This window comes from Sinohyriopsis cumingii, chromosome 6 (assembly GCF_028554795.1).
Source record: "Sinohyriopsis cumingii isolate HCF-2022 chromosome 6, ASM2855479v2, whole genome shotgun sequence".
In the NCBI taxonomy this organism is placed as follows: Eukaryota; Metazoa; Mollusca; class Bivalvia; order Unionida; family Unionidae; genus Sinohyriopsis; species Sinohyriopsis cumingii.
The window spans coordinates 148,942,792-149,151,137 of record NC_142966.1 but is presented as its reverse complement, the minus strand read 5'-3'; the positions used below and the strand labels follow the sequence as shown (position 1 = coordinate 149,151,137).

At 35.9% G+C, this 208,346-nt stretch overlaps 2 protein-coding genes across 6 annotated transcripts; both read left to right on the top strand.

The window, feature by feature from the left end:
• The first annotated feature begins 28,897 nt into the window (after positions 1–28,897).
• On the top strand, positions 28,898–97,864 carry LOC149798244 (inverted formin-2-like). Its single transcript, XM_089960857.1, has 16 exons — positions 28,898–29,305; positions 36,589–36,704; positions 39,026–39,185; positions 45,132–45,205; positions 52,770–52,871; positions 55,820–55,902; positions 61,164–62,026; positions 64,037–64,155; positions 70,046–70,210; positions 72,103–72,360; positions 74,976–75,154; positions 84,792–84,912; positions 85,890–86,054; positions 86,971–87,079; positions 90,021–90,257; positions 92,587–97,864. The coding sequence occupies exons 1-16, from the start codon at positions 28,930–28,932 to the stop codon at positions 93,648–93,650; spliced, it is 4,191 nt and encodes a 1,396-aa protein (XP_089816983.1). The 5' UTR covers positions 28,898–28,929; the 3' UTR covers positions 93,651–97,864.
• An 11,084-nt stretch (positions 97,865–108,948) lies between these two features.
• LOC149798243 (uncharacterized) lies at positions 108,949–208,126 on the top strand. 5 transcript variants are annotated; one of them, XM_089963367.1, is made up of 2 exons: positions 108,949–110,545; positions 205,936–208,126. In XM_089963367.1, exons 1-2 carry the CDS (start codon positions 110,282–110,284, stop codon positions 207,352–207,354), a joined length of 1,683 nt encoding a protein of 560 aa, XP_089819493.1. In that variant the 5' UTR covers positions 108,949–110,281; the 3' UTR covers positions 207,355–208,126. The 5 variants fall into 5 exon arrangements, with proteins under 5 accessions (XP_089819493.1, XP_089819494.1, XP_089819498.1 ...); XM_089963368.1 differs by lacking the exon at positions 108,949–110,545 and adding an exon at positions 168,118–169,182; XM_089963372.1 differs by lacking the exon at positions 108,949–110,545 and adding an exon at positions 186,888–187,017.
• The last annotated feature ends 220 nt before the right edge of the window (positions 208,127–208,346 follow it).

Below are 208,346 nucleotides of genomic sequence, written 5' to 3'. Positions count from 1 at the left end.
TGTCTTGAAAAAAATAATGAATGTCATCTAATTTTTCTAATTCATAAAATTTTCACATATTTTGCAAGGACAGTAGATCTGAAATATTTTTAATACACAGTAATGACATGGGTCCAAGATTAATGGAACTCATCATATGCATTTGTGTAGGACTAAAATAATCCACCCCAAGGTTAAGAACTTTGCAAAATTCTGATCCCCAGATTCACTCCTATCAATCCAATCAAAAGATTAATTTTCCCATATTCCTAGTGAACAAAACTGGAGTCAAAATAAAATCACCTACTTTGAATACTGATCCAACTTTAGAATATGAGAAATACAACTTTGAAAAATGTTATCACCTTGATTCACTGTAAAAAGTTAGGTTTACACCCAAATACAAGATTTGAATAAAGTTTCAACACAAATCAGAGCTAAAACAATGCAGGTCAAGGCTGCTGAGGGAAAAGCATTCCAGACCATCCAAAATGTAAGTTCAAATATAACAGCATCCAAAATACAAGTCAAAATATAACAGCAACCACAAATAAGACAGACAAAATATAAAGATATTTAGCTTGACTCTAGAATTGATTTTCTTTTCCAAAATAAAAAAAAGGATTTTAAAATTTAACCTGAAAAAAAAAAGGCATTTACAACAATGTATATTTACATTTGAAACTGGACTACAGAATCTCTACCTGTAGTTGGGTCAACTAGCGCTAAAAACCCTATTTGCAGAACACTAACTTCAATCACATTTTAGGATATAAATATCTTGTAATTAATATGTATCTTCATTACAGTGAAAGAATGAAATTGGGGATTTTTTGCTCATGTGTGTACCATGACTATGGTAGAAAGTCGTGTGATGAAAGAAATATCCTCTTTCATTGTTCCACACTTGAAAAGATGACTATATACATACATGAATGTGAAATCAATAGAATCCTTCATCTCAGTAATATTCCACTAAGGGTCAGAATATTGTACCAGACATAAAATTTAGCGAAATTTGGATTCCTAGGATGAAATTTTTCAATACACACAGAATAATGAAGGGTTCTAACTCAACAAAAGTCTCTCAAAGGGACTGACATTCCACTATCCGAAAAGAATAACTGGAATCCAGAGCTAGTTCATTTTCTATTATACAGTACTTTGAATTTATTTGCAATTTTATTTGGGGCCCCAAGTGGCCGAGTGGTCTAAAGCACTCTCCATTACAGATCACTGCCATCTAACCTCTGTTTGCGTGGGTTCGAGTCTAGGAGTCGGCCAATGTGGGTATGTGAGAAAGCTTGCCAGCAGCTTTTCGAGGGCCGGTGGTTCTTCCTGGGATTTTACTGGGTTCTTCCTCCACCATTAATACTGGCTGCCATACAAAGCCTACTGTGTGCTGAAAAATGGTGTTAAACCCAACAACAACAACAACAACAAAAGCAATTTTATTTAAGATATCTTTTAAAGACTAGAAGACCATCTAGACATCATGTGCAAATGAGATATCAATATGACATTCTATTCAGACGAAGTGACAGTAAGATTGTCAAGATGGTCACACTGATAGCCATATTGAATACTGGAACAGCATCATTTTCATTTAGGACTAAGTAGTCTGTGGAATGAATTTTTGCGCAAAGTTTCACTTTAATTCTTAAAGTAGGTTGGGAGGAGTAGTGATAACAAATTTGTACTACAGTAAAACCTGTCTTGAGATACCATTGCTATGAGAGACCACCTGTTTTGAGAGACCAGGATCTCCATGCACAGGTTTATTGATTATATGAAGTTATGACCTGTTATGAGAAACAACCTGTCTTGAGAGACCATTTTTGTTTGGCAGAAGGAGTGGTCTTTCAAGACAGGTTCTACTGTACCATGGTTAACTAAAAGCAAAGAGGCCTTACCACTATTGGACAGATGAAAGACAGAAAACAGACAACAAAGTAGAGTTAAAAAGGATAATCAAAGCCCCAAAAAAGTTTTTTAAATACATTTTGATGTAACTCTACAACAGCAAAACACTACTGAAAGCATACTGATGTATCTCTCTACAACAACAAAACACCACTGAAAGCATGTAACTGGAGTAATTTTACGACAAAACACCACTGAAAATTTCCTCACATACAGCATCAAAAGCTTTATAATGAAAAGTTCATAAAATATCAGGTTATGACCACGGCCTGGTGCCCATTAAATCAGCTTGAATCAGAGATCAAGTTTCCACAGCTAATCAGAACAAGCCAAGTTCTAAGTCAAACATGGGACACAACTCTATAATTTTGTCAGAAAAGAGTAACGGTCAAACTTAACCTAGACTTCTTAAAATAGGTATGTACATATATTAGTGTTTAATGGAACATCAGCAATAGGTAGGTACATGTATTAGTGTTTAATGGAATATCAGCAATAGGTATGTACATGTATTAGTGTTTAATGGAATATCAGCAATAGGTATGTACATGTATTAGTGTTTAATGGAATAAAAGCAATAGGTATGTACATGTATTAATGTTTAATGGAATATCAGCAATAGGTATGTACATGTATTAGTGTTTAATGGAATATCAGCAATAGGTATGTACATGTATTAGTGTTTAATGGAATATCAGCAATAGGTATGTACATGTATTAGTGTTTAATGGAATAAAAGCAATAGGTATGTACATGTATTAGTGTTTAATGGAATATCAGCAATAGGTATGTACATGTATTAGTGTTTAATGGAATATCAGCAAAATTAGGGGCCCCGAGTGGCCATGTGGTCTAAAGCGCTCTCCGTTATGGATCACTGCCATCTCACCTCTGTCTGCGCAGGTTCGAGTCTCAGATTCAGCCAATGTGGGTATGTGAGAAAGCTTGCCGGTAGCTTCTCGTGGGTCGGTGGTTCTTTCCGAGGTTTTCCCGGCATCTTCCTCCACCATTAATACTGGCCGCCATGTATAGCCTATCGTGTGCTGAAAAATGGCGTTAAACCCTACAACAACGACAACAAAATTATGGCTATATGATGTCAATTGTAAGTTAAGATTTTTAAAATGTAAAAATGGAACAGTGCACAACTTGAAGAAAATAAACCCTTCCAATTACATATAAACATAAAGTCACTACTACAAAATAAAAAATAAAATGTAAATTCTGTAAAGATATATAACATAAAAGATAAAGGTAAAACATATAAATCTTTAAAACATATTGTTACAATTAACTATATAATCTAAATTCTCTCAAAACGTCCAAGAATTTTTCAAATGATATATCATCATATGCAAAACCTCGTACAAAAAAGATTTGTGTTTGTAAAACACATAAGTGACCCCAAACAGACCAAAATTGTAGAAGTCCATACAATACAAACAATATAAAACAATTTTAATAACAGTATGAAAGTCTAATCAGGTCTACCTCAAGCTTTTCTCCCCAATTTTGCTCATCAAGTTTTTGCTTTAAGAAAACAATGTTTAAAGTTCATTAACATATTTTTTTAAAAAATCAAAAACTGCTCCAATGGTCTAAAAGTCAAACTAGGTCATCTACATATGAATACAATGTACCCTACAAATGTTATTATCTACATTAATTGTGCTAACAAGCCATTTTTGTCAACGTCTACAAAGTTTAGAAATGAGTAAAAGGTTGAAAAATTTCTGTACTGAAAATTCAAGCAGGTCATCTTCTTACAACCATGATAAAGTGTGTAAAACTGCATGGCACTGAGCACAATATATATATATATATATATATATATATATATATATATATATATATATATATATATATATATATATATATATATATATATATAGAGAGAGAGAGAGAGAGAGGAGAAAGAGAGAGAGATATGCCATTTCCACAGACAACAGAGGCCATATTAAAATGACAGTGCAGGGGGACATGGGGATTCATTACCTTCAGTAAACATCAACCAATGCTTTACATGCCATGCAAGCATCAGCTGTCACACCACTGCACATGCTGTCTTGGCACAGGTGTTAACATCATTAGCCAGGAAAGCACAGCTGGTGAGCATTCAAAATAGATTAAATGTATCTAGAACAAGAGTCAATCATTCTTTCCTAGCAGTATTGGTACCATAAAATGTGGCACCCATTATTGGTCAAGCTCTTAACAAAATGACCAAAAAGGGATTTGGCTTTCAAAGTACATATAAAAATATATCTGCTTACACCCACCCCACCATTACAATTCCTGTCATTCTGTCACACTAGTACTTAATGGATGATACAATCTAGCATAGTGAATAAAATTAAATTTTTTAGGCATGTGAAATGGAAAGACCCAGATTTTCAGGGCAAATGGCTATGTCATTTTGCACCTAAAAGAAATCAACGTTAAGCACAAAGAAAATTTATAGTATCACTGGAAAAAGAACTGACCAAATTTTTGGTTCTGATTAGGTTCAACAGATTCTTAAGACCACTGATTGATACTCTCTCTAAATGACTGGCTGCTCACTCATCTCTAAGCTCTCTTAGAAATCATTCAAGATGTCGATAAAAGTGTCATGGGAGGCAATCTAATAGTTACAGTGAAACGTACCTATAAAAGATGCAAATGGGACAAATTAATACTTCTCTTTCAGACACAGGTGTTCTTTATTTAAAAAAAGTTTAAAATATCATATACCGGTATACAAAAAAACCCCACCTACATTAGTCCTTTACGGACAGGTAGAGCTTACAAAAAGTTTTAAATTACATTAATACAAGAGAAGAACCACCTAAATTTGTCCTTTAGAGACAGGTGTAGTTTATAAAGAAGTTTTAAAATATCATTAATACAAGAGAAAACTTCCTAATTTGTCCTTTAGAGACAGGTGTAGTTTATTTTTAAAAATCAAATATCAGATACAAAAAAAAAACTGTTCTTTGAAGCAGGTGTAGTTTATATAAAAGCCACATGAGATTACAGATACAAGAACAGAAACCCAGAAATGTTGCCCTGTTGGAACAGATGTCCTTTATATGAAGGTTTCTGCTAGGACAGATTTCACTATAATTAAGTAGCAGAATAAAGATTCCTCGCTTTTCTCTATATGTATGATCGTGTCCTGCTGTGTAGAGCAAAGATGGAAAATATATATTTCATCATATGACCATTATCACTTCATGTCAAAACATCATTTCAATTGGTGTATCACCAATTTATTTGTATTGCATCATAATTTCCTTGCTGTATGCTATTATTCAATCAATTTCAGTAATTGTACTGATCTGCATTATGACTTCATTTCCAAGTTTACACATAAAAACTGGTGTAAGCAAATATTACTCAATCTTTTTAAATAAGTTATAAAAAAAACATTTTAACATATTTTTTCTCCCTTTTTTGTTTTATATGTGCCAACTGGGTACCATTTTGTTTACAATCTAAGCTTTGTAGCTTGGAACACTATAAACCCCTTCATTATGCTTTGGTTGTGGAAAGGAAAATTCCACCCTGGGTATCTTAAATTTACAAATCTTGAACTGTTGGTGGTATTTTTCTATCCTACACCAATACAAATTCTAACCATTTGGTGGTATTTACTTGTCCTACAAGGGGCCCTGAGTGGCCGAGTGGTCTAAAGCGCTCACCGTTACGGATCACTGCCATCTCACCTCTGTCTGTGTGAGTTCGAGTCTCAGGCTCAGCTAACATGGGTAAGTGAGAAAGCCTGCCAGTATCTTCTCGTGGGTCGGTGGTTCTTCCCGGGGTTTTCCAGGGTTCTTCCTCCACCAATTATACTGGCCGCCATGTATAGCCTATCATGTGGTGAAAAATGGCATTAAACCATACAACAACAACAACAACAACTTGTCCTACACCAATGCTAAATCTGACCCTATGCTGGTATTTACTTGTCCTACACCAATGCTAAATCTGCCCCTATGCTGGTATTTACCTGTCCTACACCATTATGCTGAATGTAATCCTATGCTGGTATGTACTTGTCCTACACCAATGCTAAATCTGACCCTATGCTGGTATTTACTTGTCCTACACCAATGCTAAATCTGACCCTATGTAATGAAGCCTTAGGAGGTGCCTGACAAGTTTGATTGACTCTATGGAGCCATTAATTTGTCCTAAATGCTAACCTGTGTTAGAAATACTATCCAATCAGTCAAGCCAGGGAACTGCTAATGGCACTATTGCAATTGGTCACAGTTAATTAAACATGGTGGTCCTAGGAATTTTGTTTTGCACACCATCTTCGCATCCAGACATGTGTACAAGAAAAAAACTGCATCCTGACAAAATCAACAGTTAATGGAAATCACAAAAGTCTTATTGAAATAACTATATTTTTTGGCAACAATTTTCATTTTCTGGGGTTTCCTGAAAGAATTCAAGAATTATATTAAAATTTAAGCCTTTTTCAAGGTTTTTCAGTATGTCTCTGGAATTTAAAAGGTTTTCTAGGATCACTATGAGCCCTGTAATTAGAAGAAAAATAAAGGGGGGTGGGTGTTAGGCAAAGTTGTAGTCCCACTAGCTAGCTTGTGTTAGAAAATATTATCCAATCATTCAGTCTAGATAACGGCTTACATCACTGCCCATGGTCAGTGCTGGTACTTGATCACTGGTCAGATGATGTAGACCTTATTAAAGAATCTGTTTGAGGATCGCAATGTACGAGATTGCTTTCATTTGAGGTCTACTAGCATGAGAATTGTACTTCCCTTGCGTTGTGTAGACATAACTCGCTATTTGGGGATGGCAACTTCCCTGAAACAGGAAGTGTTGCGGTATCACGATGTTTATACCATGAAGACAAGTGCCTGGCAAAGTGATGAGGTCAAGGTCACAGAACATGAAAAATTCCATTGTTGTTTTCCACTTACCATTACATGTAGACTGTTGCTATGTATATCATACAAGGATGTATCATTTAAAATGTGCTAATCCAGAGGATGTAGCTAATCATGGTAGACATGTTACTCTGTATTAGTTTTCTGTATTACAATGGTTTGGAAATTGATGTACATTTGGTGTATGTGGATGGTAATATCAAATCTATATGACATCATGGATCAAAAAAATTTGACAATATCATCACTGCACCAAATCCAATGATGACAAATGTCAAATGATTAATACAGGAAACATTTTCAAAAGATAGCGCAAAAATATTTTCCACTCACTATTCATACAAGACAGTTTATCAGCCAGTTCAACTTAACTGTCCCTGTTTTCAGCCTCTCTACATCATAAATATCTGAAGCTCAGCCTCCTCATTATTGTTTGAAACAGCCAGCTCAACATTAAAAGTACAAGGATGCATCAATGCAACATGTTATGTATATCTATATCTTTTGTAACTTCTTCTGGTATATGATTTTATTTTTAAAGAATTTAAAATTTTATTCATGTTTGTAAATTGCATGGAACATCAAAAGTTAGAGTTTGCCTACATAACCTGAGCCAGTTAAAAGCATAAAATTTGATATAAATAGATGCTGACATATGTAATGACAATTACTAATAATAATCTAAGACTTAATGATGCCTTTGGATTAATTTCTCATCTGCTGATGGGGTTTAGATGATTCTAGAAGAATTCAGTAACCTCCCATTGGTTAGGTCAGGTCACATGAATTAGAAAGTTTGAAGCAAAATGAGTAGTAAAATCCATCATGTGGTGTGTATTGTGAAATAAGCCACAGTTGCAGCTGAAGGTGTATATAATTAAAGAAATTTAGCAATCAGATTGATTATTATTTTTGAGTCATCCTCTTACTTGTGTTCCTGTTGTAAGTCTGCAGATGTGTTTTATGTTGTTCTTTGATATCAATGGAGAGGAAAAACATTTGTTTGGTCTGTTCAGTGGAAATAGCAAGTGCTCATTATTTGGACTATAATATCAATTTTGGAACTGCTATAAATTATTCAAAGAGTTCTGGATGACTACATCCTAAAAACATAACAATTCTTGATGGACCCATACATTTCCAGTTTTTACATTTTTATACCGAACTTTTCATTGTTCTGAACTTATTAAACTTTATCAGGATTATTTTAGATCCGCTTCATATTACTGTGAGTCTCTCTTAAATTTTCATTTATAACTTTGATAATTAAACTTATTAAGTTTTACAAAACTCATGGTTTTGCTTCTTTCTTTTACTTCATTTGTGACCATAATCATAACAAAACAATACAAGTGTTGTAAAAGATGCTTCATCTAGAAAAGTAGATGGAAATTTAACCAGTAGCTGAAATATAAGTGGCATGGGATAATCTCTGGTGAAATGTAAGAGTTGTGCGATTTTTCCAGAAAAATTACAATTTTTACTAAATGACAGTGTACACTGTTAGAATAAGCCATTTTTTTTAAATGAAATATTTAGTGAAATCCAACTGAGGCTCCAAACCATAAAGACTTCAAAGGCTAATTTATCAAAAGGTCATAAATCACTTGAGACTTTCAAAGGCATTACATGCTTTTGCTGACATTTTCATTTTCTTTCACACACTAATAATATCGATATCATTAAATGATATCATTAGAGTACTTTTCCTGATTCATTATTTTACAACCAAATTCACTCCAAACTTCCTAGTGTTACAAAACACTATGGTGGCAAGGGACATAACATCAATGATGTTGTAATGTAATGATCATATCATTTTGAGTTGTACAGCAAATATTCTCAATAGCATAAATTTATGATGCCAAAAACAAAGACATTTTGAGGTTATCTATGGTATACTGATTTAAATGTATATATATTTAAAACAAATCCTTATGCAAATTTTTTTAATGTTTACGAAAGAAGTTGCACTTTGGTTAATGCTTCGGGGCTTTACAAATTTATACAAAACTTACTCATGGGAAGTTTGAGCTTGCCCCAAATTATTACAACAAAGTAATACAACTAAAGTAAAAGAACTACTAAAATAAAATACTGGCCCTTCGAATAAATTCATATTTATTTCTACAAATATATCATTTTTACCTTGCTATTTTTGTTTGCACCTTAAAACATCATGCCATTAGGTTATCAAAAAAGATATGTATAAATAGTACATGTAAATAGATATGTAAATGAGGAAGGAAAGGAAAGGTTAGGTTACAGATATAGTCTGAAGAGCAAAAACAGACATGCACATGTACAAAATAGGTACATGTATCAATAGATAACAGTTTTGAAAATGACTACATTTTTAAAAATTGGTGATGATCAATTTCAAGTTCACTGATCATTCGGATTCTAGCATCAAATCTAGAAAGACAAAGGTTCCTCACTGACATATTCTAGTGTCAATGAATTCTCTCCTTACTTCTCTCTAGGGAGGGCTGTGTCCATTCACAAGTCTGCTTCTGCATCCACATCGTCAAATTTACACCTGGAAATCAGCAACATTTTGTCTAAACAATCTCTAACACAACAACTTTTGATAATGATACTTGAACAATTATTTCGATCCATTTGTTCCTAACAATATGTATGCATCTTTCTCCTGTAATAATCAGGTAAACAACAGATGATAAACACTGCTTGTAGGTGCTACATTTTCATGTGCTTATTGGTAGAGAAGAGTGCCTCTCATTTCCAAACACATTTGTCAAAGAAATCTTACAGGTTATGTTATCACCTAGTCATTTTAAAATCAGCAACATGCATAAAAAATAACAAATTTTAATTGACACTGATTGTTCAGAGTTGGCAGTCTTGACATAATCAGTGCTAACGAATTACTTTATTACTAGGTTAAGACTTGAAAGTCAAAATGGGGCTCCCAAGTTGAAATATAAATATTTTCTGTTTGTCCAAACTTGTTTTAAATATTACAGTGCAACAAGGTCAAATAAAGCTCTGGCAAGCTCATCTTTGCCAAATATTTTAACTTGAATTTGTTCCTGGAGTCAGGCAAGTGGATATATAAATCCCTGAATACTTAATTAATACATGTAAATACTTCATTCAAGGATTAATAAAAACATCATAATTACCATACAATCTATCATTTTCTCTTGTCTTGATCATTTGCATTTTAGATCAATACAATGTAGAACGTAAAAATTCATAAAAGGAACTATTAAAATCTTACAATTTAGCCAGATTGATATCATGTATGTATATGATCCCGATGTACATGAATCCCCCTGCTCAGAGCGACTTAAATACAACTATTTTTTTGACCAGCCACAATGTAGGAGTAGGATGGGCCGACTTGTAAGCTTGTTACAGTGGCTGGCACACTGTCCAAAATCAATACTGAAAGCTCTATACATTCTGATGAAAATACTCCAGAACAGCACAAACCCAGACCTGTTCTCAATTACTCATTACCTCTTACTTTTCACTGTATCAATTTTCATACTCGACATATTATTAACATTTTAATTTTGTCCTCTAATTTTGGTTAAAGAGAGATACATGCTCATTAAAACTGTGTCAAATTTTGACTGTTGGACTGAGATTACTGTTTTGCCTACCTAACTTGATTTGTGTGGCTTTTATACCTGTAATCTCTGTACTTCCCAGTCTGGACCATCACCCTGAAGTCTGACCCTTTTGGCTAGGTTCTTGAGTGCCATTGGGGATAAATTTAATTTGAGTATGTGCATTTGTCCTCTCATACCTAATCCCTTTGCAATCACTTGAATTTTATATCATAACATACACCATGTATAAAATGTTAGCGACTTTGCTGAACCAGATCAAATAAAAGAAAAGATTGCTGACCAAAAGCCTGAGTACTGAGGACTCCACTGCTGGAATTTTTCATGCACCATAGAAAGTTACTAGTATGCATATTTGACTCCACTGCTGGAATTTTTCATGCATAGAAAGTTACAAGTATGCATATTTGACTCCACTGCTGGAACTTTTCATGCACAGAAAGTTACAAGTATGCATATTTGACTCCAATGCTGGAACTTTTCATGCACAGAAAGTTTCAAGTATGCATGTTTGACTCCACTGCTGGAACTTTTCATGCATAGAAAGTTACAAGTATGCATATCTGACTCCACTGCTGGAGCTTTTCATGCATAGGAAGTAACAAGTATGCATATTTGACATGGGTTGCAGTCTCCTGGAGAACCCTGTATCTATATGTTATACATGTAATGTCATGAACTCTTCCACTTTCAAAATTATGTTTGCATTTCTTAATAATTTTTTGTTGGATTTCATTTTTATTCAAGCTATGACCCAAAGGCTATGTCACTTTGAGTAGCGTAAGAATGAACCCCTGCCCAATGTCATGTCCAGCATGTATATAGGTATAATACTGATATCTCAACAGTTTCAAAATTATGATCCAAAGACTAAGTCCAAGCAGGGGTGGGGGTGGGGGTGGAGACAAGGTGTAGGAGTGTATCATGGGATCTATCTCATTAGTTTTCTATACAATGACCAAAGGGTAAAGTTTCTGGGAGTAGGGAAAACCTGGGTAATTCCTAGTCTGAAATGTGTTGATACTTGAGTCATTGATCAGACATGCCAATTCTCTGACAATTTGCAAGACCAAACAACTCTGAATTTGTAAATTCAACACACCCTATTATTCCCATCCCAAAGGGTGTGTTCAAAACTGCAAAAGCTTTAGCCCAATCTACACACACTGGAAAATAACTAAGGCTTCATCTAACTTTAATGGTGTACAAATGCACAGATATTACATTTAAGACCAATCATGCATAGGGATGGATGTACTGTCTCACAATATCATGCATAGGGATGAATGGACTGTATCACAATATCATGCATAGGGATGAATGGACTCTATCACACTATCATGCATAGGGATGAATGGATTGTATCACACTATCATGCATAGGGATGAATGGACTGTATCACAATATCATGCATAGGGATGGATGGACTATATCACAATATCATGCATAGGAATGGATAGACTGTATCACAATATCATGCATAGGGATGGATGGACTGTATCCCAATATCATATATAGGGATGAATGGACTGTCTGACATTATCATGCATAGGGATGAATGGACTGTCTGACCATATCATGCATAGGGATGAATGGACTGTATCACAGTATCATGCATCGGGATGGATGGACTCTGTCACAATATCATGCATATGGATGGATGAACTGTATCACAATATCATGCAAAGGACTGAATGGACTGTATCACAATATCATGCATAGGACTGAATGGACTGTATCACAATATAATGCATAGGAATGAATGGAATGTATCACAATATCATGCATATGGATGAATGGACTGTATCACAATATAATGCATAGGGATGAAAGGACTGTATCACAATATCATGCATCTGGATGGATGGACTGTATCACAATATCATGCATAGGAATGAATGGACTGTATCACAATCTCATGCATAGGGATGAAAGGACTATCACAATATCATGCATCTGGATGGATGGACTGTATCACAATATCATGCATAGGAATGAATGGACTGTATCACAATCTCATGCATAGGGATGAATGGACTGTATCACAATATCATGCATTGGGATGAATGGACTGTATCACAATATCATGCATATGGATGAATGGACTCTATCACAATATCATGCAAAGGGATGAATGGACTGTATCACAATATCATGCATAGGGATGAATGGACTGTATCACAATATCATGCATAGGGATGAATGGACTGTCCCACAATATCATGCATAGGGATGAATGGACTGTATCACAATATGCATAGGAATGAATGGACTGTATCACAATATCATGCATAGGGATGAATGGACTGTATCACAATATAATGCATTGGGATGAATGGACTGTCTCACAATATCATGCATAGGAATGAATGGACTGTATCACAATATCATGCATATGGATGAATGGACTGTATCACAATATCATGCATAGGGATGGATGGACTGTATCACAATATCATGCATAGGGATGAATGGACTGTATCACAATATCATGCATAGGGATGAATGGACTGTATCACAGTATCATACATTGGGATGAATGGACTGTATCACAATATCATGCATATGGATGAATGGACTTTATCACAATATCATGCATAGGGATGAATGGATTGTATCACAATAACATGCATATGGATGAATGGACTGTATCACAATATCATACATTGGGATGAATGCACTGTATCACAATATGCATAGGAATGAATGCACTGTATCACAATATCATGCATAGGGATGAATGGACTGTATCATAATATCATGCATAGGGATGGATGGACTGTATCACAATATGATGCATAGGGATGGATGGACTGTATCACAATATCATGCATAGGGATGGATGGACTGTATCACAATATCATGCATAGGGATGAATGGATTGTATCACAATATCATGCATAGGGATGGATGGACTGTCTGACCATATCATGCATAGGGATGGATGGACTGTGTCACAATATCATGCATAGGGATGGATGGATTGTATCACAATATCATGCATAGGGATGGATGGACTGTATCACAATATCATGCACAGGGATGGATGGACTGTGTCACAATATCATGCATAGGGATGGATGGACTGCATCCCAATATCATGCATAGGGATGGATGGACTGTATCACAATATCATGCATATGGATGAATGGACTGTATCACAATATCATGCATAGGGATGGATAGACTGTATCACAATATCATGCATAGGGATGGATGGACTGTATCTCAATAGCATATATAGGGATGAATGAACTGTATCACAATATAATGCATAGGGATAGATGGACTGTATAACAATATAATGCATAGGGATGGATGGACTGTATCACAATATCATGCATAGGGATGAATGGACTGTCTGACATTATCATGCATAGGGATGAATGGACAGTCTGACCATATCATGCATAGGGATGAATGGACTGTATCACAATATCATGCAAAGGGATGGATGGACTGTATCACAATATCATGCATAGGGATGGATGGACTGTATCAAAATATCATGCATTGGGATGAATGGACTGTATCACAATATCATCCACAGGGATGAATGGACTCACAACATCATGCATAGGGATGAATGGACTGCATCACAATATCATGCATAGGGATGAATGGACTGTATCACAATATCATGCATAGGGATGGATGAACTGTATCACAATATCATGCATAGGGATGAATGGACTGTATCACAATATAATGCATAGGGATGGATGGACTGTATCACAATATCATGCACAGTGATGAATGGACTATCACAACATCATGCATAGGGATGAATGGACTGTATCACAATATCATGCATAGGGATGAATGGACTGTATCACAATATCATGCAAAGGGATGGATGGACTGTATCACAATATCATGCATAGGGATGAATGGACTGTCTGACATTATCATGCACAGGGATGAATGGACAGTCTGACCATATCATGCATAGGGATGAACGGACTGTATCACAATATCATGCATAGGGATGGACAGACTGTATCACAATATCATGCATAGGGATGGATGGACTGTATCTCAATATCATATATAGGGATGAATGGACTGTATCACAATATAATGCATAGGGATAGATGGACTGTATAACAATATAATGCATAGGGATGGATGGACTGTCACAATATCATGCATAGGGATGAATGGACTGTCTGACATTATCATGCATAGGGATGAATGGACTGTCTGACATTATCACGCATAGGGATGAATGGACTGTATCACATTATCATGCATCGGAATGGATGGACTGTGTCACAATATCATGCATATGGATGGATGAACTGTATCACAATATCATGCATAGTACTGAATGGACTGTATCACAATCTCATGCAAAGGGATGGATGGACTGTATCACAATATCATGCATAGGGATGGATGGACTGTATCACAATATCATGTATAGGGATGAATGGACTGTATCACAATATCATGCACAGGGATGAATGGACTATCACAACATCATGCATAGGGATGAATGGACTGTATCACAATATCATGCACAGGGATGAATGGACTATCACAACATCATGCATAGGGATGAATGGACTGTATCACAACATCATGCATAGGGATGAATGGACTGTATCACAATATCATGCAAAGGGATGGATGGACTGTATCACAATATCATGCACAGGGATGGATGGACTGTATCACAATATCATGCATAGGGATGGATGGACTGTATCACAATATGCACAGGGATGAATGAACTGTATCACAATATCATGCATAGGGATGAATGGACTGTATCACAATATCATGCATAGGGATGGATGGACTGTATCACAATATCATGCATAGGGATGGATGGACTGTATCACAGTATCATGCAAAGGGATGAATGAACTGTATCACAATATCATGCATAGGATGAATGGACTGTATCACAATATAATGCATAGGGATGGATGGACTGTATCACAATATCATGCATAGGGATGGATGGACTGTATCACAATATCATGCATAGGGATGGATGGACTGTATCACAATATCATGCATAGGGATGGATGGACTGTATCACAATATCATGCATAGGGATGAATGGACTGTATCACAATATCATGCAAAGGGATGGATGGACTGTATCACAATATCATGCACAGGGATGAATGGACTATCACAACATCATGCATAGGGATGAATGGACTGTATCACAATATCATGCATAGGGATGAATGGAGTGTATCACAATATCATGCAAAGGGATGAATGGAGTGTATCACAATATCATACAAAGGGATGGATGGACTGTATCACAATATCATGCATAGGGATGAATGGACTGTATCACAATATCATGCATAGGGATGGATGGACTGTATCACAATATCATGCATAGGGATGGATGGACTGTATCACAATATCATGCATAGGGATGAATGGACTGTATCACAACATCATGCATAGGGATGAATGTACTGTATCACAACATCATGCATAGGGATGAATGGACTGTATCACAACATCATGCAAAGGGATGGATGGACTGTATCACAATATCATACATAGGGATGAATGGACTGTATCACAATATCACGCATAGGGATGGATGGACTGTATCACAATATCATGCATAGGGATGGATGGACTGTATCACAATATCATGCATAGGGATGGATGGACTGTATCACAATATCATGCATAGGGATGGATGGACTGTATCACAATATGCACAGGGATGGATGGACTGTATCACAATATCATGCATAGGGATGAATGGACTGTATCACAATATCATGCATAGGGATGGATGGACTGTATCACAATATCATGCATAGGGATGGATGGACTGTATCACAGTATCATGCAAAGGGATGAATGAACTGTATCACAATATCATGCATAGGATGAATGGACTGTATCATAATATAATGCATAGGGATGGATGGACTGTATCACAATATCATGCATAGGGATGGATGGACTGTATCACAATATCATGCATAGGGATGGATGGACTGTATCACAATATCATGCATAGGGATGGATGGACTGTATCACAATATCATGTATAGGGATGGATGGACTGTATCACAATATCATGCATAGGGATGAATGGACTGTATCACAACATCATGCATAGGGATGAATGGACTGTATCACAATATCATGCATAGGGATGAATGGACTGTATCACAATATCATGCAAAGGGATGGATGGACTGTATCACAATATCATGCATAGGGATGAATGGACTGTATCACAATATCATGCATAGGGATGAATGGACTGTATCACAATATCATGCATAGGTATGGATGGACTGTATCACCATATCAGGCATAGGGATGGATGGACTGTATCACAATATCATGCATCGGGATGGATGGACTGTATCACAATATCATGCATAGGGATGAATGGACTGTATCACAACATCATGCATAGGGATGAATGGACTGTATCACAATATCATGCATAGGGATGAATGGACTGTATCACAATATCATGCAAAGGAATGGATGGACTGTATCACAATATCATGCATAGGGATGAATGGACTGTATCACAATATCATGCATAGGGATGAATGGACTGTATCACAATATCATGCATAGGTATGGATTGACTGTATCACCATATCAGGCATAGGGATGGATGGACTGTATCACAATATCATGCACAGGGATGAATGAACTGTATCACAATATCATGCATAGGGATGAATGGACTGTATCACAGTAGCATGCATAGTGATGGATGGACTGTATCACAATATCATGCATAGGGATGGATTGACTGTATCACAATATCATGCACAGGGATGAATGGACTGTATCACAATATCATGCATAGGGATGGATGGACTGTATCACAATATCATGCATTGGGATGGATGGACTGTATCACAGTATCCTCATGCTTCTTTAAAAAGGAGACAATAACTTTTTTAAATGTGACAATTAGACAATAAAGCCAATTTAGCAGAAGTTCATCCTTCTGAGACCCGATTTGTATAATGGTACCCACTTATAAGACATGTCCAACTGCAACAACATGGACAATGATCTACTGTCACATACTGCACCATATCACAGATCAGTCTGTTGCTTATTCTACTGATTATACCAAACAAACTGCATAGTGCAGCTAGTACATTATGTGATGACAGATCTGGGTTAATGCAGTGTGCAGTTGAATCTAACTTATATGCATGTATGCATGGTAATTTCATATACCACACTGTAAAGAAACTGACTGGCACATGCAATACATGTAATAAGCTGTCTGAAGAAAACATTAGGACTGTGTTATTTGATGTTGTCATTTAACTGAATGCATGCCTGCATTTATGGCTTAGAAGTTCCTGATATTTAGGTCAAAATAATATTTAATTTGCAGAAAATGCAAGTTTTCATACAAAATATAATCCACATGACTCTGTACAAATGACGAAAAGATCAGTATACCCTAATTATAGTTGAAATAAATCAGTATGATTTTCTGTATCATAAAAGAGTATATGTGTGTGTGTGTGTGTGTGTGTATTTATGTATGCATGCATGCTGCGAGAGAGGTTCTGTGTGTGTGTGTGAGAGAGATTTGTTTTCGAAAAGTCAACTCAGCAGAACTCCCCAAGATTTATAAAATACTTGGGAAAATTATTTAAAAAACCTCTCAAATCCAAGCCTTTTATACAGGGAGATTGAAAATGACAAGTCTGAAAAGATTCTTTTTATTAATTTTACAACACTTGTATGCAAGATATATGAATACAATGAATATTTACAAGCTCTCAAGACAAAGAATAAAGAATTGCTACTACTTTGACTATTTCATTAACCGATTTTGATATTTTAAAACTGAAATTCAAAGCCAATTTAAGATTAGCAGAAAAAGATCTAGTTATTGATATGATCTTTCTTTGTCACTATCAAAAAATTGCCAAAAAGTCTATCGGAACAGCGGGCAGAATTTGATATTTATTTTAGTAATGGTATTAGCAAATTGTTAATTTAAATTGGAATGGTACAAAAAATGAACTGCTTTCCTGCTGGACAGTAATAGCTAATTACAACCTATCACTTTCATATAAACAGGTAGGTTTCTAGCTCATGGGCAAATTCACCATGACCATAGTCTGAGTAATTTAAAAGGACTAATATCAGTACCCTACTTCATGGACAAAATACTAAAACCATCCTATATGCATCAATGGAGCAGCCAAATGTGATTCAAACTTGGCATTTATTCAGCACATTGTCAGAGTCTGAATATGTTCCATACACATACTGAAAGAAATTCAAAAGTCTCTTATTTAATACCAGAATTACATGTAAAATAGTGTTTAACTGTCTTCATTCAATAAAGCTCTATCAACCACAACCGCCATATTTGTTCGTCTAATAACTACTTTCATTTTCACTCCCATTTTTGCGGGTACCATATTACGGACATCGCATACTTATTTGGAAACTTAAATAAATTGTATTAAATAATGCTGCACTGAATAAAGTATTGTAAAATATCCCACTGAATAAAGTATTGTAAAATATCCCACTGAATAAAGTATTGTAAAATATCCCACTGAATAAAGTATTGTAAAATATCCCATTGAATAAAGTATTGTAAACTATCCCATTGAATAAAGTATTGTAAAATATCCCATTGAATAAAGTATTGTAAAATATCCCATTGAATAAAGTATTGTAAAATATCCCATTGAATAAAGTATTGTAAAATATGGTACAGCATGCCTTATTTAGAAAACGAATTATCACAAGAATCTCATGTTATCCGTCATGGTGGACAAAGCACAGTTGGCATAAACACACCAATATAATTTACTTTATATTGGCTTCATATTTTTATCCTCAGCCAAACTTCCTTACAAATATAACTCTACTACAGTCATCTTTTTGTCTTTGACAATCGTTTCATTTGCCCCCACTGCAAATAGGAATACTTCATAGCCTCAAAAACTTTGAATCTACAGACTTGTAGCTAAATAATTAACTGAACACCTAGAACATCATTTACATATCAAATGGGAATATGTGATTTTTAAATCCTGTGACACATTTTGTCCTGCTCAAGTGCAAATAGAAAATATCAGCAGAAGCCTTAGTTAGAACTGAACTTTCTGACACTAGATAAGAACAAAATGTTAGCAATTTTAAATTTTTCTCTGAACTTCTATTAATATTTCCTGTGGAGCCGATAGACTTTGCTATGCACCTCTGGTTAATATATCAAAAATAAAATTTCATAGTCTAAATAAAAGAAATTTTTAAATACCAATATGTCGGGGCTTTCAACTGAATATCTGAATTAGAAGTCCAGGACTCTCAAATTCCAGGACTTGGGAGTTATATAATGTACAAAAGTCGCAGCCTACGACTGACGGTCTGATCTTTTCTCATATGCCTTATTGCAAACTTGCTTTTCTATTGTTTACCACTTTTTAGTTTATGACAGACAGCTCGAAAGAGAGATAAATAATATGTAGGTACAACAAGTATCCTAGACAGGTGAATCTCACAAATACAAACTACAAGGACACTCTTGAGCTTTTCTTTATGTAGCACTTGTCAGAACTCATCACTCTAATATATTTAAATAATAATTCTAGTTATCTTCCTTTGCTTAACAAGAACTTGATTCAGAAGAGTTATTTCCCTTACAAAGACAGACATGCATTACATCTCTGAAGATAAATTTTCAATCACTTTGGTTTGCTGTTTTACAGCACAGCATCACAAATAGGTTATAAAGAACAGACACAAGTGAAATATGAATTAACTGCACTACCTTTGCTCATTTGCTTCAAAAATTTCTTAAAACACAAACATTTTAAGGAAATGTACCGCCAAAACTTTTATAAAATAATATTATTAAGATTCACATAATATTTTTATAATTTACAAAATATTATTATTTCATACAATTAGTACAACTGATCCTGATGTTAGTGCAAATATCTTCCATTTACAACTGTTACATACAATGAAATATATCATGTGCACAGACAATACTTTGGCCAAATAAAACTGGCTCTGGTTACCTGACTCTATTTTAACTGCCAAAAAAAGAAAAAAATTTCAGGATAAAAAATCATAATGGGATGTAATTAAGATTTAAGTTAAATTCTGGATGCAAATGATACTTTTTCCAGCTTATGTTTTGTTTGAATCTGTGTGGACCAAAAGAACAAAAATTTGGTACTGACCTACCCACCTTAAATTAATTTTCAATGTAACCAGAACAACACATATTTTTTTATTTTGCCCGATCTAGAAATAGTAATGTCATTTAAGTAGATTTTCTCCAGTTTTTTTTGTAAACTCATGATTCCATCGCTTTCAAAAGGATAGAAAAGACAATGAAAAAGTACATGATTTTTTGTATTACATAACTGGATTAAATTCTCAGCCTCGTAAAAGGTTACACTGGAGATTAACTATTTTCAGTAACTGTTAAAAATACTTTTATCATACTGCATTCTACAATTTTTTTCTCAAAAAAGTTGTTGTTTTTTGTACTTTTCCTACTCTTTGACTTAACAAATTTATGTATGGCATTCTGGAGATCAACATCTCCAAGTATGGTAACCTCCTCACATGTTTCACTGTATGAAATTGTGGTGCTTTGCAGTTATCATTTTCCACAATTAATGACTCTTAACACTTAAATGATTCAGGTTAAATTTGTTACAACTAAATGCTCATAACTGCAAGACAACATCCTTTTCAAGTGAAAGGATTTTGCTTTCCAACAGTCTTATACCACTTACAAATTGCTTTCAATGTACCATCTGATCCAATATTTTCATCCACGGGACCTACTTCTCCCACTCAGGTCTGCAAGTTCCCAGGTTTGTAGCTCTGTCACTATTTTCATCAGCATTCTACACTTAAGTTGATTTTGATACATGTACAGAGTTTGAGTTCTCTTTGTTGCCTCCACTCATACTCTCACTTTCATCTAATTTTTGCCTTTTGTTAGCATTAATGCCATTTTCATCAAAAAACTGTATCCCATAAAATGAAAAGCTATTTGCTGGCTCATTTTTATGAGTCAAAGTAGTCTTTTCTGCACTCTTTTAAAAAGAGTTACTGTTACCATAGTGCTGTGGTCTAAAGTAGCAGTTCTCATGACAAATCAAAGATTTAACAATACTGTCCATCTCAAATGCTAAGAGCTTTAATTACTTTCACGATTCAGATGTGTGACCAGTTTAAGCACTGTTAAAACAAATATGGGCATCATTTATCTGTTCAACAATCACAATATACATGATCAATAGATAACTGATTATTTCAAGTTACATCATACCTGTGGCTTCATACCTGTTTACCCAGGTCTAGCCATTAGCTATTCAGTCACTGGTCAATGAAAATGGTGTACTGCACCCACAGATAACCTGATTTTCAGTCAACTAATAAGGAGACAGTACTGAATATTAAGCAGGCGTGATCATGGACATGTCAAGTAGTAGTATGGAAAAATGGGCTGTCATTCTTTTAAGGTGTGATAGAAAGTGGAACTTTGTTTCAGCATAAAAAAGTCAAATGTCTGAGGTAAACATTGGTACCAAATTTATTATGCTATACAATGTGTAGCTTGAAATAGCCACATTGATTCTTAAATAGGTCATACAAGAAGGAAGAGAAGTGTTGTCTCCTGTTACTATCACATGTACAATACATGTATGAAGGTAACTTTATAAGCAACCATACAAGCCTACCCACCCCCCATGACCACTGGGGAAAATGAAGCATATCATGAGGACACATTCCAGAGAAAATGTACGTCCTCCAATAATTTTCATGCATATCTGATGTGAAATACTAGGTCCATTATGCCCTACCCCTAAAAACTGTTTCCTATGCACTGGTTTTAAAATTAGGGTAGGTAGATATGATTTTTAAAACATATATATACAAAATGTACTAAGTGCTTCAAAGTACTGGGCAAAACCAGTTCATTTGATGCACAAAATAAATTTCAGGCGATGTTTAAAAAAAAAAAAAAATTTAACTATGGGGGTGAAAAAGTGCTAGGGTCAGCAATGAGAAACAGGGAAGTTGCCATCCAGAAACACACATACTGGGGGGTTCTTTTTAGGGGGGGATCTGTGTATCTATATCCAATTACTGAAATTTATTTATTATATTTGTTACTAGTTTGAAAATAGATCCAATAAGCTGTTTCTTATTATGTAAATGCAGTTCTTACTCTGGATTTAAAAAATGCAATCTACATTTTTATCTGGGTTCTGCAAAGGTTATTGCAATATCTATTATCATACGGTTGATGATGTAGTCAACACATTTTAGACTGCATTGTAATTAGCATGGATTTACTGACTTTTTACCATGCATAAAAAAATGATTTTACTACCTTTCTAATTTTACTGACGCAATTTGTAACAATAATACCCACCCACCCATCAGATGGTGTTATTTTCTATTTGTGCAAACCACACGGGCAGTATATACCACAAAGCGCACACGTGTCTTAGTCCTTTCCATAACACAGTCAGCGATATTAGATATATTTATACCATAACAAGACCAAAGGCTCAGGTTATAATTTATGCAGTAGGCAAATTATGGATAAGAGTAGCCTCTGTAACGGTAAATCCTTGTACATATGTGTGCATAAATCATTCACCAGTAACAGCAGTATACCCTTGCAAAGTTGCAGTCAGTTCTTCTGACAGTTGGCGGGAAGATGCTGGAGAATTTTTGTCGTAAATTTTCAAGCCAATAATCTTTGAAATAAAGACGTTATAATATTGTACAATTCAAATAGTGTTTTATTCAGCATATATATTGCATGTGTTCTAATAGTATCGCTGTGTCTTTCCATGCAATAAATACGACAACCGTAAACTGTCCAGGTAGCGCGGATTTCAAAAGACGGAAGTAGGTATGACTCATTTGGACCAGCGGTTATAATCCAAAAATCACTCTTTCTGTGGTTAGTTAATTATGTAAGTAATATATCAATGTATGCTCATTCGAAACTAATAATGCAAATAGTATAGTCCAGGAAGAAACTGGATTTTATAAAGATAAAAGCATTTTGGTCAAGTAAATGGTATACTGTACCTGTATTCACAGGTGCCAGCCACTTTCAGCTTGAACTGCAACGTGTGTTCTTGGTAAATATGTATCCGCATATATCAAGGTCTTCTGAACTTATGCTTCTCTATGCATTGTGATCAAATTCAAGGATAACTTGATTGAAAGCTAACGTGTATGTACTGTTAAAAAAGTAATAAATATGTTCACTTTTATATGGGCTGTGAGTTATATAGTCCTCTAACGTAAGATGCCTCACTTGATAATTATGTTGTTAGTGCACAAAACATTTATATCGGGTGATGCGTCTTACATTGTAGGGCTATGAGATATATTGTTTACATCTGCATCTCTTGGCCCATAGGAGACATGTACCATTGCTTGTCAGTTCTCTACCTTTTAATGCAACACCCTAATATATCGAGAATTGTTCTAGGCAGATGTGTTTATGTACACTCCACGTTGCAATGCATATTTGGCGACAATAGAGACATCATTTTTTTCCAAAATACGACAGCAGAGCTCTTACTTGCACAGTAATAAACTTGTTGCAACTTGCTTAATAACATCCAGAAAGTGCTAGACATCATCCAATACGTGAAAAATTTACTGGATCAAACTACACAATGCTTTTACATATGGTGTCATGAGCTGCCAAAGTTTGTTGCACTAAAAATAATCAAACAAATTTACATACCTAATGACAGGTCATTGTTTGTGCACCTATTTTGCTAATAAATCAGACTTACACAAGGTAACTGTGACTATCCTTGACTATTGCTACTAGTGTATGTGTCAGCAATTCATTATAATGATTATGTATATACAGTGATCGTCCTGGGCTTCGCCAATGTCGCAAATTGCGATTTTTTTTCCTTATTGGCGACAAAAATATCCCATCTGGCGATTTTTTTGGCGACAGACTTTTTGGTTATTTAATTTGTACATACAATCATGGATTTGGACTGAATAAATTTAAAGCCAGAACGAAAGGAAGCCACAAACTTGACTAAGCAATGCATTGGAATCAATCTGTTAAACAAACGATTCTTTGTTCTTATTGACAACCCCATCTTTACAGTGCATTGTTACATCATAATCTGCTTATGCTGACATCTGGGCTGAGTACTGTATGCTGTGATACAGTCAATCATGCTACCACACTATACCTACAACTGACCGACTTCTGAAGACGCGAATAGAACAGATACAATTAATTGAATGGCTAATCCTTCTGTTATTTTTTTTTTTTTTTTTTTACATATACCAATACAATAGTTTTGTTGAACCTTCATAGAAAACTGATAACCTTTGAAGTACCGACTACTGCGTATATATACAAAGCAAATGGAAAAAATCTCAATCACAATTATATCTGTCGCCAGTGCAGCATTTTACTCATTGATCTTTTCCTTTTGCCATCAATCCCGTGTTACGGCTGCAGAGACTTAAACTCCGCAACAAAAAATAGCTAAAAAGAAAACAGTTTTGCATAATTAATAATAATTATTTATTTCTCAAAATACAGGAGTGAAAGAATACCTAAATAGGGTGTGAATTTATGCTTATATATACGGTCCAATATTGCCAAGTGTTGACTCGTGTAAGTTTCATTCGTGGGAATGGAGATCATATTTTGTTTGTTGAGAAAATTTATACAGCATTCAGTGATCATTCTTGGGATTTAGGAAGCAATTCACTACAAGCTTTGTGAAGTCAGCCATAAGGGTGTAGGGGGGGCTGCTGAGAGACTACTGGTGTCACCTGTCAGCACTGTAGACTGTGAATGTGGATTCAGTAAGATGAACCTCATAAAAACTGACATCAGAAATAAACTCTGCATCTCATCTCTTGAGAATTTAATAAGAATCAGCATGTACAGATGTGAAAAATTAGACTTTGAAACTGCGTTCAACAAGTGGGCAGCCCTAAAATCGCGACGTATCTTCATGTAACACTTTGTAACATTTTGTTAATGCTTGTTGTAATTAGAGTATTAACTAACCCATCTTTTGTAATTTTCATTGCCTGTTACATTAATAGACTAAATTAACACTTGAAAAAATGTACACTACTTGTTCTGGCGACACTTTTTGAAAATTGGCGACAAAATATTGAGGTTGGCGATTTTTTTGGCGACAGCTTTTTAAAAGCCATGACCATCCCTGTATATATATATATATATATATATATATATATATATATATATATATATATATATATATATATATATATATATATATATAGATAGATAGAGGGTTGAGCAAAAAAAATTTAACCACAAATCCAGGACAACTGGTTTCAGAAAATTCACTAGTCCCACCTTTCTCTTCATTAGTCCCACCTTACTTTTCACTGGTCCCAAAATGGTAATCACTTGCCGAGATTTGATGTGACGTATGTACTTAATCCATAGAAAAAAACAAACGAAATAATATACAACATAATTATTTCTTAAAAGAATTTAATTTTTAAAATCATTGGTTGTTATACATTTGGCTTCTTCAGGTTCATGTATATATGTTTTAGCTCACGGATTTGAAAATATGTCCATGTATATGTCTACCACCTTCCGAGTCATGTATTCAAGACAGGGATAACAAGCACACTCAGTACCCATCTTACATTTTATCCCTCCATTTTGAAACAAATTTACATTCTCCAAATCGCCATCATTACCTTCCTTGCGAAAATAATTTAGCAAACTCATTTTAACTGCAGAGTAACTATCAGCTTGATTGACAACTACTTCTAAAGTGATCATAAGATCAAATTTATCATTTAAATACAAATTGAAACAGCTCATTGATTAGCGTAATTATTTCGCTTCAAATACAATATCGCACATGGAAGTTAATCATCTGTAAAATCAATTATAAATTAAAGAATCATTGCTGTCGTTTAATCAGTTCATAAAGGAAACCAACACTGATGTCAGTAAAGTACCTTTCATTAATTTAATTACACTGACTCGCTGGATTAAAATCATAGTGAGTCACTGGTTATAATCTAGATTGAGTAAACTCATTGCAACAAAACCGCTTATAACACTGCTAATTGATCATACTGGCTTTCATTTGTTTGACATGTTTTGATTTGCTGATAATTTGGTCACTTAGCCCAATATACAGTCAAGCGGTAACAGGATGTAAATGTATACGTGAAGAGGAGTAGAATCAAGTATTCGGTACACCAGGAGGGCATAATTGGCCAAATAAAGGTCGATATAGTGATTAAAGCATGAAAATAAGGACTAGCCCGACTTTTTTTAAAAGCGCTTGTCCTGGACCAGCGATTTGGAAAATTTTACTTGCCCGACTTCAAAAGTGACTAGTCCAGGACGTCAGGCTATGGGATTTGCTCAGCCCTGATATATATATATATATATATATATATATATATACACACACACACACACATGTATATGGCTTTTCTTGTGGCTGTTGAAGGTACTTTTATCAATGCTTTTACATAGCATTTCCAGATCAAATCCTGTTTGGTGACTTGTAAATGGAATAGCACAACCTATGGTCCTGATGGATTTCACATTAGATCTGGCCATTACCAAATACCAGTAAGTGTCTAAACTGTACACGAGTGTCTTCCAGAAAGATTTGCATGTAGTGAAATTGCACATTTTCATGAACGGGTGACCTGACAAATTGTCGATCATTATCAACATAGATTTATGGGACTAATGCTGGCCTTGCTGGATATCCAAATGAATATTTTAGAGCCAGAATATAGGACCTTGGCAATGGTTCAATATATTCTTTTAAGTAAAAACCATTCTACTAGATTTTGATAAATGTGATCATCAATTAGGTGGTTGTCAGGTAAAGTCAGACATACTGATATATATATATATATATATATATATATATATATATATATATATATATATATATATATATATATATATATATATATTAAGCAGAGTTTATCTGGGCATTTTGACAGACTTTGTACACACACATGAAGAAAAATGTAATTTTTTTGCCACCTCCTTGGGTCTCATCAGATGGTTGCAGCAAACCTTTATCCCTATGGTTTGCTATAGATTTCCACATAATTATCTTCCTTTCTTTTCTATATTTTTCTTACTAAAATATGTTTACATTGCCACATTTACTCTGTGGTAAATAAACTCAAAGTTTATTAGTTTTGGCTCAGACATTATATTTGCTTTAGTGATTCAGATGTGTTTCCCTTCTTCCTTCAATCAAACTGTTTTATATTAACACCAAGAAAATTTATTCCAAAAAATATGTCAAGAGTGTCAACAATTAGGCCAAAAGAAAAATATGTCTGGTTGGTCAACTGTCCCTGTTTTTCATTGCAGATCCTTACACTTCTTACCCAAAGGGTAAAAAAAAATTTTTAAAGAAAATTCCTGAAATTGATTTATGCATCTAATTGAGCTGGTTTATCCCAGTAATTGAAGCATTTAGTACATTAAATATACTAATAATTATAATATATGCAATTTTTAAATTTAAAAAAAATTAAATGAAGAAAAAAATTCCTGAAATAGATTTGCACATCCAGTTGCATCAGTTTAACCCAGTACTTGAAGCACTTAGTACATTTTATATAATGTTTTTATTATTATAATATTATCTGGACATAGAATTAAAAAACGGTGAAGTTAAAGGCTTTGAGATTTGTTATAACTGTAACATCGTAAACAATAACGATTATCATGGTTATAAACTGGTTAAAATTTCTTTTGTCTATTATAATACTAAATATTAAACATTGAATGAGCATGGTGACAAAATGTGCATAATGTTCTGAATTTTTGCACAGGAGAAATAATTATATTTATTGGGACTCTTAGTTTTACGACTTGGGTCTGCAACCTTTTCCAGGAAAGCAATCCTGGGCTGCAACTTTCAGAATACTATGGGAAACCCTGATCTGTTTAAACAATGCATGTATCAGTTGTTTTGGAAATTGTACACGAAAATTTATTGTTAATCACTTTTGATGCTCTTCAGCTAAATACTTTCTGTTTTCAGTTCGTGTTTTAAAGAGGAAATGTCATGACTATATGCCATATGTAGTCACTTATAAGTCTAGTCCAACTGCAAAATGCACAGATCCATATCTGCCATTGCATAATGTGCCAGCAGATCACGGTCCATGCAGTTTATTAGAAGTTAATAGAACAAACAATATGCAGATGCAATATCCTATGACAGATCAGGATTTTTGTTGTTTGCAATTTGAATTGACTTATAAATGAGTATGCAAGAATCATAGGCCTTGATTGACCAGTGTGTTACATAACAACAGATTTGGCTCTATGCAATTTGCTGTTGGATCATATGTGAGTAATGTATAATAATAATGTAGCTAGCTGTCTGTCTATAAAACTGTATTATATGAGTAGTGTACATTGTTCTGATTGATAAAATATATTTTCAGGGAAATTTTACCCATGCTTTGAAATAAAATGCTATGCCATGATGGCAACTGAAACACGACGGATGCCAGACACATTCAATAACACCACACTGGAGTTACAGCAGGACTTGGCCAGGAGTACACCAGAGCAATGTGTGGCCCTTACACATAGTGTGCCATCTGTCCAGATGTATTATGCCCTGCGTATGAAGCTAGAGAGATGTGGTGAAGCTTGGCTGCAGAGTTTTCTAGATCTAGGAGGACTGGAAAATCTACTGAACTCACTTGATCAGCTAACTGGACGTGGCTTCACCAGCTTCTTAGATGCCATTCTGCAGTTAGACTGCATTTCCTGTGTCAGGGCAGTGCTCAATTCCAATGTAGGGCTTGACTTCATGGTCAATAGCGAGGGAGACATCAAGAAATTTGCAATTGGTATCCATATTTATTTCTTTAGATTAATATGGTGGTCTCTCTCATATGGGGCCATCTCATATGCAATGAAAGGTTATAATATAAAAGATGTGTCCTTTCCTATAGAGGACAAAGTGATAAAAATGTTCTTTTTTGCTGTCTGGCAAGGTGACCGCTAATTGGGTGTAACCTCATCTGAGATGGCCCTTCGAGGGGACTGTTTTAATTGAAAATTATTTGTAATGGTTCTATTTTACAGTTATTAAGTACTTATGAAAGAGTGATGGGTATAAGGTGAAGTTAATTGCGACAAGCATGATGGAGAGAATATTGGCATACCTCTATGTTGCCTTCATGTACTGTGACTGAAATTTCTTTATACATGTACATGCTATTTAGAAGACAGTGTGTGCCTAAAGCAGACAGCTGATTGAAATGATCACTTCTAGGTGCTTGAGTAATGAACTTGAACTTGTACACTAATTTCAACAGTTATTAAAATAGGGAAAATTGATTTTGCCAGAATAGACAATGCTATCTTGTGACAGTATACTTAATGAGTTTTCTCATGTGTCGGTGATTCTTTCCTGGTTTTCCAGGGTTCTTCCTCCATTATTTATCCTGGCCACCATGTATAACCTATCTTGTGTTGAAAAATGGCGTTAAACCCTACAACAACAACAACTTAATGCATTATAAAATATGGAGAAAAAGTGTTTTTTAAGTTATTTACTGGTTATTTTTTTCACCAATGTACGTCTGATGTCCAAGAAGTGACAATGACCAAGCCAAGCTAGAAGTCTTGTGCGAATTTCACATGTAAAGTAAGACCAGATGTTATACTCCAAGCCAAATTATGCCCATCAGTCATACACCAACATAAAGGAAATTAAAGGTATGTTAACAGTACCTACAATATACCAGGTCAGTTTAAACTTACCAAGATAATCAGTTAGGTGAACCTGGGAAATTCTTTTTCTCCTGTGCAGTGTTTGAAACTATAGAGCAGATCCTTAAGCATTGTTACTGAGCTAAAGTATTCATGAGATGTTTACTGCTTTGACCTTAGTTCGAAATTTGTAAATTTCAATATTCATAGCCTTCCATTAGATTTAAAGTTGGAGGGTGAGTTGCCAAAGTAGGATGGGGTTTTGCAGAACCTCCCCCAGTGGCGATACAGGGGTATTTTTTCAGGTAACCAGGTATCGCCTGGCTCCTGGCTGGTAAGGAAAGCCAATCTTTGCTAGCCAAGGTTCTGATGTGTTAACCCTATGTACACCTTGCAGATTGATAGATATTCAAGGTTGGCACTGGCTTTAATAAAATATGTCCAAAAATAAAATTGCTAACCTCATTTTTTTTCCAATTTGCACAAGATATTGCCATTTTCATAATACTATAATAACCATTTATCTCAGTATATCTGGGACCGACCAAGGTAATATTGTCAATATAAATGGATGTTTACATAAGTTAGTTGGGGGAAAGTGAAATTTTGCATACAAGTAAAACATTTAAGAGATGACATGTCATCAGCGACAAGGATTTACGCTAAGAACAAAATGGAATTTTGATTAAATGAAGACAACTAGTCTGAAATAAACTTGTATATTGACAACTTAAGTTTGTGTAGTACACACCACAGTGTGTTAAATAATATACATGGACATGAAAAATCCATTAATTCAAGTGTTAGATCACGTTAGAAAATTCGTGTATCAGTCAAATCCTGGTAGGAAACACAACTAAAACATATATATAAAGAATGGTAGTCCACGTTTGATCCATATTCCATTGTCAATAAAAACATTTCATGACACAATTCACACTGATATTTATTATCCTAGTAGCATGTAGCTGTATAGTTGTTTATATACTATACGTACATGTACTTAAATTGGCCTAGATTAGGATCAGACATAGACAACTACCATGATGCAGAGGCTACCAAGGGGATGAGGCTATTCATAGGGAAATGACATGTGAACAAATTAAAACATTTAACATTCTTTGCGAGATGTCCCACCTTCATTTAACTCAATGGCCAGATATCTATTGTTTCAAAATATTGGAATCTTAATTTGGGTTTTATGTCACCATTGGTAGCGATCGTAAGCATGAACTTTTTTGTTTTAACAGGAAACTTTCACGGCATAATGAAAATGTTCCAATTACTATGAAAAATGAAACAATGCTTTTATTTAAGTTTGTTGCTGACTTCCTTTGATCAAAGGTCTTTGGAATGCTTTGATAAAGGTTCATGCATTTTTGAAGGCACCACTAAAGGCTCTCTTTGAAGGACCAAATGAATAAATGAGCAATTTATCACTGCCAGTCCATGTTTGTACAAATACATCCTTTACCTCAAAATACACCTGTAATGGCTTTGGTCTGGTAGATTGTTATGCTCTCAGTGTTAACTTTCAAAGTATACTTTTGAAATTAATTGTCTCCACCATTTTCAGCTGATGTACAATTCACCATTGTTACATGCTATTAGTTATTATTAATAACCTAACACATAAAGCCTTAATAGTTATCATTATGTTCTGTGTAATGCCTTACATTTTCTTTAATATGAATGTTATAGTTTGATTGAAATTCATAAGGTCATGGAAGATGACCTAGTCATATCTTTGTTTATCAAATCTTCATTACATCTAGTATTTCTCCGATTGTCTTTTTGATTATAGACAAATCTCCATAATACGTGTACCTGTATAGACAAATCATCATAATGGTATACGTGTACCTGTATAGACAAATCTCCATAATGGTATACGTGTACCTGGTTTGAGTAATAACCAGAGAGTAATCAGTCTATACATGGAGAGGACCCCATACAGCATTTAACTACTTACCCAAACTTAACATAATAGCTTGCTTGCTTCTAGGATCATAGACACTTATAAGTGTACATCTTTCTGTTCAAGACAGCATCTCATATACCATTGCCTAATCAGTCTTGAAATTTGATACCAAATGTTTGTTATGATGGTATATTTTTGTATTTCAGTGATCTTGTACACTTTTTTTATTCTAACATCTTTAAAAATGTAGGATGTTATTGTGGTATTGTTTTTTTGTACATATGTATGTGTGCATTATCTTATAATGTCCTTAAACTGCTCTTACATAAGTAATGCTAGACATGAATCCAGGGTCACTGATAGTCCTGCAGGTGTTGATTATACCAGCACATTCAGAATTTTGATGCCCTTGGTATGTGGCTAGATGGATAATCTGATAGGGGTGATTTTACGTAAATCCAAAGTTGTATGTCTCAAATATATGGGAATTATGTGTGAGAATTAGCATATGTTAGCAGTGAACCTAGTGTCAGTACATGCCATTGGGTTCATGTGGGTTATATTGTGATTTTTTTATACCCCATGGACTTAGCCCTGGGGTTATAACAAAGAAATTATTCCTCTCCCTGCCTAGAACTATATGTATATTTACTGGGCTTAAAACAGTGGTATGTTCAAGTTGCTTGCTATCTGTGTAAATTTGACCAAAATGTGACCTGCAAGTTGTGAACATAATCAGAATGAAGTCTGAAATTGATTTGTTTGTCTGCTTCAGTCTTGGTCACCAGGGTCTTTTTTGTTCATCTGATGGTCTTTTTATATATAGTGTCCGGCATGCTGATGTGAAGTCACATGGTCATGACGGGCACATAAACATTAAGGGACTGACCATTTGATGACATCAAAACTTGGAATCTCGTTTCATTGTTGCCAATAAAACATAACCATTGCTATTTATAAATGATGAACTTAAGCATAAACATCGATATACAATTAAACTAGATCCTTCTTTCCAACTGAATCACCACAGTACAGAACATGCCATGCATGTGATTTGGTTGAATCTGTTGTTAGAACTGGATTTTCTTGATATGACCACTCAAACTTTCTAGCTTAACTATGACAGTCCATTGATAGGATTACAAATTAATGGTTTTAATGTCTACATACTGATAATAACATGTATTGATTTGCTATTATTTAATTTGCTGCTTTTTCCATGTTTCACAAAAATGAATGATGTACAAAAATAACATTGAACTCACAGCTCTTCTCTGAATCTTTAGCATATTATTGTCTCAGATTTTGGACCTAAAAAATGCGTTTTTGTGCTCAGTATTAAATCACATAATATTGAGGCTTTCTTTTCTTTAAATTATATATTTTCCTTAATTTTTGTACCCAATTAATTACATAAACATTCTAACGAAGGGGTACTTTCTGGACACAGTGATGTCTACCATTATTATCCTTAAACATGTTCACTTGTGGTTTTAGATTGATTTTATGAAGAAAGTAACACAAGCGTTGCAGTCAGAGTCTTCAAAAAAATTTGGAATGTGCTTTCACTGATTTGGTTGACACAAATTGTTATTTACATATTAATATTTTAAGGTTTGAAACACAGGTTGGTATGTTTTCGTTATTAATTGATTATCCCCAGAAAATGCACCGTGCTAACAAATAATAACTTTTGGGGAGAAGGGTCTGTGTTGTGTCAGCTGTTAAAATACAGGCATGTACAAGAGATGTTTTGTCAGCACCTGCTTATGCTTATACATTCACCAGGGGCTGCTATAATCTAACTACTATGCTGGGTCACTGGATTATCTCCAAAGGCATAAAATACTATCACACAGTGTGCATCCAAAAATCTTTGGACAAAGTCATTTTCACTTTCCTAATAAAGGAAGTTAAAGTTCACATTTTTCTGTCAACCTGGTCACCCTCATTGCCTAGTAGCACAATCCCTGTGTATATTTTGAAAGTATTCAGAAACAAGTTCTTTGATCTTCTGTACATGATATGACATGAAGGTCAAAGGCCATGCCAAAGAATTTGTGCTGCACATACAGCTATCTTCTTTGGTTTGGTATTTCACAGCACAAGCAGATTATTAAGAACCAAGACAACCATAGTAAAGTCCCTTGGCTCGAATCTTCTTCGATGGTAAGATTCAAACCCAGACCATTTGGTCACCAGTCAGACATGCTAACCACTTAGCCACTGTTTCTCCCAAACATTTGTTACCTCTAATGACATGAAGGAAAGCACATCTGACCAATTTTACAAGGTTGACAGGTATCTTGTAAACATGTTAAATCGAACATGATATAAAAAAATTACTTTTGATTCCAAGTTGGTTTCTATATTCAGCAGTTAAACAGAATAAAAAGATATAAGAAATAACCATGGATTCCAGGAAATTCTTTTTGGTCACTAGGGTATCAATCTCTTCAAAAGAATTTTTGTTCAAATTGGAACTCTTTGATTATGAGTCCAGTGCTTTACTGTGTTAGCCACCACAGCTTTGACATAAGTTCTCCAGTGATGCAGCCCATTACTTGAAAATCAAATGTTGATCTGGGTTATATATCCAAAATTTTCAAATAAATCTCTATGGGGGTCTAACTAAAAGCATAAATAAATGTGTGCTTGATTGCTTAACTGCTGTGGAATAATTGGTAATGTGTCTACTCACTTATAAGTTGAGACAGAATGTTTGTTCTATTGATTACTCCAAACAAACTTCACTGACCTGGATCTGTGCAGTTTTGCAATAGGTCTCAACTTATAAGCAAGTTCATGTATTACCTCAGTTTTATTTTGTTCTTTTTCTATTCCTTTTTTACAGTATATATCGTGTTTTAAACCATATATGATAGCTTATAAGTCAAGTAAAACTGCAAGCAACAAAAATCCTGATCTGCCTCAGCATAATGCACCTGCAGATCAGGATCTATGTTATTTGTTCTACTGATTACTTAGAACAAACTGCACTGACCTGGATCTGCCAGCACATTATGCAACATCATATTTGGATCTATGCATTTTGCAGTTGGACTTGTCTTGTAAGCAAGTGTAGGTGGTACATCTAAAAAATAGGGGCCTGGGTGGCATATTGATCCAAAATGTTCACCTTTACCAATCACTGCCATCTCACCTCTGTCTGCATGGGTTTGAGTCTCTGATTCTACCGATGTGGATAATGTGTGAAAGCTTGCCAGTATCTTCTGATGGGTCAGTGGTTCTTGCCAGATTTTTCCAAGCTTCTTTCTCCACCAGTTATATTTAAATCTATTTCATTATAGATGCACAATGATAATGATACTTTTTAAAAATCCGTGGGAAGGAAGTGTGTACCGCCTCTGAATGCAGTAAATGTCACAAACTGACAAGCCTATGACATTAATATTATTTTCAACATTAACTACAAGACCTGTATGTTTCATTCCACCATTCTATTATGCTTCATTGATGCATTTGTACACCATTTAGTATTTTATGGCTTCTTGTAATGCAAACTTACACCAAGAAAATATCATAGTTTTCCAGTATTAAATTATTGTACTGTTTAAATGTAAGCACTAAACGTACATTTTTCAGATTTACACATACTTGAATTATTCTGAAGGATTTGGTTTCTTTTATTTTCTTGTCCCAAAATAATTCTGCAACATCAAGGCAATTGTACAGATATTAATAATAAAAAGTTTTGTATTATTGGAGTAATGCATAAAACGTAAAAATGTTTAATAATAAATATTTCAAATTTAGAAACTAAAAAGTAATTAAGAGACTATTCATTGAATTATTGGCTAATTGATCATGGATCCTGTTACACTGCCCATCAAAATAGGTCACTTTGAACTACTTTCTAATGATGATTTACACTCTTCATGTTTTGGGGAGTTTCTCAAACACTGTTATTTATACAGTCATGATACTTGATTTGTACATGCATCCTGTGGAATACTATACTGCTCTCAAAAGTAGATCACTGTGACCTACTTGGCTTCTTGGACCTTGTTGCTTGAACAGTCATTAAACTGGATACAAATAACCTGTGAAGTATAACATTAGCATATTACATGAAATAATTTGTTTTTCTTCATCATCTGTCAGTAATCTGATTTAAAGACCTGCCAATCAATAAATAAATCTGACAATCACTGATAAAAGTTCATGTTTTAGTGACGATAAAATTCTCTCACAACTTAATTTAGTAGCATATCAGATGAAGCATTGCATTTCTTGTTAGGGTGAGTTATTATTTAAAATAATCAGCTCCAAATGACCTTTTACTACATCAGCAGTATGAAATCTATAAAGTGATTGTTGAATCAAAAGAATAACAGAACATGATCTCATATCAATGCATGTCAGAACAGCTTGAGTATTGATAATACACGACTCTTGTGTCCAAATAAATATCTGTAGGAGATGTGAATTTTCTAACACCTCAATTTCATGTTTTATTTCTCATTTAAACAGCTCTCAACACAAACAACACGCTGCCAAAAAAGCATGTATTTGAAATCTTGTCAGCCCTTTGTGCATACAGTAACAATGGATACCGGCAAGTTCTGGATGCATTGTCATATGTGAAGGTTTGTAATGTATTGGAGAATTTTTATTTATCCTATATACATGTTTATAAGTCTAGTCCAACTGTTAACAGATCTGTCACATAATGCGTTGGCAAATCTGGGTCTATCCAGTTTGTTAGTAGTAATTAGTAGAACAAGCATGTGTGATTTGAATTTTTAACGTAGCTTTAACAATTTTCCAGTCATATCGCTATGATGTCTGCATTGTGGCAGTTTATAGTGATGTCTAGCACTGGGGCATCATGATGCAGACATGTAGCATGATTTCCCACCCAGTCAAATTATCATGACACCAGGCCAACCAGTCCTAACACTAACCACTTAATGCTGAGCGCCAAGCGAGGCAGCTGAGTAGAACAAGCAGCATTGACTCTAATATGCTGGTCTATTATGTGATGGCATATCAAGGTCTGTGTTATTTGTATTTGGACTCATAAATGAATATATATGCTTCATATGCATAATAATGTATTCTTACTGTTGAGTCTTGTGCAGTCATTTAGATTGGATTCATTTTTACTTGATCATGGTGCTTACAGATTTATCTTTTTGAGTAGTATTCCAAATAGAAACTTAGATATTAAAGTTTATTCAAATTTATTTGTGCCTGCAAAGTATATGTTCATTTGCCACTTAAATTTTGCATATGCTTCTCCATTTCAATGAATTTTGCCTTAAAAGCACTGAAAAAAAGTTACCAGAGCAACATGCAATATTTACAGTTATTTCATAAATTCATGAGTAAAGACCTGTCTCTCTTTGTTTTACCATAAGGCTTACTGAAACTTATTTTATTTTAAACTGCTGTTCTAAGCAATAGTAACAAAAGATATGCAAATGCAGTCATGCATTCAAATCTGGATATTGGCTTATCCAGGTTTGTTCCAAATCTGTGTCTCATATTGGACTCGGTAGATTTGGTCAGTGGACCGGATTAAACGTTTATATACCACAGACTCGATAATCTTCCCATGATGCTATTGCAAGATACCTGCATTATGGAGATTTTGCTATACATTATGCTGAGAGATAGCAATAAACCACTGAACTCCACAGAGATTGTGAAACTGTACTGGATGTAGTTACGGTTGAAGTGTACTTTACACATCTTTTATTAATGTTTACCATCGTTGCAACTGTCTCCACTCAGACTTCTGAACTTTCTAAAAGCATTTTTCCAACTTGATAATAGCAGTGCATGATATTTTGTTAACTGGCTGCCATGGACAGTGTTATAATGTATAATGTACTTCATTATAAGGCAGTCTAACTATAAGGTGATACACTCTATAGCTGCCATGGACAGTGTTATAAAGTATGATGTACTTCATCATATGGCAGTCTCACTATAAATGGTATACTCCATGGCTGCCATGGACAGTGTTATAATGTATAATGTACTTCATTATATGGCAGTCTCACTATAAGGTGATACACTCTATAGCTGCCATGGACAGTGTCATACTGTATAATATACTTCATTATAAGGCAGTCTAACTATAAGGTGATGCACTCTATAGCTGCCATGGACAGTGTTATAAAGTATGATGTACTTCATCATATGGCAGTCTCACTATAAATGGTATACTTCATGGCTGCCATGGACAGTGTTATAATGTATAATTTACTTCATTATAAGGCAGTGTCATAATGTATGATGTACTTGTGACAAGGCAGTCTAACTATAAGGTGGTATACTCCATGGCTGCCATGAACAGTGTTATAATGTATAATGTACTTCATTATAAGGCAGTATCATAATGTATGATGTACTTCATTATATGGCAGTCTCACTATAAGGTGATACACTCCGTGGCTGCCATGGACAGTGTCATACTGTATAATATACTTCATTATAAGGCAGTCTAGCTTTAAGGTGGTATAACCTATGATACCCTAAGACAGTGTTATAAGGTGGTATACTCTACTGCTGCAATGGACAGTTTTATAATGAGAGAGTACCTTTAATTCTTTCTTCATTTGCAAATAAATGTCACTCGTGAATAAAAACAGTCATCTCAGATAATTAAAAGCAGTTGTTGTTCATCAAGTCTTATTTGATTGAATCTATTATTCAACTTTAAATTTTAGTTTAAAATGTTTATAGGGAAAAAACCACAAATGTCTAAATATTTTGTGTACTCAGTAATGTACTTTGGTCTTGGTAATTTTCAAGTTTCAGTGAAAAGTATTAGTGCAAGTACTTTAACTGTGTAAAATTGTTTCTTCTGGAAAAAGTTTTGTTTTACCTTTTCATTACAACTCTTGTATTCCAATATGATGTGATTTAATTATTTCTCATGTCATTCTTTGTATTCCAGAAAGAGGCAGACCTGCCACACAGGTTCAGTATCATTGTGAATGAGTTGAAGGTTGCTGAAAGTGCTCAGCATCAGACTTCAGTTCTGACCTTGATCAACTGTATCATCAACTGTACCCCTGAGATCATGGAGAGGATCCGCATCCGCAACGAGTTCATTTGTAGGTCATTGCTTCAACACTTGTACATATTGCTTACTTTGTATTAACCACTGTGTTTGGGTGGCAGGGATGGAAAATTGTCCTGGGACCGTGGTTATCAATTCTTAGAAATTTAAATTATTTGCCTTAAATGTACTAAATGTCACACTTCACAGCTATCAAAACACTGCTAATGTATTACTCAATATATATTCAGTATTCATTGTCTGTTATAATTTTTTTATATTTTGGTGAAATCTTCTGCATCATTATGAATGACTGATTTCATTGTTTAGACTGACTTTTTCAGTGCCAACAATTGTTAGTATGACTGTACTACATGACCTTGTCAAGTAAAATTTGTTGGCATGTTTCTTCATCAAATATTTAACCTGATCATAATACATTAGGAGTACATCAACTACATTGCAAATCCAGCCCTCACATTCTTGTTTTTAGCAACAGAAATGCTTAGTCACCTGACGTTGGTGGGAGTCCAACAAGAGTTATCTCCCATAGGAAAGGGGTTGGCATCAAATCCCATCCAAAGTTCAGTTCCTGGTTCCAGTTTTGTTAGGAAGCACACACAGTTTGGAGACCGCAACAAAAAAAATTACTTCCACTTGTGCCTTTTCAATATTTTAGTGATTTTACTGAGCTTTCTCTTATAGAAAAGTATGTTCCGGCTATATTTCAGTCTCTACTCTATCATCGATGAAGAATTTACATTTGATTTGTTCAAATTCATCTTACAGTGTAGATGATAGTCCAATTAATTACCTGCCAAAAAGGCCTATAGTACTTCAGGTCATGTCAGTACCCATCCTATTACATAAATTCTGGACCACTCCGGTGGCCTAGTGGTTAGAGCATCCGCCTTGGAAGCAGGAGGTTGTGGGTTCGAACCCCAGCCGAGTCATATCAAAGACTTACAAAACTGGTACTAATGGCTGCCTCACTTGGTTCTCAGCATTAAGAAGTTAGTGTTAGGACTGGTCAGCCTGGTGTCAGGATAATGTGACTGGGTGGGACATCATGCTACATGTCTGTACCATGATGCCCCAGTGCTAGACATCACTATAAACTGCCACACTGCAGACATCACAGTGAAAAGACTGAAAAATTGTTGAAAGCTACATTAAAAATCATAATCTCTCGCGCACACACACACACACACACACACACACACATAAATTCTGTGAAATAATTGTCTAATATTATGTGCTGTACGGTCATTCATGTAATTGTTTTAGACATTAGTGTTTGTCATTAGCATCCTCTTCATAATTACAGTATGTATGACTGGTTTCACAGTTGTTTCGCTGTCTATATTTACTGATGTCAACACAATGGGCAGGACAAACTACATAGAGGGACACAATCCTGGGACATCTACCTATGTGTCTGGAATTTAAAAAAATTAAAAGCAATTACATAGAATTCAAGCTTTGTTATCTGGCAGAAGATAATAATAAATAAGGATCTCAAAATGAACAAGTTATGATATTTATTTGATCAAAATACCTGTTTGAACAAGTATACTATGGCAATAATTGACTTCAAATCCTAATGCAGCAAAGTGCTAATTCAAGAAAGTCGAACACTGGCAGAGCTTATATTAATGAAAAATCCTTTTTTTGAGCCGAAGCATAGAAAAGACAATACCTTTGAGTGGAAAATTGTACATAACAACCATAAAGTTCAGTTTTCAAACTTGTTCCAGCTGGCTAAGCTAGTTTTGTATATTCCCCTTCAGACAGCAGGCTGTGAATCACTCAGGGGTCTTAGTACATAGCAATATTCATGCACAGATAAAGAACAGATTAAGCTCTGAAACACTCAACAGATTAATACTTATACAACTAGAGGCAACATCTTTTAAAGATATTGATTTCAGCAGGGGTCTTACAGAGTGGAGCAGGATAAAAGAGATGGATATTAAGGTGTTATGTCAATATTGAACTTTGGATGTTTCCTCCTCCCCATCATTTTTGTTCTTCCCCCCCCCCCCCCCACATTTTGTTACAATGGGGAAAATCACCCATTACGATAAAAGCCTGAGAGCATCTCTGAATAAGAATGTAAAAAAATTAAATAATATAAAATGATACTTGGAAATCTCATTAAATATTTATAGCAGAAATATGTGTGTACTATATGGGTTATGAAATTGATGCCCTTTCCACAAACTTTGGTCTATTTCCAGAAGGTGGGAAGTTATGAACTGGAATGGTCTCTATATGCCTATGCCTTTGCTACAAACCATCTGATTCCCAAAGTTAGGGAGTTGTCTGGTCCAGAGTGCTCTCCTCAAGTGGGAAAATCATTAACAAATGATCTATTAACTAAGCGATGGAAATTCCCAGAAAAATATGGGTCTTTCCTCACCTGCTCAAGCAACCATGAATAATTGAACCTGCATGCATGGCTCATACCAAGCATGCCCTTGGGAGAAAACAGTTCTCAAAACAAGTGATGGAAATAATCACTTGAGCAAGAAGGTCCGCAAAGAGAAGTGGAGTTTTCTCCTAGTGGGAATAGTGGAATCACATCGCTCCATTTAAAACCTACAAATAGGTAACTTTAACTCATTGAACAGAAAATGTTAACTCCCATTGCTATAAAAGGCTACCATTTCATGATCTCAGACACATTTCATCATCGTGGAAGGGAGGATATAAATCAAAACAAGACCTCCTGTAAACTTGTTTATACCATGTCCAGAATGTGTTCCAACATGGTTGAATAAAGTACCTTTCAGTTCTATTTCTAAAATCATCTTGATGCACATCTTGTATAAAATCTGCTTCCTGGATGTTCTAGCTACAGCAGGTAAATTCCTCATCAGTTGGTATAAACTATCTGCAGTTCGTTTTGATGGTTCCGTTCACTTTCAAAAGACTAACTATCTACAGTTCGTTTTGATGGTTCCATTCACTTTCAAGACTATCTACAGTTTGTTTTGATGGTTCCATTCACTTTCAAGACTAACTATTTACAGTTCGTTTTGATTGTTCCATTCACTTTCAAGACTAACTATCTACAGTTTGTTTTGATGGTTCCATTCACTTTCAAGACTATCTACAGTTTGTTTTGATGGTTCCATTCACTTTCAAGACTAACTATCTTCAGTTCGTTTTGATTGTTCCATTCACTTTCAAGACTATCTACAGTTTGTTTTGATGGTTCCATTCACTTTCAAGACTATCTACAGTTTGTTTTGATGGTTCCATTCACTTTCAAGACTAACTATCTTCAGTTTGTTTTGATTGTTCCATTCACTTTCAACAGACTCCTGCTCATGGGAAATCAGCCCTTTGTTCTGACACCTCTTTCCTCGTGTTACCCTTCAACTCATTGGCATCTACAGGATCCAGTAATTGCTTTAAAATCTTACCTAAATCAAACCAGTGAGAAGAGGAAGATCACGCTTATTTCTACCTTTGAAAGAAGGAAATGATGGTGTCTCAGCTTGGGCCCTTAATCCTGGGTTCATGGATTATTTGTGTAATAGAGAACTGAGCCAAGATCAAGTGAGTGTCTGGTGCATATCGGCTCACAAGGTTGTGGCAGTCATCATTAGCATAGCATTCAAGTGGAGCTGTTCACTAACCTATGTTATCCAATCCATGGGATGGAGGGCTAAACTCTAGTCCATATCTCATGAGATCTGAAGCTGATTCATATACATTAGGGGACCAAAAATTGGGCCATCTCTGGGATGAGGGGATGTAACTCCACCTCTTTCCTATTCTCTTAATATTGGAGTAATGTTTTTTTGGGGTAACATTTTTTAGAAGAAAAACAGTTCGGAGTAATAGATGTTTCTTTGATAATACTTACCTATAATATAGGAACACCCTCCCAGAGTCCTTGTAGTTACATTTTAAAATCTGTCAAATCCAGTTCAGATGGAATTTTGGTGTCAGTCATTCTTTTCATCTGGAGGTTGCTCTTCTCTGACTTCCACTTTGGTGAGTAAGTAAATGACATTTTATATCCTGATGAAAAAATAAGCCCTGGAGGGCTGGAGTTGCAGAGTAGTGTATGTACTCCTACTAATGTATTAAGATTGAGTATTATTGTACTCCAAAATTTGGTTTGTATTGGTTTTTACATGAAGTTTTTATTTAAATTATCATGCCGTTTGAATGATTTTTGGGTTTTGAATATTTATTGTTTGTTCACCAATTGTTAAGGCCATTGATCTTATGTTATAACCCAACATCCATCATGTGTGCCATGTGTCTATGAACATTTGCTGTTTTTACCTCTCAAAACCCACATGACCAGTTTCAACTAAATTTGACATGAGTGCCTTTCAATGCATGTATGTACTTATGATGTTGATCTGACATTTGATATTTCTGTCATTACTAAAAATATGGCTACTTTTCTTGAGCTAGAAAAAGAACCAATTAAATCAAAAGTTTCATTAATTTTGATGGAAAGCAGAAGGCCTTTCTGTTTTTGAAATGGCATCAATCTGCCATTATATATTGCTGTTGTTACAAAATGTAAATAAACATTAAATTACAGTTTCTCAAAAAGAACTGGGCAAAATTTAAACAAATATGAGAGAAAAGCACACAATTGAAACCCATTAAAATTTACACAAATGATGCCGATTTTCCTTCCAGTGAGACCACTGTTACTAAAAGTAGAAAAGCTTATAAAACATAGAACTTTTTTTATCAAACACTGTTCAGTAGAACTGAACCAGTATTGACTGAAAGCATCTTTGTGTAAAGGCCATTCATTTTTGTACAAATGATGCCAATCTGTTGACAAATAATGGATGAAGATACACAAAACCCTGTCAGAATCATCAAGCAATTGTTTTCATAATCAACAGAATTTGAAGAAATTTTGACAGTATGCATCCTTCTTTTTCACAGATTTCTTAATTTCTCTTGCATTTGACTTGTACAGTTTTCAGCTAGGTGTACAATTATGTACCCACTTGGGTCTCTCGCTTACTTGTGGTCTTAAACTTTTTTACTTTTTTTGGAAACCTTTGTAACATGATTATCTGATTGTGCTGAAATTGTTTGATTGAGGCAGACTAGGTTTGATATGTATAAATGATTTGTGGAGCTGTGTGTATATAGATAAACTGGTGGAAAAATTATTCAGTTTAAATGCTTTTTTGTGTGCTTTCAAGGTGTACTTTATCAAAGTGTGCTTCGTCAAGATTTTAGATATATTACACGTCACTTATTTTTCAGTACCAGGAACATGTTTTACAAATCTAATCTTTTGTGTACCTTCATCAGGCCAATACATTTCATTACTCTGACATACTGTAATGTCTTGCATGTGAGGCTTAGGAGAACCTACCATGTGCTATGTCCTATTCAAAGTTGGTGGAATTGGTCTAAAATCATGAACTGAAAACATTAATACTTATAACTCTTTATCTCCATTTTGTTATTTTTTAAAATTCTGAAGCAAAGTTTTTTGGCTAATGGTAGTGGTTAGAGCATCCACCTCGGATGCAGGAGGTCGTGGGTTCGATCCCAGACCGAGTCATACCAAAGACTTACAAAAATGGTACTAACAGCTGCCTCACTTGGTGCTCAGCATTAAGAGGTCAGTGTTAGGACTGGTCGGCCTAGTGTCAGAATAATGTGACTGGGTGTGACATCATGCTACATGTCTGCGGCATGATGCCCCAGTGCTAGACATCACTATAAACTGCCACACTGCAGACATCGTAGCAACATGACTGAAAAATTGTTAAAGCTACGTTAAAAATCCAAGTCACATCACACAACACTTGGCTAATGGTCACTGAACTTATCTGTTTTCAATTTATTTTAGCCTACCTTGTTTTGAAATTAAAGCCTCTCTTGGTCTGTGCTGAATAACTGCTTTTTGTGTATATTAGTCTACTAACATTCTTTTTGTATATTCTATACTCACTGCTAAGTATGTATATTCACTGCTGTCTACTAACTGGGACAGGTTTGAAACTTCTGGATGTGCTGAACTTCATGAGGAGGGAGGAACCTGATCAGAACCTCATTATGCAGCTTGAGGTAAGGACTTTTCATTATACAGTTTGAGGTAAGGACTTTTCATTATTCAGCTCAAACTTAGGACTTGTCATGCATCTCAGAGTAAGGACTTTTTGTTATTCAGTTTGAAGTTAGGACTTGTTATGCATCTCAAAGTAAGGACTTTTCATTATTCAGCTTGAGTTAAGGACTAAATTAGCTTAATTGATGCAAAGACTGAATGTTTTATGGTTCGCATGCACCAGTATGTGGGAGAGCATATGCTATGCCCTCGTATTGTAGACATTAATGACATCATCAAGGTGAGCTGTAATAATATATATTAAATTTTGTTTGCATCAACCAATCAAAAAGACTTCTTTATTCATTTAAAGAATTACTTTTAAATTCACTTTGATCCAACATTTCTGGATTTCAGGGTAGCTACAAATGACAAATATAGACCTTTTCCTCTCAGTCTGCATGGAAGTACAGCTCTGTATACATGTGTCTTGCTACATTGAATAATGTACCATCAATAAGACAACATTCCAGCAACTGACAATGTCCCAGTTTGGCAGGCTGTGAAACACTGCACTATTATATATGCCTATTTTGATGCTTTCAAAATCCAATATTTAGTCTTTATTGTTTCTTTCTAAAAAAGAAAATCATAAACACCAACATTCTTGCATACTTATGCATCAAGCAGCAAAGCCCAGGCTACTCAGTGTCCCAGGCTACTCAGTGTTTGGCATCAAAATCATTGGTCATTGGCGTTAGTTATTTAGGCTTGTTTTGTTATGTTTGGTTTATAAAACATTTTTTTTCTGATTTCTAACCAGGTCTTCACATAAATGTAATCCTCAAAAATTATTCTGATAGATCGAATTCCATGATTCTGCCTAGAGATACTGGCAGCCATTTGCATTTTGAGGGAATTTCTGATATCCTTTAGTCTCAGACTGGCTATTTAGGACTCGTCTAATACACTAGCACATGCTATGCCATCACAGAAGCTTCCAAAAGGTGTTTTATTAGTAGACATATTCCCATCAGGAATTAACCATGCAAACAGCATGTACATGTATGGAGATATGAAAGATACATCCAGACACACTTACATTGAAATGCAGTCAAAGCATCTAAATTTGGTTGCACTGAAGAAAGGTTGGGGCATACAGACACATTTGTATGTTGGTTAAACAATTATTCATGAGTGAAAATTATGATCCATTAGTGAAGCCAATTAGGCACTCTTTCCATCAGAGACGTGCACAAAATTTAAGTACCAAATGCAAAAGATAAATTTTGAATAACTATGAAAAGTGATGAATATAAAAATAAATAAAATCACAGTAACTTAGTATTTTATCGTTTCTGCTCTTTTTATCTTAGTGAGAAAACCAGTTCCTACATGGCATTGCTTTTTGCATGCTGTGAAATGTGTCATAAGTAACACTGCAACATGTATTGCCCATGTTCTATTAACATTGTTCCAAACAATTTGGAAATTACTACGACTGAGATTTTTACACGGGGTGAAGATAAGTGTATCAATTTACTGTTTCGTCCACCGTAAGCTAGGCCCTTGCCTTTGTGCTTAATTTGTTACTGCACAACTGTGCATTTCACACCAGGCCCCTTTGTACACATATCTATGCCTTTTGGCTGAACAGCAGAGCAAAAGTCTAGCTAATGAATTAGTGATGTCTGTTTCTCGGTCAGTTTGGTCCCAACATTGAGGTCAAGTTTTGAGTTTGGGTCATTGTCTCTGACAATACTGCGTGTAAATTGCTTGACTTGGTATGGAAATGATTCATGAGGAATACTACAGCCATCAGTAGAAAACTAGGTCACTATGATCGTAATTTTGTTGTTTAGTAATTTGTGCTTATGTTTCCATTGAGTTCATATTCTCTACCTTTGGATTTGTTTAGCTCAATTTCTCTGACACCATTGATTGCAGTCATGTAACATGAGATAACATTGCATCATGTGAAGATCTGCACTCTTCAGTCAAACTTGGGTCACTGTGACCTTTCTTTCCCACTACACTTTGCATTTTGCTTAGTTTCTGAGACACTTGCCTGCAAAGTCATGTACTTAGAATGTATGTATATATATGTCATGGTATGTAAATACATGGCCAAGTGTACTACATCATTATGTCACTACTATGTTACTGAACTTCACACTCCAACTATCTGCATTAACTTTTGCGATTAACTCAGTTTCTCAGATACTATGGCCTGTAACGGCATACTTGGCCTGTAACGGCATACTTGACATGTAAATACTTCAATCATAAATAAGTCAAGCTCGGCTTGCCAGTAGCTTCTGGTGGGTTGATGGTTCTTTCTGTGGTTTTCCCAGGTTCTTCCTCCACTATTTATACTGACTGACATGTATGGCCTATCTTGTGCTGAAAATGGCGTTAAACCCTACAACAACAAGTTTCCTCAACTCTATTACTGTAATGTAATTTGACGCAGTGATGATGATGATAATAATAATAATTTTACTAATGCTTTGTTTGTAGAGTGTGACTCATTTCATCAAGGACTATTCTCCTTTGAGGCCTTCATAAGAAAAAGGAAAAGAATATACATAATACAAAAAGATAATAGTAATTATTATTTATCACTTAGCTGGTGTACTTTACATACAGTGAGTGCAGCATAATATTTGTATGTGTTAAGATATCACCTTGTATGAATCTGATTGGTCCAAATGAGCCCATGCACAGTATCATCTTTAATGATTGTCTGTGACCTAGGGCATTTTCCTTACCTCTCCTTGATTGCCCAAGGGACATTGAAATAAATAGGTTTTGTTAGTCAGACCTTATGACAAATGTGGTTTAAATGCTAAGTTATATGAGAAGATAAACCCACCTCTGTTTAGAGAAGAATGTGGACCCAACTGACAGAAAGTTCTCCAACCACACCATTTTTTTATGCGTTAAAATAGCTCCAACAGGCTAAAGTTTTTATTATGTGATGCCATTCTGACTCTTAATAAAATGTTTCTTTTTCTGCAGTACTATTGCAAATCAAATATTGCCAATATTAAGTCATAAATACATTAAATCTGGCTTCTCTGCATGCAATAATCACCCAATCACATGAGCATCCGACAGTTGGAATGCATTGTACTGGAACTGGCACACTTTTGGTGGAAACATTGTAAACATCTTTGTCAAAATCAATGTATACTGTATGGCTTATCTTAACTATGTGATGTTACACAATACAGAAGTTTCCCTCAAAGAGCCATTGTTGAAAAATGTATTAAATGTTTTTCTGATTTGGAAGGACAATTGCTGTCTGAATTATAATGTATTTTTTTAAAATCTAATTTGAAATGTTACTGGTTATAGAACTGTGCATTATTAACTCATCTAGCCTCTGGTGCTTTTTTAGAGTTTATTTTTCGCACACAGCAGATGACGTGTAGCATCTGAGTCAGAATGAATGAAACGTCTTCTTTCTCTCTAAACTGTTTCCAATAATGTAAACACTGTGATAAACAGAATCTCAAATAGGTAATGATTTAATTTTAAATTTATGAAACTGAGTATATGTCCAGCTTTTCTTGCCAAGGCTTGCAAAAGCTGGACATTGTTCAACTTGTTTCATAAATTTGATGAAGAATCAAATAGATACATCTAAAATAATGTTTGCTGCTCTTGTCTAAAGTTCATAAAACCTGTCAAGCTGTCAGTGTTTGACAAATATTCTCAATATGGCCATCTTCTTTTAGATTATTATTTATAGATACAGTTTTAAAACTTTTACATTTTCTAACAGTTTATTTATTGTAAGAAATTATTTTGGGTTCCCTAATTTATGTAGTTTTTGTGATGTCTCCAACATCAAAAGTTTTTTTTAACCTTCATTTATTACCGTCTTAGTTTATTGTGCCCAAGGAAGGAAGAACAGTAACAATTCAGTTATGGAAAATGTTTCTGAAAATTTGGTTACCACATAAAGCCAGAATCTGGTTGTCCAGTCAGGCAGAAGGTGTGAGAAGTTTGGTTGCCCATCTCATTAGCAACCATGTACAAGCAGTATATTTATCCATAGTTGGAAATGTGGCAAGGGTTGCTCTTCTCCCCATTTGAGAAATAATCAGTGCATGAGGATTTAAATTATGAATATAAAAGTCGCTCTTGAGAAAAACAATTCTCTCCTCTGTACTCAAAATGTATGAAATAATTAAAGCATAATGTAAAACAAATATTTCGTAACATTTTAGCCCTTATAAACTTAAATTACCAGTGAAATTCCCACACTAAACGGTAAATAATTGATTGTACGATTAATAAACTGGAGAGAGATAAAAGATTTCTGGACTTAAAATTTGGAAGAAAAATGTGACCTTTTAATTTCTGGGACAGTTTACAATGGGAACCAGTCTTATGGTAGGTTAATCCATGGTAATGCTAAGTTATTGACCTTATAGTCAAATTCAAAGCAGATTAGGGTAAAATATTTACCAAATATCCTCACTGATAATATACTTATATAGTGAGATGCAACTGCAAACTGCTCAGATCCAGATCTGCCATCACATAATATGCCGGCAGATCCGGGTCTGTGCCATTTCTTAAGAGTAATCAGTAGAACAAACAACATAGACCCTTATCTGCTGGTGCATTATGCTATGGCAAATCAGGTCTATGTTTTTTACAGTTGGACTCAACTTATAAGCGAGCATATATGGTGTTTTACATATGGAAACTTAAAAACATATCAATGAAACCTGGATAGAAGTTATCCCCTGAGTATGTGATAAGTGGGATATAGCTAATTTCATCTGTTTCTCTGTTCATAAGCATTTTCATTTCCAGAATATAATTTTCAAACTGGTCATAGTATTCAATCAAAGTTGGTACACATGTCAAAAAATGTATACAGAAGTACCTTTTCATGCCTGAATTTTCTGGATTCATTGTTTTCCAGTTGCCATGGAAATTGAGTATCAAAAGTAGCATACAAATTGAATTGGCTAGACCAAAGGGTACTAGCTTATTAATCAACAGTATAAAAATTGAGAGCAATGGACCATACTGTACTTTCAATAATAGCCGTTACAAAAGCTAGGGACAGGAGTGGATGTCATCTTTATATACATAGCTGTTTATTTTACAGGTTTACTGTATTTTGTTCAGAAAATTTCACAAAAATATGGCCTAGAGTTCAAAGGATCAATTTTTATTGCAGGTACTATTTCTGAAAAGATGCAGCATGTCGGAGTTCTATTCATACACAGTAGAACCTGTCTTGAAAAACTATACCTTTTTCCAAAAATATCTTGGTCTCTCAAAACATGTTGTCTCATGACAGATCATAAAACTATTATCAGTAAATCTATACATAGAGAATCAGGCCCCTAAGTCACTCAGATATTTTTTAAAATTTTTCAGTTTGAGGTTTTATATTATCCTGCTTACACTTCTGCCAAGATCAATATTTTTGTAAGAGGTAGAGTTTTTGAAAGGAAGAAAAATCACTTATTAGTTTTAACAAAAAGAAACCTTTAAATGTTGTAAAAAAAACTGTTGACAGTTTCATCAAAATTGAGGAAATTCACAAAAATACCAAGATTTTATGACTATTTTATTCTCAATTGCATGCAGAATGTGCTTTCAGAAAAATTCATTGTTACAAACCAAGCAATAAGAAAGGTATTCAATCGCAATTTGAGGAAGAATTTTTGAGATGTTTATTGAAACTTGTGCCCGGTCTCTTACAATGAATTATCTCTTATAGCAGTCATTAGGGACAAATTTTACTGTGTTATGCTTTTCATTGAAGCACTTGAGAATGCTCCGTTGCAGTATATTCATGCATCTGGAGGATTATGAGTGAAGAAGTATATGATGTTGATGTTGTGAATAAACTCTTGACAAGTAAAGCAGTGCACCTTTTTTTTTTTGCTACTCTGTAACAGATGTGATGGTCTTGAAAATAAAGTTGTGAACTAAAGATTGTGAGCTTGCAACTGCCAATTCATGCTGACAGAGGAGATGTGGGAAAGTGGGGGTGTCAGTTATAGTATGAACAGGCACAATTATACTGTTTACAAGGCTCAGATAATATTTATGCTAGACCAACTGTTACTTTTTGGAGGTTAAGCGTCAGGAGACAACAATTTCCAACTGGATATTTCGAAACTATTGACAGGCATATTTTGGTAAATGGATTTCTAGATGATTCTTGCTGGTAAATTTACACAATACAGCACCCATCAATGACAGCACTATCCGTGGGAGTTCATCATTCCCTTCATTAAAACAATATCTGTGGGAGTCATAGAGTATAATGACTCATAGTGAGACTACCTGATAATGAACATAATCTTACTACCTTTTAATGAAATGGGATCTGTTACCATACAACAAGAATGGTATTATAATGAATGGTCTTATAGTGGGGGAATGCTGAATATTGGCATGATCTGTTTCATTTATTAAAGATTCTTTGATACACATTGTTATTTTACTATAGTGTGATATTTTTAGTTTGCATTTACAGCAGTAAATGTTTCACTGGGTGGGACATCATGCTACATGTCTGTGGCGTCATGCCCCAGTGCTAGACATCACTATAAACTGTAACTGCAGACATCGTAGCGATATAACTGAAAAATTGTTAAAGCTACATTAAAAATCCAAATCACACACACACACACATGCAGTAAATGTTTTAAAACACCATAAATCTTAGTATTTGTGTTTCCATTAGCAGTTATTAGGAGTTGTGGCCACACAAGTCAGTGAAAATAAGGGTTCTTCTTGTTCATTTTTTTCTTCTTAGTCATGGAACTTATTTTTTTTAAACAACATGGGTAGCAAACTATTACCACTGGCAGCTTCAAAACCAAGATAATTAGATTAAAAAATATTACCAATTGGTAGCCTCAAAACCATAACAATTAGATTAAAAAATATTACCAGTTGTAGCCTCAAAACCAAAATAATTAGATTCAAACATATTACTTGTAGCTCAAACCTCTAGCATACATGACTGTCAGTATTCACATCTTAAAAAGTGAAAATCTGTACTATTAATATGGCAGCAGGCACTGCATGTAGCTGTACCACAGAGTCTGTGTATTTTGTTGTTGTTTTTGTAGGGTTTAACGCCATTTTTCAGCACACAATAGACCATACATGGCGGCCAGTATTAATGGTGGAGGAAGAACCCAGGAAAACCCCGGAAAGAACCACCGACCCTCGAGAAGCTACTGACAAGCTTTCTCACATACCCACATTGGCTGAATCCGAGACTCGAACCTACGTAGACAGAGGTGAGATGGCAGTGATCCGTAATGGAGAGCACTTTAGACCACTCGGCCCCCCCCCCCAGTGTATTTTGTACTTGTATCTTTGTAGTGAATGATATATATACCATGTTTGCATAAGTAAATGGGACTTGATAGGCTTTGTTTTGGAACTTTGAAAATGCTTAGTTATTCAGGAATCATTATCATGGGAGTGGGGTCTCTCTCTAGTGTATTTTTATACATTTCTTAAATCAAAGGTATCTAAGTAATTGTCTCATCCACAAAATACTTAGATCTCAAATTTCATTCCCAGGTGTTCCATGAGAGGAAGATAGCAGATGAAGAAGCCATAAATATCGAACACAATGTAGACCTGAACAGTCCCCAGGACCTCATAGATCAAATACAGAACAGGGTATAATATCATTGATCAAAATAAACATGGGCCAAGCAATATTGTATGCTTCCTTTTGCACATTTATCAATCTCTTATTTTCACATTAGTTTAAAAAAAGTGTTCATTCTGTGTTGGGTGATTTTGGGTCCATATTGCGATTCTGTGTTGGGCAATTTTGTACTCATAAAAATTGTGATTCATTGTTGGGCAATTTTAGGTTCATAAATATTGTGATTCTGTGTTGGACAATTTTGTACCTATAAATATTGTGATTCTGTGTTAGACAATTTTGTACCCATAAATATTGTGATTCTGTGTTGGGCAATTTTGGGTCAATAAATATTGTGATTCTGTGTTGGGTGATTTTAGGTTCACAGATATTGTGATTCTGTGTTGGGCAATTTTGGGTCCATAAATATTGGGATTCTGTGTTGGGTGATTTTAGGTTCACAGATATTGTGATTCTGTGTTGGGCAATTTTGGGTCCATAAATATTGGGATTCTGTATTGGGTGATTTTAGTTTCACAGATATTGTGATTCTGTGTTGGGCAATTTTGGGTCCATAAATATTGGGATTCTGTATTGGGTGATTTTAGGTTCACAATATTGGGATTCTGTGTTGTGTATCATAATAAGATGTTCTCTTCATATGATCATTTTATGGGATCCATAATACATTCATCATATCCATTGTTTTAAACTTATTTTCATTTCACTTAAATTGCACAAGTTCTTATAACTTACATACAGTTTTGACAGCTGATGCTGGCTTGCATTAGAGCAAAATCAGAGAACGCAAGAAAACGATTAACCTTGGCTGGACAACCACATGATTGCAACTGTTAAATCCAAAGATTAAACCCTCAGCCATGAAGGTGCAGAGACAGCCTAATATCACAGCTCAAGTCACGGTCCTTATATCAGTGAATCTGTGAATTTTACTTTGTATTAGAGTTTCATTATAACAAAGGATAACCCAGACTGTGAAATTGTGCAATTCATGCATTGCTGTAACTTGCTGGGGCAAAAAAATGAGGAATCAGTTATGATAATTTCATTCTGTACCGTTGCACCATTTTCCATCAAAAGTTAAACAGAGTTATAACCCGTTAGATGTTGAATTTTCCCCTTTATCTGCATCATTATTTCACTTCTGCTTAGTGACTTTTTAAGGTTTTAATGAAAATCCAATCTAATTGTGTATGAGGCTTTACATTGACAACATCTGGGGCACATTTGATAGTTCACCATTTTCCAACAAAATTGAATGGAATTTCTCTTTGGCTTGGACCTTTTCCCATCAGTTACATCATAATTTTGTTTCTGCTGAATAACTTTTGATTGACTAAATGGGTTCACATCAAAATTTACCATCAGGTTTTCCACTAGGAAGGCTAAAGTTACTTTTGATTTTTACCATTTTCCAATAAATCTAAATGGACTTAGGGATACTGTTTGACTTGAAACTATTCCCTTCAAGTGCAGTTTCCTTTCCATTAAATTATTTTTGAAGAATTTCATGAATTCAAACCAGATTTGGTATGAGGTTTTATCTTAATGCCTAAGTTCACAATACAATGTTTAGCTATGGCCCATTTTTCACTTTAAAGTGACACTGAAGTTTAGAAATAAACATTATTTAAAAAAAGATAAAATTTTAAAATAAATGTAAAATTTTTATGAAAATCTGTAAATGATTTCAAAGTCATCAGCATTTAAAGAGTTTTATGGGAGATAACTCCTCACAAACTTTTTGCTATCCCAGATTTTGATGGCATCACCAAAGAGGAACACCAGATTAAGATAATTAAAACTTTTCTTTAAGAGGATTTTAACACCATTCTATTTACAACAAAATACATGTAAATTTACATTTATCATCAGATTAATATATTTGTAAATGAGGAAAAATAAATATTGATATTATTGATAAAGTAGAAGTGTATATTCATTTTTTAAAAATTGTTTATTTTTCTGGAGAAATGAATGAGAAATAAGATTTCCAGTTTCAGCCTGTTCTTCTAATAAGCAGATCATTTTAAACGTCTTAGTGACATTAATTTGGTTTGACAAGAATAATGCTGACATTTGAAGACATTTAAACTTCCATTTTCAATAATACTTGGATGATTCAAATACCTTTCAGAATGAGTAGCACCATCTGCCACAATCATCAACTTAAGTATCATGACAAAGTTACCTTTAATTTATATTGTAAGATATCAAGATTTTCTGAAATCCTTCATCCATATTATATCAGAACACACAAATATTAATAAGCTTTACCAAACTGAAAACATCTCGAAGAAACCTTATTCAATTTTGGTGGAGTTTTTGCTATTATTTATGCTGACATGGCTTCTTTATTTTTATTATATTTATTTCTAAACTTCATATCCCTTTAAACTTTGCACAACAATTTCCATCATCTTAACACCTGGGTACCCGATCAAAGGGAAATTGTATTAAGTATGAACCTGAACTGCTTTGTTGTAGGTTCACACATGCCAATCCCCAGGACAGGTATAAACGTAATTTATTTCTAATATAAGTGACAAAAAGTGTAATCTGATCATAAAAAGAGCAATCTGTATATTACATGCCATAATTAAAGAAAACTATGAAGTTAGGATGGTCTAGCTTTAATCAGCATTGATTCTTAAATAGGTTGTGTAAGGAAGGAGAGAAGCGTCCTTCCTTGAATTATTATATAGCACATAGATGACAAGTAAATTATAGCAGCCATACAAGCCCCTGTGATGATGAATAAATGCACACATGAGACAAGCCTCGAACTGTAATCGTTATTCTGTGTCTCAAATAGAACTTGGAATACTTTTTTTTCAACAGATACCTGGCTGGTCATTTTATTACCCAGGTTATTATTAACGGGCGAGTACCCACGTACCCAATGGGATCTTTAGCAATTTTCAGGTGTGTATTTGATTCTAATTGTGTTTTACAGGTATTTGGTAGTTCCAAAATGGCATGCTTAGTCAACATTCTGCAAGATCTGCTGGCTGTGGAAACAGTCTACCCAAATAACAGGTACAATTTTCATCATGATTTAGATTTTTTTATCCAGTTGGCTGTCTAGGATTTAAGAAATTAACTGTTCCCAAACAGATGTGTGAGACATTACAACATCATATGTACATTGAAAGTTTATTAGATACTTCCACCTATGACCCAGCACCTTGATGATTGTTCACATGTATCACATACAAAATTAAATGGTCATAACTTCAGTATGTCACAACCATTTTCATGATATTTTTAGCATACAATCACAATTTATATTAATTCATATGAGGTTAATTGGGATAAGACAAAGGCTTCATTTTGCTGCATGTGTAATGTTAATTTGCTGGCATGGTTATCTCTTCTCCAGGAATCAGTCAGTGCATTACATTTTTTTTATATTGCACAAAAATTTCAATTTTTATTCGGGGCACAGATATAAATGTGTATATTTTGTTCCACTTCTCCGTGATATCCTATTAGATATTGTGTTTAGATCCATTTCTTGTGTGCTGTTGACTGCAGGGTTTTGCTATGAGAGGCAGGTTGTGAGCCACTTATATTTTATAAACACATGGCTAATTTCTTCATTTGCTTGCCCAGCAAATTTTAAATTCTCCTTGTCTGTCAAACAAATGCTTTTTCCAGCACTACCAGCAGTTTTGCTGCATTAAACTTGTAGTTCATTCAATGTCGTTTATTTCTTGGTTATGGTCTTCAAAGGTGCATTAAACAATTATGGATTTTTAACTTTGCATGGTTGTAATATTTTTCTCATTTAGTAAGTGCATGGGGCAGGGGGGTGCTTTCTAAAGTAACTTACAAATTCATAAGTGTTAATGTATAATATCCATCCAGACCTGTCATTAATAAATAATCTTTGAAATCTGAATCTCTTTTACTATGCCTTTGACTGCTCCGGTGGCCTAGTGTTTAGAGCATTCGCCTTGGATGCGGGAGGTCATGAGTTCAATCCCCAGTCAAGTCATACCAAAGATTTACAAAAATGGTACTAACAGCTGCCTCACTTAGCACTTGGCATTAAGAGGTTAGTGTTAGGACTAGTCGGACCGGTGTCAGGATAATGTGACTGGGTAAGACATCATGCTACATGTCTGCGGCATGAAGCCCCAGTGCTAGACATCACTGTAAACTGCCACACTGCAGACATAGTAGCGACATGACTGAAAAATTGTTAAAGCTACATTAAAAATCCAAATCACACACACATATTATGCCTTTACCCAGTGTTGTACCTTGAGCATGGAATGGTAGGTTTCCTACAACTAATTTTATCCAAACCCCCTAGGTCTTGACTCCTTTGTGCCCCCTGTGTGTACTTTTTCATCCAAGATTTTTTTGATATAAAAATCTGCTTACAATTTTTCTTTAGTGCATACCGGTCCACAGCTATTTTGGCTATAGCAATCACCAGAGTTGCTAAAGACAATACAAACTTTAAGATGGCAGTTTATTTTCACTTTTTAAACAAAATTGTGACAATCAGAAACCATTCAAGATTTTTCACATTACAGTGTCACTGTTGACCACTGGTGTATTGCAATGTCACTGATGATCAGCAGTGCATTGCATTGTCACTGATGACCACCAATGTATTGCACTGTCAGTGATGACCACTGTTGTCGTACAATGTCACTGATGTATTGCAATGTCATTGATGACCACTGGTGTATTGCAATGTCATTGATGACCACTGGTGTATTACATTGTCACTAATGACCACTGGTATAGTGCAATATCACTGTTGACCACTGGTGTAGTGCAGTGTAACTGTTTACCACTGGTGTAGTGCAATGTCACTGTTGACCACTGGTTTATTTCAATGTCACTGATGACCACAGATGTATTACAATGTCACTGGGGTGGCCGAGTGGTCTAAAGCACTCTTCGTTATGGATCACTGCCATCTCACCTCTGTCTGCGGCAGTTCGAGTCTAAGATTCAGCCAATTTGGGTATGTGAGAAAGCTTGCCAGTAGGTTCTCGTGGGTCAGTGGTTCTTTCCGGGGTTTTCCCAGGTTCTTCCTCCACCATTAATACTGGCCACCATGTATAGCCTATCGTGTGCTGAAAAATGACGTTAAACCCCACAACAACATCGACAATGTCACTGATGACCACTGGTGTATTGCAATGTCACTGATGACCACTGGTGTATTGCAGTGTCACTGATGACCACTAGTATATTCTAGTGTTACTGATGTATTACAATGCCTCTCATGACCACTGGTGTATTGCAATGTCACTGGTGTATTGCAATGTCACTGATGTATTGCATTGTCACTGATGTATTGCAATGTCACTGATGACCACTGGTGTATTGCAATGTCACTGATGTATTGCAATGTCACTGATGTATTGCAATGTCACTGATGTATTACAATGTCACTGATGTATTGCAGTGTCACTGATGACCACTGGTGTATTGCAATGTCACTGATGTATTGCAATGTCACTGATGACCACTCGTGTATTGCAATGTCACTGATGTATTGCAATGTCACTGATGACCACTGGTGTAAAATATTTTTGAGGTTAAAATATAGATGTAAGGGGCTAAACTGATTTGGTCAAAAATGTTCAGAAACAAAAAGTTTGGTATTTAATCAATGAACTGTTCATTTTTTTTTAAATAAAAATGATTCAGTAAGCATGGGAATTCTAATAAATGCCTATAGATAATAATGAGTGAACACAAAAGTTAATTAATAGTGAGAACCAGAATGGAAATTTGATAATTCAGCTCTTTTCAGGTGAACTAGATAAAACAAATGGGATTTTTTTTATGGGCTACTGCAGCACTTGATACAATGTTTATAACACTACATGCGACCCAGGAAAAGATGATAGTGCAGTACGGAAAATAGAAGTTTGGATGACAAAATTGTAATAGTATACAAGGTTTTCTCCATGTTTTTTTACTGTTGAAAGTGCTCTAAGTACCATCTAGTGCTTTTATTTGTCCATTTAAAATGGTTTGTGTCCCCCAAATTTATAGGACAGAGGGGCACAATGTCTCCTACCCTTTGGACTTAGGGTGCAACACTTTATACAACTGCAAAATCATCATGCTGATTCACAACTTTGTGATGATCACATTATGAAAAATTATTTGCCAGTCTCAGAGGGAACCTTAGTTTTGATATGTCTTTATTTTCCCCATTTATGGGTTGCTTACCCTGAAGACTACAGTGATACAGATTTCAAAGATGTTTTGTTGGACAATTATCCCAATATTTATATGATCTTAATATGCTTCCAAAGTCTTTTTCTTTGGCAATTTCTGAAATTTCAATACTCATTCTCCATTTCTTTTCATTAAAAGTATTTACCTGGTAAATTACAACTACCGGATGATTATTTCATCCCTTCATGTCATACAAATAATAAAAAATTTCTTTTTAAAAAATGAACAAGTATATGTTATTCTTATATGACATTTTTATGATTCTGGGAATTTTATAACTGCAGTGTCATCCCCATTATTTTAATTTACCGGTAATAGCAGTTGATATCTTGCATGTTGTATATAGCACAAATGTAACAACTTTTTATTTTTAACTGCATGAGCATCCGTGTAACAGCCATACATGTAATGATGTCTGTAATGGACATGCGTGTAACGATGTGTATTAGGCTGCTACAAAAAATAGTATTGCTTTAACATTGCATTTGTCATTGTCAACTTTTTTTCTCCAAATTAACAACATTTACCCCAATGGAACAAGATTCAGTTTGAAATTTTTAAAGTATGAAGGAATTGAATAATTTTCGGAGGCCTGGGTGACTGAGTGATCTAAGGCTCATGCTTTTACTTCTATCTCACCTCTTTCCATATGGGTTCAAATATTGGGCTCGGTAGCTTCCGGTGGGTCAGTGGTTCTTCCAATGGTTTTCCAAGGTTCTTCCTCAACCAGATCAGCTGGCCGCCTTGTGTTGGCGATCATATGCTGAAAAATGGCATTAAATGCAGAACAGCAGCAAATAATCCTCAGCTACATTGTAATTGTGCCAGGTAAATACTTTTGAAGATTGGAGGTGGGGTACAATTAATTAATGGACTGGAAGAAGACTATAACTGGAGAAGTGTAAAGAGTGGCTCATATATTCTATGCTAAGGGCTGTTCCATTTTGGCTCATATATTTTATGCTAAGGGCTGTTCCATTTTAACGTACGTGTTACCCAGGGAAGGCAGTTTTAAAAAAATGTATGCCAGGGTACTTTGATTTCACAGAGTTCGTATTAACTCTGTGATTTCACAGAGTTCGTATTAAAATGATAAGAAAGAAAAGAAAATTCTAAATTGCATTTATGGGTGAGTACCCCACTTTAAAAGTGCCTTCCCTGGGTTCCATGTATGTTTTGACGGAACAGCCTTAATATAGAGGTGACTTTAGTAGATTTTTAAAACTTCTAACCAGTTTCTGCATTTTCTTAATGTTTGGAAGCTTAAGCAAAATACAGTGTGAGCTTGTCTTTAAAGTGAAGTACAGTGAAGATCAGCAGGGATATTACATTTCAGCTAATGTTCAAAAGTTCAAGTTAATATATGGATGTTATGATTAGATTTTCAAACCATTTTGAATATTTTGTATTGGAATTTGCAATTTTTTAAAATTGAAATAAATTTTCATTGAAATATAATGGGGAAATCTGTCTACTAAGGAAATACAAGGAAAGGTATGATGGGCAGCACTATCCAAGTTTGCTGAAATGTTCGTGCTTAAAGGTAGATAACATAACCTGATTGCACTCTGACACATTTTAAGCAAACTTTAATTCTTTTCATGTTCTAGAATGTTATATAAAATAATTTCTATTCAGTTATATGTCAGTGTATATGAAAACTAACTAAAACCTTCAAAGTATTTGATGTATTTTGTTTAAGCTTTCATAAGGTAACTTAAATTTTAAACAAAACAAGCACTGTTGTTTTCATTTAGATATGTGTCTCCTAAAACATTATAGCCTGTGCCTGGGGTCTGTCTAAATTTACTTTTCCTCAGAGATGCTTCCATGATGGCCTTTTTACACATTTTACATAGGACAAGTGAATCTGCAAGACATGTGCCTGTATGCAGTTTAGTCTCCCTTTAGTAGCAGTAGGCATTTGTTGCATTTTCTGGTATGAGCAGCATCACTGGAGGCAAGATTTTATATTTGTCTTTTGAAAGCATCATGTAGCTCGTTGTTGAATGATATTTTACTAGCGTGTCAAACCCCTGGTTCTCTATATTAAATAATATTGCATCTTTTCTTTGCACCAGTGAGTATCTTTGGCAAACCCTTGACTGCCTTGTCCACCACGTCGTCCACACCTGTGATGTGGCCAGGCTAGATGACCTTCAGAGTGACCTTCAGAAACTGCCAGACCAGGTCCATCTGGGTTTGAAATGTGTCCATTCCTACAGACAGCTTGGGGATTCTGGTGTATCAGGGTGCAGTGCAAACAGTAACTGCTGTCAGAACCATTCAAACTTAAGTCAAAAGAAGACGTCTGCTTGCCAAAATCAGTTGAATGTTGGACAGACAAAGTCATCTGTAGGTCAGAAACAGTGCAATGAAAGACAGTGTTTGTCAAATATTTTTGAAAATTACCAAGAAACTAGCACAGTTGTGTCATGCATGCAGCAAAATGAGTTGAGTAAAGACAAGACTGTGCCAAGATTCTCTCATGAAAAGCCTCAGTCAGAGTTGAAATTGAGTCAGTTACATTCTAGTCAAAATGAATCCGGCAGTAAACAAATGGCTCCAATCAAAACAAAATCTAGTCAAGACAAATATAATGCTATGAACATCAACATGTCAAATATGGTTAAGGAAAAGACAGTTGTCTATAATCAAAATAACAGTTCCTCACATTTGTCTCACATATCTACATATGACAATGTGTCGGTCAATGATCCAGGTCTAGTGGGATTTCAGAACACGTTGAAATTCAGATCAGAGCCTAAAATTGTGGACTACACACTGTATGACAACATCGACTATATTGACTCAGGGATGGATGAAGATAGTGGATCATTGGCAGTTGGGAAGCATAGCAATGCTGTTGTTAGGCAACCAGTTCCTGTACCAGTTAGTAAAATGCAGGATCTAAAATGGATCATACTATCGGAGGATAAAATAGGTATGTATGTTATTAAACTGCATTGATACATATATTGCAGAAAATGATAAATTATATTCTTTTTCTGCATATTTAAGACTTTACCGTTAGAAATGTTAAAAACCCTCATAATAAATATTAACATTGTTCATTTGGTTCATATTACTAAAAATGATAAGATGTTCATTTCTACATACACCACTCCCTCGATAACTCGCACCTGATAACTTGCAAACTCACTTATAGCACGGGTCAGGCATAATCATCATAAATGCAATGTGTCCTGTTGTAATTAAATGTAAAATGTGTCAATCTATCATAACAGCCATGTCCACGAGCATTTCTCTGAGAACCTAATTAAGTACCGACCGTGTTTTGATAACTGACTTCCGGAAGTATTTGTTGTATTGTTGCACTGAATTTAAAGCTGGCCTCCTTTGTATTATCACGTTAATCATGTCTTTTAAATCAAACAAAGGAGGTGGAATAAAAGAAAAGTTAAAAGTCACAAAAAAATCCTACAAACTTAAAATCTAGCGGGCCCCCGGTTGTATGTTGGGTGAACTCACTTCATTTGATCAATCGATCACTTATAAATGTTATTGTGTATGTAACATGAACTACCTTAAATTAACCAACTCTTTCATAACTGTGATCAAAGATAACAAGGCAGCCAAGTGAAATGAATACTTTGTAAAAATAAAGAGCTTGATTTCACAGATACTGACCATTGTGGGCAAGCGAGTATCGGAGAATTCTTGAACTGGCACTTTGAGATATTGTCAAGAATGATAAGAAGTTTCATTATTAATTCCAATGAAATCACGACATCAATGTTGTACTAATTGAGCAATACAAAAATTGAGTTTCAACATAGACGATTGTCTCACGAAATAAATGTCCCATGTTTTTTTTAAAAAGGAATCTTGTTCAGAGGTGTATCAACAGTTAGTCTAGTTGCCTGCTCTGTGGACTCCCAGTTTGGCAGGATAAGATTAAACACCACTATGGGAACCAGACTCATCAAGAAAACAAAAAGCAGTGATGTAATACACAGATTTTTTTTTGCATACATGTAATGGTTGTTGAAACCAGTTGGAACGATCTTTCCTATGTTGGACATTTTGAAAATAAATGTTTAAACAGAATAACGAAGAACTTCATTCAAAAAAGCGTGTTATCAAAAATTATTGTCAATGAGATTGTGAAATGAGGTTTCAGTCAATAAACAGCCCAGTTCTCTAATGCCGTTCTTCCCCCCCCCCCCCCATGGTTTTCTTAATGTCAAAGCCATTTTTTCTCTTAAATTTTTGGAGGTCCCTCGATAACTCATGCCTCACTTATAGTGCAGTCTATGTTTGTGGACCCCATTGTGCGCGAGTTATCGAGGGAGAGGTGTATTTAAGCTTATACAATTAGAAATACAAAAAGCCTTGATCATAAATATTAACTTTGTTCATTTTGAAAAGGATGACAAGTGCCATACCTGTTCTTCTGTGCAGTTAGAAATTACACATCGATTCAGCTTAGGTTTTTCTTGCAACCAGTAATAACATGTACACATTCATCAACGACCACAGATTTGTATAAAAGGAAATTATGCAGATGCTAGGTACTATGCAGTGAGCATGCTGGACTCACAAGCAGTTGGTTGCAAGTTCAAAATCCACCTAGACCAGCCTGGGTCACCTGCTATGGTAGTTCAATGGTCAGCATGCTGGTCACTACCAGACAAGCCCAGTCCATTGTTGTTGGGTGTTTCTCTGCAAGGCACTTAGTGCTCCAGTTGTTTTGACCCAAAGTTTACTGCTGTGCCAATGAACATTGATCATTCGGTTATTTTCTCAATCATTCATTTGACATAAACTTTTTGCTAAGGATCGATGCATGTGTCTCTTGTAGAATTTTATTTGACTTAACACTCTGATCAGCCGATACAGGAGACCATCTCAGAAAAGCAGCAGGTTGAAAGCTAAAAAGTCAAATGGTCAGTAGCAAGACTGTTAATTTACAGATTTTTCAAATTTTCAGCTGGTCAGTATAAGTGTCTATGGCAGACAATGGCTGCGAATGGACGTAGGCTGATTCCTGACTTTAATCGCCTGGAAGCTCTGTTTCAAGTCAACACCATTGACCCACCAGTTGAGGAGGTAGAACATACAATTTTCCACATTACTTATGCACCTACAATGCAGTTTGAACTATAGTGGTTTCACTGGTTTACCAACCAAAATCCTTATGTTTTTTGTAGTCCTGTATTATAAGTATTCTGTTGTGGAATTGTCCATCTATCCATTCAATCACATTTGTTTGTGCAGCTTATAACTTTGTAGCATTTAGCAAATTTTCATAATTCACGTGAGTTTTCTATTTTCAAGAAATTTAGAAATTACCTGTTTTGTTTCTGTTTGGTGCTTCAGATGTGGACTGCCATTTCAGTAGGTTGAAGAGTGAATGCATTGTTCTTAGTGATGGAAATATTTCTGATCACATTCAACTGAATGCTAATTTGATGGGCTAATGCGTAAGTTTCTTTAAGGTCCAAAATTTTGTGTTTCTGGTTGGCCGACAGTCCCTGTTTTTCATTGCCAACCCGAGCTGCTTCAGTCCAATACTTGAAGCACCTGTATATTATATATACTAATTATTATATATATATATATATATATATATAGGTAAGACACATGGGGCTCATCAAACAAATATGGTTTATCACATTAAGCTTAATGAGCTTTGATATGTTCCTTTGATTCCAGAAAATTCACCCAACACTTAGCCAACCTTAGCATTCCTCAGATACAATTGCAGGGTTGCATCTAAGACACGCGATCGTGCAAATCCCACCCAAATTTAAGATTTCCTGCAAGATTTTTAATCCTATGCGGGCAAAATCGCACACAAAATAAGAATTGTCCACATTTTTTTGTTAAGAATGCATATATTTTATTAAATTCTTTTTGCTGTAAAATTCCTCGTCATTCTCAGCGAATATGTTGTACTTGTATAGTTCTAAATACGTCACGTATTTCTGTGTCATGTGCTCAGTTCTCATTGATTAATAACAAAGGTCAGAAGAGCACATTTGATACAGAGGCATGCTTGGCAGGACAGCATGTTAAATGGCTAAATCAGTTATACAACTTGGACACTTTTTCATTCTTTAGCAGTAACACTTCTAATAACAGTCATGGTGCAGAAGTTTCTGTCATTAGGCACAATGACAGCGAACAAACACTTCATCATGCTAATCCCGTATCCAACAATGCTAGAGAGAGAGAGAGAGACTGTCGTGCCATATTATTTTAGCATTTAAACACCTTGATGGGATTTCTTAAAACAACCGATTATCACAAGGCAACATCCTTAGACACTCCATGGTCTTAGGTTAAGGTCCTTACACAATTTGCATCTGATTTTGGTCATTTTACTTTGAGGTTTTTATAATCTATTTGTTTTACATTTCACAAATACTTTAATAATAAAAAAAATAATATTAATAATGATAATAGAATACTTTTATGCTTTGATTTATCATCAAGCTTTATTTTTTTCCAGGATTGCATAGCAACAGTGATAGAATCAGAGTTAATGCAGAAAGTACAATGTAGTCAATTCATTTGCATCTTAATTGATGAGAGTACAGAAATTTCAAATACCAAGAAGCTGGTCATTTATGTGTGACCCAAAACATGTTTTGACAGTGGTGTCTTGCTAAGACTATCATTAAAAGAGAAATATACTCTAGAGACAGAATGTGCAGACTCTGGCAGATTATACATCAACATCATGCAGACACTTTCCCAAATCTTCAATTAGCAACCGCTCTGGTGGCCTAGTGGCTAGAGTGTCTGTCTCAGAAGCAGCAGGTCGTGGGTTTGAATGCTGGCTGAGTCATACCAAAGACTTTCAAAAATGGTACTAACAGCTGCCTCGCTTGGCACTCAGCATTAATAGGTTAGTGTTGGGACTGGTCGGCCTGGGCTACATGTCTGCGGCATGATGCCCCAGTGCTAGACATCACTATAAACTGCCACACTGCAAACATTGTAGTGATATGGCTGAAAAAATTGTTAAAGCTACGTTAAAAATCTTGATCACAAACACAATTGATTTTTGGTTCAGAGGTTACTGTCAGTGTAAATGATAGGAGAAATTGTTTTTTCAATTAATTTTTGTTCTAGATCTCAAACTTTGACCAAAGTTTGTAAGGGGCTTATACCTGTCAAAATCATTGTGGATCAAAGAAAAATATATTTGCAGCATAATTTTTATTCCAGAGAAATTCCTTGACCAACCTTTTTGACTGGCTTGTTCTTAGTGTAATAACACATCATTTAGATTTTAAGGTCAAGAAGTCAGAGGTCTTGGTCAAGGCAGGTCCAAGAAAATAATGGCTTCTTCAAAATAACTTTAGTTCAAAACCACATACCTCGACCAAAGTACAAGATCATTAAGACCCTGATAATTTCCACAGTTCCTACACAGATGAGTATTAAAGCTGATGCAGATCTATAATATGATGTCCACTGTTTTCTTGTTGGAATATGCTGAACATGTAAGCAGCATGGTATAAAATGATTGATAATAATATGAATTCATCTTTTTGTGGTTATAATTTTGCATACCCTGTCTACAAAATTTGCAGACATGTGAAACCTCTTTGTTTTGAATTTCTTATCATTCATAAATTTAAAAACCACAAAATATACACTTATGTCTTAATTGTTTAACAAGAACTTCATTTTCAAAGCACTAGGATAACAATCTGAATATTCTGGTTGGAACCAATTTAGCTATCACACAGCCTAACAACTGTCACACAGCCTGACAGATATCATACAGCCTGACATGGGATTGGTTTAATAATTAAACAGCAATTATGTAATCTGGTTGATTTCAGTACTGCATAACTTGACATAGAATTGGATCAATTCTTAATCATAATTTAGACTAACTGGAAACATGCATTCAGAGTGCATTGATGGTAACAGAAGTAAACACTGATGGAAACAAAGTAAGCATTGATGGAAACAGAAGGTAAACATTGATTGAAACAAAGTAAGCTTTGGTAACAGAAAGTAAGCATTGATGGAAACAAGTAAGCATTGATGTAGCAGAAGGTAAGCATTGATGGAAACAAAGTAAGCATTTATGGAAACAGAAAGTAAGCATTGATGGAAGTAGAAATTAAGCATTGATGGAAATAAAGTAAGCTTTGATGGAAACAGGAGGTAAGCATTGAAAAAAAGTAAACATTGATGTAGCAGAAGGTAAACATTGGAAACAAAGTAAGCATGGATGGAAATTGAAAGTAAGCATGCTCGAGCAATTTTGATAATCTAGACTTCATGTTTACATCAGTGGATTAAGAACAGAAGGATAAGCTGAATGCTTGTTCAGTGGAAACTGCAATAATCATTTGCCTGAGTATTTTCTTTTTACAGTTAATGAAACAGGTATTTTCATACAACAACTAATAAATCAGGAGGAGCCATTTATGCATGTATTCATGATATTAAGCTAAATCAGTAGTTAGTAATCATTGATACATGTATTAATCCAATTAAGACTAAAACAGTATGTTCAGTCTTCTTAATACATTTAACAGTAACAGTTGGTTGACATTAGGTAACATTATTATTTCCAAACTGACATTTTTAAAGTTTGGCATGGACTTTTTAAAAAAAGAACAGGATTAAAAAAAATTGGGTGGGGAACCACCATTTATACAAAGAGACTGTTTTTGCCAGGTAATTTTATTTTGACATGTCCTATGTGCTCGTCCAAAAAATAATGACACTAGACAAAGATAAGCAGTTTACCATGTGATATAAATATTATCACAGGCATTATACTTTGAAATATGGTTCACCACATACTGTATATATTTGCTTATAAGACCTAGATCTGCCATCACATAATACTCTAGCAGATATGGGTTTTTGTAGTTTTGCAGTTGGACTTGCCTTATAAATGACAGAGCTCATAAAATCTGATAGCCCAGAACCCCTCTAAATCTCAATCAGCCTCCACTCATTTTATAAGTGACTTGCCCTTTAGCCTGTCCCAAAAGAATGTTATTTAATTTGCCTTAAACTGTGCAGCTGTCGATGAAATGGCTGCATTTTTATGTTCACGTTCTTGAAAGATAGTGGTTGTTGTTGTTGTGGGGTTTAGCGCCATTTTTCAGCACACGATAGGCTATGCATGGCGGCCAGTATTAATGGTGGAGGAAGAACCTGGGGAAAAAAGACACTGGGATAATATTAATCAAGAGCTCTCTGCTAGGACCCATCTGTAAATCCCTTTACAAAATGAATAGAATTTTGTTAATTATCAAAAGCTATCCAAAAAAATTATGTTTACAAAGTGAAGCATGTGACCTATGAATGAGGACTGGTACTATTTCTGTCCTCTGCATTTCATTGGTTACCTAAAACTAGCACTGATGCTGACTTGGTAATGAATGTTGCTGGTTAAATATATCAAGCAGTAACTATGCAATAGATGTCAGTTAAGCTAAGCTTAGGGATTAATGACTTGTAAAAGCTCCAACAACAATGTTTATTCACACTAAATAACTTACAGTATAACTAAATCCATTTACTCATTGAGTTGGTAGCCACTGATTCTGTCAATTTGGAGTGAGTGTTTTCAGTAATTGTCATGCATCCACAGTTCCACATGTAACTAATTACATCCACAGTACCACAATTTAGACCACTCCTGTGACCTAGTGGTTAGAGTGTCTGCCTCGGTAGCAGGAGGTCATGGGTTCGATCCCCAGTGGAGTCATACCTAAGACAAAAAAATGATACTAACAGCTGCCTCGCTTGGCACTCAGCATCAAGAGTCAGGATAATGTGACTGAGTGGGACATCATGCTACATGTCTGTGACTAGATGCCCCAGTGCTAGACATCACTATAAACTGCCACACTGCAGACATTATAGCAATATGACTGAAAAATTGTTAAAGCTACATTAAAAATCCAAATCACACACACACATTTCTATTTTCAACTTTGATCCAGAAATATGGAGATTATTGCAGCATTCAAAAAAACCAAATTGCTCCTAGGCCCCAAATGTTTATCCCTACATACTGATCATGATGAAATGCAGACATATCAACAGGATGGCATACAATCAGAAATTGCAAAAACAATTGTGTGCCAAAATTATTCAACAGTTACCAGCTGATCATGCAGAAATTGTGAAATCATTGGAAGCCTCGTCAGTCGTCAGCCCATATTCAGCAGAATGTAAAGAAATATTCATTGATTAGCTTCAGGTGAATGAGACCATCCATTTAATTTGTCTGGGTGAGGTGGATCTGTCAGAAAATACGGCTTTGTCAGGCAAGTGGTTTTTAAGTCATAGCAAATGATATTTTTAAAATCGACTTGACATGGGCTTGATTATAAAAGAAAAATGTGCATTGGAGCAATTGCACAATATTTGACGTCAAGACCTGAAGGAAAACATTGCTTTATGTTAAAAATTTTGAGAGGTGACTAAAGACATGGTTCAGATCAATGATTTCTGTTGAAATTTTAAATCAATTTCAACACTGGGTCAAAATGATATTAAAAGATAGGGTCTGTTTAGGCACATGGAACTGGAGTCAGTGCAGCTGGAATTTGAATCTGCTTTTGATTTTTTAAGCCACTTTCCACAGGCCTATATCTGAACACAGTGTTTTGGAGTGACTATATATAGTACTTATTGATCATACACCCAGGCATCAAAGATTGGGGTAACAGGGTGAACTATTAGTTATTTTTTCAGGGTTAATTGATAAGAGTGAAATGAAGGGGCTATATGGTCTGTTTCCATTCTTGTATTACTCTGTATTATCAAGTTTGTCACTTTAACAGAGAAATGGGGTGGTTAAAAGGTCAGATGTCAGGGTCATGAGGGCTGTTCAGTCAAGGTATACAGTGACATTGTCACAAGCAAGATGATAAATTTGCATATTTTATTTAAAGTTTCATCATAACTAAAATCAAATCTTGCATATTTTAACTTTTTTGCACAGGTTATATTGCTGCCTTCATCAACCAGACTGAACATCAATTTATTCCTCAATCGTTTGGATAATGGGGCTGAAGATTTGGTACACAGCCTGGAGGACGGGGAAGCAACGCAGCTGACTCTTCCATTGTTACAGTATCTGACCCAAATATTGCCAAGCCCAGAGGAGGTACCTTTCTAGATCAGATACATAGTTCTTGATCACATAATCTCATGAACATGTTTCATATTTCTATTTCATATTTTCTATGTTACCTGTACGTAATACTGAATAATGCATCTTGAAGTAACACAAAAATGGTGAAAGCTGTGAAGATGTATCTCATAATTAACAAGGTGGTTTTCTCTTATAATTTTTTCAAACAAAAACAGCATGATTCCCATAATAAGATTCATTCTATTATTAAAAATATTGTCAATAATCCCACTCTTATTTATACTAAATTTTTATAATGCCCACATTTACAGCAAGTGCGACATAGCAGTCACCAGTCACTTTTCTGGCGGTGGCAATAGCAGGTTATAGTTTTGTGATTTCAGGTAAAGGAAAGATTTACTTTAGTGGGGACAACCAGAATTATTTTTTACAGAAATAAATGTGTTTTAAGCAAATACTGAGTTATTATCAACTACACAAAAATTTATTTACATTAACATTACTTACCAGTCAGTGAGGCAGAAGATCAGGAAGAACAAATCATGTATCTGTTTATGTTATTAAAGGATAATTACTTGTGAAAGTTTGGAGTTTTAACTTTTATAAAAAAAATTATAGTATTGCATAGCTAAAGATCCAAGCAATCCAAAGTGACTAAAACGTTCATAGGTTTGTGTACATTTTCTTAATCTACACTAGTTGAATCTACTATATATTCTTAAGTCCAGTCCAACTGCAAAAAGCATCTACTCAGATCTGCCATGTCCTCAGATCTGCCATTGCATAATGCACCAGCAGATCAGGGTCTGTGTTGTTTGTTCTACTGATCATTCCTAACAAACTATCAACCCAGATCTACCAGCAAATTTTACAGTGGTAGATCTGGATCTGTGCAGTTTGCATTTAGACTTGACTTACAAGCGAGTACAGATGGTATAGCTCCAAGAGAGGGTTATTATATAGAAATGTTTGGGGAAAAGTGCCCTTGTTCTAATTGCCCATAAAATAATAGCTGAACAAGTATTTAAAAATTCATAATTTGCTAGATGATAAACCAGCAGTGCAGAAATCCACTATATTGTCCGAATCGGAAATCTCTTCTTACAGACGAGCAACCTGTGCAAGGTTACTTGTCCATGGACAATTAAATTGTGCTTTATAACTTGAATGGGCAGTAGTTCCCATTTTGTCTGAGCAATGTTTATACAAGCGCCATTCACTGAGATTGTCCATAGTAGTAAAAGGTTTGTCCTTGTTCATGACGAGTTTTCGGTCACTTTGTACACAGCACAAATAATGGCAGTTTGTGCATTTTACACAGAATTTATGAATCCATTTTGTTTATTCAATTTATTGTATATGCTCACTTAATAGTCAAGTCCAACTGCAAACAACACAGACCCTGATCTGCAATTGAATAATGCACTAGCAGATCATATCTGTGTTGTTTGTTCTCCAGATTACTCCTAATAAACTGTATAGACCCAGATCTGCCATCTCATATGCACTTGCAGTATGCATCCATACCAAAGATTGAGTGTCACTGGGATTGAAGAAACATTTAATAAAGATAGCATCTGCAGTTATTCTTTTGTATGTTACCGCATATGCCGTAAATGGAGACTGCTAAAACATTTTCTTGGAGTACATAGTAGAGTTTTGTTGCATACTCATTTCAGAATTTCACAATAATGATCAGATTTGGTCATGTTTATTTGAGTGACTAATATGACTGGATTTGTTTTTTGCAGTCCAATCTGAACTACTAAACTAACCCACTACATGGAAGCTGTAGCCAGATTGTCGTAAATGTGATTTGAATACTTAAGATAACTGCCATGTTATGTGAAAATAAAAATTTGGTGTCGTGAACAACTGTGGTATTTGTCTTTTTGTTTCCTCAGGTGACCACGATTCAGTTGTATCAAGGACAGAGACTGGAACTCGGTATGGCCGAACAGTTTATCTTGCTTCTGGCAGATATCCCGGACTACCAGATCCTAATTGAGGGGCACCTGACTAGAGCTGAGTTCAATAGTACCATCAGCAAATTCCAGGCATCCCTTGTATCCATGACAGAAGCCTCTAAACTCATCATCAACAGTACTGAGCTGAAAAAATTTCTGCAGCTGATTCTCTCTGCTGGGAATTTCCTGAACTACGTTAGTAGTTGTCCAGTCTGTGTTCTTTGCTAACGATTGCTAAAGACTACTATCAAATCAAAATTATTGATGCAAGTTTAACTTACCCATGCATTAGTATAGTAAATGTTTTTGCGTTTTCTTATTATTTCTTATTTGGGTGTAGGGATCACCCTAACTGAATTAACAGATCTTAAGACAAAAGTATCACATTAAAGGCAGTAGCAGTGATGAAAGCATAACAGTGTTTTTATTTTGTATTTATAGATTTCAGTCTGTGTAACATAGCTTATTGTGTGTTCCATAGTTGAGACATAACTCTGCCAGACTTGAGTTTATGCATGCTTTAAGTTCTGTCACACACATGCATACACACACATGTAATAACAGGGATATAGCTGTCACTATGTCCATCTGTCTGTAAATATTTTTCATTCTGCCGTCACATAATGCATCAGATGTCTTCGACATCAGAATTTATTAACAGTGATGAGTAGAACAAACAGTTGAGACCCTGATCTGCCATTGCATAATGCTTTTGCAAAGCATGGACTATATTGTTTTCCATTGGACCAGATTTATCAGAGTATATATGGTAATTCTCTAACTTCCACACTTGATGTACGTGTTAGACATTTTGCCAGGGGGATATGTCATTTCTAGATGACTTTTATTTAAGGGTATTATTTCCTGTTTACATCAGTGGATCATCATCCACTTTTGCCCACCGCTGTATCATGAGATCAGAGATTTAATGGCCAGCCAGATGAGAAGTTGTTGTTTTTATGGGGTTTAACGCCATTTTTCAGCACACGATAGGCTTTACATGGCGGCCAGTATTAATGGCAGAGGGAAAACCCTGGAAAGAACCACCGACCCACGAGAAGCTACTGGCATGCTTTCTCAAATACCCACATCGACAGAATCCGAGACTCGAATCCACGCAGACAGAGGTGAGATGGCAGTGATCCGTAACAGAGAGCGCCTTAGACCACTGAGGGCCCTCCAGATGAGAAGTAGTCAAGGACATAGTGGAAAATTGTTTAGATAGTATTTTGTCATTCAAGTTTTGTGGTCTGTAAAATATTACTGAATGGTCTTTTGGCTCTGTAATGTGGTAATATTTTATGTCCTGGTGGTTTCTTCACTTTGCCCTGCTGCTTTCCCCCTTTTGACCCTCTGGAAAAATTTCTGGCTGATGTTCTGTATGTCCGCTTCTGTCTATACCACAGGAAAAGCAAAGGTAATAAGAAAATCTTGGTTAAGTTTTCCATATGATCCTAGTCTTCAACCCCTGAGAGCCTTCTTACATTTGAACTGTAGTTCAGACCCCCAGTGAGCCTTCTTACATGTTAACTGTAACTCAAACTCCCTGAGAGCCTTCTTACATGTAAACTGGAACTCAACCCCCCAATGAGCCTTCTTACATGTGAACTGAAATTCAAACCCCCTGAGAGCCTTCTTACATGTGAATTGTAACTCAAACTCCTCACTGAGCCTTCTTACATATGAACTGTAACTCACACCCTCAGTGAATCTTCTTTCATGTGAACTGTAACTCAAACCTCCCCCACCCCAGTGAGCCTTCTTACATGTGAATTGTAGCATCTTCAGAGGATTTTTTTTAAAAGTTACTTGAGAACCAGTCTGCAACAGGCAAGCAGATGACACATATTCTTATTGTAAATTGATTGGTACATTCTACAGAGAAGATCTTGGTAGAGAGTATCATGTTATGATGTTGTCTGTCCATCCATCTGTCTGTGAGCAATTTTGTTTCTGCACAATAATCTGAGTTATCCAACATCTTCTGTTACCGATACATTGTGGATGGCTAACACTTAGGGTAAGGAAGAACCCTATCTATATTTAGGGTCTAAAGGTCTAAAATGAAAGAAGAAAGAACCCTATCTATATTTAGGGTCTAAAGGTCTAAAATGAAAGAAGAAAATGATTTCTTCACAAAACTCAAGTTCTGCACTGTCTACAGTTATCACATGGAGTAGGAAGAAGTCTTTTGACTTTGGGGTCAAAAGGTCAAGATCACTGGGACCAAAAGAATTTGCACATTAACTTCAATTCACAACCATTTACCATCATCAAAAGTTTGTGGATGACTTCTTTGATAAGAAAGAAGCCTATCGATTTAGTGCTTAAAGATCAGGGTCACTGACTTAAAGAAGAAAAAGATATTTTGTAATTAAACTTTAATGCCCTGACCATAGTTTATGTATGGCTTGCATTTAAAGTATGGTAGAAATCTTTAGAAAATTGGGTTTCATAGAATAATGTTTGTTTTAAGTACCTTGACCGAACTATGTGGATGGCATACACTTAAGGTAATTTTAAAAAATAGATACCGGAGTCTAGTGGTCAGAGGTCACAGCCATGGAAAGCCTGTTAAGAAATGAATTGCTTCTGCAGATGCATTACGATTTAAGGTGGCTTACCTTGGCCATAGGTTGTAGCCATTAAAACACCTTAGTCATAATCCCACAATTCAGCTATGGACACAAGAGACTTTTAAACATGGGGCATGCATATTCCCGCAATTCAACTATTGACACAAGAGACTTTTAAACATGGGTCACGCAATATAATGTGTAGTTTATGGTACCTGTGTTTAAATTTTTCAGGGAAACTTCAAAGGAAACTGTTGTGGTTTTAAGCTTTCAAGCCTGGAGAGACTGGCAAGTGTTCGATCACGATCCCCCTACAGGACATTACTTCATCATTTGGTGCAACTGTCAGAGGACCAAGATAAGGATGCACTTAAGTTTGCCAAGGATATAGTGACCCTGGAAAAAGCTGCAAAGTAATTATTTTAATCCTACACTTTTAATATGGTATTGAATGCAATATAATCTAGATATGGCAACTTTTATAGCTTGTCGTGACAAATCCCAGTGCTTTTTATAACAAAGCATCTGAGCTTTATGGAATTTTTTATATGATACCAGTCCATAGCATATGAGCCTCTTGGAAATTGATGCTGGGTTATCTGCCTTGTTGGGAAGGATGCTTAACTTCCATTTTGTCAGTATGATTTGGAAAATAATGTGTTAAAAATTCCTGTTAAAACTAACAGAAAAAAACAAACTATTCATGAAAGACCAGAGTTCTCGCTATAATTTTAAAACTATGAGTCCGGGACTCCCATTTTGGTAAAAATAGGAGTCCCACCATCAAAAGTTGCAGTCTCTTCTTTCCTACAGAATCATCACAGATGTGTTTTAGATGGAGAGGTTTTCGTAATGTAATCATTCACTATAATATAGCTTCATTACAACAGTCCATTGACAGGATCGCAAATTTATGGTTTATTTATTTGTATACATACTTGTAGTAATTTTAGGCAATATTATCTGATTTGCTGTTTTTTCCCGTATTTTCGCAACTACATGTAAAGTCAGAAAACAGACCTTGAAGCGCATCTTGCGAATTCCACAACATAGCATTGTCACATACATTTCTGACCTACATAATTTGCATTTTAAAGTTAAATCTTTAATAAAATAATACCCAGGCTATGGTTTAAATAAGTTGTATATTTTTTCTGAATATATTTGCCCGATGATTTAAGAAAACAGACAATCTAATAAACTGGTACATCCCAGACTTAGCGAAGTCTGCTATTATTCCCTGTTAGGCCTACTGGTTCACTTTCAGTTTCACACTAATTTTATGACAAAATAGAGTATAAGAGGCAGGTAATATATATCCAGATCACTGATTCTGATTTTAAAACACAAGTCTGTATGTTTTATCATCAAAGGATAGCATGCAGGAAATTGATAGTGGCTACCTTACTTGGAAAAGTGTTAATGGTCAATCAGCTATCGAAACATAATGCTTGTGAATGGGCAAGAGTTTGTTTGTCTACGTAATTGATTTAAAAACTAGGCGTAGCTACTGATGCCTTGATGAATACATTTCACTACAACACTAGAACTAACCAGGCTAAGGTGAGGGGCATTTAAAAAAATATGGTATAGTTAGTCAATGTACCTCTTTAATAATCACAGGGCGAAGTCGTTTTTGCTTTCCTAACAGAAGAAGGTGAAGTTTACATTCGGAAATGAACACAATAACGAAAGCTAAAGTTGTTTATTTGATGTACTTTTATAAATGACCACATGTACATCTCTGGGTCTTTCTGTCTCTGAATTCAATCACTGTAAATATCAGTACATTTTCCCACCCAGCCGCCAGTCAGAACCTTTGAACTTCCCTCCCAGCTATTGCATCATGTTCTTTTTTAAGTACTCTTATAAACTGGCAACATGTATGTACATCAAGGGGTCTTTCAGTCACTGAATTCTGTCATTGTAAATATCAGCACAGCTAATTTGATCAACACATTTTCCCACAAAGCAGGGCTGGCAAGTCTTTGAATTTTGCTGCACACCTATTACATGCATACGGAGGACTCCCGCCTCAGTGATTTCCTGCATCCCAGGTCAAAAATTGGCATCCAAATACGCATAATTAAGTGTTTCCAAGATCTCTGTAGACTTTAATCCATTTTTGGCACATGGACAACAGACATCCAAATTATTTCTCCCTCAGATGAAATAACTGAGACAGATTTGGGGCTAACATTGTTTTATTCAGATTCTTTTTCTCCTCCACCCCCCACCCCCACCTCCATCCCTTTTTCTTTTTGCCTGTTCCTTGTCACATATGCATAAAGTCATGTCTGCATGTCCATCCTACTTGCAATGCTGTTCCATAATACACCAAACTAAACTAAATCAAGTTATGCTGACATATTTGGTATTTAAATGGCTTTGTCCCCTTCATGTATTTGTAAATTATTATCAGACATGATGGTGTATATACAGTGGGTCCCCTTTATGTGAATTGTTACTAGACTTGGAATGTGGATTCTCAAGGAGTAGTGGAGGATAAGTTATATTATGTACTGGCAGCCAAAATTTCAACTTAGAAATTCTTTGTGGATTTTATAACCAATAGATAGATCTTTATAAAACTAAGAACAAAAAAAAGATTATACATCTACCTCATCCGGTTCAAAAGTTATGGGTGAAAATATTCTTCATAAAATGCCGGGATTTTATTCAAATTTGCCAAATTGCATAAATGGCCAAATTAAGTAGTTGATATTATTAAAACTAATTGCAGTTTAAGTCTGGAACTTTCCAGATCTGTTACTTTCTATACAGAGACTTTGCTCAATTTTTTGGGGAACGCAATTCTCTGAAATAACAATGTAGCAGACCCCCAAAATTAACGATTTTCACTAAACTGGTCAACGGCAAATACAGCCGCAAATATTAAAAATTCAATATCTTGGCCATTTATTTATCAATTTTTAAAATTTTAAGTGTATTGTGTTCAGATTGATGTAATCTATCTAATGATTATATATTCTGAGGATTTAAAACAATTTTGTTTTTAAACTTCTACTCACCCCCTGGGCAGAACTCACATGACGTCAACATACAACCACACAAAAAAGTAAAATATGCACTGTGCAGAAGAGCACAACCAATAACAATATTTTATAGAAATGTAAAAAGCATGTTATATAGCAATATTAATACCAAAATGTCATGTCTGTTTGGAAAATCAGCTTTGCACAAAAAAAGCCATATCAAAATCTCAATAAAACAAATACAGCAGGAAAACTTTAAAGAAAATGTTAAGTAATTTCTAAATTACACATTGCACCACATCAGGATAACAAGTCTTAAGTTATTCTAATGTTACATGTTATCCAGATTTTGCTGGAATGCCAGTAGTCTCTCTTTCAAAATATTTGGATGTTTTACCATCCAAACACAGCCATTTGCTGAGCCAATCTCAAAATCTGATATAAAAATATACTCAGCATTCACGTCTGCCTCATCAGGGACCTCAGGCCAACGATAAGCGTCATCTCTGATCATGCAACGCTCTAAAAAATTGACAGTCCCAACAGTTTCTGTTTTGACAGCAGTCACTTCTCCGATGTAATAATCGCTGTAATACAGCACACCTACTGTGATGCCTGTTCGAGCAAACTTAAAACTGTCACATTCTTTCAGACATGGCATATCAGGAGCTTCTTGACGTTCTTCCTCTAGCTGGTCTGCTATCATTTCATCTGCTTCTTCATTGGTTGCAGTCTTTAGGAACTCCTTCAAGTTCTTGACCATTTGGTTGAAGGACAAACTAGTTTTCAGGAGTGGCGACTTCATTTGTAAAATGACCCTGTGGTATTGCAGTTCAGCCTTGATTGCACCCAGTCTTCCAGTTCTCTGTATCTTGAAATACTGCAACACCCTGCCCACATCAACAGCAGTCCTGCAGGGGCCATCATGGTTTTTCATAGTTGCAAGAATTGTCGTCACCTGAGCTCGCTTTTTCAGAAGTGTTGCCTCTTTTTTGGCCTTCTTTTCCTCCAGCTGATGTCTCTTCCTTTCCACTGCATCCTTTTCTTCTTGTCAATGTTTTGCTCTGTAAGACTGTGCCAGGCATGCCGACTTCTGGAACAAAAAGTTTTCCTCTTCCTCAGTCAGGGAAGCCAGAAAAGAAGACACGGTCTTATTTCTGTTAAGCATGTTCAGCGTAGACAAGTGATGTGCTGAAGCATTCCGGCGCTTGAAAAGTCTGAAGTCCAAATCTCCAAAGCACTGCTTCCCGAACATGTTGGTCAGCTGACAGTGAGCAAGTTTGTGTCTATACTCTTCATCCTGAACTGCATGGTACTTGCCTGGCTTGTCTGGCAGGAACTCTGCAAGCTGACGTTCAACAACCTGATAAATATATTATAATGTTTAAAGAAAGGAAAAGAAATTGTGCATGTACACATAAAAATTCATATTCATGGCTTTCAATAACGCTTTAGAAATTTGTTAAAATCAGCATTCCAGCGATATTTTTAAAAATTAAAATATGGTAGTCTGCAATCAGTTACAACTCGGACATGAAAAAATAAATTTAAATTAAAAAAGTAATACACATTACCTCTAGAAATCCTGCACACAGATGGCAAATGATAGATGCTGCTCTCTCGTGTATCTCTCTTGAAGTGTTCATCAAAGACAAGAATATGTTGTCTTCAGCAACATGTATGTTGAAGAGAGGCATCAGTTGGATGTACAGACCATATTTTGAGGAAACTGCGTAGAAGAACAACGTACTGGTAGAAATCAAGATATGCTATTGGTCATCCCAAAAGCTACCATTATGGTTGAGTGATACGGAAGAAGATAATCCCAAGTGCTACCAGAGCAGCATCAATGTCATCACATGTAATGTCATGCAGAATGCCGTCCTGTTTCCAGTTTTTCTCAGTTTTGTAGTTACCGAGGAAGTCTGATAACACACCACACAGAATTTTCATTATTTCTATTATTAGAAAATTTTGCGGACTTCTCACATCCAACTGCCAAACTAAACACATTCTTCAGAGTTTTTTAGCTGACTTTGCAAGTCCAAGAAGTACATGGGCATTGCAATGGAGGAAATCCAAGTCTTCTTCAGTAGTTGCCTTCCTCATTGTATTCAGCTCCTTGTTGAAGGCTTTGTTGGCTGCTGTCCTGTCACTCATAGTTGCCTTCCTCATTGTATTCAGCTCCTTGTTCAAGGCTTTGTTGACTGCTGTCCTGTCACTCATAGTTGCCTTCCTCATTGTATTCAGCTCCTTGTTCAAGGCTTTGTTGACTGATGCCCTGTCACTCATAGTTGCTGTCAGCTTAGTGAAAACAATTTAAACAGTTTGTCAGCTTCTTCACCTTCCTTTTGGCACACATCTGTCAGCTCTTGCAGCAGATTGGTAGTGATTTCCATGAGAGATGATGTATCTTCTGTGGCTATCACAGAAAAACCTCAAGCAAGACTTGCACCACTATCAAGTGTTACTTGTTGCCCCACCACTTTCTTTCCACACTTGGTTGTTCCGTCAGTGTGAATATCAAAGTGTTCCGATTTTAGGACAGCATCTGCTAATTGGAATTTTGAAATGACGTGTCCTTTATCTGCGAAGCGTAAAACACTGCGAAGGGAAGGTAACTCGGCCGGAGGAAGGTTAATATTTAACAAGTGTTTGCACACAGTCTCAATCACTTCTGCACATCTTGTTGCTGATACTTCTTTTTTCCCCAATCAGTTCAATCACACACTTCACTGTTTCCCTTGTGAAATATCCTGTTTCTCGATCTTTGAACAGAAGAACATGCAGCTGCTCTGAATTTGCCTGAAGTCTAATGTTTTCCTCTTCAAGTTCTTTAATTTTTTCATTTTTTTTTTCCTCAGAGCAGCCCTTTGAACTCTGTATATCCTGTCTGAGTGGCATTGACTGGCTTTTGCTGCTCTTGCTTCTCTTCGCAGTCGTGTAATTTGCCTGATAGCAATTTTCAGCTGACAAGTCATTACAAATACTCTCGCGGTTCTCCTCTTTAGCTGGCGAGTTACATTTTCCTTCTTTAGGGCAGTCAGTTGATGTTTGCTTTTAATGTTTGCCTGGAGTGTGCTACAGGTGGTCTGCAGCTGCAGAGTTGTTTGCTTTTTCTGCTGAAGCTGACTGGACAGAACAGTATTGTTGGAAGTAGAAATATCAAGTTCACTCAGCAATTCTTTTCTTTCCTCTGCAAGAACACTTATCTTATCAAGGCTGCATTCATTCACACGCTGCTCCTCTTGTACCTGTCGATGCAAAGATGCAAGGTGACTGTTGGCACTTCCAAGTCTTTGAGCTAAAGGAGAAAAATTTTGAGCATTTTTGTTGTAGCAGCTGCTTTTCTGTGGAATAGCTGATGATGGCAATGGTTCATCTAGTAATGTCTGCCCAGGAAAGCAAACCTTGAACTCATCTGAAGGCCTATGCAAAAATTCTTGTAGTTTTTCCTCAGCTCCTTCTCTTTTCAGATTCTTTGTACGACTGTCATAAGCTTTTCTTGTCTGTTTCAACCGATAATGAAACTGTCTGTCTGAAAGATCAGAAATGTTTAGCCCAACAAACTCAAACCAGTCCTTACACAAGACAGTTTTTTCATTAATCTTGAACATCAGCAAGTCAATGATTGTTCCATTGGTTGGTGGCTGAGCTGGACGTGGTAATGTCTTTAGTAAATAAGGGCTGAGTAACTGATGCCGCTTCAAGTTCAACTGCTGGAGAAAAGGTTTAACATTACGTCTCTCCAAGTCATGGGTTGCGCTGCGGTTCAGAAAGAACAAAACATCTGATTTAGAAATCAATTCTAAATTTCCTCCTGCAGCAGCTCTCAGAGCTTGATCTATCTCCTTCTGCAAATTTGTATGCCTAAAAGCTTCTTGACATGAGGCTGGGCAAATTTTTTCAACAAGTTCTTGAATTTGATCATAAGTGACCGGAAATTTACATTTAAGTTGATGGAGCTGGATCAAAAACTTGTATGTGATGACATCTTGCTCTTGATGCTCAAGGGCTACATTTCTCCCTTTGCCCTTCTTAATCATCCACCTAGACATATGATGGAAGTCTTCATTCTCTGTAAAAGTGCAAAACAGCACAGTTAATAATTTATAAGACCTGTATCAATACAAGATTTGGGAAACTGAAATATTTACACATAATACCAAATCATCACATTGATGGTTGATTGGGAAGATGGAATTTTTTTTACAATTTATTTATATAGCAAAGAAACAGACAGACATACAGAGATTAATTACTATTGGTGTATGATAAAAGTATAAGTGTTGATTTCCAGAGAGGCCAACTAAAAATAACAATGAAACTTTGACCAAGAAATATTTTGATGAAAACAACTGAAAGAAGAGATACATCATAAGAGAGAAACTAACTTCCGGTTTATAAACGATCAATAACTGTGAGGAAATGAGCAAAATAACAAGCACTACACAAAATATTTATGAACAGAATGATTAATTATTCACTAATTTTACTAATTCATCGAATCAATATATGTAGTTATTATTTATTAAAATTAAATCACTCTCGCAGTCTCAGAATGCAAGATAGGTTAACACGTGAACTTCCTGTTGCAGTATACATGCATTTTATCGAAGAGTATCTTATTTAATCCATTAAAATAAAAATAAAAGAAATGCATATAAATATTCATAAATGTTTGGAAAAGCAAGAAAAACAATACTTACCAATGTGCTTTTGCAATTTCTCACAAACGAGACCAAAATCTGGATCACTTGTAGATGTTAAGTCAGCCATTTAATTCAGAATCACCTTGCAGTGCGTGACTCGAGACATTTGAATATGACCTTGCGGTTTACACGCTTGTGATTGGCTGCCTTAAATGAGATCTCGAAGCCATGCATATCATTAAATTCAGCGAAAACAGGGTTTTTTAACACATATAGGTATCATATATTAATTTTTAAAAATGGCCGAGATATTTAGCCCGAAAAATGAACCTATTTTTTGAATGCTTACCAAGAAAATTTAATTTAAACATATATATTTCAAACTTATATGAAAATAAAGGTCGTTCCTTGCTCTACGATGTGGTGCTATTTATAGGTGTTGACCCGGTGACTTTGGAGTTTAAATGGAATTCCCCTAGCGAATGCGATATTTCTTGATTTCACTGCGAGGCGTTCAGCTGACCGAATTGTGCCCAACAGTCAAACTGTGGCTTTTTTAAATGCAAATTACTGTTCATTCACTTATTTTTATCAACAAACCAAACAAACAGTCAAAAAGAGCAAGAAATGAACTTTATTTCAGCATAAATTGTAATATTGGTGATTCATCTAACAATGATGATATAGCTGGTAGAAGATGGTCGCTTTTACTGAGCCCTGTCAAAAGTGCTACACGTCTTAAGGGAGGCTGCCATTACATAGTTATATCTTGTCACAAGGTGAATGTCACATATCTGTCACATTCAAAATAATCACCAGAAGTAGTGGCATGGGTACTGCTATGTGTCACATTCAAAATAATCACAAGAAGTAGTGGCATGGGTACTGCTATGTGTCACATTCAGAATAATCACAAGAAGTAGTGGCATGGGTACTGCTATGTGTCACATTCAAAATAATCACAAGAAGTGACACATTTGAAATAATCACAAGAGGTGTCACATTTGAAATAATCACAAGAAGTGACACATACATGGCTATCACATTCCAAATAATCACAAGAAGTGACACATGTACTTCTATAAGTTCATCTTTTTTCATTTCTTACATACTACCAATGTATGAATATTTTAAAAAGTAACTCATCACATCTGCTTCTCTGGGTTTTAGTTTTACTGGTCATAGACCAGAAGAGCTAATGGGATGGTCTGTTGTCCATCGTACATCTCCATCCATCCATTAGCACAAATGGCCTTAAAGAGAATGGTCTTGCTCAGATATCCAGTATGGCCAACACAGTGACCAGCATGAAAACTTGCTATTGATGTTCCTCCTGAACAGAAAGTTATTTTCACATGGAGTTTCACCAGAAGACTTCTTATGACAGTTGGTCCTAAATGAAACTGGTGTTTATCTGATGCTCAATATGGTCACCACAGTGGCCATCTTGAACTCTTATTATTGCTACATCTGAAGGAAAGTAAAATTGCCATCGAGTTGTCACCAGAAGATTTCTTACAATGCCTAGTTGGTCTCGGATTAAATATGGCACCAATCTGGAGTCCAATATGACTGCCATGGTGGCCATCTTGAAAATCTTGTTATGGCTACTACTTCTGAAAGAAAAGTGATATTGCCACTGAATTTTTACCAGATTTTATGTGATGTCTAGTTGGTTCTAAACGGTGCTAATTTGGTTTCTGGCCACCACAGCCATCATGAAAATATTATCACTACTTTTCCTGAATGAATGCTTGTATCAGTATAGAGTTTTTACTAATCTTATTATGATGACTTGCCATGCCTAATGAAAATTGTTCCATTCAGTTGTTCACAATGCTTTTCACAGTAGCCAGCTAGAGAATCTTAATATTTATCATATATGAATGGGGTTTTAACTGAAAGACTACTCAGGATGTCTAGTCTATCCTAAATGAAAATGGTGCTGATCCAACTTCTAATGTGGCTACCACATGGACCCTGTTGTAAATAAAGTTATCACTACTTCTCCTAGTTGGCTGGTCATACTGACATGGTGCTTTCACCAAAAGACTTCTTATGTCTTGTTGGTACCATATGGAAATGGGATCAGTCTACCTTCAGTCATGGCCACTATGGTATTCATCTTGATAATCTTGGTATCATAACTCTTCGAGAACAGAAAGTTGTGTCAACATGGGGCTTTCTACCAGAGGGTTTCTTATGATGTCTTGTTGGTCCTGAATGAAACTAGTGCCTCTATGACTGTCAGTATGTCCACAACTGCAACTAATTTGAAAATCTTTATATCACTTGAGAATATCAGAGAAGTGATCTTGAATTCCTGGAAATTCTTGTCATTCAGGAGAGCATCAGTCCCTTTAAGGGACTCTTGTTTTCCATGTACTGTTCATTTATTGCAGGTGTTCTGTAGAGGAACTAAAGACAGACATCAATAAACTGAATTGTAAGCTGAAAAATTTTGTGAAGAAGCTGTCCTCTTCTCATTCCAAGATCAGAATCATGTTTGATCCATTTGTTGAGGTAATATTTTTAAACTCTTGGTGATAAACCATTAAAAAATGTTTAGGAATGATGGGAAAATCTACCTTCCTTGACATCATGTAAATGATTTAACTTAAATCACAATGCTGCTATCTTTGTAATTTTTCCAATTGGAAAATGTCCATCACAATAGAATTGTACATGGTTTGGTTGTTTCTTTGATATTTAAAACACTGCTCCATTCTAAATTGACATTTACATTCATTAAATTTATTCCACTTCCTCGACAAAGCATATTAAATAATATTCAAAAATTCCTGTAGAAGTTGTATCAGTTGTCTGTGATGTGTTTCCTGGTATTAGGTATTGTTATACTGAAAAACCGACATCACATATGATCTGAACACATTAGATGATTTCGGAATACTTCTACTTAGCATGTCATCTATATGTGCCCACTCTAGTGTTGTACATTATAAGAATACTTTTGCCAAAAAGGGATCGTTGTCACAAAATCTGCAAGTACTACACATTAAATCATGGGAGGGTATCTTATTGTGCAAGTGTTTGTTAAAGTTTTATCCCAACAATTAATCAGAGTAATGCCACACAGAAGACAGATGTGTATCAGCAGTTTGAAGAGAAAAAAAATCATCATTATTGTTTCAGACTCAATATCATTAGCAATAGTTCTGATTTAGCCAAAGGTTCAGAAATGTTTTACAAATCAAAGTAGATTACGTGTTTTTAAATTTGGCTTGCAGTTAGTCTCTAAGTTTTTATGTAATTACTATAACCAGACTGACACTAATGTCACAGTCAGTGTTATAATGGTGGCCAGAGGCAATAATTATAAAAGGGTATTTTCCGTTGTTGTTTTTTTCTTCATAAAATTTGCTAAATAATTTACTAATTATTTATTTCTCTGATGTGAAGAATAAAGAAAGTTGCAGACTATGTTCACCAAGGTAGATGCAACATGGACATTCCTTGGAATAATTTGTTTTACACTTTAGGCAGTAAAGTTGGAGCTTAAGTCTTTCCATGTGTCAATCTCAGAGATGATGAGTCTGACAGACCAGCTTGCCCAATATTTCTGTGAGGACCCGACAACATTCAACCTGCAGGAATGCTTCAAGTATTTGCTGAACTTCTGCAAACAAATCAAAAGATGTCAAATCGTAAGAACAGAGATGGAATTCATTGGGAACACCTTGAACTTTTCTGCATGCACACAAATAATCTACTTCTGACCTGGCCCCTTTGTCATAAAACTTGACCCAACATTTCAGATAAGAAACTTTCACTCTAAACTTGGAAATATTACTCTACATGGACAAGTGTGGCCATGCAACCTTTTAATTGATCAGAATATTTTCTAGTAAGATTTGCAGTCAATGTTGTACGACCGATCACAAGATTTTACCGTATATACTCACTTATAAGATAAGTCAAACTGCAAATAACAAATATCCTGACCTGCTGTAAGATAATGTGCTTGCAGATTAGGATCTATGTTGTTTGTTCTACTGATAACTCCTTGCAACTGCACAGATCCAGATCTGCCAGTGTATTATACAACAGCAGATCTGGTCCAGTGCAATTTGCCGTTAGACTTGACTTATAAGCGAGTACGTACAATAGATAAATTTCATGGAAATATAGCCACAGGCCATTTCATTTTTGGTGATATATGGCTACAGATCATATACTCTGTAGCGTTATTTGGCTGCAGGCCATATCTTTTGCAGAAAGTGGTGTCACTTATTAAGTATTGCCAGTCAAGCTTTATATTGCTGCTGTTGGTTTCTAAAAATAAATGGAATATCTTTACCTGACTATAGTAAAAGACTGATGCTTTTTAGCTCACTGATCGTTATTTAATACAGTGGGATATAATTTCAGATATTTTTTTTTTAAATTTTAGTAAAGTCTTACAACTGTCTCCAGACCCCCATCATAATACACAAGATGTCACAATTTTCAGTGTTTAATAAGATTTTCAAATCAAGCACTAGTGAGAAAAGTAAAACATTAATATCCACATGCCTATATGCAAGATTTTCATCACATATGCATTATCTTTTGTTATTCAAGGACAATGCCACCTGTGTCCAACAGCATCAGCAAGCCAAGGAAAGGGGAGATAACTTTAAGAGGCAGGTCAGAAATAAGGTCCTGATGCTGAAATTTGGAAAAGAAGCAGGTAATCATGTCAGAATAGATTCTATATAAAACTTAATTATATTTTCATTAGTAATGCCACACTGGATAGTAACTGAAATGTTTCAGTAGGATTCTCTGTTTTTTAGGCTGGAATTGTTTCAGTAATTGAAATTATATCTCGAACTAGATTTGTAGAAAAGCTTATTTTTTTGTTCATATGCAGATGCATTTCATGGGATGTAGTAAATTTTATAGTAATTGGATGTTGTCAAGCACTTATTTGTGCAATTAAGCACATGTAGGACCCTAGAAGTTTTGTTGTCCTTCACTTTGATGTTATTCAAGGACCCAAACAGTTTGTTGTCTGTTACCGTCATGCTATATAAGGCCTCATGTTGCAACATCACATAAAATCACAACATACTTGGTGTTTATGTGTGATTCAGTCTTAAAAATATATTTATTTTCTAGTATATTTGTATTTATTTTAATTTTTGGGAAATTATTTAAAATACATTTTCATAATTTAATAAATACGTGTGTGCAATCAGTCACATACCATATCTTACATACTTATATATTCACCTATGAGTCCAACTGCAAGCTGCACAGACCCAGATCTGCCATTGCACAATGTGCCAGCAGATTTGTTCTGTGCTGTTTGTTAAGAGTAATCAATAAAACAAAACAACATAGACCCTGATCAGCAAGTACAATACTGCTACAGCAGATCAAGATCTTTGTTGTTTGCAGTTTGACTTGACTTATAAGTGAGCATGTATGGTACATGTACTTTAAGATACTGTGGTCTTACCCAAAATACATGGCAACACAAGCTGGTCCCAATGTACTTTTGTTTGTGTGTGTGCTTTTGATAATATTTTTTATATGGAATGCTAAAATTTCTTTTACAGTGAAGTATATTCAGTGTTATTAATGAGAAGAAGGATGATCTCCATTGGTAATGATGAACTAAAGCAAGTACTCGATCTTTTCTGATGAGTACATGGTCATCATCATATTCCTCAGACACACACGCGCACACACACACACACGCACACACACAAGGGGGGTTGGGGATTATAAGAATGATGGTTTACTTACAGTATTTTCCTAGCAATACATTTTCTTAACAATGTTGTTACTTTTTTATTCATAATTTAAGCCACAAGTGAAAATACTTAAGGTTTTCACCATGAGATGAAATATGTTTTTTTTCTGTTTTATTTTATGCTCAAATGTGTGGCTAGCAATATGTCTAATACAATGAAATAGCAGATTTTTATAGTTATCTCAACATTCCGGTGGTCTAGTGGTTAGAGTCTCTGCCTCGGATGCAGGAGGTCGTGGATTCAAACCATGGCTAAATCATACCAAAGACTTATAAAGATGGTACTAACAGCTGCCTCACTTGGCACTTAGCATTACAAGGTTAGTGTTTGGACTGGTCGACCTGGTGTCAGGATAATGTAACTGGGTGGGGCATCATGCTACATGTCTGTGGTATGATGACCCAGTGCTAGAAGACATCACCTTAAGCTGCCACATTGCAGACATGGTAGCGATATGACTGAAAAATTGTTAAAGCTACATTAAAAATCAAAATCACATCACATCACAATTAGTTGATTTTCCAGTGGAAATAATTTTGATAATTCATTCAGTACATTACAAAAAACATTTTTATACTGTAACTCGATAGATAATGAAAAATTAAGATAAAAAATTTGACAGTTTTGTCACTGGTTCGGTCCAGTGGTAAATATGGCCACCTGCATGCTAGTACCTGTTTGGAATCCCACAACATCTTTGTTTTCTTTTATCTTTTAATTTTTTTAAATGTTATTTTTGCCATGAATTAGGAAAGAGAATTATATTACTACTTATATTTTCCATGCAAATTTACATAAAAAAACAGCAAAATGTGAACTGCTGCCAATATGTGAGTTACCTTATGAGTGTGTGAGTGATTGGATTTTTAATGTAGCTTCAACAATTTTTCAGTCATATCACCACCATGTCTGCAGTGTGGCAGCTTATAGTGATGTCTTCTAGCACTGGGTCATCATACCACAGACATGTAGCATTATGCCCCACCCAGTTACATTATCCTGACACCAGGTCGACCAGTCCTAACACTAACCTCTTATTGCCGGGGATCAAACCCACAACCAAATCCACTAATTAATGGGCTAACATAAAATAAATACTATGAATTTACTTTTTTCCAGGAGTACCAATTTTTTATTTATCTCATTGTTGCTTAAAAAAAAGACCCTATGAACAGTAATTCCACTGTGGAAATAATAGAACTGCTTGCAAATGATACCACTAAAATAAAGAAAGTTGGTGTTGTTTTTGTGGGGTTTAGGCTATATTTCAGTACACAATAGGCTATACATGGTGACTAGTATAACTGGTTCAGGAAGAACCTGGGAAAATGTGGGTAAAAACACCTAACCATGGGAAGCTGCTTGCAAGCTTTCTCACATACCACATGCACAGAGGTGAGATGGCAGTGATTGGTAAAGTCGAGTGCTTTAGACCACTTGTCTACCTGTGGACCGCTATAATCAAAGTAGTTAATTCCAGTACCTGGAATAATTAGATCTTGTCAATCCAATGATTAACCTGAAGAGATTGAAGTGGTCTTTCAAGACGTGAGCTCTTATTAGTGGCCATAAAAGTACATAACTACATGTAAATAGATTGATGCATTCACAGCCTGGTCATAATGTACAGGTGATCTTCTAAAACAATGGTCATGTGATCATTGTTTAATGCATCAACTTAAGGGCATACAAATTTTATACACATGGTTGACTTATCCTTGACCTTTTAACTTGCTATTAAATCATGATCAAACAGTATTTCTCCAAGTTCCTCCTGCAGCTGAAGGAGCAACTTAATCCCTTCTCTGTCTTCTGCAGAGGGATACAATTGCTGCATTAATTGGAATACTAAATTTTTTTTCATGACAGGTGCCAGTTCCTCCATGATGGAAGAGAACAGGTTGTTGGAGAAGATTCTTGAACACCTTCACAAAGGGAACTTCCAACCCATGGCCAGGTCAGAAGCCACTACCCCAGACATTGACCTCCAACCCCTAGAGGTTAGCTCCATAGCCTGTGTAGGAAGCCCCTATGCAGTCAGGGTCAGCGCTGAAACTGGGCTTGGCAAAATTACTTATCCTGAAACTCCAGAATTGGAGGATGTTGGTAAGTAACCTTGGTGATCCAATCACTTGCATAGATAAATTGTAATTATTCATGTCTGTCCATGTGATCGTGCATCTAACAGTCTGATTATCCTAGATAACTTGAAATCCATCTGCACCAGCTGAAAGATAGAAGTTATTTTTTATGTGCACACCTTAGGGTGGAGCATATCATGTTATGATGCTCTCTGTGCATCTGTTTCATATTTGGTTGCCACAAAATAACTCAAATTCTCCACCATCTTCCATAGCCAAACACTGTACATAGCTTGCATTTAGGCTAAAGAAGTCATCGATTTGAGGGTCAAATGATCAAATGCAGGTCACTTTTGCTGAAAGCAGATAAATGGGTTTTGCACAAATATTTCAATTCTCAGCCTTATACCATCATCAAAGTTTGTGATGACCTGCACTTTGGACAAGAAAGAAGCCAATTTATTTTGGGGTCAAAGGTCAAGGTTGTTTTGACCAGAAGAACAAAAATGGTTTTTACATCATAACTATTGTTTAAGACCATATACCTTCATTAAAAGTTTCTGGAGGGCTTGCACTTAAAAGCATGGAAAAGGGCCATTGATTTGGGGGTGAAAAGGTCTGGGAACAGTGTTATTGTGTTTTAAAGTAAGTGGGCCCAACAGAATAATTTTTTTCTAGATTAAGTTCCTTGTCTAAACATTGAGTGGCAAGCAAATAGTGAAACCTTTAGATTTGTGGTCATCATATATCTGGGATTGTCAAAAGTCGAACTAAAAAATAATTAAAGACTGTGTACCTTGACCAAGTGTTCATATCATTGAGACCTACTAACCAATAATCTCTAGGGTCAGCATTGCCACACTAGTGCCTACTTAGAGGACCATTAGGGGCCCCAAGTGGCCAAGCGGTCTAAAGCACTCTCCATTACAGATCACTGCCATCTCACCTCTGTCTGCGTTATGTCCGAGTCTAGGATTCGGCCAATGTGGGAATGTGAGAAAACTTGCCAGTAGCTTCTCGTGGGTTGGTGGTTCTTCCCGGGGTTTTCCCGGGTTCTTCCTCCACCATTAATACTGGCCGCCATACATAGCCTATCGTGTGCTGAAAAATGGTGTTAAACCCAACAACAACAAGAACAACAAGAGGACCATTGAACACGAGGCAAGCATGCAGTTCACAGTACTTTTAATGAAAATTATGTTCACATGCAGTTGCCATGGAAACAGCATATTGTGAAGAAGAGAAAGATGACATTTTACAATTTTTGCATGTATTTGTCATTAATTGTTTTTATCCATTTCATTGTATTTATCATTGATAGGTTGTATCCATTTCCTTGTATTTATCATTGATAGAACATATCAATTTCTATGCATTTATCATTATAGGTTGGATCCATTTCCTTGTATTTATCATTGATAGAACATATCATTTCTATGCATTTATCATTGATAGGTTGTATCCATTTCCTTGTATTTATCATTGATAGAACATATCAATTTCTATGCATTTATCATTGATAGGTTGTATCCATTTCCTTGTTTTTTTTTTCATTCATAGGTTGTATCCATTTCCTTGTATTTATCATTGATAGGTTGTATCCATTTCCTTGTATTTATCATTGATGGGTTGTATCCATTTCCTTGTATTTATCATTGATAGAACGTATCAGTTTCTATGCATTGATCATTCATAGGTTGGATCCATTTCCTTGTATTTATCATTGATAGAACATATCAATTTCTATGCATCATCATTCATAGGTTGTATTCATTTCCTTGTATTTATCATTCATAGGTTGGATCCATTTCCTTGTATTTATCATTGATAGAACATATCAATTTCTATGTATTTATCGATGATAGGGTACATCAATTTCTATGTATTTATCATTGATAGAACATGTCAATTTCTATGTATTTATCATTGATAGAACATATCAATTTCTATGTATTTATCATTGATAGAACATGTCAATTTCTATGTATTTATCATTGATAGAACATATCAATTTCTATGTATTTATCGATGATAGGGTATATCAGTTTCTCTGTGTTTATCATTGATAGGGCGATTTCAAAAAATATACCAGCCTATGTTAAACTGGGTGGTTTTGTTGTATGAGATAGAAATTTGTGAACAAAATGACTGTAAAATAGTTTGATTTGTATATTACATTATTTAATACACAAAATAATAGTGAAATATATCAGTATTTAATTTTTCTTAAAAACAGGGGCAGAAAATGGCTCATATTTAATATTGTCCTATATGATACATGATTTTCAGTCAATGTATAATTACAAATGTCAGTGTCTTGTGCAATACTTCACAGTGTGCTTTCATTGTTTCAGGTGACAACCCAGGAAAAAGAATCATGAAGATGGTTCGAAGCAGTACACAGAAAATAAGCTCAATCATTCCACGAGTAGACCCTATGAATCCACCATCTCTTAAGCTAAACCTGCCACTGAATACCACAGACACACCAAAGAGGCCTGATGTTGGAAAGTCAACTCGGGGTCACCTTCCTGTCACTGTTAGTAAGTCTATCCAGAGTAGGCTCCCTTTACCCAATTCAGAGAAGAAACCAGGCACTCTGCATGGAAATGCCAAGTCCAGTACAAAAGGAAGAGAAGAAGAGAACAGTAAGGAAGAACAAAAACCAGTCTTTGCTGTTCCACATAAACAACTGTTCCCAACTAAACTGGAGAAGGATAATCAATGTGCTGATTCTAATAACAAATTTTCTAAAACAAAGAGAGAACTCTTTTCATCCACACAGGATTACAGTCCATTGCGACTACACAGGACTTACAGTGATTTGGCTGACGTGCTAAGTGTGGAACGCAAATTCTCGAGATATGAAGGGAAAAAAAATCAAATGGCAGCAGAGCTAGGTCTAGCAGCACCCCTTGCTAAACCAGAGAGTTGCAGTAGCATCCATCCACTGAACCTGGAAACTATGGGAAGAGTCTTGCAGATTGATCCTTCAGAAAATGTCTGCCAGCTTCAACAAGGTCCAGTTATCAAGCTTCCAGGTCCAAAAATTCAAAAGAAAACTGATAAACGATCCACAGTCGGAGGTTTTTTCAGTAAAATTAGCCGTGCTGTTCTAAAGCCAAAAAACTCCTCATCTGATGACGAAGTTACCATTGTGGCAGGGATGAAAACTTTACCCAAATCAACAGAATTTGCCAGACAATCCAAGAAAAACAGCATTGAAGATGACAAAGAAAATATGGCTGCAGAAGACTTGGTCATAAAAACGACGGATGAAGTGCAAACAGACAGAGATCACAAGCGCTTTAAGTCAGAGTCCACAAGTAAAATGTCACAATTTTTCAGAGGTGGTGTCATTAGGTCGTCAAGATTTAAGGGGAAGAAGTATGTGAAACTGCAGCAGAAAAATAGTTGATAGACCAGATCACATAAATGAGTCTAAAACTTTGTAAATGGTTTTCTGATAAATTACATTTACTTTGGCGCTTACATTTTTGGATTGAGAAATGGGCCTATATCTTTTATAAGAATTTGTTTGTTCATGGGGTCTTAAAATGTGTTTTTGTATCTCAAACATTATATTCACACCAGAAGTGAAGACAAGTGGATAATATGAATTTCGTCAATTAAAATTGATTAGTTTTGACTTTTTAAATGGGAAACAAATCTGCCTTACAATAATGAAGATGTTTTCAGATATAAATTTTTAACAAAATGTTTGGCAGGGTCAAAAATATTTTGGGATGTTTATGAGCAGAAGATAATATTTGTAGTGACATCCAGATAAGTCAGATATGATCCTGTCAAATCCTGCTCACGTTTGTTTTGCTTCCCTTTCTTAATGAAAAATGTGAATCTAGATGCCCGATGGCCTTTTACTGGTCATACCTACCATTAAGTACCTCTAGATGCCCCATGGCCTTTTACTGGTCATGCCTACCATTAAGTGCCTCTAGATGCCCCATGGCCTTTTACTGGTCATGCCTACCATTAAGTGCCTCTAGATGCCCCATGGCCTTTTACTGGTCATGCCTACCATTAAGTGTCTCTATATGCCACATGGCCTTTTACTGGTCATGCCTACCATTAAGTGCCTCTATATGCCACATGGTCTTTTACTGGTCATACCTACCATTAAGTGCTTCTAGATGCCACATGGCCTTTTACTGGTCATGCCTACCATTAAGTGCCTCTATATGCCACATGGTCTTTTACTGGTCATACCTACCATTAAGTGCCTCTAGATGCCACATGGCCTTTTACTGGTCATACCTACCATTAAGTGCCTCTAGATGCCCCATGGCCTTTTACTGGTCATACCTACCATTAAGTGCCTCTAGATGCCCCATGGCCTTTTACTGGTCATACCTACCATTAAGTGCCTCTAGATGCCCCATGGCCTTTTACTGGTCATACCTACCATTAAGTGCCTCTAGATGCCCCATGGCCTTTTACTGGTCGTAAGTTGTAGAGAATCTGACTATAGTCAATAGTTTCCAAAGGTTTTCCAGTGTCACATTAAATAAATTATTTTAAAATAGCTCCATCTTCAGTTTCAGTAAGTTCATACCTTACCAGCAGACAAGATCATCTCAAGCAATCAGATAGTCGTTGGATGGGGTGGCAGGTTAAGATATTCTCCTGCAAAATAATTCCTTGGGTGAGGGTCTTTACATTTTTTGTTATCTGAAAGCTTAGTTGCTGCACTTAGATTTTGCTAATCTTTTTTTGGGGGTGTGCTAATTTCAAACCTTGTTGCATTTGATGCAGTTTCTTCACAACTATGCAAAATTTTATGAAGGCAGTTGATTTTTTATATATAATTGCTCTTCTAGATTTAGACTTCCTACGTTTGTTTATGGTTGTTTAAATTTTTATTATAGAAACAAGCATGTGCTTTGGTGTGGGATAGAAAAATCATCCTCTTGGTCTTAGTGTATGTGATTTAATTCCGCCACACTGGACTGGGAGTTTTTCTAATTGCATGTTAATTTGCTATCTCTTATTCCTTGAACAAATATTGATGACAAAGTTAAAACAAATGGATTAATGGTGATTTGCAAAAAGCAGTAACCCCAGGTGTTAATTGAAAGACGATTTCAGTTTCATGTTATTTAATGCATGCTTATTTCACACAGTTCTATCATCCCTGGAAATATAGATATAAAAAATATTTGGTACAGGTGATTTCAGCAGATGTGACAGAGCACAGAGGCAATAAGATAAAATGAGCATTGTGAATGTGTGTGTTTGTGCTGCAACAATCTCAGGTGGGGGGACACATCAGACTATAATTGAAAATATTATTTTAGTAGCTTCTAATTAAATGGATTAATTCTGTCAGTTACAGCCACGTATGTGTTTCATTACTGCTGTTATTTCAGATACCATTACTAGTAGTACTGACAACTATTAATATCATTAACATTATTGTTATAATTATTGCTAATACTGCAGCTACTGGTTTGGATTATTCATTGAATAACAATGGATAATTTTCATTTAGGAATGGATTTTATGTGCCATGCCATGGTTACCCATCAGCAAACTCACTATATGTGCATTAAGCTGATAATTAACCTATAACAGCCTGTGATTGACATACACTAAACCAGTGGTTCCCAATGCCCATTTTGTGATCCAGATCAGGTTGCAAGGACATTCATGAAGGTCACAGAGAGTTGGTTGTCAGGATTTTTGTGGGGTGTGGCAAAACTTACCAAATTGTGGAAACAGGATCGTAAGGCTCAGAAAAACTTTTTTTTATGGGTTGCAACTAGAAATGCTAGGCATTGATTGACATACAAAACACTTAATTGACCAGCAACAGCCTGTGATCAGCATACAATTAACTTTAAATTAACCAATAACAGCATATTATTAACATAAAATTAACTTTTAATTAACCAATAACAGCCTTTGAACCACTTAGATTAGGCTATTAACCTATAACAGCCTTGTGATTGACATACAATAAACTGTTAAATAGCCCATAACAGCTCATGACTGACGTACAATAAACTGTTAAATAGCCCATAACAGCTCATGACTGGCATGCAATAAACTGTTAAATAGCCCATAACAGCTCATGACTGACGTACAATAAACTGTTAAATAGCCCATAACAGCTCATGACTGGCATGCAATAAACTGTTAAATAGCCCATAACAGCTCGTGACTGACATACAATAAACTGTTAAATAGCCCATAACAGCTCATGACTGGCATACAATAAACTGTTAAATAGCCCATAACAGCTCATGACTGATGTACAATAAACTGTTAAATAGCCCATAACAGCTCATAACTGGCATGCAATAAACTGTTAAATAGCCCATAACAGCTCGTGACTGACATACAATAAACTGTTAAATAGCCTATAACAGCTCATGACTGGCATGCAATAAACTGTTAAATAGCCCATAACAGCTCATGACTGACATACAATAAACTGTTAAATAGCATATAACAGCTCATGACGGACATACAATAAACTGTTAAACAGCCCATAACAGCTCATGACTGACATGCAGTAAACTCTTAAATAGCCCATTACAGCTCATGACTGACATACACTGTTAAATAGCCCATAACAGCTCATGACTGACATACAAGAAGCTGTTAATTAACTCATAAACAACCAGTTATTGTCATAAAATAAACTTATTTAACCTATAACAGCCTATGATTGACATATAGTAAACTTAACTTATTACAGTCTGTGATCAACATATGTAAACTGCTAATTAACCTATAATGATCTATGATCAATATGAAAAAACTGAATTAACATGTAACAGCCTATGATTTACATAAAATACTGTTAATTAGCTTATAACAGCCTCTGATCAACATACACTAAACTGTTAATTAGCTTATAACAGCCTGTGATCAACATACAAAAACTTATTTAACCTATAATGACCTGTGATCAGTATAAAATAAACTGAATTAACCCATAACAGCTTATAATTTACATACAATAAACTGTTAATTAACTTGTAATAGGCTGTGATTCACTTACAATAAAATATCAGTTTACCTAAAACAGCCTTTAATTGACATACAGTAAAATGTTAATTAACCTATAACAGCCTATGATGGACATAGGAGTATTTTTCTCATATGAATAACATCAGAACAAGGTACTGACACTTTTTTTCCTGAGCATCAGTAAGAATTCTAATGCTGTATTACAGATAAGCAAAAAATATCAGTTAGGTTGTTTTGACTGAATCCAATAAGAATTTTGCTGTTACCCTTTACATGATGATTGTCATTTCTGTTTTGTATTGCTCACAAAGATATGACATCTCCTTTCTTACCCATTTTTTTTTTGTTGCAATTCTTATAGTTATTCCCACATTATTGGGTTAGCTTTATGGGGCAGTGGCATTTTAGGCACTTTTTCTGTTGCCTTGTGTGTTTTATTTATTTATCTTTTTTGCATACTTTCATCAGGTGGAAATGGCTTTTTCAGATTGTTTTTAAATTTATAATTTCATATTATGTTGAAACAATTTTATAAGCTGAGGTTGTGAAATTCAGAGATGGTTGTGCAATATTTGTTCAGTATTTGTGATTGTCAGCAATATTTTTAAGCTCATTTCTTTATCACAGTTCTTTATACATACATATATATATATATATATATATATATTCAATGTGCATTTATTTTGAAAAAGTCAAAATTCTGACTTTCTATAGAAGTTATAAAATTGTAGTAACTGATCCATTAAATTTTACTTATAAACTTCCAGATTTCTAAATTGTGATATATACTTGGTTAGAGGACAATTTCCATCTCAGCTGGCCATCTAGTCAAGTGAGCTTATGGTACGGCCTTTTGTCCAGTTTCCTCCTTCATCTGACATTTGCCCCCATCATCCATCAACAGTTATTTTCACATTCTCAATACACAACTGGACGAATCTATACAAAATTTGGCAGGGAGCAATTAGGTTTGAAACATACAAACGATATAGATCAACCAGCAAATGTAGACATCATTACTAAAAATCAAAACCCTTGATTTGATACAAATGATGTAGATCAGATGTAGACATCATTACTAAAAATAAAAACCTTGTTTTGATACAAATAGTATAGATCAACCAGCAAATGTAGACATCATTACTAAAAATCAAAAACTTTGATTGATACAAATAATATAGATCAGATGTAGACATCATTACTAAAAAATAAAAACCTTGATTTGATACAAATGATATAGATCAGATGTAGACATCATTACTAAAAATCAAAAATCTTGATTTGATACAAATGATATAGATCAAATGTAGACATTACTAAAAATCAAAACCCTTGATTTGATACAAATGATATAGATCAAATGTAGACATCATTACTAAAAATCAAAAACCTTGAAGCAGCTTCTCACAGTCAGATGAACAGAATTCAACCACATTCGACAGTATCCTGTTACGACAGGCATTTGGGTTTTTACAAAATGATACCAATCCAATGGATATTTTTATTAAAAGTAGAGAAACCTTCAATGTTTTTTTCTTTAGAAGCCATCCTAACAGAGAGGTCATTACGTTTTCACAAATGATCCTGCTCTGCCATCATATATGGTCATTCATTAGCAAACACAGAAAAACCAAACAGTTTATCAAATATTTCTCAGCAGTATCTGACCAAAATGACTGACAGCATTCTTGCATGCAATGCTAGAACATTTGTACTAAAGATCAGCCATCAGACATGACAGAACAATCTCTTAATTTCTGCTCAAAAACTGCTGCTTAGAATTTTATTTGAATATTTCAGAAATCATCCTGGGTATTAAGGGTTTTCAAACTTTATACAAAGATGCTCATTTGCATTCAGATTTGGCTGCTGTTAGAAAAAAATAGAAAAAGTATATCTGTCCAAAATTCATTTAAAAGAACTTGACCAAATTTGACAGAAAGCATCCGTGCATAAAAGGCTTGTATTATTGTACAGTTATTGGCAATCCTGAGCCAAATATGGCCACCATTACTGCCAATAATAAAACTTGACTTTTTACTACAAACCTCTCAGAGCTGTTCCTTTAAAAGTGGCACACAGGGAAGGCATTTACTTTTTTAAATATATATATCACAGGTTATTCAGAATTGTCAAAGAACTCGTATGAAAATGATACAAAATCCTTCAATGCATCTATGGGTGACTGTTCCACATTGAAAGTGCCTTCTCTAGGTCTAAGTTTGTCTTACTGGAACAATCAAAATTACACCATATTTGACAAAGTGTCCTGGCATGAAGGACTTTCAGACTTGTACATGATGTCAGTCATAAAATCAGGTATAGACACCATTGCAAAAAACAAAAAAAAACTTGAAATTACTTTTTCAAAACTGCACAATTGAATTGAACCAAATTATGGCATGAATGGCTTTTAAGTTATACAATTGATATCAATCTGCCATCAAACATGGCTGTTGTTACTAAAAGTAGAAAAAGAAAGGGTCAAAATATGGAACATGATAAAGATGTGCCAACGAATATGGATGAGACAAAATATAGAGAAACCATGAAACAGTTTGGATTTTGTAAAACGTGAACAATAGCATGGGAAGAAACTTTGACCGAAAAAGTATCCAACTGATCCATATTTCTTAATCATCTTTTGCATTTAGCTATCAGGCAGATGTCAGCCACCTCAGCATTCTCAGGCCCACTTAGGCCTGTTGTTTATTAGTTTCACAATCAGTTTCTGTAACCCACAAAATGTAAAGACTACACTTACAACGCACCATAAATGAGTGTCGCTTGATGCTAATCGAAAGTGTATTTATATTTTTCACATGAAACCTTAAATAAAGAGAGCATTTTGTGTTACCTCAAATCAGTTAGAGAATCACTCTGTGTGTACAAGATTCCATGTATTTAACAATGCTAGCCGAACTGTGATGAAAGCATGTCCCCAGATTTACCAGAGCATTATGTCTGTTACTTTCTTTCTCATTATGGTGTATTTTAAATGTGAGCAAATGTCCATGCTTTATACAACCTTGAAAAAGCCTTTAATCTGAGGTGTCACCTTGAAAACTCTTTAAATTTTGAAAATAGTTGGTTTATCCCTTGAAAAGATACTGAATCTTTTGAAAAACTCATCGAATTTACACAGAACTTCTGAGTTTTATCAGAGAAAGTAGTAAATGTTAAGGAGCTCCTGTGGCTCAGTGGTTAGTATGCCAAACTCAGGACCAAAAGGGTGCATGTTCAAATCCTACCACTGGACCAACCTAGATCTGTTACTATGATGTCTTGGGGAAAGACACCTTATTCTAATTGTCTCAGCACTAAATAACCTACTTGTATTGCTGTGCTGTAAACCAAAATAAAAAGTTAAAAGAATAAAATATATCACTTTTAAATACAAAATTTGTTTAATTATGTATTTTCCCAAAAATGGGATAAAAATGTGATTGATTAAATGACACATGATAGACATAGTTACCAGGTGGAGTAGCATCCCTTTTATATAATGGCGTGCTAATTAGTTAGGTTTTTACTTCTTTTGAACCTATTTATGTAGTCAAAAGGTAACATGGATAAAGTGAAATTTCATCAAGAAAAATACCCTTTGAAAAGTCCCTGCAAAAAAAAAACTGTCTTTGACTGTATGAACTATAATGCAATCTGTCAAGTGTGTGTGGGTGTGTGATTTGGGTTTTTAACATAGATTTAACTATTTTTTAGTCAAATCACTATGAGCGTCTGCAGTGTGGCAGTTTATAGTGATGTCTTGCACAGGGACACCATGCCACAGACATGTAGCATCATGTCCCATCCAGTCACATTACATTAGCCAACCAGTCCTAACACTAACCTCTTAATGCTGAACGCCTAGTGAGGCAGCTGTTTGTACCATTTTTATAAATCTTTGGTATGACTTGTCTGGGTTTCATACCTGCATCCGAGTGGTATTTCAGTGTCAAAAATTTTGGCAAGTAACATCTCAATCAATGGGTTTCATGAATAAATTCCACCTAAACCTTGCCCTGATTTCACTAAAATTCTTTATTTCTCCTTAAATTAAGATTGTATATTATCTTGCTTATGGCACTTCAGACACTACCAGTTATTTTTGTCAGATGTAAATAATTCGAAAGAATGCAAAATCACTTTTCAGTTTTAAAACTGAATGCTTGACAACCTTTTTATTCTTAAGGAATAAAAACTTTATTCTTAAGGAATAAAAACTATTGAGAAAGAATAATTTTTATGGCTGTATTTTATGTAAAGAAAACAAAATATTGTTACAAACCAAAGAATAAGAAAGATATTCAAAACTCTGTTAGAGAGATTTTTAATTTCTTTATTTTGATTTTTGGTTTCTTCTTACTTTAAGAGGAGGGCATCACTTAGAGGAAGTATGGTTATTGAAAGGTCTTGATCATATTTAGTAAAGGAAAACAAACTGATTTGATATTCTAAAAATCATACAAATGCTCTCAGAGGTGAGAATATTGCTTATCAGCTTATTATTGTACACACCTTGAATTACCTGTGTGCTTTTTTAATTGAATATCTGCTAGTAATTGTCTCTCACAAATTTGCTCTGAATGACACTGCAAAGATTTTATTATTTACCATGATATCAAATTTTAGCAACCCTTTCTGGAGGCATAAATGGCAAAGATACAAATAAACATATATTATTCGCATTGTTTCAAATTAATATTGTTATATTAACATTGATTCAAACTAATTTACAAATTAATATCGATACAAATTAACTTTGTCATATTTTATTCTATAACAAATCAAATTAAATTTAGAAAGGAGAATTTCAAAGACAACAAAATACACTTGCATGTAAGTTGGATCTAAATGCATACATCTCCTTATATGATAGCAAATCTGGAGTTCATCAGTCTGTTAGGAGTAATTAGTATAACAAACAGTATGGACCCTGATCAACAAGTGCATTATGTGACTGGGTCTATAATGTTTGCAGTTGTACATGAATTGCACACTTGTATATACAGTTATACATTTGATTAACCTTACTACACTAATTTGATTTTATTTACGATAAGGTTTTAATGTAACTGGCAAAGAGATTTATAAAAATTATCAGAATTAAACTTGATCGTTTGAAAAACATGCTGCTAAAGTTTGTTTTGTTCTCAAATATACTGGTATTGTTTAATAAAAAGAAAAAATTAAATAAACTGACGATTCATTTGTCTTGGACTATCAACACAGTATGGTTTATGATGTGGTTCAATTGTGAGACATCTACATGATAAATTAACTTATTTTTTATGGTAACATTTTTTATTGTAGCCTTCCCATGCTTATTGATAAATTATAGTATGATTTTCATTATTAATTGTACAGAAATGATTATCTGATTGATATGCTTATATGTCATTAAGGGTAAAACTATTTTTGTTTCATGTTTCTAAGTGTAACTGGTGTTTCCTTCAGTTAACACAAATACCATATATACTCACTAATAAGTCAAATCCAACTACAAACAACATAAACCCTGATTTGCAGGTCGTGGTGTAACTTGTTCCACCATTTACACCCATTAAATGGCACAGACCCAAACCTGCCAGTGCATTATGGGATGGCAGATCTGGATCTGTGCAGTTTGCAGTTGGACGTGATTTATGAGTACATGTATATTACATATGATAGGGATTCAAATATAATAGAATTAAATGCAGTTTTATTTCAAAAGTCAGGTCAGAGCCTTTCCATCTTAATATCTGATTCTTCATGTATACAGGCTTTCAAGTGGACCCAACCTAGTTTTAAGGGATCATCTGGTGTTGCGAATTATGCATGGTCCAATGGTCCATCTATTTGTTGTGCAACATATCTTCCATGTTGGAATTGAAATTTCATATAAAGGTTGTCTGCTTGCAGTATGGTCCCTGCTACCAGTTAATTCACGGAAAAAGAAGTATTTTTTATTGAAATGACTAAATATTTGAGGAAAAACTATGAAATATTTAACTACAATGGGGCTACCATGGGGGAAAAGTTGGGCAGAATTATGTGTCTCCATCATCACGATAATGTCCATATTTATACATGATTGTCTCAATATCATTATGCCCTACTTTTTTCATTTTCCCAATTTTTAGTTTAAAAAAATAATATCCCTACTTTATCTGTTGAAAGTTTGTGTATAAGTGCCTTTTCTTTTACAATCTAGAAGACACTTCAAGTAGCATATGTTTTGAGGGCATATCAGCACAATATTGGTATATGGTGCAGACTGAAAGGCAACTTCTATCATATGAAGATAAAGCAGTATGCACATATTAATACAATGCATTACAGTTGGTAATTTTTCAATGTGGTTATGCAAGAAAGTTTTCCATTAGCTTCCCATGGGTTGGTGGTTCTTACTTGGGTTTTCCCAGGTTCTTCCTTGACCAGTTATACTGGCTGCTGTGTATATAGCCTATTTTTGCACTGAGAAACAACGTTCAACCCCAAACAAAAACAACAGTTGAAGCTATCGCTGTAATGGCTAATCAAGGTAGTTACTGATGCATGAACTATGGATGAAGCCAATGGTTATACTGGCAGCCACTCCAGTATTTACTCCAAGCCCATGACTTCACCTGGTAAGACTGTAGGGGTGGACCTTAATAATAGGTTCTTAAGCAGATTTTATGAACAGTGACTTGAAAAATAAAAGATGTAGTATTAATCTGTGGTTTTATAAACCAAATACATTAACTCTACTTTGATTTTATAGACACACAAAAAAATGTTTTGTTTTTTTTATTTTATGTCTTTTATGCCCTGTCACAGGGACCAACGTTTTGCAGATCAAGGTTAATGTGAATTTATTTTCTGCATGATAATCCATATTTTCAATGGCTGCTGGAACCTGCTCAGATCTTCATAGAAATGAGCTGTGTAATTGTTGATTACATTCTGGACATTTTTGGCAAACGCCTTCTTAGCATGGTTAGACAACAACAAAAAATGAGGTAGACACATTTTTATAAGCATATTTGTATTTAAGAAATGACCCAATTGGGTTTTCAGACCATTGCAACAGTACTTCAGGTTTTTTTGGACACATTTGTTACTTGTCGGATCCAAAGTAGACATGAAATTTGTTATGCATTTTGTAGTCATATGAAAATGACATCTGATTTTGATACCATTATAAGAAGTTGCCATCTTTCTTTTTTTTTCTTCACTTTTTTACATACATTGGGGAGAGCAGATGAAGGGAAGGGTCATACGAGTTTTAGGAATAAATCTAATTCGCTTTTTCAAAAACAAATTTAATTTGCTTTTTTACACCTTTTATAAGAGCACTGCACGATAATTGAATTATATAGCCTGTATTTTGTCATTTCGTTCTATATTTTCCCATTTGGACAAGATGAGAGTAGTCTTATTTCAGAGGAAGCATGATTCAAAAGTATTTGTTGCGTCTGATTCTATCTGTAAAAAAAAGCTTAAATTTTACATTGTTTTCTAATAAATGCTTTTTGCCTGCACATCATTGCACTGTTTTATGTTAAGTACTTGTGTAAAAACACAAAGACCAATATTTCTGCCTCGATGTGAAAAGAAAGAATCATTAACATCCAGATCAGATCCGCTGTGGATCAATGGTTAGCTAGTGGTTAGCATGTCAAATTCAACAACAAGAAGGATGCGGGTTCGAATCTTGCCATCAAACCAGTCTAAGATTGATGCCATGGATGTTCTTACAGTGTAAGACGTCTACCGCGATATTTATGTTGTTTGGATCGACCCAAACAACAAATATCAGGGCAGACATATTGCACTGTAGGACAACTACTGTGAGTGTTCCTTGACAAGGCACTTTATTCCATGTGCCTTGGCACGATATTAAACCTGTGTTGCATACACTAAATCTAAACAATTTTCATAAGCTTGAACGCCAAACTTTATCAGATATTCAGAATTTCAATCTACAGTTGTTGACCAGTCACATGCATCGTTCTCTAGGAATTCCGAGTCGGATTGCGTTCTTTTTTTTTAAATCTGCAGCCTCGAGCCACGCCGTACACCTGATAAGACCAGGTCTCGGATGCGGTCCATGAGCCGTACGTTGCACATGACTGCTATAGGTCATCAAAGAATCCATACATCAGGTCCCGATATAGAAACCAACATGGCTGCGCTGTTATCTAAACGCTTTCGCTTTGCTCTAAACGCCTACCACAACCCCTAGGGCTGGAGCGGATGTCAAATTCTGAAATGCATTCATGGTCAAGAGCATGTGAGAAATTAGCTCCTTATTGACACCAATTTTGTATGACTTTTTTTCCTTTTATGCAGTAATGCGCATGTCAGCACATGACTTCTAAAAAAAGGGGGTTTTGTGCTCTTTTACAAATGTGACTGGGCATACATAGTTACCCGAAGCTTTGCGCTTGTGTTTGTTTCGCATGTACTGTGGTGGGCTATGATCAAAATTCTTTTCATGTTTTTTTTTTAATTTCTTATTATTGAAATGTGAAGTCTACTATTACTTACATCATTATGTTACTAAACTCAAGTCATTCTTTCTGTCCAGTATAAGAAAAGAAATGCTTAACAGTTCACTTAACGTTGGGCTAAAACTAAATATGGCGGACAGTAAAAACAAACTATCATATGGATGTATTCCAGTGGCGTTATCTTGTTCGCTTAGTTGGGATTTCTCGTGACTTCCAATGAATCGGCTGCCTGTTTGGAATATACACCATAAATAATATCGTAGACAAAGATCGTGCTTTGGTATGGCTTTTTGTAAGTGAATTTTCTTGAGGAATAAAAATTGTCTGTTGCAAGACACTGCCAGAAGAATGGCTTTTTCATACGTGTCTGCACTTTCATTGCATCGAAAACAAAAACTAGATACATATGATTTCAGTTTTGTAAACTATGGTTATCCGAATGATACGATTTTTTTAATTAATTTCGAAGTGCAAAAGACTATATTGCTTTAGGAGCAGATCTGAGAAAGAATTTCAACTTTTATGGTGGCGTGTGTTACAGCGATGTGTTCTCGTGACTGGATGATATAGGTTTTCTGTTTGTGATGTTTGCCTTAATTATCCCGCCAGACATGGAAGATCTGATTTTTACAAGGCCTCTTTGCTAATGAGAGTCGTAATCAAGTAAGAAGGACGTGCCAAAACATTGATTTTTCATCAATGTTTCATTGCTATGGCAACATGGCGGCTTTGATGGCTACCTTTTTTTTTCTCGGTGGAGCTTTGCAAAGGATTCAGATATCTGTTTTGCGGACACACATGCCATCTACCATGTTCTCTCAACAATTTAGTGAATATGAATGGCAACTCAATGACTGTCATTTTGTGATCTAGGATCTTAAAAATGAGCTTTATCACGGTCAGTGACTGACTTCGTTAGTTTTGCACTCCGGTGCATGCAAACTTGAAATCAGCATCAAGCCTAAATGTCCACAATTGGTATCCTATCTTTACAACAAATTTGAATGTTCAACAAACGAGTATATCAAAATGTACGTCCTATTTTCTCATTTTTTTAAGACGTACGCTATGAAATCATGCATCGCAAATGCAATATAATTGTCGTCAGTCACAAATGAGTGTTTCCATGGTAACAAAGATATCTAAGAAATTGTATCTGCTTTACTTAAATGATATGCAGAAATGTCTGTTATCGTGGGTTTGTCGAAGACTTAACGGCTATTCGGATTACCACGGCTACCTGTCTCATAATGTCTATTAGTACCGCAAAATCTACATGTCACTGAAATTCTAATCAGTTGGCAAACCAACAACACGCGATAGTATTCAAATGCTCAAGATTCGAACCACGGTATGAACTTGGCCAATATTTGCTAAGGTTAGAGGTTGAATAATTCGGGGATCTCTGAACGAGGGGTTAAAACTATTACAGGACCTTTGATAGTTCCTAAGCAAATTGGTTTGTCGAAAATGACGTCGTGATAAGCTCCTATTCACGAGCATTGACACATTTATCCACACATCATCCCAAGCAAGAAGTTGCCTGACCATCTTCCATCCTTATATGAATATTTATTTACACGAACATTATTTGTTGAGATCCTATTAAATAATGCCCCTCTACTCACCCCATCCCCCACCCCGTGCAACCCTCGCCCATTATTATATTTGTCTTCAGAATTGCTACAAAAACTATCCACTTTTCGTACGTTTATAACACCGTCTTTGTCCTAATATTTAGAACTTGTTCAAGGCAGTAAAATTGGGGTCATGAGAGAACGGATCGGGTTTTAACTGTTTAAGTACGGATACATATTCATGTTTCCAACTACCTAATCCTTCATATATCCCTAACCTCCTGCTTCACAGACTGCTATGACAGTTACGTACCTGTCCCTGAAGTCACCAAGTACCACCTGTCTTTTATGCTTAACAAACCTTTTTCTGACCATAAGTGTATATATATATATATATATATATATATATATATATATATATATATATATATATATATATATATATATATATACAAACTATGTGTAAAATGATGCTCCAGACACGTTATACACAAACCTAATGTTGTGATCTATCTTGTGTATTGGATCAAATATACAATTCTGAATATCAACACGGGGTCAAGCTGCCTTTCATGCTTACATAAATTAAACTGAAAACCGACCACGTTTTTGTAATTTCCATAAAGAATTACTACACAGTGGCACTATACAGAATGCAACCAGATAAGTAGGAAGCCCTTTAGTACCCCTACTCAGAAAAATCGAATGCAGTTATCTCCAATTCAGAGTGGTTCTTGACAAGCTGTAATCGGTGGCGTCGTGTCTTTGTTTGCTTGGATTTGGAATATTACGGTCCAGATTTGACAAAATTACAGAGAACAGAGTTTTAAGTTTTGCATTAATTTGCCATAAATGTTGTGTAGATTTATTGAATGCGTACTTTTATAATAATTCTTCGAGTCGAGTTAGATGGAATCGCATGGATTTATCTATATACAATTTTGACTTGATCGATTAAGAGATGTTATAACTACAACCAAACACTTGGTAGTACCAGCGCAAGATTGATCGTTCGATCTCTGATATATATATATATATATATATATATATATATATATATATATATATATATATATATATATATATATGCATTATAATGACAGTCAAATCGAACAATTTTTTCAGCTTGACTTTAAACCTTGTAAGCCTAACACATATATAAACTAAAGTTCTCATGAAAATATAAAATTAGAAACCGCGGGAACCTTTTATTCTTCTTTCCTTTTTAATAAATTTCTAAACCATGTAATTCCGTAGATATTATATTTTTCACTTGAAAAATTTAGATTAAAAAAATTAGTTTCAATTCAATCAACGCGAGAAATCGAATGCTGTGAATTATCATGCATGCTTGTGTCGATTTCATTCAGAGGGTATAAGAGCTTGCTAGAATCAGGACAAAGGAATTGATTGTATTTCCAAGCATGAGATATTGCTGTCCGTTCTAATACCATTTTTTATACTCTTCAGCTTTAGATAGCAAGAAATTTGTACACGTGGTTATAACGTGAAATTGACCCCACGTGACAGAGCGAATCGATCCAAATTTTCCTACCGTATTATAGCAGACGACAAAAGTGGCAGATGAGCCGGTTTTCTGTTTATGTAGGACCACAAACAAGGCAAGTGCATGAGATCAGTGGATACTGAATGAAACGCAATTATTTTCAACCATTGTGTTGTTACAAAACAGAATTACGACATAGATAGCTGAGGACAAAGGCATAAAATCCACCCTACGAGGAAGAAAGACGTGTTGTGAAAAATACGTAAACGGATTTTTCAAAGAGCCTCCGAAATTTGACATTTACCCGCAGATTTCGCTTGATGATTTTATTGTTCAAAATTGTTGTAAAAGAAGAAAGATAATATTTTATTATTTTACATGGAGGACTATTTTGATCAGTGTCAGTTGAAAACTTAACTGGATATACATAGCGTACACGTGAATAGTTTTGAGCCGGTAGAAAATAAAGGCAGCATATAAAAGCCTTACAAACGCATTCATTGCGATTGAATAGTTAGTAAAATACGCTATGAATTTTCCTTCATTCAAGTAAACTTTGCACGTAGACACTAAATGAAATCGAATTAAATATACCTCAAAACCTTTAAATGAAATCGTCAGAAAATACCACTTCTATGCATTAGGACATTTCCATGACGGTTCGTTTGTTGTGAAACAGTTTGAGTTATTTTCTTCATCAATGTACTAGTTTTTCCCATTTGTTAACGCGATACCATAACATCATCGTGTTGTCAAATCACTCTTGGGAAACACGACCCAATCTTGATGGTCTATTACTGTGTGGAAAACAAGGAAACTCTAAAGTGTCGATTAAACAGGTACTTCTATGCATGCGACTCACCAGGCCATCAACCTGTAAAATATTGCCGTCAAAGGGTACTTTATTCATAAATTTATACTCGAGAGGGCCAAACGCTAGATAACGCCAGGAACGAGCCACTTATACCCGTCAACAGAATGGAATGATAGCAGCTGGGTAAATTTTGCTCGATCTATAGTGTCGTCGACAGAAGTTAAATCTCAGAGTGAAAAAAGGACAAAGTTTACAAATCCCCGTGGAATCAGAATTCTTAATGCGTGTTCCGCAGAGAGGCTAAAAGATTTGTGTGAGATAACCTCATAAGAACAGGGCAATTATGAAATTAGTGCTTTTTTATCGCAGAAAGAGGACACCTGGCATGAAAGAAGTATTTCAGAAGTGACATATATCATCCGGAAACTATTTGGACGTACGATAAGCATCCGGGAACTATTTGATCGTGTGATAATGCTCAGAGGAGATCATTAAAAAATAAACAATTAAATCTGAACTTTTGGATATAATGTACATTACGTATAATCAAAAGAAATTATAAAAGTACCTGATTCTGTATATTTTAAAAGCAAAAGACGTCTATACTATGGTACATCTTAACATTGTCCATCGAATAATCTAATTACCTCTTTTGTTTTATTGTCTTGTGTCACCATGGCTGCTGTTCAGACCCCAGTGTTTTTAACAGAACCACCCCAAAGTCGGACAAGAAACCAGAAAAAGAGGAAGAGGAGAAATAATGTCAGTCCGCCCCAGAATTCGGATTCTAACATTACCGAAACGGAACCTTTTAGGGCCATAGAATATCCGACCAAGGGATCAGATGCAGTTGGAGCCATAGAATACCCTGGCAAGATACAAAGTCACGATTCCACTTCCAACCCAACCGGAAGGGGCAGTTTAAATGTTAACCGTTCGGTAAGTAGTGAAATTTCTCAACTTTAAAATGTAACAAACGGAAGTTTAATTGATTACATTATTCAGAATTGGACATTGTCGAGTCAAATACTTTAAAATGACAGTAACTTGTATACGAGAAGATCTAACCATTAAAAAATATTATTACATTTCAAAACATACTTATTGTTGTCACGCGAGATAATGGTCTTGGCAAAATTGTCAACTTAAATAATGTTGATAATCAGCTTATCGTTACTGGATGCCAAACTGTGGTGGGAGAAAATTTGTTGTTTTTTTTTTCTTGACAAGTGAGAATACAAACAGTAGATGCATGAATAATGACATTGGCTATTTTGACTATAGCATCTGGCTTTTCAGTTGCCGTCTACCGAAGCATCATTCAAAGAAAACAGTAAAGAGACGAGTAAAAAAACTGCCATAATTTTCTCAATGTTGCAACAATAGTCCCTCAAAAGGACATGTGCTGCTGAGCGTTGAAGTTTATTCACGACCAAATTGGATGTAAGATCAGCAACACTTTCTTCTTGGACCAAGTGGAAACTGTATTAGGGTATTAGGTAAAATATCCATGTCATTATAACAATCCTTTTAGAACTTGTTACAACTCCATATTGATTTGACCATTCGTACATCTTGTTACAACTCCATACTGATTTGACCATTCGCACATCTTGTTACAACTCCATATCGATTTGACCATTCGCACATCTTGTTACAACTCCATATTGATTTGACCATTCACACATCTTGTTACAACTCCATAATGGTTTGACCGTTCGCACATCTTAGCGCATTTTTACGAAGCATTTCCCTTAGTTCAAATTGCAGTCAAGAGGCGTATTACATTGATCTTTAATAGCAAATCATCACAACACTGTAAAGAGGTCAATTGTTTTGGAACTATCTCGATTCACTCTTAATATACAAACGTGTCCATTGTGTTGATTGTGGTAGGAATAGCATATAAAATTCATTCTAAATTACAAGATGGAATCGGATCACAATTATTGTTGCTATATGGTCTCTACATTCGTTTGTCAGTTCTGAGCTGTCCATTGTATCCCAATCATAATATATCACGTGTTGATCTAGAGTATCTTCAAAAATGAACTCGCAGCGAAGTTTTTGTCATAGATTATTCGGCATATTGTGAACTGGACTGTGAAGAATACAACGTGCAATGAATCATAAATTTCATTTCAGGACCAGCATCAATGTATCAATACGCACTGTGTACCGTCACAACCATACACACAACCAACCATTCTATAATGCACATATTCTAAAAGAATACATAATTTCCTTTAAATCAAAACAAACAAAACCTAAATTCAACTCGTGTATCCCATAATGAGAGGGGGAAAATGATGTAAAATAGACTGGGACTACATTCGTGGGTACTGATCCAGAGGTAATAAAATTGTGACCTGAGTCGAGATAGAAGAGGCACTTACTTAACGGCGATGGTGGAGTTTGACGTCTGAGTCTCACTTTTAAGACAAAGTTATTCCAAATCAACTATGTGTATGATGGAGCTCTGAATCTTGGAGAGATTGGACGTACAATGGCGTGGTGGCGACATTTGTTTCTTATTAAATAATGTGTTACCAGTCTATGCTCTTAAAATAAGTAACAGAAAAGAGGGAAGACAACAAGCTTTGTAAAAATTTAACAAATAATTTATTTCCCTAGAATATAAAGTGAAAATGAAAGAAAAAAAGAACTTATGGTATTGCGAATTAAATCCAAATTGTAATCCAAGAATTAAAACACAAGTCATATCAATGAAAAGTTCTAAGTGAATCACAGTTAAAATCCCGATGAAAATTCAAGATGGCAGGTGATGACGTCTGTAATAACCTACGAAGTGCAGATGTGTCAACAGTCACTTGTTGAATCACAGAAACTATTATTCCAGTTTTTAATTATTCCGTATAACTTCCAGTAAATATCTTTGTCCAAGATTTATCAGAGCACTTTTGAATTTAAAGAGAAAATAATCACTTGAATTCAATAACTTGAAAAAAATAAAATTCAGCCCAAACTGGTCACAACATAATACAACTTAACGTGTCAGATGTTAAAGCACGACCGATAGAATTCTTATCAAAACATCTGTTATGCGAGTAAGCAAGACGCAAAATAGATTACCCGATGGGGGGTCAAAAGGTCATACGTCTGGAAAAAATAGAAGTTTGTTTACCAATTGACACATGCTAAATGTCACGTGGTCCAGGTATGACCTTGACTCAACTTAATGATTCTTACTCTGAGAAAGATAATAAAACATTTTTTAAAAAGTTGTTTATCAAAACTGTCACTGATTTTGGAACAAGGTCAGCAACTAGATACAATGTTTCTATTATTAGTTGTTTACATCAAAAATGTATAAAAGAATAATAAAAAATATTCTGGACAATGTCAAATCCAGTTTAAAAAATGTTACATGTTACATTACAATAGCATGCAATGGAATACAAAAATTAAAACAAACAAACAAACAATTAAATTAAATATGCATAACAAATGAAAAAGAAGTTGCTTAACACTTTTAATAACATTAATGTGAAATAACATGATTGTCAGCGAAAAGTAAATAATACCTGTAGAGATAAGTGACGTTTACGATCTGCTGTAAATCGGCAAGTAAGGCTTTTTGTTGTTGTGGTAAATTGATTTTGATCTGAAAAACGGTGTCATACTGAAACAATACAGTCGCCAGCATGCAATCTTTTTTGTATTTGATTATATTTCCCCGATCTATGCAAACTGCATGTGTTTTAAAATACCAATTCACCTATTAGTTTATGGAGAAATGTAAATGGGAACTGTTAACTAAGTAACAGAAAAAAGCGACAAGCAACAAGTTTTGTAAAATTAAACAAATAATGTATTTCCCTAGAATTAAAGCGAAAACTTAAAAATAACTTACAGTATGGTGAGTGAAATCCTAAATAGTCCTAAACGTTATATCACAAGTCGAAAGTATGAGTATTCCAGTGAGTTTTGCTGAGTTCCGAATGAAGTTCATACTATTGTACTGATGTGCCTTTAGTCGGGAATACATAGCTTGATGTGTCTAAGTTATATGATACAAAATGTCTTTAAATGAATTCACAGTAATTTCAAAATACTGTAATTACTTAGCCCTTAAGTTTATGAGCACCTTATAAATCCAACGAATGGTTGAATAAATTAATCCTCTCGCATTATAAATGAACATAAGTAAAGCTAACTCTACTAAGACCAGTGTTTACGATAGGAATATTCAATTATGTTAGTCACAACCTTATATAAAGAAAACTAAGACACAATTTCAGAACCGTAATGAGTGTCATAAGTTCGTTTCCAGATCATTCTGATATGTCAACAAGGTCAGGTCCTTTTAACAGCCAGCCAATCGGAAATCAGGTGACCTGGTTTTCCAAAAGGGGAAACCAATGACCTGAACTCAAATCCATTAAATTTGTCAATAAGATCTAAAGGTCACGTAAACACGTTTTCTAAAAACAAAATGTCCGTATCTTATAATACAAATCCGCAATGAAAAAAAAAACAACTAGCTATTTAATTTTTTCACTAAATTACCGTTGCAATCTATAAGATAAAAATCAACATACAATATGAATACAGATAACAGTACTTTTCCCTAAGGTTCTCTGTGTAGTGACCCTTATCCATTTAAATGAAAAATAGAATAATACATACCAAAACATACATTTTAAGAGATCTTGAAATGCTGGATTGTTAGCTATGTAAAAATATCGATTCTTCAAATGTTAAATACTCCAACATATACCAAGTGATCGTCCTGAAACAACGTATTTGACCCGTTTTTAGCGAGCGCTAAATTACGACGAGACCTGGATTCTCCATCGCATAATGCACCGGCAGATCAATATCTACACGTTATTTTGCTTAAAATGATCAGTAGAAAAAAGAAAGAAAAAAGAAAACACAGCACCAATGAGTGCATTATAGGACGGCAGATCTGGGCCCCTGTTGTTCGGAGTTAGGCACAACTTCAGACGCAACCAAATATATCTTTGTATGATTTACCGGTCCATAAAGGTAGCATATTTTAATTTAACACACCAACCCGCCGCTCCCCTCCCCCCACCACCAAAAAAAAAAATCAGCATACATAAAAATCACTATGTTTAGTCCAAGCTGCATGTCAACATTTGCAACTATGCCAATTTCCTCACTGGGGAAATACGCTCTAAGATTTATCTTGCATGTACAGATTTTGTTTGATATATGTCCAGCTCTGTCGGTTTTTATTAAACATGGAAAGTGAAAATGCCTACTAAAGCAAGAAAAAGTGTACAAAGTATGTGAATTTAAATCAAGCTCACTAGCAAGAAACAATATTCCATTCATTACTAGTCATATTAAATATGATATACACTGCAATGCCAATTTTTGCTATCGCTGAATATGTCATAATGTGGACAGACAATGCTGTACAATTAAAAATCCTATTGGCTAATATACAGATTGCTAGCTTTGATATATACAAACAATTAAATATCAGACTGGTATATACATTCTGTTATATATGATATACACAGACTGTTATTATGAAATGTCAGATTGATATCTAAAGACTAATATCAAATAAAAGTCCAATTGGTACATATGAACTGTTATAATTGATAAGTCCAAACTGCTACCAATATGTTGATTTTTATCACCGATGTGCTGAACTCGTGTATCCCATACGCGTTGTTTAAAACAACTGCTGTTGTTAACAATTATGAGTCATCATCATCACAATCATCATCAGCAGCAGCATCTTCTTCATCGTCATCGTCGTCGTTATCATCATCAGCATTATTATTATTATTATTATTATTATTATTATTATTATTATTATTATTAAATAGCCATAAGTTTACCACGCGGCATCCATCGATTCTTGATATCATGCTTAATTCAAGACATCATTTCACATTAAACCTTTCATTTTGCTAGTATAATATTACCCAATAAATAAACTGTTAAACACAACTTCGGTAAAAGACAAAATTTTTGTATTGTTTTTTTTTTACCGGTTTGTTGTGCAGAGTTTTAAATTGACACACGTCATTCGAACATATTGTTACTAACGATAACTCTCCCAAACATGAATATGAATGTAAAGCTTTTCCTGACAGACTACTTACTATAAACGAGCTGAGACAATTCCAAAGGTCACCAAAATATGAACTTTTGTCGGTGTCAGTCAGATTTCCATCTAGAACTGTAGAGATCTGATTTCAATAAGACTGGATTTCAGATTCGTATGGAAAGGTTTTGGATTGCAATTACATTTGTTTTGAAAATCAGTCTGATCCAAAATGACCTGATTCCGGAAGAATACATTTTTCAACACATGTACTAGTTTTTAACTTAATTGGACATTTATTTGCAACATTTAGCATTTCGTTAGTGATTTATTTGAAAATCTAAGGCTTAATTTTACATTTATTTAGATATATTCATGAATTCTATTCACACCCTGTCGAACCAGACCATAAGAGTCTTGTCAACAACTTCTTTCTTTGAAATTATCATGCCACTTGAAAGGTCGAAATTAATAAATGTAGATAATTCAGGATCCATCTCGCCTAACGCTCCTAATGCACCGTACTATCAATCAAGGGTCTGTGTGCACTGGTAGGTGCTTTTAATGGAAATAAACTGTCAAATATTTTATTTTATTTATTTATTTGTCCAGCAATATATTATAGCGACAAATCGCACTGAAAGCAGGTGGTATGAATACGCTTACAGTAATGGGTAAGTGGGTTAAAGAATATTGAATACAGAAAACTTCTGGGACGGTTAAAGCTCTTTGAAAGGAACTACTCGCTTGTAAACTCTTCCCACTATTGAGCTAAATCAGTAAGACTGAAATATTGAAAATAGTATGCAGCCGTTTTATAAGACATTTAACGCTATCAAAACACGAATATTTCTGAAGTACGAATCATAATATAGAATAATCGGTGTCCGGTTTACACAAGTACAGCAATCGTTTTGCTCAATCGTGTGTGATTGCCCTCTGACCCTTACATTTTACAGAAATGTATAATTCAGCGTGTAGTTGGCATCTACTCCGTACACGGTCTTTTTAATGCACACCAACAACAGACAATTCATCGGACACGAGGTCCTACTAACCCATTGAAGATGACGCTTAGTATGACCTCGAATTTCAAGTTAAACTGAATTTGACTTCCACTCTTTGGTCCATGGATTTCTTTTTAACTTATTTTTAACCGCCGTCAGGTTTGACTTCAGCAGACTCTAATCGGCAAAATTGTTCTGTAAATTTGGAAGAATAAAACTAACTTTCAACATACGTATCGATGCCATGACATCACCTGACACAATAGGTCATGATTATGCAAACAATTCTGATATGAAACTTAACTTTTCTTTATTTTACCTATCCTTATGACTTATGTTGCCATAGATATACACATATTTACGTTACTTACACTCCTTGCGTTACTTTCGGCAAGGGTTTGTTTCTTATTCGGAACTAACTATATTCTCACAACATATAGCTTTAAGGCACCTTTACATAATCAATTACGACGATGATTAAATTTTGTAAATTAACAAAAAGATAGCCCAATATACTTAGAGAGTTCGATAGATTAGATATGCACATGTATTTTGGGAAACCGTATGGAGGAAAAAATATTTTCAAAACTCCAGAAAATGAAAAACACATAAGTAGAGGTAACCCCTGTACAGATGTACGATTTTTGATGAGGGAAGGTTACCTTTGCTGGTTGAATGGCGTGTGTATAAAAAAGGGGGTTTGGGCACTGAGGGTATCTACATAGATCCAAATAATTTATAACAAGATTTATTTTCAATTATTATTCAGTTTCTCTGTTTGATCCCATATTAAAAACTTTTACTGCATATTAACATCTGAATCCATCGAAATTATCAAAACAAATAGACATGTTCGTATTCTCAAACCCTGCAACAAATCGAAGTTAATTATATTTCATCACACTGAGTCTTTAGTAGTATTTATTCACACGTTTGTTTGTCCACCTAGGGAAAAATGCAAATCCGAAGACAATTAAATTTGCCGCCTTTATCGTCTTTATCATCTTAATTGCCTTATGGGCGGTTTCCATCAGGTATTCGTTCCTTCCCTGCGGCATGCGTTCATGTATTTGATGTTTTATCAAAAAGAATATATAATTACATAAGTGTTTGCTTCGCCAATACTTTCTTCGAATAGATCTGACCTTTGCTGCTTCTGTTTGATCAATGATCAGGTATGTTATCACATGACTGGATACAAATGACTTCTATCATTTAATTTAAACTGAAGCAATTGAGTTAAAAGTTTGTGTTCGTCAGAGTAAATACATTCTTATTCCACGAGTTGAAAGTTTTACATGGCAGTCCTTTTGTGCAATATAATAATGTTCGATTAAGACAACGCGTACATTTTTAGCTTCTGTCAAGGTCAGATTTCCCGTTTAAAATAAATGGTTTCTTGCTTTTATAAATTTTAGAAAGTTTTCATTAATGTTCTTTTTTTCTTCATACTTACAGTGGTACTGGTTGTTTGAATAAAAATAAATATATTTTTATCCTGACGTTTTAAATTATTGGGTAGGGTATCAAATTATTGTTTTTGATGACTGGTCATACTTAAACTTTTTACTCTGGGAGTCATATGCTATAGCACCTGTTTACTCTGGGAGTCATATGCTATACCACCTGTTTACTCTGGGAGTCATATGCTATAGCACCTGTTTACTCTGGGAGTCATATGCTATACCACCTGTTTACTCTGGGATTCATATGTTATAGCACCTGTTTACTCTGGGAGTCATATGCTATAGCACCTGTGCAGTGTGGTCATGAAAGGGAAAGAATTGAACGGCTTGTTTTGTTGTTTTGTGGTTTGGTGGGGAGGGTGTTTTGTGGGATTAACATTTTCCAGCACATGAAAGGCCATTCATGGCGGCCAGTATATTTGATGGAGGAGGAAGCCAGGACGATCTTCGGACAGTTATTGGCAAACTTTCTCACATTGCCGTTCCGGTGGCCTAAGTGGTTACAGCGTCCGTTCGGATGTGGGAGGTCGCGGGTTCGGACCACGGCCGAGTCATACCAAAACTTATAAAAATGGTACTAGCAGCTTCCTCGCTTGGCGGTCATCATTACGAACTTAGTGTTATGACTGGTTGGTCTGGTGTGAGGATAAAGTGACTGGGTGGAACATAACGTTACATGTCTTCAGCATGAAGCCCAAGTGCTAGACATCACTATAAACTGCCACACTGAAGACATCGAATTAATATGACTGAACAATTGTTACAGCTACGTTACAAATCCACATCTATCTCTCTCTCTCTCTCTCTCTCTCTCTCTCTCACACACACACACACACACACACACACACACACACGCACATTGCCCGAGACGCGTCTCAAACCCACGTGGACAGCGTTGATTTATGAGTGATCTGTAAAGACCACGGTCTATGCCACCGGGGACCCTGGCCTGGACTGAAATGAAGGCTGGTCGGAGCAATGAAGAGAATATGATTGGATGGGCTAAATTTTACGGCCGATTGGACAGGAATCCTCAGTACTCTGTAACCGATTAAGCGGACTGTACTGTATACAGCTTATATTTAAGCGTTGATATATTTCTTATTTACGCAATAAACAAAATGTCAGAAAAAGCGTTATGATTAACGCTCATAATATAATCGGGAGATGCGATGGTTCATTTGGAAAAGTGTCCAACACGTGATCCAAGTGTGGCGGAATCTGTACCTGCCCAGGCCAGCCTTGAGAAAGGCACATAGCCCCTATTTTCTCGGCACGGTACACCCGATAATGCAATAAAAGTGCCGTTAGAAGCCAACAAATCAACTAACACAATATAATCTTTATTACAAAAATAAAGAGATTTTTTGTGATAACTCATTGTTTTAGATAGGTATCAAAATAATTTCATTATAAAAATTATTTTTGAACTGGTTAATGTGTAAAAAAAAAAAAATCAGCTACATCAAGTACATAAAGTTCAAACTAATATTTGACGCATATTCAGCAATGTTTGCTGAATCTCTTTGTACACATGGAGCAGCCCTTAATCAGGCCCGGAGCTCATAAAATTGGGAACTTGAGTCTAGATTTAGTTTCCAATAAAAGCCAATCAGAAATGAGCTTTAAAAAGTAATGCTGTTTGTTATTGGCCAGAACACAATCTCTAGGTGATACTCAAACTAAAGAGTTGTATAATTTTAAGGCCATGTATTTCTGTTATCTTTAATCGATAATATTTAAACAGGTGAAGAGATTCTCAAATGTTCACCTTCCAACTCCCATTTTACGGCATCACACTGTTGAAATTTTGGAAAGCATTATCATGAAATGATAAGTAAGGTCTGTTTGTTTTTTTTTTTCATGTCGTTATTCCCCTTTGTAAATATATTCAACCATTAAAATCCTGTCACAACCTGGTTGTGTATAAAATTGCAAAAAGGAAAACACACAAACGCTAAAACAATTTTTAATTTGTACCTGACGCGTAGAGTTCGCAAAACGGTTAATAAGACTAAACAATATTGTCTTAATATCTTGTCAAATAACGTAGCATATGATAAACCAACAGAGTAGACGTACTGCTCATGTTTTCAGATTATGCACGGTGGGTGTACAATTTGTTAATAATTTCAAAACAAGGGCCAGAACTATTTTAGCATACTGAGGAAAAGTGAAATTACATGTGACAATATAAATGACAGAGTTATCATATAGTCATCAGACAACTTTTGTAAAATTCTAATTGATTTTTGGCTACATAATGCCGAGGAAAGGGGAACTAAGTGCCTTTCCTATCGGCACGTATAGGCATACAATGTATATTTGGATTTTGTCTTATTTACATAAGTAGTGTACACGTCAGAATAGTCTGGAAGACGCATTATACTATGACGGTCACTAGAGGATAATATGACGTGACGTTAAAGACACGTAAGCGTAATATAATGTGACCTTGATGGTATTAAAATTACCTCTGAGGAGAAGGAGGAGGACATGATGGGGTTGGGGAATACAAGAAATGCTGAATTGTAGCCAATCACAAACTAGATTCTAAAACTAAGGCATATAACACGGCAAGTATATTTGTTCAAGAGCATGGTGTGTTATGATGAATGAGAGTGAATCGTAGACAAACTTGAATTAGATATTAGAGGTGAAGCATTACACAAATCTATACGGTGTGATAATAGATACGGCATATATTTATTATACAAATCTACACGGTGTGATAATTGATACGGCATATATTTATTACACAAATCTACACGGTGTGATAATAGATACGGCATATATTTATAATAGTATGATAATTGATACGGCATATATTTATAATAGTATGATAATAGATACGGCATATATTTATAATAGTATGATAATTGATACGGCATATATTTATGATATGACTAAAACAGTATTCATATTGTAATAATATAAAACTCTGTGATAGGAATCGATATTTTTTATTTTGGTTTATATTCCGTTGAACCGCTGTCAGACATAAAAAAAAACATAATAAAGTTCTCCTTTATCGGTGAGAGGGCGTATATATATATTGAGGTAGGAGGTCAAACCAAAATCCCTAATGAAAGCATGTTAGTCGCTTACCTAGGGGCCAGCATAGTTCTGAGACCTTGTATCAAACCCGAATGCCTGCATAAAATAGATAAGTAGAATAGTTTTGTTATTCAGTATTTTCAAACATGTTCTACTCTGCGATGAAGCATTTCGTGGACACGCGTTCGCCAAATCTTGCGGTAAATTTAGATTTCATCCAGTTTTTGGATTCTCGTGACAATTCAGTATCTATTTTGCGTATTCATGTTTTTCTTTCATGTGTATACATATGTTTATTGCATGTGTATACACGTTTCATTTTTAAAATAATCCTGACATTTAATATTGATCGTCGATTCGATAGTTTCTGGTTACAGAGGTAGTCGAGATATTTTCCTAAAATCTGTAACATGGTTGCCATATTTATTTTTAGTCATTGCGTTTGGTTTGTGCCACCGGGATGAATGCATTATTAAGAATGTATTGCTTTTTGTAATATAAACACTTGCTTTAAGTAAAAGAAATGTGTTGTGGCTGTAGAACACACGGTACTAATTGTATGGGAAAATGGAAACGAGCCAGAAAATGGGTGAACATAAAATAGAGTATACTGTATATGGGTTTGGCTGGCCAGGATTGGTTAATAATATAAATAATGTTTTAGGAAAAAGAATCGTTCGAGAGCTTATCCTAGTTGAAAGTGAAAAGAAATAGAGAGATTGTTTTACTGATGGAATTTCAGTCCTTTAACAGTCTTGAGTTTGGAACACTCATTACAAAAAATAGCATCGGACTCTTTGGTGCGGAATTGAGAAAGCACATGTTTCAAACACACGCAGGTCCAGAAAATGCAACGGCTCATATCCTTTTCTCTACACAGAAGCTGACATTCAGTTTTCATCTATACTAATAAATATAGGTTTGATCATGAGTACACAGAAATTTTAAGTTACTGATTGTTTAATATCATGGTGTTTGCATAGGTTTACTATGGCAAATTAATTAGTACCGTGAGTGCTATAGACAGCTACAGCAATAAAGTGACTCCACATATGCAAGTGCAATTAACTTTACTATAAATGCAATCATATGGTTCTATCTGTGGATAACAAGTAAAATTATTATCGTTTGTAAATCACAGTGTGACTTTCAGTAAGATATTAAACACATATTCAGATATAGATATATCAACTGTTGCCAAGAAGGGGGGAGGGGGGACACAGTGTGTACATTTGTTAGGTGGATTGTTTTGCACTTTGGTTTATATCTAAGTAATACAATCTATAGAGTAAATATTGTAAGCAATATGATATTTCCTCATTGTGTTTTGAAATATAATGCTTCAGACACGATCACAGGTCTCTTCCACCATGCTTAATGGTGATGACATCTCATGACTTTGCATCCCACTAATTTCTTTTAGTGAATCTTTTGAAACATCTTATTTTGCATTTTAATGGACTGATGTCTACCTTACTTTAGTTTTAAACTATATGTCTTCTGGGAGGAATTTTAAGTAATTTTTGTCATTTAAATCTCTTTTTCTGTAATAATACATGTACTTGTAGATGGTCACCTTGACCTTTTACTCATTAATTACATAATATGACAAGGCTGGTAATATATTTCAGTATTAAATTGAAGAGAGATAAATGGTGATATTAAAAAGATGATTCTTATTAGACAGTTTTATTTTAATATTTTTTCTTCTGATTTTCTTAAATTAAGCTCAAATATTTAAATGTTGCCTGAAATGCACCATTGGTCTTTAGGTGAACATGAACTTGCAAAATAATTTAATATTCACTAATGTAATCTTTGACAAGCAGAACTATGCACATTGCTTACTTATGTATTGAACTACTAATTCAAGGGCTGTCAAGAAAATCAAAGGTGGATATAGGACACACAGTACTAACGATATAAAAAAAAGAGAACCAATCTGAAAATGGGTGCACATAAATAGAGTATATATGGTTTTGGCTGGCCAGGATTGGTTAATAATGTAAGTTATATTTTAGGAAAAAGAATCTTTCGAGAGCCTATCCTAGTTGTAAGTGAAAAAAATACAGTCATTGTTTGAGTAATGAATTTCAGTCATTCAGCTCATTAACCCTTGGCGCCGCGTTTACGTGGCCTACTGCCGAGCTCTGTAGCGTCAAGGTCATGAAAGACACACTAAAGTGGGTGGTATTATAGAAAGCTAGACAGATGTAGCTCTACAATGATACTAAATAATCTGGACGTTCTAGTCGCACTACAAAATACAGAGGGGAAAAACCTAATTTATTGGACTCGGGGTTTTTTTCACCAAAAATTCGCCCGTGGTCGGAATCCGATTTTTTGTCCGGAATTTAGACTTTTGGGACTCAGACCGGTCTGAAATGCACACAGACAGGTGAACCTTTGCAAAAAGTAGGATAAGGTGGGCATTTGGAATAAAGAGTGGTCTCGATACGAAAATGAAGGTACTTAGCAAAAAGATGGTATTAAGCACACACACAAAAAAAATCCAACTGTTACCCTTCTGCTCATGCGCGAGCAAAATAACCAATGAAAAACGATGTTTTTAACACAGCTAGGCATTAGGCTAATGGAAAATCTCTTGAAAGTCGATGTATTAGGACGTATTCAGAAATAGTCCCCAAAATGTTTTTCGAACTCGTATTTCAGGCGAAAACGACAAAAACCTCCAGGAGTTAATGAGTTAACACTCTTTAGTGTGGAACACTCATCACTAAAATTAGCACCTGACTCTTTGGTGCGGAATTGAAAGCACATGTTTCAAACACATGCAGGTCCTGAAAATGCCGCGGCTCATATCCTTTCATCTACACAGAGGCTGACACCCAGGTTTCATCTATACTGACAAATATAGGTTTGATCATGAGCACTCAGAAATTGTAAGTTATTGAATTTTTAATATCATGGTGTTTGTATAGTTTTACTATGGGAACTGAATTAGTACCGTAAGTCATGTAGGGTTCAGTTTCAGACATTATCTAAAACGGAATATATAATAAATTTGGATATTACGTTAGTCTGTATGTGGTACTATTGAAACTATTGGTGATTCGATTCCATTTGAGACAGGAGCAAGGGCATAAATACATTCCATTGCGGTGAGTAATACCTTGGAATGTGTTGTTTTGTTCTCGACAGAAAGGTCTATCCTCCATTTGATAGAATAATCGTTCCAACATCGGGGAACACGGGGGGGGGGGGGGGGGGGGCCATGACAAGTTCAAGGCACACATAAAAGGACTTACTTTATTCGTCATGATCTTCCAAAATATTTTAAATTTATGTTGTCATTTTGACCTTTCATACGATTATATTTGTCGTGTGCAAAAAAAGGAACAACAGTCTATACTACAACGCATTGAATTAATCATTTTCATTTGCGTTTCAGAGAAAAAATTATGCATATTATTTTACAGCGGAAATTAAAGCACTTAGCGAATATTTATTATCTGCATCCTTTTATGGAACTGCTGTTTACTAGTCATAGGCCGCAATAGCGATCCATTATTCATATTATTTTATTACTCATTGGCGGGCAGTGACACTTTCATCGGAATAATAAAGATATGTCAGAGGTCTAAAGTTGAGCAAACAACCTAGCCAGGAAAATTGGGCATGAGTACCTACTATCGAATCCATAAATTTGTATTCGATCTTGTACTAAATGAATGCTTTTGAAGTATTAGCAAAATGGCCAAAATACTATCATTTATGACTGCTCAAGCGTAAATCAAATATCCAAGCGAACATCAATTCTATCAAGGAAATACTGGACAGTTGGGTTGTTTTGCAGATGAAAGGAATTTAATGCACTAGACGTCCACTGTAACGGCTGAATAGTTGTTGATTTGAAGACAGAAATTTTCATAGGTACACTTTTTAAAGCAACGCCAAACAAGCAATGCTTCCATAGAAACATCTCGAACAAAGGTAATATGTAGAACTACTATTATAAAATGAACAAGCATCAAAACAATGAATAATCCTTAAGTATGACATAAAATAAGTCATCATTTTGCTTGAAAGGGTCACGAGTTCAGCAATAGTGACAAATGTACCAGAGTTGTGGGGTTTGAGGATGGAGTGGACCAAAAATACTACCCCCTCCCCTTCTGTTCATACTATGATGGACGGGTCAGGCCGCATGGACGCATCCGCAGTTTGCACTTTCGATAAATATCCGGCCTGGCTAGATAGTTTTCTGCCGGGTACCCGGACCCGGTACGTCAGAACTTCCCTATCCGTCCATCCCAAAAACATACACCCGCTCGCGCGTGAGCGCAGTCCCATCTGGGATGCCTTTGTGTAAGTATAATTGATCCTAAACAATGGATTCTCGAGTGCTAGAAAGTGATACGATTGCCTTTATGAATAAATCTTTAATTATATAAACGCTTACAAGTCTTCATTTGTATGAATCTAAAGGACAGATTTTGTTGAAAAGAGAATGGTGTGTGGAATTGTTAGCTTAACATATCCTTTGACTGGAAAGCTTAAATAAATATTTCTGAAACAATACCGATTGACATTTTTGTATCAGCGATTTATTGAAAGCTGCTCACGCTGTGATGGACACTAATTCATGTACATCGCAATAAAAAAAAATAAGTTTTCAAAACATTATAATGAAACATAAATATTTCATCATCACCTCTAAGAAAATCCATCTGACGGTTACTGTACAGTTGTTGTTTTTTTATATTATCAATACCCGTCCAATTTAACAGACACGTATGTACGTTAAAAGGCAAACAAAATAGCTCCACACGGTTGACTACTTACTTTGATTTTTTCAATATATGCCTTGATTGTAATTCGAAGTACGTAAAATTATTCGTAAAATATTTGTTAATATATGTTCTTACAAAATCTAAAGTCATCTATGCTCATTGGAGCACTTCCGTTGTCGAATTTTCAGTTGTTAATATAAGCATTAGCAGTTCTTTCAAGAAAACTTCACAAGTTCTGGTGTTTTTCGAAACCTATCTAGATAATATGTGATTGCGAACTACAAGCAAGATTAACTTGCCTCCGAAATTGAATAGATTTACACTGTGCAAAGCTAATCACCTATGAAAATGAGGAGTTTAGAAGGGAAGTACTTCATTTAGCACCGGCAAACTTATGCTTTGTCAAAACATAGCAATATAATTTTTTGTAAAGAATTTTGCTTAGTTTAAAATTACTTCCAGGAGGTTTAATAGACCGTTTTCCGTAACTCCTCAAAATTAAGAAAGCTAGGGGGCCACGTGTTTGGGACTAATTTGTTGCTCTAAACGTAAACACTTACCTCAGAGTAGGTCGGAGTAGCGATAATAATATCCAAATTTTGGTAGTAACTCGCCAGATTTCAGCTCTTCTGTTTAGGAGGTTAGGAAATCTTGCATGTATGATGCCCACCTTCCTGTAATGCCCAAATGGAAGTGACTGGTTGAAAAACACCGAACTGATGTTTGATATTACGATAGCTTCCGTTGCATGTGTATGTGCCATCTTTATGAAGTGACATCATGTTGACATTCCTAACCACCATTACGGTGACTTCAATGAGATGACCGAGATGATTTATTCTTCACCGAAACGTTTTCTTTTCCAGGCAGTCGATACATTTTTTTTAGTGAACGTGTGCAAATAGTTTCATAAATGTATTATAATGATACGGACATTTTTTTATATGTATTTTGTCTAGTTACTTTTGTATGTGACGGGGATTTCCTACATATTAGGCGATTTGCATCTTTTTACTCTGTTTCACCATATTGAAGCATATCCGAGATAGAATTATGTAAAATTCCGGCTGGTTCTCTTATTGTCATTACTTCGGTGTCCACCGACACGTACCGTTTATCATTTCTTCCTTTCCCTGCCGACAAGTCTAGTCTGGTAACGGACATTACTCGCAATATTACTCCTCGTGTGACTATGTGGAAAACATAAATTGTGAAGTCCAATCTGTATTGAGCAGCCACTATTATCTTTAGCTCACATGGATTAGCTTTATTGGTGGATGTCAAACGTGAATCTAGCGCAACAGAATCGTTTGAACGGTAAGATGTCAAATGCGACGACGACCAAACATAAATATGGACCAACTTTTAAACCGATGGTTAAATGATGACTAGTCCGAGGAACTTCCTCTCGTAACACCCAGGGTTCGAGTCTAGGCACCATTATTTCAAATGTAATGAATAGTAACCTACATAATGAACCTATGGGAGTAATTATTCTTGCAAAACAAACAACATCACAGCGTCCATGTTGCACTCCTGCACAGGTGAGCACAGATTCGAGGAGTTTTTAACAGCAGTGATAAAGAATGCTCCGAAATCGTTCAGTTGACATCAGTTTTTTATCTACATTCCTGAAGTTTTGAGAAAGGAAGCTGTTAAAAATATTTTGACTATTTCATCACGATCATAAATTACTTTCAACGAATAAAATTATCGCCATAGTCACTAATGTTGTCTTGTTCTTCTGCCCACAGTATGATAAATGAGTCACGCGGCCGCGTTACCATCTTCGCTGGTCAAGGCTCTGATATGTTAACCTATCTATGTAGATAGGTTAACATATCGGAAACTTGTCTAACAAAGATGCTGTGTAACATGGTCCTTGATTACACCTGATATTATTCGTATAAAATGGCATGTACTTACAAACGCTAATATTGGGTCTGTCACATTTATAAACAGATGAGTATAAAACCCACACATTATGTGTGAACGTCCCTTTACCGCCTCTCTCTCTCTCTCTCTCTCTCTCTCTCTTTGATCTCATAAATGAGATGTATTTAATCCAATGTAAATAAGATGCACAACACACATACAAATGGTACACGTTTTTCTCGTTAACATTTTTCCCCTGAAAGCTGAAAGATATATACTGAACCATCCGCTCTTAATATTTGTAAACACACACACATACACACACACACACACACACACACACACACGACAAAATCATGCTTGTCTAGCTGTACATTATATTATTATTGTTGTCCTTCATCTCAAAGAACTTTTTTATTCAACATATACACCTTTAGAAATCAATATATTTATATATTATAACTTTTAAAAAATCTTTTCGTCTTTGAGGAAAATTACATTTAAATGGGATTCATATTTTTTAAGTGGTTCAGTATTTTGTCCTATTTTAACACAATTTTATACAACAGCTACTTCTTTGGACAATGTTATTTATTTCCTGTAAAGATACATCTATTAATGATCAAACGATTGTTAACCTCGACACCTAGTATTTAACAATTGTATATTTTACGAGTACAAACACTGCCAAATGTACGTATCAATTATCTTCTAATGCAAGGTTTTTGCGCAGGTGAGAATTGAATATATATATATATATATATATATATATATATATATATATATATATATATATATATATATATATATATATATATATATATATATATATGTCAAAAGTAAAAAGATATATACTCACTTTTGTTAGTGTGCATGACTCAAGCATTATAGTCATCGCGTCTTTCAATTTATCCAGTGAATGTACTTGACACACTTGAGACTGAATGCACAGCAGTTAAATAATATGTGAAATAACATGTATTTATGGGACTAAAATATATATATTTAAAAATGCAAAATTTGTAGATATATACCTGTAGATAAAACTTTTCAAAATGAAAGCTCCTGGCTCAGACAATTCTCGGAAGTATTGACATCCTCTGCCAATGGAACTCTTTCACTGCACATTCATTAACCTAATACGAGCACAAAAATATAATCTTTTTCCAATAGCAACAACATTATCAATAACAACAACTACAACAACAAACGATTTCATGATATAAAATGATACTGTCTTCACATACATTTTAAACTTTAAAAATTTCATACGAATGGTGTGAAATACGCTCCTTCTTGTCTCAACTTTAATGCTTTGGGGTTTTCCAATACGACTGGCCTATCACAAGAGAACAGATAACAACACTGACTCATTAGCATAGCGCATTATGTAAAATCGTGTTATTGTATGCTGTCACTTACCCAGTGGGAATTAGTGTTCTTTTTTTGTGTATGCTGAAAAGTTAATGAAAATTACTGAACTTTTTTGAAGTTTTGACGATTTGAATTTGCATATGTAATATAGCTTTATGTGTAGGACCCTTGCAAGCTCCCAGCTATGTTAGCTGGTAACCTTCGAGATGTCCCGCCATGTGGACGAAAGTTTATAAAGGATTTTATAAGTTTATGGATCCTCCATTGGTCTGTGGTGTTGTTTTTTCTTTTATAAAGTAAAATAAAATTTGGATATAAAAAATATATATTTAAATATGTTTTGGAATCGCGGTTTATCATTTTTACTTTAGAGTTCTCTTTGATACTTATCGGGATTCGTCTGGTTCCCTAACTTTCTCGTAATCTAAAAGGTTGAGATTATGTGGGTTGTACTTCCTTTCAGACGCACAAGTCTAAAGCAGGTTACCTTCCCATCGTTTCTCGTCAGCGATCTTTAGCCAAAACAACTCCCCACTGTCCTGTGTGTTCAGGGTTATATTGTATGGATGCTACCCTGTGTTTGTATGAGGACTGGCTTTATACTCGCATTGAGGTTTAGTTGTCAGAGAACTTCAGTGGGAACAAAAGGGAAATTCATAATTTTGATCATCGTTTCCATCTATTTCCTCTTTCATTGATGGGAGACATATTGTGTTACATAAAAGATACAATAAAAATAAAAGCAGAATAAAACCTTCCTTTGTTTCTGAGTGGTGTTTTTCGTGTCATATGCGTATCTCTTATATCTCTCTTTTATAGTCTTGTCTTACAATGTTGTGCAGGTTTTGTTTTCCTTGTTCTCGACTCAACCTGTTTGCTTTTTGCTATTGTCTTGAAACAAGACCATGGAAAAAAACGGGTCTAAACGAGAAAGGTCAAAAGTGAAAGCAAAGAGTTTTTTTTAAAAAAACGTTTTTCCCAAACCATGCTTCCGTGTCATGAAAGTACGGTTTTGTGTCTGTGTGTCAATGTATGTACATTGGCGCCCGCAAGATTTTTTGCAATGGGGGGGGGGAGGTAGTAAGTCACGGCCGGGAGAGTTAGTACAGTAAGCAGTCAGAAACTAAAGCTAAAATTTACTAAGCGTTTTGAGCAAACTCTTGTGATATAATTTCAGCTTAATTTGCATGATTAAACTTGTCGGAACACACACACATATATATATATATATATATATATATATATATATATATATATATATATATATATATATATATATATATATATATATATAGTATGATTTCCAGGGTCACGTGACACCCCTTGACTTGTGCTGCGGGCGCCCATATGTATGTATGTATGTATGTATGTATGCTGTTAGTGTTTAAGGAAACCATACTATCCTGTTTGTCTGCTTGTGTGAGTGTCCATTTGTTCATTTGTTTTGTTCCATGGTTTTCTCGTGCTCCTCCACATGCCTGCCCATTTCGCGTAGCTTCACGCGGCATACCCTTATAATACCTAAGTTCAATACCTCCCGAGGCCCACATATGTCCTGTCCCCGTCTGAAAGGATTTTGTACCTAGACAACGTTGGTTTCCTTTTGTGTGTTATGGACGTTAGATTTTAGTTATTCTTAATTAAAATGATATCTGAATTGTGGATGAATCCAGGGATACCACTTTCCGTTCTGCCTGGTGTACATGTATATTATCTCTGTCTCTTTCTCTCTCTCTCTCTTTCTCTCTCTCTCTCTCTCTCTCTCTCTCTCTCTCTCTCTCTCTCTCTCTCTCTCTATATATATATATATATATATATATATATATAGAGAGAGAGAGAGAGAGAGAGAGACAGAGAGAGAGAGACAGAGACAGAGAGAGAGAGAGACAGAGACAGATGCGCGCGCGCGCGCGTGTGTGTGTGTGTGTGTGTGTGTGTGTTCGGTAACCCAAATAAAGACCAGGATATGTGAGAATTGGGCACAGGCTGATACCGCCCCCTGTGTAGAGCGGCGTTCTGGAGTATATGGAGTGTCTGTGAGGTGATCGACATTAGGACTGAACGTCAAACAAACTTCTGTGCATCTGTGGAGTCTCACAGATTGGAGAGCAATGCTGTTGGTCAGTCAGCAGTCCCAAGGTACACTCACGTGCTAGCGTTTCACTGACATACTTGTATACTGAAAGTCACGTGCTCGTTTACAGAATAATGTGGAAAGGGGAAATCGGAATTGTGATTCGGGTCATTGTAGATAAAGAACAAGTGACCACTTAATATATATATATATATATGAGATGCAGAAACAGTTTTGTCTTGTTCTTTAATTTTAATCAAGCATGCAAAATGTTTTGTTGCCAAGTTTTTGTTGTTCTTTTATAGTTCTTGTTATTATTTCTTTATGTATAATACTGTTGTGGATCCGCGGAGACTCAGTAGTTACAATCTCTGACTCGGGATAAAAAGCATTTGTATCCAGTCCAGATCAGTTTCTGTCTTCCGCTGTTTTGTGCCCTTGGGTAAACAACTTCGCCAGCCAAGCTTCTGATATGATAACCCTATCTACACCTTAGCGGATCAAACAGATATTTTTTCTGATTTGTCCTGGTGACATCTATCGGATTGTATGAGTTGCCTCCCTTAGTATGTAATGTCGACTAACCAATAGCGTACAACAGTGGTGCATTTGTACATCAGCCGGAAATGGTGGAGGTAATTGATTTAAAAAGGATATTTTGCAAGTTTAGCATCAAAAGTATGACTTCGTACTAGAGGGAAACCATTATAAGTGTATTTGAGTGAAAGGTATTTTCACAAACACGAACCAGCAGTGGAAAACTGCTTATTTTATCAGTCCATTCAAGTTGTGTGCTCCCCTTGTTTCGATCACGTAGGAATAGTGTTCAAATTTGAACAACTTAAGTTTGATTGGATGCGGTGCTCGATAAGCAGATATTTCCGTGTTTCGGGTCTGTAAATTTCATTGGAAGCGGGAACAGGCCACTGCATCCAATCAAACTTAAGTTGTTAAAAAAAATAAAACAAGATGTACATGTTTATAGGGTTATCATATCGTAACCTTGGCTAGCGAAGATGTTGGATAAGAGACTTCACTGCAATTGCTTTGGCATGATAAAACCTTTCATGTGTTTATGTGCCATTCAGTGCCACACAAACATAATATACTGCCCTGTTCACGTTTAGTCGCACACAATTAGGAAAGTTGGGTATTTCAAAGTGAATAGATACGATTTTTTGGAAAGAAACTCACCACGTTCTCTCTTAAAGACATAATTATTAAGATAAAACTTTGGAACATTTAATTTGTGAAGGCATACTTTGTAGATAATGGAATTCAAAATAGTGTTTAAATTAACTCTTTAGTTAAATGTCTTGAATGTTTACAAACCATTTCTCTTGATGAATAGTACCGTTGTTAAAGGCATTTAGGGCGTACACAATAGCATTGTCAGTTTTAATGCGGTTAAATTATAACTTAAACCTGGCCTACTTTAAAGGGTATGATATCTAATTTAGAAAGATATTTAACTAGTTTAAGACCATCGAGTTCCAAAAACTATTTTTACATTAAGTCATACTTTACATTTAAACAAGTATTTTAGCTATACCAAGGATGTTCCAGTAACGTACTAACTGCACATAATATAAAAGACAGATTTTCAAGCCATCCGGTTACATCTGTATAAATGTCATATCTAGTCTTGGATTTGACGAATCAGGTTTATTTTGTATTTTATTCTTTTCTTAATAAGAGATCTAGTCACCGCCCCAATCAGAAAGAAAATGACACGACTCAGTCAGTCCTCGAGCATAATTTTTTCTGATATCAGTAGTTTCAGTCAATAACTTAATAGATATATATCTTAAATTCTGTATTTATTAATTGATATTCGTTACAATAGCTACACTTTAGCTTTAAGCGAACAGCATAAGAACATTAAAAGTTGATAACCGCTCCGGTGGCCTAAGTGGTTCGAGCGTCCGCCTCGGATGCGAGATGTCGCGGGTTCGAACCCCAGCAGAGTCATACCAAAGACTTATGAAAATGGTACTTGCAACTGCATCGCTTCACGCTCAGCATTAAGAGGTTAGTGTTAGGATTGATCGGCCTGGTCTCTGGATAATGTAATTGGGTGGGACATTATGCTACAGTGCTAGACATCACTATAAACTACCACACTGCAGATATCGTAGCGATATGACTGAAAAATTGTTAAAGCTACTTTAAAAACCTAAAACACACACAAATTAAAAGTTGATAACATATAACTGATGTGACTGAAAAATTGTTTAAGCTACATAAAAAATCTGAACCACACATCCGTATTAATCACAACCTGTACACACACACAAACACACACACACACACACACACACATTAAAAGTTGTTAACATATAGCTTTCGTATTGACAGGAGATGTGTGTTTATGTTCACTTGTAAGGATCCGTTTCTAATCTCCGATAATTCCGATTTTAAATAAATTAGATTGGGTGGGGGACGGGAAATGGACGAACGAGATTTCGGTCTGTATAGGAATTTTAAACTAATTCAACTTAGCGGAATAGATCGAAAAAGCCACTTTGCTCTGACAAACGTTGAAACTTAGCAATTGTATATTATTCATTACATCTTTTAACATGGTTGTTGTTTTGGTGTGCTCATTCTGTGTACACATAATAGTGTTTCAGCAAACTACAAAACATCGTAGATCAGTAGATCCCGAAACCGCCCAAAGTTGACTAATTACCCATTGTTCCGTAGTTTGGAGGGTTGTATGTTTTTGGTTTCATTTATTCTTTGTTTAAATAGTTAGAAAGTATTTGAAAATGAGCGTATAAAAAAATGTAAAAACTGTTGGCACCCTTTTCACTTTCTAATGTCTCTGAAATCAATTCATTTTAATATTTCTGCAACTTTAAACATATCGCATACGCCACTCTCTGACATAAATTTATGCAAAGGCGATTATGAAAATGTTATTAATTCACATTTTTATTAAATTTGCATTTACGTCAGCTTCATTAGCATCAAAGTTAATGATTATTATTTTGATCAACGTATTAGTCTTGGGGTACCATTGATATCCCCCAACATTCTGAATACCGCACCTACTCATCAATGAAATCAATTATACTCCTGTAAATGACGAACGTGAAGATGGAAATAAAACTTTAGTCCCACTTAATTCCGCTGGGTAAATGCAATTATATTTATTAGAATTATTGCTTCGGTGTATAATTTTAACATCATGCTTTCACTTGTCCCATTAGAATCCAAGTTATAGGACACGGAGTATAAAGCTGCAGCTGTAATGTATTAATCACGACCTGTATATGTCAGACTATTTATGTAAATATTCTAGTTTAATGCTTCATGTCGTTAAAGATTTTAGATTTAAGAAATAATGAATCAAGCTTGCTCATTTTATCATTTTACTCAAACGCCCTTCATCACCCTTAAATTCTGTTGATTTGAAAACATGGCGTTTAAAAAAAAAAACACTTCAGACGAGTGTATTATTTGCTGTTTGCTTTCTGAACATGATTCACATAATTACAAAATGGCTACACATTAGTTAAGGCGCAAGGTTGTTCATATTAGTTGGCGGGAAAGACCGCAGAAGTTATGATTGTGATGGCGTGAGTCAAAAGCAAGATTTATGGTGAATGTACAAAGTTTGATGGTATTAAATTATTAATCCACTGTGTTAGATCTGAGACCTTGTTTTTCCCTCTTCCCGTGGAAGGCTCTCAGATATTGCGAATGTGGTACACGTCATGGTTTCCGTTTACCTACAGTGAATAACATAGTTACTAGACTAATACCGGATTTGGATAACACGGTATATGAGAACAGCAGGTTAATTTGGGTTATGTATTGCATCGTTTTTAATAGCGGAAAGACATCAGATTATATCTCGTGAGACCTTAGGTCAACCGTAAGCCGAGATCATTCCGCTATCAAACGAGACGTGATGATGGTGGAAAACTCAGTTGCATACTGAGGGGGCAGGGGCCAGTTTTTATATATAAATTTAATCCCGCAATCAGCGACCTAGTATAAACAATCATAATAAATCAAAAACGCAAGTGAGGTCAAAAAGGACCATATTTTCAGATACCTATATTAAAACAAAGCATAAGAATATTATCCACTTGACCAGAGAAGTCAATGGCAGTTCATAGCAGAAGAAGTTTATGCACCCCAACCCCTATTTTATACATGCATTTTTCACATCCGAAGACCATTTTTGACAGCATGTGGTGCTCACAGTGCAAACGCAAGCCCTTTCCCTAAATGAAAATTTTGAAAAACACTGTCGACTAAATAGCTTTATGCAATTCAGAATAGTTGTCATCCAAGCCGTTTTTGATATACTCTACTTGCCCTGAACCCACGTGTCTACTGCTATTGGAGGCTAGCTCTTCTTCCTAGCCGACTATTGGTATTTCCCTATCGTCATACTGCAGAGCAACTATGGAAGGTGTACATGCCTGACATCAATTTCAAGAACAACACAAGCCCAAAACACCTAGTTCACAAATATATCCATATCTATAAATAGTAAACAATAATAGCTGAAAAAGTCACACCATAGCCTTAAGTTAAGAAATTTGCCAGGGGCCAATTCACGAAACTGGACCTGAAAGTACTCTAGGAAAATATAACCATGGCAAACGCATTATGATGCCTTTATAGAATTATTTGCACAAATTTAGCAGAAGAAAGTTCTTTGCGAGTTCACTCTAGAAAAAGGAAACTTGCGAATTTTGAGAATAAATCGTCTCAGCCAACTGCCGTAATGAACGCAATGATGAAGTGTACTGTGCACATCGTGTCATTAGGCGAAAAATGTAGAATATGAGCAGCAGAGAGACTGGGCCCACCAACTATTTCGTCCAACAGGACCATCTATCGAAAACTTTTCTGATAGAAGGTCTTATTTCACAAAAATAACCCTTCTATCCAGAAACTATGATGACTAAATCCTCTTTTCTGGATAGAAGGGTTATTTCGACAAAGATAACTCACTATGAAAAATATTTCTTGACGGGGTGACGTCGACGACGACGTTGGCGGCCCAGTCTCTCTGCTGCTATCATGTAAAATATTTTAGGATTTCTGTTGTGAATTAAAAATTTAAGTTAACAATAATGGCCAACATCGGAGAAGCACATTCTGCTAGACTAGCTCGAGAGCGACTAGAAGCAATAAAAAAAATTTCTTCCTGTTCGTGATAGTGTCAGAGAAAAATTACAAGCACGGCAGCAAGCACAAGCTGAATTTGCAACAGGTGCAGAAGAATTATTTAAACCTGTTACAACAGCTACTGAGAAGGCTGCGGCGGTCACCAAAGAAGCTTTATTGGGAGATGAAAAGGGTATTCTTCCAGTGCTAAAACAAACTGCTGAGCGGACTGAAAAGATTGCAAAAAGAGCTAAACAAACAAAAGGGATTTTACGAGGGCTTCCAGCTGGTATAGTTGCAGCTCAACCTCCACCCGTCGGCGAAGAAATACTTGAAGGTATTGGGCAAATTCGTACTGAACTCGCGTCCAAACCAATAAAGGAAAATATTGGACTGATTGCAAAATTTAGGGAGGGTTTTGCTGAAGATATTAAAAATACTCCAAGAGAAGAATTGCCCAGAAAAATATTAATTGGTATGTTTAATAAATCTAGTATCTTAAAACCCGGTTTTGTAAACGTAAATGATGATAATTTTATTAATAGGATATATCGTATATATAAAAACAAAAAACAAGCCAGAGACGATGATTTAGAATACAGAGGTCTCCTTGAAGAAGTAAAAAGAGTTTATAACGAACAGGTAAAACAACTAGAATCCTCCCAGCAGAAACCTTCTACACCTTTGCAACAGCCACTGCGGAAGATAATAGATACTGACCTAGTCCCGTTAGGTGAATATGAGGTTGCATCTGAACAAAGTCCACGTCGTCAAAAATCCGAGCCAACTAGGTCGCCGATAATTGGTTTAACAACATCTCCTGAAAGTTTACCGCAAGATGTTTTAACCCAAAGAATTGTAAGACAACAACCAACAACCGGATCTGGTCTAGCTGTTTGCCCTGATAATATCATCAATGATGTATCACGGCTAGAAGTTCTCATCGGAGGAAAGCGAGCTGGAAATAACTCTCCGGAAATAATTAATGAAGCGGCTGATATCTGTCAGCGACTATTTCGCGGCGGTATCATGGACCCCTACATCTATCGAGAACTTATTGATGAGCTCATCGACGATTAGAGAAATAACAATTGAATAAAATGATAGTACACAATTCTCAACGTAGACCAGTCATGGTCAGAGTGGTAAATTCACGACTACCAGTATACAGGATGACTTATGGAAATGGATTCGGCGATGTTGTTACGGGTTTATTTGCGGGAATGGCACCTAAAGCAATACCGATTGCAAAACAATTAGGCATGAAAGCCATTGATGTTATTAAAGATAAAGCTATTGGCGCTGCTGGTAGCGCTGCCGGTAAAGCATTCACGGCGATCAAGGGCAGACTAGCACGACTGATACGTAGAAAACCTCCACCGGTAAAATTACCAGCCACCGCAGACATTCCAGCGGATGTCAGTAAAGTAATAAACGAAGCTGCAAATCAAAAGCTAGCCGCGCTAGTCAACGAAATTCCTGAGCAAATAAATACGAGTTTGGTCGCGGGAAGTGGTCTTCGTTTTAGACGATAACTTTTACAATAAAATATACAAACATGAATCCGACACAGCATTCGACATAGACGAACCGGTTCCTAAAAATGAATCAGTGCGTGATTATCAGTATTACTCTTATGACGCACGAGAACCAAACAGACGAGGACGAATTGAACTTCAGGTTCAGGATACCAGTAGATATTTCCTGCCTGCTGAAGCATTTATTGAGGTAGAAGGTGAAATTATAAGAGACAATGACACAGAATACGGACCCAGTGTTAAAGTCGGTTTTGTCAACAATGGAATTATGGCCTCGTTTAGTAGCGCTATTTATATGATTGATGGAAAAAATATCGAATCGATTCAGAATGATGTCGATGTTGCTAAAACAATAATTGGTTTAGCGAGATATTCTGATGATTATACAAGATCAGCTGGTCCATCAATGATGTTTGTCAAGGACACTTCTAATTTTCCTAACAGTGATCAGTACAATATTAGACGACCAAGAAATAATGCCGATAACAATGACGCTGATGTGTGGCCGGTGGTTCATGGTGTTAATACAGAATTTAATTTAGGTTTCGCTACACGTAGACAAATGCTAGCAGGTAATCGTAGAAATTTTTCTTGTGCGATTCCGCTGTCTCATATCTTTGGATTTTGCCGGGGTGTCAGAATGGTAATTTTCAGAGCAAAACATACAGTCGTGCTTGTTAGAAAAGGCGACGACAATGATGCGCTATGGCGACCTATAGGTGATGCTGGTAAAGAAAAAATAACAAAACTATTACTGTGGATGCCGGTATTGTCCCCTGCACTTGCCCAAGAACAGCGACTGCTTTCTTTCATGGATCAAGGTGGCAAAACGCTGATATCGTGGCTTACAACAACCACAGATAGTTATCAAAGTAACGTTAATGGTACATTCACATGGCAGATAGCATCACAGCAGGGGGTTTCAGCGCCGCGACATATTTTCATTGCTCTTCAGGATGTCGACGAATAGGTGATCAAACACGTTCGCATATGATATTTGATCAATTTGGTATCACTGACGTTTCTCTGAAAATAAACGGGCATCAAGAACCAGCTGAAAATATACAATTAAATTTTGCTAACAACCATGTTGCACGTCCATATCAACGATTGACAAAGTATCTAGCGCGTGATCTAAATATCGACACTGGTTTGCAAATATCACAATTGGATTTTACATCTCATTATCCAATCTATTACTTCTCGCTGGAGCATCTTGATTTAACCAGACAGTCTGTCGTTGATATTCACTTCAGGGCTACCGTGAATAGAGGAGCTATAGCTAATTACAGAGCCGTCGCGGTCATACTTTCCGATAAAGCAATGTTGCTTGAAGGTGCTGGCGGCCGAATGAGAGTCATCGATGCTCCCGTGGAAAACTTGTAAACAATTAGATCAATATCGTATTAAATAAAATGTCATACAGTCATGTTAATGTCACACTGACTCCTGGTCAGGTGAAGAAATTACAATCGAAAAACGCGAGCACATGTGGGACATCAATAACACTAAAACACGATCAGCTAGCGGGCGGTCCAAACAAACTGTCATTGACTAAAACCCAACAAAAACATTTCAATAAAGCAAAACAAGCAACGACTGGAGTTCGACTTGATCTCTCTCCAGCCGCGGTCAAAGATATGGTAAAAAAAACCGGCGGAATACTTCCATTTCTTCCAATAATTGCCGCAGCACTAGCACCAGCAGCAGCCGCAGCAGCAAAGGCAGCCGCGTTAGGAGCTGTTGGAACCGCAGCTGGAATGGCACTAAAGAAAGCCACCGGGAAAGGATACAAATAAAAGGGATCCGGTCTAAGACTTCCAGGAACTCCGGCGTCATGGTACCCCAAAAAGTTCTAAGTGTTTTGAAAAACGCTAGCGTTTTCACACCGATGTCCAATTTTGATTTGCTTGATGCTGTTAAACAATTACGTATAAAGAATTTCAGAGGTGTATTTATGCGAGATGAATTACCAGCACGACCGAATAGCACAGAAACCGGTATTATTAATCTCGACAACAAGGAAGGTCCTGGAACTCACTGGGTTGCTTACGCGATCGATCCACGTGGAATTATCTATTTTGACTCGTACGGGCTAGCACCGCCAGTTGAGTTTTTCAGGTATGTCCAAAGATTTTCCAACATTCCAGTTTGGCAGTCAACGTTACCAACACAAACACTGATTGATCCTCCGATATGCGGTCGTGAAGTATTAAATGTTCTTGATGCGATCTCGAAATCAGCGAGTCCTCCTCACAAAGTCGTGCATGAATACACCACAAATTTAAACAACCCCGTAACTAATAATGGTTGATATTTACAGAAGATCAAGAAGAACAAAGGAAGAAAAAAAAGATATTGATTTATCAGCGTATGCGACCAAAGATGAAATTGATAATCTTTTAACGTTAACCGGGATAGACCCAGATGAGGTTGTTATTTTTCAGGACAGACACGGCAAACTAAAAACCAGTAACATTAAGTGGAATGACATAATTCGCAGGGTTATTGGAGCTACCACGGACAACATCGTTGTATTCACTGACAGCGGCAGAATCAGAGATTCGTTGATATCAATCGCGGCGCTTCGAGATGATGCACAGAAGGCTGCAGAAAGACGTGTAGCAAAGACCGGTGATACAATGACAGGTGAACTCAGCATGAGCGGTAACAAAATAACTGTGTTAAAAGATCCGGAAGGCCCCGAAGATGCCACCAACAAAAAATATGTAGACACCATTGACGGTAAACTTGCCACGTTGCGGGCAGAGTATGATGTTCACGTGGGCTCGTTTACAAGACTTCGAAGAAACTTCGCAAAAGCTGATGAGTCCATTGATAAGTTCTTTGGGGTTCCTCCAGTCATCGACATGACACTTTCTGAAATCAAGACCGACATTGACACGATCAAACAAACACAGCAAAACATCGTAGCTGGGATTCCTGAGATCGTTAACAAAACCAGTCTAATTAAAGTCCCCACTGGAGTTACTCCCGGGCATATCACCAACATCGTATTCACGGTATCATCGGGATTCGCAACATGGTCCCGACAAAATAATACTATCAAATAAACAGCAACAGCCACTGGCGTGTATAGACTGTCTGTGTTTTCCGCCGCTAAATTTGAAATCTTCACAACATATCCCTGGAGACATTCCACCGATAAGTATTCCGGGGTTGTAACTATAATACTAAACAGCGGAACCGAAGAAATATTTATACTTGAAGCCGCAGACAAGAAATTAACCGCAACATCTTACTGGTGGTGTTTGGAATTCGTCGCAGAAACACCTCAATTGGTTACGTTTTGATTTAGTCACAACGTAAATAATAATAAAAATGAAATCAGCATCAACGACAACATTAGACGCTCAGCAATACCGATATGATCAGGTACGCGAATGGCAGTCAACGTTGAAAAGCGCCATTGACAAATGCGTAACAAAAATAAAAATTACAAACGGTGTGTGACCGCGCTAGACACAATAGTGTATTCGGTATCCGCAGTAGTTGCATCCACGGGTGTGCTATTATCAGCGCTGACGCCAATGACAACCGCAATCGCGATCACAATCACAATTTCAGCATCAACGACGATCGCAGGAGTTGCTAATATAATTGCAAAAAAAAATATCCTCGTGCGCGATAACAAAATTACACGAATATGAGCGACTAAACAGCGCGGCCAACAGCGCCTACTCGAAATTGTCCTCGTTGATATCATCCAGCCTTGACGATACAACAATATCAGATTCCGAATTCACGTTGATGTCTGGCATATACAACGATTACGAGCGTGCAAAGAATTTTAATTTGAAAACGATGAAGATAAATAATGACGGAGATACTTCAAGAGATAGCCGCAAATACAACTCCGGTAAGGACCACAATGATATCAATATCTTCGACGCAACCAGAATTCGATATTAATTTTCCAACTGCAATTCCAGTAAAAGAAATCGCGCTGGCACAATTACGAGTATATCACAGCTGGCCCAACATCAGGTCGACATCATTTCACGGACAGTTGCCAGATAATTCATTTGTATTTTCATATAAGAATAGCGCTGATGGCACACCAGATTGGAATACTATTACACTTCCCACTGGGAGTTATCAGATAGAAGAAATCAACAAAGAAATACAGCGTCAAATAAAACGAATCACCGGAAAAGAAGCAAAAATCAATATATCAGCACACGAGCCAACGCTGTCCACGATCATCGAAATCTCAACACCAGGTTACCACGTAGACATTTATAACAGTTCAATCAGAACAGTATTAGGATGGCCTGAAAATCCAGCACCGACACCACCAACACCAACGAAGTCTGATTACGTAACTGACGCGCAGTCATATCATGGAATTACACCGTCATACAAAAAACAACTGGATGATCTAAAAGGAGCAAAGTTGTTTAGCTGGATTCCACATGAAGACGGCCGCGATATTGATTGAAGTTTTTTACAGATAGGGATTGGGGGGGATAGGGGGGCTAGAATTCGTCTAAGCGAAATTACTGAATATTTTAAAATTGTTAATGTGTTGCACCGAGCACAACTAGCGCATCTACGGTACCGATTCCAAGAACATCTTTCCGATGTAACAGGTTCACGTGAAGAAATTATTAAACGAATTGAGATATTAAATCAGATTGCCGCGGATATGGAATATTATAACCAGCGAATGATTCAAACAGTAATTGGCAGTGAACCCAGCGATAAACAAAAATTTCTGAATAAGTACTCGCTGACCGAAGCTGAACTACCGAATTTTAAATTACCAGGATACGTCCCCCGGCCACGCTACGAAAACACGTGACTGATATCGTCGATGAATACTTCCCGGATATTCTTGACCAGGACAAGCGAATATTGCCACCGCCAACTATCTTAACACACAATAATTCCACAGTGAGCGATGGCCGGCATATTTCTCCGGGAATCGTAAATATCACTGATGTCGTCGCGGTCAATTTTGTATGTGACGCAATTGATGGCAGTTACAACATAGACACAACAATATCAAATCAAGCCCAGCAAGGGTTTATATTATACTCATTTACTCCTAAAGAACCACCTGGATTTTTGATTGTGCAAGAACCAATCAATCCTGCATTTCTGCGGTGTCATAACCCTATGCTGACAAGGATAAATTTTAAAATCACTGACCAGCAGGGTAGACTTTTGGACCTACGTGGCGAGACTGTTAGTATAAACTTGCTGGTAAAATCTTAAGGATTTTCGTCGTGAAAATACGAAGTATTTTTCAGAGACTTTCAATTAGCGATATCATTATCATAATAATGTCCAAAAAATCTTCGAATTACCAGAAGTATGATGATGATGATGAAAATCTCACTGTTCTGACGCTAGCGTAACAACACAAGGTGTTTGTGAATCACTAAGTGATTTTGACAGTGATTTTGTTGTCAGTGATGAAGATGTCTCTGACAGTGATTTCGCTGACAGTGACAGTGAAACACAAAGTGATTGTGAATCACAAAGTGATTCCGATGATAGCACTGTGGGAAACGCTAGAGACATCACCATCAGCGACAGCACTGTCGTAATAAATTATATTAAATGAACGCGAAAATAATAGCATGTATCAACACTTGAAATGTTCCATCGTTGACAAGCGCGCGCTTGAAGAATTCATCCGAAAAATATTTACCGGAAATCATTTACCGGGTTAAGTTATAATAATCATCGATAAGTACGGCAATGATGATTTTTACTGACAGATTTTCAGCTGAAGCAATTCCGCGAAAACAATATCACGATGATTAATTGTGACGCAGACCAAATCCTTAATTATGTTCACTCGTGCATTTCACGGGATCATGTCGATAAGATACTGCAGTAGAAATGTCGAAGATATTTCCATCCTTTAGGATTTTTAAAAATATCGAAGATATTTCCATCCTTTAAGATTTTTAAAAATGTCTTTGAAAATATTTTACTTTATACACATTTTTTTTACCACTGACAATTTCGCTGATTTTCGTAGGGTATTTTGCTATGAAAACCAACAAAACAGACCAAAGTCACAGATTCATATGGGTATTTTGCTATGAAAACCAACGAAATCGTCCATTTTCCTCGATTTGATAAGGTATTTTGCTATGAAAACCAACGAAATCGGACAGTTGCATAATTTACACAGTAAAAAAAAAATATTACTTTTTTTTACTTTCGATTTCACTTCCAAGTACTTGACTTCGTCAAGGAAATCAAGGTGAGGTATTTACTTCCTCGTCAGTGACGAATCTATCATTGCTTTCTAAATTCTCTGGATTTTCAGCGGACATACAATGCTTTAATTTTCTGACCCGATTGTTAATTATCTTCTTTGTTTCATACTCGGCTGCCAGTGCCAGCCTGATCTTTTCGATTGCACGAGACAGTGGAACAAATTCATTTATTTGTGTCTCCGCTACGCTGGCCAGTGTTTTATACAAATTATTTTGTTTCATCTTTATGAATCGATATTGAGCAGGAAGAATATAACGCCCTGCACATTTAGCTTCGTATAATGATTCAAAATCTGACAGAATAGTTTCAACATTTAGTAATATATTAAATCCTTGTTTTTCTAATTTTTGAAAAGCATCAATCACATTATTGATATTTTCTCGATTCATATTTATATATATTTTTATATCTTTAAATATTTAAATATTTAAAATAAAAAAACATCACATCTCCTTTGAGTCATATGATAGGCTACCAAACTCAGGAGGGGGCGGAAACACTAACCCCGATTGAGCTCCTAAACTGCCAAATAACAGTCTAGAAAGCCCAGAGGGTGTGTTTGCGAAACGACGAGACATTCCCCATTTGTGAACCTCCTAGCTTACCATTTGATATGCTAGCAAGGCTCATATGGGGACAACACATAACATGTAGTATTTACATCTGTAAAGCTTCTAAATTGCCACCGCATTTTAGCAAGCTTACACAGTAGTAGAACTTATCTTAAGACGGTACAAACACATAGTATTAACATCTGTAAAGCTTCTAAATTGCCACCGCATTTTAGCAAGCTTACACAGTAGTATAACTTATCTTAAGACGGCACAAACATAAGTATTTACAATATTTACAGCAGTTGTATTTTACAATTGTATATATAACTTATCCTAGGACGGTACAAACATATAACTTAATTCTAACTTATCTTAAGACGGCACAAACATATAACTTATCCTAGGACGGTACAAACATATAGACAACACAGACAGATGCGGGGTTATAATTCTACATCCAACAAGTTGCACACCCACCCCTGAAATCAACCCTGTTTGAGGGTAAAAGGTTACCCCGAAACGGGGCGATAACGGAGAAAGTTGTGCAACTTCGTTGGGTTTCGAAACCCCAATATGATATCAGGACGATATTGTATATAAACTGACTGATACCCGAAAGTTCAGAAATAGCTCAGCGTGATTTGTTTAAAACGTATTTTCTTAAATATTATCGTGTGGAAACCACAGATGAGCCATAAACCCGAACAAGTGTAATAAAATAGTGATATTGTCTGTGAAAAAAAAGATAAATACACGTTTGCTTTGATTTCATCAAGGGATAAAATCATTCTTGCGCTGTCACCTTGATAGCGTCAAGGGAAGTTATTTACTTCCTTGTGCAGAAAATCGTCTGCTCGTACCTGTAAAGTGTTATAGCGCGCTGTTGACAAAGTCAAGGTGACAACGGGGAAATAATTGTATCACTGACTTTCACGCAGTCACTGCAGAGTTATCTACATAAGAAAATATAATCCAGCTATCAAACCTATTTGAAAAAGTTGATTTGATAATATTCTCTGCAACACGATGAACCGAATGGGAGTGAATACCAAAATACTTCGCAGCTGAGTTCATTGGGCGAAATATATTTTCTTTATTAGTATTTTTATTGAGAGATCTGACAGCTCTGGGAATGTTTGCAAATTTACCAGCGTCACCTCGTGCAGAATTCTCACTTGGAGTAATGGCTTGCAAATTCTGAAGAGAGTTATTAAGTTTATTATTATCTTTGTGATCAATTACAAGACCTTTTTTGATCTCTCCGTTAAATACCTCAAACACAAACCTGTGAATATAATAGTTTTTACCGCCAGCAACCCTAAAATGGAGGTAACCAGCATTATTAACAACACCAACTGGCTTTTTCCGCCTACAGTGTCTGACTATTCCCTGTCGTGATGCTTCATAATTCTTGATGGTTGGATGTGAGACAAATTCTTGATTCATTTATATAATAATATATTTGTCTAATTTATAATTTGTCTGAAAACCTAGTTATATAATCACTCTCGGATTTTAGCGCGTCTCCGTTATTTTTTTTATTGTAATATCGCTTGAGTTCCCATTATCGTTTCCCCCCGCACCCCGCACATAATTGTGTTTTACCTCTGACACCAATGCCACATCGCAGGCAACGAATAGGTCCTGTGCTTCCTCGTTTGATGCTCTGTATGTGTTCACCGCAGAATTCCTTCCTACAGGGCTTACCACAGACTGTTACGGATCCAACTTTTAACCATTTGCAGTTGTTCATTGTATATATAATATATTTTCTTATTTAAATATTTGTCTTAAATATAATAATGGAGGAGTTTTCGAAATTATCCGCAGTTGGCGCTGGGAGATACGATCTTGACAGGCTAAACCCGGATCCACGACGACGGCATCTAACTGATCTGTTTAATATTATCAACGAGGGTTAAAAAGAATTTCGCGACGACGGCGCATCTCATGTATGGTCGTCATTTAAAATTATCCGCGACGTTGACGATGTCAGTGATGAGAACATCATCGATGCTACAATGACTGATGCCCGAGCAAAAACAATTATTGATTATATTAATTTTCATCAACGTGAAAAGAAATACTTTTTCAGAATAAAATTTATCGTCAACGCTGAAGACGATACGTGGATTATCCGTGACAAACTCGACCCTGTTCTTGCTAACGGAAAGACAATTCTGTTAAGCAGCAATTCCATACCAGGAATGCTGACCGGGATTGATATACCATATTACGCTCGATCGTATCCTGTAACCGCAGTCATTTATGGAATATATCCTGTAAAAAAACAAAAATTGATAAACTCGCTCCGATGCGATTTTCAACGCTGAATTGTGTAGCCGAGCGAGTAATGGAACATTTTAAAAACGCAAAACGAGGAAACGGTTTAACCGATCTGCGACGTGAAAAAATAACATCATGGGGTGAATCGGTTAAGAATACCGGGGCAACAATAAATGATGTTGCTGTGCTATCAAGTAAATTAAAATGCTCAATAACAGTAAAACACTAACCGGGGAAATATTATATAATTCGAAGCATTATAAAAAGTCAGGATCACCGATTGAAATTATTGATCATAATTCGCACGCGTGGACTGATGCAGTTACAATATTTCCACGAGACCGTGTTGTCAAGTTTTATTCTGGAAACATATACGAGGTTATTTACACGATGAGTAAAACCGACCCTGTGTCAGTGTGGTTATTTAGGAGCTCTGAAGATTCCGAGTATGATCAATTTGTGAGACCCAACGGAGAATTATACAGAACAGAATCGTTGCAACAACAAATGAAAAGAAATTCGTGCAGACCAACCAGAAGTCAGTTTCTTTCGGATATACAATTAAGTTGTGTCGAGTATGGTCATGGCGGGTTATGGAATACCCGGTATGACTACCGGGATATGATTTCCGTGGATATGATTGCCTGCTACCCAGGAAGCTTTCTCGGGAACGGCGAGTGCCGCGAATACTTTGCGCGGTTTGGACACCCCGCGAACTCGATGACACGAGTCGCCGTAAACGGCGTTTTACCCGACGCTGACCTGACAGGATTTGCTCGTGTGACTTCGTTTGAATTTGCTGCGGGACTTCATCCGATTTGTTATGTTTGGTTTGGCAGACACTTCGTCGAAAAGCGCTGGGTACCAATAGTGTTATTGCGATATATGCTTGACAGCGGCATACTGGTATCGTTGACTGTCAGTGAAGCAATCATATGTTATCGACCGCAGACCTCAGTTTGGTTACCAACACCGGAGCGTGTCAGTGTAGATGAAGTTATCGGCGAGTATGCACGAGAGTGTCCAAATACCCCGATGGATGTCATCGTCAGTGAGGCTCCTAAAATTCTCAAGATTAAACTCAAAAACAGTGAAAGCACAGCGAAAGATCTTGGACGAAGAATAATCGGTAAATTTACTCAGGATGCAGCATTTGATCATAAAATGCATCACTCGCGGTTGATTATCGATGAAGCTGAATTGGATTTTATATTCGCCGACGCGGTTGCCAGAGACATATTTTGTAACAGGGAGGATGTGTTCTTGTCCGACGGGAAAAAGTTGGGCACAATTGTAAGTTATATCGACGGAGAATCGCCTCAATACACACATTTGAGATCTTCAATCCTGGCTTATGTTTCTATAAATTTGTTATCGATAAATTTGTTATCGATGGTAAATCGATTTCCTGACCCATACCATACTGGTATGGCAGTAAGAGTTGCCACGGATTCATTTTACATCGACAAGAAATATTCAGAATCACTGACCGGTATAATGAAATTGCGCGGCGGAGATGAATGGGGTTCATGGAGAATAAAAGCCGAGATGTTGCACGAGTATTGTGAATCCGCTGATGTTGCAATCGAGGATGATTATTATAAATCCGAGATGCCAGAAATATCTTCCGCACCGTCTGTGGATGATCCAATCACCAGACACAAAACTGTTTATTTGAACGGGCCGGGCGGGTCTGGCAAAACAACGCGAGCGATTGAATTATTTCGAAAATCAGATATGATTGTGCTAACACCCACACACAGACTTGCCAGAGAGATGAAACAACGAGGAGTCAATTCTTGTACTTATCACAGCTTTTTCAAATACAGCGGCGGTGTGTGGACGCCAGATCGAATGGGAACAAAATATATCAATGATATAATAATTTGGGATGAGATATGTACGGTACCGCTGGAAACGTTAAAAACATTTCTTGATTGGCTGCTAACGAAAAATACTGCAGTGATTATGTGCGGCGATCACGGTCAACCACCTCCGTTTGTCGGCACATCTCCGCATGATTGGCTGAGGAATTTTGTTGATTATCACGAAGAAGTGTCTGATGATTACCGAGCACTTGATGCAACGCTGAAAGAATTTAAAACACTAATCAGGCTACAACCGAATAAAATTCAATGTGAAATCATGCGCGAGATGATTCCTGAAACTTCGATGAGTGACTTTTTACGAGTGTGGAAACCAGACGATTTGATAGTGGCAAGTAGAAAGATAGTCAGAGACACACTTCAACAACAGCTATTTCGGTTGCAACAAAAAAAGTTTCCAATGCTGCCAACGCCGTTATGTTATAGACCAGCTGATACGCGGTTACAAAATATAGATGTTAATATTCCAGGAAAGACAGAGAAACAGAATTTAGTATTGAATGATATTGTGTTAGTTGACTTCGATGCTGTCGAGGATGCACTAGCGATGAATAAATCCCCGTGGACGCTAGGATACGCAATGACAATTCATTCATCTCAAGGACTGACTATTTCAGATACAATTGTCTGGATCATTGATGATCGAATCGAATGGTCAAACTTAGTTTACTTAGCGGTGTCCAGAGTCAGAAGAATATCTCAACTGCGAAGAATTGTCCTGAATGAATCAAACGCTGATAAAATTAATAATGAAAACAACAGCAACATAATAAGAAAAAAACTCGTCGGTTACAAACAGAGTGACAAAAAAAAATAATCGCGATTTTGATCTTGACGATGACTTCGTTGTTGCGCTGAAACAACAACAGAATAATCACTGTGCGAGCTGTAATTGTATAATGCTATGGCAGTATTCGAATAAAAATTCAAGACAATTTACCGTAGACAGAAAAGATAACAGTCGCGGTCATACACGTGATAATGTCATGTTGACCTGTCTTGAGTGTAATCGACGTCGGGGTGCCAGCGCTAGCTAAGTCACTTCAGTGATTTTGGCGGCAATTGTGTGACCTCGGGAATTACCTGAAGTTGCTCACGGGTGAATCCGCGTTGAGGAGCAGTTGAATCCAACCTGTAGATTGCTGGTCTGCCAGTGGATCTTGTCACGGTGGATATCTTATGTGTGGTAACACTCCAAATGGGATCAGTCGCTCTTCGTTTACCACCTTCAAGTTCACCTGGTTCATATAAATATCTTACAGTAACATTACCCAGTATCGGCTGCGCTGAAGAATCACGTCGTACGGGTATATTTTTTTTCGTGATCGCGATGGAAGGTTTCATGTTGGTTGTTCGAGTTATTTCATTATTTAGTGCAGTTATCACGCTTGGTAATCTTGCAACCCATTCGCGCGATCTCGTATCCTGAATAAATTCCTTCGCGTATTGATATCCAAATAACCGCTCAGCAAGTGTTCTATTGAATCGCTCAACAATTGCCTGCTCACGGTGAATTTCAGTGTGTCCTCGTCGTATGGTGACGTTATGTTGTTTCATCAACGATGATACTGCACCTTGAAATTCTTTGCCAGGATCAACTTGTAATAAATTTGGCCATCGCAGAGGTCCTCGCCGATAAATTCTTTCAAACGCAGAAGCAACCTCAGATGCTGTTTTAGTTGTTAACGGTTCCGCATCTTTGTATCTACTGGCAACATCAACTATGGTTAACGCGTACTTGTATGTGCGTCTTCGGATAGTATCATGTGGCAGAAATAATATATCAGCCTGATGAACCTCATTTGGTACACTAACATCGAAATGCGCAAAGTGAATTTGTTTAGGGCGCGGTAGATAAATTTGCCATATTGCCTGTCGGGATAACCAATTTTTGGCAGTAACCGCCGTAACTTTTGCTGCTTCAGCGAGTTTACTAATTGCCGCGCTACCTCTCCAATATCCGCTTGGGGAATAATAAATCGACTCCATTATATACCAGTACCTAACGCTAATTTACCTTTCATTGCGGATTTTATCAACCAGGATGTTAACTTTTCTTTGAAAGATTTATCAGGGATTGCATTTAACGCGTGAATTAATTTCACGTCCGCGAGATGGCGCTGTTGCAAATCTTGCTTCGGTAAGCTACATCATGAGCATGGTACGCGCTATCAATAGCGTTTATCGGATACTCACCGGGTTTTGGTTGATCCTGAGCATCAAGTCTGATATCAAGTCAGGTTCCTGGACCACATTAATTATATCCTGGAAGAAGTTTTTCTCCTGGGTATTTAGCCCACGGAGCTCCTGGCAGCGCAGTTAACTTGGCTGCGATATCACCTCCTTTTTTTTAAATAAATCTAAACTTTTTTATACCGCATCGTTCACACTTACCCGTGAGCGCTTGTCGATTATTTTTTGTTGTAATTGTTGTTGTATCCGTAGTTGGGGTACGTGCTCGGCATTTCACACAATATAAATCCATATTTATTTTATGATATATTAAATGGAAATCACTGACTTTTCCGCGACAAAGCGACGAGAGCCAATCAAGCATAACTCAGCGCTACCAAATTCAATCCGAATGATTATCATAGGTCCATCTGGGTCGGGTAAGACACAGTTGTTACTTAATTTGATAATGAAGTGGATGAAGTGGGATAAATTATATTTGATAGCCCCGTCTGTGGACGATCAGCGATGTTATCAGGTGTTAAAAGATTTTAACGAAAGTGCAAAATCGATAATGGAAAATCAAAGTGATTTTCACGAAGATGTTATTGAATTTATAACTGATATCAATGAAGCACCGAGTATCGATGATATCGATGGATCGATTAATAATTTAGTCGTGTACGATGATATCATGTTGGACAAACAATCAAATCCTGCCAGGATATTTTCACGCGGCAGGCACAAAAACGTTGATGTGATTTATGTAACTCAACGGTATACACAAATTCCGAAAGTGATCAGAGATAACTGTAACATTCTTGCAGTGTTCAACGGAGTTGACGTACACACGTTACGAAATATTCATCAGACTTGGTGCAGCGGAGACATGGACATAAATAGATTCAGAAATTTCTTTAGTCGTGCTCAGGCAAATCCACACGGATTTGTAACAATAAATTTACATGATCCTCGGACACGGTATCGAGTTGGGTTAGATACATTTTTTAACTAAAAATCCTAAAATATTTTACATGATAGCAGCAGAGGGACTGGGCCGCCAACGTCGTCGTCGACGTCACCCCGTCAAGAAATATTTTTCATAGTGAGTTATCTTTGTCGAAATAACCCTTCTATCCAGAAAAGAGGATTTAGTCATCATAGTTTCTGGATAGAAGGGTTATTTTTGTGAAATAAGACCTTCTATCAGAAAAGCTTTCGATAGATGGTCCTGTTGGACGAAATAGTTGGTGGGCTCAGTCTCTCTGCTGCTATATGCAGTAGCGGCTAATGTATTGGTGGGTGTTTTTCCAGTCAGCAATCACGATTTCTCTGGGGAAAGTACGCAAACAGCCTTATGTGTGTTGATACAACTGACTGTATTGTATCGCACGGCTGGAGAACAAATCTTCATTCCTCTGATAGGACCGTACTTGTTAAAAATCGTTAACGAACACAAAACTTTGATAGTTTATCTTATTTTTATATGTGTCAACATCTCATCAAAAACCACAATAGTATCATCCAAAACACTTAGGTTATATTTCAATTCCTCTTTTCAGTAATAAAATATCTTGTTTATTTCCTTTACACTTCAGTATTGACACCTTTACGTTTTGGTTGTGTTCGTTCATTTTTTTAAACTGTTCTCTTTAACAGAATGTTTTTGTCACGTTGTTTTGAAGAAAAGGTATGTTAGGGTCTGTTTACAACGTCATAAAGAAAGGTCTATCATAATAGTAGAATGGTGTACCCGGCACGTGCGATGCAAATGCAATCGTGTGCCCAACAATATTGGAGTGCTGTTCCCACCTGGTACAAGTCAAATTTATGTTAAAATAGGACAATGGTGTTCCCGGCTCTAACGATATATAATAAAAGCAGTGTACACGACAATAACCTTTTTTGTCAGTGATATGATATCCACCTATCCGCCACCAGTATATGCGTAGTAGTTCTGCTCTTCAGTTTTGTACTTAGCATTATTGGTTTGAGTTTTAAAGATCAAGAATTTCGCAGGGTTTCCTAGTCGGTTATCATAGTTATTAAAAAAAAGACCTACATACCTTAGTGTTGTTAAAAAAGTGCAGTTCCTCTATTTTGGCGTATGATTGATTGGTGTAATTTGGGTATTAGAATATACAGTTTAGCCTTACTTCAAATGCGAATCTCTCAACAGACTGCCAGCTCCGCTTGGTTATTTTCACTTCCTTGAATTCAGAGGTAAATTGAAAAAATAGTCTCTACTCTCTCTCTCTCTCTCTCTCTCTCTCTCTCTCTCAATGTCTTCAATTAGGACAGTGGAAAGCTGATTTTAATCAGATTGTGATATCCAGTGGATCTTGAGAGTGTATATATTGATGATTTCCCGTTTATTTAATCTGTAAAAAAAAAAATAATCAGTTACAGTTTTCGCCGAATTGGACGAAATTATTTTAACTTACAGTATAGTATTCGCCTATAATTAAACTTATATTCAATGTGCTACATTAAGAGCAAAAGAACAGAAAAGTAAGTCATTTAGAACAATAGATAAGCAAATCACTTGTTGTGTAACGAGATCGTCGGGGTCATCTCAATGTGTTACGCAGTGAAAAGTGGCTGTTTCACATTATATCCCCCACTCCACCCCTTTTCTCTCTCGCTGCAAGATATAACCGTCGATCATAATTGCTTTGACACAGGGCGCCAGCCACTATTTGTCGCTTGTAGCTGGGTGTTATAGACGCTGTTGCAACTATGGTCACGCAATTTCATGTGTGAATTCACATTTAGCACTGAAGAACCGATCCTTTAATTGGGGATATCGGGCGGTTGATGAATTTCTTTGGAACCAGAATAATTAATTTTTTGTTTTACATAAAGATAATTTAATTCGATCAAGTAATATAATGGACCTTTTGTTACAAATGACAGAAAAAAAATGTGACAGAAAAAAAATGTACAAGTTATTTGGGGTCTCTTAAGTGACCTTTTTGCTGGTGGATATAAATTATTTGCTGTGCAGACAAGACATTCAACCGAATTTCCTGTTAGTTCATTTTTAACACATACCGTCATATGTGTATCCAATTATAAGACATATATAGCTCGGATTACTGTCTAGCATGTCTTGTAATCTGTCTGTTAGCTCGGATTACTGTCTAGTCTGTCCTGCAACCTATTAGCTCCCATTACTGACAAGCCTTTCCTGCAATCTGTATATAAACTCGGATTACTCACAAGCCTTTTCTGCAATCTGTATTGCTTGCAGCGAGCTACTTCTGTTAGCTTTTGACATATAGCGGCATTCACCAGCTTTCTTGAATGCATCCCGGAAGTAAGGCTCATCTTTGTACTCAAAAAGGCAAATTTACCCTTATCATTCAGACATAGCGAAAAGTTTGGTGTGTACACTGCCCCACACATGTGTACTCAGGTTTATCAATGGGGAAAATCAGGGAAATACCTTCTCTTTAAATTTTGAACCCTGTGCAGAAGTACGAAGATACGAAGAAAACCAAAATAAAGACGGGTTCGCATTATATTATATTGAAGGAGACGGCTAGGTATCGCTATTGAACAACCTGTACTCTCGTGATGTTTAAATTTGGAGGACAAATACTAACAAAAGTTACACAGTCTTCTGACTTTTAAACCGTTCCCATCAAAGATTAACAAAATAAAGATCACTTTCATTTAGAAAATATATATTTAATCGAGACAGGAAAATATGTCTGAAAACATTTAGGTGTACTAAATCTTTGGTTTTATTTGCATATATAAGTCTTTCAAACCGTTGTTCATTTGTCTTCTGGCGAGTTGGATATCATAACCCTAACGTTTATGGACAGACAAAAGTGTGAACGAATTGACTTTAAATCGACTATAATTACTTCGTTAAGAAACTGTGGTCTGACCAGCGAAACACATTTGATTCTTCTAGCTCCCAAAATGGCGGATGGGACAAAAGTGTCTTGCAATGCTTCAAATACTAAAGTTAAAACCAATTATTATAAAACAATGAGAAAGCTTAGAAGAAACACGTTGTGATTCGTACTGAACATTACATTATGAAATGAAAATATTTTCAGAATAAAAATAATTTCACTTTTCCTGTCTTATACAAGAAAGTAACATTTTTGAGGATCACCATTTCCGATATAATATAGACCGTAAAAGCTAAGACAAACTGCGTGCTTGATAATTCGAATAATTTATTTGAAAAATATATGCTGCTTTTTCTCTTAAAATGGAAACTTTGCTATGACGGGTTTTTGTGCAGCCACTGTGGTAGGTGTGTTATGGTTTGGGTGGGTTGCTCCCAATATTATATTTAAATTATGATAGAGGTCCCATCCAGGCTCGATTTTGGTTTTTGGTTGGAAGTTAAATTAGTGAAATATAGATGTGAACCTGCGAGCCCCCATGTCAGCAATGCCGACGGTTAAATGATTCAATATACAAAAAAGTGACATTCAACGAATAACAATTTAATGACAATTCAGTAGTCAGATGATGAAAATTTCCCAAGTACTCCCCTGCCGCTCGACCCTGCGATAGCCTATAGCGTTATTTGATTTGTAGTGTGAGATAGCTTTCCACCTGTCCTTGTATTCTACTCATCTGTGTATTCTTCTCTCCTATTCCTCCAATTCCTTCTTCTCTTCCTCCCGACTTCCTCCAAATTCCTTTTCCTCCTCGACTTCTCTGTAATCCTCCTCTTTATCCACTTTCTCCTCCACAATTCCTTTTCCTCCTCCTCCTCGACTCTCTCCACCGACTAGACTTGTCGACTCCGACTGCTCTGCATACATACATACATACATACATACATACATACATACATACATACATACATACATGCATGCATACATACATACATACGAGTCCAAGCTAATGTTGGAGCCCAAACAGCTTCTAGGAATCTTTGCGCCATATTAATATCAACGCATAAGCGTATTTTATGATTCTGATCTTACCAGGCTATTTAGAATTGAAGCAATGAATTGTTGGCCGTGCCAACTTTGTTACAATTGTCTCTACATCTGAGAACAAAACTTTTATCATTTCTTAGGTGCCGAATATATGAAATTTATTCATGACAATCTACATGAGGAATCTATGTATAATTTGATCGTCCTGCATAACATTTTTGTATTATTGTATTATAAACCTTCCCTCCCTCCCTCCCTCCCTCCCTCCCTCTCTCTCTCTCTCTCTCTCTCTCTCTCTCTCTCTCTCTCCCAGTACGTATTCATAATAGCATGTACATGCATGCGTGCAACGTTTAAACGTGTTTGTAAATTAATAAATCTATCGGCCTTGATACAGCGCGTTTCTGTTTGCACGTCTTTTTCTCTCATATCATGTTATTAACTTTGTTGTGTACACGTTGGAAAATTATCCTTGGTTTAATCTTTATGTCATCGTTGAAATTGTTAAAATCTCTGATGCGAGTTTTGTTTGTTGCTTCCTTGGCTACAAACCCTGGCCTGATTGATTGATGACCGTTTAAACATATATCCCACCCCCCTGTAAGGGCAGTACTCATTCCCTTGTTTAGCAAATAATGATAAATTGCTATTCATTGAAGATAGATAAGTCAACATATTCCGAGTCAACATTGACTCAGGAGGGTACTTCTCCGCTTCTGTTAGCCCAGCGTCAACAAAAATAATTGAACTCTGTAGAGCTATATTTCTTTGATGGCAGTAAATGTCGTAACTACTGTTTAAGTAGGTCACAAAGACACTTGAAACAGAAGAAATACACCAAAATCAAGTAAATACATAAGCAAAAATGTTTTAAACGTTTCGGTTATATTTCTTCTTCATTCTCATTCCAGTTTTTCAGATGTTATGATAAGTACCCAGAATACATTCCACGAATAGGCAAGAGGACGAACAAACCTAATACTAGAAGAAAAAGCATTCATTACTGTTGGAGCCCTCCCAGCCTTTAAGGTTGTCTCTATTATACAGTCACCTTTCCTGTATAGCCAATTTATCGTGACCCTTCCTAGTAAAGTACTGTACAAAAAAAGACGATGTTCAGATACCACACGTCTTACGAGGTTACTTTTCAAATTTCTAAGAGCATATGACAAGTTTGAATATCTTTTAATCAGTTATCAATCATTGTATATCACTCGCGTTTTCGCAGTTACAATTTTTTTTTTTTACATGTAACTGAACAGCGTCATTGTCTAGGGTTACTATCAGAACTTTCTCCATTTTGACAGTTCACCTTTCTTAAACCCTTTTGGCAATCACCCCATCCCCTCTTAATATTTGTTTTGAATGAAACAAGTATCTACACCGTTTTCATTGGCAAAACTGGGACACCGTGTGCCCGAGTGGTCTATAATTCTTGCCGTTACCGTCACAGCCATCTCGCCTTTGTCCGCATGGGTTCGAGTCTCGGGCTCAGCTTGTGTTGGGTATGTGAGAACGCTTGCAAGTAGCTTCTCGTGAATCGGTGGATTTTAACGGGGGATTTCCTGTGTTCTTTCTCCACCAGTTATACTGGGCGACTTGTATAACTTATCTTGCGCTGAGAAACAGCGTTAAACCCAAAACAACAGCAACAATAACAACATTGTTAAAATCTTAACTGGCATATTTATCGGTTTCTTTAAGTGCAAGTCCAAAAAAAAAGAGCGTTGACTAAGATCTTCTCATATATCATGTGCCAGTTGATCAGGATCTACGTACTTCGACTCCTTATCTCCAAATGTGTTTATCCTTTGTGCATAGATACTTGCACGCATTGTAAAATGAAGTCCAAGTGCTAAAGTAATACAAATTAATGAAAGAGAATATTTGATCTCTAAATAAACAGATGATACCTTTTTTACCATTCTGTGAAGTAAATCTTTGAAGTCTTCCCTTAATCTCTTATTTTATTATTCAAAATTTGCTGGACATAGCGTCAACATTGATAAAACTAATGCTATATGGTTTGGAAGCAAAGTAAGGAGTGAGGATCGATCATATTAGAGTTATCAAATAAACTGTTGAGTCCGTCATTTTACATTACCAGGTGTAAGGTTTTCAACACAATTTTTGTTAAGTAAAAAAAAGGACAAAAAAGTATTTTTTTAAAAATCCGCCTCTAAATTGTAAGTAGTGATCAGTCTTGACCGTGATCTGTGGCGACATCAAGCTAGTGCAGAAATTATTGTAGCTGCATGAGATCTCCGCCAATGAATTTTCGTTTAAGTCCGACTGGATTTCCTGATGAGATGGTAAGATGTAATACGCTGTGATAATGAGAAGTCGTCGCGTTCCACGTAAACACGGACAGTTTCATGTTGCCCACTGTCTACAGCAATACGTTGTTTTATCAAAGTAAAGTCTCACACAAAACCGACACGTACAAGATTTTTCTTCCTTTCATTGGACCTAGCTTACTACTTCTCCTACTTCCACCCACACCCATCCTGGCTCAAACAAAAACGTTGCTTTATTTTTTTTTAAAGAAGATTTTTTTACATTTCTAACTTGACAATAAATTAAAACGGCTATGGCTGAACCTTCGATCTTTTGGAAAGCTTTATCCTGTTAACTGTTGTTAAATACTGCCAAGCATTTGTAGTTTTACTCCAATTACACAGTACTTTAGATTTTGACTCGTTTTCTTGAACAGCTTGTTTTAAGATTTTACCTAGTTTAATAAACGTGAAGAGATTGTATAATTGATCTGTTTTGATATGCCATTTAAGAACGTTGATGTGTAAAGATTTGTTTTAAAGCAAACTGTGTGTGGTTGTTGAATGCCAAATGCTAAATAAATAAATAAATAAATATGTATTTATTTCTTTTTAAATTTATTTCTTATTGTTGTCGCTCCCTTGTTCTTCTTTTATTATTATTATTATTATTATTATTATTATTATTACAGTGGAAAATCCTCATTTGTAAAAGAACACGACAGAAAGTACACGTAATTACACGTGATGGTGATATGTTTGCAGTACATTTTTAGTATTTGTTTCCTGTACATAAACAAAGCAAATAACAAATAAAAATTATGATATCTTTTTAAAATTTTACGCTAATAACACATTTTAAATAAAGAAAATCAACAAATTATGAGAAATATGGAAGATGTGAGTTCATTCTCTAGATTTATTACCGTCAACATAATGAGGTGTATACATATGTGTTCGGTTGCTATGCAGTGTTGCACAATCAAGTGTAAGCATTAGGTGAGCACTGTGCCAAAAGAAGGACGTCCAAGTAAGTAATTGTCTACCATGACGATAGTATTAGGTGTTAAAATGAACGAAGAAGACACGATTTTTATTCCCGTTAGCTACCTCGATTATCCGGTTATTACATGCCAGTGTATGTATGTATGTATGTATGTATGTATGTATATAGATTGTAAAACGTCATTACTGATTTTAAAAATAATACAATAATTACTATTATTGGGCCTAATTGTGGATAGTCCTTGGAGATTTGCTAATTTAGGCATATAAGTAACGTGATTATTAGGGCTAATTGGTTATATAAAGCGTCTTTACTGAAAATAATATGTTTAAATATGCCACTCAAAGAGCATTGCGATATTTACATCGACTCCGTCTTCGTATCACGAACGTTCAAGTAACATTTCCGACTGTTAATGATTAAATCGACTGTGGACTTTGGTCTTTAATGCCCCGAAAAAAAGATCGAAACACATAAACTCCATTGTTGTGCGGATCAGTTTCCAGAATGTTTGTTTGAAACTAAAACAGCATTTACTCTGATCTTCCATACGGCATGCTTCGGTGTAAAACTAAATTTGTAAATGCTGCGCAAGACGGATTGTTGTACCACAAGTAAAATGGAACGTGATATTTGTTCAGCTCGATGTTCATCACGAAAAGCAAATTAGTTTTTAATCCTGGTTTAAAAGCTCCAAAAAGAAGCCATAAGATATAAATAATTATATACTCACTGTAACATAAGCTGCTTTCACATCAAGATAACAATTCTGTCTTTCACAGAAGAACCTGGATTGCATTATTTGCGGATAATGCTGGATATATGTGATTACTTGTCAAGGACATTGAAATAAAACAGAATCGGACCTACACCTTGGAGACACAAGAAAAGACGAACGACTAGCTGATAAATAATAACAAAGTAAACTGATCAAATGAAGAGAACAAAAACTACAATGAATATAAATTTCAGAACTGATTTTTAGATTACGGAGGAGAATTTATTTTACAGAGTGGTACAGTTTTACAGGCCATTTAATTAGGAACGGGGGACTTTTCAAAAAGAATAGTTCGTATGCTTTTATTTCTTTAATTTTTTTCAACTTACATGTGGGAATTAATTCATATCATATTTTAGCAAATCAGAGCAAAAGTAGCTTTTTCAAGCTATCTATGAGCTTGAAAATTATTAGTATTTTTTTTTAAACCATCTCGACACCACTAATAAATCAAATGGTCGATACATGTTAAACCTAGACACGTATGCAATACACGCGTATATATTTTATGCCAATGTGGTCATGCATGTATATTTATTCAAATTAAATTTAATATAAATTGCTGATCAAAAACTTACTAATACTAAAATAATACAACCGAAGTCTACTCAGTCCCGATTGTTGAATGATCTTCTCATTAAATATAATTTTTTAAAATTTTTGACAAAAATTATTGATCGCTATGAAAGTTTACAATAGTAGCAATGTACTAAACTGTATCAAGAAAATATGACGTCGGGACTATCAGAGCAATAATAGGGTAGTACAAATTTGTTTTCAACACGCGCTGCTTTTATTGTGACATCATTGCCCGACATTCAGTTCGGTTTGTACTAGACCACACCTTTAGGATGACCTCGTCCAAGACTGTCCGCATAATCTAACTCTAATTTTGCCTATGTACTTCTCGAGTCGTGTAAACAATGACTTGCAAAGGAAAATGGATGTATGATGATCAAAATAATGTGAATAATTGTCATTGAAAGGTATATGTAATCAGATTCTTAAAATAAATGACACTCGTTACTGAAATAGTTTGTTCTGAACGACTACATGACATGTGTAACCATTGCTATACCCACAAGGGGCCGTCCATTTAGTACGTACGCATGGAAGGGGGAGGGGGTTAACCCAAATGCATGTGCTTGCGTGTGTGTGTGGGGGGGGGGCCTACTGATAATGTACGTACGCATAGGAAAGGGGTGGGAGAACCTCGATAATAATTTGTCTAATACGTAACCTGTTCGACTGGGTTCAGTCGGCGTACAAACATTTTAAAGTTACGCAACTTATTTCTTTGACGCAACCAGACATTCAACGTCGGTGGACTATCTGTTTTATTAAACACGTTAATATCATTAATCCTTGATCGTTTCTGCGTGGATTAAATATAGGCCTTTCTTTAGAACGGGGGGGGGGGGGTGCGTCAAGCGTACGTACGCAGGTGAGGGGTGTGTGCAAAAAATACGCACGTGTACAGGGAAGGGTTCAGGCTTTGCCAGATCTTTGCTTACGTGCTAAATGGATGGCCCCTAAACACACATACACGCAAATAGACCACAGACGATGAATGCCCATGATTGTTGATGGAAAAAATGCATTTTAATTATATTCACTAATAAAGGTTTGATTATATTTCTTTCCATGGGCTGTTCAAACATTACAATAGTATACAAAACTGAAGTGCAATCGTCCTGTCTTTAATACGTTGGTTGGTTGGTTGTTTTTGGTTGTTTTTTTTTTTTTTGTGTGTGTGTGTGTGTGATTTTTCGCTAATAAATGCTCAACTTGCGAAAGGCACTTTCCACCCGTGTTATTGCCTACAGGATATATGGAGACACTTTAGTTTCCTTTCAATGAAATATCTACATTTAAATTCGTGTTGAATTGCATACGACTAATCGGAACAGGTTTATTGTCCGTTCTATTATTTTCTATCACAAGCTAGTTCTTGTTTTAATGTAAGCGCATGGGATATCGACATTTTAGACAAATATAACGTATTCAAGGGCCTACTCAAGTCCATATCAACACGATGGAGTAGATAAATCCTTCCAAGTTTTCTTAAGAAAAAAAAATTCTTCACCAAATTAAAATTATAACTACTGACCTTGACAATAGGAAAGCGCGTTTAATTTTGAACAGGTACTTGGATGTCAATTTCAGTTAGAAGAAAAATTGATAGCAGACGGCACTACACGAGAATATTTCAGTACAAATCAGCTATATTTGCAAACTGTTATAGGTAACTTTTTGGAAGGCAATGTTGTCACGGAATTGTATAAATCCTTTCATTTACTAAATACATGTACTCGGGTTTCGTTTTTTGTGTACAACGATACCCGTACAGTTTTTCGAAACAGTGAGTTCGGTTCATCCTATATCGCACGTGCGATGTGCTTTCGATGGGAAAAACCGAATACTTCCAGCACACAGACGATGGCTGCATTGTCAGTGTATAAATGCCTCACCGTAAGAGGAAAATCTTCACATTACGGAAAGTCGTGTCAGTGAGCGGTCTATTTAAGGACTTGCACATCTTCAGCTGTAGAGCTGATCGGATTCGACGTGGTACCAGCTGTAGAGCTAACCATAGAAGTTGACCAAAGCAGCTGTAAAGCTGAACCATAGCAGACGTAGAGCTGAGTGAATAGTGTTGCTGGTCGAGTAGCAGGAGATCGGGCGTTGCTGACCGACTGGTGGGCGCTGATTGCTTGATTGACCAAGGAATGGTGGTTGGTGACTACCTGGAATATTGACTGCTTGATTGACCATTGTGACTGGTGACGGTGTGTGTAACTCAATACATGTAATCTTTTAGCCGTGGGCTAATTTTGGGGTTTGTAATACCCAGTGTTTTGTGATTGTAAAAATATTTTGTATGATATCTGTCCCTTTGTTTTCATCGTTTTACCATTTGAGTAAAATACCTCATTTTTAATTATTTTAATGAATTCATTTTTACTATTTGTGTAAAACACATCATTATTTTCGTCGTGTGAAATTACTGTGAATCATTCACCTTTTGTTAGGGGCGGATTAAAGCTCACTGGTGCCCAAAGCACTGACAAATCTTGGTGCCCCCTCTCCTTTCTACGTACACATGGGAAGATAACCCTAGGGTGCACCATGATCAAGAAACAGAACATTATGATCAATTTGCACTAGTTTTATCAATTTTTGTTACAAATCTTCATTCGTTTTTTTCCTTTTCACCCTTTTCTCAACTTTATGGTGCCCCCTTTGGCCCTGGTGCCCTAAGCACGTGCTTAGTCTGCTTAATGGTTAATACGCACCTGACCTTTGTCCTTGTACTGTGTAACGTCATTTATTTGTATTTTCATTTGGAGTATTAAGTTCGTGCGGATTATGTTACTTTGTCCAATATTTGGAAGCTTCTCTTGGGTCGGTGGTTCTTCCCGGGATTTTCCCGGGTTTTTCCTCCACCATTAATACTGGCCACCATGCATAGCCTATCATGTGCTGAAAAATGGCGTTAAACCCAACAATAACAACAACAATCAATATTTGGATCTTATACACGCACGTATTAATCATAATTCTTTTCTCATTCATCATTAAACATTGTATTTGTATCACCATCAAAAGTGTTTGTGTTATAAATCCAAAATCCAACCCGGTTATCTTGTTACAAATGTAGCTACAAGTGGTACAGTGTCATAATGTTACTTCTGTCTGTCAATCTGGCAATCAAACTGGAGTTACTATGATAATTGTATTTGTTTATACTCCTATCAATTTTCATATAAATTACTATGTCACTTTACATACAATTTCAACGTTATTAATACAGACTTCGTCTTACATCATAAACCGAATTACATTATGATCACCTGATTAAAGCATGAATATTAGTTTCTGAACAAACGCGTACAACAAGTCACTCATTTTCACAATTGTCACTGACAATAACAACTTCTTTGACCCGTAGGGGCAGCAGACCATATATGTGATTAAAAGCGAGGTTTCCTCAATAACGTTCCCGTGAGATCTAGATCTGTGTCTGAATTCTATCGCTAGTGGCACTGCTATTGTAACCAGGAATCCTCTGGAAAACAAAGTAGTTCCAGCCTCGTTACAGAAAATGGTGATCCGGAATCAGATGTTGTCCGTATTTATTTCCTACTTTAAAAAAATATACGGGACAATTCTAGCGCTTCTTAAATAAATGTACACATATACTATAAAATCTTTACTCTGCCATTTTGAGTAATACGTTACCCTAAATTTAAAATCTTACTATAAATTCATCGTTTTGATTAGCCAGGAATTGTTGGGGTAAGATTTGGAATCGATTAACCTGTTATGACGGATGGGCCGGTGGTTGGGACGTAAATACATCGCATGCTAAGCTCCAGCGGATGCAGATGCGGGAATCAACCTCATTGCTTCCCATTTCGACTCCGATGTTATACCTGCAAAGAATACGATTCATGTTTGGTCAGTCACTTTTTCTATTTGTCACACAGTTGGTGAGATAGGTAAATATAAAAGATCTCTACTGGTAGAAATTCTTCCAACAAAGTATCACAGTGCAGACATATGAACATCATGCCGTGAAGTGTGTAAAATATCTAAAAAACGCCAACCGAAAGTTGGTCACAGTAACCTAATGTTGACTTGAAGGATTCTATTCATGAGTGATTTATTTTGTTTATTATATGTGCCATTGACAGAAATAGGGGCCATCCATTTAGTACGTACACAAAAATCTGGCAAAGCTTGACCCCTCCCCCTCCCTGTACACATACGTACTTTTTTCACCCACCCACCCACCTGCGTACGTACGCTTGACGCTCCCCCCTCCCCCGAAAAAAATATCTATAGAACAGCCTATATTTAATCCACGCAGAAACCATAAAGGATACACAATACTAATGATATGGAAAAATGGGAACCAGCCTGGAAATGGGCGTACATAAAATAGAGCATATATGGGTTTGGCTGATCAGGATTGGCTAATAATGTAAGTTATGTTTTAGGAAAAGGAATCTTTTGAGAGCTTATCCTAGTTGCAAGTGAAAAAAATAGACAGTTTTATTGATGGAATTTTAGTCGTTTAACAAACCTTGAGTTTGGAACACACATTACTAAAATTAGCACCCGACTATTTGGTGCGGAATTGAAAGCACATGTTTCAAAGCACGCAGGTCCAGAAAATGCCGCGGCTCATATCCTTTCCTCAACACAGAAGCTGACATCCTGGTTTCATCTATACTGATAAATGTTTGATCATGAGCACTCAAAACGTTTAAGTTATTGAATTTTTAATATGGCGTTTGCATAGGTTTACTATGGGAACTGAATTAGTACTGTGAGTCCTATAGGATTAATAATATTAACTTGTTTAATAAAACATTCCACCGACGTTGAATGTCTAGCTGCATCAAAGAATTAAGTTGCGTAACTTTAAACAGTTTGCCTAGTGTCCGCTAAAATTCAAACGCCGACTGAAGTCGAACAGGTTACGTATTGGACAAATTATTATCGAGGTCCCCCCCACACACACACCGTTTCCTAAGCGTACGGACATTATTAGTAGACCCCCAAACGCAAACGCATGCACTTGGGTTACCCCCTCCCCCTCCATGCGTACGTACTAAATGGACGGACCCATAGTGCATGTTGATCACATGCCATTGGTAGAAATATTACATGTTGATCACATGCTATTGGTATGAATAGTATATGTTGATCACGTGTCATTGGTAGGAATAGTATATGCTGAATACATGCCATAGGTAGAAATAATATATGCTGATCACATGCTTTTGGTAGAAATAATATATGTTGATCACATGCCACTGGTAGAAATAGTCTATTTTGATCACATGATATTGCCAGGAATAGTCTTATGTTGATCACATACCACTGATAGAAATAGTCTATTTTGATCATATGCCATTGGTAGAAATAGTCTATGCTGATCACATGACATTGATGGGAATATTCTATTTGACATGCCATCGGTAGAAATAGACTATTTTTATCACATGCCATTGTTAGAAGTAGACTATTTTTATCACATGCCACTAGTAGAAATAGTCTATGTTGATCACATGCCATCGGTAGTAATAATGTGCGTGTGTGTGTGTGTGTGTGTGTGATTTGGATTTTAACGTAGCTTTAACAATATTTCAGTCATATCGCTACGATGTCTGCATTGTGGCAGTTTATAGTGATGTCTAACACTGGGGCATCATGTCACAGACATGTAGCAAGATGACCCACCCAATCACATTATCCTGACACCAGGCCGACCAGTCCTAACACTAACCTCTTAATGCTGAGCGCCTAGCAAGGAATCTGTTAGTACCATTTTTGTAAGTCTTTGGTATGCTCGGCCGGGGTTCGAACCCGCGACCTCCCGCACCCGAGGCGGACGTTCTAACCACTAAGCCAACGGAGCGGTGGTAGTAATAATATATGCTGATCAAGTGACATTTGCATAAATAGTAAATGTTGATTATAAATATAGATTGCATTGGGAGACTTACATAAATACACGAAGCTGGATGGTGGAGATAATCCATCAGAGCAATTTTCATTACTTTTAGGGGGCCCCGAGTGGCCGAGTGGTCTAAAGCGCTCACCGTTACAGATCACTGCCATCTCACCTCTCTCTGCGTGGGTTCGATTCTCGGATTCGGCTAATGTGGGTATGGGAGAAAGCTTGCCAGTAGCTTCTCGTGGGTCGGTGGTTCTTTCCGTGGTTTTCCCGGGTTCTTCCTCCACCATTAATACTGGCCGCCATGTATGCCTATCGTGTGCTGAAAAATGGCGGTAAACCCTACAACAACAACAATCATTACTTTTGTCTGAAAAATAGGCCAAAGTGGGTGATAGTGGTTGTTATTCTCCTTTTATAATTGGTGGATAGAAACCGAAATATGTGTGTGTGTGTGTGTGTGTGTGTGTGTGTGTGTGTGTGTGTTATTAGGATGTTTAACATAGCTTTAACAATTTTTCAGTCATATCGCTATGATGTCTGCAGTGTGGCAGTTTATAGTGATGTCTAGCACTGGGGCATCATGCCTCAGACATGTAGCATGATGTTCCACCTAGTCATATTATCCTGACACCAGGTCAACCAGTCCTAACACTAACCTCTTAATGCTGAGCGCCTAGCGAGGCACCTGTTAGTACCATTTTTGTAAGTCTTTGGTATGACTCGGACAGGGTTCAGACCCACGACCTACCGCTTCTGAGGCGGACGCTCTAACCACTAGGCCACCGGAGCGGTCGAAACAGAAATGAAGGAAAATAATAAGTATGTTCATTAAAGAATCTTCGACTGCGATTTAAAACAAATATTCCTAATATTTCTTTCATTTTCACATTTAAAAAATAAAAGAATTACAAAGTTTTGAAAGTGTCACCAAGTCTAGAGTATATACCTGTATTAGTCCAGCCTCTTCAGGTAAACAAGAGGTCGAGTTAATTTTCAAATTCGAACTAAATTCATTCATGCCATAAACCCGGCACGGAAGAATTTGAGATGGAGGCTAAATGGGCGAATCATGAGCTATTTACCCCCTACCCTTCTACAAAAATTAAAGTTTACCCACCTAGAATAAATGATATTTCCATTCGGAAACAAGTTCAGTATAAACTGAATGAACGATATATCTCAGTCCACATTATATATAAATATTTTCCTTCTAAGACGTGGTCAGACTTTGCTCTTTGTTTTCCTCGCCCAAAAAGAACCTTTTACGTTAGACGTTTATATGTCATGAATTAAATAAAACCATGTTGAAATGTTCATCGCTCATAATGTTAAAGCACGCCAGCATTATTCGAAGCCTCTACTCTATAATGTAGCATGTCTCCAAGGTAAACGTACACGCCTTTTGTTTGGAATAATTGTCGAGGTGTGTATCTGATATTGCAATGTATAATAAGGGGGAGACAAGGTGACAGGTTTCAGAAACATTGTTTTGATAAAGAGATCTAAACAGATTGTCTCTAACTCACAAGTACTGCGTCAAGAGGCGTTAGCATTAAATTAACACGGTCGTAACCCGTTATCAGTCGGGAAGTGAGACACGACCATTGCTAGTGGAAATACAACAACAGAAATCTGCAACTTCGTCGGAGTTGCTGAAAACTGCTGCAGTGCGACAAGTGAAGCCGTCACTCGCTTTCATGCCAGATTCTTCTCCTTCCGTGTATTTTCTCTAATATGCATTGATTTTCCTGGAAGTTGTTCCATTGACCTAAAATTTCTCCAATCATCTTCAACCGATACCCAGGTTAATTTGTGTACGTATCGGGGGATTTTAGCCAGGTAAAACGTAGATCGATGGGGGATTCCTGAAGTCACATTGAAAACGCTCGGACCAGTCGTTAAATGAAGCAAGAAAAGGATATATCTGAGACTTGCATCCTGACAAGTTCATTTTCTGTGCATTTTTAAACCAGAAGATAAAGAAAATGAGTACAGGTCTTGTATGTAAGGAAAATAATTGAACAAGATTTTGAAATGCTGTCTTAACATGGCTTTTGGGATTATTTCCCTGTTTGTTACACATGTTTAGCAATGCACGATTTTTTCTTATCATAAAGGAAAGGAATTATCAGGCAGTGTATAAAACCACTTGAAAGATGTGTTATTTCTTAAAGAAGGAAATTTGCGAGACTATATTGTTTTAGAAAACATCAAACGGATGTATGAAAGAAAAACTAGTTTGATAGAAAGCGAAGAAGTATAAATACGCACCCAGTGAGGAAAGACCTTCATTTAAACGAACGATTTTATTTCCATTAATTTTATATCCGATTATCAGATTACTTGTTTTCAGCTTCCTCCTTATCAATTATTATTCACATACATTGTCTGGAAATCTTCCTGATCACCACTATATCCGGATTAGCCTTCGCTTTCGGTGAACTACTTCTGTGAACCCTGATTGTTTCACAGAAGAATAACGATTTGGGTGTTACTAAAATTCTATCAAAATGATAAAGGTAAGCGGAAGAACACTGGTGTACGGCACCAATAGTGATCGTCAGATGCGACCCCGCAAAACGTCCTTATCGTTTAAGGAAAAGACGGACACCACTCCCCCTTGCACGGAAAGAGAGAACGTAAGTAACAAAATAAATATTCAAGATGTCCGTTTGATCACTACTTTTTGTCAAATCGCTGCAAATAGTGGCATTGTGGATCAAGGATATTGTTAACTTTAAAAATTAAGATCCGTTGCTCCCTTCACCCCTCCAAATTACCCGATTCTAGGACAAAGGCCTACCTATGACATAAGCTTCCTAGGACTAAATCCCCCAAGGACAGAAGCCTCCTGACAAGGGTAGGACAAAAGCTGCTAGGACGAAAGCCACCTTGGGACAGGACAAAAGCCTCCTGATCTTTGATATTTAAAGTATTTTAACTTTTTTAGAATTGTTTATGTATTCGACTGAGCTTTATTTATTTATTTATTTGTTTATTTATTTATTTATTTATTTTAACTATATTTATTATGTTATACAATGGTCCGCCTAGAATCCTTAAGTTTTATAGTGTGTAACGTAATTTGTATCTTGTGTAATGACTACAAAACAGTTTAATAAAATTATTTAATATTTTTCCATTAAATACAGGGATATTTCGATAAATATCAAACGAAATAATCAAATTTATTAAACCCGTCCATGTATATCACACTAAGCTACAAATCATTACCACACAGAATAATCGACCATGCATAATATATCGAAGCAGATTGGTCTAATCATTTTTGTACCTCATTTAACCCACAAAATCGTTCAAATTAACACCTTTAATTTGCACAGCGTATGATGTAACTTTGTCGCAGTCAAATTTGTATCATTACATAAAGTGAGTGAATTACCCACTTTAAATTGGACACCTGCAATTGCAATTTAAACATGCTTTATTGTAGAATTATATTATTAAAAATATCAAGCAGGTAATAAAAATTCTATTTTAACAATTAGATTAATAAAAATTATATATATTTTTTCTTCTTTTTTTAATCCCTGACGGTGATTATGTGTTAAAACTGATGTGAATGACATCAGATAATTAAAACAATGCTAACCGTAATACAATTATTTATTTCAATAATGTACATGAGGGGAGAGGCATTTGTTCTCCCCCTGTGTGGCGTTTGTCCTAGGGGCTTTTGTCCTTCCTCACCTTACAGATGAATCGCAAATGCCGCAATGAATCCTAACAAACCTGTGTAAGATTCGAGCCAACCTCTCCTTACTTTACAGTTTTATTAGCGCATATTCTCTCTCGATCTCGATTTCGATTTTACACGTTTTTGCAAAGGCAACATTGTATTAAGCAAAAAATTAAAAGTGATGGAATGTTAACTGTCAATGACTTGAGAGAAGGCTGGAGCATCCTTTTCATTATTTTTTTTTTAATATTTTTTTACACACATTTATTTTGGTGCTGATTTTATACCCTAAAGTTAAAGAGTACTGTCAATCTCACTTTTATGAAGAAGGGTACACTATAATAGCATAATGGTGTACCATTCAAGTACCATGTAAATAGAATGGTAGGCCCGAAAATACTGGACCTTGATCAAAGATATAGCTGTTTTGTAATACCAAAAAAGTGTACCCGTCTCTCACGACGGAACAAATATTGAGGACAATAACCTGTTTTTATCGAAGTTAATTAGAACATAAGAGAAAGGATAATTTATTATCTCTCATCCAACATGAAGATATGACAATGACAACTGAATGTATGATTAATTATCTAACATGAAATCTAATATAAAATTTTACCAATCAGAACTTTTATGCACTCTCACTCTCGCCTGTCACCCACCCGTCATTACAATACACACATAAAATTGCTTAAACTGATAATTTATTCGATGAATTATGTCCCTTTATTGTGCATGAATGGGGGGAGGGTAGTCAGAAACATAGAAAGTACAGGTAAAACCCGTTATAACGCGCTGCTCAGGGTCCAAAGAATAACATCGGGATATAAGCATGATCGCCTTCACAAATCTTTCGAAATATTTTCCCCATAGAAAATATGCATTGAAATTTCAATGTCATCAGTTTTAACTAACCTCTTGGTCATATACTCTAATATACTCTATAATCGGCTTTTCCGAGAGCATGTATTTAGAATCTTAAAAGAGAGGTCACCTTAAATTAAAAAATGTGAGCCATGCTGCCATTGCGTTGTAAGCAAATCGCGTTATAACGGGTTTTACTGGAGCAGTTTTAAAGAATATACATTGGTCACTTCATAGGATAGGCTCAAAATAGATTGATGCAGTGCAGTCCTTAGGGTAAGGCGAACAAGTGCGGTTGCCTTGGGCCGAATGCCTTCGGGGCCCCGCGCACCAATTGCCAAGAAATTAGGCATACTACTATCACTCCACAGGCTGGGCTTGATGCCTTGGGCCTCTCACATTATAATGCCGGGCCTGGATTTATGCAGGTGGTCATTATTAATGTTTGCAGCTAAAATTAGAATTGACACTTCACGGAAGACTATTGTATACATTTTCATTTTGTTTTTCTGTCCAATTCAAAATGTCGAAAAATCGTTATGTTACGGTCAGGTTCCATGTACAAAGGTCGGTAATATCACTGAAAAGAAGGTGAAGTTTTGACGTAAGTAGGGGTTTCACAGTCTAAAAATAGAGAATGACTATGAATAATATGGTGACATGACGCCTAAAATGTATTGATGCGATGAGAATAACCGACTTCGAGATGCTGTCACATTAATTTTGTGGTAATAAAAGAATATTTACTGATGTCGACGATGGGGTGAAATCGTTTTAGTGCACAGTAAAATATTCTCCATGGAGTAAAGCAATTATGATCCGCAATAGATAAAGCATAACATTTGTTGTGTAATGGGATCGTGGTGGTAATTTCATCCTATAGAGTAATCATAATCGCTTTGGAAAAGTACGCCACGCACTTTTTATCACTTCTAGTTCAGTTCCCTAGACATTACTGTATGTATGTTCATGGAATTTCATGTGGGCTGTCACATTTATCGCTATGGCAACAACCATAGAAAGCCAATTGCGGTTTTAATTACGTATACCAAGTATTTGGATTATGTACTATACAGGCGAAACAGACTTGGAATCATTGAACAGAATTTCAAATTTGTAGTAAGTTATAACAGTGCAAAAAGAAACATGTTTCATTTGGTTTTAATTAACGTTTCATTCAATAATTCACTCGCGTTCTATTCTTGTTATTGTTTTCTTTGTGTACTTCTTTGTTCGACACGCAAATGGTACCCGGTGTCGCATCTAAACTTGTATTGATGCAAACATCCTGAAAAATGGATAAATATATTATCTTTTGCATGAGTTTCGATGATTTCGTTTGTTTATTTTCTCCGTTAACCGATTAGTACGCATACAAGTCGGACTCGAAAGACCAAAATCTCCCATAAGGGCCCGACTGGACTTTTATGGGAAGACAAATCTTGCTCTGATTTGTAGAGAAATACAATTACTTCTGTCCATTATATTAGTTGAAAAAGTGTCTAGAGACAAAAGGAAAAGAAATATTCGGGTTGGAAAGAAAACCCCTGCCTCCTCCACCCAAATTTCACCCAACAAACATATTTAAATGATTGGTCCCTAATGTAAATTTTAGGTACCGAAAAGAATGACTAATGGTATGACCGGGGGGGGGGGGGGTAGTAGCTTTTTAATAATCACTTGCTAGTGTCGTCTACGGCACTATTGGAAATCCTTCTTTCCTACAATAATTATTTGAAGATTATTTTCTAAAACGGATAACTTGTCATCATAGAGACCAACGTCACTGCAAATCAAGGTCCTCCTCAACCCGGCACGACTAAACCATGAGACAATACAAAATTAATTTTAATATTAGGGAAGCCTTGACCATTAGATGATGGGTTAAATCAATATATATATATATATATATATATATATATATATATATATATATATATATATATATATATATATATATATATATATATATATATATATATATATATATATATATATATATATATATATATATATATATATATATATATATATATATATATAGTGTGTGTGTGTGTGTGATTAGGATTTGTAACGTAGCTTTAACAATTTTTCAGTCATATCGCTACGATGTCTGCAGTATGGCAGTTTACAGTGATGTCTAGCACTGGGGCATCATGCCTCAGACATGTAGCATGATGTCCCACCCAATCACATTATCCTGACATCAGGACGACCGGTCCTGACACTAACCTCTTAATGCTGAGCGCCTACCCAGGACCTCCCGCTTCCGAGGCGGACGCTCTAACCACTTGGCTATTGGATAGGTCGTTAAATGAATGAATGTCATTGGAGGAAAGTATAATGGAGTCATTAACGCCCGTGTGTAGTAACTTTATTTTTTCAGGTTGTTTGCATTAATACAGTTTTGAGAGGCGACACCAGATGTCATTTGAAAAGAACTTGAAACAATATACCGGTCAATACCCGTTTTTTAGTTTTCGATGGAACCATCACATGAAATGTTCATATTTGTGTGTACCTGTTGCTTACATGCATCATGTATTGTACAGCTGTTTATTACTGAACTGTTTGTACAACACCGTGCCCACGTGTCGTTTCATTTTTTTTTTTTTTCTTCTTCTTGAAACAGTGCTCGAGGATCATTAATCAGAGATTTGAGTCTTACCTCTAAAGCCAGTTGAAGCACAAAGGACAATTTCAGTACGTTCGATGAAATGGCAGTTTTCAGACAACCCATTGCGTGATGGTATTGTCTTTGTTTGAATTAATGTCTGTAAGAATTACTCATTTGCAATAAAGCAACATCGACATAATGTGAATATTTACTAGACATTGAAGCCTTGTGTCACATCTGCCACTGACCTCCTCTGTGCCATGAGAATGCTGACGCATGTTTTATATGTAACTTGATTCTGCAAGTATGGCTCCAACTCACAGTACAGGATTACGTTATGTACCCGTATAAAAACGACAATAAATTTCATGCAAAACATATCAAAACCGCACAAAACTCGACTCAGATTTTTACAATTTTCATTTTCAATAACTTTGTTCATAATAAATGTTGAATTAGTTAGATTTCATGGTTAGCTAAAATTCTTCATATCTACACGGTTATATTTATGTCAAAAGACACCCGAGTATAGTGGACGAGTGGTCCTAAGGCGGTCGCTGTTACAGATCATTTACATCTCACCTCTGTCTGTGTCGGTTCTAGTCTTGGGCTCGGCCAATGACGGTATTTGAGAAAGCTTGTCAGTATGTTCCCGTGAGTCGGTGGTTCTTCTTGGGGTTTTCCCTGGTTTTTCTTTCACCAAAAAATACTTGCTGTCATACATAGCCTGGCATATACTGAAAAAATGTCGTTAGACCCATAATAACCAACCACTATGTATAGTTTCTGTTTTTGGCTTGAGGCAGGGTTCAGGTTTTGTGTTCAAAAAGATTTTTTGAAAGTATTCAAGCTCTGTGATTCAGGCTATATTATTACTGAAGTTTTAGGATTTCAGATTTTGGAACTTGGAATTTGAGCTTGTTCGGTCGAGTCTACTGTTATCGTCTGGGTGCAAGGCTCGACAAGTAGAAAAGGAGTATGTTGGATGGACCTTCTGGTGGGGAGATCGATCCACCTCCACTTCCGCCCGCGAAACACCGGATCCACTCTTGGCTTGAGTTTCTTCTTCCAAATATATATATATATATATATATATATATATATATATATATATATATATATATATATATATATATATATATATATATATATATATATATATATATATATATATTATTCCTTGTTTTTTCGGCTTGCTTTCCAATTATACGTTGATACATACAGTCAAACACGGCAAAGTGACTTTAAAAAGTTCCAGTGTTATTCATGTTTATGTTGGATATGCGCACAATGCGAAGCAACTATATAACTGGATACGCACACCCCGATCGTACATAATACGCAAGTTCTTCATCTGCCATACATACACATATAGCTTGAACAGTACCCCTCTCTCTTCCTCCCTCTCTCTCTCTCTCTCTCTCTCTCTCTCCATATATATATATATATATATATATATATATATATATATATATATATATGCTGACAGAAACAGTCCAAAGTAATGCATTTCATTTCTATAGCTCGATGGATAAACATTACATCTATTCCAAGCTGTGCGTAGAATAGGCCCACATATCGTGAGTCATGAATACACGGGGATGGTATCATGTGTGTCCAAAATTAATATTATTTTGAACAGAATATTCTGGTGACGGTTGCCTCCTTTCAAATGGTAAGCACTTCAGTATTTCATTGTCGTCAATCGGTCAATTCGATATGCGTTTTGCTTCAATATTGGAAACGGAAACCTTACGTGCGCAGAAATGCCCGACAGCATTATATATATATATATATATATATATATATATATATATATATATATATATATATATATATATATATGGCAGTGATGTGTGATCTCCCCCCACTCATTATGGTTTTTGGTTGTCGTTATGTAGGCCGTGATCGACAACTGTGTTATTGCCGGAATGGAGTAAACAATAAAATAAATATGAAATTAATGGAAAAAAATAACAGTGATTTGAGAAGAGATAAAGAATAATCCCCGTATTTAAAATACAACAATTTAATCAATTACATAAACATAATTAAATCGAACATTTAAAACTTTATTAATCATCTGCATGTTTATGTGTCTCCTAGTGAAAATTTATAAATTCCATACGACATCATCCCTGGCATTCAGCCAATCAAACACCACTGCCTGACTTATTCGACCAGGTGCCTAACTAAGTTTTTAGCCGTCTAGACCTTTGTCTTTGATAAAGAAAAAAAAATCCTTCTAACCTGCTATTTTTGTTTTAAAACTAAATATTTGTAGCCAATAACCTGTTGAAATGTATTCCCAAGAGTTTCCAAGATTCATTTTGAGAAATTATGCGATGACGAAATCAGACACTTGTAAAGGAAGATGAAGGATAAGACCTGATTAAACCAAATGTTTTTCCATGCCTGAACCGGGCGTCAAGCCTGTTGTAGCGCGTTTGTCAAAATTGTCAATTACAAAAAATTACTGAAAAATATCAAGTGAAGAGTGTAACTATATTTAGGTAATAACAAATTCTGTCTTGATTTGTTTATGTTGGTTTTAACGACTCTTTTTACACAGCAAGGTTATTTCATGCCGAAGAAATGGGAGCAAAGTGCTTTTCTGAAGGACACACCGAGGACTCCGACCTGGCCTGTCTGGACGGGTTTAGAACCGGCAGTCCGTGGATTGCGAGTCCGATGCTTTACTCGGTTTACGTGGCTACCCATGTATGTCACTGATTCACGTAATGGACCTCAACCCCTGATACTGTGTCACACAATGGTTCGAGTATACTGTGAGATTTCTGACTGGTTCTGTGATTGGTGCTATGTTTCAAAAGGCTATGCTGCTGATAAAAAGTTATAAAACAAGGAACCGAACAGGCTGATAACGCATATACACCATCTCGATCTCATCATGATCGTGATCTTCATGTACATGTGTTTGTTTAACACCCTCGTAAGATCAGTAGTTGACTTTTCTCAAGGTATCGCAATGCTTGCGTAGAATACAATTCAGACACCAAGAATGGAATAAGTATATACTTTCTTTCATACTTGTAAGCGTTGTCATGACACAAAAATCATTTATAACAGAGTTCCATTCAAACATAACTGGTATAGTTATGCCAATGATCGACTTTCATTCTTCTAAGGGAACATTTGTTAACGTCAGTTCGCAAGTACGTGCTTATGTAATGCCCATTGTGCATTATATTATATTGGAATCTCTCCACTTCCAGTGCTTTATCAAGACCTTTATATTCTTCTGTTCAGTTTTGTGAGCCGACTCATGAATGATCTAATTTGTCGCATTTCTATTATTCCACTTACCATTTGTTTTTGTTTTTTCTTTTCCTTTATGGATTTGATAGTGTTAAGGCCTACATATCAGATTAAAACTTAATATTTTTCACTAGGGATCTTTGCACATATCAAATATCGTAATCAGTCGTCAAACGTTGTCTCCCTTCACTTGGCCGCCAGGTGCTGAGCGTGTACAATGACCTAAATGCATATATTTGCATGTGCCAGTATTAATAATTATCCATCGATTGTAATTAAACCTAAAAAAAAAATTGTAATATTGTAAGCACACGATTCATTCATGTGCATCTATTTCTGTATGAGAAATTATTTGGTGCAGTGAAAATACAATATATACTGTGTCATTCAGATGGTTTACGTGTAAAGTAATGTCTTCAATAACTAATGTTTGTCTTCTACTAAGAAGACTAAATTGCTTTCCAACATTGACGGGGTCCCCGAGGGGCCGAATGGTCTAAAGCGCTCACCGTTACGGATCACTGCCATCTCACCTCTGTCTGCGTCGGTTCGAGTCTCGAATTCAGCCAATGTCGGTATGTGAGAAAGCTTGCCAGTAGCTTCTCGTGGGTCGGTGGTTCTTTCCGTGCTTTTCCCGGATTCTTCCTCCACCATTAATACTGGCCGCCATGTATAGCCTATCGTGTGCTGAAAAATGGCGTTAAACCCAACAAGAACAACAACCACCATTGACGAACAACTATCCGCTAACAATAACCATCCTGCATTATATGACCTGTTGTTTTATTTTATTATCTTTTTTTTGTCACCAATATCCATTCCATGGTTTCATACGAGTCTGTTCGGAACATTTAGTCTTCATGTGTCTTTTTCATTAAGATGCTAACTCAGTTAATAGGAGTTATATTTATACGATGATATTAATCCAGTTAATAATAGGGAATTTGATACCATTAACTGCAGTTACTTATGACTCTATCACTAAATATACAGTAGACATTAACATAGACATCACAGCTGTTTGTAATAATGATTAGTCACGTTGTTAATGGGAAATCAGACCCCAGACTGTACAATGGATACACAGAAGCCTTGAACATACAAAACACCACTGTACGAGTTTACTACAAATGGGTATAACAGAATTTATGTTTGCTTGGTTGGATGCGTTTTAACGGGATTTGAATCACGTCATTAGAGTTATTATGCAGAGGAAATGGGAGCCAGTCTATAGATCCACTCTACATGATAGGAATTACAATTAAAGTAATGCGAGTTCGGATGGATTCTTCCTTATCTTCACAGTTCAGACATAATCTAGTACAAATATATCTTCTCTCTCTCTCTCTCTCTCTCGATCTCGATCTGCATGGAAAGAGCGATTCTCGAAAGAGCACAAAGGGTTAACAATAACTCCATATTTGTGCTACTCAGTGGGAAGGAGTGCAGACTACAGCCGAGTTTGTTCTATTTATTACTCATAACAAACTCTACAGACTCAGATCTGCCAGCGTATTATGCGACGGAAAATCTAAATCTTTGCAGTTTGCAGTTGGACTCATCTTGTAAGCGAGATAAGACTGTAGATACCTCAGCATGACGCGGTAATTATAAAGTACGGACTGGCTCGTTGCTCTAAATGCATTAATGATTCCATAACTTGTGCTAATGCTATCAATATTAAAGCAAGAATCAAGCATACCCTTCAATATCTAGCAGAGTTTAATCTGTAAAGGAACATTTATTTCTTTGAACATCAGTTGCACGCAAAATGTGTATTCCGTGACTAACACTGTTACAAAAACTTTAAGCCCGCTTCAATCTTACCTCAGAAAATAAAGCAGAAAGGTACAAATTCGGTCACCTAGAATTTACAAACACGAAACTGCGGACATTTTGTCGATGTTTTCTTACAAAATTCGTGAACAGGTCGGGTATACCGGAAGTTAGCATTAATGTGTGTCACCACAGAGACTCGTGTGCCATGAGTTCATCTCAAAAGGTACTCACTTCTATAATGATATATGTCGATAACTAGGATGCTGAGCCCATACTGCTATTATTTTATGTTCGAAAGTTATTTGCTTTTTATCGTTTAAACAGAAGGCATGTTTTAAAAAAGAACATTAAATTACGACAGATATGCAAACCTGCTTTTTGAGGTTTTGTGCGTCAAATTTACAATCATCAAATATATTAGGTGCGGTGGGGATTTGCGGGCTTAATGCCATTTTTCAGTACAGGATATGCCATATATTGCGGACAGTATATATAGTGGAGGAAGAACCCAGGAAAACCCCGGGAAGAATCACCAACCCACGGAAAGCTACTGGCAAGCCTTCTCACATACCCACATTGACCGAACTTGAGATTGAAACCCACGTGGACATAGGTGAGACGCCAGTGCGCTTTAGACCACTCGGCCACCAGGGCCCCTATAGAAATAGGACAACAAAAAAGCCATCGATAACGACGACGATGACGACGATGATGATAATAATAATAATGAGAAAGAAAGAAATGTTTTAATTTTAAATTATTATTATTATTATTATTATTATTATTATGTCGGTACGACCAATAATTCTTATGCAAATTTTGACCATTATTTTGGAGATACAATTAGTTCCGTAGTTACACTCTTGCGCTCATTATAAATAGCTATTTACCTCTAACTGCTTATCTGTATTAAAATAAAATACCCATTGATTATTTTTCCTGTCGTTTTTAGAACGTTTCACAGAAGAAAAACGCAAACATATACATCGAAAGTATGGAACTGAGATGCCTGTTCACGTATAAAAGGACAACCGACAAATTTACAACAAATCTGAAATCGTTTGATGTATTCAAATACTTGCTTACTTTTTGAGCGGAGATTGAATAAACTTTTTATTTTTCACGTCCTCTGAATTTTATCCCCAAAGAGTATTCAAAGAGGCATGTGTACATATAGTGTTATATATGTCCGTACGTCCGTCTGTACGTCTTTAATAAGTGTATAAAGCCTTAACGGACTGAAAACAATTTAATCTTTCGTTTAATATCCAAAGTACAAAGTCAAGCTTGAGTTTCACAATTTGCCGCCAACTTTGTTTTTTTAGACCTATAGACCTGGTTTATCTTAGAACTTTGTCTTTTAATCAGCTTTCGTCTTCACTCCACAACGTTTGATGTACTTCACTGATTCAAGACACGATTATTTTTGCCATTCTTTCAGACTAAATGGTTTGGATTATATGATTACATTGTTCCGGTCGTGCGTGCATACGTGTGTAAAGTCACTCAATTCTGTCTGTGTCGTTGAGGATAAAGATTTCAAACTTTGGAATATGATCGTAGAAGGCCTTTAAATGTTCACAACCATTTAAGAATTTTGATTGATCATCTTAGGGCCGAGCGGCAGGTTGTAAACTATTGCATATATCATGCATACGTGTAAGGGGTGGAGAAATGATAATTTACAAAAAGCGGGGGATGGGTGGTTAAAAACATCTTAAATGCGAAAAACAATGATCTCAACCACATAACCACGTACAAGAAGATATATATTATCCAAACTAAACTTGGCTAAAACACTGGGGAAAATCCCATTACATAATTTATTTGTGTATTTTAACGAATTTAATTCAAATACCTTTTAATTTGCTATTCGTTCAGATGGTGCAATTTACCTGTCGTGCAAATTTTGCTCGTGCACTACCTCCGGAGATGATGCAATTTATTTATTATGCAATTTGCATGTACACAAATCCATTCACATGACACAAATGCACACACGTATGCACATACGGATGTAAATGTATATACATATGTAAACCAGTGCTTGTGAACGATCTGGTACACACAATTCTACCTTGGGACAACCTGACCAAGTTCAATACAGAGTTATCAACGTACCATTTCAGAACTTAAAAGCAAAAAAAAAAAAAAATTTAAAAATGCGTGCTTTTGATTGCCCGACCGACTCTATTTTTTCCTGTCGACCCCACAAACATTATACAAAAAAGGCAACCAATTTCGGAAGAAAATAAATTACCCAAAAGATAAAATCAACAGAGACTTAACTACGGTCGAAGTTTAATTCAGGATGCCAATAGCGCGTGTTTTCTAGTTAATGCTTCTTTTAAATCATTGCGAAAAGAGTTATCTACCTACCTTATTATTTTTTCTTTTAATGTAACTAGAATCGCGCGTATTTGGTCAAATTTGGCCCAACTGGAAACTGAAAGCATTTACTTACCTTACTGCAAGGGAAAGTACTCGGAAGCACTTTCAGTGCAGAATTTAAATTTTTTACATGAGCAAAAAAAAAAATAAGAAAACAAATCCAAGAACAACGACAAAAACACCAGCAAGAATTAAGGGAATTGTGAATGCTTAGATAATATGGCTTTTTCTAGATTTGTATCGATCAGTATCTATAGCGAAAACTCATCATACGTTCATTTTCAGAGGCAATTTCCTGTATCGGGAAATCTTTCTTTTCACGATTTGACACGAACATCACTCACACAAACTATGATGACTAAAGACTAGAACTTCAATTTGTATAATTTTTTCACACAGTGGCCCAGTTTCACTCCACGACATACTTGTACGTAAAATTCAAGGAAACCGATTCTGATTTTATCATGTGCCTTGAATGAATATACTAAATGAATGAAAATATATATCAAAAGTGTATTGTTACGTCAATAAGTCACATCTGGTCCATCGCTTATTGTTTGCCGATATCTTGTTTTTATAAATGTAAGTTCTGGAACTGATAAAACAAAATAATCACCCAGAACAACGATGTTAAACTATAGGGTCAATAATTAAAATAAATTAGATTATTGAGACCGATCCGGTGGCCTAGTGGTTACAGTGTCCGCCTCGGATGCGGGAAGTCGTGGCTTCGATCCCCAGCCGAGTCATACCAAAGACATACCAGTAGCTGGTACTGACAGCTGTCTCGCTAGGCGCTCAGCTTTAAGAGGTTAGTGTTAGGACTGGTTGGGACATAATGCTACATTTCTGCGGCATGATACCCCAGTGCTGGACATCACTATAAACTGCCACACTGCAGACATCGTAGCGATATGACTGAAAAAATGTTAAAGCTACGTTAAAAATCCAACACACACACACACACACTCACACACACACACACACACACGCGCGCGCGCGCGCGCGCGCGCAAATTATGGAAATATAGTACTAAGATAGTGTATAAAGGTATCGGATTTGTGGAAACTACCCCGAGAACCAACCACGTGTCAGTCCGACATGTTAGCTATACACGAGTCGTTAAGCAGGCTCAACATTGTATCAATATAAAATAAGGCGTTTACATTTCCAAACGAAACAAAATTGAAACTAAATTATTCCAAACTTGATAACAGCCGCTAAAGCTTCAAGTCACTTGCAACCGACCACTATTTTTTGGTAGAACTGGAATGTTTACACAATGACCAAGTTATGGACAATTGCTCGTTTCACGTGTGAAGAGCTTACACATATGGCTATATAATGGATGTTGCGGAAATCGTAGATAGTAGAAAATAAATCAATAAAGTATTCCTGACAAAAGTGCTAAATGAAAAGCAAAACCAAGGTAAATACCAAATTTTCTCTATTAGCATGCTTTTATACAAATTTTAAAAAATCGAAAGTAGTTCGTTTTCCTTCAAGTCGGTAATATTTTTTGATGCAATCAACGATGAAACCAATTGAATGAATCAGTAGGAAAATGTGTTGTTTGGTCGCAAGTGGATGATTGGAATATGTCTTTGTGTGACTGTCTCATAACCAGATATAAATGTTTCATTACAAATTCAATACCACGTGTACCTTAGCCATGCAGTACAACGGTACTGTAATCGTAAATGGATAACTGGGATGCGACTTGGTGTGATTGTGTCATAACCAGACACTAATGTTTCTAATGCAAATTCAAGGCCTCGTGTACCTTAGCAATGTAGTACACCAGTACTGAAATCTCAATTTAAATGAATTGCTTTCATATGGATCAGCGTTTAGAGGCAGTCAATAAAACAATGCGTCAGAACTTGCTATCTGATTTAAAATGGAGACATCGATAAACTTTATGTTCTGGTGACCGTTAAATTTCCTGTCTACTTAATGTTAGATAGCCTAACAGAAAAAGGATTGTGACCGTTATATTCCGAATGAAATTTTTCACTTTCATGACCTTATATTGGTGTCCGTCAAGTCTCTGTTATGTCAAAGGCTTCAATTTTAATCAGAATGAAAGACTTGCAAGAGTAACAGCCTGCATGTTCAACGAGAAACAAGCCAATCAGAACACAGCTATGAACTTAAGTGGGTTGGGGGGGGGTAATTATTGGCACAAGGATTAGAACGCGTTCCTGTTGGTAGTAAGGGTACGCTTTCTCCGCCATTTTTTGTCAGTGGCAATTTGAACACATTGATAGAAATATCCTGACGAGGAAATGGGAACTAATTGCCCTTTCCAAGGACACGCCATGGCAGTCGACCCGGTTGAGCGGTATCAAACCAACGACCCTTGAATTACTAGTCCGATGTTCTACCAAATGTATTACTGTGGCTCCCTTATAGTGGCGAGAAAAAAATAATTACTTGCATAATATACGTACACAACGTTTGGATAAGGGTCAAGCAGAAACTTCGTTGTGGAGAAAATGACAATTTCCTTTTTTGATTTTAGAAGAAAAATATACTGGTCATAGTTAAATTCTGCGAATAATATATTTCCACCAGTTTGTCCTGATTGTTGTTCGTTACCTTCAATGCGCTCTGTTTCATTTTGAATACCACTTGAGATATTTATTATTATTATCCGAATGTCAATAAATTTGTCTTTATTTCTACATAATGTGTACATGTACATACATGTGCGAGCTTTTGAAGTATAAATTATAATTGTAACAAAACTTTGTTCGCTGAACAAAATTACAAGAAAAGGTTACCTTGAACAATATGTTATGACTTTGAACAATATGTTATCTTGGAGTGGTTCAGTGACATGATCTGAAGTGTAGTCAATATCAATTTATTTCCCTTCATTTCTAAAGGCCGTCACCACTGATTGGCACAACTTGATATTAGATCTATACGCATTGACGTCTTGTTCTACACAGTCAGATCCCTTGCTAAACATAATACAAACAAATCCGACCAACGCAGAGTCTCTGTATCCATATTTAACTGTAGTTAGCAATGTCGACGTTTGAGAGAGAGAGAGAGAGAGAGAGTAAAACTTATTTGTCCCATGCAGAAGTTTCAACCGCCCAGCAGACCGGTTCACTGTATACTTTGCTTCAAAATAAACTTCTCCTGTAGGTGAATTTCTATGCCTTTCATGCAAATAGTAAACACTGGTGAACCTTTGCTGTCCGTCTGCAAGTGCATGCTGCATGCGTAATGTTGCACGATTCTTCCAACAAAGTAGAGGTGCGCGGTATTACCGGTATACCGCGGTAGTTATTCCGGTGATAAGTATCACGGTATTTTTTCACTGCGCCGGTACTTCGGTTACTTTGGTAGTTTCTGTCCGTAAGGAATATACGGAAATACCTTAGTAAACTTGATGACAGCATGTTTTCATTTTACATGACAAAATATTTTATTAATACAAAATAGTTGTATTTGCCACAAAATACTTTTGAATGTTACTAATATAACTATATTCATGATCCTAAGTCACATGTTTGGTTTGACACGTATCATGTGTACCAACATGGTGGCCAAATGGGATGTAGTGAAAAATATTCATGAAATAAATGGGATTTTATATTTATTTTCTAGTGCATGGTAATGTGTCATGGACATGTATTCCTTTTTAAGACTGTAAATCATCCTAAGATTTTCTGGAGATCAGTTGTTTTCTGTTTGAATTTTACGTGGTTTCTCAAATCCACCATATATTTTCTCATTGGTTGAGTCAGTGTTCTTTATTTTGTGTCCGTCACTGTTGAATATCTTGCCCGGATACTGGCACTCCACTCAAAGTTTCCCTGCTTATGATATTAATGGCGCACCTAGTAAATTGTAAACTTTGATATTAACACTTCTTATTTGTATTACCAAGGTCTCTTATGTCCACAAAATATCTTTAATAGGGTATCAGCTATAGCGTGAGCTTAATCAATGCACTTTAGTTGTAGCTTTGATATTACAATGTATACAACAATTAACATACACATAGCAAATTCATCTTCTGTAAGGTACTGATCATTTAAGGATGGGCTAAGATTTTGTTTAAACTGATAGATCTTATTTTGTATTATCTAAAGATAATTATTTTATTTTCAAGTAATATAATGGAAATGATGGTGTGTTATTTCGCTGTAAATCAGAGTTAGATAATTTTCCTGCTACTGAAATACAAAATAATTTTAATAGAATGTAAAGCCCCTGTCTCAGAATATTGCATTCTTGGGCCCTAATATAATAGCGATATACCGCGGTTTGTATCGCGGTATATTTAAAATTACTGCGGTATACCGAGGTTGAAAATTGTAGTACCCAGCTCTACTAAACACTCTTTTAAAATGGCACGGCGAGATGGAGGTAAGTTAAAGGACTGAAATGATACCAAATTTTCCTATTCAAATGTTCGTTGGTGTTAATAGAAGTATCAAGTCCATCTCATATCTTTGTCTACTTTGGTATTTATGAACTGTGAACTCAGTCATCTAAATCTAATAAAACTACATTTTAGGGTCTTGAGTAAATTTGTTTAGGATTCAAACTAAAAATCAATGAAGGTGTTATGTTCCTGTATAACTACAAACTCATAAAACATTGCATTAGTGCTGAAGATGGGCCATAAAGAAAATCAGAAACTGTATTATCTGTTCATTTAAATGAGAGAACAATCTCAAAATTCTCTCGGAATTATTTACATTTAGCCTATTTAGTTTAATTCAGTTTGGATTTGTTGATTAACTTTGTTCACTTTGATATGACCCTGATTATACGCCATGTTCTTCATCATTTCACTATATAGGATGCGTTATCTTTTAAAGGGCGTCTGAGTGACAGTGAATCGAAATGGCGTTATTGTAATTATTGTGAATAGTCAGTATCATGAAATCTGACATTATGACTACTGTTTGAATTGAAGTGTGACTATTCAGTATTCCGAATTCTATGATTACTGTTTGAGCCCAATTGTAACTATTCAGTATTTAGAATTCTGTGATTAATGTTTGAGTCCAAGAGTGAATATTCAATATTTAGAATTCTGACATTATTAATGTGCGTGTCCAAGTGTGACTATTCAGTATTCCGAATTATGTGATTACGGTTTGAGTCCAAGTGTGACTATTCAATGTGTAGAATTTTGACATTATAATTATTGTGTGAGACCAGTTGTGAATTTCATGTGATTTAGCAAGTTTGAAGTTGCTTTATTGTAACTAGTTTACATTTCCACTTGTTTCTTTCTTTCAAAAACAAAAACAAAACAAACAAAAAAAAAATGCTGCCGACTTGTTAAGTACACAAACGAGTATTCGAAGAACAATTTTCTTTTCACATGTTCGCAAAAGAGTATCTGTGGATCTGTGGTTCGAATGTTCGGTAATTCATTTCAGCTCTGTTAAAGTGTGTGAGGTGTGGCGAAGTTTAGAAGGAAACACTAATTAATACGAACACTGTAAGGACTATGCTGACGTGCAGCAAATATCTAGTTAAAAGTATGTGCCCCCCCCCCTTCTGTGTTTTGTTTTAAAAGTAATGCTTCATTTAAAAATCAGTTGTCTTGCAGATGCAAAACACCTCTGACCAGGGTATATTGATACAGGTCACGACAATGATTACCTTCACCGCTAAGGTTTTTAAACTAGGATTAAAAGTCTGTCATCATTTTGTCCCACTGTTTGTTTGGTTGTTAAGTTCGCCAACTGTTTCCTGTAATTCAACACAAGGACAATCCTGAGGCGAAGTTTAAACATTGTATTTATATAGCCGATCGAATCAGTCGTGAATAGAGTTTTCTTTACGGACTGCTCTCCCGATACAGTACGTATTAAAATGAGATAAGTTTGTGTACATAAATTTAATTCAGAACGTCGACGAGTACAGTGGCTTTTTTCTGTAGATAGGTAGAGGGGATATCAACATATCTAACTATACACCTACATCATCCTGTTCTGTTTACCCATGTTTTCTACTGAAGGAAGGCATACCCGGGGCGTACAGCGTGTTCAGCAAACAGACGTGTGTGTGTACAGGTCCTAAAACACCAGCAATTATGGCACAGTTACGATAGATACATAGGTCATGTCAGTTAGAAAATGGTTTTCACTTCATGTCGAACCATAGTACTGTGGGATGTTTCCGTTATTTAACTGAGGATTATGGATGGTTCTCCGAGCACGGTAAGCTATTTATGTATAACCCATGTGTATACAAAACACACTGTTTAAAGAGGACAACGCCTACATAAAATGGATTTTAAAAAAACCCAATACAATTTATTTAGATCATTAGTCATTAATTATGAGGACAATATTATGAGTTATTAAGATTCATATTTTAAACTATTAATTAAATATCAAATTAGGGCGGGATGATTGAATCGTCTGAATTTAGACTCGCCGGCATGGTTTAAGTTTTGAAGAAAACAAAATGTGAACTATATCTCTCTCTCTCTCTCTCTCACACACACACACACACGCACACACACACACACATACATACATACATACAAATAATGGCTATTTACTGATGACTACATTCTACAAGCACTTGGAGCTCTTTGGCTGTCAACTCCCAAAACGTACATTGATAGGCTTTGTTACTATATGAATAAAAATGTACTCGCTCATAGTGTACTAAACAGGCCTAATCCTGGTTGTTCAAAGTGTACAGGACAGGCCTAACATTGATCAATCATAACGCACATGACAGACCAAACCCATATCGTTCATAATGCTCAGGACAGGCCTAACCCTGATCGCTCGTAATGCACAGGGCAGGCCTAACCCTGATCACTCGTAATGCACAGGGCAGGCCTAACCCTGATCACTCGTAATGCACAGGAGAGGCCTAACCCTGATCGTTCGTAATGCACAAGACAGGCCTAATGCGAATGTACAAGAAACCATTTGTGCATGAAACTCAATTTCAAGCTCAAAATAAAAATCAGATATGATATTTAGAGTCCACCTAGATCATGAAAATTTGTCAGTCTAGTTGAGGGCCCCAGCTTAGACAAATTTAAACAATTTTGTTTGGGCAGAAATAATGAGTTTTGTAGGCAACGTTGCCAAAAATTATGTCACCATTTCGTTTGAGAAACATCGTCGAGCTTGAATGACGGTTATTTTTGTTTTTGGTAGTTGGATTCAAACACTTTGTGTGACCACAAAGATCAAGTATTATGATAATATTTGTAGCAACTTTTGTCATGTAAGACAGAAGGGTGCATACTTTTCATCATTATATCATTTGTTTGGTTCCATTAAGTTTGAACCAATATATTCAAAATCACTCATCCAAAGAGACATTAGGCACATATGACTGTGCCAATCTTTCAAAGCAACTGTCGAAGATCCAATTATAGAAAAGTAGAGTAATTAAAACAAGAGGAATTCGACTTTACTACTTCAGTGTCATGAAGGTTCGTTTTAAATACCTCGTGAGCTTGTTTTGGAATCGAATTATCAACCAACTTACATGTGTATATCTAAAAAGTTCATGTGAAAAAGCTAGAGATCGGGTGCGTAAAGGACAAACATTGAGCGTATGGTAAGCGCCTCTTCGAAATGTGTTTGTTAGGTAGAGAATCATTCCTCCAGTGACTGCATTCTTTTTAAATATTTGAAAAGATACAAAGAAAATATTGATTTTGGAAGACAAAATTCAACGCGCATTGTACTATGATGTCGAGGTCGTCCAAATATGTCCCAGTCAAATGGAATTTTCTTACAAAATTAATATTACATTATAAAAATAATTAGCGTCTTAAGCGTCATTGTTGATTCAGTTGTGTGAGTAGGATTTAGATATGGGTTTTTTAACGTAGTTAACATTTTTTTCAGCCATACCGCATCGATGTCTGCAGTGTGATGTCTAGTACTGAGGCATCATGCCGCAGACATGTAGCATGATGTCCCACCTAGTTACATTATCCTGACACCAAGCCGGCCAGTCTTAACACTAACCTCTTAATGTTATTGTGTGAGTATATACGTGTATTGCTGGACCTGTAGCATATACGCGGCGTAAAAAGAATACATTCATACATATATGATTCAGTATATGGACGTTTTTTGAGTGGATATAAGGAAATATGTTACTAGTGTAGTGGAAATATTGTATATAAGTGGCGAAACTACTCGTGACAGTGATAAAAAAAATCCACCTACGACCATGTTCAAAAAGAGATTTTTTTTTTAGAAGATGAAAATCAACGAGCGAATTTGCACACCATTTGAAATAACTATCGTTGATGAGGATGATAAAGTGGCCATGTTGTCATTCATGAAGATTAAATGACTGGCTGGTGGAAGGTTAAGTCATAAATGCAGTAATGCAGTCTTATGCGAAATTTCACAATATTTCTCAACATTATATAAGCCTTTATTTATCGTGTATTTAGAATTATATTTTTTAAACGCGTATATTTGTTGCATCAAGGGGGATATAAAGCAACATCATAGAAAGGAATACCCCACTCATTTCCTTATTATTTTATATTTTTTTATTTTTATTTTTTTGTTTATTTTTTTTTGTTCGTAATACTTGAAATCAAGACTCGTGTTTGTTAAAAGAAAGTTGACACTCCACTCAGCAAACAATCTGAAGAAATTAACTCAGAAGTAAATTTAACCCGTAGACAGGCGTTCCTGGGGACTAGAATTTGATTACCAGTCACCCGGATACCACTGAGTGGATCGTCCATTACCTACAGATCAATATGCACTGTTTACAACCAACAAAACCTTGAATTTGTATTGACCGGAGTATCAAAACAATATAAAAGAATAAGCTGGAAATCACGCTTGCCATACCACATCAATAGACTATTCATATTTAGATTGATAGAAATAGTTGATACGTGTGTAGCGATGTACGGATCAATATTGATAATTTGGTATAGGAGCAAAGTTGTATTTATCAAGACGTAAGGTGCTTTTATATTGGGGGATTAAGCGGTTGAAAAATAATCCAGTTGGATCTAATTCAGAATAGTTCTCACAAGATTAGAGTCTGAAGTTGACGTTTTATTTTTATAAAGGTTATTATTCAGCATAGTTACTGCAATGTCAGACTTGTCCAGTTGCCTTTTTGTATATGTTTCAAGGTAATAAAACGTTTTTTATTGTTGCAGGAGGAGGTAAAACGAGATTTGAAAAGGGTTACTTGGCTAAGAGAATATATCTCTAATTATCGTTAACAGATTGGGACAGTGCTGTCCAACCAGTGGCCCGCAAGCTGCATGCAGCCCGCGGGCTTATTTTAAATGGCCTACCAGAGCTCGAGCAGCTGTACAATCGTTACCAGTCGTTACCAGTTTTCTGCTGCAGCCCTCGGCTTTAATAAAAACATTTTTCAGTGGCCCATGGTGTCAAAACGGTTGGACAGCACTGGCTTGGGGCGTTGGGGGTGGGGTGGTATAACGTCTGATTCGGGGTGGTATAACGTCTGATTCGTAATATAAGAGTCGCAGCTCAATACCAGACCAGGCTAGCCCCGTGTCGGCTGCCACGGTGTGTCCTTAGGAAAAGCACCTAGCTCACACATATCCACGGTATGATATGGCTAAGAATATGTTAAACTTGCCATTAAAACCAACAAAATTAAAGCGACAGTGAAACAAGAGATGTTTATCAATACGGGGAGGAAAAGTGTATCGTCTTTCAGTTCAGTATGACAATCCAGTATTATGTATTGGTTTATCTCGCTAACTTGACATCTTCTGACGAGTATGACAGTAGTCGTGGAAGTTGAGCACTGACAGTTGGGATACTATCTCATAATGCAGGTTTTTGTTTTGACACAAGACACCTGTCCATGAACGCAAATAACATATGGCCAAGGCCTGCACATGCGACCTCGATGTAATTCTTCCAGCGAAGTGAAAACTAGAATGGTCCTTGATTTGACAGAATCAAGATGAAGGACACAGGGTTTCAATATGTTGTCGTAGTTTATAAACTGGAGCAAAAATAAAAACAAATATGGAGGATATGAGGTCATACTCTTTGTATCTATTTATCCTTTATTTAGTGTACAAGACAATGTTTATATTCATAAAGTTCTTACTCAGAACAGACACCTCTCGTTAAAACAGCAAAAAACTTCTTGATGAGTTTGATAATAGTGCGTTTCTAAATTCTGATATGGTAGTTTTGAATAAGTTGCTAACCTATGAACGTTCAAGAATAACTTTATTTTGACAAGTTTAGTCTTACCGTCAGCTTTAAAAAAAAAGTGTTTAAATAAGTTGTGATTACACAGACCCATCTGTTATAAGGGGTACAGTGGCTCCTATTGTTTGCTGGTTCAATCGAGTGTTGATGATTGTGCTGGTGTAAAACAGGAATAAACTCCGTCTGGACAGATTTCAAAAACGTGTGTTTGTCTCGGAAATATGGAACATCCTAGCTTGTCAGTTGTTTTTCAAAAAATGGTCACATACTGCGACAATTCAAGATCAAAACGACCTTCTCTTACAGTTAAATTTAAGAGGAAACGCGGACAAGTATAATATCATGTCTGAATGAACGTAGCAACGGCTGTCTTAGTTCAATGTACAAGTCCAGGCGCTCCTTCTCGCGCACTTACTGCGTACAGCGTGTTTCAAAAACAACGGATTCACAAAACCCTAGACTGGACCAAGTGACACGTTTCAGTGTTACACATCATTGAAGATTCAGCATATAAGTAGTTTTTAAGCGGCACCTACACGGTGCATATGCAATTGTGACTCCTCGATACGAGGCGACTCCATATACAATTTATATATTGTACATATTTTCAGATAGAGATTTCGCGTCTGAAGGCTGTGTTCTGCATTTGGTTGGTTGTTTATTATGGGTTAAGCGCCATATTTCAGCACATGCTAAGCTATATATGGCGACCATTATATTTGGTGGAGGAAGAACCAGGAAAAAATCCCAGGAAGAACCACCCACCCACAGAAATCTACTGACAAGTTTTCTCACATACCTGCAAGTACCGTGCAGAAATTCGAACCCACGCGGACAGAGTTGAGATGCCAGTGATCTTAAAGGCGAGCGGTTAGACCACTCGGTCACAGGGGCCTCCTGTTTTGCATTTGGTGCGACAGAGACAAAAGCTACGGTCAGTCTGAAGAAACGAAATATTTGTGTGAGCCCTACTTTGGATCCTTTAGCAAAGTGGTTCTTAACCCATGGGTTGCAATCCAAAACTGGGTCGCCAAACTGTTTTGGCTGGGTCGCTGAGATCAAGCTTAATAATCTGCAATGTCCTATCCTTGTGGTTTTAACTCGATGGGTCGCAAGGCTAACACCACAAGCCTAACCTGGGTTGTCGCCCAAAAAGGATAAGAACCAGTGCTGTAGGTTTAGCAGCACAAAGAGATAGGTTCAGACTTCTTATTTACTTACCGATAGAAATGGAGTTTTATAACCCTGGAACGAATCCTTCATAGGCCATTTCTAGCGTTATTGTTGGCAGTAATGGGCATTGATCCTAGTTTTACTTTTCTGGAAGGTGGACTATTTTTCCACCTTAATATTATACAATTGCCAGACACAGTATTGAACTATGCTTTGCAAGAATTAAATGTCATCCTTGGTAAGAAATATGTTAACATATTTGCAGTAAGAAAGCCTCACGTTTTGGGGTAATTTTTTTTCTTTTTCTCATTCTTTTTCTCTCACTTATTTACTCATTTGTCTGTTTACATGCTTAATGGGACGCCATATTTTCGACACTGTTTCAAAAGAGTCGTGTATTGGGTGATGGAAAAGGTTATAAATATGAAGTAGTTCTTAATGCATATTCTATTTGCATGATTAGTGCGATATTCTACAGAATACAGGCTTCAAATAGAGTAAAATGGAACAAGATTTACTGCATACACTCGAAAGTAATTTATATTAATTACAACACACTTAATGTGTAAACAAGATTTACTGCATACACTCAAAAGTAATTTATATTAATTACAACACACTTAATGTGTAAACTCAATTTAATTTATAGTAACTAAAATGTTAGATGTCCAATCTTTCACAGCTGCGCAATTCATACGCTTACCTGGATGACTTTTTATATCCCTTTTATCGTTATACAATATCGATGAAATTATTTCAATGAAGAGAAATGTTTTTCTCACTCAGTAACTAGATAGCAGTGCACTCAGAAAGAAGCTTTGAGTTGAGTTTCGTCTCCAGTGCAAACAAATATATTTTGCAGCCATTCAAAATATTAATAAGGCCAAATAGATGTCCGTATTGATAAATACAAATGCATACATATTTACATCATAGAAACCGAAATGTTTGAAACTGCCACTTGGCTTGATTGCATTGTTGATTTCTGGCTGAAACATGCACATTCAAAAGGCTACCTGAACCTGGGCCTAAATTTCAGTCGTAAAGATTACGGTAGGAATCAAAGGTAAATGCAGACGTAGTACGAAAGGATAATTATTTTTCATGAATAGTGTATTTTGCGTTTTGTGAACCTTACGAAAGTGAGTTTAAAATGAATTCCATAATACATTACTATAAATAGACTTGATCCCGCGACATACAAGCTTTATATTGAAACCGTAATGTAATGCCGAAAAAAAAAAACTTATCGTTTGTTACATTTTGTTCAAAGCAATAACTGGCTAAAATAATATTTCAGGAGCTACAACTTGGAGTAAATACGTTAATGTTGAACCTAAAAAGACAGATATAATAACCACGTTATCTTCATAATATCTCTCTCTCTCTCTCTCTCTCTCTCTCTCAATTTATCATGATATGTCATAGCTTACTTCTTTCACATTATGAAGTTCTCTTTAATAAATAAGTCAACCGGTTATGGATTTACATTTAACTTCCTTTCATTTACATCCATACATAAATAGAAATTATTTCTGGTGATATTAAAATTGTTATTGTTAAATTACTTCTTGTGTAATTTTTAATTTGATTTTTTTCAGCTATTTGTATATATCTTGCCGTTATACTTTCACATTTTATTCCGCAGTTTTATGTGATTAAGAAAGAAAAAAACTGTTCGCAAATTCGACACATTTGTCTTATAAATATACTGGTAAACTATTATGAATAGCAAAATGTCTGCCTTATAACTTTTCGGGAAAAGTTTATCAACAACTGTTAGTATGTGGTATCACGTGAATCAAGGTCTTGGCAAACCACCAACATCTTTTTTGACACTGTGGTTCACACGTTTACCAACAGTGAATAACGTTCGAAAGGGTGCGTTTTTTTTCCTTATCTCCCTTATTTGTCAATCAACAAATCGCTACAAGAGGTACTTTAGAAACACTTAGTAACAACTTACAGATATGGTATTTGTTGTATGCATTTTTCAACCCAAGATATGTGTCGTTACCTAAATACATATGTTCCCTACATAAATCCTTGACTGTTCACATATACTGACATTCACTTTAATGGCTTTCTTCAAAACCAAATCAAACATTTAAATAAAAGCATCACGAAATCGAGCAATAATGGATTAATATTACAGTTGAACTTTTCGTCTTACATTATAGCCTCATGTCGGTGTAGCAATACACATACATTTGATGGGTTTTGTTCTTTGTGTCAAGAGGAGTACGAAACAGATGTTGCGAAAGAAAAGGACGCTTTTTCAGTTGGGACTTTGTCTTCTTCCGCCCCATACTGTTCCATGCGAACAAGAGTAGTTCCAGAAACAATATATATATATATATATATATATATATATATATATATATATATATATATATATATATATATATATATATATATATATATATATATATATATGTTGCCAGTAGTTACAACGGGAGTGTCTGAGACCTGTTTATGGGACCGACCTTATAGATTTTTTTGGAGAGGGACTTTGGGACTTTGTATTTTTCCAGCCGTGATAATTTTTCTTACGCTCTACTGCAATATACGTTTTTTTTTTAAAAAAAAACTACTCAAATGAATTAAATAGGTTATTTATTTCCATAAATCAGAGCAAGATTATTTTTTCAAGTTATGTGAGGGACATAAATTTACCCCCCCCCCCCCGGAAAATTAAATGGGTGGTCATTACTAGGCTTGACACTAATAATGTTCAAAGCTGCATGTTTTTTTTAAACCTTGGCGTGGATATAATATGTTCTTGTTTTCTACAAATCGGAGCAAGAATATTTATATTTTTCAAGAAAAATTAGAGGTCTTAAAATTGCTTTTCAAAACAATCCTAGGCCATCCCCTCCTTCCCCACAAAAAAATATCTATCTCTTCTTATTGGAGCAGAATCTTTAAAAGGAAGAGTCCTGTATGTGTGAGGCCGTATTTGTCCACCAGGTAAATGTTTCATATTCAGGTGAAAATCTTCAAAAGTATACTTTTCATTCCAGGTATCCTTAGGTGTGACGCGAATAAGAGCACTCCACTCTCCTCGGATTGAACTCATACCCATCGTTGGTTTACTGTACCCCCACCACAGTCCACCGCCCAAAGCATAATGAAATCTCTTTTTAGTTTCTTAATGATCGAAACAAAGTTATTTCGTTCATGTAGACAGTAGTGTTAACAAAATCATAAACAAATAGAATTTGAACACTTTTATATCAAACATGGCGTTTTGTACAAACCAGTAATTACCATGAAGCACAAGACTCGAACGTCCCTTAATCGAATTTCTCCAAATTTTCCAATATATTTCTATCTTCCTTTAACAAGTTCAAATAGGTGTTTAAAGCTTAGAAAATGTATAGAAAATAAAAATATTTTCTCCATTTTTACTCAACACTGACTCTTATTTTCTGGGGATTCAGCGTAAAAAGAAATCTCTCTCTCTCTCTCTCTCTCTCTCTCTCTCTCTCAATAGTCGGTCATGCTAGACCTATAGACCTGACCGAGCGGGTTTAATTGCCCTGTATTTGATATATCATTGGCAAGGACTGGACTTGAACCAGTTATCTTATGTACCCAAATGTTTATCCACAAAATACAAGAATTGGCAACTTTCTCCTCGCACATCTCAATAAAGCAAAAGTTTCGTTTTTATTTTATGCATTTATGCAAACGACAGTAAAAGCGTACACAAAAGGATCTTTTGACAGGACAATCGCAATTTCACAGGTATAGGCATTTCGCTTTCCTCTTATCACCGATTTCTGTGTAAATACCTCTTGAGTGTAAAATACAGAAAGAGAATAAGGGGATGGGGTGGATATTGGACAATTTATCATGGACCCTCGGATGTGTTATAACGGTAGCCATGAGAGTTTAGAAAAGCTGGCGATAAATGTATGATTTGGATCAACTACGTAGACATTCTTGAAGTTAATTTATATTGCCTTTACAAATGATATTTAAGTACATATGTACCACCATTTATCGTCTTGAGGTTATTTATCAGCTCATTTTTCAATTTTAAACGTACTTGGAAGAAGGGTGTAATCATAATTATGATGTCCCTAAAATATGTTTGGATAGATAAGGACGGGCATTAATAACCCTGATATAAAATGCCGGATTCTGGGGCAGATCCAGATATGGAGAGCGTAAACATGTAGGCGCAGGTTCTGTGGGACAGTGAGAGAAAAGGCGTTGAATCTGAAATATTGGATTCGGTACTTCGACTTATTTCACCAGTAACTCGTACTGCTTGAGGACCGGAGAGTTTGCGGTATGAGGCGCCGTGACGGACAAAAGCTGGTCCAATGAGAAAGTTGCAGTTAAAATTTCGATGCTGTATGTCGAGAAATCCGATATCACGTGTTGGATCAAATTACGTGTCCTTAAAGTTCTATTTTCTAGATCGAGATTTTAGATTTTATATGTTGAATTATACAGTGGTGGTTTGAAGTTCTATTTCCTATGTCGACGTTTTACAGTGTATTTTTTGAATTACACAGCGGTGGTTGAAATTTTAATAGCATATGTCGAGAATCCCTAATTCACACATTGAATGTAACTGTTTGTGATGAAAGTTCCATTTCATATGGCGAATATTTATATTTCTTCTGTTGAATTTCACAGCAACGAGAAGCAGCCTCCTTGTTTCAAAATAAAGTGGTCCGTTCACGAAAGCGACCTCTAGAAATTCAGCAGTTCTCGACCTGTGAATGGTAACTTTCAGGCTGTAAATGCATGAAATAAAATGGCGCCTCGTAATTGAATACACGAATGATGCATCTTAATACTCGATCATACTTTGAATAGTTAAAGTGGACACTGTGTAATGTTATTTTTAACACCAACACATAATTTCACGACATAAAAATAGCATTTCTGACAAGCACAATTAAATGTCCAATCACCGATGTGTAATTCAACAGATACAATCTAAAAACTCAACATACGAAATGGAACTTTCAGCACAGTCAGTGTGATTCAACATGTTAAATTGAAACTCTCGAAATATGACATTAAAATTTCAACAACCCCTGTGTAATTCAGAAGATACAATCAACAAACTTGACATTGGACATCAACTTTTCAACCAGCGCTGTGTAATTCAACAGATGAAATCTAAATACTCAACATATGAAATGAAACTTTCAACATAAACGCTTTGAACCAATACGTAAGTTAAGAATTCTCGACGTATGACACTGAAATTTCAACCACCGCCGTGTAATTCAAACGACACCATAAAATACCTCGACATAGAAAATACAACTTTCAACCACTACTGTTTAATTCAACAGATACAAACTAAAATCTCAACCTAGAAAATAGAATTTTAGGGACAAGCATTTTTGATTCGACACGTGAAATTGGAATTTCAACGGCAACGCTCTGATTTGACTAGCTGTCGTCCGCTACGACGCCTCATATTACGGGGCATTTTGACTTGGAGGTCCATTAAATTCCCAATAATGTTAGCCGTTTAATTCAACTCAAGGCAAATGCCCCTTTCGCCAGTACATTTGGATACTGGAAGCTCAATATTATTTTTAGACCTGACAAGGATGGTGTGAATACAAACGTTAGACACAATTGCTAGCCTCAGGTGTCAGGATTTTATTCAGTTTAGACCTCAAATAATTTGTGAATTTAATCAGTCCAGACCTCAAATGATTTTAAGAATTTAGTAAATTCAGACCTCAAATGATTTATGGAATTTGATCATGTTCGGACCACAAATGATTTTAGGAATTTAATCAGTTCAGACCTCAAATGATTTATGGAATTTAATCAGTTCAGACCTCAAATGATTTTAGGAATTTAATCATGTTGAGACCTCAAATAATTTTAGGAATTTGACCATGTTCAGACCTCAAAATGATTTTAGGTTTGTATTCAGTTTAGTCCTCAAATGACGTTAGGATTTTAATTAGTTCAGACTTTGAATGATTTCAAGGCATAACATGACTGTTGCGCCACATGAACTAGCCCCCCTCCCCCTTGGAATATTGGATTGCAAGCAGTATTTGCGCAGTATATGTGCCAACACTACGTTTTGCATGCCCCCCCCCCCCCCGAACATTTTTGTATGTTATTTAACCTTATTGATTTCTTTAACGTCATGTCTCAAAACATTGCTTCAGCTTTGCATTTTATAATGAATCGGAATCAGGTACTGAGAAATGTCTATTGCATATTAACAATGTTCACATTAATCTGCCTGACTGACATACGTAAGATCAATACAGTGCTATTAAAAGGATGGGGGTCTACCAGCCTTCTCATGGAAACATTTCTGCATCATCGTCTTTCAAAGTCAACTTACATGGAATAATATATCAACATCTTTCATTCAGCACGATACAACTTTGATGCACTGTTATAGTCCAAAGTCGTGGGTTATTTTGATATTCTCTCTGTTGATTCCTCTCTACGTCATTCTGTTCTTTATATATCCAATTCACGGGATGAAATTTCATGGAACTTTGTCGGTATGTGGCATCTTTTGGTACACATTTGCGAGAAATGTGTATCCTTGGTTCACGCTCAGAATGGGACGCAAGGTGAAATATGTAAAAAGTGATCGTATTGACATTTTGAGATATTTTGATCAAAAATTATACATGCAGTCACGGCATAAAAACGTATCATATACGCAATGGATTTTGTATGATGATCTCAGGGTCACTGGAGGATAGGGGAGAGCGGTTATGCAGTAGACGGCGAGTGGATTGACGATGGTGAATTTGTAGTTGCTCAGTTTTGGTTTTCAATAGGAAATCTGTAAAGTTTCTGGAAGAAGTACTGCATCAGGTTTTCATGAAATGTGTTAAGTGCGTTCTGTTATATAGTATTATTTTTACGCAAGTTTTGATGTGTGGGTACGTGAGAAAGCTTGCTAGTAGCTTCTCGTGGGTCGGCGGTTCTTCTCAGAGTTTCCCTGAGCTCTTCCTCCACCATTTTTACTGGCCACCACGTATAGCCTGTCTTGGGCTGAAAAATGGCGTTAAAATCTACAACAACAACGTCAGTTTCGTGCTAGCTTCAATTAAACACGTCAGCGCACTAAAATTCAGTTTTGCAAACATAAGTAACAGTGTGTAAACGCTTGATAGATACAAGGCAAAATACAATGCTTTTGTCAGGGGGTCTAGTCTATTTTCACATTTTGTAATCATTAGATCATATTCAGAAACTTATCAATGCATGTAGACTTCAGACTTCTAGCGAAATGTCGCAGCTATTGACTAACTCCAAAAGAGGTCAATGTTGATTGTTGTGCATCGTGTTTCAATGACGCAAAGGAAATTGGACTTTTGTTATTATTACTGAATCTAGATTTTTTTAAAAATAACCCTCCACTGATTCCGTGTTTAGATAATATTAAACCAATAACGGGACAATGACATCGGAATATTATTACAAAATCGTAACACGCATAGGAATCCATTTTAGTTACAAAACTATTATGGACAGACCGTTGCATTTTTAGTAGCGGAGGGGGGATAACACATTTTTGACCCGTAAAAACGTTTGATTTAATCTGATTTGTATAAGAAGACAAAAACAATACTTATTGTATTAGTTGAATAAAATAAACTATCTTGTGGTAAAAATAACATGGCTTGAAAGAAACTCCAGCTCACCCCAATAAAATGATTGGTTCCTTATCATATCCTTAAAAGAAAATGGAAATGTATATTAGTCGTTAGAGTATGAAAACTAATTACGTTTCTCTTCTTGTTTATCTTCATGCCAGAATGAAAGTATTCCATATCTGAGTTAATAATGCGGATAAGCGAATCAGTATTGCAAACAATGAAACGTCATAACGGTTCATGACGCTGAAGTTCGTTACTTGATTAAGATGGTGGCGATATCTTAATCGCCATTTTTCAATTACATAAATGCACTGGTTGTTCTACCTTTGAAACCCCAGAAGGTCGCGGGTTCGAACCCCGGCCGAGTCATACCAAAGACTTATAAAAGTATGGTACTAACAGCCTCCTCGCTAGACGCTCAGCATTAAGAGGTTAGTGTTAGGGCTGGCCGGCCTGGTGTCAGGATAATGTGACTAGGTGGGACTTAATGCTACATACCTGCGACATGATGCCCCAGTGCTGGACATCATTATAAAATGCCACACTGCAGACATCGGAGCGATATGACCGAACTTTTTTAAAGCTACGTTAACAATCCAAATCACACACACACACACACACACACACACACACACACACACACACACCTTTGAAACCATTTTCACGAATAACTGATCAGCTTACAATCTTTGAAGTTCTCAAAATAACTGACAATCTTATTTGCGCTCAGATTGAAAATATATTATATGTTTGTTTTTATATTCATCACTGCAGTAGGTCCAATTCTTTGCCCGCAGACAATTGTAAATTAAACAAACCTACGCTAATATACAAGCCATAGTTTGATTTCAGAGATTTAAAACCAGAAAGAACCATTGTTGCTCATTAGTGGTCCATAGTGTTAACACAATGACCCAGAATGAGTCTACAGATAGAACATTCTAAGCTTCAATCATCATTGATCAGATATTTGCCGGGTTTCTTTGTAAAGCTATACCTGTTTGTCTTTGTTCATATTTGCAAAGAATAATTGTGTTCCATATATATGATACGTATCAATATGATCTCATTACGGATACGAACTGGTAAACATGACATTATTTCTATCTCTTTTATTAGGTATACGAAATCTGTTTGGCTTTTTACCATAACTGGACCAGGACCCGGCTGAAAATAAAAATACGTTAAAAATAATTTGTCTACTCCCCACGGAGAGTCTAAACTCATATATATCTTTAAACCTTGTTTTGTCATCTATTGAAATTATCACTGACTTTATTATAACTGTAAATGCACAAGCGACTAAAATGTCCAGAACCTTTTGTTGGAAATATCATATCAAAACGTAACTTAACAAAGAAGCAAAGAAAACATCAGGTGACAACGATAGTTATAAAGGAATATTTTTTTTATTACTGTATGACTTAGAACATATGTTTGGTTGAAGAAAGTCACGTGGTCATATGAATGAATGACGTTTAGATGCAAACAGTGCAATATTGGCAAACGGCGCAAGATAGTAAGCGATAGTGACCATAAAGGAATATTTCATGGCAGACGAAATATACTTAAAAATTAATATATTAGCCTGTGTACCGACTATGACATCCGCATAGGATTTAGGAGAAGAATGTTCTAATTCTCAAGAATAAGAGAATCGTTTTAGATCCCACAACACAGGTCATTATCAAACGAAAGTAATCTCAGAAGATTTGCTTAGTATATGTAGAAAGTCTGGCAGTAGTGATGTTAAACGCTTCACGGTCTACCCAATAGATTTCGTGATCAATATTGACCCAAGTATCTTTGGGATTAGATCTCAATCGAAGAAACTGTTTGCGATGGATTTTGTACTATTTTCACACTGAAGTGGTTCATCGAGATAAAATATGATTTCCAAACGCAAGACACTGCAGATATAGCATGGCCACGCCATAATCGGATATATTTAGATACCTTACATTAAAGAGAATAGGAACCCGCACAAATTACCGTGTCTGACGCCGCATGGTTTTCTTCTGCGCATCTTAAATTCGATTGTGCTGCTCAGCACTTTGTATAACATACCGGAGTTTCCTAAGGAGTGATCTTATGCATTCAGCATGGTCGGAAGATGCGAAATACTATTAATCCGTTTAATAAATCACTGGGAAATTTAATGAAGTACAGGGATAGAGAAATCTGGGCAGTTTCAGAAATTCGTGGAATATCTTCAGCGATGTTTGTCTTGGAAGAAATGCGGTCGTGAATTCGTCGAAAGAACAGACAAGAGTTCATGAAGTTCCATTGTCTATTGATTTGTGTTGGATTTACTTCTAGGATTTTAATATTTGCGCTTCCCAAGATAAAGAGACGTCCAAGATGTATGCAATGGTTCTTTCGAACATAATGTATAATGACAAGCTCAGATCCTCTCGTAAATACACACCCAGAAAAGGCCCAGAGGTAAGATTGCTTCCCGTCTCAAACGATTTCGTCCCCCAAAAAGGAAAGAAGTCTTCGAAGTAACATGTTGGTGTTTACTTTCCTGCCCTAAATTTTATCAACACTTCTTGCAAATTACTATAGTGTCCGAATTTATTCGATCAGTGGTTTCAACACTTCCTCACGATTATAAAATAAAGACAGCTCTGAGACTATTCTTCTTATGTCGAGAAAAATGCTTCCTCTCGACTTTCAAAATAAGCGCCTTTTTCCTTGCGCAAGTTGCGATATTTATTATACTATCTTCTCAAATTATGTCGAACAACGTTATAAGCATAATTTTCCTCTCGACATTCATTAAACGATAGGAGCCGCTGTGGCTCAGTGGATACGTTGATTGTCTAGGGTTGAATCCTACCATTGTATGGTAGGAATAGGGTAATAATTGTCTTATTGGGTTTGTATTATAAGGGATACACAAAATATCTAATACTTTGTATAGTATCTGTTTGTGAACGTAGAAGCTGACGGGGTGATAGAGCCTTTAGTGTTATTTGATTGACATAGTTTTAAAAAAAAAGAAAATTTCTTATGTGTATTATTTACCTCCAAGGGAGGTTGTATTTTTGAATAAATCAGTACATTGCATTGATATCTTCATAAGAGGCAAGTGCGACGAAATAAGTTGTATGTACTTCAATGGCGTACTAAGGGTAAATGGCGCATGGGGAGACGATGATGGCCTAAAGGGGTTTGCGTCCAAAGACCTCTTGCGCCTATGGCTTTAGCGCCCTAAGACCTCCCCGTCCCGCCCCACACTTCCCCATTAGTGCGCTACCGAAGTAGTTAGATGACTTGGTTTAATTATTAGAGAAAAAGAGTTCGAGCAATCACACATATTGCAAATAAGATCAGCGGAAGCCCAGTTGGTAGAGCGTAGGAGTAGGAAATCAACGAGTATCGGGCTCAATACTAGACCAGGCAACCCGAGGCAGCTGCTTTCTTGAGCTCTTTTGTCTTTGGGAAGGTCACGTAGCTTTCTTTTCTCAGCATAAATATAACCAGTAATGTGTTAAAAACGATGTTAAAATTAACAAAGCAAAATAAAAAAAAGCAAACAGTCTTCTGCAGTTATTAACATTATAATCTGTTCTTATCTTCACCTCATGTGCCGACATTTCATGACTTGTAAAAAAGTTTGTTTTTCTGATATTGTCGTCCCTTCCTAATCTGCATACTTCGATTGACTAAAGAATTTCGTTTCACTATTTCTATGAAAAATTACAAAAGTTAAATGTTTCAATAATAATAATAATAATAATAATAATAATAATAATAATAATTATTATTATTATTATTATTATTATTATTATTCCTTATCATCTTTAGATTGAACATAATAAAATATGAATATTTCAGGACAAATACATTGTTATCTCTGCATGGCTACTGCATAACATTTCGATGAAATAAATAAGAAAGACCGCTCTTTCCCATTTCGCACAAACATATTTGCTCAGAACCACCCGATATCATAATTAGAAATTGCAAGTCTTTTGTACGGAAAGCATTTTCAATCGAATCAGAGTCTTTGTCCTTGAACCGATGACATGGTATCGTTTTGTTTTCCTTCTTTGCCATGGTATTGTTCAGAAATATCAGCATAACAGCGTAACAACTTTAAGCTGAGTGTATTGATCTTTTGGTGATTATCGTCTTCGATGACCCAACTCATAAGGAACGAATGACAAACGGAGGCAGATTGCAAAGAATGAGTTTTAGATTAACACACACACACACACACGTGATACAACATGACACGGTGCTTTTGGCCTGATAGATTTTGGATGTTTTTCCTCCCGAGACAATAGTAGCAGATAACACATTATAATGTAAATATGGAAACAAGACAACCAGACCAGGATCTGCTGTCTAAGTGTTTTATGCAGACTATGCAGTCTGGATGTTATTGTTTGTGTACAGAGCATTACATATTATACAGCAAAGAAACGTCAAATTAAATGTATTTACATTGTATTGTCAACAAACGACACTAATTCGTCGAACAATAAGATCGTCGGAGAATATTCCCAACTCTGCTCATATTGCAGTGCACCAGCGACTGTGAATAGTGTCTGTCTGTTTTTTAACATTTGGGTTCAACAAACAACGGGTCATCGTGTTATTATCTTGACTATATGTATTTATCCAAACATTATTCTCTGATATATCTTTTATAAAAGTCGGTATATAAACAACTGCAGCGAAACGTTTATGTGTTGTTAAAGGAGTACACGATCAAGAAATAACAATTAACGAATCAGTAAACGGGTGGTGGGTGGTGTGGATGTTGTTTTTTTAATAAAAAAACTGACAAAAAGTGAAAATAACAGATAACTTTCCTATAAAATGAGGTAGCGGGAGTTGTCCTGAATGTTTTATTTTTGGAATACATTGCATGTGAATTTTCAAAATAAATTCTTGCAGCATCTTGTAGAATCACAAATACGAATGTACGGGCATACCTACAATTTATTATGAAGGATAAAGCAGTTTTACATTTTGCAATAACTGAATTTTGCTGACATTAAATCATTTTATGGACTCATTTCATATTAAGATTTTTAACATTCCTTGCTCTGTCATTTTAAACGGAGCCTGAAAATAAAATACAGCAATATATAAGTCGAAAATTAAAACGTTTGAGATACAATTATGCCATCGAACTGTCATATTTTTGAGATAATGGTTCAGTTTATTATCTATATTTTTGCATGTATTGCAAAGGAAAGGAAGCAGTTATGCCTTACAATATGCAAGTAATAACAGGTTTTTTTAACAATTCTTTAACGAAACTTGTATCTAAAACCTTTGACATGTTTCACAAAAAATGTTTTTGACTATAAAAGAACATGGTTTTAATGAGAAAGAAAGAAATTCTTTTTATCACTGGCCAAAGATTACATTAAATCTCAATACATTTAAAAGTCTTGCCTATTGAAAACGGTTGATCAGTTTTCTTTCTTCACTTATGAGAGCCAACATTCTTAAAAAAAATTGCAAATTACTAGATATTATTGAGTTTCATGTTGACACTTACTCCAAAAAGACACGCCTGTTTTATTCTCCTCCCTGACATTAGAGTAAAGATCACCCACACGAAAATTTAAACGTGATAATTGAATAAAGGTCAAGGATTTGCACAAACCGACAAAATTCTGAATTAACTGGTAATTTCCTACGAACACTTATTTAGTAGATAATACGAACTTATTAACAGCGGTGATAAAGAGACACATCCAGCAAATATTTCATTCCGAACTACTTTTTATTTTCAGAGCCAGATGCAGATTAAGCCTAGTATGTTGGCGGCAGTGAGGGCCGGTCTGCAGAGGGCGTACTATGACAGTCTTGAATTCCTGCGCACCAAGGTCTCCGAGACGGAAAAAGACCTTGAACAGATCAAATTAGCATTCTATCAATGCGACGAAGCTGACGAGGCCAGATTCGAGGAATACCTTGTTAAGTGTAATGAAAATTTCCTCAGTGCAAACAATGTCCTGCGGCGGAAGAATATTAACCTGGAAGTGGTAGATGCTGAGGTCAGAATAGTTACCCTGCTGAACCAGCTCCGCGAGGCGTTTTCTGTGGATGAAGGCCAAATTGCATTCATTTCTGAGTTCTGGGAAAACATTAGAAGTACACTAGAGAGTATGAAAGTCCTTATTGATAAATTCAAAACAAATGTTCTGGAGAGGCTGAGGATCAATTGTTTAAGTTACAATTCGGCGGAAGTTCATCTGGAAGTGTCTACCAGATACACGGAAGAAATTAGTACCTACCTCTCTGACATTGAAAAACGATTGACGGATATGCAGATTCTTCTGAAGAGCTGGGGCACTGGAATTCATCAAGATTTATTCACAAATACCCAATTTACGGAGAGAATTCTCGTAGCTTGTGACTTGAAAGCGTTCCCTATTCTTCGGTTGTTTCCGGATTTGACGGAAAAAGCAGAAGCGGTTTGTATCATTGCTAGAAAGTGGTTGGAAAGAGATGAGGCATATATGTTTGAAATTAATGATTACATCAGAGAAACGAGAACTATGACGAAAAAGAGAGCAGAAGATCTGAAATTCCAGAAAGAGAAGCACAAGAAGATAGAAAAGGCTGTAAAGGCAGCCAATATACTGCTGCATAATAACAGAGAAAAACTTGAAAAAATCGAATCTGATCTAAATCTTCTAGAATCAACGCTAAACAATTATGAAAAGGAAAAGAAGTGTAAACATGTACAGAAACAGCAGAAAGAGAGTATGGTAGACTTTCTTAAAATTACTGTATCTCAGACAAAAAGAAACTACAGTCTTCAAATGAAAAGACAGAAAATGTTAAAGCAGGTACAGGACCTCGAATCTTTGCTTCATGAACTGGAGCAGCACTTGGTTGAGTGTCAGAGCGAGATTATGGAAAAGTCGCAGATGAAAGAAGAATTAGCAGAGAAGGTTGAAGCGACTGAGAAAACGTATGGAACCTTAAAAAGCGATTTAGATAAATTTTCCCTCAATCTGCATGTACTTGAACAGGAAGTGAGCGAGCTGTCGGGACAGTTACTGCAACTTGAGATTATTCAGACTTTTAAGACAAGCCCAGAGCAAATGGACGGTATATATGATAGACCGCAGTCAGTAAAATTGGCGCCATCTTTGAAAGAAAAAATCAAAAGGAAACGGAAGGTCACTGCGCAGGTGCATTGATGTTTGTTGATATCCTAATTTGCTTCTTCCAATTATCTTTCAAGTCGGGAATAAAATTATAACTCATAAGTTAGTCGACTGAATATAAATCTTGGATTTTTATATCCATGGTGATAACATGTTATTATGATGAAATACAAGCGAGAACTCGGTTAATAAATAGGAACGAGTCACAGTTGTAGACGATTGTGGAGTATACAACGGTATATCAGCCCTCTATTTACATAATTCTATCCTGAATTGCACAGTCATGCTCTGAAATTAGGCTGCATCAGTTAGACCTACATTTGATCATTGCCCAGAACGGTGTTGTGTATTCAATGGCTTTTTTATGACCAAAGAGTTGTCAATCAGCGATAGCTATGAGAGCTCAAGAAGGACAGGGTGAAAAAGTTTTTGTTACCAAATATGTTATGTCATTGATATGTTCACAAATATGTTCGTATTGATGCTTGAATAGTATTTGATGGATGAATGCTATGAACTGATGAAATTTAACTGTGCGTAACGCAGGTTATCTCCACTTGAACCATATATTTGACCCATCAGCCGAGGGAAGCATATGTCATTTAACTATTACAGCAGATGTTCCAACAGGCCACTGACTATTTTGATGGCCGCTACGTATGAATCATTGCGTAATCAGATGACTGGAAACTTGCCTTACCGAGCAGAACAAGTAGATAACATTTACTAATAGAACATGTACAACTTCAACTCTTTTTCAATTAGACATATTTCATCCAATTTTCATAAAATTTTCATACCTTGCGTTGAATCTTGTTTCAATTACTCGTAATTATTCGAACCGATAAACGGCCGTATTAAGAAATATATATGCAATTGTGTAGACTAAGCATTTTTCCGAAATAACAGTACTCTTTCTATTGCAAAAGTTTACAATTGTATTTCAATACAATGCGAAGTATTATTTTAATGACGTAGTAACGAACGCTCCCAAAGAAGACGAGTGAAAGAAGTGTGATCAGGAA

What these genes read in the sequence shown, in the direction of transcription:
- LOC149798244 (XM_089960857.1), top strand. Translation starts at nt 28,930, where the DNA reads ATGATGGCAACTGAAACACGACGGATGCCAGACACATTCAATAACACC. An exon ending in TAGATCAAATACAGAACAGG is followed by an intron (nt 52,872 to 55,819) that starts GTATAATATCAT and finishes TGTGTTTTACAG; the next exon opens with GTATTTGGTAGTTCCAAAAT. An exon ending in GAAATTTGGAAAAGAAGCAG is followed by an intron (nt 87,080 to 90,020) that starts GTAATCATGTCA and finishes TTTTCATGACAG; the next exon opens with GTGCCAGTTCCTCCATGATG.
- LOC149798243 (XM_089963367.1), top strand. Translation starts at nt 110,282, where the DNA reads ATGGCTGCTGTTCAGACCCCAGTGTTTTTAACAGAACCACCCCAAAGT. An exon ending in GTTTAAATGTTAACCGTTCG is followed by an intron (nt 110,546 to 205,935) that starts GTAAGTAGTGAA and finishes TTTTATTTTCAG; the next exon opens with AGCCAGATGCAGATTAAGCC.